This window comes from Lynx canadensis, chromosome B3 (assembly GCF_007474595.2).
Source record: "Lynx canadensis isolate LIC74 chromosome B3, mLynCan4.pri.v2, whole genome shotgun sequence".
NCBI classification, from domain to species: domain Eukaryota; kingdom Metazoa; phylum Chordata; class Mammalia; order Carnivora; family Felidae; genus Lynx; species Lynx canadensis.
The window spans coordinates 143,145,288-143,349,158 of NC_044308.2; the positions used below are offsets into that span (position 1 = coordinate 143,145,288).

Here is a 203,871-nt window from a genome sequence, read left to right on the forward strand (position 1 = left end):
TGAGCCATTCAAGGCCCCAGCTATGACATTCTCGGTTTCTGGAGACTTCACCTGCCTCCACAGAACTCAGCCCAAGGTCACTCCTGGGATCCTTGTTGCCCAGCTGATTCCAACTTGAATAACCCTCCCTCCTGCCACATCCTCCTGCCTTTTCAAGCTCTCTCCTGCCTGCCTTAGTTACTAAGTAAAAGAACTTTCTCCTCCTGCCCCCTCTTGGCCTCTGGGCAACACGTTACACCAACCCCCATTGCCCTGGGGATCTCTGCCTCAGTTCCACCACCAGCGTGCTGGCTGCCCCGCCCCCCTCTCCAGCCTTTCTCTGGAGCTGTTGGAACAGGACCTCTGTGCAGATGATGACAGAGAAGCCTGGGCCGGGACCATTCTAGTGCCACAGCTGGACACTGAGCTCACTCACTGCCCCACCTGGCTGGTCTTCTGGGACTCACTACGCAGCTAGCCGGCTATCCCACCACCTTCTAGAACGCCCAAGCATCCCCATGGGGATCTGGTGTGAGCCCTGCCGTTTCTGCCTCCTGAATGCCTCTCGAATCCGTCTGCTGCTTTCCAGCTCCGTTGTCCACTTCCCTCCCCAAGTCCCTCACCCCTGTCACCACAACCAGCGGCTCGTGGAAAAGACCTCCATAGCCACCTAACTGCACCTGTCTCCACCCTGTAGCCTATGGTCCCCCATGCTCCTTGTCACTCCTTTCTAAACTTCACTGTGAACTACCCCCACAGGGCTGCGCACAAGTCATTACACTGAAGGAAACATACCAGTCACTGATGGAACTTTAGAAAATGCAAGCCTGGACACCATTCCCTCTTTTTTTCTTCTGAGTAATGTCCCCGTGGACCGTCACCTCCATCTCCCCAGGGGCCCTTCCCATCCCGACTTACCTATCAGGCCCAATCCCCTGTATAAATAGGTTCTCAGAGTGTGAGACCCCCCCCCCCTCTCCAGCGTGGCATGTGCTCCTCCACTCCAGCCGGTCCTCTGACCCCTGCTCTCTCGTGCCCCCCTCACCTCCTTTTCCACCCAGTCTCCTCCTGCTCCCTCCTCCGGGTTCTGATCACATATCCAAGTCCTAAATATTTGTGGAACTGGTCCCAAAGTGATCGGCTGTCCAGGGAACCTGACCATTTTCTTTCTTCACTTGAACCCTCCCTCCGGTGTCCCTCTGTTAAGCTGGAACGCAAGACTCTGTTGGAATGCTGGACTCTGGATCCAGGGGCTCTGGATTCAAGTGTCAGATCTTGAATCTACCTGCCCGTGTGACCCGGGCAAGTCACTGACTCTGTAACATGCCTGCCTCCGTAACATGGGCATGAGAAGACTATGCTTGTAGGGTTGTGAGCCTTACGCGAGCAAAGTCTGTTTTGGGAAATGACCCAGCACAGGGCCTGGCACATGGTAACTGCACGAAATAAGTAACTTTTCAGTTTCCCTTTGACTTCTTCTTTGACCCACAGATTATCTATAAATGTGTTAGTTGCTAAATATTTGGAGGTTTTCCAAAAATCTTGTTGTTGCTGATTTCTAGTATTTCATTTCATCGTGGTCGAAGAACATAGTCTCCATGATATAAATCCTTTCAAATTTATCGGGACTTGTTTTATACCCAGATTATGGCATATACTGGTAAATATTCTGTATAGAAAGTCATTACACTGAAGGAAACGTACCAGTCACTGATGGAACTTGAGAAAATGCAAGCCAACCTTTAGTGACAGAAAGCAGACCTGTGGCTGCCCTGGGGGTGGGGGTGGGGCGGCAAAGGCAGGGGTAGGGGGACAGGTGCACCGAGGAAGGCTGAGGCACCTGTTCACCGTCTAATTTGCAGCACGGTTGCACAGGTGTACAAGTATGTCGAAACATATCAGATCGTGCTTAACATGCAGTTTGTTGCATGTCGATCATGCTTCACAACGCTGTTTTTTAAGAATTGATCTTGTTTAGCAAACACCAAGGAGATAGGTTCAGAATCGAGTTATCTAAGGAAATTCAGTGGTTCATACTTTGGAAACAGACACAGTTGACTTGGAGGAGCATGAGTGCAGGTCTGCCTCTGGACCGTGAGCCCTGTCCCTGCCACTTACTGGCTGTGTGACTTTCAGCAAGCTGCCCAACCTCTCTGTGCTTCGGTCTTCTCATCTCTACATTAGCGATGATCGCAGTGAAGACACAGAAGGATGCTGGGAAAGCCCGTAGGGCCGGGCGTGCAGTGAATGCTTGAAGGATGATGCGCCGTTCTCTTAATGGGGAGTGAGGAGACAGCCACCAGGTCACGGTGATGCTGTCCTGCACTTGGGCCCCATCTGCTGGATTTGGGCTCACTGCTTGGGAGGGAAGGGGAGGGCTGAGAGCACGGTCCCATAGGAAGTGAAAGGATGGGACGTGGAGTGACCAGGCCGTATGTTTCCTAGTTGGTCCTAAAGTGGATTTCCACACAGCGCGCCAGTTTCCCACTGACCAACCACAAAACTGGGGGCACGTTGGTACCCAAACCATTCTTCTCCCGGCAAGTTTTAACCTGCCCTTGGAGGCCCAGCCTGGGCAGCCATTCCTGGAAGTCCCAGATGGGGTTGATAACTTCCCTGTCAGTTTGCACACGCTGTCACCAGAGGGAGGCGCGGCAAGCCTTCCCTTGCCCTCCTCTCCCACTGGCGTCAGCAGAATGTGGCCATTTGACAGGGGAAACAGTGTCCTGTTGTTCAGTGAGAACCGCCCGTTTTTTCTTAATTTATTTTGAGAAAGAGAGAAAAAGAAAGTGGGGGAGGGGCAGAGAGGGAGAGGGAGAATCCCAGGCAGGCTCCATGCTCATCAGCACAGAGCCAGACGTGGGGCTCGATCCCACGAACTGTGAGATCATGGCCTGAGTTGGACACTCAACCGACTGAGCCCCCCAGGTGCCCCGAGCACCATTTGATGCCTGTTTACTGAAAGCCCGTGTCCAGGCCCTGGGATGCAGTGGGTGTGACGTCAGATCACTACACGCGTGGTGGAGACAGCCATGAGGCCATCGGCAGGTGAATACACAGATTTATAAACCGAGGAGCGCTGGGAGGGTGTGGGGGCACTGCCCGAGGTTTCTCTGAGAACTGACAGTGGTGTTAGCTGCTGGAGGGGGAAGGGGGGAGGGCATCTGGGAAAGAGAACAGCGTCTGCAGAAGTGAAATCTAGAAGGAAGACGGGAGTCTTAGGGAGGAGTGGGAAGGCAGACAAGGAAACGGAGGCTGGAAAAGCCTTTCTGTGGGGTGGGTGGGACGGGGGACACAGCCTGCGGGGGGGCAGGGTGGCTGTCGCAGCCGAAGCAAGAGGTGGGTGCCAGATCCTGCAGGGCACTGTGCCGGGGGACTCGGAACGTGGCCCGACTGTCCCAGGGGCCTGCATTCAGATGTCCCACTCTGCCATGTGCATGGATGTCAGGCCCAGGGAGAGCTGAGTAGGGCCGGAAGCCCCCGAGCTGGTGGGTGGGCACGGGCAGGCTTGCGAGAGAACAGTCCAGGGGAGGTGAAGGAGTCTACAGGACCCCCCCGCATGAGGGATCCTTCGTGGGGGACACTGGAGTGGCCACAGCAGCAGGCGGCCTGTTTGGTGTCACCATGTTGGGCTGAACCGTCTGTGGGGCATCCGAGGGGATGGGCATCCAGCGAACGGGACTGGGGGGGTGAACGGGAGTGTGGCAGGAGGGGTGGATGGGAAGGAGGGCCGCTGGATCTGCTTGGAAGGCCTTCCCCAGGAGGTGGTCTCAGTGTAGTGAAGAGCTGGGAACTTGGAGCGACAGGGGGAGGCTGCGTCTGTTGGTGGGGGTGCGGTGTGACCCCCTACCAGCCCCCCCCCAGGCCTCCCAGTCCCCCTCCTATGAGCCCCCCCAACCCCCCAGGCAAAGAGTTTCAGGCCCAGCCTTCAGGGGCTTACATTCTAGTGGGGGAGGGACAGACTGTAAACATGCAAATGACAGGTGGGACAGTCTGGGCCAGTGCTTCAGGCCCCAAAGAATGGGCGTGGTCTCGAACTTCCTGGAAGCACCGTCACTTTCCCTTGACTCACCTTCAAACCCTGTGAGTCAGCTTTGACTCATCCCTCGGCCCCCACTTTCTGACAGCTGCCAAGTGGGCTGGATTTTTCCTTTAAAATGCCCTTTCCGTCCATGCTCAGGGTCCCACCCCGCCCCAGTCCCTCAGCCTCCAAGCCCTGGCCCCCTTAGCTGGCTCTTGCTGGATTCACCTGTTCCACATTCCTGTTCTCATCCGCCCACCTCCCAGGGCAGAAATGTCCAGGGGTCCCGGGGCACCAAGCCAGCCCCTGCACAGGCGTTCAAGACCTGCGCCCCGGGCTGTCCAGCCCATGCCGCCTCCAGGCCCCTTGCCGCTCTGCCCGAGACCCGCATCCTCCCCATCTCCGCACCTGACCTTGGTGCTCTGGGGCCTGGAATGCTGGCTGCAGGACCCCCCCCCTCCCCCCATAGACCATCTCCGGGGGGAGGCAGCACTGTCAGCCTGACCAGGTGGCCCGGAATGGAGGACGATTATAGCCGAGAAGCAGGTGCAGAGGAAGGCGGGGAGGGGCAAGAATATGCTGCTGCATCGTTTTCTGGTTCTGTTCCAGCCGCCCTCCTCCGTTCTCTCAGCCTCCACAGGCAGCCGGAATGACCCCCTTAGGCGAAATGATCGCCCTCAGGTGAAACACCTTCACCGAAGAGTATTGCAGCAATGCAAGGACTTGGTGGTCTGGCCCCGATCTTCTTTCCCAGACGTTGCTCTGCCCACTCTCAGTCGTCCCCCAAACATGCCTGGAACCTCAGAGCAGCTCTCCTTGTCAGACCCTTCTCTTCTCCAGGTAGACACAGGACACGCACGTGTCTACCAAGCTCAGCTGGGAAATCCCCTCCTTCAGACCAGATTCACTCTAGAAACCTCCTCCCCTTCCCATGGGGCTGAACTAAAATGAGACTTTGTCTTCCTCACCTCATTACCCGCCCCCGCCCCCCGCCCCCCTGCGGACAGGGCTGCAGAGAGGGCAGGCAGCTTTCCGGGTACGGAAAGGAAAGGCTAGGGGTCCGTGTTTGAAGGCACCAGGTTAGAGCCCTTGAGCCCAAAGGCAGTGACTACACTTTGGCGCCATCTACCGGCCAGTTGATGGGTTGTTTGGGGTCTAATTGGAAATGACTTCCGTTTTCAGGGATTTCTTGTTTATTTCTCGCGAACAAGATAATTAGGAAAGAGAGAATTACGTGAGATCCAGTCGGGATCACCGTCATTAATGTCTCACCCTGAAAAGTTCACGGCAAAGCTTCCAGCCTTTCAGTGAGCAGGGAAGAAACTGTCTATAAGAAAACAGGAGGCAATTTTCTGAAATGAAAAAAAATAATTGCATGTATTTCACTACTAAAACCTCACACACAAAGAAAGGCTGGCCCTTTAAAGGACTTTAAAGGCAAATTCTGAGTGCCAACATGGAGAGTTATTGTGTCCAGCCTTCCCTGCTCCTCTCCTCGACCTCCCTTGGGTGGATCTCTCTTGGGCTATCAGGGAGCTAGCCCCTGCTCCCTTCTATCACAAGGGCAGAGGTGAGACCCACCGGATGCAGCTTCTAGCTCAGCCCGTGGAAGGACAGGTCCAGCTGGCCCTGACAGGTCCCAGAGGGGCAGTTGATTCTGATACCCCGGGCGGGGGGGTGGGGTGGGGTCAGAAACCGAAATTGGGGTTGGGGGAATGAGCAGGTATGACATCCCTGGCTGACAGTTCCTTTCTGTCTGCAGTGAGGCAGGGGTCATCTGCCTGTAAGGATCCTGCCCATGTGGCCAGCCGACCAGGTGGCGAGCACCTTGGTCTGCCCATGTTGCCACGAACGGGGTTGTCATTTTCAGCGCTGACTCCCTTATAGGGTCCTGAACTGGGCTTATCAGGCCTTCCAAGAGCTGGTCCTGCTGCTTCGCCCCTCACCCCCAACTGCTGCAATCAAGTGGCTCCCTGCCCCCTAGCATCCTTGGCCCTTTGATCTTCCCATTCACCTGCCTGGAGAAGCCCACTCCTTTATGAACCCCACGGGAGAGGTGTCTGCTCCTTTGTCCTTCTGTTCCTCCTGATTTGGGGGCGTCTCTCCTCTTTGTTTTTCAACTTTAATTTTTATATATTTTTCTAGAGGTTTATTTACTTTTGAGAGTGTGAGCAGGAGAGGAACAGAGAGAGAGAGTGGGGCAGCAGATCTCCGAAGCAGACCCCGCACTGAGAGCAGTGAGCCCAATGCAGGGCTCGAACTCAAGAACTGCGAGATTGTGACCTCACCTGAAGTTGGTGGCTCAATCGACTGAGCCACCCAGGCGCTCCTAATTTTTTATTTTTATTAGAGAGAGCGTGTGAGTGGGGGAGGGGCAGAAGGAGAGAGAGAGACTGAATCCATGCTCAGCGCAGAGCCCAACTTGGGGCTCGATGCCACGACCCTGGGATCATGACCTGAGCCGAAATCAAGAGTTGGATGCTCAACCGAGCCACCCAGGCACCCCAAGTGTCCTCCTCTTGAAGCCTCAGTTTCCTCATCTGGAAAAATGGGGGTAGGGATGGGACAGTTGAACCAGGTACCACTTGTCTTAATGTGGTTTTAAATTCTTTCATTGGAGGACAGATGGACTGGGGTCCAAGTGCATTATTCACTAGAAGTGCACAATGAATGAGTTACTGGAAACTTTACACATTGCAGCCCCTCGTACCTTCTCCAAAGTTAGGGCAGACAAGCATATACATGTTTTACTTCACTGTGTCTCAGCGAATGCGTGGTGGCAAATCATAAAGCCAAGTTCAGGGTTCAAGCTGCTACTGGCTACATAACGAGAACGATCTAAGTTTATAAGCTACTTCACAATTCCTCTGAGCAGCACTACAACTGCAGATGATATGCTGCCTACAAACTCAGAGCCCTTTCAGCAACTCTGCCTGTCATTTAGAAAGACAGGATGGGGGCACCTGGCTGGCTCAGTCGGTGGAGCACAGTGACTCTTGGTCTCAGGGTTGTGAGTTCAAGCCCCACATCGGGCTGTGTGCTGACAGCTCAGAGCCTGGAGCCTGCTTTGGTTTCTGTGTCTCCCTCTCTCTCTGCCCCTCCCCCGCTCATGCTCTGTCCGTCTCTCCCCAAAATAAATAAACGTTGGGGCGCCTGGGTGGCTCAGTCGGTTGAGCGTCCGACTTCGGCTCAGGTCATGATCTCACAGTCTGTGGGTTCGAACCCCGCATCGGACTCTGTGCCGACAGCTCAGAGCCTGGAACCTGCTTCAGATTCTGTGTCTCCCCCTCTCTCTGCCCCTCCCCCACTCACGCTCTCTCTTTCTCAAAAATAAACATTACAAATTAAAAAATAAAAATTCCCCCTTTAAAAGAGAATCGTTGGTGAATGTGAAGTCCCAATTTTTGTCCTTGTTGAGTAAGGATGGCAGCAGTGAGGGGGGCCAGGCTCACGGCGAGTTCTCTCCGGATTCAGATCCTATGTGTCAATGATAAAGAGGGACCGCATTAGCAGCCGTGTTGGCCACCCTGCCTAAGATATAGACGTTATCGATAATGTTGAACTGTTTCACCACATACATATGGGTGTCCTTAAGTGATGGAAGTTTGAATTTAAATAAAGACCTGGTTAGCACATGTATTCTGTGACTTCTTTTTCTCGGCACGATGTTGACTTGTGCACCACTCCTTTCTCCTGCTGCAAAGTATTCTACCACAGGGCTCCACGACAATTTGTACGTCGGTTCTGTTGGTAGACGTCTGGGTTGTTTCCAGACTTCTGCTATCGTAAACAGTGCTGCTATGGATATTCTAGTAATGTTTTCTGGTTTCGCTGGGTATTAAACGCATCGATTTTAGCAGATACAGCCAAATTGTTTTCAAAATGATGTTATCAATTGACACTCCCAGCAGAAAATGAGTCTCTCTCAACCCACTGTCACGATCACCTGGTGTGCCATTTGAACATTTTTTTTGCCAGTCTGGTGGCTGTTAAATGGTACCTCGTTGTCTTTATGGGCACAGATCTGAATCCCTGCTCTGTTGTCAGGCTCCGGGGTCTTGGGGAGATTAATTTCTATGGGCCTCAGTTTCCTGACCCATGAAGTTCCCCTCTAGATAAATGGACTACTTTCAAAGACCTATAGACCCTGACATTGGGGGGGGGGTCCCCCGGAAACCGCTGGGTCCTCACCCGCAAACCATGAGAACTTTCCAGTCGGTATTTTAGTGTTTCCTTCTCTCGTTCTAGTTCTGAGCCCCAGGCGTGGCCCTGGCTGACAGCTGTGAACGCCCTGATGACCAAGGGAAGGTCAGTCTCTGCCTGTCCCTTTGCTTCCAAGACCACCCAACACTGGGGTCACTGCCCCCTCCTGCTGCTTTCTCGTCCCACTCCTTTTTTCTGCATAACACACACATGTATCATCTTTAATTTTTAAGTTTATTTATTTGAGAGAGCGAGTGGGGGAGGAGCAGAGAGAGAGAGAGAGAGAGAGAGAGAGAGAGAATCCCAAGCAGGCTCTGCACTGTCAGCCCAGAGCCCGATGTGGGGTTCAAATTCACCAACTGTGAGATCATGACCTGGGCTCAAATCAAGAGTTGGACGCTTAGGGTGCCTGGGTGGCTCAGTCGGTTAAGCGTCTGACTTCAGCTCAGGTCATGATCTTATGGTTCGGTTTGTGAATTGGAGCCCTGCATAGGGCTCTCTGCTGTCAGTGTAGAGCCCACCTCCAGTCCTCTGTCCCTGTCTCTCTCTCTGCCCCTCTCCGGCTCTCTCAAAAATAAATAAACATTAAAAAAAAAAAAAAAAGAGTTGGATGCTTAACCAATTGAGCCACCTAGGTGCCGAGAGAGAGAGAGAGAGAGAGAGAGAGAGAGAGAGAGAGAGAGAGAGAATATCTTAAGCAGGCTCTAGGCTTAGCACGCAGCTGACATAGGGCTCCATCCAGGACTCTGGAATCATGACCTGTGCGGAAATCAAAAGTTGGAGGCTCAACTGACTGGGCCACCCAGGCACCCTTAGGTAGAAAAGTTTAGAATAGTTAATTTTAAGCCTTTGTCCGCGCACCACTAACAATATAAAACAATGTAAACAATTTCAAGCCTTGGTCCATGGACCATTAACAATATAAAACAATGTCAACGACAGGAATGGCTGATCTCGTAGAACTCTGTCCCTCTGCCTTAGCTCCAGCTGAAGCCTGAGGACGCGGCGGGTGGTGCCCAGGGACCTGGAGGAACCGACAGCAGGGAGATGAGTGGTGGATCCTGAAACACACGCCCAACGCCCGAGGAAGAGTCAGGACTTTCTCTGGGCGCCAGTGAACGAGAGCCCTGATGGCAACACAAACCCCACAGAGCCATGGAACAATCTGCTGGTAAAGGTAAGGCCAACCCTGGCGATGGTGGTGCCGGGATTTCTCTAGGCATAGTAGGAAAAGAGTTCAAGCCAAAGCAACTGGAGGCCTGCCTTGGGATCGTGGCCACCGAGTCATCCGGACCCAAGCTGGCGATAGAGCACAAAACACTGGCTGGGAGGAAGCGGGGGAGAGAGGCTTTGTGGCAGGAGACTACCCCCCACCATTAGGCAGAGATAGATCTAACACCTGTACTGAGCACCTGCTGCGTGCCAGGCCCTGTAGGGGGCACTGGATGAACGTGGACCTGGCCCAGCAGGGCGCACTCTGGCTTCCATAGACTTTCCCCGTAACCATCAAGTGGACTGAAATACATGGTGTGTTCTCTTCCTACTTGGAAAGCCAACTTGGGAATCCAAGCGTGGGTCTGAAAGGCAGACTGTCGCGATCAAGGAGCTGGGTGACTTCACGGATGCTGTTTGGCACATACCCGCCTCCCGAGGGACTGAGGACGGTGGCACTTCTGCTGTGGGGCGGGCGCTGGCTCTCGGTCCGGGCTAGAAGGTCAGCAGCCAAAACCAGGACGTGTTTATTTTCCCAGGCTCCATCACAGCTGTTCTGACGATGTGGGCAAGCTGCACCGAAGGGCGTAAGGTTCCGGCTGGGTTCTCAAGTTGGTGGCTCCGGGCAATCCCCCTTGAAAGTCCCTCAGGAAGGCACCTCACCGGGGCCATACAGGCCGCCTCTTTGTAGCTGAATGCAACAGATTCTCCGCCAGCCTGGAAGGGGTGTCGGTGCTTCTGTGAACTCTGGATGGGGTGGGGGCGCACACTGGATTTTAGGGGCCAAGCGGTCCGAAACCCAAGGCTCTTTGCTCTTGGAATCACACGAGGGCGCAGCGGACGATGCCCAGGGCGTCCGCACACAGGGTGGGCGTGATCCCCGCGCAGGTGACATAGCTGTGCCACGTGCAGACTTCAGGGAGCCGAGTGCCTGCGCGGGTTAGTCCCCGGAGATCACGAGCTCTACTCGGTATCGAGGGGCCCCGGAATCAACCAACCCGGCTCACATTCCGGCTCTGCCACACACTTGCCTTGTGAGAGTCTCTCATCAGTCGAATGGGGGTAATTGTACCTACTTCCTGCGAGTGTTCTGGGGATGAAGTTCGATGAAGTACGGACAGTGCCTGGTACGCAGTCGGTCCTCAGGGGCAACGTGAATGTGCCGCCTGGTTTGGTCTCAGAAGCGGCACCGTTACAAAAAGCCTCTCGGGAGGGGCTGCCCTTCTCTTCAGGAAGAAAACCGTTCTCATGAACAAGCCACTATAAGCAGGGGGGGCCCTCCCGCCCCGAGCAGGCCGAGTTTCTGCCGAGCGGCCCGGAGGCCCCGGTCACCGGCCGGCGGGGTGGACGGCTGCCGCGTGCCCAGTGCCTGTTCCTCCCTGCTCTTTGTTCTTTGGTCTCACGGGGCACTCCTGACCCATCCTAGCCTGTGACTCCGGTGGGGCGACCCATCTTAGCACCTCACCCTCCCACAGGGTGGGCACCCGTCCCCTGGCTGTGGCGACCGGTTCAGGAGAGGATCAGACTGCAATCGGACCCATCAGAGCCCTTCGCTGGGCCTCTTCTGGCTGGAATTGGTGGGAAAGAGCACATGTGCTCCTTTTCATCTTCAAGGTTATACTGAAGCCCCCGGGGAGAGGTGGAGAGAGGAGATGGCTGGTGAGAAGCTTTCGAAGATGCAGGCAGGGAAGCCCCCCTGCCCCCACGTCTCCCGTGGCTCGGTCGGGGGAGGCAGTAACCCGTTTCGTTTATGATGAGTGTGTGTGTGTGTGTTCCTGTTTCTGGCAACCAAAGGAGCTCTGAATGGTGCACCAGGGCTCCCAGGCGTTTGCTGTCTGGTGGGTGGGTGTGGGGAGGACCTCAGAATGATTTTCTTTTCTTAAGAGAGGCTCAGAGTGCCTTACAACCTGAATAGACGAACCTTATTTGCTAGTGAGGCAGGATTCCTGGGTTGAATAAGAAAGGAATCTGATTAATGACTCTTAAATGCTATTGACATTCAGTGGCAGACACTCTCGGTTGTTCAGTCATTTCCAACAGCCTCTCCCTGAACCGCTGGGAAGCTGAACACACACTGTACTACTTGCTTTTCCAGCCTCCAAGCCGGCAGGGTGCCACGTGACCTGGTCCCGGGAAACAAGGCAGAAGTGCAAGTCTGTCTCTGGTGGGGGTGTGTCTTAAATGCTTTTCTATTATGATTTGCCTCAAATAATTTTTAGAACTTAGTGGATGTACAAAAATAATGAAAAAGTAGCAGATTTTTTTTTTAAATCATAAAATTTCTAGTTTCTTTTTATTCTGGATAAAAACAAACATAAGAAAGTATTTCAAACTTTCCAAAATAATTTACAGGGTAGATGAAAGAACGGACAATAGGCATTGCGAATGCCTGGTATTCCTTCTACGAGGCAAGAGATTTCATTCCACCTTCATTTGACAGACACTGATCTAGGTCTGGGGACTCCAAGATCCAGAAGACCCACTTCCTGTCCTGGGACCTCACTGCTGGGGAGACAGACACAAGAATAGGGAACTGTAAACTCTGACGTAAGTGCTATGATAAAAATAGGCTCAGGGTGTTATGGGAGCACAGTGAGGGCCAGAGAAGACTTTCCAATGACAATGACACCTGAGCGGAGTCGTCAGGGCCATCTGGTCAGGGCAGAGGCAGGGCATGCAGACGGGGGCCCTACGCGTGCAGAGGTATAAAGGTGAGGAGCGTGGGGCGGGGGCAGCACGCTGTGCGGGAAGGCGGCCTATGCAGGAGGCAGGGTCCGTCTGGAAGGCCTGGGCCTGCCCTTGGGGAGTGTGGCCTCTGTCCTACAGGAGACAGTGGGGGGGCAGGGAAGGGGATATGGGTATCAGTGTTGTAGTATATCTTGCAGGATGGTGGACCTGGGATTTGAGGACTGCAAACCTGGGCGCAGGGAGACGATTAGAAAGCTGGTGCAAGGGTCCAGGTGGAGAAGGGGAGACGCCCGTGAACCAGGCGCCTGGCATGAGTCATTTACACCCCACCGCACGGGCGTGAGATTCACCTTCTCCAGTTCCTTGTTTAGAAACAGACCTCCGGAACGATGGTTCTTGACCTCTGAAAGCACCGGTCCATGCAGCCATTCAATTGCTTCTGGAAGTTTTTTTGCTATTCTCATAGAATGGATATCAAAATTCATTTTGATCAAAGTATTTCATTAGCTTTTGACTTTCAGTGGGCAGAAAAGAGCCACCATTTAATCAAGAACCTTTTGTTCTGTCAGCTAATATCAAGTGAGGAGCTTCTTTAAAAAGAAATCCTGATTATACAATCATGAATAATCATGATGGAGATAAAAAGAGAGAAGTAATAGAGGAGTCCAGTGTGCCGGCATGAGCTCCCTGTTGAGCTAATTTTTTTGAGAGGATGAACAAAATATAGAGGAAAGGAAGCATAATCAGAGATGAATCCTGGAAGATGACACGATCCTGAAAAACACTGTCAGGAAGACTATGCTCTGGTTTGCTGGAAATCCCAAGGGAAACAAAAAAAAAGGCCTTTACAGTCACTCTTAGAGCAAGAAGAACAAAGGGGCAGATCCACGGCCTAGGGGGTGATGCGAGAAGGCAGATACCCTCCCCTTCATTTCAGCAACGTTCAGGCTCCCCACAAGCTCGGTCCTTCAAGAGGGCCTGGGGATGGGGACCCTGGAAGCGACCGATGCGGGTGGGGGGCAGGGTAACAACCAGCACCCCACGCCACACTGTCGTTTTTCCACGTGGAAGGACTTCTGGCATTTCCACAACTATATGGAATTCTTAACCTTTCGGAAGCATTGATTTCCTGTGGCTGCTGAAACGAATTATCACAAATTGGGGGGCTTGAAACAAGACATGCATTCTCTCACGGTGCTGGAGGCCAGACTCAGGCTAAGGGAGGATCCTTTCTGGCCTCTTCCAGCTGCTCCTGCTCCAGGTTTTCCTCAGCTTTGTGGCTACACTGCTACGGTCTCTTGCTATGGCCTCCCTCCATCTGTGTGTAGCCTCCGCCTGTGTGTCTCTCTCCTCTGCCTGTCTCTTTAAGGACACTTGTCATTGGATTTAGGGTCCACCTGGCTAATCCGGGATGATCTCATCTCAAGATCCTTAATTACATCTGCAAAGACCCTTTTCCCAAATAAGGTGACACAGATGTCACGGGGCCACCATTCGACCCACTGCAGGATCATAAACCACCTTCAGGATCTGATGAGAGCTCATGAACTCTGAATCATGTCAAGTTCCTGGAAGCCGAGGCTGAGACAAGGGCTCTTGTACAAGTAATGTATGGAGGGAGCGCCCCAGGAAGGGGCGTGAGGAAAGCAGGCTTGGCAGGGGACAAAAGCTCAGCAAGAGGTGGCCTCAGCTGGAGAATAGCTTCCTCCTGACCTCCGAGATGCCCTGCAGCGTGAACTGCACTAGAGCTGTTGCCATCTGGAGGCAAGAGGTGGCCTCTGTACCTCCAAGTCCGTCAATTTCCCCTGGTGGGGGGCAGGTGTCGTCTCTCAGGCCAGGAACTCCCTTTAGGGCAAGGAGGATTCAGCGAAGGAGTGGGGAGACAGGAACGCTCATGGCAGCCCTTGGGGGTGGGTCACAGGGATCTATCTGGTCAAGGACCTACAACATCTACTGCAGGCTTTCTAGAAAAATACCACATATGGGGCACCTGGGTGGCTCAGTCGGTTAAGTGTCCGACTGCGGCTCGGGTCATGATCTCGCGGTTCGTGGGTTCGAGCCCCGCATTGGGCTCTGTGCTGACGGCTCGGAGCCTGGAGCCTGCTTCCGATTCTGTGTCTCCCTCTCTCTGGCCCTCTCCTGCTCACACTCTGTCTCAATCTCTCTAAAATAAATAAACATTAAAAAAAATTTTTTTTAAAGAGAAATACCACACACACACACACACACACCATTCAATCTCAGGGACTTCACAGACCCTTTAAAGGCATGGAATCCAGGTTGCGGGCTTGTGTCCACTTCTAGTCTCTTAGCCCACCTCGCTCCCTTTCCTCCTTTCCCAGAGGAAATGACTGGTGGTGTCTGGGAGGCGGATGGAATCACTCCTCTTCTGCTTGCCCACCTGCAGAGCCAGCATCCTGCCCTCAGGAGGGGCCTGCTTCAGGGCGGGTGAGATGAACTCACAGTCCCTTTGGCCACAGATGCACAGCCCTCCTTTCTAATCAGCTTTTCAGTATGAAAGCTGATAGCTTTATCTCCACCTGTCCAGCTCCTACGTCTCTCAAGTAGTTCTGAACTCAGGCAGGGACAGGAGACTGTTTACAAACCTCCTAAGACCCCGAGTCATCTCGTCAGAGACAGTGTCCCCCTTGAAGTATGACCTGTGGGCTGTCAATTCACGGACTGCCACCCGACCCCTCGCCCCAGGACATGGTGCTTCCTCGCTGGTGAAGCTGGCCAGCAGGGCGGTCGGCTGACCTCAGTGTGCACCGTGATGGACAGAACTTCTGTTCTGGTGCCGACGCGTGTCCTCGCACACCGGCACTTGCAGCGGCACCGACAGAGGCGGCTGTAGATGAATCTGGGAGGCTGGGCCCAGGGGGGCTGATGAGACAGGTGGGCACAGACTGAAGGGTTCTCATCTGAAACAGGGAGAACACGGTGACACGTTAAAAAGAGGCAGATCTGACTCAAAATAATGCAATGGTAACAAAAATGATCAGTGGGTTCGCCACCACCGCTGTGTTGCGAGCTTGGATCCTGGAGGCCCGATAGGGGTGACGGACGGGCACGAGGGCTGTCTGGGGAAGGACGTAGAAGTACTTGCGGGAAAGAGGGCACGACAGAGTGGAAAGCAGGGAAGGTGGTCCAGAGGGAAGTCCTGGGAGCCAGATGTGGGAGTGAGTTCGATCGGGAGCAGAACAGGGGGCTGGTGCGTTCTGGAGAGCAGCTGGTGTCACGGCCCTGGGTCGGGGGGGGGGGTACTAAGAAGGGAAGGACTGCCACAGAGGGTCCCTCACTGGCCCGGGCCCCTTGGAAGGTTCTAGCAATATGCTCCTGGTTTTGTAAATTTTGAAGCATTAAGCTATTTCACTGCAAATGGCCAACACCCCCGTCTCTTTCTGCTCCATTTCCACTCCTATCAGATGGCTACACTTAGTTTAGGTGTGGTGGGCAGCTGCTGACAAGACTCGGTGGCTTCTCTGGGTGGTCAAGGGTGGGGGCAGAGGTTTCAAGAAGTGAACCTGTCCTAGTGCGCCTGGTGACAGACATGTGTGAGATGTGGGGGGGAGCAGGTTTGAAATGCATGAAGCCAGGAGGTAGCTGGTGGAAAATTCTCCCAGTTGCCATGGTGTGAGAATGTAAGTGGAGGATTCAGTTTCTACCAATGCCTAATCAGAACGGAAGATCTCTTCTTTCGGGGGGCCTGGGGGGCTCAGTCAGTTCGGCGTCCAACTCTTGATTTCAGCTCAAGTCATGATCCCAGGGGGTGTGGGATTGAGCCCCACGTTGGGCTCTAAGCTGAGCGTGGAGTCTGCTTGGGATTCCCTCTCTCCCTCTCTCTCTGCCCCCCCACTCCGCTCCCACTCACCCTCTCTCTCCCACTCTCTCTTCCCCTCCCCTGCTCCCACTCGCCCTCTCTCTCTAAAATAATTTTTTAAAAAATCCCTTTTGTTAGGAATATACTCAGTAACACTGTGAATGTAACTATAAACACATCACACAATTTTTTTCTGCTTGGAATTACATAAAATAGATTTGATCACAATTCCTGTGTCCTCTGCACAGACCGGCAGCAATACTGCAGGTAGCCAAGTACATCCGTTGCCAAGTCTTGCGTTCTATACATCCCAGTCTATTGGAATGCAAGCCTGGGTGCCCGATGCACCTTAGTCTGATGGATTCTGGCTTGCTAAACTGTCCCAGAGGCAGCAAAACAACCTCAGAAACAAGTGCTCTGTGACAAACCTCCCACACATTTTCATTAGTATGTCAAAGTATGAATTACAAGAACAGTTTGATAACAATACTGTGGTGCAATATAACACCGTGGTTGAAACACATTTGAATCGTTATTTGTACGTCTTAGTTTCAGATCAATTTTGTATATTCTTTCCAAATTATTTTTTAATTATTTATTTATTTTTGAGACAGGGAGAGACAGAGCATGAGCAGGGGAGGGGCAGAGAGAGGGAGACACAGAATCTGAACCAGGCTCCAGGCTCCGAGCCGTCAGCACAGAGCCTGACGCGGGGCTCGAACTCACGGACTGTGAGGTCATGACCTGAGCTGAAGTTGGACGCTCAACCGACTGAGCCACCCAGGCGCCCCTCCAAATAATTTTTTTAAGCTTACTCATTTTGAGAGAGAGAGAATTCCAAGCAGGCCCCGCACTGTCAGCACAGAGTCTGATATGGGGCTTGAATTCATCACCTGAGCTGAAATCAAGAGTCAGACACTTGACTGAGCCATCCAGACGCCTCTATTCTTTTCAAATTATTTATCACACCAAAATTCAAATATGATAAGAAGGTAAGCTATGGGAAGCAAAATGCATGAAGTGAAAAAAAGATGAACAGAAAGTTAAGAACATTACAATATAATTATAAATATAAAGTACAATGATCACTGTATCACAGTGGACACAAAAAATTCTTACGGTCAAAATCGCGAAGATAAGGAAAAAGTTATGACAGCCAAGGAAAGTGCATGATGAAACTTAAAATCATAGAGATAAAGATTATGAGAATTAGGACACTGCCATACAGGAAACAAAAAGGCAGAAGAAGACATAAAGAACAAGTTGGTACATTCAACAAAATGTACATGAAAGCCAGCAGCAGCCTTCTGGTGAGTGTGGTAACTTCACCATAATCTTTCACTATGGCCTTTTACAATAAGGATCATATTTTTAAAGTTAGCAATTATACTTTTTTGTTTCCAAAAGCTCTTCTTTACACCTAGGTTTTTTGTTTTTTAGAAAGAGAGAGCGAGCGAGAGAGGGCATGGGGTAGGGGCAGAGAGATTGAGAGAGAGAGAGAGATTGAGAGAGAGAGAGAGAGAGAGAGAGAGAATATGAATCCCAAGCAGGCTATTAGCACAGAGCCGGATGTGGGGCTCGATCTCACAGACTGTGAGATGGTGACTTGAGCCAAAATGAAGAGTCAGACGCTTAACCGACCGAGCCCTTACAGCTAGGATTTTCACTTGAGCAGCTATGGGAGTGCTGGTGCTGCCATTTACGGAGATGCAAAGGACTGGGGCAGAAGGACTTGGAGAGAGCACCAAGAGTCCTGTACTGTTTTCCGTCTGAAGGAATTGGTAGGACGACCGGATCATAGGTGACATAAACACTTCTAGGCTGTCAAACAGCTCACTAGCTTCCTATGCCTTTCCTTATCTTTTTATACATGTACTACCTTAAAGCTGTTTGTGGCAACATGGAGATGGCCTGCTCAGATCCCCTTCTAGAAAGGACCAGCTGCCCAGATGCACGGAGTGGGGTTAAGCTGACAAGCTCCATCTCAGCTTTTAAACAGAGGTCATACGATTTCTGGGGCATCTCCCAGCCAATGATTGGCCAGACGTGGTAGCTAAGGGCACTCTCTTTATGGGCAGTCCCTAGTCAGTGACTCAGCCAGACAGCAGTACAAGAGTCTAGCCATTTCCACCGGACACAGGACCCCTCCATCAAGGAATCTGCTCTAGAGCTCCCTACTGGGCTGGCTGGGACTCTACCAGGTCTGCACTGCCATCTGATGGCACTCAGCTTCACATGTGTTATTCTTCAATAAAGCTTTTGTGGTCCTAACTCCATCTCAGCATCTGCTTCCTGGAGAACCCAACCTGTGACACTATTAGAGACCAAAATACAACCTCCTTTTTCAGCTCTGTGCCATGTATCAGTAAGATCATAGGAAAGATTAATTTGGAATATGTATTAGTCAGCTACTGGTACGATAATGCTGAGTAACAAACTACAGAAGCTCAGAAGTATACAATAAACATTTATTTCTTGCGCATGCATATGAGAGTTAGCTGGGGTGGCTTGGCCTCAGGCTGCAGTCTATGAACAGCTCTGTTCCATGAGTCACATTCTAGGACCTGGGCTGAAGTCAGAGGGAAGCTCTGCCTCTGCCAATCACGGCAGATTATTGGAGTGTAAGAGAGCAAGCCCAAATGCCCATTCACAAGCACATTTCAAGCCCCTGCTCCTATCATGTTTACTCACATTGACTAAAGCAAGTCACATGGCCAAGTGTGAAATGAAGGGGTAGAGAAAGACCTGACGACCTGGAGGCCATGGCAAAGGGATTGGGGACTATTATGGGGACTGATAATTCACCTACTCCCAGTAATGGTTCATCAAGTTGGTATAAGACTCAACATAACCAGGGGCACCTGGTTGGCTCAGTCGATAGAGGATGTAACTCTTCATCTCAGGGTCATGAGTTCAAGTCCCACATTGGGTGTGGAGCCTACTTAAAATTAAAAATTAAAAAAAAAAAGATTCAACATAACCATACTTAGCTCCTACTTCCCAGTTATGCATCCATTCTGGAATACTATTAATGCTTACTTGCAGGGTTTTTTCTGGGTTTAAGGCACATAGAGCTATAGAGATAACTGGATAATTATAAGATTCCTGGGGGACTCCTAAAGATTATTCAGATTAAAATATTTTCTGGATGTACAAAGGCAAAATCTAATGCTCCTCTATTACCAATGTCATATAAAGATTGAACATGCTTCCTAGTTCAATGGAATCTGTTTTAACATTTTTGGTAGAATATATACTGTGAATCTGCATTGCTATTAAATAGCTGTTTCAGGATATATACATTTAAACTACTTTATTGAGGGATGTTTGACACACAGAACGCTGTACTTATTTAACTTAATGGATATAACTTGGTAAGCTTCAGGATACTGATGGACATTTTTCTAACGATAGCCTTGATCTATGTCCATGTGGACAGTGTAGACATCTAATCAATCATGTTCTAGTGTTCTTGAATCTGATCTACTACATGGATCATAAACACCTGTCTTGAATCTGTTTTCCAAACTTATAGGATTATTAGAATATAGCAGAATGTTCAGAATTTGTTATTACCTTCATAGTTCTTATTATGATCTAAAATTATTTTTTAATTAATTAATTTTATTTTTATTAAAGATTTTTTTTAACATTTATTTATTTTTGAGACAGAGAGACACACAGCATGAATGTGGGGAGCGTCAGAGAGAGAGGGAGACACAGAATCTGAAACAGGCTCCAGGCTCTGAGCTGTCAGCACAGAGCCCGACGTGGGGCTCGAACTCACAGACGGCGATATCATGACCTAAGCCAAAGTCGGATGCTTAACTGACTGAGCCACCCAGGCGCCCCTAAAATTATTTTTTTTTAATGTTTATTTTGAGAGAGTGTAAGCAGGGGGAGGGACAGAGAGAGAGGGAGAGAGAAAATCCCAAGCAGGCTCCACGCTGATGATGTGGGGCTCGATCTCATGATATTATGATCTGAGCTGAAACCAAGAGTCCGATGCTTAACCGACTGAGCCACCCAGGTGCCCCCAGGTACTTTTAAATTACCAAGAGATGCTACTGACTTCCTGTTATGGTGGATGCAGATTTAGCTCTTTTACCATTTACAACCCCAACCATTACATGCCTCCCTTTTTGGATAACTTCCAGTTATTCCGTCAGTAACTGCCTTGCGTTTATGTTTGCATCGTTTTGTTTCATATAAACATTTTTCCTAAAGTCTCCAACAGATCCTTCAAATACCTATCAATGTAACATTTTCAGAACACTTAAATGCAACGGATCACCTATTAATTTCCTAGACCCCTCCTTTTCACAGCCTTCCATCCTTCTGCTCCAACCTAGGCCTGTTGCACATCCTGGCGATTCCTTTTGCTGCTCTTCTGTTAGAATCCTTACTTCCTAGATCCCATGTCTTCTTCTCTCTTGCTTTAGCTCGTGGTTTTGCAGAAGTACATTCTCTGGGGCACATGGCAAATATGGGCAGGGATGCCGGCGGTTGTGTCAGCTGGTGCAGCTGTTCTGGGGAGCCATCTGGCAGTTTCAATCAAATGAAGACTCTGTGAACCTTCTGACCTAGCAATCTTGCTCCTGAGCACGTATAAAGGCAAATGCTCACAGGGGTCCATACGAGGACATGTACGAGCATGGTTGCTGAAGTACTGTTTATGTATTTGTGTGCATAAAGATTTCTGCAGATAACTGTATACCTTGTCACTCCTTAATAGCAGTCTTTTTGGTTGATGCTGTTGGATTTTCTAAGTACTTGATCATATCATCAACAAATAGCAAAAGTTTTACTTTTTTCCCAATTTTTATACATCTGATTTCTTCCTCTTGTCTGATTGCTTTGGTTAATACTTTCAGTACAATATTAAATGGTGGTAGAGACGGAAATTTTGGTCTTGTCCTGACTTTAGTAGGACAATGGGCATTTCATTTAAATTTTATTACACAAATGGATTTCTTTTTTACTTTTTATCTTTATTTATTTATTTAAAATGTTTATTTATTTTTGAGACAGAGAGAGACAGAGCATGAACAGGGGAGGGTCAGAGAGAGAGGGAGACACAGAATCTGAAACAGACTCCAGGCTCTGAGCGGTCAGCACAGAGCCTGACGCGGGGCTCGAACCCACAAACCACGAGATCATGACCTGAGCCAAAGTCGGATGCTTAACCGGCTGAGCCACCCAGGCGCCCCTACTTTTTTTTTTTTTAAATGTAAATCCTATACCCAGTGTGGGGCTTGAACTCATGACCTCAATATCAACAGTCATATGCTCTACCAACTGATCCAGCCAGGTGCCTTTCATCATTATTGTATTTTTAACTTTCTTTTTAAATTGTGGAATGATTCAGGGGCGCCTGGGTGGCGCAGTCGGTTAAGCGTCCGACTTCAGCCAGGTCACGATCTCGCGGTCCGTGAGTTCGAGCCCCGCGTCGGGCTCTGGGCTGATGGCTCGGAGCCTGGAGCCTGTTTCCGATTCTGTGTCTCCCTCTCTCTCTGCCCCTCGCCCGTTCATGCTCTGTCTCTCTCTGTCCCAAAAATAAATAAACGTTGAAAAAAAAAATTTAAATTGTGGAATGATTCATACATACATATAAACATACAAAAGTGTATATAAAATACATACGTATGATTAAAAAGAAGAATAAAGCCAATACTAGTGTCCCATCACTCAGGCTGAGAAACAGCATTCCTAGAGGTGTCTGGGTGGGCCGGCCAGTTGAGCTTCCCACTCTTGACTTCAGCTCAGGTCACGATCTCACGGTTCGTGAGTTCAGACCTCACATCTGGCTCTGCACTGACAGTGCAGAGCCTGCTTGGGATTCTCTCTCCGCCCCCTGCGTGTGCCCTTTCTCTCTCAAAATAAATTAAAAAACCCCAAAACATTACTAGGTCTTGGGAGATCCCTAAAGTCTAGGTCTTAGCTCTCCCTAAGGTAGCTACCATCTTGTCTTTTGTGTTACCATTTTGTATTAGATGGGGGGTAGGGTGGAGATAAAGTGCTGTAGCAAAGATATTCAAAGATATTGCATTAGAAAATGAAGTGTTTCTTTTTCACATTTAGACTGATGGGAACAGGCCAGGTTGGTGGGGCAGCTCCTGCTCTGAGCGGTCATACTGTCTGTGTGGCTGACGCTGTGTCATTGGCACTTCTGGGTGGCAGCCAGCAGTAAAGGGAAAGAAAAATTATGGGAAAGGCACCCTAGAGTTTTAGACCCACCCCCAGAAGGAGCACATCACTTCTACTTAGGCTCATAAACAAGACTTTTGTCATACAGCCATCCACATGCTGCTCAATTACAACTCTGTAACCAGGGGAGATGGGGAGAATGGCTTTCGGTAGACAAAACCCATCACTCGTTCCTTTGATTTCCTTTGTAGTTTTACCACCTTTGTGTGTACCTTAACAGGATCTTTCAGCAAACAAAACAAAAAACTAAATGGCAAGCACATATCTACTTGTGTTAAGGGAAAGGCAACATTACCACTATCCAAATGAAGGCCTCCAGGAAAATATAACTAGAGGGCTACATCATAATCTGGCTTCTGCTTCCCTAACTGCTTACAGGACCCCTTCTGGGTAGGATCAGGGCGCAATGGTGCAGAAGAGTTCACACAGCAGGCCCAAGACCGCACTCCTTAGAAAGGTCTATTTGCTTGCAAGGTTGGCCCATGGCTGGTATCTGGGAACTTGGATCTTAGAAGTGTTCCCATCATTCTCTAAGTGGGAAGAGTAGCCCTTTGTGCAAAAACTGTGCAAATATAGTTTTTATGTTGAACACCTGATTTCCTTCTGGGACTGTGGAAGTTTGGTATATGCCTGTATGACTGGCCTCCAATAAAAACCCTTGGTGCTAAGTCTCTAATGGATTATCACAAATTTGTTGCGGGAGGAATTAAGCATGTCCTGGGTGACTCCACTTGTAAGACTCCGGGCTCATACCTGATTTCCTCTAGACTTTGCCCATGGCCTTTTCCTTCACTGATTTTGTGTCCACTCACTGTAATAAAGCAAAACCTTGAGTACGACTATGTGCTGAGTTCTGTGAGTCCTCCTAGCAAATCACTGAACCTGGGGGTGGTCTTGGGGAACGTCTGCAGCAAGGTTATGAAACCTGGGAAACACAGAGGTCACAACAGTTGGAGCGTTTGACTGGACTGTGTCTCTTAGGGATAGTAGCAAGAGGAGTGGGATCTGCTGTACTTTCCGCTCCTTAGTTCATTCTGCTACTCCTGCTCAGGAGTAGGTCAGAGTAGAATTATTTCTATGGTGTGAAATGAAGGCTCTTAGTTAATGCTGGTGGCAGGGAATGGAAGGGAGGGCAGGAAATTCATTAGTAGAGGGTCCAGGCAAACCGAGTACAGATGAGGATCTGGGCCAGGACAACCAGGGCACTCTGTCCCTAGACAAAATGGTACGACAATGGCAGTGGGCACTGGCACCTGCTCCAATCTGAACTGGCTGCCCATTACAGCTGATGCACAGCTATTATCACCATCTTCCTAGGGGTCCCCTATGTCTTTCCCTCTTGTTTCTGTACTGCTTGCCTTTCTTGTTTTGGTGGAGCATATCCTCTCATGCCTTCCTGGGAAAGGGTACATGGAGGGTAAACTGTTTGGAGACCTTACATGTCCAAGGTCATGAACAATCCACTTGATTGATGGCTTTAGTTATAGGCTGGAAGAGACTTTCCCTCAGAATTTTGGAATTATCTCTCCACTGTTCTCTTTCATTCAACAAATTTTTATTGAGAACCTAACGCATGCCTGGCAGTGCTCTAAGCACTTGGGATACATCTGTGAACAACAGAGACTAGGATACAGAGAGACAGAGTCAAAGGGCTTATATTCTAGGTGGAGTTCTGGCTTTTGGTGTAGTTGCTGAGAAGTCTGAAGCCATTCTGATTTCTGATCCTTTGTGAGGTTTTCTCTCTCTGCCAGCTCGTGGGATCTTCTCTTTATTCCAAGTGTTCAAAGAGTTCACAACGTTGTGCCTCGTATGCACTTATTTTCATCCACTTTGCTGGGTACTCGGTGGGCTCATTTGCCCTGTAAATCCGTGTCCTTCTGTTCCGGACATTTTTCTTGAACATTCTGTAGATGATTTCCTCCTCCGGTGTCTGGATGCTGGACCTCTCAGGGTGGCACTCTTTCTATCTCCTTCTCCTAGGATTTATCTGGTTGCTTTTCCTGGGAGACTTTCTCAATTTTCCTTTTCAACCCTTCTAGTGTTTTTCTTTCTGCTATCTACATTTTTAATATCTAAGAGGTTTTATTTTCTTAAAAAAATTTTTTTTTAGTGTTTACTTTTGAAGGAGAGAGACACAGAGCACGTGGTGGGGCAGGGGCAGACACAGAATCCGAAATGGCTTCAGGCTCTGAGCTGTCAGCAGAGCTCAACATGGGGCTCAGACTCACGGACCCCAAGATCATGACCTGAGCGGAAGTCGGGCACTTAGAATACTGAGCCACCCAGGTGCCCCGAAGTTTTTTTTATTTTCTAAAGTTTCTTATAAAAATGTCCTGTTTGTTTCATAGATGTAATACGTACTTATCTGAGAATGTCAGCATGTTTTAAAATTTTCATCTTCTTGCCTGTTTTTTCCAACACGGCTCCCCCCCCCAACCTCCTGCTCCCCGTTCATTTGTTTTGATCTCTAAAACTCATGTTTAGAAGCTTTTCTCTGATGTCTGGATAATCATTGGTTGCCTGCTTATGATTAAGAGCCTGGGACTAAAAAACATTTTTGGAAGATCTGAGCATATGGTTTTTAGGACTTTGAGGTCGCTGTAGGGTATTTTGTATGGGCCATTTGTTGGGCAAACTCTTATGCCGGTATCTTGGGAATTGTCAGACTCTCCAGAAAAGAATCTTTTAAAATTTCTGCATGGAGAGTAAGATTTAGTTTTCAGTGCCGGCTTAGTGAGGAAAACAGGATGAGGACCCCAGCATTCAGTAATCGCATGCTCTCTCTTAATCCCCATTTTCAAGATACTACTTGTGACCTTAATTTAGCCTAGTATCCCCTGTACAGAAACTCTTTTGTTTTGCCTTTTCCAGAAAATAAAGGGTTAGGTATCTGCTAGGATGAGAAATCTAGATTTCTGAGGATAAACTCCAAGAAGTGGAATTGCTGGATTCAAGAGTACATACATTTTCTTTTCTTAATGTCCATTTATTTTTGAGAGACAGCAAGAGAGCGTGAGCAGAGTAGGGGCAAAGAGAGAGGGGAACAGAGGATCCAAAGTGGGCTGACAGAGAGCTCGAACTCACGAACCACGAGATCATGACCCAAGCTGAAATCACACGCTTAATGGACTGAGCCAGCCAGAAGCCCCAAGAGTGCATACATTTTAGATTTGTTTTAATCGCTGGCAAATTATTCTTTATTGAGCTTGTATCATATATACCACCACCAGCAATATATGAGAGTATGTTTCCTCATACCTGGTAGTCACCAAACCTCTTGACTTTGAAAAAAGGTGGGAGATATTTTATCTGTTATCTTAATTTACATTTTTCTGAAGTGTGAGATTGAGCATCTTTTCATGGTTGAGAGACATGTTTCCATTTTTTTCCCTCTTAAGTATTTGCTCACATAACCTTTGCCCATTGCATTAACTGATTTGTAGGAGCTCTTCACTTTTTCCCAGTTTCTTGTTTGTTGAATTTGCTTAGTGGTTTATTGGAAAGGAAAACTTTTTTTTTTTTTTTTTTTAAACAAAGCCCTTTTATTTTCCATGCAAAGGTGAGTCAGAGAATTTACATAAAGGTGCGAGATGGGCTGCCGAGCAGGGAGCAGAGAGCTTCCAGTGTGTGGCTTGGGTGATGCTGCTATGGGAGCAGGGCCAGGGCCCCCTCCGTCCACCGGCTGCCTACAGCCTCCTGCTTTCCCTGACAGGGGAGAGCCAGGGAGGCAGCCCCAGCCTCCACTGTGCCTGCCCTTCCCGAACTGCCCCGCTAGCAAGGCTTTGGGCCTCGCCTGAGCTTCATCATGGCTGAGTTTGGGGGTATTAGAAACACGGGGAGAAGTAGAAGAAAATGGCCTGTGCTGAAACACACATTCCTTTGTTTACTTTGTTTTAACTAATTTTTTTTAACGTTTTATTTATTTTTGAGACAGAGAGAGACAGAGCATGAACGGGGGAGGGGCAGAGAGAGAGGGACACACAGAATCGGAAGCAGGCTCCAGGCCCTGAGCCATTAGCCCAGAGCCCGACGCGGGGCTCGAACTCACGAGATCGCGAGATCGTGACCTGAGCTGAAGTCGGCTGCTTAACCGACTGAGCCACCCAGGCGCCCCGTGTTATTGTTTTGTTTTAGAGGGAAAGGTCCCTGGAAGGTCCTTGAGGGGGACCAAAATGCCATCGTGGTAGCAGGGACTGTAGCATCTGCAAGTATTGAGGAAGGAAAATATTCTTCAGCATGGTCAAACTTATTCTATGGCTTCTGCACCCTGCGTCTTATTGAGATAGACTTTCTACATTCCAAGATTATTAAAAATGTCTCCCAGGGCACCTGGGTGGCTCAGTCAGTTAAGTGTCTGACTTCGGCTCAGGTCATGACCTCACAGTATGTGAGTCCAAGCCCCGCGTTGGGCTCCGTGCTGACAGCTCAGAGCCTGGAGCCTGCTTTGGATTCTTGTGTCTCCCTCTGTCTCTGCCCCCCACCTGCTTGCTCGTTCACTCACTCTTTCTCTCAAAAATAAACAAAACGTTAAAAAAAACTTAAAAAAAGAAGTCTCCCCTTATTGGTCCTATTTTCTTTTTTTGTATTTTAATTTTTCATTCATTTGGATTTTTTCCCTCAGATGGCTACCCAGTTGTCCTAATCCTATTTATTAAACATTCATCTTTTACTTACACATTTTAAATAACATCAAAATAATTACAGGGGCCCTTGGGTAGCTCAGTCGGTTGAGCGTCTGACTCTTGACTTTGGCTCAGGTCATGATCTCAATGAATTCGAGCCCTACTTTGGGCTCCGTGCTAACAGTGTGGAGCCTGTTAGGAGTCTCATTCTCTTAAAATAAATACTTTAGGAAAAGAAACAACTTATGTACAAAATTCTTGTATATTTAGGTTTATTTCTGAAATTCTTGTTCTGTTGACCTATTCACGTGCCTGCACTACACTACTTATTGTATTTTCTTACCTTTTAATACTTAATAGAGTGGATTCCCCATTTATTCTTTTTAGAATTTTCAGAGCTCTTTGTTTTTTATTTTTTCCACTTGAACTCTGATACCATCTTGCCTATTTTCCAAACATGGTTTGGAATTTAATGGAGTCACATTAAATTTATAGGTTAATTTAGGAAGAATACATTCGTGATGTTGAGTCTTTCTATTCGAGAACACGGTGTGCTGTTCCACTTGTTTAGTTGTTCTTCTGAGTCCTTGTGTAGTATTTTAAAGTTTTTACTATCATGATCTTACGGTTCTTACTGAATATATTCCTTGATGTTTTATCTTATTCATGGCTATTGTAAATGGAGCCTTCCATATACCAACTAGTTGTAGCTTGTACATATAAAATATATGCAAATTCTCTTATTGTTTGAAGTTTCTCCATTCATTCTATTCCATTTTCTATGCAAACAATATCATTTGCAAGTAATAATTTTACCTTTTTTCCCCAATTGGCATATTTTGCATATCTAAAATTCACTTTTTTTTTTTAATTTTTTTTTTTCCTTCAACGTTTATTTATTTTTGGGACAGAGAGAGACAGAGCGTGAACGGAGGAGGGGCAGAGAGAGAGGGAGACACAGAATCCGAAACAGGCTCCAGGCTCTGAGTCATCAGCCCAGAGCCCGACGCGGGGCTCGAACTCACGGACCGCGAGATCGTGACCTGGCTGAAGTCGGACGCTTAACCGACTGCGCCACCCAGGCGCCCCTAAAATTCACTTTTTTAATGTTTATTTTTGAGAGAGAGAGAGAGAGAGAGATGGAGAGAATGAGTGGGGGAGGGGCAGAGAGAGATGGGGACAGAGGATCCCAAGGAGGCTCCGTGCTATCAGTGCAGAGCCCGATGTGGGGCTTGAACTCACCAAACTGTGGGATCATGACCTAAGCCAAAACCAAGAGTTGGATGCTTAACTGACTGAGCCACCCAGGTACCCCTATCTTTTTCCTCCTCCTCCTTTTTTTTTTTTTAAACATTTTAATTTATTTTTGAGAACGAGAGAGACAGAGTGTGAATGGGGGAGGGGCAGAGAGAAGGAGACACAGAATCCGAAGCAGGCTCCAGGCTCTAAGCAAGCTGTCAGCATAAAGCCTGATGTGGGGCTTGAACTCACGAGCTGTGAGATCATGACCTGAGCCAAAGTTGGACGCTTAACTGACTGAGCCACCCAGGTGCCTCTCTTTTTTCCTTCTTATTAGGATATCAGTCATAATGGATTCAGGGCCTACCTTAAAAACATCATCTTAATTTAAATACATTTGCAATGATGGTATTTCTAAATAAGATCATATTTAACAGAACCAGGGGTTAGAACATTAACATATCCTTGTGTGTGTGTTGGGGGGGGGGTGTGGTCACAAGCCAATCGCAGCATTGAACTGTTTTCCTCTTTATTCACTGTGAAGACTGAAGTTTATAGTAGAAGTCCATGGATTGTTTTGATGAAGTGTCTTATCAAACCCTAAAAGTTCATATATAAAATATGGCAGGTATATGCATTCGGGTTGAGGAATGGGGTTCAAAGCTTTCATGGGTTTTTGTAGTGGGTCTGTTATCCCCTAAAAACTTAAAGAATTGTTTATGAAGACCAAAAAAAATAGTATTACATTAAGTACATTTGGAAAAATTTATAGGTCTATTAGCTTTGTTAGAATGTGGATAGGGGCGCCTGGGTGGCGCAGTCGGTTAAGCGTCCGACTTCAGCCAGGTCACGATCTCGCGGTCCGTGAGTTCGAGCCCCGCGTTGGGCTCTGGGCTGATGGCTCAGAGCCTGGAGCCTGTTTCCGATTCTGTGTCTCCCTCTCTCTCTGCCCCTCCCCCGTTCATGCTCTGTCTCTCTCTGTCCCAAAAATAAATAAACGTTGAAAAAAAAAATTAAAAAAAAAAAAAGAATGTGGATAATCATGGAGGTCCTCCAAATTTAGCAACTTTTGATTACCATATATATGGTATATATATGGTGTATATGGTGTATTGCTGTTTAAAAAGAGATTTTATATACACTTTGTCTTTTGAGCCTTTACATGTCATGTATAGAACACCATAATTTCCAGCACAATACATTCTGGGAAGTTACTCTCCAAAATTAAAAAGTGAGTCATATAGTCAGTTCTCAAACTCTGGGCTTAACAAAACCCTATAGGTACAGGAGTCCCCCTTTATCCACGGGAGATACATTCTAAGACCCTCAGTGCATGCCTGAAACCACAGAGAGTACTGAACCCTACATATACTGTTTTTTTCCTATACATACATACCTATGATAAGGCTTAATTATTACAAATCAGGCACAGTGAGAGATTAACAATGACAAAACAGAGCACTATAATGAAATACTACTGTAATAAAACATGTGAAACTGGTCTCTCTCAAAATACCTTATGTATTGCACTCATCCTTCCTCTTTTGGGTGAGATGTGAGGAGATAAAATCCCCATGTGATGAGATGAAGTGAGGTTAGTAACGTAGGCATTGTGATGTAGCATGAGGCCACTACTGACCTTCCGACAACAGTCAGGAGGAGGCTCACGTGCCGTGGAACCCCAGTTAACCATGGGTAACTGAAACTCTGGAGGCAGAACCATGGGTACCACTGTATATGTAAGTGTTAATTTCTCACAAATGAACTCCCACGTACTCTTTCCATGTCAGTATGTATGGCCTTATGCATTTTTTTTTAACAACTGCAATGTACAGAATTTCCATAATTTATCTAATTCTTTATTGATGAGTATTTAGGCAATTTCCAATTTTTCACTATTAAACGGAACAATGCTTCGTGCAAATCCTTGTGTACATAAACTTTGTACATTTGTGAGGATAAATTCCTAAGAATTGGAGTCGTTAAGTCAATGGAACTACAATACATATTTTGACAGTCATTCATAAACTGCCCTCCAAATATCAATTTACATTCCTGTCAATCCTTCTTAATACTTTTAGAAACACCAAAAACTGTGGCAATACTATCAATTTTATACTGATAATTGATATTTTCCAATGTGATAGTAAAAAGTTTTAATTTGTGTATCTTTCGTAAGAAAAGTTAAGCATCCTGGAGTGGGGAAGTTCTTTCTAGGCAGGACAGGAAACTCAGAAGTCAGAAATAAAAAGCCTGAAAAATGCAACTTTTGTGAGCTGCTTGCTAGGCCCTTTGTCTATTTTTTTCCACTGGGTTAGGTTTCCTTTCTAACTGATTTAAAGAAGTATTTTCAAGTTTAGGGATTTTGTGCACTTGCCATATGTGTTACAAATCTTTTTTCCAAGTTTGTTGTCTTTTTGAATGGTATTTTGTACCATGCAAATTACAGAATAAAAATATCCTTCGGCTTATTTGTTTGGGGCTATGTCTAGAAAAGCCTTCCCTATTTCAAGATCACAAATATACTTACTCAAGTAGCTTCTTTTTAGATTCTTATGGTTAATTTTTTTATATTTAAATCTTTGATCCATCTGGAGCTTATTTTGGAATAAGGAGAGAAGTAGGAACCTCTATTTATTTTATTATAAACGGCTAGTTGGCTGTTCCAATACCTTTTATTAAACTAACCCTGCCATCTTTACCATATGCCCATTCTTATCGGGGTCTAATTCTGTTCTCCATTACACTGCATTGATGTTTTCGCTAAGGAGGCTTTATAATACATTTTAATATTTGGGAGGCAAGTCCTCCCCCAATATTACTTTTTTTTCCCCTGAATTTCCAATGATTCTCAATATCTTATTCTGCCAAATGAAATTTAGAACAGTTTTGACTGGTTCTAAAGGAAATTCTGTTTAGATTTGGACTGCATTCAATTTGTACATTAATTCAGAAAGAGCTGGCATTTTTACAGTGTTGTGTCTTCTCACTCAAAAACAAGGTGTTTCATTGAATTATTTTAGTTTCTTTACAGGTTTTATAGGATTTTTTCAAGTAGCTTCTGAAAACTTTCTAAGTATATTCAGAGACACTGTGCAACCCAACCCCAGGGGGCACCGTCCACACTGCTGTCAATGAGACTAAAGACCCCCAGTTGTCTGTATGATGGGTACGAGCAACTGTAAGGTTAGTCCTGTATTTTATAGTGTCATTGTGAGTGATAGGAGTTTTGTCATATTTAACAATGATGAGTTTAAATAGAACTTTTGTTATATCTAAATTTGTTACTATTTTCACATGACAAAGTTTGCATATTAATTTTATAACCTGCTACCCCGTTACACTTATTGTTTAATAAGAGATTTTCAGTTGCTTCTCTTAGGTTTTCCAATATATAGTCCTAGATAAATTATGGTAATTTCATTTTGAACTTTTCCCTAGTGCACTGGCTAGCACATTCAGCACAATAATAATGGAATCATGAGGAGAACTCATGTCATGTCTTTTGACTTTAAGTCCAATGCTTTTTGGGTTCATATTCTATCCACTAAACAGTCCTGAGCACCAATTACCTTTCATGATCTTTTCTTACCCCAACAAGCAGATCTAGAGCTGCAATATTCAGTTGATAATTCTTATGCAAAATTCTCCAGCAAATTCAATATTCTATCCTACTAAATTGAAACGTGACTCTTAAAGATTATTCTCCAAGAATATGTTTTGGTTTGGGGGGGAAGAGGGGCTTTGCAGAAGAAGAAAGTAAACTGAGCTAGGGCTAAGGCGGTGACTGAAAAATGCGCATGCTAAATAGGTATTTACTTGAAAGCGAAATACATAAAGTAAGCAAGGGGCTGAACTACCCCCTGCCCCACCACCAACAGAAACTAGAAGCAGAACTATCTGAAAGTACAAGTGACGTGACCCTAAAGCAAAGTTTCACCTCAGGGGTAAGGTATGAGAAAAAGCACGAACGGGCATGTTTTCAAGTATGTGTACTGCAATCATGTGTAGCTAACAATCTAGTGAGATGAGACAGCCATGTAACAAATGTCATAATAAAGTTAAGTATTAACGTGAGTGCTAAAAGTTAGAGAATGTTTCTCAAAGGTGAGTCATTCACTTGGCAACTATGTAGAATACCTCTTGAATGCCAGTACCCAACCTAGAAACAAAATGCTGAATGAAAAGAAGGGATCCCTGTTCTCAGAGAGCTTAAAGTCCACCAGCAGAGGTGGATGTTACTTAAATACACAAGTCTCGCAAAGGAGATAACAAAGCTGAGAAGATACAAGGTGACATAACCCAGAGCTGGGGTGTCAGCCAAAGCCCTTCTGAGAAAGCAGCCTTCCAGCTGGAACCTGAGGGATAACCAGGCAGAGGCAATCTGCTGGGTAAGGCTTAAAGGACGAGGCAGCAGTCTGGCCCTTCTGATGAACACAGGTGAAAGGGACTCTAGACTGTGCAAAGGCACAGGAGCGCAGGCGTGACAGGTATGAGGAACTACAAGTACCGCACCTCGGTAAGGGAACATGCAGAAACAGAAACACCAGGAAGAGAAAGAAAAAACCCCACAAAGGTATCAGCAAGGAGGAAGGGGAGAAAGCTAGAACTTCAACTCAGTACATGTTGAGCATTTACGATGTGCCTCATGATACAATAGGGGATTCTTCCAGTTCTAAAGAGTGAAGACTGGGTCCTCCTGTTAGTAAACTCTGTCTAACTGGGTTCATAACAGAAACATTCTTCTTTGAAGATAGTCTTTCAGAGAACACTCCCTACCCCATCCTAGACTAGATCTTTTCAGTATCGTAAACTGTATTTCTACTTTCCCAAACAGTAACTACTAAAATGGAATCTGAATTGTTAACAAACGCATCTTCCTTTCTGTCACAGGCCCCCAACTGCTACGTCACTGAAACCTGTGACTAGAATCACTCAGCTTTACTGGGTCCGTCTCAACAGTCCCAAAATGTCGACAAGAGGTCTCCAGGGGGGTGACTGAGAAGTACATCTTAATCATGTATAAGCGGCATGTTAATTTTTTCTCTTTACATAGAGTATACCAACTTCTTTTTTTGCCCCAAACCTCCTTTTCTCTCTTTCTTGCTTAAGGTTCTCAGAAAAAGTCAGAAACTATAAATGAGGTCATTAAACTTGAATGTCCTTGTCTAATCTCTAAAGAGATAAAATCCACAATGTTTACTGGGCTGCTTGGAAAGTCTGTAACTGAACCTCTAACTGGAAAAGCTTCACAATGAAAAACAAAGCTCCACAAGTTCTAGCTACAAAAAGCGATGTCCTAATTTGGGTGCAGTGCTAAGAATACTCTAAGTAATAATCCCACTGGTTCTATGCCTGGGAGTAACAGAATGTCACAGCCTCCTGACAAACGATGCTTTCGTTTTCTTCCTAGATTTCTTCTTTTATCACTACGCTATAGAATTTCTTTTATTCCTACGGGATGGAACCCATTTTGAGTCTTATTCCCAGGGTCTAAGACAATTACAACAGCACACGTGGAGCCGTGTTTATGAGGGGATGGGAGACAGCCGTGGATCTTTTAAGGCCGGGGCTGGAGACGGGCGATAGAGATGTTTCCAATCGGAGAAACACCCCTGCCAAACTCTCAGGCAGAACAGACCCCCAGGCCCTCTTCGCTGCTACTGTTTTTGCTCAGCTTAACAGTTTCCGCTGCACGGAAGGAGACAGTGGAGCAGTGCAGTGGGAGAGCTTGTCCGGGAGACAGGGTAAGACACTGCTGGAGGGTGGCATCCGGAGGAGATAAGAGGGACTGAGTACAAGAACATGTGGAGAAATTCGTTTTGGAAAGAGATACTTCTTCCTTTGATCCTTGAAGAGAAGAGCAAGAATAGATTCAGATAGAGATAAAAATGCAGGTTGAACTTGGAAACTGAGGGAGGTTCATGCCTTATGGCAGAGCTTCTCAAACTTTCTGGGTATTCAGAACCCTAATAGCTCTGTTTATTAGATGTTCAAACAATCTAGAAGTATTTGTTTCTAGTGATGTAGCAGTTTGAGAAATAAAGTGGGCACTGTATAGTCTGTTCTGGTTTTAGTTTAACAGCACATACAATTCACCCGTTTATAAAGTGTATAAATCAGTGGTTTTTAGTATATTCAGGATTGTGCCGCTATCACCTCAGACAGTATTGACACACTGGGGAGCCTGGGTGGCTCAGTCGGTTAAGCATCTGACTTCGGCTCAGATCATGATCTCGTGGTTTGTGGGTTCAAGCCCTGCACTATCTGTGTGGACAGCTCGTAGCCTGCAGTCTGCTTCGGATTCTGTGTCTCCCTCTCTCTCTGCCCCTTCCCTGCTCTCTCTCAAAAAACAAACACTAAAAAAAAAGTAGAACATTTTCATCACCCCAAAAAGAAACCCCATACCCATTACCAGTCACTCTTTCTCCCTCACCCTCCCCTCCTCTAGGCAACCACTAACCCATTTTCTGTCTCTATAGACATTTCATATAAATGGAATCATGGCTATGTCTGCCTTCTTTCGCTCGGCACGCTTTTTCAAGGTTTGTCCATGTTACAGCATGCATCAGTATTTTATTCCTTCTTATGGCTGAATGCTTCGTTGCGTAGATATACCACATTTTGTTTATACCGTCATCAGCTAGTGGACATTTGCTTTTTGGCTATTATGGCTAATGCTTCAACAAATACTCATGTACAAGTTTTTGTGTGGACATGTTTTCACTTCTCGAGTATACACCTAAGAGTGGGATTGCTGGGTCATATGGCAAACTTTTGAGGAATGCCAGACTATTTTCTAAGGTGCCTGCACTGTTTTTACATTCCTACCAGCAGTACATGAGGCTTTGAATTTCTCCACATATTTACCGCTTTTTATTATGTGTCTTTTTAACTATCACAGTGGATGCAAAGTGGGATCAGACTGTGGTTTCTATTTGCATTTCTGTTGAGTGATGTTGAGTATCTTTTCATGTTTACGAATGGCTTACTGGCCATTTGTATATCTTTGGAGAAATATTCAGGTCCTTTGTCCATTTTAAAATTAGATTATTTGCTCTCTCAATTGTAGGAAATCTATGTATACAAATACCTTATCAGATACATGATTTGCAAATATTTTCTCCCAGTCTGTGGGTTTTTTCTTTAAAAAAAATTTTTTTTAAATATTTATTTTTGAGAGAGAGAGGCAGAGCAGAAGTGGAGAAGGGGGCAGAGAGAAAGGGAGACAGAGAATCCGAAGCAGACTCCAGACTCTGAGCTGTCAGCACAGAGCTGGATGTGGGGCTCAAACTCATGAACTGTGAGATCATGACCTGAACCGAAGTCAGACACTTAACTGACTGAGCCAGCCAGGTGCCCCTAGTTTTTCTAGTTTTGAGTTAAAAGAAAAAAAATACATGTTTGCTCCACTTGAATTGCTATTCTTCCCCTTTTAGTACAGTTTAGAAACTAGTATGTTGTTATTTTTTTCCAAGATGTTTCTCTTATGAGACCTGAATTCAAATTTTATTTCTGCTAGCTACCTAGCTCTACGGTAGTAACTTGGACGAGTCATTTCATTACTCTCTCACTTTTCATACTTGTAAGAAGAGGATAAATAGTACCTACTTTATAAGGTTATGCATGAAAATGACAGCATGTATAATAAGTACTTAGCATAATGCCCAGACTCCCACAAAATGGGATTTGAAGACTTTAAAAGATCTTTGAAAAGCACTTTTATTTCAAGATATGTGTGAAATATTAAGTACTGTATTACTTCATGATGATTACTGAATAAAGAATAAGATGCTTTGTGCAAGATCAATTTATATCAAATCATATCATAATTTAGTAATCCTGACTGTGTCAGTTTTACCATTCTGCAAATCTGAGGCTTTAGAAAGTAAGCTGGTATGTGAAGGATACTATGTTAAGTGATGTTTTCCAAATTTGTTTTCAAGTCCCATAATGGTCTTACAAGAAAATACCGAGTCATAATGTAGTAAGACAGTAAGTTCAACCAGTAAGATACATTGGAGATTGGTTACTTTACATGAGTCAGTAAAGGGTTAAATGTGGTTCCTAAAGACACCTGTGCATGCTTATTTCTTTTTATTTTATTTTTTTTTTAATTTTTTTTTTTCAACGTTTATTTATTTTTGGGACAGAGAGAGACAGAGCATGAACGGGGGAGGGGCAAAGAGAGAGGGGCAAAGCAGGCTCCAGGCTCTGGGCCATCATCAGCCCAGAGCCCGACGCGGGGCTCGAACTCACGGACTGCGAGATCGTGACCTGGCTGAAGTCGGACGCTTAACCGACTGCGCCACCCAGGCGCCCCCCATGCTTATTTCTTTTTAAAGAGTCACTGTGGCAACCACTCATTCTCCTCAAAGTTTAATTTTTTTTTTAATTTTTTTTTTTAAATTTTTTTTTTCAACATTTATTTATTTTTGGGACAGAGAGAGACAGAGCATGAACGGGGGAGGGGCAGAGAGAGAGGGAGACACAGAATCGGAAACAGGCTCCAGGCTCTGAGCCATCAGCCCAGAGCCCGACGCGGGGCTCGAACTCACAGACCGCGAGATCGTGACCTGGCTGAAGTCGGACGCTTAACCGACTGCGCCACCCAGGCGCCCCAAAGTTTAATTTTATAAAATGTTTATTTATTTTTGAGACAGAGAGCATAAGTGGGGGAGGGGCAGAGAGAGGGGGAGACACAGAATCTGAAACAGGCTCCAGGCTCCGAGCTGTCAGCACAGAGCTCAAAGCAGGGCTCGAACCCATGAACAGCGAGATCGTGACCTGAAGTCGGACACTTAACTGACTGAGCCACCCAGGCGCCCCTTCTCATTCTCCTCAAAGTTTAAAAAACAAACATGCTTTTCAGAATTTTCATGGATTAAATCTCTGAATCTGAAAAACAATGACATATTGGACCTGAAGTGAATATTCTGTCTGTATTAAGTTGCATGCACCTGCGCACACACACAAAAGCCATGCTTTAAGACATCCACAAATATTCCTCCTCTTCCTCCACACCCACCGTACCTCCAGGCCTGTCCCAATGTTCACACTCACTGTCTTGGTGATGGGACCCAGGCTTTAAATACCACCTTTCAGCTAATGACTGCCAAATGCACGCCAGCAGCTCAGACTTGTCTCCACACTTGATTATTCAATTGCCTCCTAGACACTTCCCTCAAATGCTTAGCAGACATACCCGACACGTCCAAAATTGAACTCCCGAGCTTCTGCTAGAAACCTGCTCCTCTACAGTCTTCTCATTTCAGTTCACGGCATTTCCACTCTCCGGTTGCTTATGTTTACCTTGGAGTCATTCTGGACTCCTTCCATTTCTTCCACAGATCCCATCTGCTCTGTTGGGAAATCCTACTGGCTTTACCTTCAGAATCTATCTAGGATCCTCTAATCTCTCTGAATCTCAACTGCTATCATCCCTAGTCCAAGCTGCCACTGTCCTTGGCCTGGATTACTACAATTAGACTCCAAAGTGACCTCCCCCTTCCAGTCTTGCTTCCCTTGGTCTAAGCAAATGGATTTTTTTTTTTTTTTTAAGAGACAGTGAGAGCGAGCATGCACACGCTCAGAGAAGGGGCAGAGAGAGAGAGGGAGAATCCCAAGCAGACTCCGTGCTGTCAGCACAAAGCCTGACGTGGGCTTGAACTCACAAACCGTGAGATCATGACCTGAGCTGAAGTTGGACGACCAACCGACTGAGCCACCCAGGTGCCCCTGTGGCTTTTAGGCTTGGAAAGGCTTGACGATGAGACTTAACTAGTTCTTGAAGAACAGAGTATGAAGAAGAAAGGAAGGGCTTTCTAAGCAAGAGAAAGAGCTATGGGTGAAGGCAGAAGTTTGGCTGCAGTGGGGGAATTAATGTAATACTAAAAATAGGCTGTGAGTTGCGTGGTGTATGGCTTAATATGGTTGGTGCAAGTCGCTGACACGAGAACATAACATCTAAAGCATTGTTTCAGGAAAATTTGGTAGCTGTTTATAAATGGAGAAAAGTTGAGAAAAAATGTAAAACTGGGAAATCATTCATGAAGCCGTTATATAATAATTCCAGTTTGAGGAAATGCAAAGGGAACCGACAAAGTTTCGGGACGGAGGAATCTGAGGCACCAACCCATTCAGAAATGCCTGGCTTGAAAGTGAAAATGAGAAATGAACTTTATTTAGGTCAGGCCCACTTATATAAATCTGGGTGTTATTTATTGAATCCTTCAGCGTGTGTGGGGGAAACTACAAGAGGAAAAAAAATGCTAAGAATAGAGATTATCCAAAGGCTCTGAATGGGACAAAGGGGGACAGCTTATTATTACTGTGACAATAAAATGTCACATAAAACTTTATCAAATAAAACCTTAATCGAATACCTGAGGCATACAGGTATTATGATTAACTGAGTGTTAACTGTGGTTAATTGAAGGCTAATGAGATTTTTCTGGTCTTAATTTTTGCTTGCCGAGTTTCTTTTTTCCCCTCTAAAAAGTATCATGTCTTATTCCCCCTCAAAAACTAGGGGAACACAGCTGAATTATTTTTAGAGGATTCAGGATGTCCCCATCCCTCAAGGTGATCATCATAAATACACATTTTTAATACAAAATCACAGTTATAGGAAATTGGGATAAATCCACGGTGACCACAGTGCTTATCCTGGTATTTTAAAAGACTCTTGACATTTATTTGCCTTTCAGAGAAAGGCAGATATCAAAACAATTACAACCCAAACTTTCAGCTATTTTAGGGGTCTCTTATTAAACAAGCAGGATTTTGCTCCAGTGTTTTTTTTTGTTTTTTTTTTTTTGTTTTTTTTTTGTGTTTTTTTTGCCAACACGTACGAAGGACACAGGATGTTAGTGTCAAATGCATTATTACATCATGGCAGTTTCCACTGCCATCGCCTTGCGTTGTAACAGATGCTTGCGATTTAGGCTCTTTTACTGCAGAACGTCCCTTCATGCACTAATTTTGCGACCCTCCAGCTCTGATTTGAATTTAAAGAAACACTTCATTCTTGGTGTACCAAATGTTGGCTTCCGACCCCCCGGAATTCTCCCGGGAAGTTTCTGTCGCTTTAGAAACTTTCATATTCCAGCGCAACATGCCAAGAAACGCAGGTATACGGCAGCGACCGTGGAAGGCTCCCCACGTGTGCCTGCCCTCCCACATCCGGGCCTCGCACGGTGTGTGCCCACAACCACGCCGAGGTCACAATCTCGCGGATCCCACTTGAGCCTTTTTTGTTTTCCTTTTTAATCAATGGTCTCTAACTTTCTTAAAAGCTACCGAGCAAGTCAAGTGACTCCGGCTTCGATTCGGTCCCTGGCTCGGAAAGCCCCTGCCCGGCCCGGCCCTCCCCTCCCCCTGTTCTCTAAACACCCGCTGAAGACAAACTCCAGAAACAGAAGTGTCTACACAACCTCTTCTCCTTACAATTAGCCAGTGCTCTCCACAGGCAGGTACCCAGATACCGGCCTTGCAAATACACCCGCGGCGCCTACGCCCGCCCAGGGCGCTCTCCCTCTGCCCGCCTAAAGGAAGGTGGGGAAGCGGGAAACCGAGCCACCGCGGTACCTTCTCGGAAACGGACTCCGGGAGGTGCACAGGGGCGTCCCGGGGGCCGTGCGGGGGGCCGAGGGCAGGCCCTGGGGGAAGGGGCCCCCCAGCCTCGGAGCGTCCCCGCACCCCCCCCCCCCCCGGCCAGAGAGTCGGGGCTCCCGCGCCTTGCTCCCGGCACCCCTCGTGCGGAGCCCGCCTGGGGCGGCGGCCGCGGCGGCTCCCTCCCTCCGCTCCCCCGGGTCCCCTCAGGGCATGGCCGGAGGCGGCTGAGGAGGTCGCCCCAGTTCACATCGGCGCTCCCGGCCGCAGCCCCGCCGCGGCATCGGCTTACCGGCTCAGCCCCGGGGGGAGGCGGAGGGGGAGGCGGAGGCGGCGGCACGGCTAGCACGACCTCCAGTCCTAGCCTCCCTCACCTGCGCGACAGCGGAACTGGCCGGGGGCCTCGCCCGGGGGAGGGGCCTCCGGACGCCCTGGCGCGCCAAGCGCGCCAGGTGAGCACGCCTGCGCAGTGCGGCCGTAAACAAGCCCGCCCCTGCCCCTCGGCCGGCCTCCGCGGGGCCGGCTCGCGGGTGGGAGGGGCCAGGAGGAAGAGGCGGGGGAGGGGGGGGTAAAGAGCGAGAGCCCAGCACGGCGCCTGCGCGGTGGGCGTGATCCGGGCACTTAGGGCAGGATGAACGCTGCTTTCCAAGATGGCGACGGAGGGAGGAGGGAAGGAGATGAACGAGATTAAGACCCAATTCACCACTCGGGAAGGTCTGTACAAGCTGCTGCCGCACTCGGAGTACAGCCGGCCCAACCGGGTGCCCTTCAACTCGCAGGGATCCAACCCCGTCCGCGTCTCCTTCGTAAACCTCAACGACCAGTCTGGCAACGGCGACCGCCTCTGCTTCAATGTGGGCCGGGAGCTCTACTTCTATATCTACAAGGGGGTCCGCAAGGTACCGACCCGGGCGTCACCGGGGCCCGCCAGGGGCGTGGGCGGAGGCCAGGAGCAGGGCGGTGACAGCGGGGCCCAGGGTGACCGATAGGGGTGGCGGTCGCTCTTACTTTTGAGTGGGCCGGTAACTCCACTGGGGTGCTCCTGAGGAAGGGGGATTCACGAATAAGGAAGGTGGTGTTTCAGAGGGGTGGGGGCGGCGGAAAGGGGCCGTGGGGCACGGGGTTCCGCCTGGGAGGCCCCAGAAGGGGACAGTTGCTTTCTCTCTGGCAGGGTCCGTCAGGCTCTGACACTGCCAGGGAGCGGGCCTGCGAGTCCCCGGAAGAGGTGGGGTGGCCGTCTTGTCTGCTTAGACTGCCTCGCCTCCCGGGAGTTGTGTGTCTCGCTCTGGGCTAGAGAATGGGGGCGCGGGGCGGCTGGGGAAGGTCTGGAAGGCGGAATCCGGGCGGCAGCGGAGGGCTTGAGACTAGGTCGGAAAGGACCTGCTCGGCACTAAGGGCTACTCCACCTGCTACCGACCGCACTGACACTTCCTAGGAGCCTCTGCTGGTGTTAAGACTCTTTCCGAAAACATCAGAAGGAGGACGGCTGTCACTTTCTCCGCCGGGGCGCCTTCTCCCGAGAGATTGTTAAAGAGGGTCATCTTGGCCCTTATGGTATGGGAAGGACTGAGTACTACAGCTGGGAGGTCGAAATGATGTTTTCATGAACCAGGCTGGTTCATGGGTGTTCTGTGTGAGCGTGCCCGGATTGTTCTTGTCCAGCAAGTCAGACTATGTCCCAAAGAGGGAGGGATATGCCTTAAAAGCTACTTTACAAGAATCACTTTTTTTCTTGACGGGCGACTTCACGTTAATTTTGTGAAGCATGTAATCATCTTTTAAAAAGATCTCTTCAAAAGGAGCAACTTTATTAGAGCCTTTCCTTTATTGGCTGTGTTCTCACTGAGAACTGCTTACCTTTGAGATTTGTGGTCTTTGACTTGACTTTTGGGAGAATAAGGACACTGATGCGTCCCACAGCACGTAGGCATGGATAAAGGTGATAACAGATTAATTTTTAAGTGTTTGGTTAGTGTGAAAGCAAATCGTACACACTGAAGCGTGGACGTTCTCTAAGATGTATCCAGAAGCAGTACGTTTGCTTGGTTTCTCAAGACCTAGGGAAAGGAGGGTGGTGTCCTGTTGTAGCAAGTTTTCTCATTTGGTCAGGGTGCATCTTTTCGGTTAGCGTTTGTGATGCGTTCTACTGTGTTTGAGGTTTGGTATTACGGAAGGTAAATCGCTTGACTTCATTTTTTCTCTTTTGGAATTGAGAAAGCGTCAAGTAGTTAGTAGTCTAGGAGCTAAACTTTTAGGCTTGCTCTCAACTTTTTTGCTGACTTGTTGGGTGACCTTGGATGAGTTCTTTAGCTTCTATCCGCACCTCTTTAAAAAGAGAACATGGCAGTACTCACATTGTAATTTATACTATAACTGTAATGAACTTCAAAGCCTGAAACCCTCAGCAGGTGTAAAATATAGTTAAAATAAGCATTAAGAGTAATGTCAGGGGTACCTGGGTGGCTCAGTTGGTTGAGTGTCTGACTTGAGCTCAGGTCATGATCTCATGGTTCATGAGTTTGAGCTGCACGTCAGGCCAGAGGCTGCTTGGAATTCTCTCTCTTCCTCTCTGGCCTGCCCCTGTGTGCTCGCGCGCGCTCTGTCTCTCTCTCTCTCTCTCTCTCTCTGAGTAAATAAATAAATAAATAAATAAATGTTTTGGGTTTTGTTTTTTTTTTTAAAGTAACTGTCAAATGGGAAGCTATCTTGAGATTGATACTAGGACTGAAAGGATCAGCTTTTTCTGTGGACATAAGTTTAGAATTTTAAGTTACTAAAATTCATGTAAAATTTTAAAAATGCTTAACTGCTGAATTTACCAGCAATTACTAGTGTCAATGTTACCTTTTTTTTTTCTTTTTCTTTGAAGCGTATTATTTCTGAAGCATTCTGGTGGCAAACCTTATCTGGATCTGGTGGCTGTGGTTTGCATCATCAAAACAGCTCTCTTGCTTGAAAGTATCATAGTTGTGTTCTCTTAGCTGGATGCTATTCGATGAAGGTTAAAACTAGGAGAGCTTTCCAAGGTGTAATTTTTAAAAAAATGTTTTTTATGTTTATTTATTTTTGGGAGAGAGAGAGACAGAGCATGAGCAGGGGAGGAGCAGAGAGGGAGGGAGACACAGAATCGGAAACAGGCTCCAGGCTCCGAGCCGTCAGCCCAGAGCCTGACGCGGGGCTTGAACTCACCATGAGATCATGACCTGAGCTGAAGTCGGATGCTTCACCAACTGAACCACCCGGGTGCCCCAAGGTTTAATTTTTTTTTTTTTAATGTTTGTTTATTTTTGATAGAGCACGCAAATGGAGGAGGGACAGAGAGAGAGAGGGAGACACAGAATCTGAAGCAGGCTGTAGGCTCCAAGCTGTCAGCACAGATCCGACACGGGGCTCGAACTCACAAACCACCAGATCATGACCTGAGCTGAAGTTAGACCCTTAACCGACTAAGCCACCCGGGCGCCCCTAGGAGAGCTTTTCAAAACCACACCCCAAAATTATTTTAAATAAGACAAACCTTAAACATGTAGATTTGCCTCTAGCTGCATAATTTATGTGAGCTCTATGACTTTTTGTGAAATTTAATTTTCATGCAGTAACATAGCATTATATGGTGGACATTTCCATTCTCTTCTAGTCATCATGATTTTCTAAAACTGTTTTCCATGAATGCGTTTGCATTTACTTACTGTTATTTCTGAGTGTGTGATTGTTTTTGAGATTGTCTTTTCTGATTTTTTAAATTAAAAATTTTTTTTTATAATGAGAGAGCATGTGGTGCATGTGCAAGGCGGGGCGGCGGGAAGGGGGGGGGAGAGAGAGAGAGAGAGAGAGAGAGAGAGAGAGAGAGAATATCTTAAGCAGACTCCATGCTTGGTCCCTTGAGGGACTTGTTCCCACAACTCTGGGATCACGACCTGAACAGAAATCAAGAGTCAGATGCTCAACCGACTGAGCCACCCAGGCATCCCTGTCTTTTCTGATTTTAAAATAGAGCAGATAATTTCCTTCTCAGATAGGGGTTATAACTCTGTTCTTACAGTTGGTCATTTTGACTGTTTTTATTCATTTTTTTAAATTGGGGCGTACAAAGTTTTACAACAATTAGTCGGATCATTCGGAAGGTCTAATTTGGAAACATACATTCGGCTTAAATCTGCATGTGAAATAAGTGGAAAATAGGTCTTTGAATACTTAAATCACGAGCTGTGTGCTGCCATTCCTAAAAGGAAGTATGGAGTTGTGGGGGAATGGAGTGGATGACGAGGTCATCTCAAATCTGAACTGAGGAGTGTATTCTTGGCCCTTTAAATAGATTTGCAGGTCAGTTTGTAGAGCTAAACGGGACCTTCAGCTTTTGCAGTCTCACCCTCTCTGAGGAAGCCAAGGCTAGAGAGGGAGTGCAAACCTGTGTTACAGTTTTGTTTTTTTTCTTTCTCATGGTCAGGAAGATGAAGCATAGCTGAATCTAAAGAACTGTCGTAGTGAGAAGGGACCGATCAAGCTTTTTGATCACGCGGATGCCATGGCCTCCGAGCACTGCAAGATCTACCCCAGCGTTTTGCCATGTATTATCTCTTCGAATCTTGATAACAATCCTGTGAGGTACAAGAAAGCGTCTTCTTTTTGCAGTTGAAGTTTGCAGTGGAGTTCTTGTGTACGGAGATGTAGTTTTGTGAAGTTATTTTGCTTAACTGAAGATAATATGAGCACTGATTTAATCCTGACTCTAATCATCTCAACAAAGATTTGAGGGGCTACTATGATGATAATTATTCTAGATGGGGGATCTGCAGTAGAGCAAGACCCTGCCCCTCTCCAAAGAATTGTCAGCTACTGGCCTTTACACCTTTTTATTGAGTGCTGGCCTTCCCTTTTTTTCTTTTCTTTTTTTTAAGAGATGGTTTTATAAAGATGCCAAAGGTAGCTGGGCTTATTGGACCAACCCTTTCATTTTATGAGATCCAGTTTTACATAAATATGAATGGCAACCATTCAGATCTCAGTTTAGACATCACTTCCATAGCATATCCTGCTTTGAATTCCCAGGCTGGATCAGTTCTCCTTATTACATGTTCTCATAACATCCTGAACTTTGCCTTCCTAGCACTTTTCTCAATTTGTAATTCTCTGGGTTATAATCTGTCTCTCTATAAACAAAGCTCTCTCAGAAGAGAGATCTTGTCTTTTCTGCCTTCACTGTTTCCCTAGTGCCCAGCGCGGTGTCCACCATAAAGTAGGCTCTAACTATTTATTTGTTGAGTGAATGACCGAATAAAATATCTATGTCCATCTGTGCCATACTTTAAAAAAGATTTTTACAAGCTAAAAAGCCTATTTAATTTTGGGCTCCCAAATGGGTATTTTTAGTGGCTGACATCTTTTTTTTTTCTTTTTTTTTAAAGCTTATGTATTTATTTTGAGAGAGAGAGAATGAGCAAGGAAGGTACAGAGAGAGACGGGGGGGGGGGGGGGGAGCGCTGGAGGAGGGGGAATCCCCAGTAGGCTCCACACTCAACGCAGAGCCCAACGTGGGGCTCAATCTCACGACCATGAGATTATGACCTGAACCGATATCAAGAATAGACGCTTAACTGACTAAGCCACCCAGGCGCCTCGTGGCTCACAGTTTAAAAAAGACATTCAAAATTATTGTTAGTAGGTAACAAATTTAGCTTTCTTACAACTGGGAAATTGTGTAGCAAGAGACCATGAAGTAATGGAAAGTAACCAAATGACACAGATTACTTTTGATCTACTTCTGTCAAACCACATTACCTAACAAATCTACGTACTAACAGACAACTTGTAAAAACTATACTCAGAACTACTTAACATTCAAATCAAAGAGACTTACTTTTCCCCTCCTATCTTAAGATTCCAAGCCACAAATGTGCTGCCCAGAAGTGTTACTGAAGCAATTCCTACAATGGGGGGGGGGGGGGGGGGGGGGAAGGGGGAAAGAGTAGAATTGGATGGCTTTCAAGGTCTTTTCAACTCTGAAGGTTGTAGGAGTCTGTGTTCAATAGTTTTTTAATGAAAATAAATGCATCTTTTTATTGGGAAGATAGATGTCTTCATGTCTTGGAATCATTGCCTACTTCTTTAATGAGAATTGAGGAGTGTGGGGTGTGTTGTGAAAGCAAGTTGAACACGTTGTGATTCTAGGTGTTTATGCTAGAAAAGTACTCACTGTGTTGATGTGAAGCTTTGGCCAGAAGAGTCATTTAATAACAGCTAGAATATTTTCAGAGCGAGAGTTGTCCAGGAGTGCAATGGGTTGGCTTGGGAGAGAATGAGCATTCTGTGTGGGAGATAGTCTGTCTCTTTCTCAAAGACTGTAGGAGCACCTGTTGGTGACTGAGGGATGCATGCTCTGTGTGGGAGGGTGAGCTAGAAGCCTTTTAAAGGTTTTTTCCACAGACTAGTTTTAGATACTGGACTGCTCCAGAGAAGGTCATGTTCACACCCTTCCCTCCATTTGTAATTTTCACATCTCTCTGCTTTCTCCATTTCTAGTTTAGAAAGAGGCTTAGGAGACCAAAGCTTTTTATATCAAATTTACTTTGAGAAGTGTTGCGCTTAATTTAGTGGGGCACATGTGAAATTGGAAACCGTAGTTTTTTTTCCCATCAAGGGCTACTTAATGTCTTCTGAAATATTGATACTTATTTGACTATCAAATCTTACATACTGAAGGGAAGCATCTTTTTTTTTTTTTTTTAATTTTTTTTTTCAACGTTTATTTATTTTTGGGGGGACAGAGAGAGACAGAGCACGAACGGGGGAGGGGCAGAGAGAGAGGGAGACACAGAATCGGAAACAGGCTCCAGGCTCCGAGCCATCAGCCCAGAGCCTGACGCGGGGCTCGAACTCACGGACCGCGAGATCGTGACCTGGCTGAAGTCGGACGCTTAACCGACTGCACCACCCAGGCGCCCCTGAAGGGAAGCATCTTAATTTGTCTCTTAGAACAGGCTAGAGAAACTTTCATATGATTCTTTGGTTCTGTTGACCTTGAAGAAGAGGATGATGATGAGATTTTTGAAAGACAGAATGGGTGGATATGACCGATGGTAAGCAGCTCTCAGAATGTGTCCTAGAGACCCATGAGATAGTCATGAGTGTCATTGTTTTAGTAAATAGTTGTGGGGCACGCTTAGCAGATAGGAGGTGCTCCTCTAGATGCTGGGTTTAGATGAAGTCTCTGCCCTTAAGAAACTTGTCACCTATGTTTATTATCATTGAATTAATCTAGTGACTTCATTTATTTAAGTATTTATTGTGCTTTGGTAGAAAACTTGAGCAAGAATCAAAACAGTGGATTTTATGACTGACTAGTTTGGCTACATGCCTAAGAACCTTGTTTTAAAAATAAATGTGAAGATTTTTGTAATCTGATATCTTAGAGAACAATTTTATTTATATTTCAGTGAGATTAGTTTGTGAAGAAATATGAAATGTGGCCCTATTTGGTTATGTAGGAATAAACTTCAAAAGCAGAAATAACTTCAATTGGTAGACATTCTCTGTTTTAATTTTCAGGAGATTTTATTTTTGTTTGTTTATTTAAATGTTTACTTTCAAGGGAGAGAAAGAGAGCTAGCAGGGGAGGGGCAGAGTAAGAGAGGGAGACACAGAATCTGAAGCAGGCTCCAGGCTCCAAGCTGTCAGCACAGAGCCTGGAGGGGCTCAACCCCACCAGCTAGCTATGAGATCATGACCTGAGCTGAAGTCTGACGCTTAAGTGACTAAGCCACCCATGTGCCCCCCCCTTTTTAAATTTATTTTTTTAATTATTTTTTTTAATGTTTTTTACTTTTGAAGGAGAGAGAGACAGAGCATGAGTGGAGGAGGAACAGAGAGAGAGGGAGACACAGAATCCAAAGCAGGCTTCAGGCTCTGAGCTGTCAGCACAGAGTCCGATGCAGAGCTTGAACCCACGAACCCTGTAAGATCATGACCTGAGCTGAAGTTGAACACTTAACCAACTGAGCCACCCAGGCACCCCAATTTTCAGGACATTTTGTTTATTTATCATTAATTACTATCTTTTTAATGTTTATTTTTATTTTTGAGAGAGAGCACGCGTGAGCGAGCGAGAGTGGGGGAGGGGCAGAGAGAGGGAGACAGAATCCCAAGCAAGGCTCCAGGCTCTGAGCTGTCAGCACAGAGCCCAACATGGGGCTCAAACTCACAAATTGGGAGATCATGACCTAAGCCAAAGTCGATTGCTTAGCTGACTGAGCCATCCAGGCACCCCAGGACATTTAAAAAAAATTTTTTTTTTTTTCAACGTTTATTTATTTTTGGGACAGAGAGAGACAGAGCACGAATGGGAGAGGGGCAGAGAGAGAGGGAGACACAGAACCGGAAACAGGCTCCAGGCTCCGAGCCATCAGCCCAGAGCCCGACGCGGGGCTCGAACTCACGGACCGCGAGATCGTGACCTGGCTGAAGTCGGACGCTTAACCGACTGCGCCACCCAGGCGCCCCAGGACATTTTAAATTGTCAGTGACGAGTTACCTTATTCTCTGAAAATTTGGCATCTTTGTGTTGTTTTTTTTTTTTTTAAGATTTATTTATTTATTATTTTTTAAAGTTTATTTCTTTTGAGAGAGAGAGAGCCGGGGAGGAGCAGAGAGAGAGGGAGAGAGAGAGAATCCCAAGCAGGCTCTGTACTGTCAATGCAGAGCCTGAGATCATGACTTGAGCCAAAATCAGGGGTTGGATTGAGCCACATAGGTGCCCCGGCGTCTGTTTTTTTATAATACAGTGCAAGGTATGTCTGGCTTTGGAAAAAATCCTCATTAATCAAGAGTTTATTGCAGACCTGTTATGTACAAGGTACTGGTGTCTGTTGCGGGTGTTGTGAAGGTGAAGGAAGACCCTTCTGTCTGTGAGTGAGGACCTTGTCTTTTTGTGCTAATAATTGGATTACAAAGTAGAAGGCTGTGCTGTGCACATGGTATAAGCAATGCAAACACCAAGTGGAGTTCGGGAGTAAAGGTGAGGTGGAGAAGTGTTTCTCTGCCTGGATGGAGAAGAATATTGGGTTGGATTTCAAACAGATGATTTGCCCTGAAGTGCATATAGATCGCATTTTTGTAAATTTTAAAACTTGCATCTTCGTAGTTGTAACTTCAGAAATGCTTCATCTTCATTTCTGGTTGAGGTTGAGCTGGCGATCGCTCTTACCTTTTAGCATTTTTCTCAACTTCACAGCTCCTCTGCCAATTGGTAATTTGTAAATTGAGCCCTGTTTTGCATTCTCTTTTGTAATATGGATTTTTAAAAAGTAGGGTATATTGTACTAAAAACATGCCAAGTCAATCTCTGCTATGTTTTTATTTTGTAGCAGTAGGAAAATGTAGATCTTACAAGAAAGAGGCAAGATTTTGTAAGAAAGAAGCAAGATTAAGAAGGAACTTACAAGGTTTTTGTGTTTTACAAGTAAGACTAGGAATGTTTTCTCGTCTTCTCAAGCAGCCACATTGCAGATGAGCTCTGTGGCCTGGCTCAGTCTTTCCTTTGGTTGGTGCAGTCCGGCCTTACTGCTGCACTGCCCGTGTTTCCCTGCTACAGCAGAACTGGTACAGGTGCTCCTTCTCTTTACTTACTTTGATCTTCATTTCAGAGGCGCTGTCTTAATGTCTCATTTAACAAATATTTGAGTGGTTTTGTGTGAAAAGCAGTACACTGGACTATGGGAAATCAAAGAAGTAGGAGACATGATCCCTGACCTTGAGAGGATTATCGTCCGACCAAGGAGATAAGATACACACTCATTCATTCTATCAAGATTTGAGTGGTTGCTCTGTGTTGTTGAGACTGAAGCTCTGCCATCAAGGAGCTCACAGTCCAGTGGAAAAGAAAATGACTTACTCATCCAGCTAACATGTATCGGACCTGTAGACCCAAAGACAAGTAAGACGTAGTCCTTGGTCTCAAGTGCCTACCATCCAGTGGTGAGATGGGCGAGTAAGTAGTGCTGAGACGTGCACACTATTCACTTATTAGTGCTGCCTAATTGGAGTAGAATTTAGGGGATGTATCAACCTAGATGGGCAAAAACTGTAACCGAATTCGAATGTGTCCTTCCAGTTGTGGATTTAGTCAGCAAATCACAGAGGCAATGTAACAGACTTGTGACTTTATCACCAGTGAAAATCACAGGTGTTTGCGTATCACATTATGGTTGTTGCAGGTGGATAGATGGATGTCACAGTCATCACTACTCTGAAGTTACAGTGGTTAGTGGATCTGCACTAGAGCTTGTTACAATGTGACCTGAAGAAACTTTTATATAACTAACTGTTTAAAAAAATTTTTTTTAACGTTTATTTATTTTTGAGACAGAGAGAGACAGAGCATGAATGGGGGAGGGTCAGAGAGAGAGGGAGACACAGAATCTGAAACAGGCTCCAGGCTCTGAGCTGTCAGCACAGAGCCTGACGCGGGGCTCGAACTCACGGACCGCGAGATCATGACCTGAGCCGAAGTCGGCCGCTTAACCGACTGAGCCATCCAGGCGCCCCTATAACTAACTGTTTTAATAATTGATCTCTTTTGTAATCTTTCGTATTTAAAAACATCATTGTGAGAGGAGTCCATAGCACAGAAAGCTTAAGCACCCTGGTTTTGATTAAGTCTCAATTTACCTTTTCTCCTGTGTCACGTGTGATGGAATGTAAGAGTGACTGGTCTCTCCTGTCCTGTTAAGTAACACTTCTCGCTGTGTGAAGAGGCGTCTGTGGTACTTGGGGTGACTTTTCACTCAGCAGTTGATTATCTAGGATTCTAAGTTGGCCATGTCTTGTGTTGTTTTTCTTTCTCTTCTGGATCGTTCCTTTACTCTTGCTGCCCTAACTAGAGGGAGGAATACAAGGAGTACTTACAAGATTGAGTCTTGTAAGAGTGTTTCATTGGTTCAGATCATAGATGATTATGATACAGTGTTACAATGTGATATTTGTCTTAGTTGCAGTAGAAAGGGAGAGGCTTTAACAAGGTGATGTTTGAACTGAGTTCTGGGGGCACCTGGGTGGCTCAGTCTATGAAGTGTCCAACTTCAGCTTGGGTCATGATCTCTCAGCTTGTTAGTTCAAGCCCCACATCAGGTTCTGTGCTGACAGCTCATAGCCTGGAGCCTGCTTCGGTTTCTGTGTGTCCCTCTCTTTCTGCCCCATCTCCCCCTGCTGCCATAAATAAACATTAAAAAAAAAAGCTTTATGAACTGAATTCTGATAGGTGGGTGGGGTGAAGGGAGAAGGGATTCTAAACCAAGGTGACTAGAGACTGAAGGCCTGAGGATGTGGCATGACTCCTTGAAGAGTCACTGTGAGGGTTGAGGCTTTAGCAAGACCTGATTAGACATGATTAGAGGACAAGATTATCTTCTTTCTTTTTTTTTTTTAATTTTTTTTAACGTTTTTATTTATTTTTGAGACAGAGACAGAGCCTGAGCAGGGGAGGGGCAGAGAGAGAGGGAGACACAGAATCCGAAGCAGGCTCCAGGCTCCGAGCTGTCAGCACAGAGCCCGACGGGGGGATCGAACTCACGGACTGTGACATCATGACCTGAGCCGAAGTCGGACGCTCAACTGACTGAGCCACCCAGGCGCCCCAATTATTTTCTTTCTTGACGATCATCCAAATGTTGGCTATATCCTAGCTTCTGGAACTCTTAGTATGATTTTTAAAATGATTTTTTTTTAACATGTATTCTTTCTTTTGGTACTACTTCTGAGGTAACGTACTACATTAGTATCTGGTCCTCCTGTAGGACTCCTAGCACACTGTCCTTTCGGAACTCGGGTCATCGGATTGTATCAACCCCATCCCTCGTTGGACCCTCATCACTTCCCATCATATCTCAGAGATTTTGGCTCCTGCTACACTGCCACTCTCTCCAGCAGACTCCTATCTTAAATGCTATGGCTAGTCATTATAACCCCCTCGCACTCACTCTCCCTTCTAACCCGGACTCAATCAACGCCGACAGCAAAAGGGAAGAAAAGGCCTTTTCCGGCCCCCGCCCACTTGGTACCTGTCCTTTGCCTCCGGGAGCTACTGCCCCAATTTCTCAACTACTTCTTAAAGCCAAGCTCCTCTAGTTGGCAGCTTGGACAGCCTCAGAGTGTGGTGCACAGACCAGCACCATCCGCGTCATCACCTGGGAGCCTCTGCGAAGTACAGAATTAGGCCTCATGCCAGACTTACTGAACCAAACTCTGCATTCCTAGAGGGTCTCCGGGTAGTTCGTGTGCTCACTGAAGTTGGAGAGACATTGGTGTTTACTGGCTTCCTTTGGTTCTCAGTCAGATTATCGTACCTTCCTGCCATCTATTTCAAGTGTATAATTCAGTGATTTTTAGTGAATCTACCAAGCTGCACAACGGTTACCACAGTCCAGGTTTAGAACATGAGGGATTGTTTTTAAATTTAATTTTGTGTAAGTTTCAGTTAATGCTAGATGAATAGATTCTAAAGATCTGCTCTACAGCAGGGCCTATGCTTAACAACATGGTATTGTGCCCTGCAGAATTTAAGAGGGTAGATCTAATGTTAAGTGTTCTTACCACAAAAACAAAAACGAAGGGACATGAGGAAACTTTGGGAGGTGTTGGGCGTGTCTGTTACCTTGGTTATGGTGATGGTATCATGGGTGTGTGCATGTCTGAACTCAAACTGTATACATTTAATATGTGCAATTCCTTGTATGTTAATTATACTTCAATAAATCTATTAGAAAAAATTTAATTTTATGTTTTAATTACGGAAGACTTTTATGTGCTTCCAACATCAAAACTGTACAACAGTTTCTGTTCAGAGATGCTTAGCTTCCATTTCTGTTCTCCCTGCAAAGCTCTCTCCCTCTGCCTATAATCATTGTATTTGTTTTTGACTCATCCTTCTGTTGCTGTAAGAATAAGATGACATTTGAGGAGAGAAGAAATTGAGGGAGCACACTATGGTATTTTGTGTCTCAGTTTTTTCCACTTAAATATATATATATATTGGAGAGCTTACCATATTTGTAAATAGAGGGCTTCTTCACTCTTTTTTTATAATTGCTTTTTATTCTGTGCTATGGATACATATCACTATCTTTTTTTAATTATTGTTATTACAAATAACACTGCAGTGAATAACTTTGCATGTATATTATTTTGCACGTAGGCAGGTATATTAACAGGATGTATTTCCAGAGGAGGTACTGCTGGGGCAGAGGGTTGATGCCTACATGTTAAAAAGGTTTTTTTTTTAATGTTTATTATTTATTTTTGAGAGAGACAGAGGGCAAGAGGGGAGGGTTAGAGAGGGAGACACAGAATCCGAAGCAGGTTCCAGGCTCCAAACTGTTAGCACAGAGCCTGGTGCGGGGCTCAAACTCAGGAACCTTGAGATCATGACCTGAGCCAAAGTCGTATGCTTTGTGCACCGACTGAGCCACCCAGGCGCCCCCTTATGCATTTTTGACATGTATCATCAAATCACCGTCCCCAGGGAGGGGTTGTATCATTTTGTACTCCCACACGAGAATACCTGTTTTACCACAGCCTCACCAACAGGGCACGTTGTCGAACTTGCATTCGATCTGATAGGGGAGAAATTTGTATTGTTTTTGTTTTTCCCATGTGATGAGAGTGCTTGAGCATCTTTCTATATATTAAGAATTGAATGTATTTCTTTTTCTACAGACTGTCTCATATCCCTTGCTCATGTTTCTGTTTGGTTGTTGGGTATCTTAAGTTTTTAAAAAAGGAGTTCTTTATGTATATTAGGGAGATTAGCCCTTTGTGATACGAATTACAGATGTTTTTTCTTTCATTTGTCATCAGTCTTGTAACTTTGCTTAGGGGTGAGTGTGTGTGTATTTGTTTTTACCTTGAATAATTTTCATCCTTTTTGTGGTTAAATTTGTAAATTTTTCAAGTAAATTTTTATAGATAAACTAGTTGTCCTCCAAAGTTTGAAGATGAGGGAAGAGATTTACCTTTTAATATTTGAGAATTCGGTTTAACAAAGACTTTTGTAGGAGCAAGAGATAAACATTGAAATGTGCTGTAAAAGCAGCTGGTGGATGGTGATTTGCTGGTAGTTTTTATGACTTAATATACTTCAAATATGTTAGGTGTGATTTGGTTTACGAGTAACAGGAAACCCAGCTCCAACAAGGTGTTTCAACTTTAAAGGGGATGCATTGGCTTATGTTGAAAATTCTAGGGGTGAGGTGGGCTTCAGGTGCCAGCTCAGTTTGGCCGAGACTCTCTTGGTTCTGCTTTCCACTTGGTGTCAGCCTGGCCTAAGTGGCAAAACGGTGGTAGAGGTCCAGGCTTCACTTTTCTGTAACACATGGTCCAGAACGAGAGCCAGTATCCAGGATGAGTGAACAGGTCTTCTAGTCATTTTCTCAGGAGAGTGAGAAAGATTGTTTCGTTGAGGCCGCTGGCAAACCTCCTCTTTGACCTTTTGCCCCAGACTGGATTACCAGCCCATTCCCATGGCCAGGGAGGTATGTACCGAGTGACTTCTGGCAAGGAGATTGGATTCTCTCATATCCTGATTTCCCTGGAGCCCACTCTGGAGCTGCGAGTAGATAGCAGACAGGAGAACAGATCTACACATAGGTACTGGGTAGGCAACCAAGAGGTGCAAACTACACTGAGCGTCTCACACCGGCTCAGGTGTCAGGGACCCAGATGTAACAGATTTTTCCTTGAGCTCCTGGTGAGATGCAGGAATACAATGGGGAAGGCGACGCACTGCAGTTGGAGGATGGCCGGGCTGCGTTGTACTTCTGCGCAGTTGAGAAACCTCCTTCCTAGGGGCAGCCAGGGGGCTCAATCGTTAAGCATCCGCCTTGATTTCTGCTCGAGTCATGATCTCACGGTTCGTGGGTTCGAGCCCTGCATTAGGCTCTGTACTGAGAGCATGAACCTGCTTGGGATTCTCTCCCTCTCTCTGCTCCCCCCCCCCCCCAAAATAAATAAACATTAAAAAAAAAAAAAAAAAAGAAACCTCTCTTTCCTTTGCTCTTGCTGTTTGACTGCTATGAATGCCCTTCCACTTTTTCATACAATTTGGAATTTTTTGTTTGAATCTCTGTCTCCCCCACTGGATTGTGCAATCTTGAGGGCAGAAGCCATCTTATTCACCCATATCCATCACAGAGCCTGTACATAATAGGCACATTGTGTCGATTTTAAATGAACGAATTCGTTGAGATTGTAGTCCTCTGAGGATTTATTTGAGTAAATGAGATGATCTTTTAAAATCCCTGTCACAAGCCAAATATGGTCGCTGTTAGTTACCAAAGCTCGCAGAGGCCGGATTGCTTTTGTCGAGAGGCTCCTTAGAAATTAGTCCCAACCTCGAATCTTGTGCTGTTCCTCTGGGCTTTTCCAGGAGGAGGCTGTGGCTAGAGCTTTGATCATCTGGAGCTAGCTTTGTTTGGAACCTGCATCTTCCTTGTGCTGGTGTCCCAAGCAGAATTGCTCATGCTGTCCCTTGCAGTCCCTTTTCCTTCTTCCCACTTAATCATGGGAAACTTTACAACCTCTGACATCGTGCTTTTCTTTCCTCCGGATCTTGGAGCAGGTGTGCGTGTGCTAGCAGGACCGAGGTCGGGATTAGCTCAGCTTGCTCCGAAAGTGGGGCGCAGGTAGAGCCGGACACGGTCCATTTGCCACTCCTGGTGTCCCTCCGAAGGCTCTGCCCTTTAGACTCTTCTGCTTTTCTCCTCCTTCCTCGTGGCCGCCTCTGCTCGTTGAAGTCTTTAGTCCCTGCCTCCCATCCTTCCTTCCCACTCCGGTCCTGGCGTCCTCTGGGGAGGTTTTGCGTCCGCTGCACAGCGCCTGGGGCACCTTGGCTTCCTCATCCACCCCCAGCCACCTCTCTAGTCCACCCGGGGCACGGACTTCCATAGTGATGCCCCAGGTCTTAGTGGGGGCTGAATGGGCTTCAGCCCTAAGTTACTAGTTCAGTTAGAAACATTGTCCTGCTCCAGTGTGACCTTGGCTCCCGCTTTATTTATTTATTTATTTATTTTTATTTTTTTTTTACTATTTCTTTTAAAGAAACTTCTTAAAAAGTTTATTTAGAGAGTGCATGAGTATGAGTGGGGGAGGGGCAGAGAGAGAGAGAGAGAGAGAGAGAGAGAGAGAGAGAGAGAGAGAATATCCCAAACAGGCTTCGTGCTGTCGGCACAGAGCCTGATGGGGGGGGGGGGAGGGGGAGGGGGAAGCTCAATCCCACAAACAGTGAGATCATGACCTGAGCCAAAATCAAGTCAGACACCCAACCAACTGAGCCACCCAGGTGCCCTGACTTTCTCCCTTTTTGACCCACGCCTCTCTGGCCATTCACTACTTCATCCCCTTTGCCAGTTTTTTCTTCCCCACCTACTTCACCTTGAACTGGGCCCTGTTCGCTTTTCCTTGCTGTCTCCTATTCTGAGTCTCTCTGTTTTCTAAAATTGTTTATGCCTTTTCTCCCCCTTCCCCAAAGGAAAAAGTGCTTACTGCAGTAAATTAATCCAGTGACAGGTATGTGCTCTGGCAAAGCTCCTGCTCTGTCACCATCAGCTCCAGATCCCAGACCTTCCTTCTTGATGGTGACTTTTGCCAGTTCCTTCTCCTGTTCCTGTTGCCTTGCGTTGTCTGGACCGTCTGTTGGCGATTGTGGATGTGGCCGTGACTGGGTTGGAAGTGTGCTCCCCTCCTCTGCAGAGCTGTGACCTGCTCTGGGGCCCAGGCACTAGCTGGGCTTTGCCCTCTTGTTCGTATTTTAATTCTTCCCAGAACAGAGTTACAAGAGTCTGTCAACTAAGATTTTGTTTCAAATACTCAGCTACTGTTTGTGAATCTGTTGTAATCTGTATTTCCTGTCTGCTTTCTTTAGGTGTACTCTTTTTCTAGCTTTCTGATTTGACAACATAGGTTTTTAGCCCTTTTTCAAAAAGTTTATTTTATTTTGACAGAGAGCGAGCGCACGTGCACAAGTGGGGAAGGGGCGGGGGGGGGTGGTGGTGGAGAGTATCCCAAGCAGGCTCCCCACCCACAGAGCCCGACACGGGGCTCGAACCCACAAACCGAGAGAGCACGACCTGAGCCGAAGTCGGAGGCTTAATCCACCGAGCCAGTCAGGTGCCCCTAGCCTTTATTTTTAATGATGTGCTCAAAACTGTAGGATTCCTTCTCAGTATTGCTTTAGCAGTCTTCTGTATGTTAGATATATGGTGATGTCATTGTTATTAAGATCTAGATATTTTGTTATTTCAATTTTTAGTCCCTCTTTAACCCTTGAATTTCTAAGCAGGCACTTTTTAGTTTCTATTCATGGTGTTTAATTTTGTTATTGATCAATTTATTTGCATTGTATGGTCCTAAAATATGTTTATTGATATTCGCTATTTGAAATGTGATGAGACTTTTCTTTGGTCCAGTTAAAATGTTTTCCATGCGTTTTAAAAGAATGTATATTCTCTTTGTTAGGCCAAGATGACATGTCTGTGTGTGCATGTGTGTGTATGTGTGTGTGTGTGTGAGTTTTTAATGCCGTTCGCAGTGTTTGTATTTTTACAGCTTTTTTGACTACCAGTTTCTGATGTGATAAGTATCTCTGATTCTGGACTTGTCAATTTCTCTATCACTTTTTGCTTTTTTGAATTTTCTTTTTGCTTATTTTTGAGAGACAGACAGAGACAGAGTGTGAGCAGGGAGGGGGAGAGGGAGACACAGAATCCGAAGCAGGCTCCAGGCTCTACCTGTCAGCACAGAGCCCGACGTGGGGCTCGAACCCACACACTGTGAGATCATGACCTGAGCTGAAGTCAGACGCTCAACTGACTGAGCCATCTATGCGCCCCACTTTTTGCTTTTTTAAATTCAGAATAGTTAATCTTTGTAGATTGTTCTTTGTGTTGGCATATTGTACTCTTGATCATGTCTAATTTTGCCCAAAATTCTGTTTTGAGGATTGGAAAATCAGTTTATGTTTGTTAGTATTTGCATGGAATGTCTTTCTATTCCTTATTTTCAACTTACATAGTTTTTGTTTTCAATGTGTCCTTGTAAATATTTTCTATTTCATTATTGTCTTTGGCACTTTCTTCTCTGCCTCCCTCTCTCCCCTACCCGCTTTCCCTCTGTCAGGAATCTCGGTTGATTTTTTTTTTAAGTTTATTTATTTTTGAGAGAGAGAGAAAAAAAAGTATGAGCAGGGGAGGGGCAGAGAGAGAGAGAGAGAGAGAGAGAGAGAGAGAGAATCCTAAGCAGGCTCCACACTGTCAGCACGGAGCCTGATGCAGGGCTCGAACCCATGACCTGTGAGATCATGACCTGAACCCATGAGCTGAAATCGGATGCTTAACCAACTGAGCTACCCAGGTGCCCCAGTGGATTTTTTTCTTTAAGTTTTTTTTTTTTTTTTTCGTAATCCTCACACCCAACGTGGGGCTCAAACTCACAACCCCAGAGATCAAGAGTCACATGCTCTTCTGACTGAGCCAGCTGGACGCCCCTGGAGTCCTGATTGATTTTTACTTCTGAAATACACTTTCACTGCCCTCATGGTGCCTCCCCTGAGCACCAGCCGCTCTGACTCGTCTTCTGCTGTGCCTGTGCTCCGCTCTAACTTATTCCCTACACAGGAGCCAGTGTGATCTTTAAAAAGCGAATCTGGGGGCGCCTGGGTGGCTCAGGTGTTTAAGTGTCTGACTCTTGATTTCAGCTCAGGTCATGATCTCATGGTTTATGAGTTCAAGCCCCACGTCGTGCTTTGTGCTGATGGCACAGAGCCTGCTTGGGAGTCTCAATCTCTCTCTGCCTCTCCCCTGCGTGCGCGCGCACGCGCGCAGACACACACACACACACACACACACACACACACGCTCCCTCACTCTCTCTCAAAATAAATAAACATTAAAAAATAAAGCATATTAAAACATTAAATTAAAAGTGAATCTGTTCATCACTCCAGCCTAATAAGATCTTTCAGTGGTTTGAGTTGCTTTCAACATTGAGAACAAAGTGGTTAACATGGCCTGCTGGGCCCTGATCGAGCTGGCCCTTGCTTTCCTTCCATCCTCGTTTCCTTTCACTGTGTCTTTCTGACGTACTGCTTTCCTTTTCGTGTCTTTAACCAGGCTTCCTTACCCTCTTGCCGCAGATTCTTCCGTGCTGGCTCCCTTGTGTGGGGGCCCTTCCACTCCCCATCCCCTTTCCCCTTCACCGCGTAATTCCTGCTCCTGCACATCGTAGCTCCTGTGTGGTTTGTGCCAGGCCTCTTACCCTGACCTCTAGACTAGGGCAGGTCTCCTCCTGTCGTCCACCAGCTCGTCTCTCTAGCACGTGTCTTGGCAGTAATGGAGTAACTTGAAGTTGAAGTTTAGTGTCCTTCCTCTCTCCCCACCCCCTAAGCCAGATTGCCAGCTGAGGAGGGCTGATTTTCTCCAGTTCACTGCTGGCTTGTGCTTTTGATACGTTATAGGCGCTCTGTGAGTATCCGAATGAATGGAGAAATGTGTAAGTGACCGTCGTTTGTTTCTGGACGGTGGGAACATTAGTATTGTCGAGCATATTGTCTTGTACGTGGTTGGTATTGGGTTAAATGTTTTTAAACAAAGTAATCTCTGATCTGTCTCGTTTGTGTTTTGTGAGCTACTGCATTTAAAGAACAGCCAGCTGTTGTGTGTACCCCATTTCTCCCTTGTTCCTCTTTCCCCCCCTTCTCCCAAACATGTTTTCCCCATACACCGTCCCTTAGCACTGGCAACCAATGGAGGCATGAAAGAAAACAGAGAAATCTGTTCAGTTTTAAAAGTTTTCTTGGAAGAAAAGTTTGCTGATCAAACTATTAAGTTTGCCCTGTAAGAATTTGTCCTTCATTGGTGGCACTAAAAAGGAAAGTTATTCCCCCTGCAGTTCAAAGTAGGGTATGTTTATGGTAGAAAATTCAAAGAAGGGGCGCCTGGGTGGCGCAGTCGGTTAAGCGTCCGACTTCAGCCAGGTCACTATCTCGCGGTCCGTGAGTTCGAGCCCCGCGTCAGGCTCTGGGCTGATGGCTCAGAGCCTGGAGCCTGTTTCCGATTCTGTGTCTCCCTCTCTCTCTGCCCCTCCCCCGTTCATGCTCTGTCTCTCTCTGTCCCAAAAATAAATAAACGTTGAAAAAAAAAATTAAAAAAAAAGAAAATTCAAAGAAGAAAAAAAATCCCATATCCAGCAGCGGTTAGTATTTTGTTGTTTTTTCTGCCAGTCCATTTTTGGTGCTCACTTACGTATTTTAAGCATAATTTAGGTCCCTGCAGGGGTGGGTGCTCATTAAGTATTTAGAGAATGAACCCAGGTATGGATCCTTTTTCAACTTTAAAATCTCCTGCAGCTCCCTAGTTTGGTTTGCAGATAAGCATTGTGTCTTGTTGATGGTGTTGATAACCTAGAGTAGCTGAGCTTTGTTCTTTTTAGATGAACCTATTAGGTCGTTGTAGAAAGTTGCTTGGGCTAAATTGGAGTCACCAGTGACTGCTTTCTTTTTCTCAGTGTCCAGACCTTCAGTGGTGAAGGCTTTTGGCCCCGACTTAAGATACGTCCAGAATCTGGTCACTTCCCACCTCCACCCTTGCCTCCCCAGTGTAAGGAAGCATCACTCCTCACTTGGGTTATTACTGGGGTGGTTTCTCAGTGGGCTCCCTGCTTCTCACGGTCTCTTCTGATGGCAGCCAGAATGATGTTTAACACAATATATAGGTCAGATCAGTTTTTCCAATGCTGAACAGTTTCTGATGCTTTTTCATCGTTAGGATCTGGTGCCTTCCCTCTCCCAAGCCCCTCGTGTGGTTTGCTACCTGACCCGCCCTTACTCCCTCCATTCTGTCCCTTGAGGAGGAGCCCAGCGACCCTCAGTCGCACGCTTACTTTCCCGGGCCAGCCACAGGGCTGCCTCCCCCGCTTCTTCACGGCTCTACCCAAACACGAGCCTGTCAAGCTTTCTGTTACCCTGCCCGGAAGTGTGCTGCAGTCACCCTCGCACCCTTGGTCTCCGACTCCCCTTCCCCGTCCCTACCGTTCTCTGATGCTCACGGGTGACTTGTCCGCTGACTGTCCCCTTCTAAAGCCCACGAGAGGAGGGTTTACTGTCTTTGCTGCTGAGGCTCCAGCACCTGACACGGTGCTCGGTGCAGACAGAACTCGGTAAACTTTGAATGGATGGTGAAAAGAAATTTGTTATCTCAAGTGGCGTAGTTTGAAAATCTTCATTTAGGATATAGGTAATATGACTTCTCATAAGCGTATTTTCTTTTCTTTTCACGTTTTTTTTTTTTTTTTTTCTTTTTCGAAGTAGGCTCCATGCCCAGGGTAGGGCTTGAACTCACGACCCTGAGATCAAGAGGCACGTGTTTTGGGGCTCCTGGTGGCTCAGTCGGTTGAGTGTCCGACTTCAGCTCAGGTCATGATCTTGTGGTTTGTGAGTTTAAGCCTTGTATCTGGCTCTCTGCTGTCAGCTGTCAGCTGTCAGCGCAGAGCCTTTTTCTCTCTGTGCGTTCATGCTCGCTCGCTCGCTCGCTCTCTCTCTCTCTCTCTCTCAAAAATAAACGTTAAAAAAAAAAAAGAGTCACATGTTCTACCCTCTGAGCCAGCAGGGGCCCCCAGGCACATTTTACTTTTAAAATAGGTAACCTAGGGGCGCCAGGGTGGCTCAGTCAGTTAAGCGTCCGCCTCTTGACCCTGCGTCAGGTCTCGATCCTCAGCGTCATGAGTTCAAATCATGCACTGGGCATGAAGCCTACTTGAAAATAGTGGGCGCCTAGGTGGCTCAGTCGGTTACGGCTAAGCATCTGACTTGGGCTCAGGTCATGATCTCACAGTTCATGAGTTCGAGTCCCTCTTTGGGTGCACTCGTGTGCCACTTTGGGCAAGCTCATGCCCCAGCTCGGGTGAGTCCTGCTTCTCTCTCTCTCTCTCTTTCTCTGCCCCTCATGGGATATTCTCTCTCTCCCCCTGTCCCCCACCCCTCACTCATTTGCACCCTCTCTATAAAATAATAAAATAAAATAAAAATGTAATATTCACATGATTCAAAATTCAAATGGCCTGCAGTGAAAAGTCTCTCATAACCTGTCCCTAGCCGCCCTGTTACCCTGCTCAGAAGTAACCATTGTGAAGTTCCTGTATATATTTCCAGAGATGACCCCTGGTCCTACACAAAGAATCTCAGGCATACTCTATTCCTCCCTTCTTTTAAAAATGTAAACTTTAGTATCGGCGCAGTTTTGCACCTTGTTTTTTTGTTGGTTTGTTTTATAAAATGCATTTTGAGGATTATTCTTTGTCAGTGTGTAAAGAGCTTCTTTATTTTGCCAATAGCTGCACAATATCCCATTGTACGAATGTACAAAATGTACAATACTTCCCCTTTGGTTGGACATTGAAATTGTTTCCAGATTTAGCTATTACAGACGATGCTGCAATAAATAACCTGTGCATATATCATTTTGCCGTGTTGCTAGTACCTGCAAGGAGTAAATTCCTGAGTGGAATTGCTGGGTCAAAGGACATGTGGGTTTGTAATTTTGATAGCTACAGTTACCTTGCCTCCCACAAGTTGTTCCAATTAATACTTCAGGCACAACATACTATTATCTGATCTTTGCCAATTTGGCAGATGAAAAATAGTGTAACACTGTAGTTCGGCGTTTCTTGAACTGTGAATTAAGCGTCACTTCATGTACGTAAGAGGCATTTGTATTTTTTTCCTGCATAGCTAACTTGTATCTTTTATTTTTCTTTTAATTGAAATATAGGTTACATATAATGCTACAATAGTTTCAAGTATATGCCTTTCCTGTGAGTTGTCTATGACCTATATCCATTTTTCAACTAGGATTTTGGTCCTTTTATGTAAATTAGCCCTTAATCTGTAGTTGGAGTGGCAGCACTTGGTTCCATTTGTCAGTTGTGTTCTCATTTTGCTCATGGTGGTTTTTCTTGGGTAGAATTATTTTTGTTTTCATAGACAAATGTATTAGTCTGTTATCTTATGGCTGTGGGTTTTGGGTCCCAGTTAACCTTCCTAATTTTATTTTTAAAGATCCTCATGGTTTCTTCTTGTACTTCTGAGGTTTCATTGTTTATATTTGATATATCTTTGATATTGCTGAAATTTATTCTGGTATAAGATATGGAATAGGGTTTCAAGCTCTTTTCTTTCCCCCGGAACAATCTTAGGATTTCCTGATCTCTCCTGTCTTTTATGGAAAATAATCTGTCAGCAGTTTTCTCTGAACTTCGAGTGATGTAGACCAGTGGGCCATGATGTCCTGTGTGTTTTTTCATTTTAAGTTATGTTTCTCTTTATCTTATCACTATTGACCTAAAAGTGTTGATTGAGATATAGTCTATTCGTGAGCATTGTTTTAAAACAAATTTTGTAGACTTTTCCTCTGGCAAATAAAAATCAGATAGTAATAACAGGTGCAGTGACAGCTAACATTATGCACTATACTTAGGGAACACGTTCGGTAACTGAGGAGATACAAGGTTTTCCTCTCTTATTTGAGTGAATTATGTTTGCGGTCTCTTAGCTCCCCTGATTAATGCCTGGTAACACCAAATTAATAAATAGTAGGCCCTAATGGGTCTTGATTCTCCTAGCTGGTAGACCCTTTCATGGACCACCATCTTGTAGAATGTACGTTCTAAAGGTCCTGGCTGTTGGGATAAAGGTGCTTCAGGATCACCTGTATCACAGTCAGCAATGGACCTTCACTGCTTTTGCTCTTTCCGCTTCCGTGCCACTTAGCCTGGCCTTACCTACTGTCCCATCCCTGCTTGCAGTTGTCATTTTCACCATGTGGCTGACTTTCCCAGGATTCATAATGGCTCATTTTATTCAAACCACCAAATACGAGCCGAGCCTCGTAAGAAAGTTAGCCTTTGAATGGCTTCTTCAAAATCTCTCAGTTCTTGCGATGAGATTCTCCCAGAGATACTAATTGGCCAAGCTGACCTTGATGTCCCTGCTTTGTCTGTCTGTCTGTCTTGGTTTTCTTTTTCTTTTTTTTTTTTTAAATTTTTTTTTCAATGTTTATTTATTTTTGGGACAGAGAGAGACAGAGCATGAACGGGGGAGGGGCAGAGAGAGAGGGAGACACAGAATCAGAAACAGGCTCCAGGCTCCGAGCCATCAGCCCAGAGCCTGACACGGGGCTCGAACTCATGGACCGCGAGATCGTGACCTGGCTGAAGTCGGACGCTTAACCGACTGCGCCACCCAGGCGCCCCTGTCTTGGTTTTCTTCATAGTGCCGCCTTATGCCTTTCTGCTCAACCATCCCATTGCCTAGGTATTTGACTTCTTACCTTTACAGAAACTGTCAGGCCCCTCTTCCTTCTCTCTACCCTTGGAGCGGTGGTTCTCTTCTGGGAGGTGTTCAGCCAGCCACGTCAGCACCTCTTCAGAGCTTGTGGGAAGGCAGATTGCAGGGCCCTGGCTCCCCCAGCTGACCCAGAAACGCTGGGGGTGAGGCCCAGCAATCTGTTTAACTAGCCAGTGACCGGTGTGCTGAGGTGTGAGAGCCACTGCTTTATGACATGTGATTTGAGGCTTTCCTTACAGTCAACCCTCCGTGAAAGCTTCTTGGCTGTTTAACATATAGATTGCGTTAATAGCTGTTGATTACTTTGTGTATCATTACAGCTACCGTGTATTGAACATGTACTCTGCTGGCATTCAGCTGGGCGCTTTCACATCCTCAGATGCTTCGTAAAATAGGTAGTGGTGTTTCCTACTTTAGAGGCGAAGGGAGACGCTGAGGAATGAGGTCACGTGCCAAGGCCACACAGCTGGTAAGCGGCACGGGCGATCTGTCAGACTCCGAAGCCAGTGTCCTTCCTAGCACGTACACTGTCTTTCCTACAAATCCTTTTCCCCAAAGAGTGCGTGTGACTACGTGGCTGTCATCTGGGCACGTAACAAATGATTGTAATACCCATATTTCTGGATTTCCCTCATTATGTTCTTCCTTCCTTCCTTCCTTCCTTCCTTCCTTCCTTCCTTCCTCCCTCCCTCCCTCCCTCCCTCCCTCCCTCCCTTCCTTTCTTTCTTTCCAGAATTTGTTTTTAAGCAATCTCTGCTCCTAGCGTGGGGCTTGAACTCACGACTACAAGATTAAGAGTCCCACACTCCACCAACTGAGCCAGTCGGGCACACTCATTGTATTACTCTACTGAACAACAGCCTATCGGCTTTTTTTGTTTTAAAGGGAAGCATTTTATTTCCTTTTTCTAACATTCATTCGCTTACTGTCTGTCAGAGAAGCAGGTGAGAGAGAGCCTTTGACGTCATAGTCCAGGCTCTACACATTCACGTACCTGACCATCACATTGTAACGTGCCACGGGTAGTTTTGTGTCAGAAATTAACCTGTACTTTCATTGAGGTACCACACAGTTCTGGTCTCTGAACTTAATTTTTACAACTTGCAAAAATTATGTTGCACTGAATTTTGGTAAAATCTGAATGGACTGAAAAACGTAATTTTGCTGGCTCTGCTTTGGTCCAGCCGTGTATGAAAGTGAATAGGTTATCAGAGTGAGCACTTCTTGACCCAGGACACAGTTGTCATTTCTGGTGAAGGGACAGGGCTTGTCATTTAGGTTCTCTGTGCTCTCTTTTACCTCTCTGACCTCCTCCACTTCTTACCCCCAACACTGACACACATTTTTGGACAGGCAACTAAACAGGAAAATACCTTTATCTTTAAAGATACGAGGGATCAGGGGCGCCTGGGTGGCTCAGTCGGCTGAGCAGCCGATACTTGATCACGGCTCAGGTCACGCTCTCCCTTTTGGTGAGTTTGAGCCCTACTTCACTCGGCACTGACGGTGTGGAGCATGCTTGGGATTCTCTCTCTCCCTCCTCCCCTGCTTGTGCTCCTCTGACTCTTTCTCGAAAATAAATAAATAAACATTATGGGGCGTCTGGGTGTCTCGGTTGGTTGAGCGTCTGACTTCAGAGCAGGTCACGATCTCATGGTTCACGGGTTCCAGCCCCACGTCGGGCTCTGTGCCGACATCTCAGAGCCTGGAGCCTGCTTCAGAGTCTGTGTCTCCCTCTCTCTCTGCCCCTCCCTGCTCATGCTCTGTCTCTCTCTCTCAAAAATGAACATTAAAAAAATAAGCATTAAAAAGATAAAATGCCTATGAGGAATCAAATGCTTGTTTCCTTGCTAACTCCCTATTATTGTTTGATTGCATTTAGCAGATGTAAATTGATGTTACTTACTTAGTTCGTACTTACATGAGCACTTTGTGTTGCCACTCTAACCACGTACACATTTTAACTCCTTAGCCCTCTATACGTGGTGGAACTCTTTTGTTACCCTTATTTTCCCATTTTGTGGAAACAGTAGTGTGGAGAGGCAAATAACTAGTCTGAGCTCATAGGGCTGGGAACAGCAGGAGCTGAGTCTGACCCAGCCGTCTTAGCTCCACAGTCTGTGCTCTTAACTGCTCTTCAGAATGTCATGTAGGTTTCCAACCAGATTTTTCTCTAAAACGTTTTTACTCTGCACTTTGAAATGGTGGACTGTTCCATGTTTTTGTTTTTCCAGGTTAGGACGTGTGAGCTCTCACAGAGAAATAACTCAGGTCCTTTAAAAATGTTAATTAATTCAGGTGTTTGCCAGGGACTCAGGCAGAACGTGTCCTAAAATGATGGCAGGTGGCCTTCTGGCCTGGGACACTGCGGGGCCTGAACAGCGGCCTCATGGTGCCTTTCCCAGCCTCGTCTTGTCCGGGGACAGGCCCTGGCTGGCTCTCTGTGCTTTGCCATGCTCCTCCTCCTTTGGGGCCCTGGGTCGGCCATGGTTTCTTGCTGCCTGACCTTCATGCATGTGGCTTGAGGTCCAAGGACTTGTGAGAACAGTACAAGCACTTGGACTTGCTGTAGACAATAAGACACTTGGAAATGGGTGTCACGTTGTTCTGTGTCTCTTTAAATTTAAAGACATACATGGTCGAAGTACTCTACATGGAAGAGAGATCAGAGATCTTTCCATACCACCCGAGAGACTGTCTCTTGGTCTGTAGCCGCAGGTGCTGCTTATAGGACCTGCTGGTGTTTGGAGCCTCAGCCTTCGTTGTGACCACACGCACCGTCAGGCTGAGCTGCGGGCGAGCGTTTCTTTGGCTCTCAGCATCTGCAGCCTCGCTTAGGGCCCCCGCCTGTCCCGCCATCCTTTCTGCGTTGGCGCGCGTCCCTGCTGGCCAGAGCTTTCTCATCGGGCATTTGACTCTGCTGCAGAGGGAAGGCTTTCTGGAAGGCAGTCAGGAAGTTTGGAAGGAGCTGTGGTAGTGGGCTTTGGCCTTGGTTGCTCAGGACACGGCCGGCTTGAAACCGTGAATTATCAAGCAAGCTATTCCCTTCTTAGCCAAGAGAAGGCTGGCAGTGGTCCGGACTTACCTGTGAGCTTTGCGCCAGCCAAATGAGCGTCATTGGGTTTATGCTAAGCTTCGTGAGCTTTGCAGAGTCTTCTGTATTTCTCTATTCTGTGTTATAAATAATAGAATTTCAAGTTCTGACAGCTAGTTACTGTTTGATGTAGAAGCAGGAATGCCACAGGTGAAAGGAAAGGAGACAGAAGTGAGGGCATTGGGTTAGGTTACCCTGTGCTTTCCCCGAGTTTACTGGCTATAGCCCACTTACAGCCAATAGGACCAGAGCTCCAAGTGTAGCTGCTGGATGAATTGATTTATGATTTTAGGCAGCTTACATCTTTGGTTTTAAGTTGCAGCATCTTTTTTTTTTAACTTATTACAATTTTTTTTAATGTTTAGTCATATTTGAGAGAGAGAGGAGCAGAGAGAGAGGGACACAGAATCTGAACCAGGTTCCAGGCTCTGAGCTGTCAGCACTCCTGAACTGTGAGATCATAACCTGAGCCGAAGTCGGACCCTTAACCAGCTGAGTCACCCAGGCGCCCCTTAAGCTGCAACATCTTGAGAGCAAATGTGGCTTTTTTAAAAGCTCCACTTTTATCTCTGTCCTCTGATTCCATGAATATGAGACTGAACGTTAACCAACATTCATATGAGACCACTGTATATGGAGATCTATTACAAAATTACTCACACTGGGAAATGGATTGCTTCAATCCATAAGCAATCCATTTCTTTGTGAATAGCTTTATATTTAATTTTTAAAGCTAATATTGCACATTAAAAATTTTTTTAATGTTTATTTATTTTTGAGAGAGACCACAAGCTGGGGAGGGACAGAGAGAGAGGGTGACACAGAATCTGAAATGGCTCCAGGCTCTGAGCTGTCAGCACAGAGCTTGATGCAGGACTCGAACTCATGGACCTCAAGATCATGACTTGAGCCGAAGTCGGACCTTCAGCCGACTGAGCCACCTAGGCGTCCCTAATAGTTGCACATTTTTAATTATGTATTTGATTACATGAGATAATGAATGACAAATGGAGTGAAGCAAAAGTGCAGTTGTTGCCAAATGTTAACATCCGGGTTATGGTTGATTTCTGCCCTCACTGTGGCACTTCTTAATCAGTTCCAAGCTGGTTGGCCTGCTAACCCACATTTAAAATACACTGCTGTCCCCTTTGAGACTATGCATACGATACTGTCCCTATTGAGCCTACCAGTTTTATTTCAGGCCTCAGAGATTTTAGCTTTTAAGTGCTAAAATATTACTGAATGCAGAAAAGCAAATTCCACTGAGTTACTCTTTCAGCTATTTCTTCTGGATTGAGGATAATTTAGGATTGAGTTTTCCTAGAATCTTTAGAAGAGCTTGGGATTGATGATGAGTTCTCAGTTCAATTCTTGTGAGAAAGATGGGGACTCAATTATGAATCTACAGTAGGGAAAAAGTTAGGAGATAGACTTGGAACAGATTGGATTTCCCAAAGAAGCCTCTGGGAAAAGTTACTTTATTTGCCACTGTAGCAAATTAGGAGCGCACAGTGAGCCCTTCTAACACTGCAGTACTATTCGAAGAGTGAAACAGTAGAACCAGCCATGGCCTGCTTATTTGTCCTCTGAATGATTGGCTCCTTTAAAGAATTTTCCTGTCCTTTCTCATTTCATTGAGTGACATCATTGGTGCCACAGAAACATTAATAACATATTCCAGTGGTCCCAACTGGCGTGAAACTTATGATTTGCCTAGTTCAAAATATATCATCACCTGTTGGTGATATATCATCCCATTCATGCATTTACTTGGTGTCACAGTAAGATTTCTTTTATGGTGAATTTTACTGTTCACAAAGGCACATATTTTTCTGTGACCCTGCACTAGGCCATGACATGCTTTTAAGCCACTTAAAATAATTTTGAAAGTTTTAGTGGTTTTTTTTTTTTTTTTGGCCTGTAGGTTTTTTTTCCTTTTTCTATTTAAGAAATTGCACAAGTAATATATAATTATTGATGAAAAGTTAGAAATTAAGGTAGGCAAAAAATTATCACCTAAATACTACCCCTAACCTTTTAATAACCACGTTTCATAGTTTGATGAGTATCTATTTGAATTGCTTTCTTTGCAACTATACACATATAAATGCATATTCTAAAAGGAATCCTTTTTTAATTGTGAAAAATTTCAAACTTACACAAGAGTCGGGAGGATGGTATAATGAACTTCCGTCCACCTGTCTCCCAGCTTTGCCATTTGTCAGCATATGACTAGTCTCACTTAATCGATTCTGTTGCCCTTACTGCATTACTTTTTAAAAGATACTCATTTGTTTTTGAGAAAGCGAGCAGGGGAGGGGCAGAGAGTGGGGAACGGAGGATCAGAAGCGGGCTCTGTGCTGACGGTGGTAAACTCAATGCTGGGCTCGAACTCACAGCCCTTGAGATCACGACCGTAGAGCCACCCAGGCTCCTGCTTTACTGCATTATTTTAAAGCAAATTCCAAGCATCGTGTCTTTTGTATTTTTTCTATGATACGTGGACTGTTCTGAGAAATGAAACTACATTTTCACATGTTAAAAATTGACGTTTGAATATAGTCTGTTCTTTGACAGATTCGTAAATATTCTTTACGGTTTCTTGATTCATAAGGATCTTTTTATTAATTTATTTTTAGTTTTTTAATTTGAAATGATTCTATATTCACAGGAAGTTGCAAGAACTATGCATGGAGGTCTCATGTACCCTTCATCCAGTTTTCCTCAGGGGTAATATTCTGTGTAACTATAGTACATATCAGTATCAGGAAATCACCGTTGGTGTAGTCCTCAGAGCTCGTTTGGATTTCACCAGTTTCAGATGCACTAGCGTGAGTGTGTGTGTGTGTCTGTGTGTGTGTGTGGTTGGTTGCTTCTGTGCCGTCGTATCCCATGTGTAGATTCATGTGACCACTACCACAAAAAGATGTTTTTAGTTGGCTTACTCACCTATATTAACAAACAAGGACCACACATTACATTTAGTATACATACCTCTTAAGTCTCTCTTTTGTAAAAATTACGTTGCTATAATTTCACACTTACAGAAAAGTGACAAGAACAGTGCAAAGAACTCCTATATGCCTGTCACCCAGACTGACTTAATTGTTTAAAATTTGCCCATTTGTTTTATCATTTGTATGCTCCCCTCCCTCTCTCCCCCTGCCCCTCTGTGTATGTAAAATATATATCATTTGAGACTGGCTTGTAGACATCGTGTCCATTTCTATCCCCAGAACAAGAATTGTCACTCACATAACCATAGTACATTTATCAAAATCAGGAATATAACATTGATGCATTCCTCTTATCTAATCAACAGTTCACATTAAAATTTCACCAGTTACGGGGCACCTGGGTGGCTCAGTTGGTTATGCATGTGACTCTTGGTTTCCCCTCAGGTCATGATCTCGTGGTTCGTGAGTTTGAGTCCCGTATCAGGCTCTGCACTGACAGCATGGAGCCTGCTTGGGATTCCCCCTTCCCCTCCCCCCCTCCTTCTCTCTCCCCCCCCCCCGCCCCACTTTCTCTCTCTCCCTGCCTCTGTCTGTCCCTCCTCTGCTCGCATCAATATGCACACTCTCTTTCAAAATAAATAAACATTAAATTTTTTTTCACCAGTTACCCTAGTGCTGTTTTTTAAAAAAAAAAAAAAATGTTTTTTTTCAAATGTTTGTTTACTTCTGAGAGAGAGAGACACACACAGAGCACAAGCAGGGGAGGGGTAGAGAGAGAGAGGGAGACACAGAATCCAAAGCAGGCTCCAGGCTCCGAGCTGTCAGCACAGAGCCTGATGTGGGGCTCGAACCCACAAACCGTGAGGTCATGACCTGAGCTGGTCTGGTGCTTAACCAACTGAGCCACCCAGGCGCCCCACCCTAGTGCTGTGTTTTAAAAGTCATTTTTTCCTGGTTGGGGTCCTGTCCAAGTTCACACACAGCAGTTAGTTGCAAGCTCTTTAGTCTTGTTTAGTCTGGACCTGTTCCTTAGCCTTTTCTTTGTTACCATGATCTTGACATTTTTAAGAGTTCAGTTATTTTGTAGAATCCCTCTCAGTTTGGATTTGTCTGATTTTTTTTTTTCATGATTAGATTCATGGGCTGCATTTTGGGGAGAAATACCACAGAACTGATGTTGTTGTGCTCATCCCAGGGCAGCATGTCAAGAGGCACATGATGCTGATTTGCCCCAGTATTAGTGGGCAAATTAACGTTAACCTGATTAAAGCTGTATTTACTAAACTAATCTGTTGTAAAGTTCCATTTTTCTCTTTGTAATTGAGAGGTAATTTGTGAGGGGACACTTTGAGACTGTGTAAGTATCCTGTTTCTCATTAAACCTTTATCCACTAGTTGTAGCATTCATTGATTTTGGCTGAACCACTTGTTATTGTGTTACTATAATAGTTGTAAATGGTGATTTTCAGATTCCATTATTCTTTCCTCCTACGTTTGTTAGGTGTTAGTCTAATCTAAGGAAGAGCTTTCTTTTCTCCATTTATTATCATCAGTATAAACTCAGATTCTTAACTTTATTCCATGAAAATTCTGTAGTATTATTTTGATGTATTTTTTTTAAAGTAATCTCCAACCAATGTGGGGTTCAAACTTACAACCCCAGGATAGAGGGTCACGTGCTGTACCGACTCGGCCAGCCGGGTACCCCTCATTTTGATGTTTGAACTGCCCCATCTTTGTGTAATGGTAGCCCCTCTGCCTTGCCCCCTAAGTCTTTTGGGCCCAGCTTTTGTAGTCTTTGATAGCTTTCTTGCCCAGAGGTACAAAAAGATGTTCCACATTCATTTTTTGCCCCATACCTGGTATCAGGTTCTAGGAGCCTTGGTGACTTTAAGTGGCAAATACTGTTCGAGGCAGAGTCTAGGCACCAGAAGTTGCTATTTGGTCATTGCATCTATACCCTTTTATTGCACAGAGCTAGAAAATGCCTTTTTTTTTTTTTTTTTTTTTTTTTTAAAGAAAACACATACACACGGTTTTCTATTGGTCTTTCCTAGTCAATTTTTTGAAAAGGTTTATTCATTTTTGAGAGAGAGAGAGGGCGAGGGTGAGGGGAGGGGAAGGGGCAGAGAGAGAAGGAGACACAGAATCCGAAGCAGGCTCCAGGCTCCGAGCTGTCAGCACAGAGCCCCACGTGGGGTCTGAACTCAGGAACTGTGAGATCATGACCTGAGCCGAAGTCGGACGCTTAACCGACTGAGCCACTCGGGTGCCCCTCCTAGTCAAATTTAAGATGAATGACTTTACATTTATACCTCTTATGTGCAAAGTCTCAGCTCCTAATGACATTCACATAATCAGCTTGCTTCTACAAGGTATATTCAAAATAACGATATACTGTTATTACTAACAATGTGATTACAGTATGAATACGATTTTAAGATGTCTTTGCAATTTTTTTTGTCTTTCGAATCCTATTTTTTATTGTTTCATTTTTCCACTTAATAAAGCATATAACATCCTTCTTTGCTAGTAAGTAAATATCTTCACTTTAAATGGCTACATGACATATTTACCAATTTCCTTTTTGGAACACACAAGATGTTAATAATGTTTCAGTGTAAACAGAGTTGAACTGGCTGTCTTTGTACATGTGTTTGCTCATTAAAATTTCTTTTTAATTCAGGAATAGCATAAAGAAAGAAGTGTGTTAAGTGTAAAGCTGTGTTAATTTGTCACAAAGCAGAATCAATCCCAGATTTAAGGAACAGCATTCCTGGCCAACCAGCCCTATGGCCCCTTCCCCACACTCTTCAAGGGTACCCACTGTTCTCACTTCTAGCATAGCAGATTAGTTTTCCTTATTTTTGAACTTTATATAAATGGAATTATTATATGCTTCATTTATATTTGGCTTCATTCAATATATTTTTTGAGGTTTATCCACATTTGTTCTCAGTGTAGTAGCATTCCATGGTTAGCCCGCTCTTTATCTAGCCTCCTATAGACGGACATTTATGTTGGGCCAGTTGGGGGCTACTACAAATTATGTACTTGAAAGATAGGGTAAGGATGCATTCCTAGGAGCTCAATTTGTGGTTAGAGGAAGGGAGGCATTTGCTACGTGTTGCCAAGTTGCCCTGCATAAAGGCTCTGCCAGCTTATGCTCCTGCAGTGGTGAGGGGAGGCCAGCCTCTCCACGTTCCTGTAGGTGCCAGTTTTGCTGGTCCACATCTTGAAACAGGCTGCTGTTGCGCTGCTTGGCCAATGGTACATTCCAGGTGCCTGGAGAGGCTTTTTTCTAATCTGGCAGGGAAAAACCATCAGAAACGTCTGAATGGCTGTTACTGAGGTGGCCTATGAGAAAGTTACGCCCTCAAAGCTTTGCATTAGCTGGGGAGGTAAGACATCCGTGACAAGTGACTGAGCACAAGTGCCGAGCGCGTAGGTCCGGTGATGCTGTAAAACTGTAGATGAAGGGGAGGTTGGAACTTTTCCTGGTGCTGGTGTTGAGAGCAGGTCAGCTCTCCCCTGCTCCACTGATCTGAGGCTACTCCCTTCAGCTGAGCTCTGGCTGATTAGAGACGAAGTCTTTGAATCACAGAGGCCAAATAGAATATTTTGGCCACAGCTTTAGCGGCTCATCTCCATGGTGTAAGAGAAGTTTAGTGTTTGTTCATTCTCTTTAGCTTTCTTGCTTTCTGTTTGGAAACATGGCATCGTACTGGCTCCAGAGTGCTGTCATTTGATATATAATTACTAGAGCACATCGGTGCCAATTAAAAGAAAAATTCGTCTGTTACAGATTCAGTAGTTCATTGTTCCAACTGAGATTGGGTGATTGGAAAAATAGCAGTTTGGGGCTAAAAGCACGGTTCTACGCTCTGGGAAACGTCGGGCAGACCACCACCCTTCCTTGGGCCTCAGTGTCTCAGTAGGATGAGGAAATGGGAGCTGGAAGGTTGCAGGTTGCAGGGCCTCTAGACAGTTGGGGATTTCGGGTATTTCTGACTTAGAATGGGAGTTCCTCTGCAGATTGCTGCTTAGGTTACAAAGCAACCTGAATCGGAAAATTTAAAAATCCTCTTGGTGCCGTGCCAAGCACCACAAGCTCATGGATGGCCTCGGTGTTAGGAAGATAGCGCGGCAGTCATTGAGCAGCACATAGGAAGTGCTCATTGCCTCCGAGTGGCCTGCAGTTTACCAGTGTCGCAACGCTTTTAGGTCCAAGGATTCCCCGCCAAGCCCCTTTAAGGGGAAACTTAAAAAAAAAAAAAAGTATTTTCTGAGAATTTGAAGTATCTTTTGCAGAAATAAAACACCTTGCCTTTTCTTCCATTTGAGGTGTTGGTATTCCCTCAGGAATAGGAGTGCATATTTTGTGCATATTTAACAGAAGGGTTTAATAAAAAATAGGTCATTTGTGTATGTCAGCATTTTAATGTGATGAGATCTGGTGTTAGAATGTGGGCAAACTGAATTCAGCTGATGTCGATTCGTGGTTTTTCTTTAACGAAGAAATCCGTGTTCCATTAGCCTAAGCGGCGGCAGCCATTTGTAGAATCTCAACACCACGGAAGAGCCTTGACCTGAGCGTGGCATTCGGCTCGAGAACTTGGAGAGTTGGCGAAGAAGTGGTAGTTCGGCGGCTTGTTCAGTTCATCTTTGAGAAATCATCCGAGGGTAGGGGAGTCGGTTTTTGGGTGACAGGCTGCCTTGGGGAAAATGACATGGGATGACAACAGACGCTTGTTGTTTCAGCAGGTCCTTGACGGCAGTGCCGGGCCGGGGGAGAAGATGCGCCAAGTAATCCCGTCCTGCTTCCTCCCCGCGGCACCCCTGCCCCGCCCTGCGCCCTGCCGACCTGCTCCGCTGACCTCCCTCCGGAGAGGGAGCCTTCCCTGCCCCTGTGGGAAGCGTTTCTCTGGAGACCGGGAAGCCGCGCCACAGATTGTCGCTGTGAAAATTCAGTGAACGTATCTTGTGCGTTTTGTGAGTGGGCGACTCTTCCCGTTCTGGAATGATGTAAGGGTGGTGCCCCTCACCTTTTACGCCTCATTTGCCTGTATTCTGAGGACGTCCGGCTCGCTGGCCTTCTCGGCTCTCTCCCTCCACGTTCTCCGGCCCGGCCGTGGCCGTGGCTGTGCCCACAGGGCAGGTCTCAGGTGGGGGCTCTGGGCGCCCCTTCCAGGGTCGGAGCCCAGGGGAAGCCTGCTAGCAGGTGTCACCCGGCAGTTTGTTTGTTTTTAGTAACGGGAAGGGGTCGGACGTCACGTGGGCATGTGCTGTTAGAGGAGGAAGGAGGCACGGAAGCTACGAAAGGGAAGGTGCTGTCTTGTTGGGGAAAATTCCGTAGAAAGGAGACCATGCCCTAAACTTGGCTTCTCCTGTTGTCTTTGTCCAGGAAATTTAGGGCAGAAAGAACCCTGTTTTCCTTCTGTATACTTCTTTGAAGGTATTAGTGAACGATGAGGGTTTTCAAAGCCTGTCTGTGGTCGGGGGCAAATCCTCACATATGCACAAGGAGAAACGTGAGTTGAAAAGAGAACTTTTCTCAAGTGCCTTTGAAGTGCCAGGCGCGACTCTAGCCTGTTCCCTCCTGTGAACGAAACAGCCCTGCGGGGTGGATGCACTGAGAAGGGAGCCCTGGAGTCTGGGCCACACCGATCAAGGCTGGGGTGTCTGATTCCCACCCGGGCGAGTGATGGGGTTGCAGATCTAGGTGCGGCCTCAGACGGTGCCTCGTCAGCTGCCCGTCGGCGCCCCGTGGCACGGGAGCACAGGGGCTGGACTCCGCCTCGTCTTGACTGCAGATTCTGTTTGCCTCCTTATAAAATGCAGGGGCAGGAGTCCCCGGCACACAGATGCGTAAGGAGGGCCAAAAGAACCGATGCGCAGAGGTGCTTTGTAAGCCGGACAGTGACGTGCTGATATTTGCTCACGGAGATTGTTTTCTTTCACAGACGGGCACCCAAGAAGACGTTAGTTGTTGGTTGGGAGTTTGGTCAGCAGCAGACCACACATTTGCTTTTTTTTTTTTTACCCCCCCTAAGTGTTTGTTTATTTTTGAGAGAGACCGGGCATGCTGGGGAGGGGCAGAGAGAGGAGGGGACAGAGAATCCAAAGCAGGCTCCATGCTGACAGCAGAGAGCCCAGTGTGGGGCTCGAACCTGTAAACCGCAAGACTGTGACCTGAGCCAAAGTCAGATGCTTAACCAACTGAGCCACCCAGGCACCCCCACATATTTGCTTTTATGTACTTCTGGCTGTGGAAGTTTTTCCTTCCGCTTTTAGAATTGTTTCATTTCTGCAGTAAATATTAATGATACCGTTCACACGCCACGCCCTCTATTAGGTGTTGGAGATAGAGCGGTGAAGGAGGCAGATAAGTTTCTGTCCTTTTTGAAACACTGAAACTGTACAGATGATTGACATTTTCCTCCTGTTGGGAGAGGAGATCCCAAACCTGGTTGACTTCTTACTGCCCCGATACATATTTTAAGTCCGTGTTAGATAACTCTTTAAGTACCACTCAATTATGCAGATATTTTGGGAGTAGCTGTTGAGCTGAAGAAACCATGAGAAAGGTGGATTGGGTGGGGGTTTCGCACGATCAGCCTTTGTTTCTGCTTCCGGGCAGGGGGGCAGTGAGGACGTTTGGAAATCACTGTGGTGTTTCTGTCAGAGCCCGGGGTATTTTCCACTGTGGGGAAGAGCGCTTTGGTTAAAGAGTACTTTGAGCTTTATTCACAAAGTGAATCTACCTCAGTTCTGAGTGGCTGAAGTTGCATCTATCCGCATCTGGGACTCGAAGGGCTCCTCCACTTCCCCACGTGTCGTCCAGGATGCCCAGCTAGGTGTGGTCCAGCCCTAGACCCTGGAAACCCCAAGCCTCCACCCTCCCCAGGAAAACTGGAACAGTCTGTAATCTGGCTTGTTTTGGATCCCAGGTCTCGAGATAGGACTCCAAATGTTCCTTCTTTCCAAGTAGGTGATCCTTTGTGGCCCTGGGAAGTTGTCCCTTGTTCATCTCTGGTTCCTGTTTTGGTCGTCTGAGATGTGGTTAAGAGGAATGATCATAGAAAGCATGGTGTCAGTTCTCTTCTGACTTTTAAATGGCGTAACGGAGACCTTTGTGTCACCGGGGCTGCTCCGGCTATTTTCGACCAATTCATTTGGGCCTTCAGTGACTCAGCAGCCTCCTGACTTTTTTTGCTTTTAAAAGGAGCTGGACTTACACGGTGTATGCAATGCAGTTAACATTACAGCCGATGCATGTGGCCCGTAGTGATGGCGGTCGGGGAAGGTCAGGCGAAAGCGTGCTCCCCAGAGGTGAGATGAGGAGGTCAGGACATTGGGGCCGCCGTGAGCAGGATTGTATGGACGCTGTGCATGGGGAAGGTATTCTTTAAAAAATTTTTTTTCAACGTTTATTTATTTTTGGGACAGAGAGAGAGCATGAACGGGGGAGGGGCAGAGAGAGAGGGAGACACACAGAATCGGAAGCAGGCTCCAGGCTCTGAGCCATCAGCCCAGAGCCCGACGCGGGGCTCGAACTCACGGACCGCGAGATCGTGACCTGAGCCGAAGTCGGACGCTCAACCGACTGAGCCACCCAGGCGCCCCATGGGGAAGGTATTCTGAGCGAAGGAAGGGGTGTGAGGAAAGGCCAGAAGGTGTAAAGAGGACAGGCAGCATGTGAACAAGTACCTCTGGAGGGCGTGGGGGTGATGAGGCCACGGCAGCGAGGCCCGTGGGTGCCAGGCCAAGGGGTTTAGCCAGCGCCGGGGCAGAGCCACGGAGGTTTGAAATGGGAGGGTGACCGAAGGCTTCACGGAGATGAATCTGGCGTAGTGTGTGGGATGAGTTGGATGTGCAGAAATGGGTGGAGGGTCTGTCTTCTGGCAAGTTCTGTGGGACTGATTCTCTCTGAGGTGGTTCTCAGATGGGGAGGGAGAATATTAAATGTAGGAAAATTAAAGCCCGCCTTGATTAGCAACACTGCCGCCTCCCGTGTATAATAATATTCTGACGTGCACTTTTCAAAACCGGTCTTTCGGAGATATTTTCCATACCACATAAAATGCTTCTGGGCGCTCAGGAGGGTCAAGTAGCAGGTTGCCATGAAGGGGGCTCCGCGCAGGCCCACATGCCTTCTCGGAGTTCCTGTAAGGGCAAGGGCTGGGCCAGGGTGTGGGACCCTGACAGTGGCAAGTAGGCCCGCTGAGCCTGTGGGGGCTTTCCTTTTGCGGGGCGTTCCCCAGCAGGCCGGGTGGGGGTCTGGGGTGCAGATGTGAGCCGGAATAAAAGGGCTGCTTCTGCAGACCTTTGTGATACTGGAAAGGGAAGCGTGACATTTTGACATTTTAGTGTGTACTTCTTGATCGAGGATTTTGATGACCAGCTCGTGTCTGTAGTAGGAATTCTTAAGCCATCATTTAAAACTTCCCTGTTGAGAATGAGACACTGACAAATTATTTGTAATCAATGACTCCTTATGCAGAAACGAATGAGCATGGGTAGGATTTAATCTTACCCCTGAAAAAAGTGAAATCGTTGCACTTTTATGCAGGTAGCAGACACTGAGCATTTGTGACAGACGGGATGCTCTTTTGGGGCTGAGTAACCAAATGTGATCTAATTCTTAAAATCGGTAAGATTTTTTAACTATGTTGCACTGTAAGTTCATGTTTAAGAATTCAGGTAACTGGCAGTAATTAGGATGCAGATACATTAAAAACATCTCAAGTGTCGATAACTTATCTGTGCAGAAGTCGCCAGAAAGCTGCAACACAAAAACCGATTTTATGGAATAATACAGTGGTAACTACTTAACGAAGTTCTCCTTAAGGGAGTTTTTATTATAATTTTTATTGTAATTGTAATTTTATTGTAATCAATGATAATGGACATGAAACAATACTGTAATAGTGTAAGTGATTAAATACTAAATTCTGTGGAACAAATTAAGTACTTGAGAGTTCGGAGGAAGGAGCCAACCCAAAGAATGCTAGTTGGGAAGAAGCCTGTTGGAGGTGGGGGGCTTGGACCACTGGGTGAAATTCCCCAGCTGCAACCAGCGGGGCAGCCTCCCGAAGCCAAGAGAGAGGGGCCGCCAAGAGAGAGGGGCCTTGAGCCTGCAGCACCCTCAGGACCTGCCCCACCAGGCCCTGGGGCCGGAATATTCCTGCAGCAGTTCCTGCCCCCTCCCCCGGAGGGGTGGCTGAGACTACAGATGTGATGTGAGGCTGCCGGGGCCCAGGAAGTGTTCTGCAGGCGGAAGTCGTGTCCGGCCTTCCACACTCTGGTGTGATGGAAGGTGAGAAGCTCCTGAAGGGTCTGACCAGAGAGGTGGGACCTGACAGGGGCAGATTCATAGAGGCAGCTAGCGGCTGAGTTGTGTGCGCATGCTCTGTGCCTCAGATCCGTTGTCAGGGGGCTTTCTTCTTGGAGAGGAAGGGAGCACCTTGCCCCAGGCCTCCTGGCTGCCCAGAGGGGAGCCTGCCTGGCTCCAGAGTCCGGTTCTTTCTCCTTCTGCCAGACTGCGTCTGCCAGGGAAGCCACCTGTCAGGGACTGATGACCCTGTGCAGAAGAGGTGTGGCCGACTCAGGTAGTTACTGCCACTACTAAAAAGGTGTGTGAGCTCACCACCCTTCCTCCCCCCCCCCCCCCGCCCCGCCATCCCCAAAGAAGAGGGGAAGAGGAGGAAGAAGAAATAGGCCACCAGTAAGCACATCAGTGGGAAAAGGGAACTTGAGGATTGGCTGAAGAAGGACAAGATGAGTCACAGATGGTGGCACGGTTTGAGCAAAGGCAGGTTCCGGTAACCTGACTTTCCTCGCTCTGGGGTTGGGCTCCAGAGGGCTCAGGCCCCAGTGGCGGATCCTTATGGTGGGTACAGGCCCAGCGGTCACTTGAGGCTCCGAGGTAATCCCTGCTTGTGGTAGGCGCCATGTTGCCTGGTGGGTTGTGCTGTTCTGGTTCTAGTACGATGGGTGCTGTGGGGGGTGGGGACAGGAGTGACCTCAGGTAAGAGGTGTTCTGACTGTTTCTTGGGCCTACGCGTCTACTTTTGTGCCTTCTAGAACAGTGCCTTTCACCAGTGTTGAAGGACCAATTTCAAAAATTTCCAATCCATTGGAACTGATACTTTTCTAAAAATAAAAACAAAATTACTGGAAAACAAAATTGAAAAAGATGTGCAGAGTATAAATTCTAATTTTTTTAGTAGAGTCGACAGATACAAAATTACCCTGATTGCCATAAAAAGTTTCTAAATGTTCTTTTTTTTGAAAAAAAATTGTTTTTAATGTTTATTTATTTTTGAAAGACAGAAAGAGACAGAACATGAGCAGGGGAGGGGCAGAGAGAGAGCGAGACACAGAATCCGAAGCAGGCTCCTGGCTCTGAGCTGTCAGCACGGAGCCCAACGCGGGGCTCAAACTCACGAACTGTGAGATCATGACCTGAGCCGAAGTCGGATGCTCAACCGAGTGAGCCACCCAGGTGCCCCTAAATGTTTATTCTTAATTTCTGTGCTCAGTCTTGACTGCAGACCAGTAAACTGTTCACAAACTGGTACCCTTTGAAAGCAGTGATCTAGGAAGAAAATTGTTAAGCAAATTAGTAAATAAGACGTTTGGGGAATATTTACACCATTTAAGAGTAGAAGTCTTTCAGTTGGCATTTAAAATACTTGAGGCGTTTGTGCACATATGATCTAATTCCAGATGACATCTTTTCAGTAGAGTTCCTTGGTGGGAGGTAGGGATGTAAAAGAAGTCTCCCAAGAACTGAGGCTGATGTGGTTACTGTGAGGGATCTGTAAGGTTAATTCTGTACTAGTGATGATACTTGGAACATCCAGTCCAGAGCTTTCACTTCCTCTGTTGTCCCTGGAGCCAGTGTGTGTTCTTTTGCTCATGTATGAGCATTAAACAGTAGTATATTTTCTCTGTCAGTTTTTGGCTTGCCTTTGAACTGATTTTTATAGTTTTGGGCATAATTTTAGATATATTCTTGAAGGGGGAAGTTCCCAAAGCAAGCTCTAAAAAAATAAAAAAAAAAAATTCTCAAAGAGTTATACCTGCTGATACAGAGATCATGTAACAACTTAATTGTTCCTATTTCAGATTTGTTCTTTGTCACTAGCTGCCAGTGTTTTTTCACTTTCTGTTTTGGGCACTTCTGACGTTTGCTGATACCCCTTTGCTCTGGAATGATTTGCTGTGGTCCCTTAGCCTAGCTGCTTTTTCCCTGCCTTTAGGGTCCAGCCCGGGGGCGGCTTCCCACAGGCACCCTGTCCCTGTCTGGGGGGGTGGTGGCTTTCTCGGCTTCTGCAGCCCTCAGCCCTCTGCTGAGCACGGCCGCCAGCCCACCTCCACGCTGACTCCCAGCCCCGCCGGCCCCTTTTCCTCCTTGCTGCAAAGTCAGATCTTCCTTGTGTTTTGTGTCTTTATGTTACACTTTTCAGGGCTCTTTCATGTATATATTCTCTTATTTCATCCTCCAGACAATCCATGAGGTTGGTAGAACAGAGATTCTCATCTCCGTTTTAACTGAGGTGAGGCTGGGAGAGTGTCCGCATGGCATGTATCTTCGTTCCTTTGCCCTGTGTTCTTAGAGTTCCTGTTCCACTCGGTCCAGACTTGCCGATGTTGGGGTTTCGAGTTTGCTCAAAGATGCCTATAATTTTGAGGTCCTCCTTTCTACTCAGTATTTATGTGTGTTATTTGAAAAAATGAAACATTAGACTACTCAGCACAGTGGCACAGGCCCCTTTGGAAGAAAGAAATCTTTAGAACCTAGCACAGGGGTTTGGTCAGCAGACAGCGGGGGCCATGGCCCCAGAGCAGTGCCCAGGGCCGGAGTGGTCGTGTCAGAGGACACGCTCAGCAACCTAGTTGTCTGCGCCTGTGACTTTCAACTAAGACTGGAGGGTGGTGTCCTTTATTTCCACAATATCAGCCCAGCGTATTAGATGGCGTGGAGCATTTCTCGTGAAGGAAAAAAGTCGTACTTTTAGGGATTGAGGGGGAGGTGCAATGAAAAATCACTTTTGGTCCAAGTCAGAAGTCATTTGCTTCTGACTTTGGGGTGTGTTGGGTGTGTGTTCCTCCCATGTCCTTTATGGTCAAACAGACCAGGGTTCTACATCTAGCCACTTACTTAGGTAGGTATGGTGACCGTGGCTGAGTTACGAACCTCCCTGAGCTTGTTTTCTCATCTGTGAAATGGGGCAGTATTCTCTGCTCTGAATGATCATCGTAAGGGTAAAAGGCGATGTGTGTCGTGCACCTCGAGTGTGGGCTCAATAAATGAAAGGAACCCAAGAGCTAATACAGAAGAGGGACCGCGACCCAGTAAGAAGGCTCTTGCTTATAATTGGCTGCAGCAGTGATTCTCAAATCTGAGTGGGCATCGGAATCACCTGGAAGGCTTGCTGGGCCCACCCCTCTAGTTTCTGATTCATTTGGTCTGGGGTGGGGCTTGAGAATTTGCATTTCTGAGTTTCCAGGTGATGCTGCTGCTGCCACCGCTGGCCTGGGGACCACACTTTGAGAACCCCTGGGCTACAGGTAACTCACCAGTGAGCGTTTAGATGCTATAGATCTATTTGCAAGCTGAGTTTTTATGTGGTTAGAGGCACTCTGTTAGAAAATGCTTGGAATGAATGCATTTTACAAATCTGAATTTAGCATCTCAAGGATTTTCCCTCCTGAAGTCCAGGAGTCTTTGTTAAAGAGATTTGAAGAAGAATGAGTTGTGAAAGTAATAGTTGTAAAGAGTCTAATGTTATCAAATTGGCTAATGTGTGTGAAAGTGCTTTTACAAAATGCTGAAAACTGAAAAAAAATTTTTTAAAATACCTTTGTTTTTAAGATTGAACATCATAATAGAGTATAAGATAGTGTAACTGTTAGATTTCTCATCTCAATGTGCTGTTTACCGTATGTATTTTTCTCTTTCTCCTCCAGGCTGCTGACTTGAGTAAACCAATAGATAAAAGGATATACAAAGGAACACAGCCTACTTGTCATGACTTCAACCACCTAACAGCCACAGCAGAAAGTGTCTCTCTCCTAGTGGGCTTTTCCGCAGGCCAAGTCCAGCTTATAGATCCAATCAAAAAAGAAACTAGCAAACTATTTAATGAGGAAGTAAGTAGCACCCTGTCTTAGCCGTTAAGAATCCCTTTAAGAATTTACACATTCTTACCAAGGGCAGTGGGCCTTCATTTCCACATTGGGCCAAGCCCATTTCTCACTCTTTCAGCTGTCCTACCTAGTGTTACCCTTTCAAATGTGGTGAATTAACTCGTTGAATTCTACCTGTTCTTCCTTGGGATAATGGTTTTATGCGTTTTTTTTTTTTTTTTATGGAGCGTGCTCAGGTGTCTAGAGCAGGTGCTTTGAAACTCTTTCATAATGGGGGCAGGGACGAAGCTGATACTTGGTGTTTTATCATTTAAATAAGAAAATACAGAACTCCAGACCTTGTTCACATCACCAGAAAATTTCATGCAGATCAAAGAACCTGATAATAATTCCTTAGGCTGCTTAAATTGTAACCCAGCCTTTTGTGTCTGTGTTTGACACGTGTTTGGCTAATGAGTAGTTTTTTTTCTCTTAAATATTTGCTGTAAAATCACCTTTGACATAGTTTGAAGTCCTGGCACTTAAAATTGGATCACATGACACAGCTTTTGCCAGTGTTACAGCATGTGCTGGGTTTCTAGTATCTCCAGTTTTGCTCTGGAAGGAGCCGTGTGTTCAGGAACATGTCAGAACTGTTAAACATGGCAGATAGAAGTTGCCAGATAGATTCTGTTTGTTAAAGCTACCGGAGTGGCTTTTGGCCCCAAGAGTTGCCATTGCAGATTCGATGTTCTTCTGTGTGACTCTCCCGGCAAATGGAAAAGATACAGTGGGCTTGCTGACGTAGAAGCCCCGGGTCCGCAGCGTTAACTTGTCCCCTCAACCCTGATGTGTGAGGGTCAGGTCACCTGGGATCCCTCAGGAAGGACAGGTGGTTTTGCACTGTTGCCTGGTTTTGCTGTCATTAACTTGGAACAGAAGTGCATTATGGATTCTGGTTTATAAGAAATAATTCTTTGTGGGCAGGAATATTCAATTTGACGCAAAGTTGCAGTTAAAATTCGGATTCTTTTGTAGTTGTCACGGCATGCCGCTGTCCACCCCCGCCGGTCCCCATCCACCGTCTCTGTCTGGCATCGCCAGCGGATTCGGCGAGATCTTGTGAACCACGCCATCTCCGCTTCTGGTTTCATCTGACTTGACTGGAGACGGGACTTGCCCTATGGACTGACAGAACTATAGAAGAGCAGTATTTACTCCGATTCTCTGTTTTTAAAAGTCTTAAGTAGAAAATGGTTTTATTGACCGACGTATCTTATTAATAGTACCTGGGGAAGTGATCTCTTCCTAGCCGAATGGTTTTGTTGTTGTTGTTTTATTTTTTGTTCTGTTTTTTTTTTGGTGGCCATTGGCGGGGAGCAGCCGGCCTTCTCTGCACCTGCCACCGGAAACTGAATTTGGTTTGTGTCTGGGTGGGGGACACAAGGGGGAGAGATTACAGCCACCTAAAGGGCTGTTGGTTAAACGAGGTCGGGGGATGCTCTGGCTGAGGATGGCACAGGATGCCACTGAGAGAACAAGGAGGGCTTGTGTGTCATCATGGGGGAGGTGGGAGGCTCAGGGCCCTGAGGGCATCGGCGGCATCCGTCCCCTGCTCTGGACAGCGGAGGGATCGCAGGCTAGGAAGCAGCTCCTCACGCAGCGATCGAAGCCTCAGTTTTCCCCTACTGGTCTTCCATTTCATGTGAAAAATGGCTGTTGAGAATGCTTGGGCTGTGTGTGCTTAAGTGCCAACTTGGCGTTTATAGCTTGAGGCTGAGATTTGATTGGCTTTCACAGTAAGGAAGTTCTTTGGCTGTGCGGATACCATTCTCATCAGGTTTCGGTCAGGATGCGTAAGAGCAGGGTCGTCAGAGGCATGTCCTCTCAGAGGCCATGGTGTAAGATTTAGAGGTTTGGGGGCGGCTCACGTTTGTCCTCCGCGCCGTCAGTCGGGTAGCTGCTGCCCTTTACAGACAAGGACAATCCAAGAGAAGGTAAGTGAGTTGTCCCAGGCAGGCAGAGAGTTGACGCTAGAGTTGGAACTGGAAATCACTTCCACGAGGGCTCCCTGGTCACACACTGTAAGCCCCACCGCGTGTGGTCGCCAGACAGGCAAACCCTTGTGCTCCTAGGAGCCGCCAGTTTAGTGAGGTGGACGGACAGGGTACTGGGACGTGTGCCAAGGGATATGTGTTAACCGTATTCTTTAGCATGTATCAAGTATCCTGAGATAAGGCAAAAGTTAAGTTCGATGGAGGAAGTCTAGAAGACTTCCAGAAGGTGATACTTCTTCTGGGTCTTGAAAGAAGCTATAGGAATTGGGAAAGTGTGAGAGAGGCCTTCACAGCTGGAGAAAACAGCTTGGTGTGCCGAGGAGTGCTGGGTGACCAGGCGTGACCAACTCAGCACGAGGGCCTCAGAGAGTCGGAGCCAACAGAGAAATCGGAACCAGATGGTCAAAGTCCTGACACGCCGAGAAATGTGGATCTGACGCTGGAGGCTGTAGGGGTAGCTTCGGGCTTTTAATCAAGGGAGTGCCCGTGTCAAATGTGTCCTTTAGAACGCCTGCCAGCACTCGGGTTGGGTTGGGGAGAATGAGGGTAGCGCGGCCAGCGGGAGGCCGGGACCTGTTCCGGTGCGAGCTGGGGTTTTTGAACGAGAGCGGTGGCCATGTCCCGTCCCATCGGCAGACCTGGGTTACTTACCACGTGCCCACTCCGGGCCTGCCCTACGGCCACCCCTCACGCACACTTAGGTCAAGTGCTGACATGTGATGATGTGTGGGGAGGCAGAGGCCTGAGAGAGGCCGAAGGAGGGAGAGGAGCCGGAGACCGCTGTAAATGGGGCGGGGGAGAGCATCTCAGGTGGGAGGTGCTGTGCTCTAGGTACAGAACTGGAGACAGAGTGTCCCCACGGGAGGCAGGGCAGGTGGGGGCCCTGGCGGAGGAAAGAGACTGGGCACAGGAGAGCCGCTCCCAGGGTGCCCGGGGAGGGCGAGACCCCGGGGCTGTGCCACGTAGGCCGGGGCCCAGGTGTGCTCCCGGCTGGGGCGCACGAGCCCACGGAGTGAAGCAGGGGCACAGGGCCGGCAGGGGGTGGGGAGCGGGTTGGAAGATTACCGAGGCTGCTGCTTGGAGCCCGACTTCCGAGGCGGGGGCACGGGGAGGGGTCTGGCTGTCATCCGTATGCCGGGTAAGCTTGGGAAGGAGCAGGTTTGGGGGAGCGGAGGCCCAGTCTGTACTTAATAAGCTTCAAAGGCCTCTAGGTGTTAGATACGTGGGCCTGGGGCCCAAAACTAGAGGCAGAAATTCGGAAGTTGGGTTTGTAAATAGCCCTCTCGTCCCTGAGATTAGATGAAAGTTCTGTGGTGAAGGCGTAGTGAGAGTGAAGAGTGCCAGGGACTGTGTCCTCCCAGACCCTGGCCCCCGTCACGCTGCCTCCAGAGGAGTGCTTTCAGCGGTTGGTGTGTTTCCCTACAACTTGGGGTTGGCCCGGCGGCCGGGAACACGGAGCCTGGAGCTTCACTGTTGACCTCACCTCTCCTCACCGGGAGGACGGGAAGGACAGATCCCCCTGGAGGTGTGGTGAGGGCAAGATGATTCGCAAAGGGCTCAGAGAGGGAGCCCTTGGTGGGCGCTCAGTAGACTTTGCAGGTAGAGGGGAGTCCCGGGAGCACCTTCCGCCCGGGGTTGGAAGGAGGGGCCTCTTGGGAGGTGAGATACCAGCAGTTTCAAAGGGGGAAAGAGTCCCTTTCCAGGACCACCCAGGCAGAGGATGAGCGTGTGTGCGGCGGAGCAGCTTATCACGCTGGTCCCGCGTGCGGCTCACCAGAGTGTTTCGCGCGGCTGCCCGTTGCACGTACGTGTACTCACGCGCACACCGCGGTACTGACGATTCCACCTTCACCTCCTTCCCACAGGTTCCCGGCACACGAAAATATCACACATGTTTGGACGGGTAGATGGATGGATGGAATGGAGTTAGAGTCTAGAAATCCACCCGACATTAAAAGTAGATGAAAATTTCTATCTAGGAATCAAGTATATCTTAAAAGGTGATTCCCCACCCCCCATTCACTCAAAAAATGAAAAATACTGTAAATGCTTGCTTATCGAGGTGCAGAGAAGATAGGAAGCGTCACCTGTAATTCCCAGCACACATTGTCAACCTCATCGTCTTTGTAGTTTTTATTGTTTTCATGAGGTGAGACTGTTAGATTCACACCTTCCATCATCAGAGATGTCCGTGACCGCCTCCTCCCAGTCTGGCCAGTTGATCAGAGAGGTGAGCCCTCCTCCCTTCACCCCGCCAGTGTCCCTGTCCCGCCACACGGCCCGGCCTCCATACCTGTTCAGCCCAGAAGAGAGGGAGCGCCGGTCCTTTTCAGCCACCGTGGGGGAGCGGTGTCTGCAGGTCTGCTTCTCCAGTCTCTCCGCGGCTCCTGGGTTTCTCTTTGTGGCGCTGTGTGGGCGCTATGCCTGTGGGCCTCTGCTGGGCGTACGGGGCACATCCGCTGAGCTCCCAGACCGCGGAGTGTGCCTTCCCTACACAGGCTCCTGGGGAGCAGAGCCCCCCACCCTCCCACCCCGGGAGCATTCAGCCTCTTGTGAAGCACCTGGAAGGGCTGGGGGTTCGCTTTTTACTGCTAGTGGTTATGGTATCACTTTGTGTGTGATGATGAACTCAGACTTGTTTGTCTTTCTAGAAATTCTCATCATTTCAGGGGTGTATCCAGAGAGTAGTAACTTCAGAGGATCTTCAAGTATGTTTTGATTGTCGGGTAAGATGAGTGAGATGTAAAACCCCACCTGTGCTTGTCATCGTGGCTTCTGTCGTTGCTGACATGTAGTGAGACCCTTTTGTCTTCGCTTTGCTCCCTCTCATGCAAGGCGAGGGCCGTCACACTGGGTGGGTCCGTGCTCCTGTGGCCTTTAGGCGTGGTCCAACTGAAGGGCCCACTGGAGGCGAGGCCACGTCTTCTCTCTCGTTGGGACACCCAGCATCCCCGGGAGGGTAGAGCCAGGCCGAGCCTTGCAGCCATCTGTCCACTTTGGGGACAAAAGAGTGGTTGTGGGTATGTTGGTCGCTTTGTTTTTATTGTTGCTTTTTTTAATCAGAGGAAGGAAATGAGCGCATAACGATCAATCGATCAGCTCCTTAAAGCTTTCACATAGATAAAATGACATCTGATCACCTTTTAGGTGGCTTTGAAATACCCTTTCCTCATGCTTCCTGAGGGAAGCAGCTCTCCTTAAATGCATTTACATCAGCAAAGCCCTTAGTCGCCAATTTTCCTTGTGGCTACATTATGGCTTTTCCAGCAGCTGCTGTGGTTTTTGAATTGTTTGCTTTAGTATTTTTGTTATAAATGAATATCTGCATTCTAAAATTCACACCCATTGCCCCCAAATAATTTTCTCCTGCTTGTCATGTTGATAGTAGTAGAAAAAAATGAAAAGATAACTAAGTGCTTTTAGCAATGATACCTTATGTGGTTACAGATTTATTTTTATTCGTGCTTCCTTTTAACTAGTTTATCATAGTTAGAAAATCTAGTCTGTTAATGCCATTAGCGATGCTAGTTTTGGTGTTTGAGTTTTACTGGATTCATATCAGAAAAGGGACGGTTTCCTCGGAATTCAGGTGGGGATTGTGCAGGGCTGCTGGCGAACACTGGGGAGAGGTGAGGGTGTGGGAGCCCACTTCTGTGGCACACATAGACAGCCTGTGGATCTGCAGATTTTGTGTTTGGCTTTTTATTGAAGCAGAAGTTGGCCTGGAGTGTTCTAGAATTTGACTCTTTAATGGAAACCCAGCGGCCGGTCCAGGTGACCTACCAGAGACTGTCTGAGTCTCCCTGCCGCCTCCCTGCCCTCGGCCCCCTCCCCGAACACCTGCCCCGCTCCATCCTCCCTCTGCTGGTGTGCTGGAATGGGGCTCACACTCTCCTCCACTCCTTTTCCTCTGCCACTTGTCAGTGTCCCCTGGGCTTCTCCTCTGCAGTCTGGGAGCAGGGGGGGGGGGGGGGGGGGGGGTTCCTCTGGATCCCGCCTACTCCTCTCCCTGGTCCCTCAGACTCAGAACTCCCTGTGTTCTCTAAGGAAGCCTCCCTGCTCCTGCTCTGCCTGCCTGGGCCCTGCTGGAGTCACGGCCTCCTTCCGAGCCTCCCTTCCTGGTGTGTAGATAGAGCCAACCTCAGAGACTTTGTCACATGATGGAGGAGCATTGTGGTTCTGCTGAGCTCCTGGCCTGGGGCAGCCACTCAGCACCAGCCCCTTCCTCTCTGATTTCCTTCATTTCTCTGATTTTCCTTCTGCTTTTGTCCTGCAGAAGTGGGTTTTTTGCAGAGCGTCACCCTCTCCTCTTGCTCCGTGCTTGGGGATCCTTCCTTGGGGATCCTGGGATGCCACAGATGCGGCTCTGCCTGTTCTCAGCTGCTTTCCTGGTCTTCCTTGCCCACTGGATGGGGACACTTTGATTTCTCCCAGCATGACCCCAATCCCATCCTTCTTTTTGTGGCCCAGTCGCTCAGGCTCCAAGCCCAGCAGCAGTCATACCCGCTTCTCCCCATACCTCCTGCTGCCTCCGGCCTAGTCCATTGTTAAACAGCCCATCTTGCCATGCTGCCACCATCCAGTTCAAGACCTTTTTGTCCACACACGGTTGTCACAGCCTCCTAACCGGTTCCTCTCTCCTGCCCCCCCCGCCCTCCGTCTTCCATGCTGTACCTTCTGCCAGGGACAGTGGGACAGTTTCTCTTTATCCCATCGCTTTCCTCTTCAGAAGCCTTCACTTCCTCGCTGTCTTGCAGCCTCACTGTCAGTAGAAACACAGTGTGAGCCACAGATTCAATCTTCTATTTTCTAGTAGCACGTTAAATAAGTTAAAAATAGGTGAAATTCAGATTTTTATTTTCTCTGTATAGTCCAAATATTATTTCAACATTAGGCAATATGAAATTACGAATGAGAGAGTTTCCATAGTTTTTCAAGTTTTCAGAACCCAGTGTCTATTTTACACACACAGCACATCTCACTTCAGACACGCTTCAAGCTCCCAGGGCTTTAAGGTCATGGCCCAAAGCCCCTTAGCCTGAGACTTCACCATCCTGAGCCCTGGTTCCAGTTGCAGACCTCATTCCCTGCAGCTCAGGGCTCCAGCCAAAACAGGTGCCACTCACGTCCCCAGACTGACCCGGACTGCTCCGTCCCGAGCCGCTCTCCATGTGGTCCTTCCTGCCCCAATGTGCTCAGGAACTCTTCAGAAGGGCCCAGCTTCTACTGAGGGGTTTCCTCCCTGTGCGTGTCCAGATCAGGGCCCCATCGATACTGGAGAATCCAACAGGGTAGTCCCGTTCCTTAGCATGGAGCGCTAAAATTCTTTCCCTTTTTCACTAGACATTTTCAGGAGCGAAAATACACCTTTACGGTGTAGCGACCGGGCTTTGTTCTTTGTATTTATCGAATAAAACGTTCCAGGTATTTGTTTCTTAATTTGAAAAAAAGGAGTAAAATGCTTTCTCTTCTCTTCCTTTTTTGTTAAACCCAAACCAAATAATAACCAGAGCTGTTTAAATTCAGGGACTCCGCTAGCTAGGCCTAGAGTGTGCCTCCCTCCCCGGCTGTGCGTCCCAGGTGGGTTCATGTCCTGTTTCTGGGCACCGGCGGGCGTTGGCCCTAGCCTTAGTCGATGCCTGTGGGTGGCACGGGAGACGGCACCCCACCCTGCCCGGTCTGTCCAACCTGCCCTGGTTCCCTTCTTTCCCTCGGATGCCCGGGGCTGGGTTCGCTGCCTGTCCCTGCTCCCAGTCTCCCACTGCACCTGGCAGCCTGCAGCCAGCCCTCACCGCCGGACAGAGTCCCGCCAGGCCCTCCTGCTCCTGCTGGAAATGGAAGTCGCTGTGACCTCCTCCCCATCGGCACCGTGTCTCCTCTCCTTGCTCTGTTTTTCTCCACAGCACTCGGCACCATCAGATCTTGCGGGTCTCACGGTCTTCCCCTCCCACTCGGACGTAAATGCCACACAGGAAGGAATGTCCGTCTGTTTTAATCGGCGCTGTGTCCGTGCCTGGCATGAATGCATTCAGTGAAGAAGAAGAAGAGGGTGGTGAATGAATGAGTGAGTGAACGAGCGAGCGAATGAACGGGTGAGTGGGCGAGTGAATGGGACGGCAGGGAGGTTACCTGACCTCTGTGCGCCTCTGTCTCCTGGTGGGCAGTCCGGGGAGAACATCTGCCTTTCTGTGGGGAAACGGTGCTCTTACATTGCTGATGAAAATACAGGGTTCTGTCCTCCGTGGAAGGCGATTTGGCAGTATCTGTGAAAATCATAGATGTATATACCTTTTGACCCAGCTGTTTTAGTGGGGTTCACCCTGCATGTATGCGCATACCCGTGAAAACTGCCATGTATGCGGGGTCATCCACTGCGACACGCACGTCTGTCAGTGCAGCCATATCATTGAATACTCTGCAGCTGTAGGAGGGAACGAGGACGCTGTCCTTTTTCCTTTTTGAATTTTTTTAATGTTTATTTTTGAGAGAGACAGAGCATGTGTGGGGGAGGGGCAGAGAGAGAGGGAGACACGGAATCGGAAGCGGGCTCCAGGCTCCCAGCTGTCAGCACGGAGCCCGATGTGGGGCTCGAACCCACAAACCGCGAGATCGTGACCTGAGCTGAAGTTGGACGCTTAACCGACCGAGCCACTCAGGCTCCCCGGAAGCTGTCTTTGTACCAGCACAGACAGATGGACAGACATGGTACTGAGCACATCCACATCGGCCTTGTCCGTGGACGCAGACGCTCTGGAGAAAGAAGCAGGAAGCTTAGGAACAGTGACTTGGGGACAGGTGCTCTGGAATGGAGGAGGGGGACGTGAGTAAGGCTTTCTCCGGCAGACTTTCGTGTGCACTGCGAATGGGTCACCTATTCAAACAAAGCAAAAGCTGAGCTTGCAGGGTAATTTTGAGGTGAAAGAGCGTGTGTGCAGAGCCCCTTCCTTACCGGTGCCCGGCACGCAGAGGAGATCCTCCAGTGGGAAGTCGGCACCGCTGTCCGGCGTGCCCCAGACCCGGAGGAGACCCGGGGACCGCCCCTCGAGGCCCGTGCTTTCCCCACGCTTGAGCACGTGACCTGCTAGGGAGCGCCCCTTCCGCCTTCGAGCTGGCGCCGGGGGCCTTGGCTTGTCGCGGTTCGCGGTCGCCTGCGCTGCTGGGCCGGACTGGCAGGTGCTGGGGCAGACCCGTGTGTGCTCAGACGCCCGGCGGGCGCAGAGTGGAGGCTCCGCGGTTTGTCCGTCAGGTGCGCCCACAGATCTGCTGGCACTCATCTCCGTGCCCCTTTTCAGTCGGGGATGAAAGCTCTAAGTGGGTTCTGTCCTCCCAGGAACCTTTGCTGTAACCGTAGTGCTGGAACTATCTCCCTTCACGCCTCACGTTTGTCGGACAGTATTACGAGTTGGAATTCTCACGAATTATTTTTGTTGTGTCTCTTTAAGCGGCACGCGAAATGTTCTAAGCACAGTGCTGGAAGTTTTTAAGTCTGTCCTTAAAAATTTCCACACAGGAGAGAGCGGCAGAGGTGTTGTGCGGGCAGGACCGCGATCTGGCTGTGGTGACGCGTGAGGTGCAGGAACCGAGAGCCGTGGGGTCGGGGGAAGGACGGCGGCCCGGCCGCCCGCCCGCCAGCCCGAGTCGGCGTTGCAGCCCCCGACCGCCTGACCGGGCCGCCACCCCAGGGGCCGAGGGCCACGGCGGCCTGAGGCCTGCTGGGGCAGCCTGGGCCCGGTGGGTACAGCAGGGTCCGATGGGTGGGGAAGGCCCCGAAGTCACCTCTGGAACCTCTTGTGGAGAAGCAGTGAAGGCCTGAGGGAGACCCTGCCAGAGTGGTCGCTGGGCTTTCAGGTTGCCCGCGTCGGAGTAGGTCAGGTGCCTTTTGGGGGCGGGTAGGAAGGGAAAGAGGGACGAGAACGTCGGCTGTGTCCCCAAGGCCAGCTTGTGCGTCTGTGTTAATTAAGGGGGCCGGCCGGGCCGGCCTGCAGCTCCCACACCGGGGCAGTGAGCAGCGTCACCTGCCGCTCGGTGACCCCTGCCCGACCCCCCGGGCCCCGCGTGCCGTGCAGGGCCAGGCCTCCCTCCTCTCCCCTTGCGTGGTCTAGTAATCTGCAGGAGCTTGCAGGGTTCGTTCATCTCTTCTGTGAAGACAACAGGTTATTTCACGTTCTGTGATTTTCTGTAAGAGGCTGCGCACGCAGGATGTGCGCGCCAGGCAGATGGCGGGGGAGGGAGGGCGGTTTGCGTCGGCCCTGAGGCTCGGGCTGGGAGTCCCGGCCGCTGGGTGAAGCGGTACGTTCCACCCACCGGGGTCTGCTGGGCTCCCGGGGAGACGGGTGCCGGGAATGTTTGGGAGGAGGAGTGTCTACAAACGTGGGAGTCTTAGGCACTTGTGGATGGTTTCTGGTGATGTGATCGGGGACCGGGCACCCCGGAGAGGGGCACCGTGAGCCCCGCGGCCAGGTCCGCCAGCCGGGCAGCGCGCGCTTCTTGTGCCTTGGGGTGGTTTTTACTTTGGCCTTTTGTTCTCTGGTTTTAAAGGCCGGACTCCCGATGTGTGCTTTTTAAAGGAACGGCTGGTCAGTGGAGCAGAAATTAGCACGGAGCAGAGCGGCCGTGGGCAGGCACATCCTCCTGCATCAATCGCCTGTTTGTTTCTTTAAACACCACCCTGTTCCAGAGAAGATTTGGAGGAAGTGCTTAGAAAGATGCACACAGGACAGCGACTGGGAGTGAGGAAGTTTCAGTGAAGCCAGGGCTGAGGTGGAGCCCAGGAAGTGTGCGTTGAAGTCCCGTGTGCTGTTGCCAGCGGCTGCACAGGGACTGCCCACCCTGGAGCGGCCACAGCAGGGGGGCAGGTGTAGTCAGCACATGACTTACATCGCCGCCATAAGACGCAGAGGGGCCAGGAGGCGTAGCGCTCCCCGCTGTGAGGACCGCGAGGTTTTCCCGGGGGTCTTCGTAGAGAGGATGCTGTGTGTAGGTGCCAGGAATCACAGATTCAGACGCTCCTAGCCTAAGAAACGAAAGTTGCCCGGGGGCTGGCCCTGTGACCAGTGTGTCCCAGCGCCTGGTACAGTGTGTGGCTCAGAGTAGGCTGTCGACAGTGTGTGTGGAATGACTGACTCCCTCAGCGAAAGCCAGTGGCCTAACGCCCAAGCGCGATTCTAGAGAGTAATTCCACAAGGGGCCCAGATGCTCTTCGCTGGCCTGGCCGACCGCGGGATAGAGAGTGCAGTGGTGCCTGGACGGACTTCCCTTCTCACCGAGAAGCAGACCCGTTTCTTGCTGGAAAAGTAGACCGTTAAAGCTGCTCCATTGTGATAACTTGTTCTCCTTTGTCTTCACAGAGACTAATAGACAAGTCACGCGTAACCTGTGTCAAATGGGTTCCCGGTTCGGAAAGCCTTTTCCTAGTAGCCCACGCCAGTGGGAACATGTACTTGTATAATGTGGAGCACACTTGTGGTACCACAGCCCCCCACTACCAGCTTCTGAAGCAGGGCGAGAGCTTTGCCGTGCACACTTGCAAGAGCAAATCCACGAGGAACCCTCTCCTTAAGTGGACGGTGGGCGAGGGGGCCCTCAACGAGTTTGCTTTCTCCCCAGACGGCAAGTTCTTGGCGTGTGTGAGCCAGGACGGGTTCCTGCGGGTGTTCAACTTCGACTCGGTGGAGTTGCACGGCACGATGAAGAGCTACTTCGGGGGCCTGCTGTGTGTGTGCTGGAGCCCGGACGGCAAGTACATCGTGACGGGGGGCGAGGACGACCTGGTGACGGTCTGGTCTTTCGTAGACTGCCGAGTGATAGCTAGAGGCCACGGGCACAAATCCTGGGTCAGTGTTGTGGCGTTTGACCCCTATACCACTAGCGTGGAAGAGAGCGACCCCATGGAGTTTAGTGGCAGCGATGAGGACTTCCAGGACCTCCTCCATTTCGGCAGAGATCGAGCCAATAGCACGCAGTCCAGGCTGTCGAAACGGAACTCGGCCGAGAGCCGCCCCGTCAGCGTCACGTACCGGTTCGGCTCCGTGGGCCAGGACACGCAGCTCTGCCTCTGGGACCTCACGGAAGACATCCTTTTCCCCCACCAGCCGCTCTCGAGAGCAAGGACACACACAAATGTCATGAACGCCACGAGCCCTCCCGCCGGCAGCACTGGGAACAGCGTCACGACGCCCGGCAACTCCGCGCCCCCGCCCCTGCCCCGCTCCAACAGCCTCCCGCATTCCACCGTCTCCAGCGCCGGCAGCAAGAGCAGCGTGGCCGACGGGGCCATCGCTTCCGGGGTCAGCAAATTCGCGACACTCTCCCTGCACGACCGGAAGGACAGGCACCATGAGAAAGACCACAAGCGAAACCATAGCATGGGACACATTTCCAGCAAGAGCAGCGACAAACTGAACCTGGTTACTAAAACCAAAACGGACCCCGCTAAAACCCTGGGGACGCCCCTGTGTCCTCGGATGGAAGACGTTCCCTTGTTAGAGCCGCTCATCTGTAAAAAGATAGCACACGAAAGACTGACTGTGTTAATTTTTCTTGAAGACTGTCTAGTCACTGCTTGTCAGGAGGGATTTATTTGCACATGGGGAAGGCCTGGTAAAGTGGTAAGTTTTAATCCTTAATGCTGCACCAGATCTAGAACTCGAATAGGTAGTGATTTTTTTCTTGCGGGAGGGTGGGGTGTACAATGAATGTGAATGGCACTTCGTACTCTTAATGTAAATCTAAATGCATCAGAGCCATAATTTTGGATACTGCATGCCATGTAATTCTGAATCATTTGATAATTCAACTTAGAACGTTTAAAAAAATATAATCAAACTAATTGCCAGCCAAGTCAGTCACCCTCCTGGGAATATATAGAGTCCCAAGGTTAGCGTTCCTGTATTAGACGACTTCGATTTTAGGAAAATCATGACCGTGTGGGGAACAATGACTTTCAATGCTAAAATTAAAATTTCTGCTTTAACTGGAATATTTTTGCTTAACTACTCAATTAGAATGTTGTACACCTGATCGGAGTGTGTGTTCAGTATGGGCGGCCATTAATTGTCATTTATAGGCCAGTTTTTATCTTAATCATAAAATGTTTAGGAATCTATGAAATTTAACTTTAGGAACAAAGCATTCAGCAGGGTTGATTGATATTATTTTTACATTGTTCTGGCAATCCACAGAAAGAGAAGAGCCTTAATTTTTAAAACCCATTTTAGTCATTTTATGACAATTAAAATTGTTTATTAATAAACATCTTTTTTCAAAGAAGCAGTTTGTAGCACTTTGATTGAGAATCTGTGCACTAAACAAAACCCCACACTCCTCCGAGCCTGGCTGTCCTGGGGACCGTGGGCCGAGGGCGCCAGCAGCGGTGGTCACAAGTGCCTGTTGCCACAGAAGCCGAGACCCTTCACGTTGGATGCGTTTTTTGCTTATGTTTTTTTTTTCCAACAAGGGAAAGGCGGTTTTGGTTTCTTTTGTGTTTTTTTTGTTTTGTTTTTTGTTTTCTCGTGTGTGTGTGGGTTTTGTTGTTGTTGTTGTTTGACGATGTTTTTTGGTCAAAAAGGCACGACCGTGGCCCGGGACAGACTCCGCAGCCCCGTTTTGTGAAGATTCCAGGCGCTTCCAGAGGGGGCGCTGGTCTGGGTTTTGTTTTCCCGCCCAGAGTGGGGGGGGGCGCAGGTGCAGGTTGCCCCCTTCTCTTCTTACTGGACGGCTGTCGTGGCTCCGCCTGGGCTCTGTCCTCAGTGGCTTCCTGCCGGAGGGCCTCACCCCTGGCCCTGGTGGCCTCGTGGCTGCTCGGGAGAGCCGTGGGAGCGGCCGTGGGTGCTTCCCTCCGGGGGACCCCGAGCTGCTTCTGCCCGGGTGCTGCAGTCTCGGGTTCTCACGCCCGTGGTCCCGATTACCTGTGCGAGGAGTTGCAAGTTCCAGTTTCACCTGGAGGACCCGGTTCTTTGAGCTGCGTGTCTTAGGTTCAAGACGGCGGTTATCTTGTTAACTTATTTTGGTCGTTTCGGTTTGTTTTCTGTGTTGCACACCTTTGTGATGAAGCCTAGAGATGCTGCTCGTTGACACCGGTTTGAGTAGTGGCTGCGATTCAGCGAAGCAGACACCGGGGGGCTTTCCTGTCTCTGCAGCGCCCAGCTCTGGTGCCGGAGCAGCGGCTGTGTGTGCTCTTCCCGCAGCCCGTCCCCACCTTCCCCGGGCCCCCGCTTCCCGGGCCCCCGCTTCCCGGGCCTGCTTGCCTCCCCCCGCGCCTCCCGCTGGGGCCATCCGCTCTACCCACCCTGCCCCTTGAATGCGAGGGGTTTCTGTTACCGATGGCAGTGCTCTGCCCCGCGAGAAGCCTGCTGGCCTGCCGGGGGCATCTCGCCCCTGCCGTTTGTGCGTCGTGTCCCCGGGTATATGTTCGTGTCCCGTTGGCTTGTAAGATACGGTCCTCTGTTCCTAAATGTTAACTGACCTAAGGTTAGCAAAGTCAGCCGGCCTTGGGGACGGTTTCAACTTTGGAAGCGAAATCAGGCTGTCGGATGGAGAGATTCGTAGCCAGCACTCCAGGTGTGGTTTTACATCGTTTTAGAGATTTCATTTCAAATGCTTCTGAGGCATTGAGTATGCAGTTTCAAAATTCAGGACTTGTATTTGGCCCAGGTAACGAGTGGCTGGTCCCAGGTAAGTAGCCTTCGTGGGGAAGCTTATGCTGACCTGGTTCTGAGGGCATCGCTCCAAAGCCGTGATGGGTGCGCTTTCTGGGGACCGGGTGCTCTCTGATCCCTTTCACCCCCTGGCACCCTTAGCTGCACGGGCTGCGGTAAGGGAGGGACGGCTCGGGGGGCACTGCTGGGCGACCCAGGCGGAGTCTGTCGGTGGGAGTCGGGGGCAGGAGAGGCAAGAGGAGGAGAGTATGGTTTCCTTAAAATCAGGCCTCGACATGTGCTAATAGGAGCCCGTGGTGTTTCTCTCCCCAACCCCCTCCCCCCACCCAGTGTTAAAGACCATGGTCCTGTCACAGTTTGGGATTTGGGGCTTGGTCACAATCTTGTTCTTCCAGTTTCTGGGGTCCCCTCTCCGGGGACTTGCTGGGTGTCAGGAGCTGGGGAGCGCCGCATGGCCCGCTCTTGTGACACCCACCCCCTTTCCTGCAATCCGGAGGAGCAGGAGTAGAGCTGCTGGCCGCTGGCGGAGGGGGCGCTTGGAGGGGCGGGCCTCCCTTAGACTGGCTTCCCATGATGACTCCTGCAGCTGTGGGGTGCGGGGAGGGGGGCCCCCGGGGTCCTGATCTCAGGTGTGTAGGGCCCAGGGCCAAGCTGCTTCCACGGTGGCCCTGGGGTGATTTTGTAGTTTCCGCACCAAACTTGGAGCTCCCTCACTGAAACTGTTTCAGGTGTTTTTGCTTAAATATTATCCTGAGCAAGAATATCTTTTCTAACCCGACTTCTGGAATAGAACAGCTTTTGGCAAGAGGAGGCCGTTACTGCTTGGCCAGCACAGCTTTCCTATCGTGCGTGGTCCTTTCTGCCTGCCCTGCCCCGGCTCGCCTCTCTCCAGCCTGCCGTGCTGTGGCTTCCGAGCCCCCCGGCCACCCCAGCCCTTCTCTGAGATCCTCCCTTACTCAGGGGCAGGGGGGTTAAAATCCCTTCGAGGGCTGGAGAGAGAAGCCTTTGGAAAACGCTGCCTTCTTCTAAAAGCAGATGTGTAAGAGGCAGTGGGCAGACTCCGGAAAAACAATCAGTAACTTTGGGTTCTACATTCACTTAAATAGTGGTAAAGAATCCTAATTTTGTCTCGTGTGCTGATTGAAGCTTCTAGCGTTTTTGAAATGTTCTGTGCGCCATTGCCTGGAGCTGAGCGTCCGCGCCTCTGACGGGAAAGGGGAGTCAGCTCTTCAGGGGCCACAGGAGCGAAGCGCCTCGAGGCTCCACCTGTCTGCGGGCCTGCACACACGTCCCGGGGGACCCGAGTCCCAGCTGGCGGGTAGCCGGGCAGCCGCACCCCCGGTTCCTCCACTGAATCGTTAAGACCCTCGTCAGAGTTGGTGCAGAAATCGGTGGAGCTGCTCGGTCAGACGTCTGCACCGCGTACGGGGCTCCCCTCTCGCCTTGGGAGGGAGACGTTCGGTTCTTTGTTGGGGAGGCTCAGAGGGTGAGGGGGGAAAGCCTGAGGGTCAGGGAGGGCCGGGGAGGGCACCCGAGAAGGACCTAGCAGCAGAGTTCCCCGGGCTCTTCCGGGAGAGAGGCGCGGAACGCAGCGTCCCGCTCTGCGCCCGAGGGCTCGGCACTGCCCCGCCCCTCCTGGCCTCTGAGCCACTGTCCCGCGTGTGGGCTGCGCCCACTGTCGGGGTGTCCTCCCTCAGCAGGGAGCCTCCACGTGCGTGTGGTGGGCTTGATAAGTAACCTGGCAGCGTCAGCCGTCCCGGGGGCACATCAGGGACTGATTGGCGAGGCCCCCCGTCAGCACGCCTGTCGCACTGGACTGCTTGGGACTGTCATGTGTTCGGGTCGTCAGGGGGCTCAGCGCCGTGAGCCCGGTGATGGCCCGCGAGCGCCAATGGCAGGCTGGAGAACGGGGTCCAGGGCTTGCGTTGAAAAGCACTTGGGTTCAGAGCCCAGGTTCTGAGCCGTAAGAAAATGCACCCTCCCCCGACCCTGTGGAGGGGACAGTCCCCCTGGTACCTCGGTCACGCTCCAGCTGCTGCCTCTAAAGGAAGAATTTCCTGCGTTTTTTATTTCTGTATACCTAAGTTTATTAAGGACTGCTGTGTTAGGTGGCATCGTATAAAATTGTATGATTATTTACGTTTAATGAAAATCAGAAGTGAAATTTGTGTCCTTTGTTACGTTTTCATCTAACTTCTTGACAAATAAATTTGATGAAGAGGCTTCCTAACGTGACATGCTGGTAAGTTAAGTTCTTAACTGTTACAGTAATTAATGAGGCTTTCATGGCAGTATTGGTGATTTCTCACGTTAAGAAAACGGTGTTTGTGTGGCACTGTCTTGGGTCTTAGCTGTTCCCTCGTCCCCGTCGCGGCCGGGGCCTCCCCGCCCACGCGTGTCCCCAGGCGCTCGGGGGCCCTCTGTCCGTAAACGCGTGCCAACACCGGACGCGTGGACAGTTTCCAGTGGTCACTTCCACAGCAAGGCTGTACGGCAGTCCCAGCTGGCCGGAGAAGGAAGCTTCTCGGTGCTTGTTCGTGTCGAGAGCTCCAACAGCCACGGGAGTTCCCACACTTCCGCCCAGTTCCGCGTCCTCGTGACTGGAGACTCACTGCTCCGAGCGGCAGAGGTGCCGACGGTCCCGTCTGGGCGAGGGCTGCCGACGGACTCCTCGGCCGCGCCGGGTGAAGGTTCTTGGCGACGGCGCGGACGCGCGAGGGGGCGGCCTGGGCCGCCAGCGGCTCGGCGTCGGGCGTCCCGTTGGGTCCCCTGGCCAGTAGCTGGGGGCACCGAGGCGGGCCGGCTCCTGGAGGAGCTCCTGTCCCGGGCTGTCCTCGTCTTCCTCCTCGTCTCACATGGCCCGCCTGAGGCCTCGTGGCCGCCGTGGAGCCGTCCTTCCGGAGACGCCCGGCCCACGTGGGGTGGGAAGAGTCAGCGGTTCGCCTCGTCCTGCAGGGAGGTGTTCTCCCCCCGCCCCCGGCCCCCCAGCTGCACCCCGGCCTCTCTGGCCCTGAGCCCCTCGAGGCCGGACTCCAGCCTGGATCTGCAAGGGCCCCGGAGGCTGTGGGAGGTCACCTGCTCGGGCCCCGGGGCTGCTCCTTGACAGGAGACGTTCGGGCCTGGAGCTCCCTCCGGGCTGCCTCTCCGCGTGCTCCGGGGGCTGGACCCCGAACCCTCTGACGGTGCCGTCCTCCCGAGCGCCCGGCGCGAGGTGTCGTGCACTTCGCCTCTCACGCTAAGCTGCCAGCGCAGACGAGCCTGTCGCTCGTCCGCCCTCACAGCGGCCGACCTGATCTCCCGACAGCAACAGCATGTTTTTCCCTTAGCGGGGAGTAGCTTTTCGGCCCTAAACGCTGCAAGGTTGACAGCAAGTTGAGAAAGACACACGCGACGTTTTAATCTTTTAAAAATAGTCTGTGCCTTGAAAAAATACTCCATCCTCCCGTGTGTCTGCCTGTGGGAAGAAACCGTTGATTGTGGACCCGTGGTCTCCTGCAAGGGACAGAGCCTCTGGAGGCGCCCGGTCCCCTCCCCTCCTCGAGTGCTGGTGGCCTCCAGACCAGCATCTCGCTCTGGGTGGGGGCCAGGGTGGCTGAGACCCTCTTGAAGCGACTCCAGCCAGAGGCGCTTTTAGGGTCACAAGAGCGTCCCCTCCTCCTGCCATAGGAAGGGGGTGCTTTTTCCCCAGGCAGAGTTCTGAGCTGCCCCGACATGCTTGTGCCCCAAGAAAGCCTTTTGCCCGGATGTCTGAAAAGAGCATCATTTTCTCCGGGTGAGTTTCTCTTGAGGCATCAGGCCGAGTGGTCTCCCTGGGGGAAATTGTCACCCCCGATGTGACCTGTCGTTGGGCAGATCAAGGCTACCACAGGGACAGGGTCTGTTTACTGCCCAGCAGGAGCCAAGGCCCCAGGCCCAAAGTGAGCAGTGGGTCGGGGGCCACGAGGGGCCCTGGGGGGGGGGGGGGGGCGTTGTGGGGGGGGTCACCCTTGCGGGGAACCAGGGCTGTGCTGTGCCCACCCCTGTGCCCACCCCTGACCCTGCGGTCTGGGGCTTCGGCTCCGCCAGGCTTCCACGGGCTCTTCATGCAGCGCTTGGGTCATGCGAGCCGTGAGGGTCTCGTGGAGGGTCAGGCAAGAGGGGTGTGTGGCTCGGGCGTTCTGTAAGAAGTTAGACTGCTGAGATTTCTCACTGTGCCCGTGCCATCTGTAGAAGGACATCAATTTACAAATGGCATCTGCCTTTTAGTCTCTGTGTGACCGAGAGCTGGAGTATCTCCTCGCTTAATTTTCGAGTGAGATCTCTAGCGGCAATAAAACGGCAAGTCTGGTGACGGCGGGACAGCCTAATTAGACTCCGGATTGTCACTATTCCGGTAACCACTTCCTTCCTGGGGCCCGATAGGGTGTTAGGCAGATTTGCGGGGTCTGGGCCGGGGCAGACTTGCTGTTCGTGAAACTGGTCCCCACACCGCTGAGGACACCGACACGGCAAGGTCGTCGGGCAGGCCAGACGGGCACGGCTGTCTCTAAACCGGGCCTGGTCTTTGCTGTCCCCTCCCCGTGAAAATAACCAGTGAGGACGCAGTGAAGTGCAAGCCGGCCTCGGGAGCAGGCAGACCGGGCGGCAGGGCCACTGTGCGTCTGCCACGGATGGCGGGTCCGGGGACCCCCCCCCCCCCTCCGGACGTGCCCCAAACTGTTCTTACGTGATGATGGCAGCTGGCCTCCCTCCTGAGAGTGGTCTGGTCTCTGTTGGGGGCCTGTGTGTGTTCTCCTTCTCTTTGTCCCCCCAGTAACCTTTAAAGCACGGCGTACAGAGAGAAGGTGAGCTTGACGTTGAATTTTTGTTTGAGCGGCAGTCTTTCCCCGGTGCCTCTGCTGTCCATCACGGCAAAGCGAGTTCCATCTGTAGGAGGCGAACGGGTGTGGGTCTGCGTCCCACTGACCTCCGCTGCCGGTGGCGAGACCCGGCCCTCGCCCGCTGCCTGTGTCAGACGCGCCCTCGTGCCCTCCGAGGAACGTCACGGACCTTCACCCGCACACCAGAAGCACCTGCACCCCGGGGTTCGGGGCTCCCTGGGCGGGGCCTGGGTGGCCCGCCGGTGGTCCTGCTTCCGCCATTCTGTCCCTTCTCCCTTTGCTCTGGTTGAGGGCTCCAGGGAGCCCTCGGGTCTCTCACCCACAGCCGGTCCTGGCATCCCGGGCTGCTCTCCAGCTCGGTACCCGAGGGGCGGCACCCTGGGGGTGGGTCTCTGGTGCGCACTGCTGCACCGTGTCCGTTATTAAAGATTCGTTCACCAGGGTTGACATCGGAAGGGCTAATAACCCTGTTATCCGGACCCTGCCGCTCCCTGGACATGTGGCAGTAGAGGGTTGTTGTGAGGAGGGGTGGCGTTGGGGTGGTCGCTCGCTTAGCTAACCTTCACGGTCTGTTTCGAGCCTGGGCCTCACGGACAGCGGGGCCGCAGGGGGTCGTTCCTGTGGGGTTGAGGCTTCAGCCAACGGAAGCCGCAGAATGAGTGTGTGTGTGTGTGTGTGTGTCGCCTAGGAGGAGAGGAGAGCGGGCCTCCCTGCCGGGCCCCAAAGACGAGGCAGCATCTCGGGGGAGAGGAGATGGTCAGCCAGTGGAGGCGCCGTGTCCCTGCTGATGTCAGGCCCAGGAAGCCGGGGCCCCCGGCCACCTCCGTGCCTTAGCACCCGCCCTCCACGGGAACTGCACACCCACAACTGGAGAGAGGCTAAGGCGTGGGGCGGGCGGTGGAGGGGGTGGTGTTGGGCGGCCAGGCCCACGCTCGGCACCACAGCCTGTCGTCGAGGGCCACCTGTGGCCACAGAGCACCGGGAACGGGGCCGGGCCGAACGGAGATGTGCTACAGCGCCCGCCTCAAAGGCTTTGTGGGAAAAAATAACGTCAAGTCCGTCATTCGTAATTTTTAAATTGATTCTGTGTTGAAATAACATGGGATATATTAGGTTAAATATATTGTTTCACCTTTTTCTCAGTTGTTAAATGTGCTACTAGAATTTTAAATTTCACACGTGGCTTGCCTTGACCTTGTGTTGGACCAGGCCGGTCTAGAGATAACACCTTCCCTAATATGTGTGTGTGTGTGGGGGGGGGTGCCTTTCTCAGAGAGTCCTTGGTATTTAAATAAGTGCAGCCACCGCTGAGCAGGGTGTGTGGCTCTGTCCCCAGACCGGATCGTGGTTCTCCCGTTGGCGGGAGGAGCGGAGTACTTTTCTCTGGTTTGGAGAGAAAAGCGAGGTCTTTATTTTGTAGACTTGACAAGCTGTCCAGGACACCCCGTAGCTCTGTTAGTCGGAATCACCTGAAACCTTGACGAGGGAGGCGGCGCATCCTTGTGTTAAAGGTTTCCTCACGTCGCCACCGAGAGGGCGTCGGGCCTTGCCGGCCTCCCCGCCGCTCCGTGGAGGCTGGGAGGCGGCCCCGGTCAGCTGCGGCCCGAGGTCGGGTGTGCTGAGCCGTCTGTCCCGCGGCCCCTTGATGGGCGGAGCAGGAAACACGGGGGGCGCGTCCGACCAGGCTTGTGCTCCCAGACGCCCTGCGCGGGGCTCGGTTGTCACACCCCGTTGGCCCTTGGCTTCCTGATCGTGTCCAGAGTCACGGGGGGGGGGGGCAGTCTGAAGAAACGAGGCGTGAGCGGGGGGGCCAGCGACTTACCCGGCTTCCCTCCGGCCAGGTGTGGGTGCGACCCCGGGGTGTCCGCACAAGTGCAGTGGGTGAAAACACAGCCGCGGTTGCGTGGAGTTCAAGGCTCATCGTGGGTCCACGAGTCACCGACGGAAGCATTTTTGGGGGCAGCGTAAGCGTGTTCACAGAGCCGAAAAGCTGTAGCTTCAGCGTTGCCCTCTTGTGACCTGAAACTTCTCCGCGACGGTCGCCCGCCAGCCCGTGACGGAACTCCGTGATGAGCACACACGCTCACCCACGCCCACGGTTAGCTCTCGGCCACGGCCCCGCTCACACGTGGAGTGCCAGAGGCCTCCTGCCTGCCGGGAGGGGCCGCCCCGTGGCACACACACCACCTCCTGCACCCTGTTCCCCGAGCCGACACAGAGCGGGTGTGGGCCGCGTTCTGGGCCTCCCCACCCGTGGCCCAGATCCTTCTCTGTCCACCGGCCGAGTCCACGCTGGTGCTAAAGCCGGGGATGGGGTGGGGGGGCACCACCGTCGCACCCCAACCAGAGCACGTCGACCGGCTCGCGGGGCCGGGTGTGCAGGTGGGGTGGCCGTGGGCGCCAACGGGGACCTCTCCTGGGGACCTCGCCGTGGCCGTGAGCCGCGGCCTCTGGGGAGGGTGGCGTACGGCCGCCCCTTGCCTTCGGGCCCACGACGTGCTGGGGACCCTGGGCCAGCCCTGCCCACCGGAGGACAGCCAGGCAGGGGCCGGGTTCAGTGGCTCCTGATTAGTTAGGAATGTCACACAATGACATGAATGACAATGAAGTAGAGGACAGAGGACACTGGCTGACAGGCCGACAGGGTAACTCTGGTCACGCGAGCCGGCTGGCGAAGGAGGAGTGTGGCTTTCTTGGCTGCCCCGTGTTTTGCTGGATTAATGTAAACTGCTTTGTTTGCAGGGCTTATTGTCATCCCAAAACCAGGCCAGCTCTCCAGGTGGAACTGTAGTATAGTGACCCACGCGGTCCTGAGGGAGCGACGGACGGAGGCGGGAGCCCCGGGCGCGGACACTCGCGGAGGCAGCTGTCACCCGGAGTCGTGGGAAGACCCTCGGGGCCCGCTCGAAACCGCCTTCTCTGCCACTCACCCAAAGAAGCCGTTGCCATTTTTAAATCGTTCTTGTGGGGCTGCAGTAAAAAATAAGAAATGGGATTTTCTTGCTTTTTACTCGAAAGTTCAATGTAATTAAAATCTCATATATATATGTGTGTGTGTGTGTATATATCCATACATATATATATATATATTTAGTATATACATACATACATAGTGTAAAATGTTTCTTGGACAAGAAATCCCCTTAAACTCAACTCTTACAAATAGCACTTCACTCTGGTTTTGCACTGATGTCTTTATACTTAGGTGGTCAGGAGGCAACCCGGAGGGCACTCGTGAAAGTTGTCACCTTCTGACGGGAATCTGCCATTCAGGACGGTGGATGCTGCGATCTGAGATCTTCACGAGTCGTTTGCACTTAAAATAGTTCACTGCTGTTAGGAAATGACTTTAAATATGGGTCTTACGGACTCACGGCCCTCCAGGGTGTATAGATGCTTTTTAATCTTAACATTTATTTTAATACTGTTGTTTCCAGTGTAGTCTGGCTCTGTATTATATGTACAAATAATGGAATTCTTCTGGGGGACGTGGTTACTTCACCAGTAATTTTCATCAATTTAAGAGTGATATTTCTAATTCATGAAAAAAATATTAATATTAAAACTATCTTGAATACACTATTTGTTTATCTTTTGTCAAGTCGGCTCCATTTTTAATGTAACCTTTTGTTCAATTAAAGTTTGGTATAAAATTACCCGTCCTTTTTCCACCACGTTCCCGGAAGCCCTCTCTGCTGGCGGTGCCCCGGCCAGGACGGGCCGCTCGAGCGAGCGCGGCTCAGCTGGAGAGTTCCGTGGCCCCGTCTTCAGGCTCACCGTCACGGCCGTCGTGGGTGCCTGCACGTGTGCGGACGGGCTCCGGCGAATCGTTCTTTCCTTCCGGCTTTAAGGCCCGGCTGTTGTCATTGGAAGCCCGTGAGCGCTCGTCCGTCCGTCGGCCTCTGGGGAGCGTGGAGGGCTCCGTTCCCCGCGGGGACTGAGGGCCCCGGGACCGTGCGGGATTTGTGTTTGGTGGAAACCGGCTCAGGAACGGCTCTGCGCGGAGGTCGCGCCACAAACACTCGTCTACTCCACAGGCGAGAGAACCGCGGTGAAGTGCAGCGGCCAGGCAGAACATTCTCAGCTTTAAAAAGCCGTACGCAGCTGCACCCCCTGAAGGCATTTTTATTTGGTGTGGCCGTAAACCAGGAGCGTGTGACTCGCATCTCTCTAAGCGAGCACATTAGTCTGGGGCACTGCCCACACGACTTAGGGAGAAAAATGAGCGTACGCCCTTCGAGACGTGCACTCTGTTTTCATCGTTTCTGCGAGCGCAGCGACAGGACCGATGCTTCACCCCAGGCCGTGTCTGCTTCTCAGAGGAGAGGCCCGGTACAGCTGCTCACGGAGCCTCTGGGTCCCAGGGACGTGCACTTTGGGGAAGGTGAATACCAGGAAGCACGGACACCCTGCTGTTTTAAGTGAGACAATCAATTTATGTATCCTGTACATCCGGTATGACCTGCGCATTAAAACAGCACGTCCCGGAGAGTTGGCGTCTGCCCTCTTGGTCAAAGCGCTGGTTTCCAGGCGCTGTCGGTGACGCACAGAACCCCAGCCCCGCAGGTCCAGAGACGCACAAGGAGGCCCACGGACTGCCGCAGGGTCACCAAGGGCCGTCTTGGAAAATGAAGTCCAGAGTTCCTCGTGACCCCCCCCCCCCCCCCCGGGGTCGTCTCCTCTTCCTGTGAAGGGACAGGTGGAGGCCCAGCCCTCGGCCCTGCAGCGAGCTTGCGGGCCGGCCACGCGGCCCGGCCGGAGGAAACGGCGCACGCCCAGGGGTGTCCCCAGCAGCGGGGGGCAGCAGAGCCCAGGTCGCTTGGGTGGCATCGCCTCTGCTTTTCCTCCTCCACAAGCAGGACTGTGGCGCTCAGGGCTGTCAGAATCGGAACCGTTGGACCGGCACGGCTGGCCGCACCTCGGCTGTGTGTGCCCGCGCCCCAGGGGTCCCCTCTCGGGCTGGGAGCCGGTGAGCCAGGTGGACGGGGTGCTGGAGCAGGACTTCCACCCCACTTCCCTCCTGGGGCCCCGCGGCGACAACTCCTGTGCCCGGGAGCCCTTTAATAGCGTTGCCCGCAAAGGCTCAGGCGGCCTCCCTCAGCGCCTGCCCAGTCGCGAGTGAGCGGAGGCGGACGCGGCCTCCCATGCCCACCGCTGGGCCGAGAGCGGGCCGCTGCGTGCGGGCACCCAGGGGGTGCGGGACGCCCCAGCGCGGCCGGCAGCACCTTCCCGCGCTCCGAATCTGCGGGACGGGGGAGTCGCTCTGGCGCAGGGCTGGGCCAGCCGTGGCCACCCTGGGGCCTGGTGTGGCTGCTTCACGGCACTTTCATTCCAGAGACCAACGTTGAGCCAAAAGAGCTTCATTTGGTGGACAGGTCACACCCCACAGGGGCCTGGCCTGAGAGGCCCTCCGTGGGGAGGGGCAAGTTTGCTTTCTCAGAAAGTCACGCGGGAGAACGTTAAAGATTTTCCCCTCAAATTTTACACCCTTAAAGGGGGTAAGAGTTTTCCTTAACTCTGCCGTGGAGCCGGTCCTCGAGGACAGGAGCCCGTCCCTGCTGAGCCGCTGGCCCTTGGGGGCCCGGTTCCCCGGCGCCTCCCCGCCGGGGCTCACCCACAGCGGGGCCTCTGCGATCCCGGCGCCCGCTCCCGTCTCCCCGGCCTCCCTGCCTCAGCTCCCTCGGGTCTCGGAACTCCCGGATCCTCCCGCAGAGGCAGAACGGTGCCCTGCCCGCCCGCACAGCAGGGCATCGGACAGCCCGCCGGGGTGTTAAATGGGGTCAAAGGAAGCTCTTTTCAGCCCCTCGCCATGTGCACCCAGCTCTCAACATCCCCCAAGTCTTGTTTCTAGTCTTGACTCTGCCCTTCCTGGGCGCCTCTGCCCCCCTTCGGCCCGCACCCCCCCTGCCTCGCACACCCGCCCCTCCCGCGGCTGCCGCGTCCACCTGCCGACTGTCCTGTGAGGCCGGGCCCTGCTCCACCACCTGTGACTCGGGTCCAGAGGTGGCGGCCACCGGAGAGGACGTGACCAAGAGGTTTGACCGCGTGGTGACTAGACTCCCAGCCCCCCCAGTGACAGGGCTGGTCACCGTGCCCAGCAGGGGGCGGCAGGGCCTCCGCGCGGAGTCGTCAAGGCCGGCTGGCCCTGCGCTAGCCTGGGCTGAGCCGGTGACGCAGCTCCGGGGTCCCCACTCCCCACTCTACCTCCCTGACGATGACCAGCCTGTCACAGACTTGTCTCAAAAGAGGGAACAAGAAGACTGAAACTAACCTGGGAAATTTGCTCTTTTTCTTTTTTGTTTTTTCTTTTTTTAACGTCGTAAGTCTGTGGGGACGAAGAAAGAAGGCATCGTTCCCGCACGGGGAGCAGCGCGCTCTACTCACGGGAGGAAGCGGTGAAGCCTGCGCCGACGAGCCTCCTGCTGGGCGGCCTCCCTGCCTCGGCACCCAGGCCAGGCCTGCGTTTACTCCTTACGGGCTTTTCAACAAAAATTAAGCCGTACCGGTCTTCCCAACAAAATAAATTCCCCAAATACGCTCACAAAACCTAAAGCAGAGAGACAGCTGGTCAGGACACGCGTTAAAGTCAGGAAGTGTTCAAATGTCGTAACGACACTTATTCTTTAATAAAGCTCCGACAGCACAGTCTGTAACGCCGTCACGCGCCCGGCGCCGTCGGCGATGTCCTGGAGGCGCCGCGCACACAGCCACGGCGACACCGAGCCTAAATACATAATATAAATCGGATTTCTCTTCGGATTCAGATAAAAAGCTACAAAATATTCTCTACCCCCAGTTCTTACGTTACGAGAATGAAACCAAAGCCCCGAATGAGGTGGTCTGACGAACGTATTCGGCAGGAACACAGCACAGCCGCTCTCGGGGTGCAGATCCCGGGCTCCGGCTGGCCAGCGGGGCATCGCTCTCGGGGCGCCAGGCTCCGCGAGGGGGACGGGGCTCTCCCCGGAGCCCTCCACCCAAGGCTCAGAGGCGATCGCGGCGGCCGGCCGCACCTGGTTCCGCGCCCCCGGCAGGCGACCGGCGCGCGCTGCTCAGTAGCGGCCACCTCTCCTCCCTATCGAGGGCAGACGACACTGTTTCAGGTTAGGCTTCACGTCCTTCTGCAGGTCTGCCTGTCAGAGGAAAGGGCAGACGCTGAGCGGAGGCCGGGACGGGCCCGGGGCGGCGAGCGGCGGGACGCTAGCGAGACGGGCTACCTTCTGGTTTGTGCCGACAAACTTCAGGGGCCTCGGCACCGGGGCTTTGCTGTTCGCTCCGGGTCCGAACACGGAGTGCAGCGCGGGGCTGGGGTACGAGGCCAGTTCGGTCACTCCCGAAAGCTTCAGTTTGGGCAGTTGCATCAGGCAGGCGGGTCCCTGTCTCGTGGGAGGGTCCTCCTCTGGCTTTAGGGACGGTTTCTTGAAACAAAACACAGGCCCGTTGAACGTGCAGTGGTGTCCCCCTTATGGAAATCGGGACATACAACAGGGGCTCTTTTGCACGACTTTCGCCTAATCTAACTTGACCCAGAGGTTTGACCACGTGGTGACTAGACTCCCAGGCCCCCCCCCCCCCCCGAGTGACAGGGCTGGTCACCGTGCCCAGCAGGGGGCGGCAGGGCCTCCGCGCCGAGTCGTCAAGGCCGGCTGGCCCTGCGCTAGCCTGGGCTGAGCCGGTGACGCAGCTCCAGGGTCCCCACTCCAACTCCGTGACGATGACCAAATCTGCCCGCGGCCTTGCTTTCCTGTGGCTCACGTGCTAAGAATTTTTTTACATTTTTCAAAAGCTGAAAACAACTTCACGGCATGTCACAACTATAGGAAATTCCCGTCTCGGTGGAGATTGTCCTATTGGAACACAGCCCCGCCGTTCATTTACGGATCATCCACGGCACCAGAGAAAAGAGGGCGGTTGCGACAGGGCCTTACGGCCCTCAAAGCTGGGAAGGCTTATTACCGCACGGCCCCCGTAGACGCGCGCAGCCCTCAGGAGCGCCGACAGGAGTGACGCGGTCGGACAGGTGTCTGGCCAGGAGGGAAGGGCAGAGCAGGGACGGCAGCTGGGAGGTGCAAGAGGGAGGCTCGGGTGGGGGGTGGGGAGCTGCCGGGAGGGGGATGCCTCCCCCACGTAAAGGGAAGGCGTGGGGAGAAAAGCAGGTCTGGGGGGAAGGACCGGGAGACCGGGTCCGAACAACTCGGCCTGCGCACCGCGGGGGAGCATCGGGCAGCAGCCGAGAATTCCAGAAAGCCTCCTGGCGGCAGCCACACCCGCGGCCTCAGCTCCTGGCACGTACCGACGCTCAGGAAATGCTGGGGCGAGTGCCGGAGGGCACAGTCCTCACGAAGCGCGGGGCCAGCCCCGAACGTGGGACCAGGGAGCTGAGAGCTGGGGCCACGTGGGGCCCCCGAGGACGACAAGACTGCAAGACGAAGGTGCCGTTTCTAAGGCGACCGGTCCGGGCCCAGACCGGTGCTCACCCGGACCCGCTGCACCCGTGTGGACGTCTGAGGCCGTGTGGTGGCTGGGGCCGGCCACTCGCCAGCTGGGTCACCTGGGTCAGTGCGGCCTGTGCCCTGTGCCGGTCAGGGGGCACAGGCAGAGGACAGCGGCAGAGTGCATGGGCAGAGAGCCTGGCACCCACGCGTGGGACAGTCCCACCTCGCCAGGCCTGTGCACACGGGGTGCCGCACCCGCCGTCTCCCCTCGGCCAGCGGGACGGAAAGGGCAGGCACGACCGGAGCCCGGCTCCCTGCACCTGCCGAGGGCGGTGTCTTCCGCGGGGACGCAGGCCGCCTGAGGGCATCGGGTCCCAGCTACCGAGACCATTTCCAGCTCCCCGACTTCACTTAGTACCTGTTTCCTGCCCTCCTTTGAAATCTGCCAGCCGTTAAGGAGTAGTTCCGGAGCCACGGGGCACACGGAGAAGACGGACTTCCTGTGGCTGGCCAGAGCCTGCTTCTCCACTGCCCTGTGGGGAAGGAAGAGAGGGGAGTGGCCCCTGAGAACGTGCGCAGCACGACCATTCTGCCTCGTCACCGCCTCTTCCACGTCAACCGTTCTGGGAGCCTTTTCCGTCCTCTGTGTCGGCCTGCTGGTCTCTGGGCTGGGAGAGGAGAGGGCCCCGTGCACCGTGGGCCCTGCCCCCCGGGAGGTCTGGGCCAGACGTCACCTGCACTCGCACCGCTCACACCGGCTGGAGCACAGGGAGGAGCAGAATTAGACGCCCTCGGCAGGTACCCAGTGCCAGCACCCCCAAGCCTTACGGCGAGATCCCCCGGTCGACACCGACGTGCACCGGGCCCCTCCCGGAGCCTGGGCACCAGCCACAGCGCAGCCCCAGAACCGCCCCCCTCAGACCCTGCTGTGGAGTCGCTGAGGCCATTCCAGAAAAGAACGAGGTGTATGTTCCCGGGGCCCCTGAGTTCAGGACAGAGCTGTTCCCGGACCCAGCTGCCCCACCACGTGCCCCCCAGGTCTCCACAGCCAGCTCCTCCTACCACACGGAGGCCCACGGAAGCCCACCTCTGGTCCTGGAAGTAGGGGTGCTGCAGGGCCTGATGGGCAGTGATTCTCTCGTCGGGGTCGTAGGCCACCATTGCGTGCAGGAGGGAGAGGCATTTCGGGGACAAATTGGCTGTCAGTAGAGGTATTCCTGATCCCTTTTTAAAAGGAAAATCAAAACTCATAGCTCTCGACCTGTATTGAAAGCCCAATGACAATAAACGATCATGCCATTATGTAGAGCACCTGGCCAGCCGTCGTCATGATCCTACAGGGACCCGCACGGAGAAGGGGGCGGGACGGAACCATTGTCCAAACCCAGAGAAAGTGCAACAGCCCAGGGGCCCCTCACACGAGCTGTGGAGGCGACAATGATGTGTCACCGGAGGCTTATGGACTCTGGCTGAGGTTTGCGCAGGGGGAAGCCGCGTGCGCCCCAGCGGGGTGCAAGGGAACTCTCTGTACCTTCCGCTAAGTTCTGCGGCGAACCTAAAACCGCTCTAGAAAAGTAAAGTCTACCTTTTTAAAAACAGGGCAGGGGTTGTGAAATCTGTTATGCTATCAGTGTGAGAAAACGACTTTCCCCCCCAAAAGACTCAGAGAACGTGCCCACCTGAGAAAAATGAGGTAAAGTTTATAAGCAGAAAAAGGAAGAATTCAAACTAGTTGTCACCTCCTCGCCTTCCAAGGGCCCAGGAGCTGCCCACCCCCTCAGCCCACGGGCTCCCCCTCGGAGGCCCCCGGCTCCCCAGATTCAGTAACCAGTGCCGGTGTGGGCGTCAGTGTGGCTGGCAGCTCTGGGTGACTGACGGTCACAGAGCGCTCACTGCGCACCGCCTGCACGTGGCATCCCTCTGCACCCAGAGGTCCCTGGGTCCTGGGTCAATATTCAGAGGACGGGACCCGAAGGCCAGGCCCTCAGCAAGGCCAGGAGCATCTCCCGCGGCACCTAGGGAGGGGCACCCTGGCGGGACCCCCGGGGTGGGGGGAGACAGCTCCGAGCGGCTCGGTGCTCACACCAGCCCGACCTGGAGCCCCTTCAGCGGCCGAGGGGACCCAGGCGGACGGAGGAGCCACGAGGGCAGCAGAGGTGGGGCCCGGTCCGCCCCCCCCACCCCGCTGGCTCCCCCCAGCAGCCCCCGCAGGGGGCAGGTCCACTTGGGGCCCCGGGGCGCACACGCACTCACTGTTTGAACTTGGTGAGAGTCTTCTCCGCAGGTGTGCCGATGACGTCGTGGATTTTTGAGATCTGGTCCAGCTCGTTGGCTCCGGGGAAGAGGGGCTGAAGGCTGGGGGAGGGGGAGGCAGGGCGGAGCTGCGGTCAGGGCGGGCCGGGGCCACCTCATCCCAGCGACCCCCTTTGTGGGGCGGCCAGCTCCCACAGAAACCCGAGGACACGAAAGCCGCATGGCACCCCGTGCATGGGACTGCTCCGGCCTGTTTCTCCTTTACAGTGAGCGGGTGACACTCTTAAGACGCGGCCACGTTCCTCTCCGTGCCCCTGGGATCTCTGCAGCGAAACAGGAATGTTCACACCGGGACACCTAACCTCAAGTCTCGCGTCCCAGGGGCTTTTTCGACAAAAATTCATGGTGGGTCAGGTCCGGTGTTGTTGACAGATGAAGTCCAAGAAACGTTTTGGTTTTCAGCGATTTTATGGATTTGGGAATCGCGGATGAAAGAATTTAGGCTTCTATAAGTGAGTTCAGTTCGCAGGACAGGCCACGGCGGAGGGTTTACTAGTGCGGCTTGGGCAGCGGGGCCACTTCTGCGCGGGCAGGTGGCTCGGAGATGGGGCGGGGGGCAGAACGACGGTCTCCCCACGGGCTGCCCCTCGCTCGGCGGATGAGCAGCCGTCACGTTCTCGACACTGAAGTCCCTCAACATCCTTTCGGATTAATTCAAGGGATCTCGGCACAGCGGAAAGGACCGTCAGTACTTTTAGCATCAGTGAAATCGCCACTCGGCTTTCCAAAATCACCAAGCCGATTATCAACAGGTACGTCCTGAAGGACGTGTGTGTCTGTATTCACGAAGTGGTTAGTTGGGCAGGCGGCAACCGATGACTCGGGTCCCCGCCTGTGATGGCACGTCACCCGACCTTAAACGCACCTGCTCGTCCTTCGCGATCCGCTCGGAGCACGTGGGCACCACCCTGCCCCTCCCTGGGCCTCCGCACCTCCGGGGGAGACCAGCCCCTTCCCTCCTCCCGGGCCACTGCTCCATCCAGCGGCGAAGCCCCGAGGCTGGGGGAGAGGAGGCCGGGGAGGCCGGGGAGGCCGGGCTTTCTGGAATCCAGCCGTGCCGCAAAGTGGCCCACCCTCACGCTTTCGGCCAGAGCATCCTACTCGGTGGACTGTCTCTCCCAGGGAAGGCCCCGGGAGCAGGGCCGCTGCCCACACGGCAGGCCCCGCCAGCGGGCAGGGAGCGCCCTCCACTCTGCTTCTGAACGTCAGTCATTCCACGATGAGGCCGAGTCAGGAGGCCCACCGACCTCAGGGAAGAGCTGACTGACGGTAGTTTGTACTTTGTGAGAAGCAGACGAGGAGAGTGTTTGACGCAAAGTAAAAGGGAAGCCTGCGACGTTTTCCGTCAAGTTAACACCAGTCACGTGAGCAGGATGACTGCAAAATCTGTTTGGTAAAGGAAGGCACCGGCATGACGCCATTGGGCTGGCCGGGCCTCGCCAGGCAACCTGTTCGGGAAGGTTCACTCGGGGGGGGGGGGGGGGGCACCGGGCGGGAGTCCTCAGACGCGAGGCGGGCCTCGGGCCTACCTGGCGATCTCGTAGAACACACAGCCTGCACTCCACAGATCCATCTTGTAGGTGTAGAAGCCGTCGGTGAGGAGGCACTCGGGGGCGCGGTACCAGCGCGTGGAGATGTACTCGGTATACGGCTGCTTGGAGTAGACGCTCCGGCAGGACCCAAAGTCCCCTAATTTCAGGACGTCCTGCTGCAAGGGGAGAAAGGCAGGGACAAGTGACGTCTCATGCCGCTGCTGTACCACAGACCATTTCAAGTGTTTATGCACTAACAGGAAAATTACCAGCATTGCAACTAGCTTGTGAAAAGAAATTACTTTATAAGCACCTGAGAGTGCCTGTGACAGATAAGAGAGTGGGGTCTCTGCTCAGTGGGACACGTTTACAGACATCCTACCTGTGTATGACGACTATTTCCGGACGTCTACAGGTTTGGGGAAACGTTAAGCCACCTCGTGAGTCTACAAATGAATTAAACACCATATCCTGTCACCCGATCGTGACTCTAGCTGCGAAGTTAGCCCTGCTGGCAGCTTTGTTTTCCCTGTTGGGGGAGGGGGAGGGGAGCAGGGTTGGGGCCAGTTCTCTGGAGCGAAGAGCTCTTGGGAGCAGGTCAGACAGACCGGGTAGACCCTTTTCGGGATACCTCTTCCATTCTGTTTACCCCTCACACATTCAGCTGATAAACTACAGGCTGGTAATGCACTTGGAGCCTCTGGTACCTACAAACCTCCGGCAAACATTAAATGCGGGCACGTTTCCTACCCAGGTTACCACGAAACCTCGTTCCGGAGGCCTTTCAACTGATCCCATTCCCCAGTGGATCATGTTGGACTTCCAACAAAAATTGTAAGGCATGTTAAGAGGCAAGAGAAAACAGTCTGAAGAGAGAAAGCAAGCGTCAGAACCAGTTTCAGAGAGAGCACAGATGTAAGGATTTTAGAATTACCAGTCAGGGAATTTAAAATCACTATGAGTAATCTGGTAAGGACTCTAGTGGAAAAAGCCGACAACATGCAAGCTCAGATGGGAAATGCAAGCAGAGAGATGGAAACTCTAAGAAAGAATCAAAAGGAAGTACTAGAAATAAAAAACACCGTTAACAAATAAAAAGTGACTTATAAGCTCAATAGACTAGACAGCCAAGGAAAGAAGCAGGGAGCGAGAAGATATGCCAACAGAAACTTTCCAAACTGAAATGCAAAGAGAGGAAACAATGGCAAAACCAGAAAAGATCAGCCAAGAACCACGGGACCGTTTCAAAAGCGCCTGGAACCGTGGCACTGGTACCACAGCATGGACGGACTCCAAAATGGCGATGCTGAGGGGAAAATCCAGGTCAGAAAAGCACATACCATACAATTCCACTTAGAGAACATTCTAGAAAGTGCAAACTAATTTATTATGACAAAAAGTCTTTGCCTGGGGACAAAGGACAGGAGGGATGACCAAGGGGCATGAGGAAACTTTTAGGGGCAAGAGATCTGTTTGCTAGCTTGACTGTGATGATGGCTTCACGGGTGAACACGTCTGCCCAGACTTACCAGGCCGTAAACTTTAAATACATGTGGTCGAAGTGGCTATGGACTGAGACAGACCTGAGCGTGAATCCTGCCTCTTCTTTTACACGCACGGTGTTTAGAGTGATAATCTCAATGCAGTTTATTTTTTTCTTTTTAGTTACATCCAAATTAGTTAGCATATAGTGCAACAAGGATTTCAGGAGTAGATTCCTTACTGCCCCTTACCATCCCCCCTTCCACAACCCCTCTGTTCTCCATATTTAGGAGTCTCTTATGCTTTGTCCCCCTCCCTGTTTTTATATTATTTTTGCTTCCCTTCCCTTACGTTCATCTGTTCTGTGTCTTAAAGTCCTCATATGAGTGAGGCCATATGATACTTGTCTTTCTCTGACTGGCTAATTTCGCTTAGCATAATACCCTCCAGTTCCATCCACGTAGTTGCAAATGGCCAGATTTCATTCTTTTTGATTGCCGAGTAATACTCCATCATATATATATATATATACCACATCTTCTTTATCTACTGATGGACATTTGGGCTCTTTCCATACTTTGCCTATTGTCGATAGGGCTTCTATAAACATGGGGATGCGTGTGTCCCTTCGAAACAGCACACCCGTATCCCGTGGATAAATACCTAGTAGTGCAGTTGCTGGGTCATAGGGTAGTTCTATTTTTAATTTTTTGAGGAACCTCCACACTGTTTTCCAGAGTGGCTACACCAGCTGGCATTCCCACCAGCGGTGCAAAAGAGATCCTCTTTCTCTGCATCCTCGCCAACATCTGTTATTGCCTGAGCTGTTCATGTTAGCCATCCTGACAGGTGTGAGGTGGTATCTCCTTGTGATTTGGATTGGTATTTCCCTGATGATGAGTGATGTTGAGCAGTGTTTCTCATGCCGGTTGGCCATCTGGATGTCTTCTTTGGAGAAGTGTCTATTCATGTCTTCTGCCCATTTCTTCACTGGATTATTTTTTGGGTGTTGAGTTCGATAAGTTTTTTATACATTTTGGATACTAACCCTTTATCTGATGTGTCATTTGCAAATATCTTCTCCCATTCCGTCAGCTGCCTTTTAGTTTTGCTGATTGTTTCCTTCGCAGTGCAGAAGCTTTTTATTTTGATGAGGTCCCAATAGTTCATTTTTGCTTTTGTCTCCCTTTCCCCTGGAGACATGTTGAGTAAGAAGTTGCTGCGGCGGAGGTCAAAGAGGTTTTTGCCTGCTTTCTCCTCGAGGATTTTGATGGCTTCCTGTCTTACATTTAGGTCATTCATCCATTTTGAATTTATTTTTGCGTCTGGTGTAAGAAAGTGGTCCAGGTTCATTCTTCTGCATGTCGCTGTCCAGTTTTCCCAACACCATTTGCTAAGGAGACTGTCTTTATTCCACTGGATATTCTTCCCTGCTTTGTCAAAGATTAGTTGGCCATACATTTGTGGGTCCATTTCTGGGTTCTCTACTCTGTTCCATTGATCTGAGTGTCTGTTTTTGTGCCAGTACCATACTGTCTTGATGATTACAGCTTTGTAGTACAGCTTGAAGTCTGGGATTGTGATGCCTCCTGCTTTGGTTTTCTTTTTTAAGATTGCTTTGGCTATTGGGGGTCTTTTCTGGTTCTATACAAATTTTAGGATTATTTGTTCTAGCTCTGTGAAGAATGCTGGTGTTACTTTGATAGGGATTGCATTGAATATGTAGATTGCTTTGGGTAGTATTGACATTTTAACAATATTTGTTCTTCCTATCCAGGAGTATGGAATCTTTTTCCATTTTTTGTGTCTTCTTCAATTTCTTTCATAAGCTTTCTATAGTTTTCAGTGTATAGATTTTTCACCGCTTTGGTTAGGTTTATTCCTAGGTATTTTATGGTTTTGGGTGCAATTGTAAATGGGATTGATTCCTTGATTTCTCTTTCTGTTGCTTCATTGTTGGTGTATAGGAATGCAACCAATTTCTGTGCATTGATTTTATATCCTGCAACTTTGCTGAATTCATCAATCAATTCTAGCAGTTTTTTGGTGGAATCTTTTGGGTTTTCCATATAGAGTATCATGTCATCTGCAAAGAGTGAAAGTTTGACCTCTTCCTGGCCTATCTGGATGCCTTTTATTTCTTTGTGTTGTCTGACTGCTGAGGCTAAGATTTCCAATACTATGTTGAATAACAGCAGCGAAAGTGGACATCCTGGTCTTACTCCTGACCTTAGGGGGGAAGTTCTCAGTTTCTCCCCATTGAGGATGATATTAGCATTGTGTCTCTCATATATGGCTTTTACGATGTCGAGGTATGATCTTTCTATCCTTACTTTCTTGAGGGTTTTCATCAAGAAAGGATGCTGTATTTTGTCAAATGCTTTCTCTGCATCTATTGAGAGGATCATGTGGTTCTTGTCCTTTCTTTTATTGATGTGATGAATTACATTGATTGTTTTGTGGATAGTGAACCAGCCCTGCATCCAAGGTATAAATCCCACTTGGTCGCGGTGAATAATTTTTTTAATGTATTGTTGGATCCGGTTGGCTAATACCTTGTTGAGGATTTTTGCATCCATGTATATCATGGAAATTGGTCTATAGTTCTTCTTTTTAGTGGGATCTTTGTCTGGTTTTGGAATCAAGGTAATGCTGGCTTCATAGAAAGAGTTTGGAAGTTTTCCTTCCATTTCTATTTTTTGGAATGGCTTCAAGAGAATAGGTGGTAACTCTTCCTTAAATGTTTGGTAGAATTCCCCTGGAAAGCCATCTGGCCCTGAACTCTGGTTTTTTGGGAGATTTTTGATTACTAATTCAATTTCCTTACTGGTTATGGGTCTGTTCAAATTTTCTATTTCTTCCTGTTTCAGTTTTGGCAGTGTATGTTTCTAGGAATTTGTCCATTTCTTCCAGATTGCCCATTTTATTAGCATATGATTGCTCATAATATTCTCTTATTATTGTTTTTATTTCTGCTGTGCTGGTTGTGATCTCTCCTCTTTCATTCTTGATTTTATTTATTTGGGTCCTATCCTTTTCCTTTTTGATCAAACTGGCTAGGGATTTATCCATTTTGTTAATTCTTTCAAAGAACCAGCTTCTGGTTTCATTGATCTGTTCTACTGGTTTTTTTGTTTGTTTGTTTGTTTGTTTTGATAGCATTGATTTCTGCTCCAATCTTTATTATTTCCTGTCTTCTGCTGGTTTTGGCTTTTATTTGCTGGGTTTTTTTTTTTTTTTTTCCCATCTCCTTAAGGTGTAAGGTTAGGTTGTGTATCTGAGATCTTTCTTCCTTCTTTAGGAAGGCCTGGATTGCTATATACTTTCCTCTTATGACCACCTTTGCTGCATCCCAGAGGTTTTGGGCTGTGGTGTTATCATTTTCATTGACTTCCATATACTTTTTAACTTCCTCTTTAACTTCTTGGTTAGCCCATTCATTCTTTAGTAGGATGTTCTTTAGTCTCCAAGTATTTGTTACCTTTCCAAATTTTTTCTTGTGGTTGATTTTGAGTTTCATAGCGTTGGGGGTTTGAAAATATGCACAGTATGATCTCGATCTTTTTGTACTTGTTGAGGGCTGATCTGTGTCCCAGTATGTGGTCTATTCTGGAGAACGTTCCATGTGCACTGGAGAAGAATGTATAGTCCGCTGCTTTAGGATGAAATGTTCTGAATATATCTGTTAAGTCCATCTGGTCCAGTGTGTCATTCAAAGCCATTGTTTCCTTGTTGATTTTTTGATTAGATGATCCGTCCATTGCTGTGAGTGGGGTGTTGAAGTCTCCCACTATTATGGTATTACTATCGATGAGTTTCTTTATGTTTGTGATTAATTAAATGATTTATATATTTGGGTGCTCACACATTTGGCGCATAAATGTTTACAACTGCTAGGTCTTCTTGGTGGATAGACCCCTTGATTATGATATAATGCCCTTCTGCATCTCTTGATACAGTCTTTATTTTAAAGTCTAGATTGTCTGATATAAGTATGGCTACTCTGGCTTTCTTTTGTCAACCATTAGCATGACAGATGGTTCTCCATCCCCTTATTTTCAATCTGAAGGTGTCTTTAGGTCTAAAGTGGGTCTCTTGTAAACAGCATATAGATGGATCTTGTTTTCTTATCCATTGTTACCCTATGTCTTTTGATTGGGGCATTGAGTCCATTGACATTTAGAGTGAGTACTGAAAGATATGAATTTATTGCCATTATGTTGCTTGTATAGTTGGGAGTTTCTGGTGGTGTTCTCTGGTCCTTTCTAGTCTTTGTTGCTTTTGGTATGTATGTATGTATGTATGTATGTGTCTTTTCTCCCCTCAGAGAGTCCCCTTTAAAATTTTTGCAGGGCTGGTTTAGTGGTCATGAACTCCTTTAATTTTTGTTTGTCTGGGAAACTTTTAATCTCTTTTTTTTTTAATTTTTTTTAATGTTTATTTATTTCTGAGACAGAGAGAGACAGAGCATGAGCAGGGGAAGGGCAGAGAGAGAGGGAGACACAGAATCTGAAACAGGCTCCAGGCTCTGAGCTGTCTGCACAGAGCCCGACGCGGGGCTCGAACTCACAGACCGCAAGATCATGACCTGAGCCGAAGTCGGACGCTTAACTGACTGAGCCACCCAGGTGCCCCTCTCCTATTTTGAATGACAGCCTTGCTGGAAAAAGAATTCTTGGCTGCATATTTTTCCAATTCAGTACACTGAATATATCCTGCCACTCCTTTCTGGCCTGCCAAGTTTCTGTGGATAGGTCTGCTGTGAACCTGATCTGTCTTTCCGTGTAGGTTAAGGACGTTTTTCCCTTGCTGCTTTCATGATTTTTTCCTTGCCTGAGTATTTCGTGAATTTGACTATGACATGCCTGGTTGGTGGTCCTATTTTTTTAAGTAATCTCTACGCCCAACGTGGGGCTCGAATTCACGACTCTGAGATCAAGAGTCCCATGTTCTACCAACTGAGCCAGCCGGGGGCCCCTGGAGGTTTATTTTTGCATATAGTAAGAGTGCCTAAGATTTCTTCCTTCCAGATGTATGGTTACATTGATGGCACTTATTAAACAAACCATTTTTTCCAAACTGGGAGCAAAACAAAACATAACATGGTGCCCAGGTATCTGGGGCTGAAAGCCTATCTAGTAAAAAGGTTTCACATTCTACGTTTATTCTGAGATCAGTTTTTCATATAGAAGTTCTTACCTTTATTAATATATTTTCTGGTTTTACATCTCTGTGAAATATTCCATTTCTGCATGCAATATAAAAGGAAGGATAGAATTAGTTGCACCTCATTCAAATTCTTTTACATGGTGCTTTTAAATGAATGTTGATACATTTCCTTAATCTGAGAGCTGCCAAGTCCCCAAGAGCGTACCTGTGCATGTGATCAAGGGATTTACATAACTGGTACATATAGCACGTAATTCTCTTCTCCGGTAATGGGTGTCTTCTCCCTGTGCGGCCAAGGAAGTAGCCAAAGACGGTTACCAACGGTACATACCTCACTTCTTGAAGACAAAAATAGAATCCCACCATTTTATTCAATGATGTATGAAAATCCAACAAATAACCTGAAGTAATTTCCGGAAGTACGGAGCATACATATGAAACGCACCGCTCAAAATTCTACTCGCGGGCATGATTTCATGGGAAACCCCGCATGCGCGCATTCTGGTTACCACAAGAACAGAACCAAGCAATAAGCAGCAGAGTAGTTTGGTCTGATACCCCTGGGGCCGAGCCTCCCGGGTGGGCCTTCCAGGACACGCTCTCCCCCATGCCGACTGTGAGGTGTCAGGGGTCGCTTGAAACTCCAGTGTTTTCCTCGGCTTCCGGTCTGAACGGAGATTTCCATTTTATAGGGGGAGAGATCTCAGTTCAACAGAAGCGCGTTTTTAATCCAAGACCCACGACTGCTCTGAATTTCATAGCGCACTCTTCTCTGACAAAGAGCAGCCATCATCTGGCGTCTCCTGGCACAGCTCCGCTGCCCCAGCCCGCTCGGCCGTCCACGCACCTGCTCACCAGGCCTGCCGGCAGGTTTTATGTTCTACAACTCTTAATACCACACGCACGCCAGCATCAGTTATCCTTGGTCCAGAGGATGTCACATTTTACTTGATTTCAATTTCAGAAGTGTATGTTTTAAGTTTTTTTTTAAATATTTATTTATTTTGGGGGAGAGGAGAGAGAGAGAGAGAGAATATCCCAAGCAGGCACGGAGCCTGATGCAGGGCTCGAACTCAAGAACCCTGAGATCATGACCTGAGCCAAAATAAGGAGTCAGACTCTTAAGACCAAGCCATCCAGGCGCCCCTCGTTAAGTTTTAAATCTGAAACACGACTGTTCCGGCCTAACAATCCAGAAAACCACTTTCCCTCCGTGAGCACACATCCCATTTGACATTTTTGGTCTTAAGTTTGCCATTTCTAATGTCAAATAAATTTATTCTTTTTCTCTCATAACTAGACAAAAATGTTTATGCTAATAGAAAGTAATTTAAATTACAAAATGTCTAAGTACAATTAATTCTTTCATATAATATTGTAATCTTTTTATTCTGTTTCACATAATTTATCACCCACTTTCTAGAGTTTAAAAGAATTAAACTAAGACTTAGTCGTTTTTCCCTAGCTTGAGTAATTCTGTAATTTTATATTAAATTCTTAGCTGTATGAAGATGAAAAGAAAGCAACATTTCCGCTCTTCATCACATGTGCTACTGGATGAAGCTTCCTGAAATTTAGTTCTCATCCTGGGGGGGGGGGGCTCTCACAGCCCACTGAATTAGCTCAGCACTCAGGACCCCCTACCCTCCCAACCAGGGGCCCCCAGGCTTCAGGAGGATCTGAATCCCCCGGGGGCCTGTGAAGACACAGAATGCCCCCCACCCCACCCCTAGGTTCAGCAGGTGGGGGTGGTGGAGCCCCCAAAAACTGCCTTCTGAACATGCTCCCAGGTGCAGCTGCCAGGCCTGGGTCCTCACTTCGGGAACCACACTCCACCACACCCCTCTTGCTTACCGAACGCCCCAGCCAGCCAAATTCACTGCAGATGCTTGTGTCCCTGCCTCCAAAGCTCTCCTGCTATACACCTGCGCTCATGCGGTTCTGTTCCCGGGAGCTCCCTTCCAGCCTCGCCCACACGCCCAGATCTTCCAGCATAAACTTGTCAGGACAGTTATCCGAACTCGCCCTCAGCAAAGTGGAATCTTTTAGGGAAAGTCTAACCCACCGCATCTTCATAATCACCTAGGGATGCTTTAAAATGGCGACTCACAGCTCCAAACCCAGACCTAATGAATCTCAAAACCAGAGACATGGGCCAGGAATCTGCATTTCTCGGCTGCCCTCAGCCCCCAGCAGAAGAGCCCTCTTTAGGGGCTCACCCTCCCTTTCCTCGTTGTCCCCCGGCCACCACCGTTCATAGCCCTGCCCCCCACCCCGCTATGAGAATCCCCGCCTACCTAAGGGGCCTCCTGAGGGAGGGAGGCGCAGTGTGAACCGTGGGAGTGGGATGGTGCTCGGAACCATCGGAGTCCACACCCTTGACCAGAAGCAGGCTGACTATCCATTCTCTACAATGGTTTTTCAAAAACAAGATCCTAAACCTTCCAGGCCCGAGACTGCATTGGGTTCCTAACAGATTCTTGTTTTCAAACATCTTGAAACAAACGGAGATGGTACAATTAATAAACCACTCGGAAGTTCCTGTGGGAGCCTTACTGACCACCAACAAACACACCGCGCCGTCCCGACCGAGTTTTTGCCAGCTGTTTTTTTTTTTATCCAAATATCCTCATTAAGAAGATTCTAAAGGGGGCGCCTGGATGGCTCAGTCGGTTAAGCAGCTGATTTTGGCTCAGGTCATGATCTCACAGTTCGTGAGTTCGAGCCCCACTAATAGCATAGAGCCCATTTCAGATTCTCTCTCTCAAAATAAACTCTAAAAAAAGGACTCTAAAGAGTGTCATATACTATATCAATACTGTAGAAAATGTTTCTGTGAGCACAATAATAAACTCTGGCATTCGCTGCCGGTACGAATGGAAGGAACACGGCCACCAGGGTAGTCCGCATCGTAACAGAATATGCCGCACACACCCGGTCCCACAAGAGACCCCATCCGCCGGCCTGTGCCTGGCTATCCCGGCCAGGCTTGGAGGCACATAGCGGGGTCCAGCAGGGCACGGGCAAATGCAGCAGGTAGCAGGTGGGATGTCGGACTCAGGCGGAGCCCGAACCATCCCTGGCAAAACGCAAGGATGAGCCCCCTAGTTCTGCCCGGCTCATCTTAAGCAAGTGCTGGAACTTCTGCGGAATCCCACCTCCTCACCTCTACAAGGGAGGCAAGCACCTGGGGTGGGAGGGTCAGATGCACGCACACTACGCGGTGCTAACGTGATCGTTGACGACGCGGATGACGGCGATCCGTGTTTACTGAAGACTGTGCAGTGGCCCCTGCCCTAAACGCGGCACATTATCTTATCTGCTCCTCACAACAATCCCAAGAGACACTAGGTTTATTCCCATTTCACAGACAAGGACCGAGGCTCACGGGCCTGACCTGGACCCACCATCGTTAAATACACAGGACAGGGGACACCTGTGCTGTGTCAGCACAGCCACAACTGGAGCCACGCTTCCCAGAAGCAACAGCATCACAACTAACAGGATGGTGACATGGGCTTGGAAGAAAATTCAGGAGACAAAAATGCGGTATCACTCACACCCTGTCTGAATGGCATAGAGACCCAAGAGCTTAAGGAAAACAAAGGCGTCGATCACGGTGTCAGAATGTTTCAAGGAAGTGTTAGGAATGCCAAAACAGATCTACTTCACTTCAACTTTCCTTTTTAAATACGCGGGAAAGTCTAAATAGATCCCAAGAGCTCTTTTAGTAAGCACAGAACTAAAACTGCTCTGAGTAGATAAGAAAGCTACGTGTCACAGTTGGTAGGCAACGTTTCCTCTAAAAATTCTGCGTCTTACAATCAGTGGGTCAGATCGATGAAGTATAAAAATACAACTGAATTGATCTGACACTGTAACGTCAGGCAAAGTAGTTCTTAATAAGAATCGTAATAAGGCGCACCGCCCAAGCTGTTCGTGGAACTGTGATGCTATGTTTGCAGTCAAATCGAACCTGTCTTGCTCTTTCCCACTTGGTTCATTCCCCAACGTCACAGATTTATTTCAAGGTCCCTGCCCCACCCACGGCCTCTACAAGGTATAACCCTGGGGCGCGTGGGTGGCTCAGTCGGTTGAGCGTCCCACTTCGGCCCAGGTCATGATCTCACAGCTCGTGAGCTCGAGCCCCGCGTCGGGCTCTGTGCTGACAGCTCGGATGGAGCTTGCTTCGGATTCTGTGCCTCCCTCTCTCTTTTCCCTTCCTCTGCTCGTGCTCTGTCTCTCTTTCTCTCTCTCTCAAAAATAAATAAATGTTAAGAAAAAAATTAAAAAATAAAAGGCATGACTCTAAGGGGACAAGGCCAGCTCACCGGACCTGGAACAGCCGGCACTCCGGGAGGTAGCCAACGACTCGGCTTTCCGGGCCTGGCCCGTCTGCCGCCAGCGGAGGGTCTCAGGGTCTGAGTGGCCAAGTCTGCCAAGAGACACGCAGAGGGCCACGCGGAGGAGGAGGGGCAGAGGACCACGTGGCCCCGAGATGGTCAGCGGTGGCCTTGGCAGCCGGGCCTTTCCTGGCCCCACCTCCCAAGAGGCCTGACTGAGCTTCCTGCAGGAAATCCGAGGTTTTACAATAAACCGTCTCTTCTGTGTGTGAACGAGCCGCACACGAGCTGCGCGGCACGCGCCCCTGGCAATAACAACAACCTACGACACTCAGTGCCTGTGAACGTCACCCAGGTGGACGACACACCGAGCCACACCGGGAGCAGGGCCGGGCACTGAGAGGACACCCGTGACGGAGCCGGCAAGGGCCCCACCGCCAGAGAGCAAATGCCCCGGCGGACAGTCGGACAAGCACCGGGGGAGCGGACGCGTGTCAGGCGTCACGTGGGAGATCAAGGAGACAGGAGGGAGCTGCGACAGAGGGGGCAAGGCGAGGTGAAGGAGCAGCCACCCACGGCTCCAGGCGGGCACCGGAGGGCGGTAGCCACTCACAAAAGCACGGTCACTTAACTTCAAACAGTTTAAAAAAGAAGGAGGAGAAGAACAAGAACAGAATCAGATACAATGCATTAAGATACCAGATGCCCCTAGGGGCGCCTGGCTGGCTCGGGCAGAAAAGCATGCCGCTCTTGATCTTGGGGCTGTGAGTTCGAGCCCCACGTGGGTGCAGAGATGAGCTAAATAAATAAAAACTTAAAAAACTAACAAAATAATAGATGCCTCCATGACCAGGTTATAGTCTTATCCAGTCTTTCCTTATAAACTCCAAGACAGCCCTCCCCTGCTGCAGGTGGCAGATGTCCGGCGCCATAAGCACAGTGCGCCCGAATAAACCAGCCAGGACGGCAGGATCGCCGGCGGTGTGGCTGGTGCCCCGGGGCGCCAGCTACGCCCTCCCTGCGTGGACAGCTCCGTGACAGTTCTTCCCAAGGGAGCAGCGGGCACAATACCTTTGCCATCTCTTTGCCCGTCTCCCCACCACAACGCAGACCCATCCCAACCGCCACCTCGCGGGCCAGGCACGCTCGTGACTGGGACTTCCAGATGTGACTGGCTTCTGCGTCCGTCAGACCAGACCGCTCGAGAAAGAGGACTCAGGCCCGAGTTCCAGGGACAGACGAGAGGAGGGAGAGCATCCGCTCTGAGTGCGGATCTTGGCGGAGGGCGCCTCCTGCCCGGGCAAAGGTGGCCTGGTTCTAGAGCCCAGAGCGGCAGCAGCGGCTCCTTCATTTGGGGCATCCTGTCTGTGGCAGAGGCAGCAGCACCTGGGGCAGCCCAATCCTGCAGAGTCATTTTTTGGGAGCTCCTCCCTGGAGGCCACGCCCCGAGCGTTTCTTCAGTCCTCCCGGCAACTCTGCGGAGCCATCCGTGTCACTTGGGTCCCCTGGGGTTACACTGGCCAGAACAGAGGCTGCTGTCTGCAATGGGAAGGTACATCCTCCGGTGGCCCGTTCATTCTTTAAACAGCATCCAGAAAAGTGCTTCTAAAAAGCACAGTCTGTGAACTGATACCAGTCCGGGGGCCGTTTGTCTCTGGTTTAGGAGGAGACGGCAAAAACTAAGAGTGACCGGAAACTTGTACAGCAATTCAACGCCGCTGTGACATCCAAGCATATGACTGTTTTTCCAGTAATTAATTTTCATGTATTTTACAAAAGTCCGGTCCACAACACACTGGGAAAAAGCAAACGAACAAACAACCGGTCTTCGACTATAGTTTTAGAAACACTGGTCTAAACCCCAATCAAAAGATGCTTCTTCCCTGCTTTAAAACCCGTCAATGTGGGACGCCGAGGTGGCTGGGTCGATTGAGTGTCCGGCTCTTGATTTTGGCTCAAGTCATGATTTCGCAGTTCGTGGGATTGAGCCCCATGTCGGCTCTGCGCTGATAGCATGGACACTGCTTGGGATTCTCTCTCCCCCTCTCTCTGCCCCTCTCGTGCTTGCTTGCTGTCTCTCAAAATTAAATAAACACTTAAAACCCACTAAAGCTTCCCACTGAACTTAGAATGATGTGAATTCTTACCCTGGCCCTCCTTGCCTCCTGGCCCCTACCTACCTCATTTCTAACTTCCTTCCCAGTGCTCCAGCCACACTGGCCTCCTAACCTCACAGTGGCCTCAGGACCTTTGCACTACTTGTCTCTGTCTGGAACACTCTGTCCCCATCAATCTCACATGGGACCTGTTTTATTCACTCGTAACACTCATCCTGTCTTGATCTCCTTCTTGATCATTTCTTCACTTGTTCAGTGTCTCCGTCTTCCTGAGCGTGAGCCCACGTGGATGGGACCGTGTCTGTCGTGTTCCCCACTGGGTCCACCTCCAGAGCAGTGCATAGCATGTAGCAGTGAATGAGACACCCTCGCCTGCATTTGCCTACTTCCCCCAATCTTCCGGGTAAAGCCCAGTCATCTCCGCCTCATCTGACACCCACGGGGTAAAGAGAAAATTTCCCCAGCAATTCGCCTCTAATGATTTTGACTTTCATATAGTTTCTCTTCTCTCTTCAACAGACTCTACACTGTTTATCAAAAAAGCATCTTCTGTTCTTCTCCTCTACCTCTGCCCGACCTTGCACGCTGCCGTGCATATAAGCAGACAATCCAGTCAAGACTGGGCGATCCTTCTCTTGTGCCATTAACCGGTTCTTCCGCATCTGACGGTGCTACTCGACATTCTCATCATCCAGGAGAGCAGTCATTTCAGTAAAATGAATTGTCACTCCAGTAGAAAAAGCTTTCGTGACCGATTCAGGTTTCAATAAACCACTGTGACCATCAATAACAACAAATTGTTAGCTGGCGCCCATTCATTTGAGGCACTGAGCTGGGGCCAGCAGTAGAGACCCAGAGGAGCAGTGGGGTGTGGTGGTTATCACTTAATCCTTGAAACCTCGGTCTCCTTGTCCGTAAAGTGTAGATGATAACAGTGCCAACCAAAGAGGGCTGTCAAGAGGCTGGATGTGTGGTGGCTGAGAACACGCACTCTGGAACAGGCTGAGTCCAAACTCCGTGTCTACCACATGTCCATAACCTCGGACAAGGGACTTATCTCCCCGTGCCTCCATTTCTCCATCTTTAAAATGGGGATAATCAGGGGCACCTGGGAGGCTCAGTCGGTTAAGCATCCGACTTCCGCTCAGGTCATGATCTTGCAGTCCAAGAGTTCAAGCCCTGTGTTGGGCTCTGTGCTGACAGTTCAGAGCCTGGAGTCTGCTTTGGATTCTGTGTCTCCCTCTCTCTCTGGCCCTCCCCCGCTCGCACTGTCTCTCTCTCTCTCACTCTCTCAAAAATAAACATTAAAAAAAATTTTTTTAATAAGAAAAAAAAGCAAAATGTTGGCTCACATAACGAAATAATGAAGTTTGGCGGTTGTTTGTCTTGACTGTACTGGGGACCCTGTCCTGACACTCTGGCAGACAGATGTACGGGGAGGAGCAGAGTGAACAATCCACATCCCACAGGACGTAGGAGAAAATGTAATCCTGAGCAACACCTCATGGATCCAGGCTATTTGGAATCGATGCTTAACAAGCGAAGTTTCCAGATCAATAAGGTTTACTCTTTTTTTTTTTTTTAATTTTTTTTTTCAACGTTTATTTATTTTTGGGACAGAGAGAGACAGAGCATGAACGGGGGAGGGGCAGAGAGAGAGGGAGACACAGAATCGGAAACAGGCTCCAGGCTCCGAGCCATCAGCCCAGAGCCCGACGCGGGGCTCGAACTCCCGGACCGCGAGATCGTGACCTGGCTGAAGTCGGACGCTTAACCGACTGCGCCACCCAGGCGCCCCAATAAGGTTTACTCTTTGAAAGTAAAACTCTCCTCTATTGTAATCCTTTAACTGGGAAGCTTTTTTAAATCTTTTCTTCACTTTCCTACTGTTTCCATCACGTTTACCGGCGCGGTAGGCTTACCGCAGTCCAGCCCGCGGCCGCGCGTTCTCTAACCCGTCTTGGGGCGTCTGGGGTCTTCCGGCTGCCCAGACTGCGCTCATCCGCGGTGGCGCTGCTGTTGTTGTCCTCCCGTTTTATATTTTCAGTTTCATCCCCCATTGTAGGACTGTCACCTGTCGCTTCCCGTTACTGCTGGTGGGCCGAATTCTAGAAGCTCCTTCTAGCCAATGGCTCTATTCCGAATGGGTTCTATACTGAGAAACCTGGCAACCTTGTTAGCATTGTACTCAAAACGCAATGAAACAGGTCCCCGAGGGGATGGGCTGACCTATGAATAAAATACACAAGGTTTGTAACATAGGAAATACCATACATGCCCAGACAAAGGGCGATCTCCTACTTTCTCGAAAAGATCCAAAAGCTCTTCATCAACTTCTGTGGGTGTAGAAAAGCTTGCCTATTTCTACTATTTATTTTATTAGTGAGCTACTAAAGCACACATTTCAAATCGCATAGAGGACCTACTAATTTGATGACGACGCTTTTCCCCACATTCTGACTTCATCACCATTTTATTCCGACTCTTCATGTGCTTCTTCCACACCAGGGTCACCCTCGTCGCAAAAATAGCTTCTTGATCTCAAAAATGCTACCTGCCGCTTTCCATACCACCTTTGGGCTGGCCTGATTTGTTTAAGATAACACAGCAGTTTGTAAACTGTTCTTGCAAGCCACAAACAGTCACTCACACAACGCAAGGCAAATCTGCTTTCATTCGTCCGATCGGCACCGCGTGATCGGTCGGTAAAATACCACGCTTTCTGTGCTTTCTCAGGGACAGCTACGAGGCTCATTCGTCCTGACATCTAACGCAACGGTGCAGTCAGACCCCCAGGGATATTTGCTGAACGTGGGCCAACCATCCGCCTCCGTGTTCCTTCAGGTGCCCTCTATCAGCCTCCCAAACCAGCCCTGACTGAGGCCGGCTCGGGCGCTGTGCTTTCCCGAACGGAGCTCTGCCGTTCAGAAGAAAGTGAATAAATGAGCATCCTGTAACGCGGGAGAAAGACTTTATAAGGATCTGAATAGAAGGTGGTCGTCTCTCGGCTGAGGGAGGATCTTGGGGGACAAGCCTCGCCTTATTTTGAGCAGAGCCGCCAGAGTGACCTTTGGAGCGTCACAGCGCCCCCTGCAGGGACCTGAGGTGAGGAAGGCCTGAGCACCCGTGTCACCTGCCAGCCCGGACCTAGATGGCTTTACTTCTCACTGACCGCCCTGTGTTGAGGAGACGAGACTAGCAGAAAAATACCTCCCAAGAGGTGACTGAGGATTTTGAGACTAAAACAAAGTATACGTGGACGACAGGCTTTAGAAGAAGATCTTAGATTAGCTTGCAAATTATTCTACGTACCTCGTATTAGCTCATAAATATTCATGTCCATAAGTTCACATATTAGTGCAAGAGAACCAGATTTTCTGTCACTGAAGAAGAAATCAGGTTTTTAAAAATGTTTTTCTTGTCTTCATCAGAAACTATCATCAAATATTTAATTCATTTGTGCACATTTCTGGTAAACATAAAGCTCTCCCACCTCAAAGCCTGGGGCATAGTGACTGAAACAGAAGTTGCGATTTTCAGTCAATTATTTCAGTCAGTTAATTTAAAATTAATTTAAAATAACAGTAAAAATAAAATACAATATAATAAAATAACAGTAAAATCCCACTTTAAGCAAAACTTCTAAATGCTTCCCCCCTTTTTAATGAGATGTGTCTTAAAAATAAAAAAGAACTATAAAAAATAAAAAAGAACTAACTACTGGCAGAAAGGAGAAAGGAGGTCGAGAGTCGGCTAAGCAAAACAGAGGAGAAAGAATTTAATTCATGCTCCGTGACTGCAAATTTAGTTCTAACTTACCTAGATTCTTCCATGTACCTGGGATAAATTATGATGGGGAGACAAAAATCCACAAACCAGTCAGGGGAAAAGGGAGGAAGATGGGTCACCCCAAGCCCAGGTAGGGTCCAGGCCTTGCACGGGGTGGGGACCGAGGCCTCTGGCCGGGCTGCCAGCTTCTCTGGAGCTGACACTGCCCTGTTTGAAGGCCCCTGAGCCCTCGGCAGAGGAGCACGTGTCACTCCAGACCCTACTAGTCAGGTCGCCTCCAGAGGGGCTGCCTGGAGGGGGGCGCACACGCAGGCCCGGAGAGTGCCCAGGACGCGGTGTGCAGTGGGCGGTGTTGTGACCAGTGCGCACTGCGGGCTCCAGGCCAGGAGGCCATGCGGCTATGACAAGACATTCCACTGTGAGTTTCAAACTGCTCTCTTCCCTGATGAAAACCCACTGCACTTTGTCAGAGACCGTAGTGTCCCGGCTGGTTTTAAAGCGGCCTGGAGCGCCGCGGAGAGCTTCACGGAGCGTGCACCTTCTCAGGGCGCACAGAATGGCAAGTTCCAGAACCCAGGGTCCGAGTTCCTGGCTCAGAGTCCAGAAGGGCAGTGCGGAACTGCCGGCACCCGCAGGTGAGGTGTGCCCTGCCTTCCTGATGGGTAGGTGAGCCTCACGTAAGGAGACTAATCTATAATTAGAACACAAGTGACAAGTCCCCCAAATTACAGCAACCATAGTAAGGTGGCGGGGGGGGGGGGTCACACTACCTGACACGGTGCACACATGACAGCTGGCAGGGACAATCCCTGACACATGACAATCCCTGATGTAGGACTACAGTGCTTTCCCATTTGCCCATAACTCACACTCGAGGCCTCAGATGCACAGGCCACTGCCTACAAGGAAGCCTCACTGAGCTACGGGAGAGGAACCGTTTGAATTCTGTCCACTTTTATGATAGGGAATCACCTAAAGGAAGGTATTTCCACATTAGGAATCAGACACACATTTGTCCACATAAATACGTGACTTAAGATAAAATGAGAATCATTACTCCCTGAGCTACAAAGCAAATATTTCAAATGTCCACCACAGTTTTCTTCCTTAAAAAGAGATTTGATCATTGTCATCAAATGCAGATCATCGTAAAGCCCCAGGAATACTTACAAAACCACTTCGTGCAACGTGAGGATGTTCGGGTGTGGGTTCAGGCGCCTCAGTGCTTGTATCTCCCGTAGACTGTTCACTTGCTCGATACTATTGCGTGGGTAAAAATAAATAACTAATTCATAATTCAAGTCAGCCTCAGATTGGGGTTATTCAATCATTATTTATTACCCATGATCACAACTGAGAACCTCACACATATTTCAAGCAAGTTCATCGACTCATTATTTCTCCCGCCAGCAGGTGACGTTCAACATGTCTCGTTCTGCATCATCTGATAAAAATCAAGGTTCTTATGGCTTTGGACATTTATTCAAATTTTCCCATCGAAGCCCCTGAAAGAATACCTTAGTGGTTTCTTTTATAATTAGTAAACATGGAAACAAACATTAGAATTTCCTATTAATCAGTTTACGGGAACTAACCAATTGAGCAACAGAAATACCCCCTGAAAATACCCATTTCAAATTTCCACGAACACGCTAATCTTCCTTATCTTTCACGAAAGCCGTACATTTTCTCACTTTCGTTCAGCTGGCGGCTGGCGTTCCCTCGGCAGGTGTGACTTACCTACCGCCAGCTCTTCTTTACGAAGACGGGTCTGCCAGACGCCGTTTACATCCCAAACCTCGCCAATGTGAGTGGGACGGAAGCAGATGGGGATGGGCTGGCTGTCACCACACTCCAGAGACCGCTTCCAAGAGATAACCCCCCATGGACGGGCCCACGGTCACGGTCGTGGTCGTGGTCACGTCCAATCAAATGACTAGATCCACCAGAGACTTCCATGGCCTCGGCTCTGAAAGGAACTACTGTGGGAATAGTCTTCTTCCTTTGAACTGCCAAAACTCTGTTCTGCCAACTTTTAATATACAGTGTAAAGCTCAGCATTTTGTCTGGTTCTTCAAAGAGCAGTTATACCCAATAGTGTATTATTACTGTCTTAAATCAGTGTGAATATGTTAAGTCTCGTGCCAGCCAACAAATGGGAGCCTGGTATATGAGAAAAGCCTGAATAGTCTGAGTGTAAGGATATTTCTGACTACAAGTTTTAGACTCTTTTTCATTTACTTTCCCCTGTTGCTTCCCTCACACCCAGGACGACATATGCAAAATGTTCGCAACTTGTGCATCACAGTCAACAACCAACCAGAAAAGACAGAGCCCACCGTGCTGGAACAAGGTCCTACAGAGGGGGCCCCTGTTGAACCAGGTACTAACCTTTTAGCTCTGGAGAGAGGAGAGGTCTGGGGAGTGCCGGCCAAGGGCCAGGTGTAGGGTGGAGATGGGAAGGGTCAGCACTCAAGAGGCTCAGGATAGCCGGTTACTACCCAAAGTAGGAGTCTTTCGCTGTTCTCGTGACCACCGTGTTCGGCCTGGCGTGTGCAGAGACCAGATCATGACGCTCTCCACTCACTCTGTCAGCTTAGTGCCTACCCCACCACCTGCTCCTCGCCAGCATCACGGCCTCCCCTAGGTGCCTTTAGAACAATGCTTCCCAAATATGTCCCATAGAACATTCTTCCTCTAGAAAATGCTTTATCAAGAAACTTCACACTCAGAAAGTTTGAGATAGGCCCACTCCAGCTCCTTTTGGAAAGCCATAAACTACTGTTGATTTTACTGTTGAAAAGTTTTCAAAAATCCTACAAATTGGGGCGCCTGGGAGGCTCAGTCGGTTTGTATTCGACTTCGGCTCAGGTCACGATCTCGGGGTTTGTAAGGTCGAGCCCCACGTCGGGCTCTGCGCTGACAGCTCGGAGCCTGGCGCCTGCTTCGGTTTCTGTGTCTCCCTCTCTCTCTTCCCCTTCCCCACTCATGCTTGCTCACTCTCTCTCTCTCTCTCTCTCAAAAATAAATATACATTTAAAAATCCCATAAAAGTTTACCTTTATTGAAACCAACATTTCCCAAACTTTTTTGCCCTAGGATCACTTCTTACAAACTATCTAGTCACCAACCCTTAGAACGAGGGTTCCAGAGAACACACCGCTCCAGACCATCCTTTGAGTGGCATGATAGGAATACCTTTTTTCCTTCGGACAGGGGAGGTGAACAAAGATACCAATCAGGCAATAGGAAGAAAGAAAGATCAAGTGAAACACTCTTGTGGGGGCACATGGGCAACCGATGGAAGAGCCTCTTTTAATCCCTCTCCCTGGGGTCTGCACTGGAGGAGACCACTGAGCCCCTCTTCGAGGTCCCGCACCTTGGGCGGGGGGGCTCCTGACTCAGGGCTAGGTTGCTGGAGACCCCACCTCCACCCGGTGCCTGTGCCTGTCATGCCTCTACCCCTGGCATGCCGTAGGTCAGTGGCTCTCATGGGGGAGGGACCTTGCCCCCCAGGGGATGTTTGACACTGTCTGGGACGCCGTTAGCTGTCACAGGTTCTGTAACATACTGTTCCATTTGGCATTCAGTGGCAGCAGCCGGGGTTGATGCTCAGTATCCCACAGGGCCCAGGACAGGCCCCACAATAAGTAATAACCTGGGCCCGAATGTCAGCAGTACCAAGGCTGGGAAACCCTGCCTTGGTGGAAAAAAGAGCAAGAGACCAGTGGAGCCGGCAACAGCTCTGATTTCCGAACACCCTACGGGAAAAAAATAGGTTTTCCGAACTGGAGGGTCAAACAGCCTGGTCATTGAGACGAACAAGTATCCACTCTGCTCAGCTTTAATATGAAAACCTGTTATCATACCCTGAAACACATGATTGCTTATTGCAGACATAATTCTTTCGTGTCTCCACAGACATTTCTCTCAGAAATAATGAACTAATACGTTTAAAAAGACATTTTCATCTAAGTATCACTACCTTTGTTCAAATAACAATATTTTATTAAATTTTATTGGGGGGGAGGGGGGGAAAAGAGGGGGAGAGAGAGAGGGAGAGAGAGAGAGAGAGGGAGAGAGAGAGAGAGAGGGAGAGAGAAAGAGAGAGGGAGAGAGAAAGAGAATATCTCAAGCAGGCTCCACACTCAGAGCAGAGCCCAACACAGGGCTTGATCCCACGATCCTGGGACCATGGCCTGAGCTGAAATCAAGAGTCAGACACTCAACTGACTGAGCCACCCAGGTGCCCCAACAATATTTCGTTTTAATAAAATACAAATAGGGGCGCCTGGGTGGCGCAGTCGGTTAAGCGTCCGACTTCAGCCAGGTCACGATCTCGCGGTCCGCGAGTTCGAGCCCCGCGTCGGGCTCTGGGCTGATGGCTCAGAGCCTGGAGCCTGTTTCCGATTCTGTGTCTCCCTCTCTCTCTGCCCCTCCCCTGTTCATGCTCTGTCTCTCTCTGTCCCGAAAATAAATAAACGTTGAAAAAAATAATAATAATAAAATACAAATAAACCCTGTTCTTTTAAAAAGAACAATGAAAATATCTAACAACTGGAATTAACCACTTTTCTGCGCCTTGGAGTTGCTTCGAATTTTGTGGTCAGGTGACATTCAGGGTTTTGTTCGTTTTCACTGTCCTGCTGGAGACCGAAGCGATCGTGGAACTGGACACAGAGGAGCGCAGGCAGCCTCTGCTCCAAAAGGAAGAGACAAGATCCCCCGTACGTGCGTTTTTCCGCAACTGGAAAAATTATATTACCGGGTCCAAGTCTTTAAAGAATAAAAAATATTAATTTTGCAATGTCAACACTTCATTTTATTGGAAGGCTTTTACAGAAAAGTTTATCTAACCAATCCAGTCTGCAGGAAGAAAGTCCCTAAGCTGAAGGGGAAGAAGTGGGTATATTAATATTAGACAAACTAGACTTCAAAACAAAGATTATTACTTCTTTAATTTTTTTTTAACGTTTATTTTTGAGACAGAGAGAGACAGAGCATGAATGAGGGAGGGGCAGAGAGAGAGGGAGACACGGAATTGGAAGCAGGCTCCAGGCTCTGAGCCGTCAGCACAGAGCCGGATGTGGGGCTCAAACTCACGAACCACGAGATCATGACCTGGGCTGAAGTCGGACGCTTTACCGAATGAGTCACCCAGGTGCCCCTAAATAAAGATTATTACTATCTATAATGCTTTCATAGTGATGGGACAATACATCAAAAAGACATGACAGTTACAAATGTGTGTGTGCTAAGTAAGAAAGCTTTAATACACAAGTGAAAACTGACAGAAGAAAGAAGAAAGGGTTGGAAGTTTCAATACTCTCTATACAACTGAGACACAACTGAGACACAACTGAATGACACAACAGTCATTCAGAAAACCAGTAAAGAGATCCAAGATCCTAACAGCACTGTTAACCACCTTGACCTAACGAGCTTTTACATAACACCTATTACTTAACACCTGGAGCTAGAATATGCTCTCCATTCAGATGAATATCTGGACCCAAAGATAAATCTCGATAAATTTCCAAATACGAAGACTTCCAGAACATGTCATTCTCTGACTACAATGGGCGTAAACTAGAAATCAATGATAGTAAGTTAGCTAGAAAAATCCCAAACACCTGCAAATTAAGCAACACACTTGTAAATAAACCACGGGTAAAGAAGAAATCACAAGGGAAGTTAGAAAACATTTAAGCCAAGCAACAAGAAAGCACAACATATCAAAATGTATAGGATGCAGGAAAACAGGGCTTAGAAGTGTATTTATGGCTTTTTTTAATTTTTTAACGTTTATTTATTTATTTATTTATTTATTTTCAACGTTTATTTATTTTTGGGACAGAGAGAGACAGAGCATGAACGGGGGAGGGGCAGAGAGAGAGGGAGACACAGAGTCGGAAACAGGCTCCAGGCTCTGAGCCATTAGCCCAGAGCCCGACGCGGGGCTCGAACTCACGGACCGCGAGATCGTGACCTGGCTGAAGTCGGACACTTAACCGACTGCGCCACCCAGGCGCCCCAACGTTTATTTATTTTTGAGACAGAGAGAGACAGAGCATGAATGGGGAGGGTCAGAGAGAGGGAGACACAGAATCCGAAACAGGCTCCAGGCTCTGAGCTGTTAGCACAGAGCCCGACGCGGGGCTCGAACTCACGGACCGCGAGACCGTGACCTGAGCCGAAGTCGGCCGCTCAACCGACTGAGCCACCCAGGCACCCCATATGGCTTTAAATGCTTATGTTGGAAAGGAAGAAATAGTTAAAAACCAATTATCTAAGTTTTCACCTTTAGACAGCAGAATAAGAAAACTAAATTAAACCAAAGTAGAAGAAAAGCAATAACGGAAGAACAGAAATCAATGGCACAGAAAACAAACAAACAACAGAGGAAATTAACAACAATTCTTTGAAAAGATTCATAAAACTGATAAAACCCTGGCAAGACCAATGGAGGAAAAAATGACATAAAACACCAACACTGCGAACCGATATCAGGAGTGAAAGAGACGATATCACTACAGTTAGATGTTAAAAAGGCAAAAGGGGTAACACGAACAACTGTATGCCAAGAAATATGACAACTTAAATAGACAAAGTCCTTGAGAAACACAATTACCAAATGTGACACAAAACTGAAAATCAAAATAGCCCCATGTTTCCCAAAGAAATGGAATTTGTTAGCAAGGGCCTCCTCACGGCTGACGGAAGTGCTCTAAGATGGGATCATGGCGGCAGCTGGATACCTGCATAAATTTCCTAAACTGCTCCTACCATGGGTGGATTTGATGACATGTAAATTACATCTCAATGGAGCTTTAAAAAAACCTACGAAGGGGCGCCTGGGTGGCTCAGTCGGTTAGGCAGCCAACTTCGGCTCAGGTCATGATCTCACAGTCTGTGGGTTCGAACCCCGCATCGGACTCTGTGCCGACAGCTCAGAGCCTGGAGCCTGCTTCAGATTCTGTGTCTCCCTCTGTCTGACCCTCCCCTGTTCATGCTCTGTCTCTCCCTGTCTCGAAAATAAATAAACGTTAAAAAAAAAAAATTTTTTTTAAAGTAAAAAAAAATTAAAAAACCTACAAGGACCCTGTATCATTTAGCATCGTTCTGATTCTTCAACATCCCACGGTGCAGACGTACCATGACGTCCCACCCGCCCCACTCCTTCGTTCCGTTTCCAGCTCGTCGCCACTACAAGTGACGCCGTGACCAACGTTATGGGGCCGGGGCGGGGGGGGGGGGGGGGGCTCCGCACGAAGAAACCTTCTAGGCCCAGAGATTTCACAGGTGAATGATTTCAAATGTTTAGGAAAGAAATACTCTGACACGTTTCGCGAAAGAAGGTACACGAATGGCCGATAAGCACACGAGTCAGCATTCTTTGCCACCGGCTGTCAGGGACGAGCAAACTAACCACAGGAAGAGGCCACGGCGTTCACCAGGACGGCTACAACTTAACACGGACACCACCGCATGCTGGTGGGGGTACAGAGCACCTGGAACTCTCCTTCTCTGCTGGTGGGGATGCAAACAGGTGTAATCACTTCGAGAAAAGGCTTGGCAGCTTCTTTTAAACATACACCCACCCTCTGATCCAGAGATGCTGTTCTAGGCGATTGCCTAAGGAAGAACGAAGACACACATCCCAGGCAGGCTCGTGCATGAGTTCTCACGGCAGCTTTACCACCAGCAGCCCCAAACCAAAACGACAGCAAAGCCCGTCACCGGGAGAATGGACACGCAAAGGGTGCTGAGGTCACAGTGTGTGCGGCTCAGCCGTAAAAAGATATCGACTGTGGGTGCAACAGTGCAGATGAACCTCCGAGAGTCCACGCTGACCCGACAGAGCTGGTCTCGGGACCACATTCCAAGATTCCATTTAATACGAATTTCTACAAGAGGACAAAAGAAAAAACCCGGAATAGTGGCAGCCTGGGATGGGGGTGGAGAACTGTCACAAAGGAGCCTTCTAGGTGACAGAAGTGTTCTATCTCTTAATTACACGAGAACATCTGTTTTCCAGAATATTAGACAGTAAAGAAATGTGCGTTGTAATGGATGCAAACTTTGCCTTTCAAGAAAAAGCCCCATATGCTAACAAGCAAGTGGGGAAGGACCGGGTAAACGTGCACACGAATCAAAATCACAGGCCTGTTGATTCTGGCTGCTGGGTACCTGGGGTTCATCACACTGTTCCGTTTACTTTGTTAAGATTTTCTATGATTATATTATTAACTAAAAGCTCTTAAAGTGACTCATGGATTGCTTGCCTTTGCCTTTATTTATAACCTCACAAAGCAGACTTTATTTTGGTAAAAGTAATTTGAAGACCAGGCAGTGATGGGACTTGAGAAAAACCACGTACTAAGTCAAGACCGGACGGCCGCACGGCATTCCGCCGCGGTCAAGAGCCCTGGAGAGAACGCAGGCCTTGGCCCTGCACAGACCCGGGTCCCACGCTGGGCCCTACTGCTGGCCAGCTGGGTGACACCGGGCAGGTGAGAGAACTCGGCTCTCCAGCCGCGCTTCCCTCGTCTGAAAGAAGGCAAGACAGCATCTTTCTCGCAGGGCTGCCGCGAGGATTAAATGCCGCACGTCCACAGCTCACCCAGGGTTGGGCATGGCGCCAGACACGTGGTGACCAGCCGCTGTCCTCTTCATCATGATTGCCGTTAGCACCCCACTTCGGTTTTCAGAAGGTTTCAAGCCCCGCTCACCCGCACTGTCGTATGGCAGGTTGGTCGATGGCTGGATCGCAGCACCAGCACTGTGCGGGGTGCCCACCTGCCTCAGGTCAACCCTCGCGAGGCTCGCGTGAGGTCGAGCCCGGGTAGGCATCTACCTGGTAGCTACAAAGCAACTGAGGCACCGAGGGAGTGAGGAACCGTCCCAGGCCACAGAACTAACCGTGGAAGAGCTGTTCTACCTTCAGAGCCTGGGCCCTGACCCTGTGCTGACCACGAGTAGCACGTATGTGTCAGTCTTACTCCTTCAGGATACAAAGCAAGTGCCTACACAGTTCGAGATGGAATTTCTTTTTAAAAGAGACTCATTCCATTTCTTTACAGTGTTTCTATGCGCAGAATACAGAGTACGATCGTAGCAAAAAGAAAAAGAAAGTGGGGGTGGGGGTGGGGGTGGGGGGTGGGGGAGGGCTGTAGTGAACTGTTGTGCTTGTGAGTGCAGGTGGGGACCACTGGGAAGACAGACCAGAACAGGGATCGGGAGGCCTGGGCCGCGCCGCAGGCCTCCGGCCAGTAACTCGCTATCCCGAACCGAGGCTTTGAGTGACTCTGGAGGAAAACCGTCCTCGTGAGCCGAAAGGACCCTTCCTGCCACAGCACTAAAGAACCGGCTTGTGTGACCTTACCTGCACTTCACACTAGCCACTATTAATGCAAATGCTGTCCGTTTCTATTTCAGTAAGAGGGAAAGGAAAGGAAAGGAAGTAAAACTTGGAAGAGGTGGGAGTCAGCAGCTCCAAATACCGGCCTCACTCTGCCCGTGTGACTCAGCGTGATTTTCCTATTACCGCTTCTCGTTTCTCATGCCACCCACACGACTGTGCAAGGTGACTTTGAGGATTTACTTAGACAGTGATACATGAGCAGAAATGGATTTTAAAGAACCTAAAATTATTCTTCGACTGAATAAGATTAAACTATTTAATAATGGTGATAGATATTCCAGAACTCCAAAAGCTAGAAATATGATTTTCATGGTTAAAAAACAGAAGAACAACATTAAACTTGTGGACCAAGTATCAGCGACCCTGGAACATCCAACAAATTATTAGCAATCTCCTTCCTAGAAACGACCCCAAAAGCAGCTGTCTTTCTTCTAGAAACTATGGAGTCATTTCTTCCTATAACTCAGAAATGAGAATGGAGGGAGCTTAGGAACAATATGAGTCATTCCAGGTCACTTATGGTTATTTTTGTTTGATTTTTTGCTTCATTTTTTAAATGTTTTATTTTACTTTTGAGAGGGAAACAGAGTGTGAGCGAGGGAGGGGCGGAGAGAGAGGGAGACACAGAATCCGAAGCAGGTTCCAGGCTCTGAGCTGTCAGCATAGATCCTGATGTGGGGCTCGAACCCACGAACTGTGAGATCACGACCTGAGCGAAAGTTGGAAGCTCAACCCACCGAGCCACCCAGGTGCCCCATAATCATTTTTATTAAGTTTATTTGTTTTGAGAGAGAGAGAAAGAGAGAGTGCACGTGCAAGTGGGGGAAGGGCAGAGAGGGAGAGAATCCCAAGCAGGCTTCGTGTTCAGCGAGGAGCCCAATGTAGGACTCAATCCCATGAAACGTGAGATCATGACCTGAGCCAATATCAAGTCGGATGCTTAACTGACAGAGCCACCTGGGCGTCCTCAAATCATTTTAGACTAACAAGGGTTATCAAGATAGTACAGCTCTCTATTGTAACCCAGCTTCTTTTCACGTTAACACCTTACACAACATTTATCAAAACTAAAAAATTAACATTGGTACAATTCTATTAATTAGACACTTTATTTGGATTTCGGCAGTTTCCCCGGGAATGTCTTTTTCTCTTCCAGGGTGAAGGATACCTCATTGCAATTAAGATGTCATGTTCCCTTACTCACCCTCCAGTCTGTGACGGTTCGTGTCTTTGTTTTTCATTACCTTCACAGTTTTAGGAGTAGCAAGCAGGTATTCTGCAGAATGCCCCTTAATTTGGGCTGGGCTGATGTATTCTCATAAGTAAGCGGAGATTATGGATCTTCAGGAAAGAACACGATGGAGGTGATATGTGTGCTTTTTCAATCCCATTGTATCAGGAAGTACATGACACCTATCTGGCTTATTACTGATGGTGTTAATCATTTCGTTAAGGTGGTATCTTCCGGGTTTTTCATTGTAAAGTTACTAACTTTCCCTTCCTATTTTCTGTACTTTAGGAACAAGTGCAGCCCACACTCAAAGGCAAGGAAAGTAAGCCCCACCTCCTGAAGGAAGGGATATCAAACAATGTATGGACATATGCTAGAACCACCACGTTAATTAATAGTTAGGGGGAACCACTGGAGGCTCTGCAGAAACCCTGTTCTCTTCCAAGCTTCACCTACTAATTTCAGGGTTCCTCAGTTTATCTTGCCTGTAGAAATTACCACTGTTATTCTAATGAGGATTTTCTATTTCCCTCATTCCTTCTATATTTATTAACTGGAATCCTTCTATAAAGAATTGTCCCCTCATCCCAATTTATTTATTCACTCATTTATTTATCGGTATGGACTCATGCTTACCTGACAAGATAGATGAGAGGGTGGAGAGAGAAAAAGAGAGATGTGTCTACATATGGATCATACACGCACATACTAGGTCTGTCTGCTGAGTCTAGAGGGACTGACTTCCCAGAAGGAATGAGCACCCCTGGTGCCAAGATCTCGTTTTCTAAATACCTTTCTCCAATGAAAGGAACCAGGGCTCCTTGGAGAAATGGATGATTCTAGGGGAGGAAAAATACAAGATGAGCCTTCAGGATCTGAAGAAATGAAAGTGTTAAAAAAGGAAAAAAGATAAAAAGGATGGGGCATGTCAAAAGAACATAGGCGCCAACCTGAAGGAGCTCCCCAGAGCCGCAGCTGGAAGAATCTAAGCAGGAACAATTATTAGATAAATAATGACAGTATTGGATTATAATCTTCTATAGGTTTGAACCTATGTATCAAGAGCAAATCAGAACTCAAGTGAATAAACCCAGAGTCCACTTCCTCTTAGGTTTGAATTACACAGGCTGGCAGATACCTATCAAAACTAGCCTGAGACTCTATCACGGATTCCGTACATCAAACAGCGACAAAATACCACTAGCCGGAGTAAACGTACTTCCTTTTAAGTAAAGCCAATATGTGAAATTGTTATTTATACAACAGAAACTAAAGCCTGTTCCCCAGGTCATGACCTCATGGTTCGTGAGATCGAGCCCCGTCAGGGTCTGTGCTGACAGTGCGGAGCCTGCTTGGGATTCGCTGTCTCCCTCTCTCTCTGCCCCTTCCCCGCTCATGCTTCCCCACCCTCCCTTTCAAAATAAATAAATATTTAAAAAAAATAATACACCAAAGCCTGTTCGTAATCCCCTATACGTACACAAACTTTACAGAAAGTAACTCCAGGGTGCCTGGTTGGCTCGGTCAGTGGAGCATAGGACTCTTGATCTTGGGTTTGTGAGTTCAAGCCCCACATTAAGTGTAAAGATTACTAAACAAACAAACAAGTAAAAGAAAACAAAATTTAAAAAGTAACACTGACTCAGTGGCATTGTATTAAAAACCTTTACTTTTATGAGTTTTTAAAAGAACAATATATGTTCCAATCAACCACTTTTATTTTCTTAATTTTTTAAAATGTTTTATTTACTTTTGAGAGAGTGCAAGTGGGGGAGGGGCAGAGAGAGAGGGAGACAGAGGATCCAAAGCGGGCTCCGTGCTGACACCAGCGAGCCCGACGTGGAGCTCGAACTCACCAACCGTGAGATCGCGACCCGAGCCGAAGTCGGGCGCTCAACCGACTGAGCCACCCAGGTGCCCCATCAACCACTTTTAAAGTTAAGACAAAGAGCATTAATTGTTTCTGAAATCCAACAAATGACCGCACATACAGTAAGGAGGGCTACCATGTACCGAACATTTGCCGCGTGCCCCCGCTTTGCTCCCAACTTTCCCTTCATTCCCTCATTTAGTCGTCAAGCACCTCACGACAAGGAGGCCAAGGTTCAGTGGGCGAGGCACTCGGTGTGCCAGGGACCTGGTAGGTGGTGGATCCGGACCGCGCTTCACCGCCAGGAAACCACGTCCCTGTTCTTTGATGCAACCTTTCTACGATGCGTTACAGAGATCTCTCGACTCTCCTGAAGGCACACCCGTGACCGGCTGTGATTCCTCCTGACGGCCAGCACGTCACCCCGACGCAGCAACGGTCGCAGGAAGGCCTCAGGTCAGCAGGCTGTCTGTCTGGTCCACGTTTCATATCTACCTCCTCACAAGACAGGGGCGAGTGAGCCCTGTTGCAAGTACACATCCACCCCGAGCCTGACAGCGGGACCTGATGGGGACTCCAGGCCTCTCCTAAGGTGCACGTGTCACGTCCCGCGGCTCAAAGTCCTTTCTCTGCTACTCTGTGTTTGTGGCATCTCTGAAAACTGGCTGTTTAAGGAAGTCTGCTCTTTACATATGGGATAATCAGTACGCTGCACGTCAAATTCCCATCACGAGTCGTTCACAGGTAAAGACGGAGGAGGGAAAAGATCAAGAGACCCAGAGGATGCAGAACACACAGAGGAAGGGCTGGAGACCCAGTGACTTCAGAGTCTCAACAGCGGCGGGTAAATGACCGCACGCTTCGGGCAGGGGAGAAGGAGGAGTTTGGCTGCGTAAGATCTGGATTCAAATATGCCTCTGCCCACCTAGTGACCTAGAGTGACAGCTGTCAAGCTACTTCCGATCTCTAAGCACCTCTCCTCGTGTGTTCGCAAACCAGGGATGGTCCCACACGCCCCGTGTGGATGTCGTGAAGATCACAATACTGTTCTCAGACCTTCTGACATGGCGAACTGCCCTGTACTCCTTTCTGATCTGAGAAGTAATTTTTTATGCCAAGAGTTTGAAATCAAGGTTGATACCCTGAAACACTTCAGAAGGCTCTGTGTCAATGTGGGGGAAGGACTCTTTTTTTACATCTTGCTTTTATTTATTTATTTAAAAAATTTTTTAATGTTTTTATATTTATTTTTAGGGCAGAGAAAGAGCATGAGCAGGGGAGGGGCAGACACAGAATCTGAAACAGGCTCCAGGCTCGGAGCCGTCAGCACAGAGCCCGACACGGGGCTCGAACTCACGGACTGCGAGATCATGACCTGAGCCGAAGTCGGACGTGCAACCGACTGAGCCACCCAGGCGCCCCTTTTCAACTTGCTTTCAATATTTAGAGACTTCGATTCCTTTGATATATTAAAAAAAAAAAAAAAAAAAAAGGCTGAGCTTCGAACCTCTTCACTGAAAGTTCCACAGCTGCAGTGAGGCCGGCATCGGCTTCACTGTCCCAACAGAGCTTCCTAATCACACCTGGCGTCTGACCCGTTAGAAGCTGCAAACTTGAGGGATTCGAGACACCACTCTGAGGGCAAAGCCACAGCAGTCCCCCAAGTGATGAACCCAGAACAAGCCAGCTCCCCTCTCCACGAGCAGCAATAGATCAGTGTCAGGGAACAGAGTTCCCCAACCCGATCTGGAAATTGTTTCTCAATAGGTTAACGAACTCAGGACTAATCAAACCACAAGTGTCTCTACGATGTCGAGACAGGTTTCATTTATAAAAGTCCAACATACGACTTTCAGGAACACAGAGGCTGTTGAAAGTGAGGCACGCTTTTACAATTTAAATGTTCTGTGACCCCTGGTCACTGGCGTTACAGCAAGGCCGGACACGAATAAAACCTAGTGTCATAAACCTCAAGTTAGCCCGTAATCCTCTGCCCAAAGAAAGCTGATCGTCTCTTACCTGTCACTGCGTGAGTACCAGCCCCCCACTGCAGAACCCAGAGCTGTCTTTAGTCTTAAACAGGTCTCTGACCGCCTACCTTTCAAAGCGCTGTTTCATTTGCTTACACGCGTAGTAGCTTCCGTCTCTCAGGCTTTGCAGCTTCGTAACTTCGGAAAACGTTCCCTCTCCTATTTTGCCAATTGCTTTATAGTCTACAAATAAAAAGAATCACACAAAGAAAACGTATTTATGCATGTATTGTGTACTCAACTTCCAGACGGCGGTCTTTTTTTTTTTTTTAACCCACACGATAACCCGACACCGACAGGCTGAGCACGGTTCTTTCATGGTGTCCAGCGCTCAGTGCTCCCCTCGGTTCCAGGGGAGCCGGCAGGGGCGGGGACTGGAGACGACGACCAAGAGGTGCGAACGTCCAGTTATGAGATAAACAGGTGCCAGGGACGGAACATGTGACACGATCACTGACTACAGCCAACACTGCCGTCCGCCACACAGGAGAGTCGTTAAGAGATTAGGTCCGGAGAGTCCTGGTCACAAGGAGAAAGCTGTTTCCCTTTCTCTTTTTATCGTATCTATACGAGAAGATGGATGTTAGCTGAACTCATCACGGTAATCATTTCACAACATCCGTAAATCAAACCACTGTGCTGTGCGCCTTAAGCTGTGTGCCAATTCTTTCTCAGTAAAATGGGGGACAAGAATAAACAGGATTCTCTCATGCTGAGAAACAAAAAAGACGCTAGGCTACGTGCGGGCCCCGAGTACCGCTGCCCCTGTACTCTGGAGCCCGTGGCGAGACGCCGGGCCACCCTGCAAGAACCGGACAGACAGACAGCCGGAGCAGCGGAGGCAAGCTCGCCAGCAGGTGCACCTGGGCACGGGTGCGGGTGGGCTCTGGGCAGCCTCCGAGCATCCTCCTGAAAATCAGCCTCCCAGCCCACAGGAGGCCCAGCTGATCTGCGGCGCGGCGCGGCCCGATTTCCTGAAATCTGACAGCAGCTTCCCGGGCCCGGCTGCCCCCTGCCACCCACCATCACCTCGGCACAGCCTCTGATTCGCTACGTAAAGTCCCACAGCATCTGAAAGACCCAGAACAGTTTCTGTTTTCCTGGCTGAACTCTGACAGACGCAGAAATAAGGATCTTGAGATGAGGTGCTGCTGGGAACAAAAATCTAAAAACGAAATGCAGTCCGGCGGCAGGCAGCAGGCTGGGGCGCTGGAGAGCCTGGCGCCAGAGCAGGGTCCCCCGGGCCCGCAGGCCTCTGGAAGGTGGAAGGGGCGGGGCTGTGGGCTGTGTTGGATACCGCTGACCGCCTGAGCACATTCCTTCCGGACGACAATGAGCTCAGGAGAGAAACGCTACTTTTCAAGAAGCAATGGGAGGAATGAGAACAACCCAGAAAGGAGAAGTCTAACTGGGATGAAAAGCTTCTGCAGCCCAAATAATAGGAGAATAACGTTGTCCAGTCATGTGGAGGCTGCCCGGTCACACAAATGGTTCTTCCTCGCGCTGACATCTCAGCCGGGCCCTGGTTTCAGAGAGCCTCGAGGGAGGTCCCGGAGACAGAGGCAGAGATGCAGAAAGTGGGGCCAAGAAGAAATAGGGCAAAAGCTCTGGAACTACATCTCGCAAAGAACCTTCAGTGTGGAGCTGACCGGAAGCAAACAGATCAGGAACCTATTCAACAGACCTGGGCCAAAGAAGCCTGTCTGTCCCCTCTGGGTCCCAAACCTACCCAAGCACAGAGCAGGCTTTTAAAACAGCACAACTCCAAAGAAGGCCATCCTCAATGCCTCTCTTCGTAATGCCTGTGTGAATTCTGGTTTGTTCAAAACCAACAACAAAAGACACTCTTTTTTTTAGAAGTGGTGTTTTTCAGAAATTACGCGTTTACAAAGGAAAAAAGTTCTTACTTGTTAACAAGAAATACTGTAGTGTTGCCAGGTGAAATGGGAAGAGGCCTGGGATTACTTTAAAATGCTCCTGGAAAAAAAAGTGGGGGGTGCTGGGGTGGCTCAGGGCTCAGTCGGTTAAGCGTCCCACTTGTGATCTCGGGGTCATGAGTTCAAGCCCCACATTGGGCTCACGATGGGCACGGAATCTACTTAAAAAAAAAAAAAGAAACATGGGGGGCGCCTGGGTGGCTCAGCCGGTTAAGCGTTCAACTTTGGCTCAGGTCACGATCTCACGGTTCACGCGTTTGAGCCCCCCATTGGGCTCTGTGCTGTTGGCTTCGGATCCTCTGTCTCCCTCTCTCTGCCCTTCCCCGGCTCATGCGCGCACTCTCTCCCCTCTGAAAAATAAACGTTAAAAAAAGTTTTAAAAGGAAAATGCTCCTACACATTCCCATTTGCCACTGCTGCAAATGTACACTGGGACGGTCATTCGGAGGGCAATTTGACAACATCTATTAAATCCATATGACATTCATACCCTTTGACACAGCATCTGCTACTGTAGAACCTACCCTGGAAGAAATACTTGTTCAAGTATGTATGTATCCGAGGATGTTACTTCAACATTATTTCACAGGGAAAAACTGATGCCCCCCAATGTAGAACTAGATAACTTACGTGTAGTTTATCCATACAACGGAATATATTTAAAAGAATGACACAGATGATTTCCTTAAAGACAATACACTTAGTGGCTCTCTCTCTCAGGGGAAAGGTTACAAGTGTCTCACTAAGTTAGATATTTTCCATAATGAGAGCACCATTTTATTAAAAAGCAATAATAAAAACTAGAAGCTCCAGAAAAAAAAAAAAGTGGTGGGGGTAACAACAGCAAAATGTTATCACTGTTGAAACTAGGGTGACAGATACACATGAGGGTTCACTATATTATTTCCTCTATTCCTGGCATGCTTGAAATTTTCCATAATAAAAAGTGAGAATAAAAAAACAAAGGGGCGCCGGGTGGTTCAGTTGGTTGAGTGTCCGACTCCTGATTTCGGCTCAGGTCATGATCCCAGGGTCGTGAGATCGAGCCCCAAGTGGGGCTCTGCACCGAGCATGAAGCCTGCTTGAGATTCTCTCTTTCTCCCCTGTGCCCCTCTCCCCCGCTCATGGGCTCTCTCGAAATAAACAAGTGAGATAAAATTAAAAAATAAAAAAGTGATGGGGCGCCTGGGTGGCCCAGTCGGTTAAGCGTCCGACTTCAGCCAGGTCACGATCTCGCGGTCCGTGAGTTCGAGCCCCGCGTCGGGCTCTGGGCTGATGGCTCGGAGCCTGGAGCCTGTTTCCGATTCTGTGTCTCCCTCTCTCTCTGCCCCTCCCCTGTTCATGCTCTGTCTCTCTCTGTCCCAAAAATAAACGTTGAAAAAAAAATTTTTTTTTAAATAAAAATAAATAAAAAAAAATAAAAAAAAGTGAAAACAGGAGTGCCTGGCTGGCTCAGTCAGTGGAGCAAGCGACTCTTGATCTCTGGGTTGTGGGTTCAAGCACCGCATTGAATGTAGAGATTATTTAAAAAAAATAAAATCTAAAAAAAAAAAAAGTATAAAAGAGGAAGTGGTAGTCGCTGCAGTGGTGGCACAAAGAGAGTCGGGAGGGGGAAGAAAGGAAAAAGAAGACCTCCCCCATGTGACCTGGCAGGTTCATGCCCCTGACTAGCCAGGACAGAAATGATCCCCGGAAACCTCAGCAGATAAAGATGATGGAAAAGCCCCCAGGAAAGACTCCAAACGGGGAACACCCACACAGGACTTCGCATGAACAGGAAACACAACTTTCTTATGTAAAGCCCCTGAGATTTGGGGGTTTTTATTTATCCATGACAGCACCTAGTAAGTATTGCCCTAACATACTTGATATATAAATATCACGATTTATAAAACAAAGAGAACAACAGACTCTTGAGAATTTGTATTTGCGAGATTTCACCTTAAAAAATCATCTCTTTGGAGCATCTGGCCGGCCTGGTCAGTAGAGCCTGCAACTCCTGATCTCGGGGTAGTGAGTTCAAGCCCCACGTTGGGTGTAGAGACTACTTTTTTAAAAAATCACCTTTTAAATAAATATTCAATGACTTTAGTTACAAAAATTCAACCTACACCAAATTTTCAGAACAAGTTCGTATCTGTCTGAGATTTTACCTACTCACAAGTTACGAAGTGAGCCTGTGACTGTCACAAGTGCTGGCAAAAGACACAGCTTTTGGGATCAGAGACAAAGGACCTTATGACTCATGGTGCAACGAGGCAGAGGAGCATCAGCATGTTTACATTGGTTTCCCTGCCCCGAAGTCTTCTCATGGCGGTGACCTGACGGGCCCAGAGGACACCTGCACAGCAATGGGCTGCTTTACAGGAGAGGAACCCAGGGCCAATGGCCAAGCACTTTTTTTCTTTTTTAATTTATTTATTTTGAGAGAGGAAGGGAGGGAGAGAGAGAAAGAGAGAGAGAGAGAGAGAGAGAGAGAGAGAGAGAGAGAGAGAACAAGCAGGGAAGGGACAGAGAGAAGGAGAGAAAGAGGGAGGGAGAGAATCCCAAGCAGCCCCCATGCTGGCAGCACAGAGCCCGATGCAGGGCTCGAACTCACAAACTGTGAGACCATGACCTGAGTGAAATCAAGAGTTGGACACTCAACCGACTGAGCCCCCCAGGCGCCCCTGGCCCAGCACTTTTTGAACAAGCAGACATAGGATGGATAAGTCTTGCAAGAACTTTCGGGAAGCTCAGGGAGCTGGCAAACGGTTTTCCCTCACAGTTCATTAGAGTGTTATAAACAACTGGTTTTACTGATACGCAGTATCTGGTGTGGTATTATTCCTACGTATAATTATTCATATATATGTAATACTGATTTTAATGCTACTTTTCAACTTTTTTTTTTTTTTTTTTTTGGGACAGAGAGAGACAGAGCATGAACGGGGGAAGGGCAGGGAGAGAGGGAGACACAGAATCGGAAACAGGCTCCAGGCTCTGAGCCCTCAGCCCAGAGCCCGACACGGGGCTCGAACTCACGGACCGTGAGATCGTGACCTGGCTGAAGTCGGACGCTTAACCGACTGCGCCACCCAGGCGCCCCATACTTTTCAATCTTACTCCAAATATTAATTTCAGTGTACATTTTCAAATATCTTAGCTTCAGGTCATGCAAAATGAGAAAATCCTATTTGTAATTACATAGTTGCAGAAATTGGAAAAAATGCCTTTCCCCAAGAACAGCATCTAACCATGTTATTCCCATTCAAACTACCACATACTGCACGGTAGTTAACAGCCATGGGAAGAAATAAGAACCTAGAACTACTGTGCGTATGTTAGACGGTCAACGACTCCTGAAGGGAATGACCGAAGAAACCACTGTGAAAGCTTCTCACAAAAATTTATTTTCCAAAGATGATTTCTAGGAAAGGAGATACAAAGCACGAAGAGTACGTAGTGAGTTGAACGGTGGACCCCGAAAGACACGCCCTCATCCTAACCCCTGCCATCCCCGACTGTTACCTCAGTAACAGGAAAGTCTCTGCAGGTGTAATTAAGTTAAGGGTCTTGACATGGAACATCCTGGATATCCACATGGACCCTGAATCCAATGGCAAGTGTACTTATGAGAGACACACAGAGAGAGCAGAATGGTGGTTGCCAGGCGCTGGAGGGAGGGAGAAATGGGGAATTGTGACTCAGTGGGTCCAGAGTCAGAGTCACGCAAGATAAAAAAGTTCTGGAGATTGTTGTATAACAACGGGTGCACGGTTTGCAGTACCATAAACATAAAAGTGTATTAAGAAAGTAGAGCTCATGTCGTTGTTTTCACCACAATAAAAAAAAGAGAGAGAGAGAGAGAGAGAGAGAGAGAGATACACACATAGACACAAAAGGGGAGGCCATGTGAAGACGGAGCCAGAGCTCTGGCAGCTGCTGGAAGCTGCCAGAAGGGGCCAGGAAGGACCCGCCCCTGCAGCCTCCCGAGGAAGCACAGTCCTGCCGACACCTTGATTTCAGACTTCCGGCTCCAGAACTGGGAGAGAAGACATTCCTGCTGGACTGAAGCCACCCAACTGGCAGTAATTTGTTGCGGCAGCCCCAGAGTACACAGGTGAGGTGAAACTGATATTTTTTCAATCTAAGGAAACGTTTTTTTCCATTAAAGGAAAGACATTTTCTAAGCATAACAACGTAAGCGGTCACTCTGAAGAGATGCATATATTTGACTACGTAAAAACGTAAAACCTGAAGAAATGCTCTTTTTAATGGTTAAATGAATTACGAAAAAGCCACACGCAGGAATGTTATACAGCAGACAACAGGAGTGAGGTAGCTCTGTAGCTTGTGATGGGGAAGAACCTTTGGAGATGGAGTATCAACGAAAAGGCAGATTAGGGAACAACACGTCAACTGTGTTAACGTTTGCAAAAAAAACAAAATGAAAGGAAGGGAAGTATTCGCACGGTGCCAGCAGAATGGCTCCCCAACAGTGTCCGTGGCCCTGGAACCTGTGAATGTCAGTCTGCGTGGCAGGAGGGAGTTCAGGTTGCCGGAGGAGGGGCGCCGGGCGGGGGAGGGGGCTCATCCGCTGAGCGTCTGGCTCTCGGTTTGGGCCCAGGTCATGATCTCACGGTTCTCGGGATCGATCCCACACTGGGCTCTGTGTTGACAGAGTGGCGCCTACTTGGGATTCTCTCCCTCCCTCTCTCTGCCCCTCTCTCACCTGTGTGCGCGCGCGCTCTCTCTCAAAATAAATAAACTTTAACAAAAATTTTAAAGATTGCAGAAGGAATTGTTAAGGTTGCCAGTGAGCTGACCTTAAGGAAAGGTTCCTAAACTTCTCAGGTGGGCCCAATGTAGTCACAAGCGCGGTGAGCTGAAGGAGGCACGGGGACAGAGTCAGAGACTAGAAGGTGTGACAGTGCTGACTTTGAAGAAGTGGAAGAGGTGACGAGTTGAGGAACACAGGTGGTCTCTAGAAGCTAGAAAAGGCCAGGAAACGGGTGCTCCTTCAGAGCCTCCAGAAGCTTGATTTTAGTTCAGTGTGACTCACTTCAGACTTCCGGCCTCCAGACCCTCATAAATTTGTGTTGTTTTAAGCCACTGAGTTTGTGATAGTTTGTTACAGCAGCAATGAAAAACTAAAACACGCAGACATACTTATGCTCATCTATACATAGAAGGAACTAGAAGGAACATAAGAAAGTGCCAAGTGGTGACCTCACAGGGGAGGAAGTCTAGACGGCTGGAGGATAGGAGGAGAAAGGAGACTCACCTTTCACCATAGAACCACCTACGCTTTTTACATTATACTTTTTATTTGTATTCTGCTTGTAAAAATAATTCAAGGGATAATGCTGTATTTTCCTCATGGTTCCTTTAAGGACGATAGATTAAAAATAAATAGATAGATAGATAGATAGATAGATAGATAGATAGATAAATTAAAAACCAAGCATTTATTTAAATTTTTTTTTTCAACGTTTATTTATTTTTGGGACAGAGAGAGACAGAGCATGAACGGGGGAGGGGCAGAGAGAGAGGGAGACACAGAATCGGAAACAGGCTCCAGGCTCTGAGCCATCAGCCCAGAGCCCGATGCGGGGCTCGAACTCACGGACCGCGAGATCGTGACCTGGTTGAAGTCTGACGCTTAACCGACTGCGCCACCCAGGCGCCCCCCCAAGCATTTATTTAATACACTCTTAAAGCAAATGGCAATCTACGAAATAAAAATTTACAAGAAAATTCAAAATAACAGAACATAAGATGCCATTCCACACCCATGAGAATGGCTAGAATCAAAAAGTAAGATAATGACGAGCGTTGGTATGGATGTGGAGAAGGGAGAGCTCTGATACGTTGCTGGTGGAAACGTCAAATGGTGCAGCCGCCGTGGAGGACAGTTCAGCACTGTTGTGGAGGACAGTTCAGCACTGTGGAAAACAGGCTGGCAATTCTTCAAGGTGTTACACAGTTACCCCACGACCCAGCAATTCTACTTCTAGGTACACACTCAAGAGAAATGGACAATTAGGTCCAAATAATAACCTGTACACAAATGTCCACAGAAGCCTTGTTCGTAATAGCCAAAGATGCAAGCGACTCGTATGTCCGTCGGCTAAAGAACGGATACACAAAATATGGTCTATGCACACAGTGGAATATTATTCAGCCACAGAAAGGGACGACATCCTGACACAAGCTACATCATGGATGAACCTAGAAAACGATATGATGAGAGAAGCCAGACACAAAAGGCCGTTTACATGAAGTGGCCAGAATACACAAATCCACTGACACAAGGTACAGATTTGGGTGGGGGATGAAAACGTTTTAACAGATTATTATGTTGGGTGTTGCACAACTCAGTAAAAAACAAAAAAACCTAAAATCACCGAACTGTACGCTTTATTATTTAAAAAAAAAATTTTTTTTTCAACGTTTATTTATTTTTGGGACAGAGAGAGACAGAGCATGAACGGGGGAGGGGCAGAGAGAGAGGGGGACACAGAATCGGAAACAGGCTCCAGGCTCCGAGCCGTCAGCACGGAGCCCGACGCGGGGCTTGAGCTCACGAACCTCGAGATCGTGATCTGAGCTGAAGTCGGCTGCTCAACCAACTGAGCCACCCAGGCACCCCTTTATTATTTTTTTTTAACATTTATTTATTTTCGAGAGAGTGAGAGCACATAAGCACATGCGTGCACACAGGAGGGACAGAAGATCTGAAGCAGGCTCTGTGCTGCCAGCAGAGAGCCCGACGCAGGGCTTGAACTCGTGATCTGTGAAATCGTGACTTGAGTTAGAGTTGGACACTTAACCAACTGCGCCACCTAGGCATCCCTGAATTGTACACTTTAAATGTGTGAACTTTATAGTATGTATTTTATATCTCAATAAAAATGTTAAAACAAATCCGTGGCATTAGAAGTCAGAACAGCGGTTACCCTTGGGAGGCGGTGTGACTGGAACGGACCCAAGGGAGCTCTCAGGATCCTGGTAATGCTGTTTCTGATCTTGGCACAGGTTACATGGGCATGTTCACTTCATACATGTAAGTGGATCCACACAGTTCAAACCTGTGTAGTTCAAGGGTCAACTTGGTCCTGGCATTATATTACACCAAAGCAGAAACAAACAAACAACAGCAAAAATAAAGCAAGCTTCGGCCAATGGACTATTATTATTTTAGTATTAAGACTATTCCATTAGTAGATAAGGAAATCTGCACATGAAAAGCCAATGTGCAGCAAAAGACCATGACAGAAGCCAAGTCTCACAACTGGCCTGCGTTACAAGAAAGAAAAGGGTGGGCCACCAGAGCACAAAGAGCCTCCCTGCATAACAGCAGGGAGAAATACCTGAGGATATTGTCTTTAGACTAGCATTTTCCAAACAGAGTTCCACAAAACACTAGTACCTCTCAAATCCTAATGGGTACTCCATAAAAGAAGGTTTCATGAGCAATGAAAGTTAGGAAATGCGGGGTTAAATAAGGAGAACCATGTTTGACTGCAGGATTCCTTGAATACGTGGGGAGTCTCCAGGGTAAGGAAGGGCAGTGGGGAGGGGAGGTGGGGTACATAACCAGGTTTATGTCCAAAACATGGCAGTTAACAGCCCCAAGGCTGCTCAAGATCCCCAAACTGAAGATCTGTAAACTAAGTTATTAGAATTCCTTTTGTCCAAGTCTTCCTTGAACAAAAAACACTAACTGATCTAGGTCCCAGCAAGGCAGGATTTCAAAACTATTCTGCCAGTTTTTACAGTTCTTCCCACCGCCCTTCTAAGAGAAGTTGGCTAAAGAAAGAGGACAGGGGCACCTGGCTGGCTCAGTCAGTAGAGCATGTGACTCTTGACCTTAGGGTTGTGAGTTCGAGCTCCACATTGGGTGTGGAGCCTACTTAAAAAAAAAAAAAAAAAAAAAAAAGACAGGGGACTGTCCCCAGTGGAGTCTTCAGGACAGAGGTGTCAGATTCCTCCCAACAAAAAACAGAAGCTGTAACTTGCTGGACAGCCACAGCTTAACTAAACCCCAGGGCCCCTCTGAAACAGGGACCTGCCCACGAAGTCCTGGAACCAGACAAAAAAGTATCTCCTGAGAAGCTGTTCAAAGCAAACTGACCCAAATACAGACCCTGTAAGCTTACCTCTACTGTGTCCAAGTTTGGAACTTTATATGAACAATTTGACAAATCTCTTCAGGAGCCTCCAAACTGTGTGGTAAAATTCAACCAGTCTGATCCTTTCACTGAGTAATATGTCCTTCTGCCTGCAGGAAGAGCCCATCCTGACCTACCTAACCCCACTTTTACCAGTCAAGGAACAGGTGCTGCTTAAGAACACAAATCTTTCTCTTACACAGACTAGGCCATAACGCCCATAAATTTCCCTAAAAGGAAACACAGTCTATTATTGGGCAGAAAAGAGTTCACATGGCAGGCCTAAAATTACTCTCCTCAGAAAGGTTTGCTTGCCCTGCAGAGCAGAGGAAACAATCAACAAAACGAAAAGGCAATGTACAGAACAGGTTGAAGATACTTGCAAATGACATATCCAATAATGGGTTAACATCCAAAATATATAAAGGACTTTTAAAATTCAATACCCAAAACACAAATAATTCAATTAAAAAATGGGCAGAAGACGGGTGCCTGGGTGGCTCAGTTGGCTAAGCATCTGACTCTTGATTTCGGCTCAGGTCATGATCTCACCATTTGTGAGTTGGAGCCCTGCATCCAGCTCTGTGCTGACAGTGTGGGGCCTGCCTGGGAATCTCTGTCTACCTCTCTTTGCCCCTCCCTGCCTTTCTCTTTCTTAAAAATAAATAAATATTTTAAAAAGTAAAAACAAAAATGGGCAGAAGACATGAACAGACACTTTGCCAAAGAAGACATACAGATGGCCAACAGACACATGAAAAGATGCTCATCATCATTCATCACCAGGGAAATACAAATCAAAGCCACAATGAGACATCACTTTACACCTGGCACAATGGTTAAACTCAACAACACAAGAAACAACAGGTGTTGGAGATGTGGAGAAAAAGGAACCCTCCTGCACTGTTGGTGGGAAGGCAAACTGGTACAGCCACTCTAGAAAACAGTGTGGAGGTTCCTCAAAAAGTTAAAAATAGAGCTACCCTACGATCCAGCAATCACACTATTGAGTGTTCACCCAAAGAATACAAAAACACAAATTTAAAAGGAGGGGTGCCTGGGTGGCTCAGTTGGCTAAGCGTCCGACTCTTGATTTCAGCTCAGGTCTCATGGCTTTGCACTGTGTTCCCTGCTTGGGATACTCTGTCTCCCTCTCTGCCTCTCTTCTGATCTCTCTCTCTCTCTCTCTCTCTCTCAAAAATAAACATTTAAAGGGGCGCCTGGGTGGCGCAGTCGGTTAAGCGTCCGACTTCAGCCAGGTCACGATCTTGCGGTCCGTGAGTTCGAGCCCCGCGTCAGGCTCTGGGCTGATGGCTCAGAGCCTGGAGCCTGTTTCCGATTCTGTGTCTCCCTCTCTCTCTGCCCCTCCCCCGTTCATGCTCTGTCTCTCTCTGTCCCAAAAATAAAAAAAATAAAAAAAAAAACCTTGAAAAAAAAATAAACATTTAAAAAATAAATAAATAAATAAAAGGATACATGCACCCCTATGCTTACAGCAGCATGATTTACCATAGCCAAGATATGGAAGCGGCCCAAGTGTCCACGGATTGATGAATTTAGGATAAAGAAGAGGTGATATATACATGTAACAGAATATTATTCAGCCATAAGACAGAATGAAATGTTGTCATTTGCAACAATGTGGATGGAGCTAGAGAATATAACGCTAAGTGAAATAAGTCAGTCAGAGATAGATAAATACCACATGATTTCACTCATATGTGGAATTTAAGAAACAAATGAACAAAAGGAAAAGAGAGAAAGACAAACCAAGAAACAGACCCTTCTCTATAGAGAACAAATTGATGGTTATCAGAGGGGAGGTGGGTGCCGGGGAATGGGTAAAACGGAATGGGGATTAAGGAGTGCACCTGTGATGAGCACAGGTGATGTATGGAACTGTTGAATCACCATATTGTACACCTGAAACTAATATTACACTTAACTAACCGGACTTAAAAACTTAAAGAAAGAAAAGAGAAAGGTCTGCTTGTAAGGCTGGCCCTTGGCTGCCATCTGGGAACCTGGATTTCGGGAGGGTTCCCGCATTCTCTAAACGATGAGTGGCTCACTGTGCCTCAACTGTTCATGAACTTGGTTTATGCTGAATCTGCTTTCCTTCTGGGAGTCTGGAATTTTGTTATGTGCTGGGAAGAGGATGCCTACATTATCAGCTCCCAGTAAAAACCCTAGGTCTCTAACGAGCTTCCTTGATAGAAAATGTTTCACATCTGTTGTCACGACGTGCTGCTGGAGGATTAAGCGAGTTCTGTGTGACTCCACCAGGAGAGGACTCTTGGAAGCTTGTGCCTTGTTTCCTCTAGACTTTGCCACATGCCCCTCTTTCCTTTGTCAACCTTGTTCTATAGCCTCCCGTGGCAGTAAATCACAGCCATGAGTAAAACTAGATCCTGAGTCCCGTGAGTCCTCCTAGCAAATCACAGAACCTAAGGGTGGTCTTGGGAACCCCCTGCCCCAATGCCATTTATGCCACACTTCGGCCTAAATGAGTTAAACATCCCTGGTAGTATGATTAAATCATTGTGCATGTCAACAAAGACTTATTAGCACCAGCCATGCACTGCAGACACAAAAATCGATGACATGATCCCTCACCTTGTGGACTTACAGTACGCCCCCATGTCCCTAATTTTGAGGCCTTTTCTTTTATAAAAGAGAGGGAGAGAGGAAGAGCCACCCCCACATTTAGATAATATTAAAGGTCAGATTAGTAAGTACGTGTGCATAATATTGACTACGTAGTACTTTAGATTCTGATCTTCCAGGACCCACCTGGAGGGCCTCAAAGCAAATGTCTTTCCCTCCTTCTGTATGCACCCTGTCCTCTCTTCCAGAACTCATGTTCCACTTTGCACCTTCTCCCAGGAAGGCCAGAGACTCCTTAAAGGCAAGGTCCACAATCTATTCTCTTTGTGCCCTACGCATACTCAACAAATGAACAGAGACAATGCCTGTTCATATGCCTCTTAATCTATTATTTCTAGAGTCCCCTGGACACACTCTGCAGGGGGAACTTCACTGACCAGCGAATCACAAAATTACTACTATTGGCTAACTGGCAACCAATCCTTTTCTATCCACCTCCATCTTTAAATGCCAGGTATCTGCAATCACACTGAGAGAGACCCGATGTCCCTTAGGTTACCTCCTTTCCCAAGTCAGACCATCCGTATACATGCACCAGTGAGATTAAAAAGATAAGGATAAGGTGGCCGGAAGGCTCCTTCAACTACCTTCTAAAAGTTTCACAGTCCTCAAATAAGCTGTCTTTTACAATATGTTTCTCCCAATTACATGCCAAGGAATGATGCATAAGGTAAATTCAGCCTTACCCACAACCAGGTCCCAGAAAACGTAAAAAACAAACAAAACCAAGCTAGGTGATCATAGCTAACGTTGGTCGTAGCACTGACCATATGGCAAGCACCGCTTTTAAAAAATAAACTTTTAACTTCAGAATAATTTTAGATTTATGGAAAAATTGTAAAGATGATATAGAGAATTCCCATATTCTTCATGTCCAGTTTCCCTATAATTAACATCTTACATTTGGCACAATTAATAAACCCATATTGATACATTATGATTAACTAAAGGTCATGCTTTATTCAGATTTCCTTAGCTTTTACCCCATATCCTCTTTCTGTCCAGGATCCCATCTAGGACAGCACTTTACATCAGTTGTATCTCCTTAGACCCCTGATGGCTGTGACAGTTCCTCAGGCTTTTCTTGTCTTGTGACATCGACAGTTTTGAAGAGTACTGGTCAGGTATTTTGTAACATGACCTTCTACTGGGATTTGCTGTTTTCTTCTGATTAGACTTGGGTTATGGGTTTGGGGAAGAAGATCGAAGTGCTGTGGTGCCATTTGAGCACATCAATCTAGGGCCCATGCTATCAACATGGCTTGTCACTGGTGATGTTGACCCGGATCACCAGGCCGGGGGTAGTGTCTGTCAGTTACTCCACGGCAAAGTGACTTTCTCCCCACCCCCTCTGTACTGTACTCTTTGGGAAAAGTCACCGTGAGATCCTACACTTTGAGTGAGAAATAATGCTCCCCTCCTTGAGGGTGGAGTGCCCACATAAGTCATTTGGAATTCTTCCACATGGGAGCTTGTCTATTGTCATTTACTTAGGTAATACTTGATATCAGTATGGACCCACAAACACTTATTTGATACTTTGGGAGAATCCAATACTATTTATTGTGTTGCTCAACATGCTCCAGCTTTGACCACCGGGTACCCATTCAGCTGGTTCCTGTGTCCCTTTGACACGCCCCCATCAACAAAGGATCTGTTTGTTTTTGAGTATTTTCTTACTTTTTGGTACTACAGAATCTTGCGTGTTCCCTGTCTCAGTCCTAGGACTAGCCATTTCTCCAAGAAGCCTCGATGCCTTTTACAGAATGGTATTTATTCATGTTTATTAAACACCAAATCTGAGCACAAGGTGCCAGACACCATTTTACACTAAATCATCTCAACAATCCCACGCAATAGGGTACCCCATTAGCCCTATCTTACAAATGAGGTCAAGCAGCCTGCCCAAAGTCACATCAGTAAGCGGTAGGGCAGGGCTTTCAACCCGGGGAGTCTGACTCCAGAAGCCCTTTCCTGACCACACTGCCCCTGCTGTCTCCCATGAGCAGAACACTATCACAAGGTGCCGACGAAGTCACTCCGATGCACTTATAAGAGCACTGACCTTGGCAAGAGCTCATTTTCAGCATAACTGGCTTGGCTAACAAGGTCCATGAGAAAGGCAGAGTCTGGGAGCCCCGGTGCCAATGATATAGGGACACAATCTTGGTGTGAGGGGCAGCGAAAGCACGAACTCCAGCTGTGAGTGCCATAACCCTCACGACCACCGAGTACCGTCTGGTAACTTTCAAATTTCCGATACAGTCAGTCCATCAGGCAATCTGGTCACTCGGTATTCCCTGGTGTCACCTACACTGAGCAGTAGCTTCGTGCCTTTTACAACGTTAGATGCTTGTTTTACAAAGTGGGAATAACTAGGGTTTTTTTTCCTTTTTTTTTTTTTTTTTTTTTTTTTTTAAGTTTGAGAGAGAAAGCATTGCGTGCACAAGCAGGGGAGGGGCAGAGAGACAAGGAATCCCAGGCAGGCTGTGTGTTCCACGCTGAGCCCAACTCGGGGCTTGAGCTCATGACCTTGAGCTCATGACCTGAGCTGAAATCAAGAGCTGGCCGCTCAACCGACTGAGCCACCCAGGTGCCCCCGACAACTAGCTCTTAAAACCTGTTCAAGCACATCCACCAGAATGGCTAAAATTAAAAAGGCTGGAAGTGCCAAGCGCCACATGAAGATGGGGACTCAACAGATCTCTCATATGCAGATAATGGGGATGAAAAACGGTATGGCCATCTCTCTCCCTCTGTCTCTCTTCCCCGCTCGTGCTCGCTTGCTCTCTCTCTCTCAGAAAGAAAGAAAGAAAAAGCCAGCAAGCAAGCATTTGTGGGGCACCCGGGCGGCTCAGTTGGTTGAGTGTCGGACTCTTGGTTTCAGCTCAGGTCATAGATCGCGGTCTCATGGGTTTGAGCCCCACGTTGGGCTCTGCGCACCGACCACGCAGAGACTGCTCAGGATTCTCCCTCTCTCTGCCCCTCGTCCGCTCATGCTCTGTCTCTCTCAAAAATAAATAAACTTAAAAAAAAATGCATCTGTGTATTTACCAGCCTTCCAGAAGGGGAGCGACTTTCACACAGAAGTTCAATAAACTGACAAAGAAGGAAGATACAGAGGTGAACCTAGCCACATGTTTTAACACGTTTACGTCAAAAACTTAACAAAATGTAAAGGCAAACCGTAATCTGAGAAAATACGTGCAACAAATATGAGAATAGCTAATATATTTAATTGTAAAGACAAGTTACAAAAAAATACTAGTATCTTTCAAAGAAAATGGGCAAAAGAGCATAAGATGATTCACTTAAAAGATAAAAGTGGCTCGGGGTGCCTGGGTGGCTCAGTGGGTTAAAAGTCCAACTTCGGCTCAGGTCATGATCTCACGGTTCTTGAGTTTGAGTCCAGAGTCGGGCCCTGTGCTGACAGCTCAGAGACTGGAGCCTGCTTCAGATTCTGTGTCTCCCTCTCTCTCTCTGCCCCTCCCCTTCTCTCTCTCTCTCAAAAATAAACATACATTTAAAAAAAATTTTTTAATTAAAAAAAAAAAGGATAAAAGTAGCCAGTAGGGAAAACTATTGACACTTAGAGGAAAATAAAAAGAGCTGCCTTTTTTTTTTTTTTTTTTGAAAGAGAGAGAGAGAGACAGCGAGCGAGCAAGCAAGCAGGGGAGGGGCAGAGGGAGAGAGAAAGAGAATCTCAAGCAGGCTCCATGCGCAGTGCAGAGCCCGACGCAGGGCTCGACCTCACACCCTGGGATCATGACCTGAGCCGAAATCAAGAGTTGGACGTCCAACCGACTGAACTCCCCAGGAGCCCGCCCCCCCCCCTTTTTAAATAAGAGACTGTTCCATCTGTCAAACTGGCAGAGGTCCGCAACATGTGGATTCCACATAGGGGACAAGGCTGTGGTGGGGCAGCGGCCATGTGACGGCACAACTAATGGGGAAGGGAATGCGAACAGCAAGACCACCGAGAACATCTGCTACCTTGCCCAGAGACGACGGGCTTCCTGGGGAAAGGGTGTGTGGCAGACTCTCACTTTCTGAGGAATCATTCCGTATGTGTGAATATCCTGCAGTAAACACAAATTACTTGTTTAATAGGAAAAAGATATTAGAAAGAAAAGAGCCCATATCCTTTGGCTCAGCAATTCCACTTCCAGATTCTACCCCAAGGTACCAACAGAGACACAAAATTTATAGGCAGAGATGTTCTTCATGGTGCCACACCAGTAAGAATGCTAAAAACTTAAAAATCTAGTATCAACGAATGATCTAATAATACTTTCAGCCGCAAGCTGAAATGATGCTTTTGGGTTGCCCGGGTGGCTCAGTTAGCTAAGCATTTGACTCTGGCTCAAGTGATGATCTCTCAGGTCATGAGTTCGAGCCCCGCGTCTGGCTCTGTGCTGACCCCTCAGAGCCTGGAGCCTGCTTCTGATTCTGTCTCCCTCTCTCTCTCTCTGCCCCTCCCCCGCTTATGCTCTCTCTCTCAAAAATAACCATTAAAAAAAATGATGCTTTCAAATAACATTTAATGATATAGGGAAATGTTCAGGCATAATTTAGTGTTAAGTGAAAAAAGGATGGTAACCATCATGCAAATACACATACATGCAAGAAAAAGAATGGATATAAATATGTAAAATATTTTAAAGCACCTGTGTCTGGGTGGGATCAGTGATGACTTTAATTCTCCTCATTATTCTTTTCTATATTTTTCAATGTTCACAGTGAATATATATTTCTTTAAGTGTGTACGGGCATGGGCATTCTCAAGACCTTTCAGAAATCAGGGAACTCGGCCAACCGCCAAAAGAAACACGAGCTCAAAATGAACTGTCTTGAGACTACAGTAGCAGTTTAAAGGGAGACAGACGGGAAGCTTCCGGGAGGGAGGAAAACCAGTTACTTTAAAGTCAGGCTGTGGCCTGAGGTATTCGATTTGAGAAGGGAAGGGAAGTTTTACACGATAAACTCCAGTTTGTATTTCATCACAGACAGGTTAAATAGACTTACTTAAAACAAAACAGAACAGAACAAAACCAGTCAACTGTTTGCTTGAAAGTGGCTTAAGTACAAACTCGGAACGTGTGCCAACATCCCAAGCCGGCTCCAGCCCAACACGATGAGCAGGTGATAAGCAGAATCCAGGCTCCGGAGATGGCCATGGGGGATAAAAGGTCACTTATTTCCCCCACGACCCCTTCAATAGAAAGGCTGGGTGTAAATCAAGAATGAAACGCAGAGGAGAGAAAAAAGAGAAACACCTTTATGGAAAAAAAAAAAAAAAAAGAAAGAAAACCTAGGAAACGTATCTTCCTATTCTCTCCAGCAGGATCTGGCATATTTTCACAGGCCTTTAATTTAGATGAGGGACATTAAGAATACACAAAGCCCAACACCGGGCTGTGCTAGGAAAAAAAAAACAAAAACAAAAAACAAAAAATCCTGCCCCACATTAAGGGGAACAGACAAAATAAACAGTCACCAAAAAACCCCCAAAACCACCCAGCCTCGAGGACAAAGAGGAATTACCTGATATAGCTAGCTGCCTGAAAGGGCAGAAAGAGGAAGGTAGATGAGGCTGTTGGCATTAATTAAGATTCTATTCATTTTTATGAAACCAAGTCTTGTTTAAGTGGAATTTAAGCCTATTTAACGCATGAAAGTGGAGGTCAAATTCACTTTTTGTGAAAAGGGACACTCATCATGCTCAAATCCAAACATTTGTATTTTAAGCACTGCTTCTAAAGATCTTAATCAAGGCAGGTGATAGGCATCAGCTATGGGGCGTCACCAGTGGAGGGATGAAAAGAATTGGGGAAGGTTAATTACGGAGCACAACTCTCAACTAGAGTTGGAAGGAAGGGGATTCAGCTTCTAATTTCCACTCTCTTTGAGAGATTAAGTAACTCAAACCAAATTACTAAAACAAGGTCAGGAATCAAGGAAGAGGGCTGTACCCAATTAATTACTTGGTGTAGTAAACTGTGACCTGAATTACCGAACATCACGAAAACACAAAAGGACATAAAATTATTCATAAACCCATAAAAATTTTTCACTCAAATTGCAGCCTTTAACCCAGTAAGTCGACTGCTAGGAATGTATGCCACTGGTAAACATGAAGAATTACAAAAAAAACAAAACAAACAATGCTCAAACATCGTCATTGAAGAATCATCCTAGAAAGCTACACTGAAACATATTTACTACAATCCCATATAGTGTGAGGCATCTGTTTAAGAGACACACACATATTCACACATACATATACAGATACATACATCTATGTATGTACACCTATGTATCTGTATATGTACACACACACACACAATATGCAAAGATTTATGGAAGTACATCTGGGGAAATGTTAACCAGGACTGACTCTGTCAAGCAGAGGAGGGTCCCAAGACTAACTTCAAACCTTTCACTGTTTCGGTGTATCACAAAGCCAGTATTACTTTTACTTAATTTTGTTTTAATTTAAAGAGAAAAAATAAATAAAAAGTTGCTAGTTGATGCATCTATTTTAACGTTTATTTATTTTGGAGACAGAGAGAGACAGAGCATGAACGGGGGAGGGTCACAGAGAGAGGGAGACACAGAATCTGAAACAGGCTCCAGGCTCCGAGCTGTCAGCACAGAGCCCGACTCGGGGCTCGAACCCACGGACCGTGAGATCATGACCTGAGCCGAAGTCAGACGCCTAACCGACCGAGCCACCCAGGCGCCCCTAGTTGATGCATCTATTTATAAAAACAGAAGGTGAGAGGCGCACTAGGAAGGGAGAGTGACACAAGAGTATTTGAGGTTTCCTGCGACTTTGGTTCTATAAAAATACATTTATGAGGGACACGAAGCTGAAGCGTCTGCAATAACAACAGATACTTTAAAAAATTCTTTGTGATATAATAGGAAAACGGTGACTGCCTTCAGAACACATAGGGTTTTTTCTCCTTTTATAGGTATGTTTTGAATAATCCATTGAAACGTTCAGACAGTAAAAAAAATGGGTACTTGCACTAGGTTAGATAACAGTAAATTCCTTCTAAGTAAGGATCTGTCATTCTTTCCCCTTCTATACCCCTGCTTTCATCCACCGGGAGAGCAAATAAGAACTCACTTATAATTATCACTTACCAGACACTACGCTGTGAGCTTTACACAGCCGATCTCATTTAATCTTTGAAATGACCCTATAAAATAGGTATTCTTATGCTAAACAGGCACAAACAGGTTTATACTAACCAGGCTAGACGAGTGTGGAGGAGCGCCTGGTTGGCTCAGTGGGTGGAGTGCACGACTCTTGATCTCTGGGTCGTGAACTCAAGCCCCACGAGGGGTGTAGAGATTACTTAAAATGAAAGTCTTCTACATCAATCAATCTATCCATCTAAGTGTGGAGGATTTTATTTTCGAAAGATGGGAGCTTCTAGATAGCGCACGCCACAAGCTCGTCTTAGTACGTACCTATGCCACTCCTCCATCAAGAGGTGCGATCTACGTTCTCTACGCTCAACTCTGGGGGATGCGGAGGGGACGCTATGACATTCCCGAGGCTAGGTCAGAGAAGGTCATGCTGCTCCCACCTCGCACCCTTGGGACGCTGATCCTCAGAACCCAAGTGCCACCCCGCGAGGAAGGTCAAGGCACGTGGAGGCAGTAGCGTTCCAGCTGACAGGCCACGCGAAGGTCCCAGGGGACAGCCAGCGTCAGCCGCCAGACACGAGAGTGGCAAACTTCGGAGAGGACTCCAGCCCCAGCCACAATCCAGCTGCGACTGCAGGAGAGGATCCAAGTGAGGCCTGCCTAGCTGAGCCCAGGCCACCCACAGGACCACGAGAGATGAGTTTGTTGGTATCGCCAGCCACCAAGTTGGGGTGATTTGTCAGGAAGCAATAAATAACCAGAATAATGAAGAAAGAAAGGTCAGTAACCTGCGGGAGACCGCCATGTCTGCCTGGCTCTTAAGCCCATGCTCATAACAACTTTCCTGTGTTACTCCCTGCTCCCTACAACTGCACATGATGCAAAACAATAAGAAGGCCACCTTCACAGAATGCTCAATAATACATCCCTAAACACGTGGGCCTTGCCTAGAAAACAAGGTAGAAAATACACGTAGAAAACCATAAAATGAAGACCAACATGATGACCTAGCGTTCCTGACCCCACTCTGACCCCAGGCTAGGAGTCCAATTTCACCATTACTCACTTTTCCTATTCATTCTACTTCCATGACTCTGTCTCTGTCACTTCCTGTTCTGGAATATTTTTTCTCCATCGTTAAATATTTGTCAAGCATTGAATTGATCAGGATGTACACCCACGTGACAATAGGTTTCACCAGTACTCAGACTGGATTTTAAAGTAGAAGAATGAAGATGTAACACTAAACCAACTAATTGAACACTACCAACATGGCCATTTAAAAGAACATATCCAATAATACCCACTAAAAAAAAAAAAAGACAAAAAACAAAAAACAAACACCCAAAGGTTTAAAGGACATTTAAAAAATGCAAGTATTTACATACATAAAATGTTTATATGAGGGGTGCCTGCGTGGCTCAGTCAGTTAAGCATCCAACTCCTGATTTCAGCCCAGGTCATGATCTCACAGTTTGTGAGTTCAAGTCCTGTGTCGGGCTCTGCACTGACAGTGCGAAGCTTGCTTGGGATTCTCTCCTTCCTTCTCTTTCTCTGCCAGTGCTCGCTCTCTCTCTCTCTCTCTCAAAAATAAATAAAACTTTAAAAAATAAATAAATAAAATGTTTTATGTATAATACGTGTTATTTATTGTTAGAGTATACAATATATAATGCCAGCATTAACGTTTAAAAGGGGGGATAGGGGCACCTGGCTGGCTCAGTCAGTAGGGCCTGTGACTCAGGGTTGTAAGTTCTCAGGGTTGTAAGTTCAAGTCCCACGTTGGGTATAGAGATTACTTAAAAATAAATCTTGGAGCACCTGGGTGTCTCAGTTGGTTAAGTGTCTGACCCCGGCTCAGATCATGATCTCACAGTTTGCTTCGTGAGTTTGAGCCCCGCATCAGGCTCTCTGCTGTCAGCACAGAGCCCGCTTTGGATTATCTGTCCCCCTTTCCCACTTGTGTGTGTGCTCTCTCTTTCTCTCTCTCTCTCAAAAATAAATAACTTTGAAAAAAATAAATTCTTATCAAAAATAAGTAAAAGGGGGGGATGGACACATTTACATATGCTGATACACATTACATTACATATACAGATACACATTTATATAAACAGAGAGACTTAAGTGAAACTGTAAGAGTGGTAACCTCTAGCACAGGGGCAGGAAAGTCTAAGAGGCAAAAGTGAATAAATGGAATGATCAAATGATCAAACCTAACTTCAACAAAACTGGAGACACACTGACAGAGACACAACCTCACCTCTGACGTATTTTTGACCAAAATATTTAAGCTAAAGCTAATCATGAGGAAACAATCAGATAAATCCAAATTGAAGGACATTCTGCAAAATCCATGGCCTGAATTCTTAAAAAAATGTCATGAAACACACAGAAGGCAGAACAGTGTGCCAGTTTAAAGGAGGCCAAAGAGATATGACAACAAAATGCGATTTGGGCTTTTTGATTAGATGCCAGAAAAAATAAAAACACCTATAATGGATGTTATTGGGATAACTGGGAAAATTTGAAATATAGGCTGCATATTGGATAAGAGTACTATATATATCAAGATGTTGTTTGTACTGTGATTATGTAAAATGTCACTGTTCTTAGTAGATACCCACTGAATTATTAGTGGTGAAAAGTACTGATGTGCACTAACGCAAAACGCTCCGCGAAATAAACACTGTACATAATTTAGAGTGTGCAAGTAAGCAGGCACACAAAAGGCAAAATGGTGCATTTAGGTGAAAGATTTATAAACAGTCAATGAATTCTTCTTGCAACTTTCATACAGATTCAAAATTCTGACAGTAAATAGTTGGGAAGGAAAAAAGGAAAAAAATATGTGTATATGAGTCCACACTATAAGTAAAAATGTAAATAAAGCCTTTTGTAGGCCTTGTGTTCTAACTACAGCTTTGGGTGCATTAATGAAAAAGAAAAACCTGTAAACAATAGCCCCAAAGAAAATAAGAATGTCTTGTAAAGTATGAATGGGGTAAATTATTTTAAATATCTTTGTTTCACAATTTATGCCATAATCAATTACCAATGGACACTTAGAGTACAATGCAAATTTCACATTGCAAGTATACGTAATTAAATCTTTTCACGGCAAAGGAGGTCCGAATTTTTCCACACCTCTAGCAGAAATACAGATCTGTACAGTAATGTGTAAAAAAAAAAAAAAAAAAGCCCATCCAAGTTGGTTGCAGTTCAGTTACTCATAATCCACGAATCCAAGCATAGGTAAAATTTTTACCGTTACATTTTCTAGGACGACCACTTCATTTCCCAACTTCCCAGTAACACTTTCACCAAAAGGTTGTTTCAAAATCCCTATAAAAATAGTTCCAGTAAAAACACTACTGTTTGACCCCAAAAAAATAAAATAGCCCATCTTTCCTCTCATTTTCCCCTAAACCGATGTCATTAAAGGGCAGAAAGCCGCACAGTAACCGCTCACTACCTTACTGCCGAATGTTCAAGAATCCCAGTTTCAGTCCAGCGTGCAACAACAACAAAACCTTCAAAACTTGTTACATAACCTCCACACCAAAATATGCCTGGGAGGTCTGGGGCTGGGGTGGGGGGGGATCGCTCTGAGACCCCACCGCCCCCAAGCCCGCCTCGAACCCCCGGGGGCGCCGGCTTCTGACAGTCCCGGGAGGTTCGGGGTCCCCACACGCTGCGCCTTCCCGGCCTGCCGAGTGGACCCACCACCCTGGTGACCAGACCCTGCCCCTTCGTACCCTCCCAACCCCCCGACCCCCGCCGTTCGCCCTCGCGTCCCCGCCCCTCCCCGGCCCCGCTCACTCTTCATCCTGGATGCGGAAGCCGACGACAAGCCCTTGCCGACACTGGGCGGAGAAGAAAGGGGCAGAAAGGGAAGCCCCCTGGCTTCCACTCCTCTGAGGCAGGGTCCCGAACCAGGACCTCCGCGCTGGCTCCTCGACAGAGAGCGTTAGGATCCGGCCGCCATGTTGTATCGCTGTCACCCTAGCAACCATCAGGCCCCGGACGCCCAGAGGCCGCCTCCCGCGCGTGCGCAAAACACCACGTCCGCATCTGTCGGTCCAAAGTGTACGCGTGCGCAGTGCGGCCCGCCTCCTTAGTCTGGTTGCTAAGCAACCTCCCTCGCCGCTTTTGGTAAGCAATTCTCCGCCTCTGAGTGTAGGCGACCTTCCGGGATCGCTATTCCCAGCCTGCCTGAGAATTTAGCCATGTGATACCTATTGCTGGAACTGGGCTGGGGACGCGCTAAATAACTGTCAGTTGATACTGTTCCTTGCTGTCTCATCCTGCGCTTGATCATCTCCTATCTAGTCTGGAACACAGAGGTTCATTTGTAAGTTTTTCTTTTTAATTCAGCAAGCGTTTATTGAGCCCAGGGTACTGTTGCAGGCTTTGGGACTATAAAGGAGGGCAGTGTGGACAGGGTCCCTGACTTCCTGACACTTATATTGCAGTGTAAAGTTAAAGGAATGAATATGTGAATAAACTCTGTGCAAATAGGGTGACTTGATAACCGAAAGGTGACTAGCCCTCCGGAAACTCACAGTGCGCTAAAAATAACAACTATATGTACCGGTGTAGCGCTTTATGAAGCTCATTGTCATGTATTTGCTTTTTTCATCCCCACAACTACTCCCTTAGGTCAGGTATTCCTATTTTTTCCAATTACTTTTTGAAATTAAAGAAGTAAAACGTGTCCTTTTGGGGGAGGGAATCAAAATACAGAAATATATCAAGTAAAATTTGAAATAATCCCTTCGAAGCATTTACATCCTTCTCACTCCCCATCCTCCCCAGAATTAACCACTGGCAACAGTTGAGTGGCATCTTTTGGGAATTTCTGTGCATGAATTTGGACAGACTTTCCCCACAATTGAAAATCATGGGTATCCTTCTATAATTTGCTTTTATTTCCCCCACTTAATAAACCGTAGTCATCTTTTAATATTAGGACATGGAGAGCTCCCCTGTGCTTTTTTAACTGATGCATAATATTCCACAGTATGGATACACTCTCATTTTTTAACCATTTCCCTATTTATGTTTCTTATTTTTACTATTACGAACAATACTTCAGAAAATACCCTTGTGTGTATCTTTGAGCACACATATGACTGTTTCTGTTGGAGTTGATAGGTCATAAGGCATCGATAATTTAATTGTGGGCTGATGTGAAATAATTCTCCAAAAATACTGTGCCAACACAGAAAGATCTATACCTGAATTCCCTCCCCCCCACACACACTTGCATGGACACAGGATGTCTACAAAGATTAAGAAGCCATTCATCTCTTCCCCTTTGCTACCATTGCTGGAACCGCAGCAGGCGAGCTTTGGCCTGCCGACTGCAACCAAAATGAAGTTCAATCCGTTTGTGACTTCTGACCAGAGCAAGAACCATACCCGGCATTTCAGTGCACCTTCCCACATTCGCAGGAAATTTATGTCTTCCCCTCTTTCCAAAGAGCTGAGACAGAAGTACTACGTTGGATCCATGCCCATCCGGAAGGATGATGAAGTACAGGTTGGGTGAGGACACGACAAAGGTCGGCAAATTGGCAAAGTCGTCCAGGCTTACAGGAAGAAATTCACGTCATCTACACTGAATGAGTACAGCGAGAGAAGGCAAATGGCACGACTGTCTACGTGGGCATCCACCCAGCGAGGTGGTCATCACTAGACTGAAACTGGACAAAGACCCAAAAATACCCTTGAATGCAAAGCCACGTCTCACCAAGTTGGAAAGGAAAGGGGCAAATATAAGGAAGAAACAATCAAAAAGACACAGGAACAAAATAATCTTATATACGACGTTTAATAAAAACTGTTATGGGGGCGCCTGGGTGGCTCAGTCGGTTAAGCCTCCGACTTTGGCTGAGATCATGATCTCACAGTTTGTGCGTTCAAGCCCTGCATTGGGCTCTGTGCTGACAGCTCAGAGCCTGGAGCCTGCTTCGGATTCTGTGCCCCCCTCTCTCTCTGCCCCTCCCCAACTTGTGCTCTCTCTCTGTCTCTCAAGAATAAATAAACGTTAAAAAAAACACACACACACACACACACAAACTGTTACAATGGAAAAAAAAAAAAAAAAAAGAAGCCACTCAGGAAAAGATCAAAACATAACAATGTGCAATTTTTAACTTCTTTATGGTTCCCAATCCTTTTCTGCTGTCCTCCCCTGAGGACATAATCTCTTCTCCATTGGCTGGCAGCTTTCTCCTCTCTAAGCCACTGCACATGAGCCCCGAATGCTTCCACTGTTGGCCTAGGCCACTTTCACCTGCCCCCTGCCCTCTGGATCCCACCTCAGCAGGGGGCAAACCACCTGCCCGGGTGCACTCTACCCTCAATATTCTCTTCCTCCCAGTCCCGCAAGACACCTCAGTTTCCTGCACACCCCTCCTCCTTTTTCTACCCACCTTACCTTTTGCCGGTTCCAGCCTCCTTCCAGCCCCAGTCTGACCAAGTCTCTACAGGTGCCTGTCTGTCATTTATAAGATAAATCCACATTTCTCACCCCATACACAATCTCCCCCCACCTGAAATCTTCAGGCCCACACCTTTGCCCATCCTATCTTCCTTTCACGTCTTTGGGCCTGAATTCATTTTGGTTTAGAAAGTTATTTCTTCTTCCTCAAATAACGTCTTAAATATACTTGACATATATTTAATTAACAAAATTATAATTTACATTAATATATTATTATTATTAGTCCCATCTTTCAAACACTGCTGCAGTGATCAACCCTGTAAATACATAATTTCCTATATGTCCATGTGTACCCAGAGGAGAAATTCCTAAAGTGGAGCTTTGGGGTCAAGGGCATCTACTCTGAAATCTTTAACTTCTTTTTAAAAAGCTGAGTCAAGTTCACATGACATAGAATTAACCGCTTTAAAGTGCGACATTTAGTACATTCACGGTGTTGTGCAACCATCACCTCTATCTAGTTTGGAAATAGCCTCATCACCCCAGAAGGAAGCCCTGCTCCCATTAAGCAGCCACATGATGCTAAGTGGAAGAAGCCACACACTAAAAGCCACGTGTGTATTGTAGGATTCCATTTATCGGAAATGTCCAGAATAGGCAAATCCCGTAGAGACAGAAAGTAGATTAGTGGTTGCCCAAGGGCTGGGGGAGGGAGAGGAGAAGGACTGCTCATGGAGACAGGGTTTCTTTCTGTGGTGATGACAATGTTCTGGAATTCGATTGTGGTGATGGTTGCACAACTTTGTAATAATTACTGAATTGTACATATTAAATGGTTAAGAATGGTAGGTGGGGGCACCTGGGTGCTTCAGTCAGTTGAGCATCGGACTCTCGATCTCAGGTCAGCTCGTGATCTCACGGTTTGTGGGGTTGAGCCTCACCTTGGGCTCTGTGCTGATGTCGAGGGGATTCTCGATGCTGCTTGGGATTCTCTGTGTCTGCCCCTCCCCTGCTCATGCTCTCTCTGTCTCTCTCAAATGAATACACTTTAAAAAAATATGTGAATTTTATCTCAAAATAAACTGAAAAAACCACGAAGGGTGCTTTTTGCTGGTGCTGCTGTTAATGGTGCTATCTTTGTTAGCTCTGAAAACCCACATCTAATTCCTGTAGGCCACTGGGATTTGATCTCTCCCTGTCTCCTTTCCCTTTATCTTGGGACTTTGTCACATTTATCTTTCTGTCTCTTTCATACGCTTTTTTTTCTTTTTAATGTTTTTTTTCGGAGAGAGAACGTGCAAGCAGGGGAGGGGCAAAGAGAGGGAGGCACAGAATCCGAAGCGGGCTCCAGGCTTTGAGCTGTCAGCACAGAACCCGACGAAGGGCTTGAACCCACAGCCTGGGAGATCATGACCTGAGCCAAAGGCAGACACTTAACCAGCTGAGCCACCCAGGCGCCCCTCTTTTCATATGCTTCTTCTGCCCCTTAGGTTCTAAGCTCCTTGGGCCGCCCACCTCTTATCTTCCCTGCAGGCAAAGGATGTTACCAATAGTCACTGAGTTCCTGTTAAATAGATGAACAGGTGAATGCATTTTGGCAGGTGAGCCCCAGCCCTATTGTTTCTGATTGCCATGGCTGCGGGATCTTCTGCTCATTTTCATCATGGACGAGTGGCTCCGGGTAGTGACACTGTAAAGACCAGTGTGCTTACCCAGGCACGCAGGGGCGGCTGGACTTCAACCCTCACCAGCTGGTCCAGCCCACCACCCTGGCATGCAACCTGCACCTGGTGTGTGAACGCCCGGGAGAGGTGGGAAAGGGCCTCCAGAATGAAAGATCAAAGGATACAAATGGGGTACCTTAGCAGGAAGTTTACAGAAGGGGGACTTGTGAAAGGTTTTGCCTAGAGCAGTGATTCTTAAGCTTTAGCGGCACCCAAAATCACCTGCCTTCAGGTGATTGTGATTTGTTGAACCCAGGTTGCCACGCCCCACTCCCAAAATTTCTCACCTGTAATTCTGGGGTGGGGCTCAATAATTTGCATCTCTAACAGGATCCCAGGTGATGCTGCTGCTGCACCAGTGACCATAGTTTGAGAACCACTGGCCTAGATAATTCCTCGCTCTTTCTTTAATTCTAAACAGACTAGGAAACGCTACTTCGAAAAAAGCAATTGCTTGGATCCGTGTCTCCCTATTGAAACATTCTCAAACACCACGCCTGGGCGTCAGTCTTCTTGGTTTATGTCTGTGTGGGCTGGTCACCTGCTTCCCTGGACCGTTTGTGCCCTAAATGACAAGGAGAAGAATTGACCGCTAAGAAACAATGGGTCACGAGCCCTTCACCTGTCCAGCACACAGAGACAGCAGCCAGGCTCTACGACATACTCAAAGGATGCTTGCAAAATGGAACCACCCTGTACCTTAGAGCTCCACCTTGGAAACTGCTCGAACACTACCTAATGACAGCCACTGGAGCTTTTTGGTTCATTCTAAAACCGTTCCTTGCACAGTTCAGCCCGTATCCTAGCATTAGCTTTTCCCTATTTTCCAATGTCAAGAGATTCAGCCATGAGGCTGTGTTTAAAAGTTATGTGTCCTGGGGCGCCTGGGGGGCTCAGTTGGTTAAGCGTCTGACTATGGCTCAGGTCATGATCTCCCGGTTTGTGGATTTGAGCCCCACATCAGGCTCTGTGCTGACAGCTCAGAGCCTGAAGCCTGCTTCGGATTCTGTGTCTCCCTCTCTCTGCCACCCCCCCCCCCACCCGGTGTCTCTCTCTCTCTCTCTCTCTCTCTTTCTTTCTCTCTCAAAAATAAACATTAAAAATTGAAAAAATTTTTAATAAAAGATATGTGTTCTGGGGCGCCTGGGTGGCTCAGTTGGTTGAGTGGCCGACTTCGGCTCAGGTCACGATCTCACAGTCCGTGAGTTCGAGCCCCGCGTCGGGCTCTGTGCTGACAGCTCGGAGCCTGGAGCCTGTTTCGGATTCTGTGTCTCCCTCTCTCTGACCCTCCCCCGTTCATGCTCTGTCTCTCTCTGTCTCAAAAATAAATAAACGTTAAAAAAAATTAAAAAAAAATATGTGTTCTTCTGCTGAGCATCTTAATAAGTGTTCCAACCAGGAAATAGGCAGAAGTTAGAAAAATTAGAGATGACAGAAATTTCAAATGTGTTAACACTGGTAAGGTGGGCAGATGCAAATCCACCTGAAGATATTAGAAATTAGATTCATTTTAGAAAATAATAAATATATCTCAGAGGAAACGAAGCTAACAGGGATATGAAATAAAGAGCACAAGAATATTGGCCACTCAAATTAACATGAAGAATGGTAACTAACCAAGGGTATAATGTGTGATGTGAACACAAAAATAGATAAACTTCCGACTCAGAGAGTCTATGCACATCTCTGAGAAGAAGGCATTTGGAACAACAGATATCTTATAAAGCTTAAGAAGAGGTTTCCTAAGAGGAGAACGGAAAGAATTAAAATTCAGCCCTTAAAGTCATAGAGAGGAAAATCACACCAGGGAACCCCTGTCCAATCACTGGACCACCATTTTCTCATTTCTGTAGCATGGGGTTAAAAGCACCCACTCCAAAGGGCGGTTGTGCAGATGAAGTCAGATGTCTGTGACACTATACAATACTGCTTGATTTTTGCCCACATGCTCAGTAAATGTTGACTAATCAAAAGGCATCATCCACTGTCACCTACTGTTATTCCTTCTTTTTTGACAAGGGCGAGCCTGATTTTCAATGATTGTTGAACATCCAGGACAAACTTTAACCGTTGATGGGGAGGAATTAAGCAGGTAGCCTGATAAGGTTGTAGAAACCCAGGTGGCCTGTTGGTGGAGACCCAGAGAGGCCTTTGCCAAAGTCACCCACTCGCCAGTGGCTATCCTGGGCTCAGACCCAAATCTGTAACTTCCAACTCCCTGTGCTTCTACAGCTCCCTTGCATCTAAAAGAGACCTTTTTTTAAAGCTTTGCAATTAATGTACATGCTTTAAGAAAGGACATTTTTAAAAAGTCTCTGGAACCAACTGATTTGTTGTAGCAAATTAGAAGCAACATCTGAAAAATCCTTATGTTTGTCTATTTTTCCTTTGTGTTGTCTAACAGTTTTGACATAGTACATATTGTACAATGAAGCATTTTATTCCTGCCTCCCCACCCTGCCCCTGCTTGCTTTCTTTCTTTTTTTCCAGAATTGATTGGCAAGAATTCAGCTTCAACATTCAAAGTGTTTTGCTCTGTCCTTGTCTGTGGGCTCCAGGGCTCCAAGTCAAAATAAAAAATATAAAAAGAAGGTTGGAAGACAGTTCAAGGAAATTGTTCAGGAAATAGACAATAGACCTAGGCCTGGACCAAAGAAAAGAGAAGAAAGTTAGAGATTCAACTCCGAAGTTTTGACCTCTGAAGAATGATGTTCCAGAAAAAGGTAAGAGGAGATTATCAAATCTCCCTTGGAAACATTCTTCCTCTGAAATGTTGCCAAGAATGGAAGGGCATGGGGCACCTGGGTGGCACAGTCGGTTGGGCAGCCGACTTCAGCTCAGGTCATGACCTCACAGTCTGTGAGTTCAAGCCTTGTGTCTGGCTCTGTGCTGACAGCTCGGAGCCTGGAGCCTGCTTCGGATTCTGTGTCTCCCTCTCTCTCTGCCCCTCCCCTGCTCACACTCTGTCTCTCTCTCTCTCTCCCTCTCTCTCTCTCTCTCTGTCTCAAATAATAAACATTTAAAAAAAGAATGGAAGGGCATGTTTCTGAATCAAAAGGTCTAACAGAATGAACTTAACACACAATGAATTTAACATTAATTCAACAAATTGACCTTGCACCAGGCACTCTTCCGGGAACTTGAGATCCACGAATGTGGTGATGGAGGCCAAGATCAGAGTGTGGTTTCCACGAGCAAAAGAACACCGAAGATTGCTAACAAACCACCAGAAGCTGGGAGAGAGAGGAGAGAGAGGCACGGAACAGATTCTTCCTCAGAGCCCTTGGAAGGAACCAACACTGAGGACACCTTGGTCTTGGACTTCTGGCTTCCAGAACTTGAGAGAATAAGTTTCTCTTAAGTCACCCAGTTTGTGTTTTATTGATGCAACCCTGGGAAACGAATACAGTATGTCTTTATGTTCATACCGAAGTTTCCAATTTATAAACAATGACGAATTTTACCAGTTGGGTTTAAAGCAAATGGACTATTTAGAATCCAAGCTGCATGCACAAAAACACCCCTCAGACACTGAAAAACCTGAATAAATAACCCAGCATCACCTGGTGCTGGTCATGTATGGGTCTGCATTTTCCTAACTCAAAGAATGAAAACTAGGACCTGTTTGTCTTGCAGGAACTGTAAGATGGAGTCCGAATTGGCAGGAGACATCCAGAGGAGTCCGCGCACACCGGGGGTAGGAGGCGCGCTGGCGGCCAGGTGCTCAGCGGACGCCTAGGTCTCGGGTGCCCCCTACCGTCTGCGTTCAGTCACTGCGTCTCCCCCACCGTGGGCACGCCGGCTCCCTCTGCCCCGGGGGATTGGAGCCCGCCCACTCAGGAAACGAGCCCTCAATTCTGCCTGGCTTGTGTCAGGGCTAGACCTCTAAGGGATGATCTGTCAACTTCGACAAACCTGGATCGACCATCTACTATGTGCCAGTCACTTCTAGGTGCTGCAGGTGCAAAATACAAGTTGCTGCCCTCCTGCAGTCACGAAATTAAGAAAGCTCCGGACGAAATATGAAGCAGGAAAAAGCAGGGAATTCTGAATGCGGGTTGCGATTTTAAACAGGGGGGTCAGGGAAGCCTCGCTGAATATGTGACATTTACGCATAGACATGAGGACACGAGGGAGAGAGCCTTGGCAGTGTCTGGGGGAAGAGGGTCCAGGAAGAGGGAACAGAAGTATAGAAGCCCCAGGGCAGGAGCGTGGCCTGGTGAGCAAGATCCAGGAAGGAGGGTGATGGGGCTGTGTCAGGGGGCACCGGGAAGGGGAGCAGGTTAGGTCGGGGTCTTTCGGATGGGTGTTATTCTGCGTGGGGGGTTGCCACGTAGGCACAGGATGGGCAGTTAAAGGTGAACTTGAGGTGTTTATGTAGATAAACAACTACATATTGTCTGGGACATACACTAAATTATTTAGGGCGGCTAAATCTGGCAGCCCGAGCAGGGCTGGGCCAGGAGGGGAGGGTTTGAACAGAGAAAGTACTTGATCTGATATGTTTTAAAATGTGATTTTGCAATTAGCTCATTCATTCATCTGACTCCTATTTATTATTATTATTTAAGTATAATCTACCCCCCATGCAGGGCTCAAGCTCATGACCCCAAGATCAAGAGTCACATGCCCTCCTGACTGAGCCAGCCAGGTGCCCCTGACTCCTATTTATTACACTCCTATTATTCCAGAGAGTGTGCTAGGCGCGGGACATTCAGCGACAAGCAAAATGGACAGGGTTGCAGACACTTCACTTTACCCAGAGCGCTCTACCTGTTTGGGCCTATACTTGCCCATCCTTGACCTTCAGAATGCAGTCAAGTTTCCCAGTCTTCAAAAACCTGCCCCAAGCTTCCACCCCTGGCACTGTTTACCTACACTCAGCACGATGCCTGAGTGTCTCCACCCATACTAACTTAGCACCTGTCTTTGCTGAACTGTGGGCTTGGTGAGGACAGGATCAGGTCTGCTTGGCTCACAGCTGATTCCCTGCGGTTAGGGCACTGCCAGGCTTAATGAGTAGGTGTTGACTAAACCTGACTCAACACCTCCTTTTAATAACATCTGTTCTGTTAAGATCAGCTAGACTGGACTTCTGCTGTTTGCAACAAGGGACGTTGATAATAATCCGCTTTTTTTTTTTTTTTTTTTTTGAGTAATCAGACCAGAGGGACAATGTGAAAAGCTGGGGCTCCCTTCTCCTACTCCCAGAGCACAGGAGGTCAGGGACTCAGAGACCAAAAAGCCCCCCGGGGGACAGTATCTTTTCAGACACTAACCCTTTGGAGTGGGTACTACCCGTTGCCCACCCAGCAACTGCTTCGTGATTTAATCATGTGCTAGTTAACAAGAGAGGGCAAAATGGAGACATTTGCCAGACATCAAAAAAATGAAGACATTTGCCAGACATCAAACAAGAGAGGGCAAAATGAAGACATTTGCGGGGGGGGGGGGGGAACAATGGCTTATCCACCTAAGGAAACATGTAAAAAATGACATTTGCAATTGCTTAGGGGTATGATAATGGTAGAATATTAAGTACAAAAAAGTAAGATAAAAGATCATATTCTTTTTTAACAAGGTCGAACTGAATGCCAAATACATATTTTTAAATAAGCCTGTGCAGTGAAAAAGGATTGTCAGGAACGATACCAACCAACGCTGCTGTTGTTTTGGGGCGGTGGGGGATTCGGTGGTTCTTTTGTTCTCTGTCTGGTTTTCTGCATTCTCTAAGCTTTATTTAGCCACACCCAAGCTCTTGATACACGAAGTTTCCACGCCGGAAGGATTCTCGAGATACATAAAAAAAAGCATTGAGTTGCAGTGTTTGAAAATCCTACTCCTGAGCCAAGCATCCCATGTATAATTTGCATTCCCCCGTGAAAACCTTCGATTCGTGGTAAGGAGCCACTTTATTCTCTTTAAAGAGGCTCTGTGTTTTCTTCTGGCCAATAGGGATGACAGCGGGAATGACGACAGTTGCAGAGAGAGTTGAAGGCTCGAAGTCCGCCGGCGGCCCCGCGCAGGCGTAGAAACCTCATAGACTTGACGGAGGCGCCCAAACGTCAAGTGGCCGGTTAGCTCAGTTGGTTAGAGCGTGGTGCTAATAACGCCAAGGTCGCGGGTTCGATCCCCGTACGGGCCACAGGAGGAAGCTTTTTCTCCGCTCCCCCCCTTTTTTTTTTTTACTTCATTTTATTTATTGTTATTATTATTTTTTGTTTGTTTAAACATGGCTTTCCAGGGCTGTGAGCGGCGAGCCGCAGAATCGTTCTGGATTCGGCCCCGAAGTTGGCGCAGGCAGCCACTGGGGAGAAAGGGGCAGGATCCCGCGCAAGTTCGTCCCTCCAAGTCCCCGCCCGCTGTGCGCACCAGCAGCTGTCCTTGGTTTGTTTGTTTGTTTGTTTGTTTGTTTAGGATGCTCTCAGATGCCGCTGCCAGTTGCTTCCTAATGCAGAGCTTCTGAGGACTGTCGGTGGAGTCCCCGATTTTCATGGAGTTCTTAGAATTGAAAATCCGGGTCTGGACTTAATTCATTCCACAAATGCTTAGGGAGCGCCTTCCTACTGCAGGCCCTTCGCGATTCTAGAAGCAGAACAGTAGAAGACAAACCCCAACCCCCATGGAGCCAATGACCAGCCAACACCTGTCATGTCTTTAGTGAGACACAGTTGTGGAAGCATCTGGAAACCTTCTCTTGCTACTTTCTTCCTTTTCAGAGAGATCTTAGGCTCCGTATTTTTTCCTCTTGGTTCTGCCATTTGCAGCCAGAAGGCAACCGGGTGAATTTCTCACTCGTGGTTCAAGTCTCCGCAAGTATTCAGGCATGTGTGGTTTAACACAAAAGCCAGTTATTTTAGGGCTAATGCCATCTTATATCAGGGTCTAGTAGGAGCTCTAGCCATGTTTGAAAAGTATCCAATGAGAACATCTGCTAAACATTCACTCTTTTTCTCACATATGTGTTAAGCTCTGGTATAACTCAGTAACAGCTCAAGTCCGTAGACCAGAGTCATAAAGCCCTTGGCAAGTGCTCAGTGTGTAGTGAAAGCACTCATTAAATGCCAGCGATGGGACCCTTGTTCTTCCAAAGAGGAAGGAGAACCCGGGGCTCTTGACACTGAGTATAGACCGTTTGGACGTCACACCTTGGATACCTGTGTTGGGTACCTTGTTAGATGCAGGGACCTGGCAGAAGAGGAGCCAGCTGAGATTGTTGTCCTCAGGGCAGCACACTGTCCCAAACAAGGCTGGAAGGGGTCCAGAATACACCTGTGTGGCATAAAAATTATTTTGAGCAGGAGGCATTTGAACTGAAAAGTCTTCTGCCTAAAGTAGAGCCTTCCCAAAAAATTCAGAAGGATTCATTTGTCATAAATTCCCTTCCCTGGGACCGATCAGGAAAGGTGGACGCTTGTCACAGGACAGCAGTTGGAATCACACCCATACAGGCATTGTCACAAAGCTGTCATATCTCCCATCTACTCTGGTAAGGGTCCATTTATCTTTCTTAAAAGGCATTTGTTTTTCCACGAGTGCCCTTCCCCCGCTTCTCTTCTCCTATTAAGATGGTATATAGGTCCCACGTCTAACTTTCTCTGTGAGTCACATTTTTATGTGAATTCCGTAGGTACATTAATAAAAATGCATGATTAAATTTTGTCTTTTCTTTTGTTAATCCGTCTTTTGTCGCCTTAATTCACAGGCCCCTAACGACTGAACCTAAGAGCATAGAAGAAAAATCTCCTCTCCCCCAACAGGCTCAAAAACATGATGAAATGGAGTGAGTACTCTGTTCTAAATGAAGAGGGCAGTTCTTGGCTTAGGGGTCAGAGAGGACCTTTCTGACATCTGAGGATGTGAGAATGAGAAGGTCTTATTTCAAAGTTAAAGAAAGAGGATTAAGGAATTGAAACAAATTCCACAAATTTGATCTCCCCTCTGGCCACTCCTTAGTGAGGCTATTAATGAATTGTTCGAACACTGTTGGGAGCTTAGTGAATCCAGCGTGAGTATTGACTATGATGATGATGACCGCGTGGAGAGAAAAATGATCAGAAAGTCTACCAGAACCTTCGCGGACATCAGCCTGGCTCCCCAGGCTCCCCCCTTTTATGGGCATCAAGGCACTCATCATATTATACCGTAAACACCAGTTTCCTCCTCCTCCTGCTGCTGCCTGGACTGTATACAGAGGGCAGGACGGTCCCAAGGCAAGCACGGTGACTTACCCAGCAGATGCTTAATAACCGTTGACCAATGGCCCTACTGTCCTCTCTGGGGAGGGGAGCTGAGAAACACACGTACACGAGCAGCTACAAGACAGGATGGGAAGGATGCACAGAGCCAGTAGAGTGAAGAGGAGGGGGAATGGAAAGGTTGGGCTGAAGAAGAGGGAGTGGTAGAGCTATGATGGATGGGACTGAAGTGTGGGGGTGGGGAGGTCCGTCCTTCCTTCCTTCCTTCCTTCCTTCCTTCCTTCCTTCCTTTCTTCCTTCCTCCCTCCCTTCCTTCCTTCCTTCCTTCCTTCCTTCGGTCACATTCATCCATGCATCATTCATTCCCTGATCTGAGCTGGCGCTTGTGCTGAGCACAAGCATCATCTTGGCCCTTAAGGTGCATCCAGTATGGGTGGATGTATCGACCTGAGAACAATTTAGGGCGCACATTTGTTAAAAATGCGCACCTCAGGGGCGCCTGGCTGGCTCAGGTGGTGGAGCTGCGACTCTTGATCTCAGGGCCGTGAGGTCAAGCCCCAGGTTGGGTGTGGAGCCTATTTAAAAAAATAAAATACGGGCGCCTGGGTGGCTCAGTCGTTATCCGCTCAGGTCAGGATCTCAGGATTCAGGAGATTGAGCCCTGCCTCTGTTTCTTCACACTGACAGCCCAGAGCCTGCTTGGGATCCTCTCTCCCCCTCTCTCTGCCCCTCCCCCGCCCGCTCCCTCTTTCTGTCTCAAAATAAATAAACATTTAAAAATAAATAAAATAAAACTCATTATTTTAAAAAAGGGGAGCACACTTTGGATCCGCCGCTGGATCTATATTAAGCAGAACGTGGGACTAATGCACTCTAGTGCACATGACGTCGAGAACTTTTGGATAGTGTGAACTTTTGGACAGGCTAAGGGGCTCTGGAACTCCGGAGACCTCCGCCTGGGAGGCCCTGGATAGCTCCTGGAGGAGCGACACCTGAAAATTAAATACATCAGTGACAAGGGAGAGGAAAATAAGGCCCATTCTGTCCTTGGCGAAGCGGCGACGGGGCGGAGCCAACCCAGGCCCCGCCCACCGCCCGGCTCGACCAGTTGCGGTCGCCTTCCAAGGTGTCTTGGCCTGCGGGGCACTCGTAGTCCCCCGCTCTTCCCCGGTGACGCACATTTGAGCCGCCGTCGCTCGGCGACGCGGGTTCGAGTCCCGGTCTCGGCGGCCATGGCGGACGCGGAGCCGGAGGCCGAGGACGGCAGCGAGGATGGGGGCGGCGGCGGGGGCGGCCAGGCTCCCCCCGGCCCCGGCGGCAGCGCCTCGCGCGTGGCCCCGCTGGACCCCGAGCAGCTGCGGCGGGTCCTGGAGCAGGTGACGAAGGCGCAGCCGCCGGCCGAGCGGCCGCCGCCGCCGCCGCCCTTCGTCCCGCAGGACGCGGCGCGACGACTGCGGGACGCGGCGCAGCAGGCCGCCTTGCAGCGGGGCCCCGGCGCCCAGCCCCCGCGCCCGCCGCGCCTGCTGCCGCCCCAGGTGAGGCGCCGGGAGGGACGTGGGGAAACCGAGGCCCGGAGCGGGGCCGGGCAGCGGCGCGGCAGGAGAGGCGGCGTCCGCCCGCCCGAGAGCTCCGGGCGGCCCACACTGAGCGGTCACCGCGCCAGCGTCTGCAGCTCCTGCGACGCGCCTGCTGGGCCGCGGTCCCGCTTTCGAGCGCTGCCCGCGGCCTCCGTGCCGCCCGGCCCCTCGCGCAGGCCCGCGTCCGTTCACTCGGCGTCCGTCGAGCGCTCGCTGGGTTCCAGGCGCTGGCCTCGGCGCACCCTCCGTGCAGGGCGAGAGGCAGACTCGGGGAGGGACGCGGCGGGGGCGGGGGCCGTTGCTTTAGAGCGAGGAGCCCTCGGGCCTGACGCCGGAGCCGAGGCGTGGACGGATGAAAAGGAACCAGTGGGGAGGGCGGCGACTGCCAGCTCGGGGGCTTGGGGCAGAACGGAGCACACCGCAGAGCGGTCTGAGGCTGGACTTGGCACCCTGGGGGGTCGTGCCGGGATTTGTAGCCAGTGCCCGGCACCGCGCCTGCCGCGCGCTGAACGAGGGAGATACGTGAGAGCACTCCGCATGCGACACCCCGTCACTTGGCCGCGTTACTACCTCCTGGGGCCCGCAGCTCTTGGTTGCTAGGGGAGTGGAGACCGGAGCCTGCTCTTCCAAGCCCAGGGGGTCAGGGGGAGCTCCTGCAGCCAGAGGTCCTTCCTGTCGTCTGTAAAGCCACATCCCCTTTCAGAACTGGGCTTGCACGTGACACTAGCGCTTCTCGGCCCAGAGTTGCCAGAGAGATGCCGCTTCCACCAGGAGACAGAGAGAGAGGATAGAATCAACAGTCTTCGTTGTTTTTTGTTTGTTTTGTTTTGTTTTTTTAACCGAGTGATTTTGGCCGCCGGGAGTTGTACCGGGTTGGGGGTCAGGACTGGACAGGTGTCTCGCCAAAGTTTGAGAAGACGGCTATGAATCTGCCCAAACTCCTTCCTAGAGGTGTGACCTTGAGTAACCCAACCTCTTTGGGCTTTGGTTCCCTTATTGACATCGGATGAGCTTTCTAGCTCGGACTCCCACACAGGCGGAGTCAGAAGGGCGACGGTGGCTGCTGTTTGGGTGGCTCAGTCTGTTAAGTGTCCGACTTCCGCTCAGGTCGTTGAGTTCCACAGCCCGGAGCCTGGAGCCTGCTTCAGATTCTGTGTCTCCCTCTCTCTCTGCCTGCTCCTCCCCCCAAATAAAGAAACATTAAAAAAAGAGAGAGACGGGTGATGGTGGCTGCTGTGTGCAGAGCATTTACTCCATGCCTGGCACCACAGGGGGCTTACTTCCGGGCAAGCGCACAGAAGTGTTCGTATCAGCACTTTACAGATAAGGAACAAGCTCCGAGAGGCGGGGTGACTTTACTCAGGGTTCTCCCACTCCAGCACCTGTTGAAGGTGACCCCAGCTCTTTGGGTTTGGTGTGGCAGCTTGAAGAGTCCAAAAGTGACATTTCCCGTCAAATGCAAGCGACCTTAATCAGCATCAAGCAGCACGACCGTATTCTGTGGCTGATCTAATTGGGATGACATAAATTCTGCCTGCACTCACAATAATGTAAGTTGGCTGTCGAGTCAGCCCCAGCTGTGCCACGGGGGCCACCGAGGCAAACCACGTGTGTTCCTTGCACCCAAGGAGGTTATGATCTAACCAATGAGGTAAAACGTGACTCAGGTAACTTCTCATCGAGGTCGGAAAACTAGAGATAAAGGACTGATGCACTTAGAGAAAGGGAGAACTGATTTTGGGCTGAGGGGATCAGAAATGACTTAGTTGAAGAGATGGAAGTGTGGGTCCCAGTTGAAAATATGGAAGGGGACAGGCAGTGTTGGGGGGAGGGTGGAGTGTGCAGTTAGAGGACCCCGGTCTCGTGGTTCTCTGCGGGGAGGGTGGTGCGGATCAGAAGGCACAGGCCCAGTGGACGCGCTCCCGTGGGTCGGATTTGGGCTCGCATCCCTCCCATGCTCCCCGTTCCCGCACCACAGAAACATTCCCAATTTCTTCCAGTATGCTGTGCCATTTTTCGTGCGTCTGTGCATTCACTCGTTTTTTCCTCGCACGTCAGACTACCTGTCCACCTGGCCAAAATTCCATTCGGCCTTCTCGGGTCTCTTCTGGGAAGCCAGACCCTCCCCCACCCACCCACCAGGCTGCTCCCGCCTCCTGCCTCTCTTACCGCACCTGCTGCCCCATGGTGTCATTGTTTCCTGTCTGCATTCCTTAGGGAACCTAGTCTGCCTTCCAGATTGGCAGTGGAGCTTTTCAAAGTACAGATTGCGGGCTGGCAGGTCCTGACTCGGCAGGTCTGCAGGTGACTGAGGCATGGCCGGGGAAACTGCCCTCTTCCTCAGTGAGGCTAGGACTTGGCTAATGTTTTTTGTTGTTTGTTTTTTTAACTGAAGTATAGTTGACATACAGTATTATATTAGCTTCAGGTGTACAAGGTCGCGATTCCAGAAGCCTGGGCATTATTCGGTGTTTACCACAGTAAGTGCAGTCACCACCTGGCACCGTACAATGTGATTACAACGTTACCGACTACACTTCCTATGCTGTGCTCTCCACCTCCATGACTTACTTATTTTATAACTGGAAGTTTATACCTCTTAATCCCCTTCACCTATGTCACCCACCCCCTCACCCACATTGGCCTGCTTCTGTGTAGGTATTGGCACACAGAGATACCTGGTAAAAGTTTGCTGAGTGAAATAAACATATACCAAAGTATCAAGCATGATACCCACCTGGTAAACTCGTGGGGAGCGGGAGCCGATTTAAAAATTAGACCAGTTTTGCCACTGAAGTATTCCTAAAACATTCCTAAAACAGTAGGATTTGGGGTGTGTGTGTGTGTGTGTGTGTGTGTGTGTGTGTGTGTAACAGCATTATCTGGTCATATCCTAAGAGCTTAGACATTCTAAATGGTAGTAAGTGAAACAACTGTGATTATTAAAAGATAGTTGTCATTTGATTCACAGGTGGCCCAGGACTGGCCCTCAGGGGCCTCAGGGCACCAGCTGCGTACCCTTCCTCACCCAGGGTAGCGGATTGTGTCTGCTGTTTGTGGTACATGTGGAACACACACACAGACAGATGTACTCCCGCGTGGTTTCGGTGGGAGTTTTCATTCTGCTCCGTGTGACGCTTGTATTGACCCCCCACTTGGTGTGGGGTCGAGTCCAAAGAGGGCCTGTTGGTGGCCCCAAATCAGTGGTTCTCGGCTGGGGGCACTTGGCAGTGTCTGGAGACATTTTTGTCCCAAGAGAGGGCGTGCTACCGGCATCTAGTGGGTGGAGGCAGGGACACTGCTCAACATCCTGCAGTCACAGGATGGCCACCACAATAAAGAATTAATGGTCTGAAATGTCACTTGTGCCCAGGTTGGGAAAGCCTGCTCTGGATGATGAGGTTCATCTTTCTTTCCTCTCTGGAGAAGGATATTGATTCTTTCTTTTCTTTTCTTTCTTTCTCTTTCTTTCTTTCTTTCTTTCTTTCTTTCTTTCTTTCTTTCTTAATTTTTTAAAATTTTAATTTATTTTTTAGAGAGAGCACATGTGGGGGAGGGGCAGAGAGAGAGGGAGACACAGAATCTGAAGCAGGTTCCAGGCTCTGAGCTGTCAGCACAGAGCCCGACGCGGGGTTCGAACCCACAATCCATGAGATCATGACCTAAGCCAAAGTTGGACGCTCAACTGACTGAGCCACCCAGGCTCCCTGATGCTGATCGATTTTGCAGCATGAGGCCATGAGCCTTGTGTCTTGCTGCCTCTCCCCTGAGCCCATGACAGGTGTATACCTAACATTGTGTCTGGCACATAGTAGCTGCTCAGTCATTATCTGTGGAATATTGTCGAGGGCAGCCCTCCCCTTCGGTGGGCGGTTTGCTCTTGCAGACCGTGCTGCCTTGACCCTCCCAAGACCTACATCTTTGTACCTATGCCAGTGTTTCTTCTGGAACCCAAGAAGCAGAATTGCCACATCAGGAAGTACGTGCACTGAACGCTTTCTTAGATGCTAAAAAGTTGTTGAAGACAGCACCCCGCTCCCAGGTATGTGCCCTGGAGAAACTCACACACGTGAACGCAGACACCCGCGCAGACGGTTCCACGCAGACGACAAGAGCGCAAGGTTAGGGACACTTGCCCGTCAACGGGAGAGTGTTCTCAGACTGCAGAGGAAACGAGAGGTACACGCCGCGGTGTGGATGAATTTCACAAGCCGGACAGGAAGTAAAACACCTGAAAACGCTGCACCAGCTTGCAGCAGGTCATGTACGCTTACGTGAAGTTCAAAAACACGCCAAAACCGAAGTGCATATTTTGGGGGGTAGCTCCGTAGATAATATAAAAATGTGTGTGAATGACAAATAGCCCTCAGGAAGGCACGCAGGCTGGGAGAACAGCACAGAGCTTCACCTCAAAGGAAAGTGCTGCATGTTTTAAGGCAGGTGGTGGGAACCTGTGTTACATTGCTCCTTATGGCTTTTTTGTTTCTAGGATTTCATGAAAAATTGAAAAAGAAAAAAAAAGAGCGTATGTATTGAACTGAATCCAGGTTAGAGTACTAAGAATTCCAAGTAAATACAAATCTACTGTAAAGAAGGATATTTCTTATTAGTTCATGAAATCAATTTAGTAGATTGTGACTACTTTTATTTATTTATTTATTTATTTATTTATTTATTTATTTATTAATTAAATGTTTATTTTTGAGAGAGAGAGAGCCCATGAGCAAGCAGAGGAGGGTCAGAGAGAGAGGGAAACACAGAATCTGAACAGACTCCAGGCTCTGAGCTGTCAGCACAGACCCCCAGGCAGGGCTCAAACCCATGAACTGTGAGATCATGACCTGAGCTGAAGTAGGATGCCCAACAGACTGAGCCACCCAGGCACCCCTGTGTTTATTTTTTAAATGTTTATTTTTTTGGGGGGGGGGGTAGACAAAGTATCCAAAGCAGGCTCTGTGCTGTCAGCACAGGGCCCGATAGAGGGCTCAAACTCATGAACCAGGAGGTCATGATCTGAGCCAAAGTCAGACACTTAACTGAGCCACCCAGGCACCCCTTGACTAGTATTTTTTTAAAAAACAACGTAGGATAGATCCTATCAGAAGGCATTTGTATAGAAATGTTAAGTGGTTTCATGAACTTTTAATTTGTTTATGCAAATATTTCCACATGCACATATGGATGTGAGGTCAAGTGTATCACTAGAAACAGTACAGGTACGTTAAATAGACTCACATACAAGATGAATTTTATAATTTAGAAACACGTGTGATAATACAGTTAAGATGAGAGCAAAATTGTAGAACCGTTGATAAGCCTAATGCTTTTCTCTTTCTCTCTTTAAGCAACTGGAAGCCATTTGTGTCAAGGTAGTATCTGGAGAAATGACAGACCAGGAAAGGCCGACGCCCCCACTGGCCACCCTCCAGCCCAGGACAGCCGGGCTGAGCCAGCCGCCCAGGGGGGCGCCCGGCGTGCTGGGGCTCCGGGCACAGCCGCGCTTCCCGAGTAACTCCCCTCCGATTCGGGTGTTTGTACAGAGGCCACTGCCCGCCCTGCGGCTGGTGGCTCCGCAAGGACCGGGTGCCACGCCGGCCCCTCTGTCAGCTTCTGACCCACCGGCGGTGACATCTGTTTCATCCGGTTCAGCGAATTTCTTTATTTCCAGCTTGCACACAAAACACACGGAGAAGCTAAAAAAATCTTTAAAAGTGAAGACGCGTTCTGGACGAATATCTCGACCGCCCAAGTATAAAGTCAAAGATTATAAGTTCATCAAGACGGAGGACCTGGCTGACGGTCGCTTGTCAGATTCTGACGATTACTCAGAGCTGAGTGTGGAAGACGACGACGACCAGAGGGGAAAGCGGGCGCTGTTTGACCTGTCGAGCTGTTCCCTGAGGCCCAAGACTTTCAAGTGTCAGACGTGTGAGAAGTCCTACATAGGAAAAGGGGGCCTGGCCCGGCATCTTAAACTCAATCCAGGCCACGGCCACCCAGAACCGGAGGTGTCTCTGTCTGAGAAGGCCAACAGGAGCACGACCCGAGGCTGCGTCGAGGGCAGGACGGCTAGCCTACCGTCCCCGGGGCTGCCCACGTCAGCTCTTCTGGGTGAGGAAGGGGCCCAGTCACCACCGTGTGGCCTGCAGGTAATGTTTCTACTGGTGACCGTGTCCTTCTTCCTGCCCATCCCGAAGTGAGGCTTTATGGTATCTGATGGGGGTTCAGGTGAAGGCTCAAGTAGGTCCAAGGTCACGGCAGGGGCTCTGAGACACCCCCGCCCCCGACCAGCAAGGCACCGTGCACCCTCTGTGTGGGGTACTCGCCAGCCTCATTGGGCGTGTTCGAGGGGAACATAGCCGCAAATTCTCTAGCTCTGGTCAGCAACGCGAGCCGCAGAGCACTCCTGTCTTGCTGCTGAAGTCACAGCGGGCCCTGAGAAAGGTCTCAGTTGGGAGCGGTGGTCCCCGGGGCACTTCCTGGAGCGTCAGCAGCGACATGCCGTCTTCGCGTCTTGCCCCTTTGGAAACTCACAAGCAGACAAGGCAGGTCGAAGCCACTCTGACTTTGCACCACCACGCCACAGTTGAGGGACAGCAATTTCAGGTTCCTAAACGTGTCGTGTGCCCTCGTGTGCCGCATACAAGCGGTCAGGTATTTACGAAATGTGGACGGATCACTTGAACGAACGGCAGACCTCTGTGGTCCCCCTCACCTGCTTCGCTTGAACCTCCCTGCTTCCTTCTCCTTTGACTTGTGTTGGCTTTTATTTGTGTCTGTGCTTCTGGCTAGGCAATTGTATTTGCAGTTCCTGAAATGTTAGACAAACCAGCACTGGAACTGACTCGGCTGTCGCTGGGAGTTTGTGATTTTAGTGACTTGGAAGATGTTGTTAACAAGAGCCTGTCTGCTCCGGCCACCTCATTCCCTGCAACGGGACGGGGGTTCCTGAAGGAGGGGTGAGGCTGGTGGCCGCTTTGGCTTACAGATGGGTTCCTTGGGGCCTGAACAGATCTTGTCTGGGCCCGGCTTATCTGTACTGAGGTCTAGTGGCAAGAACCACGGAACAGCCCCGTGTGAGGATTCAAAAGTACTCTCTCCCCTGTAGCGTTAGCCTGAGTACTAGTAACACAGACACCAACGATATACTGTTGATTGCACGCCTCCTTGGGGCGGGAGTGTTGTAAGTCTTCTCCATCCTGTGAGAGCCCCGAAAGTCAGGTGCAAGACAAGTGCATGGGGCTCAGAGGATGGTGGGCATCCCGTCGGGGCACACCTAGGACTCTGCCAGGTGGGAACGAGACTGAGGTTGAGGTCTTCTGACTTCAAAGCCCACACTCTAGGCTGCCTTGTTGGGGAAGGTTCTGCACCCCTCATGGCTGATAAAACCCCAACTTTTGAGAAACCTCTCTACCTTTCTTTTTTCTTTTTAATATTTATTTATTTTTGAGAGAAAGAGAGAGAAAGTGTGAGCAGGGAGGGGGAGAGAGAGAGAGGGAGAATCGCAAGCAGGCTCCTCACTGTCAGTGCAGATACTGACTCGGGGCTCAAACTCACGAACTGAGATCGTGACTTGAGCCGAAATCAAGCGTCAGACGCTCAACCGACTGAGCCACCCAGGTGCCCCTCTCTCTACTTTCTTAAGTTGAAATGGGATTTACAGTTCATCATCCAAACCAGGACATTCTGAGAGTGAAAGGGGCACTATTCACAATTCCAAGGGACAACAGGAGTGTGCGGGAGTGTCTCGGGTTGACCAGGCTAACCGGCACGTCCTACTTCCTTCAGTGATGAAATGCGACCCCACGGCAGAAGCAGCGTGTAGATACCAGAGTCCCCGAGTGCAGGCCTGGCCTCGGGCATGGTGGCTGTCCAGACTGCGTGGGAGGGGTGCCTCCAGCTGCTGCGGTGGGGAGGGACACGCAGGCCTGTGTCTCTCCTGTCCTTTCCCGTGAGCAGACTCACGGCACCTAGGGCCACAGACAGACCTGGTGTTGCTTCTGCAGCTCCACTAGTGAAGATGTAGAGGGAAAATTCCGTAAGAGTTCAGGGGACTTACTTTGTGCCGGCTGCCACGTGAAGTGTGTTCCTTGAATCCATTTAAGCTTCCGGCAGTCCTGGGAGATGCAGGTGCATTGTTCCTGTTTTCAGAGGGGGAGTTGGCACCGAGTGAGGAAGTAGCTGGCGTCAGATCCAAGAGTCTGTCCAAAAGCCGTGCAAATCCACGAGACAGAGAGTAGACTAGCAGCTCCCAGGGCCTGGGGGCAGGGAAGAATGAATGATGCTGACGGGTACAGGGGTTCTTTTGCAGGGGGGAGTATGAACATGTTTTGGGATTAGATGGTGGTGATGGTTACACACCCTTGTCAGTGCATGAAAATCTGAACTATAGATGTTCAAAGTATGAATGTCATGGTATTTGAAATATACCTGATAAAAAATAATAAAATTTTTAAAAGTCAGGCGTAAGGTATGAATGACCAAACTTCAGGTTCAGTTTTAAGATGACGGTGGTGTCAGAGAAGTCTCCTGTTTCATTTTGGGCAACATCCAGGGTTATGGCTGGCCAACCCAGACTTACCGGCTGGCTAATACCAGATGTCGCAACAAGGAACTCTGTTGGGAAAGTTTAAGGTGCGTCGATTATAGTTAATGTGTCTTGATAATGCAGAGAAGAAATAATTTCTCAAGTTCTTTGCTTTTGACGTGACACTGTTTGGCTCTAGGGTTGTCACTATGGCGTATAAAGTATGATTCTTTCATTTTTGTTTTGGGTGCGTAACGCTCTCTAGAATAGCCAGTCTGTAGAAGTTGAAGACGCCTTGGTGTCTGAACCAGAAGATGGAAATTATTCGGCCTTCGTGGGATCAGAGAGACACTCAGGCCCTAGACGAATCGAGTTCGCAGCAGCCCCTGCAGAGGCCAGCGAGGCCGTCCTTGGGCGAGGCGGAGCCGCTCACCCGCGTGGGCGCGCCGGTGCCTGCGTGGCAGGTGCACAGAGCGCCTCGGCGGCCAGAGCCCGGCTCAAGGAGGTGCGTGGCTCTTAGACCCTGTTCTCGAAACCCGTGTCTTTGGCATGGCGTGTGGCAATCCGCTGGTAGGTTTCTGAGTCAAAAGTAAAACACCCAGAGCAACGAAATAGTTCGCCTGAAACGTATTTGGACGAAGTGTGTAATAACTTCAGGAACGGTGTTACCTGAAATAATTCTAGGTTTACCGGTTTGGAATAACAAGAGGGCTTTCGGGCTGCCTGCCGTTACACGTTTGGGAATGATTGTAAGCTATGTTTTCATATAAGCAGTTTAGGAAACAGGCAGTTTCTATTTTTCTGTACAAAATTTTAAGGTACAAAATCATGTTTCAGGTTTTGAACCCTGGAATCTCCATTCCAGTCCCTTGAAAGTAAGCTTGGTGAATTTAAGGGGACTGATTTAGAAAAGCGGGACCCTAAATTCATCCCGACTGTCTTTGGCTCGGCGGCATTTATTTGCCTGGTAACGGCCAGCTGCGTGTCTTAAAGAAGTGAACAGGAGCAAAGAGAGTGTGAAGTAGTGAGTGAGCGAGACAGCTGCTCTCAGAGTGGCCACCGGGGAACCAGGGCCTCCAGAGTCACACACAAGGGGACGAGAGGTTCTCGGTGAGGAAGCTTTCCTAGAAAGCGTCATGAGCTTACGTATTCTAGCTGGAAGTTTGAACCTGGTGACTTCGCTTTCCTCTCGTTGGGCTTGTCGATTAATCCTGGATGACAGATTTTAGGAGCAGGAGGGAAGGTGGTCCTCGACTCGATTCAGTCATTAACACTTGAAATACCGCCATCTGTTGAGCACTGTGCGTGGCAGCTCGGCCACGCTCCCCGCCTTGCCCCCGTGCTAAGTTCCAGGTTTACTTCATTTCATTGGTTCCATAATCATTATCTCCACTTAATAGATGACGAACCCGAATGGTTCGTGAGCTCCCTGTGCCTCTTAAGACTTCCTGTCTCTGAGACTGGTCCCTTCCCTGCCCACGTCATTGCCGCCCTGGGTGACCTCCTCCGTCTGGTTTCTCAGGCCATCCTCCCTCGCGGACACCCACGTACTTCCTGTGCCTGCTAATTCACTTGGCTCCTGAGCCTCAGCGCTCCCACGGGGCGGCCCGGCCTGTACCTCCCCTGCCCTCCCCTTCCAAGGGGAGCCCCCAAGCCCGCTTCCTGTCTAACTTGCCTGGGGGTCTGCCCTGCGCCCAACTGGGAACCCACAGTCATTCATGCTCCTCCCCTAGTCCTGAGGACGGTGCCCTCCCCGCAGCCCTCTCCCCACACCCCCCACCCCTGCATTCACCTCGGGGCCTCCTCTTCTTTGGCCTGTCCTTTGGCGGTGGTCTCCCAGCCGCAGGCTGCCCCACACTTGTTTGCATTTTCATCTCGGGCACTAGTTGGTGCCCCCGGAGAGCAGGGAACACCGTTCCTTCTCCAGGACCTGGTACCCCCTCTAAGCTCAGCCATCCCAGGGGAGTCAAACTTTGATTCCAGAATTGGTCACAGACTTTGTTAACGGATCAACGAGTGAGATCGTTAACAGAATGTTAGAGTCGCTTAATCACTGCGATTTGGGGGAACTTTAGGTCTTTTGTACTCTTCGGCGCCAACTTTCTGGCTGCTGGGGATTATTTTGGGGCTTTTGAAGCTGTTAAATGCTTTCTTCTGGCAGTTTCTCCAGCAGTGTGACCGAGAGGCTCTCGTGGACCTGGTGCTGCCCCAGCTGGCTCAGGTGGTGACCGTGTACGAGTTTCTTCTGATGAAGGTGAGTCTCCTGAGCGTGTCTAGAGGACGCACGGCCGATTTGAAGTTATTTCGAAAGACATCCTTCGCATTTGTTTTAGAACGAGCCGGGCCGTTTGGAATCGTGTCCCTCCTCTAGGACAGAGCTGAGGGGAGCCTGCTGGCCCCACCGGTGCCTATTCGGCCAGGTCTCCCAGAGGCCTCCCAGAGGACCCCCTTGCCTGTTTTAACCTCATGTGGGAGGCAAGAAAGTGGTGGCAGCAAAGCAGGGCCGGCCCCCAGCCCCCGTCACCTTCCTCTCGGGCACCTCCTCCCTGGTGAGCCCGCTCTGACTCGGAGAGGCGCCAGCACAGCTCCCGGGAGGAGTGAAGGCCTGGGCCCCTCCTGCCTGCCGGCCCGTCCCCGGGACCTTTCCGTCTCCCCTTCCTGCTCCCCCCGCGACCCCTTCTTCGGGGCTCCGGCCCACAGTCCCCCTGCGGCTGTCACCCTGGAGGTGGTCTGCTCTGTGGCCCCGTCCGGGGCCGGGCACATGTGGGCCGTCACTGGGGAGTGGAGGAGATGACGGGCCGCGGACGGCCTGACAAGCTCGTATCCTTCCCGCCTCCAAGCCCCTGTATTTGTCATTTCGTTGCCTCTGGTTTAAACATTTCTTGTCACCTTTATCTTCACAAAGGTTGAGACGGGTCATCTAGCAAAGCCTTTGTTCCCAGCTGTGTATAAGGAATTTGAAGAGTTGCATAAAAGGGTTAACAAAATGTGCCAAGATTACCTCAGTGGTTCTGGTCTGTGTTCCCAGGAGCCTCTGGAAATAAGCAACGACAAGGTAACAGTCTCACCTGGGAAAAAAGTTTTGCTTTTGGATTTGCTAAAAGAAGGATATCCGTGTAAAGAGGAGAATGTTGTTATTTTTACTTATTTATCTTTTTAAAGTAATCTCTATGCCCAATGTGGGGCTGGAACTCATGACCCCGAGATCGGGAGTCGCTCGCTCCACTGACTGAGCCAGACAGGCACCCCTGAGGAGCCTGTTTTCAGTAGTGACCTCTTCATAGTCAACTGCTTTTCAGCTCTTTTTCCCACCAAGTGACTGTCTTATTTTAGTTTATTTATTTTGAGAGAGAGAGAGAGAGAGAGCGTGCGCGTGTGGGAGGGGCAGAGAGAGAGAGAGAGAGAAAGAGAATCCCAAGCCAAATGCGGGGCTCGAACTCATGAACCATGACATCATGACCTGAGCTGAAATCAAGAGTCGGAAGCTTAACCGACTGAGGCTGCTGGGCGCCCGACATTTAAAAAAAAATTTTTTTTTTCAACGTTTTTATTTATTTTTGGGACAGAGAGAGACAGAGCATGAACGGGGGAGGGGCAGAGAGAGAGGGAGACACAGAATCGGAAACAGGCTTCAGGCTCCGAGCCATCAGCCCAGAGCCCGACGCGGGGCTCGAACTCACAGACCGCGAGATCGTGACCTGGCTGAAGTCGGATGCTTAACCCACTGCGCCACCCAGGCGCCCCGCCCGACATTTTTTTAAAAATTTTTTTAATGTTTATTTTTTGAGAGAGACAGAGTGTGAGTAGGGGAGGAACAGAGAGAGAGGGAGACACAGAATCTGAAGCAGGCTCCAGGCTCTAGGCTCTGAGCTGTCAGTACAAGCCCGACACAGAGCTCGAACTCATAAACAGTGAGATCATGACCTGAGCTGAAGTCAGCCACTTAACCTACTGAACCACTCAGGCACCCCCCCTCCCCCAACATTTTTTTAATATAAAAGCAAACGGTGCTTGTTTCAGAAAACTCAGGAATGCGGACGGGCTGACGGAACCTTGAAAGGTCCAGAACACTCTCACTCAGTGGTGACTGCAGTGCTAACTGCGGGCTGGGGGACGGTGACCATAGATCCTGTCCGTGGCTGTTTAGACACAGTTCTCATTCCCCTGTCATTGTCTCCATCAAGTTGCCTCTGGCTGTACCGGGTCCTGGGTAGAAATCTGGTTTGAACTGATGTGGTTTTACTTGTTTTGGATAAAACCCTTTGCTGGGCTTAGCGTGCCCCACGTGGCCACATCATTCAGGGGTCCGTGCCGGCCAGGCCCCCAGGTCTCAGGCCCACCTTGAAATGGAGCACTGAGTGATGCCATGCTTTTAAGTAATGCTTTTTTATTTAAAAGCATACTTGTACAATGGTAGCTGGGGCACACTCATGTCTCAGAGACTGTCTCTAAACTACTGAAAATACTTGTAGGTTTAGAGAAGGAAAATGTGGGGCAGAGGGGGCGGGAACCTGCCGGTGGGCAGTGAAGGTTAAATGGATCATTGTGTTGGGGTCAATCATGGGAGGGGTCTTTCTGGGTCAGGGCAGTCCTTACTGCTGGAGGGGGTAGTTTCGGTTCCCATCAGGGTACACTTTGCCCTCAGGGTCTGCTGCCTGAGCCAGGGGACCCTGGAAAGGAGAGCCCCACTAGTGCGTCTGAGGGCAGGAAGGGGCAGCCACAGCCCTCTTTCACAACCATAAGGAACACTTGGGCCATGTTGCTTCAACTGCTCTTAAGATTTCATTGACCTGGTCATGGGTCTGCCCCCCTGTTCTTAGGGTTAGCGTCATGCAGACTAGGTTACTTCCGTAGCAAGAAGTCTTGATCCACACTCTGACAGAACGAGGGTTGTTTTGTTTTTGTTCTTTTTTTTGGGGGGGGGGGAGGGGTTTGGTCATTAGTTTTATACAAATGCAACATTTATTTATTAAAGCTTATGTATTTATTTTGAGAGAGAGAGAGTATGTGCTGGCAGAGGAGGGGCAGAGAGAGGGAGAGAGAGAATCGCAGGTGGGTTCCGTGCTGTCAGTGCAGAGCCCGACGTGAGGCTCGAACCCACCAACCGTGAGCTCAAGTCCTGAGCCGAAATCAAGAGTCGGATGCATAACCGACTGAGCCACCCAGGCGCCCCAAGAGTCACGTGTTTTTTAAACTGTGAGCTCGGCAGGTGTGGGTGTCCTCCCGTCACAGGGCTGACTGGACACACACGGCTGCTGTGCACGCCTGTCAGGACCCACACTCGCAGGCAGTTCAGGCCGAGCCACAGCCTCCTAGGGGCACAGACCGTGGCTTAGCTTGCAAGGGGACACAGACAGGCTGGGAGGCACTGAACTCGAGGGGCTGCCTGTCCTCTGCTCAGACCTTGATCTGCTGCCCCTCCTTCCCTGCCTCCTCCCCTCCTGCTCCGTGGTCCCTTCCTGTGTTCACGTGTAAACAGTGACAGCTGTCGCTTCACAGAATGCCCCCAGGGCAGCTGTAGCCCCCTCACAGGACCAGGAAGATTCCGGGAGCACAGAAGCCGGGGCCCAACATGACCCTCAGCCTCCCAGACCCTCACCCTGTCCACTGCCTGCAAGAGGAGATATTGTTCTGGAATGGGTGGGATTGTTTTCTGCCGGTTCCAGTGGAAATCAAAAACAGGAGAACAGGAGGCGAGCGGTCACTCCGGTGTCTGATGCCGTCTGACTGCCGACGACACTGAGGACAGCGTAGTGAATTAAAAGAGAAAAACCCCTTTGGTGTCTGCTCTGCACCGTGCTAACACAGAACCTTCTGGTTCCGATAGGACCCGTTTTCTCCCCAGCTGTTCCACGGAACTTCTCACGTGTCTTTGTTTCTCCCGTCGTTCGGGCGGCCCCTCTCGGACGCGCCTCGGCCCTGCCATTACTGTCGACGTGCTGCTGAGCGCAGCTCCTCTCTGTCGCCCTCCCTCCTCAGGTGGCCGAGTCTTTAGGAATCACAGAATTCCTGAGGAGGCGGGAAGCGCGCACAGAGTGCGTCCCAGCGCAGTGCACCAGCGGGGACACGGGCCCGGACCCCCGGGCCGAGCTGGAGGAGGCCGGCCAGCAGAAGCGGGGAAACGAGGTGGGTGCCGTCGAAGGGGGCGGTGCCGAGTTTCGGCGCTTTGACTGCAGCCCACGGCGCTGTCCTCCGGGGAGGAGCGGCGCGAGCCTGCCCGCACCCTCCTAGGCTCAGCTCCCTGGGTGTCCTCTTCGCAGACCGCAGACGGGGCGCCAGCCTGGGTGAAGAAGACCAGAAGAGACCCTCCGCCCCAGGACACCACTGACGGCGGAGCCCCAGCCGCCAACCAGGGTAAAGCGCTCCCCGTGGTGTGCGCCCCGCGCCTCCCAGGCCTGCTTCTCACTCCCGGGTGCCCCTGTGGCCGGATTGAAGAGAACCTGGTTTCTCTCAAGTCTTATCCCCACCTCCCGGGGTCCTGTGGTTCTCTCTCGTTCCCTGTAACTCTCGAGGTCTGTGAGCCTCTCTCGAATCCCTTATTGAAATGAAGAGCCCATGTCTGGGGCCTGGCTGTAAGTGCCGGCTGAGGTTTAACCCTGGAAACAAGCCCTCCTCTGGTTTTTATTCTGTTCGAACCAGAACCTCTCAACCAGACCCTGAGCCTACAGCGCACTGAGAATGGTTCTACTGCTTCCTAAAACTGCCCGATACCCTGCTTGACCCTCAAGTCTCCAATGGAAAGAGGCATTCTGCTCTTTAGAACTTACGACTGAATTCTGCTGCAGGGGAGGGCAGCTTTATTCAGGGAGAGCAGTGGAAACCTGGGCCCCTGTTGGCCACACGGCTCCCCTCACCTGACTAATCAGTATCGCCTCTGAACTTCACCCACACTTGGAAGCTGCCAGTCCCGAGTAGCAAGGAGAGTTTACGTGTCCACGCGTTCTGCCAGGAAGTTAATCTGGACCTGCTGGTCTTGGATAGCGAGCGCAGTGAGCAGGCCGTGTCACGGCACGTGGACGCTTACCTGTTTTTCTTGAACTGTTTAGGTCCTGCCCCTCCAGCGAGCGGGAGCGCCCCTCGCCGTCCGGAAGGAAGCCACACGGCGCCGGTGTCTGGTCGAGCAGGCCGGCAGCTGCAGGCATTTGCTGACCCCGAGGCCAAGAGCGGGTGTGGGGCTCCCGCTCTCTCGTGCGAGAACGTCAGTGGCCTGAGTCTGTGTCCTCAGTCAGGAGAGCCCGGGACGCACACACAGGGGCGCGTGCCAGCCCTCCCTGGAGAGAATGCTCAGGAACGCTCCGCAGACTGGAACGGAACCGAGAACAGCCTGGGCAGCGGGGATCTCTGCAGGACCCTGATGTTCCCTGGAGGGGTGGCATCCCTGCCGCCTTCTGGGCCTGGAGACCTTGAGAGGCATGGCTGCCTCTGGAGAGGCCCACGGTCTGGCCCCAGCGACGTCCTGTTTCCAGAGGCTGCCGGCCCTCTGCTGGAGAGGGTTTTGTCTGTGGACGTGGGGCCAGCTGACTGCGTCCCCAGGACCGTGCCCGAGCCGGGGCCTCAGCCGGCCCAGGCTGGGTCGCTGCCCACCGATGGTGGCCAGGGAAGCCATGCAGGGGGTGTGGACCACTTCCCCGCGGGGCCCGAGGCGCACGCTGACCAGAGAGAACTGGAGAGCATTGTTGCTGCTGGAGAAGCCGTGGCTTTTGAAATCACCAACGGGTGCCATGAATTTTTGTCTCAGGGACAGGAACAGATATTTATTCAGACTTCCGACGGCTTGATCTTGTCCCATCCGGGTTCCATGGTGTCCGGGGAGGAGGATGTTGTCATAGTGGCCGGTATGGAGGGGCCTGCCTTGCAGACGGCCCCCCCGGAAGGGGTCCCTCTAGAAACCACGGAGGCAGAGCCCTCACAGTGAAGCAGAGCTGGACCTCAGTCCTGGACGTGTGTGTGTTTTATCCAAAGAAGGTCTATGTGAAGTAATGTGTATTTTTCTACTGTGAATACAGACACAAATGAACATCTTATTTATAAAGAATAATGTCTTTTTACTTGACCGTCTATCTACCTTCTTCTGTATCTTGCTTGCCTTTGTGCTGATGGCAGAGCGGTCCCCTGACGCAGCCAGCCTTAGAGACGACCCACAGTTAGCACCACGACACTGTTACTTGCCACCTTGCTCCCCCAGAACCATGTCCCCTTCTCTCCTGGGTGATGTGCTGCTTTCCCGCCACATCTGGGTTTATTAAGGAACTAAGTTCGCCATCCTGCCCCCACCCCCGGGAAGTAGGAAAGAAAATCGTTTCTGCTTGTACTTAATGCATGAGGGGCCCACCGCAGGGGGCAGCTGAGGTCAGAGCCCCAGTCCTCTGGGGTCTCGCTCACAAAGTCACCTGTTAAGGTCTCTTCTCTTTTGAATGTTTTCCTTGGCTTTGTTCTGCGGAGCGAAAAAGGAAGGTGATTTGTCCACCTTGAGACGGCACAGGTGTCCTCTCCCCCAGGGAGACTGTCAGGAGGGACCCCGAGCAGGCAGTGCCGGGGATCCGGGCTATCCCCCACCCCCGGGCCCTGCTGTGCAGGCGCGGGCCTCGTCCCCGGCCATCTTCCTGTCTTCTCGCTTGATCTCAGAGCCGGTTCGACAGAGCAGAAGGGCGGTGTCCCAGGACACAGCAGCCAGCAATGAGCAAGCCATGGCCCTCGGCCTGGAGCGTTTCTCAGGAGCCCAGAGCGAGTCCCGTCCTGGGGCCCTGGAGCGGGGACCGAGCCTCCTGCCTGGGGATCGTTCAGAACCCTCGTCAGGCACCTAATGCAACAGACTGAGTCCAACCTGGCCCCGTGGTCTGTGGTCTGGACCCAGACCCTTTAAATACAAATTTAGTTTCAATTTATAGGATACTATGGAACATCCCAGCACATCTTAATTTCACCATTGTGGATGTGCTACTATAAGTGGATAGTAAATTTAACTAATGGAGTTAAATATCCTCATTCTGCTGAACAGAGCTGGGGGCCCTGGCGGTATGCTTATTAATTTTTTTTTAAGTTTATTTATTTTGAGAGAGAAAACTGGGCAGTGGGGGAGGAGGGAGGCAGAGGGAGAGGGAGACCGAGGATCTGAAGCAGGCTCTGTGCTGTCAGCAGCGAGCCCGATGCGGGGCTCGAACCCACGGACCTCGAGGTCATGACCTGAGCCCCCCAGGTCCCCCAGGATGCTCATTAATTTGACATTAATTTGACCTGCTGGTCGTGCTCCATTGAGGGGCCGACAGGCCTTTGCTCTGGGATACCGTGCTGTACCCACCAGGGCAGCGCTCACGAGGTCCCCGAGCGGGCAGATGTGTAAAACAGCTTCTACATCACAGCGCCACCTCAGCAGACATAACTTTGTTACATAGAAAACAAATGGACATTTTCTTTTCTCGTAAAGAATTTTCTTCTGCATACACAGTACTTGTAACTCGAGATGCTCAGATTAGGGGCAGGAGTGAAGAGGTGTCAGATCACAGACTCGGGGACAGATACCACCCAAGCGACTCCCCCGGGGGGCTGGTGTGGACCCTCCGTGAGGACGTGTTCTCAGCACTTACCTCCTACAAGTTTCTGTTCAACTGTTGTCACTACTAAATGCAACGAAGCAAAGTCCTTTTTCTCTGTTCCCTGGACGGCATGAGGGCCCTGCAGCCACCTCCCCCCCTGCCCCCCACCCCAGTCAGGCTCTTCTGCCTCGGCCTCCCCAGGGGTCATGGGAGTGGGGGGAGTGGGGAGTGTTGAATCAGAAGAGGGGCCGAGGACGAGCCGGACCTCGATGTCCTCTGAGGTCTACATTTTAAAGAAGAATGTCTATTTTCATCTGGGGAATAGTAAGCACGTAGCTTGAAATACCGGAAGCTACCGGAAGGCCCGTGCCAAGCACTGCTGGCCCGGCCTCAGCCCTCTGCCCCTTCAGCCAAGACCAGCACCTTCTCCTTTCTGGTGATTCCCCTCCGTGTGTCTAAATTACGTCTCTCTCTCCGCTTTCTTGATTTATTCGCGGTAGATGGTATCCATGGGCTATTTCCTTGTGAGACACGGGACAGGGCTCGCACGCCTCCCCCCCCCCCCCACTAGTGTCCGTATGTCACAAGTGTTCAGTCAGAATTTAATGCTCACGTTGAAGGATAGATGCCGCTCACTGCTGAGTCTGGTGACGCGCTAGGATGACACGGACTTTGCCGGCAGCTTTCATTTTCCCTAGAGAGAACTGCCTTGGGTCTTTTCATTTGCTTGGCTTTCTTTTTTTCTTTTTCTTTTTTTTGCTATTTCTTATTTTTTACTTATTTATTTTTAAAAGTTTATTTATTTTGAGAGAGAGAGTGGGGGAGGGGCAGAGAGAGAGGGAGGCACAGAATCTGAAGGAGGCTCCAGGCCCCGAGCTGTCAGCACAGAGCCCGACGAGGGGGAGCCCGATGCAGGGCTCGAACCCACGAAACACGAGATCATGACCTGAAGCCAAGTCAGTGGCTTAGCCGACCGAGCCCCCCGGGGCACCCCAGGAACGTTGCCTTTCAGCGCTCTTGATGTGTCAGTTTGCACAGCCAGGTAGCCCCACTTTCTCCCAAACTAAGTCCCTGTCCCCAGTATTTTCTCTGTCCCTGGGAAGCACTTGTTTCTGGGGCATGGGGGCAGATCATGTGTCACATCCACGCCGTAGCGTGAAGCTTCTTCCATTTGTTTCTGGGAAGCAGATGGTAGGATGGAGCCCCCCCGTATTTGGTTGCAAATGTTGTAATGTCAGACTCTAGAACTTGTGCCCGAGGAACCGAGTGGCCTGTCACATCCTCAGTATGCAAATACAGGCAATGCGTTTTATTTTTCAGGCAACTTTTTTTGTAGGTAGTTTTGCTGATGCCGTCTTTATTCAGTTAATTCTATGGTATTCTAAAAATGGCTTTTTAAATATTTATTTTTGAGAGAGAGACAGAGACAGAGACAGAGTGTGAGTAGGGGAGGGTCAGGGCC

General features: G+C 48.9%; 3 protein-coding genes, 1 long non-coding RNA gene, 1 other non-coding gene and 1 pseudogene across 24 annotated transcripts; 4 read left to right on the forward strand and 2 right to left on the reverse strand.

Moving 5' to 3' along the window:
• Nucleotides 1-12,071: 12,071 nt before the first annotated feature.
• LOC116738109 lies at nt 12,072-39,993 on the reverse strand. The gene is made up of 2 exons (XR_004343720.1): nt 39,897-39,993; nt 12,072-15,024 (listed from the first exon to the last, which is right to left on the reverse strand). It is a non-coding gene; the product is annotated as an uncharacterized LOC116738109 (long non-coding RNA).
• Nucleotides 39,994-40,191: 198 nt separating this feature from the next.
• WDR20 (WD repeat domain 20) lies at nt 40,192-106,322 on the forward strand. Of its 18 annotated transcripts, XM_030320000.1 has the most exons (6): nt 40,205-40,503; nt 81,548-81,598; nt 83,013-83,195; nt 94,576-95,835; nt 104,585-104,841; nt 105,486-106,322. In XM_030320000.1, the coding sequence occupies exons 1-5, from the start codon at nt 40,255-40,257 to the stop codon at nt 104,759-104,761; spliced, it is 1,920 nt and encodes a 639-aa protein (XP_030175860.1). In that variant the 5' UTR covers nt 40,205-40,254; the 3' UTR covers nt 104,762-104,841; nt 105,486-106,322. The 18 variants fall into 18 exon arrangements, with proteins under 18 accessions (XP_030175872.1, XP_030175871.1, XP_030175873.1 ...); XM_030320002.2 differs by lacking the exon at nt 104,585-104,841 and having other exon boundaries at nt 40,206-40,503; XM_030320001.1 differs by lacking the exon at nt 81,548-81,598 and having other exon boundaries at nt 40,206-40,503.
• A 3,028-nt stretch (nt 106,323-109,350) lies between these two features.
• MOK (MOK protein kinase) lies at nt 109,351-170,426 on the reverse strand. The gene is made up of 12 exons (XM_030320020.2): nt 170,222-170,426; nt 146,547-146,661; nt 133,094-133,183; nt 131,447-131,517; nt 121,880-121,958; nt 121,705-121,753; nt 115,021-115,199; nt 113,432-113,533; nt 112,266-112,439; nt 111,597-111,711; nt 109,961-110,161; nt 109,351-109,876 (listed from the first exon to the last, which is right to left on the reverse strand). The coding sequence occupies exons 1-12, from the start codon at nt 170,226-170,228 to the stop codon at nt 109,796-109,798; spliced, it is 1,263 nt and encodes a 420-aa protein (XP_030175880.1). The 5' UTR covers nt 170,229-170,426; the 3' UTR covers nt 109,351-109,795.
• A 1,249-nt stretch (nt 170,427-171,675) lies between these two features.
• On the forward strand, nt 171,676-172,238 carry LOC115517106 (annotated as a pseudogene).
• An 8,407-nt stretch (nt 172,239-180,645) lies between these two features.
• On the forward strand, nt 180,646-180,719 carry TRNAI-AAU. The gene has a single exon. It is a non-coding gene; the product is annotated as a tRNA-Ile (tRNA).
• Nucleotides 180,720-183,965: 3,246 nt separating this feature from the next.
• ZNF839 (zinc finger protein 839) lies at nt 183,966-200,927 on the forward strand. 3 transcript variants are annotated; one of them, XM_030320030.1, is made up of 8 exons: nt 183,966-184,307; nt 189,695-190,498; nt 193,142-193,381; nt 195,038-195,130; nt 195,782-195,931; nt 198,856-199,002; nt 199,137-199,230; nt 199,923-200,927. In XM_030320030.1, exons 1-8 carry the CDS (start codon nt 184,005-184,007, stop codon nt 200,789-200,791), a joined length of 2,700 nt encoding a protein of 899 aa, XP_030175890.1. In that variant the 5' UTR covers nt 183,966-184,004; the 3' UTR covers nt 200,792-200,927. The 3 variants fall into 3 exon arrangements, with proteins under 3 accessions (XP_030175890.1, XP_030175892.1, XP_030175891.1); XM_030320032.1 differs by lacking the exon at nt 183,966-184,307 and adding an exon at nt 185,527-185,899; XM_030320031.1 differs by lacking the exon at nt 183,966-184,307 and adding an exon at nt 187,991-188,391.
• Nucleotides 200,928-203,871: the final 2,944 nt, after the last annotated feature.

What these genes read in the sequence shown, in the direction of transcription:
- WDR20 (XM_030320000.1), top strand. Translation starts at nt 40,255, where the DNA reads ATGGCGACGGAGGGAGGAGGGAAGGAGATGAACGAGATTAAGACCCAA. An exon ending in TCTACAAGGGGGTCCGCAAG is followed by an intron (nt 40,504 to 81,547) that starts GTACCGACCCGG and finishes TTCATCCTCCAG; the next exon opens with ACAATCCATGAGGTTGGTAG. An exon ending in TCATCTCCGTTTTAACTGAG is followed by an intron (nt 81,599 to 83,012) that starts GTGAGGCTGGGA and finishes TTTCTCCTCCAG; the next exon opens with GCTGCTGACTTGAGTAAACC.
- ZNF839 (XM_030320030.1), top strand. Translation starts at nt 184,005, where the DNA reads ATGGCGGACGCGGAGCCGGAGGCCGAGGACGGCAGCGAGGATGGGGGC. An exon ending in ACGAGTTTCTTCTGATGAAG is followed by an intron (nt 195,131 to 195,781) that starts GTGAGTCTCCTG and finishes ATCTTCACAAAG; the next exon opens with GTTGAGACGGGTCATCTAGC. An exon ending in AGCAGAAGCGGGGAAACGAG is followed by an intron (nt 199,003 to 199,136) that starts GTGGGTGCCGTC and finishes TCCTCTTCGCAG; the next exon opens with ACCGCAGACGGGGCGCCAGC.
- MOK (XM_030320020.2), bottom strand. An exon ending in ACGTTGCACGAAGTGGTTTT is followed by an intron (nt 131,518 to 133,093) that starts GTAAGTATTCCT and finishes TTTCTTCTTCAG; the next exon opens with TGACAGAAAATCTGGTTCTC. An exon ending in CCCTACTTCCAGGACCAGAG is followed by an intron (nt 111,712 to 112,265) that starts GTGGGCTTCCGT and finishes CCTTCCCCACAG; the next exon opens with GGCAGTGGAGAAGCAGGCTC.